The sequence below is a fragment of the Felis catus genome, chromosome F2 (genome assembly GCF_018350175.1).
Source record: "Felis catus isolate Fca126 chromosome F2, F.catus_Fca126_mat1.0, whole genome shotgun sequence".
Lineage (NCBI taxonomy): Eukaryota > Metazoa > Chordata > Mammalia > Carnivora > Felidae > Felis > Felis catus.
Window position 1 is genome coordinate 30,661,193 of NC_058385.1, and position 288,358 is coordinate 30,949,550.

General features: G+C 34.8%; 2 long non-coding RNA genes across 3 annotated transcripts in view; both read left to right on the top strand.

The window, feature by feature from the left end:
- Positions 1 to 756, top strand: part of LOC102901503 — a 327,171-nt gene extending 326,415 nt beyond the window's left edge. For both annotated transcript variants that reach the window (XR_006592518.1, XR_006592521.1), the window contains one exon: positions 1 to 756. This exon is cut by the window's left edge and continues 2,318 nt beyond it. This is a non-coding gene — a long non-coding RNA (uncharacterized LOC102901503).
- A 71,927-nt stretch (positions 757 to 72,683) lies between these two features.
- Positions 72,684 to 76,961, top strand: LOC123383126. Its single transcript, XR_006592525.1, has 3 exons — positions 72,684 to 73,110; positions 73,343 to 73,375; positions 75,930 to 76,961. It is a non-coding gene; the product is annotated as an uncharacterized LOC123383126 (long non-coding RNA).
- The last annotated feature ends 211,397 nt before the right edge of the window (positions 76,962 to 288,358 follow it).

The following is a 288,358-nucleotide window of genomic DNA, read 5'->3' on the forward strand; positions in this document are numbered from 1 at the left end:
ATGTGAAAATTTCTCATCAGAAGAAATCAATATTACTTTGCCAGTAGTGGTCCTGTTTAGATATTTTAAATGTCTTCCCGTACTTCTTATTACATAGAACTATCCCTGTGCAACAGAAAATAATTTAAAAACAATGCATGACCTGTGTCAGATTTAGCTTAGCAAATTCAACCATCAATCTGTATTTCCAAGACCAGTTTTCTTATACTAATTATAGTATCTATACATTCTTTTTTAACAATATCCTTTGTCTCTCAATGAGCTGTAAATGTTCTCTCTGTGTAACAAATTGAATATTCAGTTCAATTTAACAAATATTTTAAATGAATGTTACTGTGTTACATCTTATTTAATGAAGAGATTTATTTAAAAACTCTTTTTTCAAGGACTTTACAGTTGACTGGGTGAGATTGTCCAAAAATAATGAAATTTAACATAAACGAGGGAAGAAAACAAAAAAACAAAACAAAACAAATAAGGGCATCATCATTAAGCTCAGCCTTGAAAAACATGGACAAATGTTTACAGACAAAGAATGAAGGAAGAAAGGAAAGTCCAGTTTGAAAGAACAGGATAAAGTCATACAGATAAAAGAATGAAAATATATTTGAACATTGAAAGATGTTGAGAAATTCAAAGTGGCTGGAAAATAGAGTACATGAAAGCAGTGGCAAGAGATGAGTCTGGAGATATGTAATTGTGAAGAGGCTTAAACACTAGGATAAGGAGTTTAAACTTTACCCTATAAGTAGTAGAGTATGGTAAAATGTTTTGAGGACCAAGATATAATTTGTGCTTTATTTTAATAATGGTTGCTAGGGGCGCCTGGGTGGCGCAGTCGGTTAAGCGTCCGACTTCAGCCAGGTCACGATCTCGCGGTCCATGAGTTTGAGCCCCGCGTCAGGCTCTGGGCTGATGGCTCAGAGCCTGGAGCCTGTTTCCGATTCTGTGTCTCCCTCTCTCTCTGCCCCTCCCCCGTTCATGCTCTGTCTCTCTCTGTCCCAAAAATAAATAAACGTTGAAAAAAAAAATAAAAAAAAATAATGGTTGCTATTGTGGAGTAATTTTGGGAAAAGGTAGAGATTAAAGATTTAAAGCTCTAAGTAGTAAGCTATTACCATAGTTCATTCGATTTGTGAAATGAATCTGAACTAGGCTATTGGAAGAAGAAATGGAAAAGAAGTAGAATTTATTGATTAGATGGGAATGATAGAACTGGACTTCATTATTCAGAATGACTGGTGGGGGTGGTGATGCCATTAATAAAAAAAAAGTGAACATAGTTTAAAAAGGAGTTTCTGGTGTAAAGAAAGCTTTTTGCTTTTAGCTTTGGTTATGTTTAATATGTGTTGTGGGAGGAGTTTAATGTGGAAATGAAAGCTGGCAGCAGTATATTCGAGTTAAGACAAATTTCATATCCAAAATTCTATCTTGTATATACACCTCAATATTTTGAATATTAATAATACTAGCTATACCTTTTATAATGTTATTTATAATTATAACATATTTCATATATTGGTAAGGAATTTAGTATATAAATACTTTAGTATTTATATTTAGTATATAAATACTTTAGTATATAAATACTCATCATTGGTTGGAGTGTGTTTGAGTGTTAAAACTTTGGTAATAGAAAGTGATTTAAGAAAGAGAGAAAAGCTGGGAAGGAGGATAAATAACATTAAATACCAAAGAGAATGTTGGATCACTTTTGCTCCTTTCACTCAAATTCTGAATCAATAGAAACACAAAATTTGAAGGATCGCTAAACATGCCATTAAGGTTATGTTCAATTATGTCATTGTGCTGTGCATAAATAATCGGTGGTCTGTGTTCTCCAAGGGAAGTACCCATAGACTTAAGTTAACCTCTCAAGCAGATTTTAGATTAACGTATTTCAAACTTTTATTTATTCAAATCTAATGCACTTTAATCTTAAAGTATATATTCTCATATCATAGGTCTGGAGTGGGACTCAGTATTCTGCATTTCTAGCAGGTTCCAGGTGATTTTGAAGCTGTTGGTCTATGGAACACACTGAGTTAGCAAGGCTCTAGAGTTCCAATGTGAACTTTGGAAGAGATGAATTTGGTGATTTAAAATTTCCCACTGAATGTTTCAGCAATCCATGGGAAAAAAGAAAGCTGTAGAGCTTTTTGCATTAAATTATTGAATAGTTTTCATACCTCATTTGATTTGATTCAGATTCTGAACAATGGCCATGTTGCTGGAAATGGCTGATCATGTTGCAGAATGTGAAGTCACAGGTCTTTTTCAGTCTCAGTTACCTGAAAATTGAATCTTGACTTGTGACGAATTCTTAATCTTGGCTCAGCACAGGATGGCCTTAGGTGCCACACATCCCTGGAAGCAGTAAGTGCCTCCTGTTCTAATGCTGCTGTGAGATTTTTCAACAGCTCCTTCATTTTTTCCTCTTTGCTTTGAAGTTTCTTTGATCTCTCAGCTACCTGAAGAGAATGGGCAAACTTTCTAGCTTATCAGGAAAATATCTCTCAACCACCCCCACTGCAAATAAAAACAAAAAAATTAAACCTCAAATGCAGAATAATTTTTTTCCCTTCTGGTTTTCTTTGCTGAATATTTGATAATGGGTTCAGTCACAGATATATTTGTGAAGTAGCTGAAGATTAATTTCTATAACATTCCAGCCTTCAAAAATCCCTCCTTTATCTATTCCTAGGAATCCATAATTTTCCCCCCTCTATTTGTTAACAAGCCGTTTATTTGATCTTCTGTTCACATGTGATATAATATGATTAGCAGTTGAAATATTACTTCTCAAGTAATTTACACAGTAGATAATATAAATTAAGTTTTAACTGATAAATTTCAGACATAAAGTCAGGAACACTTAAGAATTAATTTGGAATATTTAAGACCAGCTCTGTGGTCTGAAGACTATTAGCCAAGGCAATGTCCTGAAAGAATTCATACATTTGTATGACTTGATTGAGCATCTAATAATCAGAGGGTGGAGGCTGTTTCTGTTAATGCAGGAAAAGAAAATTTAGAGTCCTCGATACTGCAGTGATATTGCAATTATGGGTTACTGTGAGAAACTCAACAAGAACCAAAAAACTTTTAGGATTTTGAGTATGCATGTACATCAGTTGTGTTGCCTTCGTTCACTAATTGGGTAATTTTTACAGTTGACTTTAAGATCTCTGGAATTTTATTTAGGCAAAATCAAATCATTTGCACTGTAAGAACTGCCATCTAGCCCCTGAATGTCCTCAGTTGGCATTTAGCATCTGCATATCACCATGACATTTCTCTCTTCTATACCCATCCTATACAGAATTCTTAAGAAGTTATGCAGTACTGCATTACTTAGCAATATTTTATTGTGATCTCTGAAATTATTCTTATATATATAGTGACTCCATTGACCTTAGACTGGAAGTGGGCACTTTTTTCATACTTAAGTGTTTCTGTTTTAGTTTCCTATTTTTCTAAATTTATTATGTTTCTGAAAACCAGAATGCTAAATATACTAAAACTACTAAAATTGGTCCAAGAAAATTCATATATGTAGGAAATTCCATATGTACATCTTAGAGAAATAGAACAGGTTTCTGCAAAACATATTTTTCTTACCACAATTTCTTAGTTATTTAAAAGACAATACAATTGTTTAGCGTCTAGTAATTTTGAAGATAGTGGGTATTTTTTTCTTTAACATTTATGCATATTAAAACGTCTTAACATTGTTTTGAATGTTTTATGGTTATTCTCTCTCCTGTCTTTCATATTTAAAATGCATGAGTTATTTGTATTTCAGTGGAATATTTGTGCCTTTTCTCTTTTATTTCTTTGTACTTCAAGGAAACAGTTATCATAACACACAAGTAGAATTTTTTATATTTTTCTAAGTTTTGGTGTAATTTTCTGTATTTTGCAAACCATGAACATTTTGTTCTCTATCACTATATGCTGTTAAGTTTCTGGTAATTATAATATATAGTAAATATATGAAGCAAAGAGAAGCAAATCTCTGCTAGAATTTATTACTCCAAAAAAGGGGTCAAGAATACTAATATTTCTACAATCATTCATGCCATACCTTGTTTCTAAAAGAGATATTTGGAATCTTCTGAAATGGACAGGCCATTTTGATACTAATGTTAAAGTTAGAATATATTTAAAATTACAAGAAGTTACTTTTTAAACAGTTTCTACTTATCCATATCTTGGAGTTGTTTTGATTCCACAAGTGAAGTATGTGGCCTTTTGGTGGTGAAGAAATAGATGAACTCTGGATGGATGTTTCTCATCTTTTCCTACCAATCTCAATTTATAACTTCCTGTTACCTCTCAATGGTTATCATTCCAGGTGAAAATCCTCATCCATTTTATATTTTCTCTGTCTCTTGGTAATTCTAGTTGTCTTTTGTTAAAAAACATTTTTTTTGCTTGAGAAGTAGTGAACATAAATGCACCATTATTTATTGTAATACTTAAGGGAAATTTATTTATTTATTTATTTATTTATTTATTTATTTATTTATTTATTTATTTATTTATTTATTTATTTTTCAAGAGAGAGACAGAGTGTGAGCAGGGGAGGGGCAGAGAGAGAGGGAGACACAGAATCCGAAGCAAGATCTAGACTCTGAGCTGTCAGCACAGAGCCCGACGCAAGGCTTGAACTCTTGAGCTGCGAGATCATGACCTGAGCTGAAGTTGGCTGCTTAACCGACAGAGCCACCCAGGCACCCCAAGCGAAGGGAATTTTAAAAGAGACCATTTAAAGAGACCATAGATAAGGTGATACTGCTGAGCAGCTGATATTTAAGAGGTATTTTCTGAGACCAGGAAAGTAGGTAGTACTTAGCTAGATTGAGAGTGTTGAGGAATAATCAGGTAAAGGAAAAGCATGTGCAAAAACTCTGAGGTCAGAGTATACTTGGTGAATTAAGAGATTAAAAGGGTTCCAGGTTTTCAGAATGTGGTAAGAAAAGAGTGAGAGGGAAATGAGAGGATATTGGAACAGTAGTTCCTGGAGGTTGTAACAAAGATTTGATCCTTTGAGCCTATGAAAATCTTTGGTATAAAAAATGTATTTAAGGGGAGCCTGGGTGGCTTAGTTGGTTAAGCGTCTGACTTGATTTCAGCTCAGGTCATGATCTCACTGTCATGAGTTTGAGCCCTGTGTCAGGCTCTGCACTTACAGTGTGGAGCCTGCTTGAGATTCTCTCTCTCCCTTGTCCTTTGTCCCTGCTTGTGCATGCTCTCTCTCTCTCAAGAGAAAACTGTATTTAATATTTTATTTTGTGTTGAACATTTAGACTGAGGGAGGTAGTTTCCCCTCAGGTTCCCACATGACAATTTTCATCATAATTTTCATAAGTTACATAATAAAATTTTTTAAAGTTCCTTTCTGGAAAGACTATTGAAAATCCCTGTGTTCTATATTACCATATTTATATTTGTTTGTTCTTATCCTATGTATTTTTGAAGAACATATGTGTATTAGTGGAAAATATAACATTTTTGGGAATGTTTTTGGGTTTATAATTTTTATAAGCATTATGCTCTCCAGTGTAAGGGTATCTGGAAAATATTATGACTGATTTTCTATTGAAACCAGAAAGTCATCTTCCATTGACACATTGAGGGTACTGAAAAGCAACTTCATTAGGAGGAAGTGTATCTTCAGTAACATTTATTTTATATTTACTCATGCTCTGGTGGAATGTTTTGTTCTCTTCTTGGACTACTTAGGCATTACATTAATGAGACAATTCACTTCTTAGGGCTTTTAGTTTTAGAAGTATTTTAATTATCCTTGAGTTAAGATGTATTTTGCATCTAAGTTATGTCGTATGCTTCACTATGAATGGAGCTATTATAGATATCATTAAGTTCAAACTTTTATCACAGTTGTTCCAGTTGGAAGCCTTTCCATAGAAAAGGATGCAAAGAAAATACAGACACTGAGATTAAGATTATACCCATAAAATTCTTGTCGCATTGAACATTTATAATTTTAATTGATTTAGGTATTGGACTTGTGCATTTTGCTTGAGAAGATCGTGTGAATCAAAACAATTCCTTATACTACAGATTTTAAAAATATTGACCACATATTTATTCAATTTCAAGTGATCTTCTTAAGCCAATCAGCCAACTATCTTGGAACAAACCCTCTTTTTCCTAACCAAACACATTTCAATATGTAAACATTTCAGGTGCTTTGTTCTTCAAATTGATACCATTTTTAATTAATTGGTATATATTTAGTGTACTTCATTTATTTTTATGTGTTGACTTTTACCAATTTTTCATCTCCAGATTTCTTCTAGTTAATTCATTTCTTTATGATTGCTGAATTAGCTAAATATCTAACCAGAGATTATCAATTAATACAGGAGATATAAAGAATGCAACTTCATATTCTTTTCATAATAACTTTTTCATCTTGATATGTTCAGGACTGATTATTTCTCTTTTTAAATTCATCCTTTTTGTTCCTTTCTGGTCTGCTAATTTATTTCACTTCCTTTGACTCAGAGGTTTATAAATTGTACTTAGTTTTATAAAGACTCAATATTGTAAAGATGTCCACTATTCCCTGGTAGATCTATAAATTCAGTGTAATCTCCATTAGTACCACATCATGCTTTTTTGAGTGTGAAAATTGAAGGCTGAGTTTTAATTTTATGTGGACTAAGAAATTTTGGGCCAGCTGTAGCCAAGAAAATCTTGAAGAATAACAGCAAGATATCCAAATGTTTAGTGAAGCTACATTAAGGAAAACAGTATGGGATTGGTCCAAATACAGACTGATGGAACAAAGTATGGAATCCAGAAGCAGGTTGACAAAGATAATAGCACAGAACATCAGGGGAAAAATTGTGTGTGTGTGTGTGTGTGTGTGTGTGTGTGTGTGTGTGTGTGTCTGTGTGTGTGGCAATAGCCACAAAAACTAGATCTCTAGTCATTTGTACAAACTCCTTCCAGAGACCTGTTGACCTGTTTTTAGAGTTTCAGTGAGCTGGAGGGGGAAGGCAGTGGAAGCACTCACTGACTAGTTAGAAGCTGGACACTCAGGCAGCAGTTTGTGTGTATAGTCAAGTCCCTTTCGGGGAAAGACTGAGGGATGGGTGTTTTTGTATGCTTCCTCTGCACTGAGACTTGGGAGGGATAATCTAATTGAGTGCTTATAAACAAACCTGTGAAACTGCTTATTTGTGTGCTACATTCTTCTATGATTACGAAATGCAAGTCCCATTGGTTTTCAGTGCAGGTAATCCTGGAACCATCCCTTGGGTGGCAGATGCAAAAGCTGCCATCTAAATGGCTAAAATCTAAAAGACTGGTATGCCACACAGCTTTAGCAAGAATGTAAAGCAAGTGGAAGTCTCCTTTACCCCTGGCAGGACTGTAAATTGGTATAACCCCTCTGGAAAACTGTCTGGCAATATTAGCTGAAGTTGAACGTCAACTTTACCTTCTCATCCAACAATTCTGTCATTTGTATCTATTCTAGGTATTTTGCAAAGAGAAATGAATGTACCAAAATGTGTATAAAACAATGTACATTGCAGTTTGTTGTTCATAATGTCTCTCAATTAGAAACTATTCAAATATTTATCGAGTAGATTTTGGCAAATATATATCTGTGAAAAATATTGAACTATTCACAATAACATGAAGGAATACCATTTATTCTTTGAAAATTCATTAACGATCATAGCATATATGATTTTAGCACTTTTTTTTGGATATATAGTATCCTGAGGAAATAATATATTTAAGTACTACACAAATAACTTTCATTTTATGTTTTATTTTTTAATGTTTATTTATTAATTTTGAGAGCACGTGTGTGTGAGCAGGGAAGGGACAGAGGAGACAGAGACAGAGAGAGAGACAGAAACCCAAGTAGGCTCTATGCTTTCAGTGCAGAGCCCGATGCAGGGCTCAATCCCATGAACTGTGAGATCATGACCTGAGCCAAAATCAAGAGTTGGGCACTCAACCAACTGAATCACCCAGGTCCTCCAAATAACATTTATTTTAAAAAGGAAAAAAATATGTTTTAGTGTATAATTAGAGGTAATAAATGATGAAAAGAAAAAAGGAGGAGGGGGAAATAAATTAGGAGTTGCAATATTTCTTTCTAAAGGTACTTTTCAGTTGGATACTATTTTCATTGTAAAGCAATAAGTACTGTGAGAAGTACAAAATAAATTTCATCCCTACCAAAACAAAAATTTAGTTGATAATACCAAACAAAATGTAAATAAAAGTAAATACAGGTTTAAACAAATCTTGATGTATCCAAAGGGGAGGAAGAATCTACGTGTAGCCAAGAATCAAGAATCCTGGAGGAAATAGCATTTGGCATAGCTCTTGAAAGACAGATAATATACTGACACATAGTTTTATATGGGAGGGTCCCTCAGAGAGGCTAATGTATGGAAGAAGGAAAGTGTAAGGCAAATTTGAGAATCAGCAGATCAGGGATTTTGTGATTGCATGTGCTTAGAAGGAAAATGGTAGGAAATGATGGAAAGGTAGGTTGAGTTCAGGTGCTTGATAGTGTTGAATTCTAAGTAATTTGGATCTTTCTCTCGCACCATTGAGTTCCTGTGGAAGGATGTCGGTAGGAAGTTGACATTTGATCCGTTTTGAGAATGCAGTTGGAGGAAATGTGAAGGGAGGATTTAACTGGGGAAAATAATATGACTTAAGGGGAATTTTGAGAATGTCCAGTCCCCTTATTTAATACATGATAAAAGAGGCTCCTATCAGTTGACAGCACAGGAAATTCAGAAACCAGGTCTCTGAATTTTTAACCCAAGGAATCTTTTCTCTAAATCTAGAATAAGAATCGGTAACAATCTATTGAATAGTCTAAGTGAGAAGAGATGATTGCTTGAACTGGGGTAGTGAGAATAAGAATAAACTGACACATGAAAAGGGCATTGAAAGGTGTATACGACAGGATTTGGAAAGTCATTAAAGGTGGGGAATGAAGGAGAACATTTTTGGATTCCTGTTTGAATGACAGGAAGGAAGAGGGTTTTGTTTTTGTTTCTTTTTTTTTTTTTTTTTTGGAGGAGGGAGTTTTTAACTGAGCCAGAGAAGAGGAGAACCAGCAATTTGGGAGGGAAGAGAAAATGTTTAATATATTTATGTATACAAATTACTAGCTTTACTAAGGAGTCAGCAGTAAGTTCAGCAGTTCTATTCAAGACTCCTTTTTCAAGGCTGAGGTGATATCATGTCAAAATGACTCCTTCAGACACTAGAATGATTTATTCAAATCAGTTGCTAAGAATTAGATTGTTTGGGTGGCTAGATTAATATATGCAGTTTTTCATTTTTACTTAGTTGATTTAGCATGTGTAGACAGATCAGGAATTATCCCTCATAAAAGCATATCTGATGTTTGTTTCTTTGAGCTTCATTCACTTTGGCTTCATCTAAGTAAACTGTGGCAGGAGGGAGACAAAGGTATATTGTTCAGCAGCAGCAAATTTTGCCCCCAAAGCAGTTTTGAAATACACTGAGAATTCTCTGTCTATAATGATTCATTTGTTCAAAAGTAGTGATTGAGTTCTTCATCTGATTGGGGCACTATACTGCACCTAGACATAAAAATGCAAGTTAAAAAAGATGCAGAGGCACCTGGGTACCTCAGTTGGTTAAGAATCTGACTCTTGATTTCTGCTCAGGTCATGATTTCATGGTTTGTGAGCTTGAGCCCCATGTCGAGCTCTGTGCTGGCAATGCAGAGCCTGCTTGGGATTCTTTCTCTTTCTCCTTCTCTCTCTGCTCTTCCCCTGCTTGCTCTCCCTCTCTCTCAAAAAATAAAAATAAAAAAGCAGACTTTGCACTTGGGGAACTGACTGATTAGTGTCAGAGCCAATTATCAATTTATCACAAAATATTTTTTAATCACAAATATTGATCAGTGATGTGAAGGAAACTTTCATTGTACTATGTGAGTATAAAGTGGAGAAAGATATTCATCTTTATCTCTAGTCTATAAAAAATTAGCATGTACAGTTCTTGAGAATCTAATTTCACCATTTTTTGAAATAATGTAAGCAGTATTACACTAAGAATTTAAACTAAATGCTGCTCCAGATGAGTGAAGTTTGTGATTAAATCTTGTTCTAATGTAATTCGCCAGAATCTGAATATATGAGTCATAATTTTCCTGATTTTAATTCATTTGGGTTTTCATTTATTTATTTGAATTTTTATGTGTAGTAAAAATCTTGGTCAATGTAATTAATTCTAAATGATATTTGAAAAATACTACTTTCTAAACTTTACTAGAATCATCTGGTCTATTTAATTGCTAATTTGTTTTTGCAGAATTTTATTATCATGTAAATTATCTCTGTTTGGTCTAATAGGGAATTTAAAAAACATCATATGATTTCTCTAACCCTGAAACAAAATATTTTGTATTATATGCAGGATACTTTGGATCCTTGGAAGACACATATCTTGGTCTCTTCTTTCATTTGAGTTGATTCATCTCCTTTGCTGGCTTCTTTTTCTCTAACCACTACTTACATCTGTTGCTTTCCAAGTCTTGACCTCAGCTCTTCATGCAAATGCCTTCTTGTGTAACCTCATTCATTCCTGTAGTGTAATTATCATCAGTAATACAACCCTTATGTCTTCATCTTCAGAACATGATGATTTGGGAATTAGATATCTCTAGCTGATCTCCCCCCAGACATCTCATGATGAAGAGTTTGGTTCTAAAGTTAGATAATTCAGGTTTGAATCCTTTCGTCACAATTTACCAGTTGCGTATTAGTTGAAGATATTATTTAGAATTAATTTCTATGTGTTTTGGTTTCCTTATCTCTAAAATGATAAAATAATGGCATATACATCATAAGGTGGTTTTGAGGCTTAAATAAAGTACTATATAAAAGTGCCTAAGACGAAATAAACAGACAGTTCTCCAAAGAAGACATCCAGATAGTCAACAGATACATAAAAAGATGCTCAGCATCACTCATCACTAGGGAAATACAAGTAAAAGCTACAATGAGATATTGCCTCCTACCTGTCAGAATAGCTAAAATCAAAAACAAAAGAAACAACAAGTGTTGGCAAGGATGTGGAGAAAAAGGAACCTTCTTGCGCTGTTGGTGGGAATGCAAACTGTGCAGCTACTGTGGAAAATTATTTGGAGGTTCCTCAAAAAGTTAAAAGTAGAACTACCCTATGATCAGTAACTACAATACTGGGTATTTACCCCCTCCCCACAAAAACCCCACACTATTTCAAAAAGATACATGCACCCCTGTGTTTATTGCAGTGTTACTTAGGACAGCCAAATTATGGAAGCAGCCCATGTCCATTTGTAGATGCATGGATAAAGAAGATGTAATATTTATGTACAGTGAAATATTACTCAGCCATAAAAATGAAATCTTGCCATTTTCAGTGACATTGGTGGAGCTAGAGAGTATTATGCTAAGTGGAATAAGTCAGACAAGGACAAATACCATGTGATTTCACTTATATGTGGAACTTAAGAAACAAAAGAAATGGGCAAAGGGGAAAAAAGACAGACCAAGGAACAGATTCTTAACTATAAAGAACAAACTAATGAGGGGAGGTGGGTGAAATAGGTGATGGGGATTAAGGAGTGCACTTTTCATGATGAGCACTGGGTGATATATGGAATTGTTGAATCACTATATTGTATACCTTAAACCAATATAATACTATTCCAGTATGTTATTTGTACTGCAATGAAAATGAAGTGTAAAAAAATACACCTTGTATGAAAAAAAGTGCCTGAAACACTAATATAAATGTTCTATGTGTTTATGAAAGGAATTGCCTTTCCAAACTGCAGAGATGGAGAACTAATTATTACATTATTTTATTAATTTTATTAGATTCATATATATTCTTCCTTTCTTTATATAAATAACTTTTTGTCTGATTATAGGTGCTATTAATTGTTGCCCTGAAGGTCAAGGCAGTACTACATTATTTATCATTTAATGTACCCCTCAGATATTTTAAGACAAGATGGTAAATTTAGTACTTAAATTCAAATCTAAGTGCTAATGATAGGTAACAGTGTAAGAACAAATAGAGATACAGCCAGGCTCAAATATGAGGCACATCTCCACAGAGCAGAATGTGAACAGCAATGAGCAGAGCTGATTTTGTGGACCTGCTGGCCTTTGGGTAAATAGAGGAGTGGTGGAAGCCAGAAATTTAGCTGCTATCAGTAAAGAGCCTTAGAAGTGGTTTTCAAATAATGCATTTAATTGTTTGAAAACAGAGATTAAGATGTGGCACCCTATTCACAGAATATGGCTGAAAAAAACTGCCTCCAAGTTCATCTTGGGGTTACGCTGACCTCCCAGAGCCCAAGGTATCTTGATCAGATCTGCCATTTCCCTCAACACACTGGGAGTAAATCCATATTCTTTTTTTTTAATTGTAAGTATAATTAACATACCATATTATATTAGTTTCAGGTGTACAACATAGTGATTCAACAATTCTATACTTTATTTAGCGCCTTCCATGATAAGTGTAGTCACCATCTGACAGGGTCAGCTAAAGCATCATTAAAAGAGCTAGACAAAGGAGGATCACACACAGAAAGAAGAGTGGGGAAGAGTATTAATAACAACATACGCATATTAATAACAACAAATCTTCCATCCAATGTGAGTCTAGAAGCAAATTTTAAGGCACATTTAATACCATGCTAAAGAGGACAAAGCAGTTGGGGTGATTGGCTGGTGCAGGCAGAAGAGCATGCAACTCTTGATCTTAGGACTGTGAGTTCAAGCCCCATGTTGGGTGTAGAGTTTACTAAAACAAATAAATAAAAACTTTAAAAAAAGAAGACAAAACAATTTATTCTGGATGAAAACAATTTTCAACAATAATCTGATAAAGATTTTGAAGTATGTTGTGGCTGTTAAACAAGTGAAATTAATACTTAGCTTCTCCATAAACAGAATAAAGAATTATACTCTTGAAAAGTATATCCTAAATACCTCTAACAGTATATGATACATAGTAAGCACTCAATAAATATTCCATAGGTAAATGAATAAAAAGTATAGAGCAGTGTCACTTATGAATATAAGTTTAGAGATAGGAAAGGAAGTATTAGCAAGTAACAGCAGTTTTATTATATAAAACTATAAAATATTAGCAAACTGAATTTATCAGTGTATATATGTATATAAATATCGCATTATTATCAAATATGGTTTATCCTGATAGTGTAAGGAAGTTGAACACAAAATCTATTACTGCAGTATATATTTAGTTGATACTGTGATGTCCCATTAGATATTACTTCTGGATTTAAAAACTATGGTCCTACTGCCTGGGAATGCGGCTACCTACTGGTCATTTTCAAGGAATGACTGGATAAAGAGAGTCCCCTTGTTTAAGTTCAAGACCCTTTTCCCGGACAGCTTGCATCAAATGACTGGTCCATCCGGAAGTTTAAATACATGACCCCCTCCTGCCAATTTAAGAAAAGTCTGATATACTATCCCATCTTAGCTTTGGAGCTTTTTGTGATGGTGGCTGGTGTTTCCACTGAGATTTCAATACCGCCTAATTAATCCCTCTTTCCAGTCCTGTTTCTTACCCGTTGCTTCCATAGATGGTGATCCCAACACTTGATTCTCAATCAGCTTTCTACTTCACATTCTGCATCCTGGAAAACCTTACTAGTGATGGAATAATATTAATATATTAAAGAAGAATATACAGGGAAAACATTTAAATAATTAAACATTTATTCAAGATATATTTAGGAAATTAGAATTTGAAGAGTATATTCTTGAAGTAATAAAATATATTAAAACTAGAAACAAATCTAAGAAAATCCAAAGAGCATTGGAACTCAAAAGAAAGTGAAGCAAGTTTTCTTATGTAGAACAACAACATGCAAAGGCTCAAAAGCATTCCTATACAATGTTAAAAACTAACGGAGTATAGGGGTGCCTAGGTGGCTCAGTGGGTTGAGCGTCCGACTTGATTTCGGCTCAGGTCATGATCTCACAGATTGTGAGATTGAGCCCTGCATCTGGCCACGTGCTGACAGTGAGGAATGTGCTTGGTATGCTCTCTCTCCCTCTCTCTGTCTCTGTGCTTCCCCTGCTTGTGCGCATGCTCACACACACTCTCTCCCTCTGAAAATAACTAAATATTTAAAAAAACTAACAGAATATACTAAAATATACATTAATAATGGAAGCTAACAGTTTATGAGTATTTATTGTTTGCCCAGTACTGTTTTTTTAGTAAAAACTATATCATATTTTTAAAATTTTTGAGTGTAGCGGACACACAACGATATGTTAGTTTCAGGTGTACAACATAGTGATTCAGCAACTCTATACATTATACTGTGCTCACTACAGTGTAGTTACCATCTGTCCCCATACAACGCTATTACATCATTGACTGTATTCTTTATACTGTGCCTTTTATTTTTATGACTTACTCATTTTATAGCTGGAAGCCTGTCTCTCTCTTCATACATTTTTCCCAAGCCTACTTTCCTCCCTCTGCAACCATCAGGTTTTTTTTTTCTTTGTATTGATAGGTCTGATTCTGCTTGTTTCTTTATTCATTTTTTTTACGTTCCACTTATGAGTGAAATCATAATGGTATTTGTCTTTCTTAGTCTGACTTATTTCACTCGTTTGCCTAGTATTTTGATTAAGGCTTTACATATTCCCAAGGAAGGTATGAAGAAGTGTGCAGAATAAACTTAATAAAAGATGGTAATGTGTATATGGAGAAAATTATAGAACAGTATTTCTTTTCAGTAGAAAAGAATATCTGAAATATGAAGGATATGCTATTTAGAGATTATGAGATTCATGAAATTTTAACAAGCTAATCTTAATATCTACACATAAGATCTAAGGGCCAAGAAGAGCCAAAACATTTTTGAAGTTGTTGGGAGGAACTTTCCATATCATATGTAAGCTTACTATAAATATGTGATAATACAGAGTAGTATTAGGATGGAGATAAATAAAAATAGGTAAAACAAAATAGAGAGCTCCAAAACAGTCATTTAATATATGGACCCCTGATACATGACAAATAGGGCATTCCACAACAGTAGTAAATAGTTCTGGGACAATGACAAACCTTATAGAAAAAAAATAAATTTAGATTTTAACTGCACTGTGCACAAGGTCAATTCTAGCTATGTTAAAAAAAACCTTAATACAAAAAAGCAAACCTTTAAATACTTTCAGAAGAAACTATTGATTATCATATTATGATGTAGTGGTTGACCAGGATAATTTCAAAGAGGAGAAAAAAGCATACTCCATAAAGGAACAAATTGATGCACTGACTTCATTTAAGTCTTCTGCACAGCTAAAGATATTCACATGACTTTATTTTTTATTATTCCTCAACTTGTTTTTAATACTTTATTATATATTTATAGATTTTCCAGTATTGTATATTATTTTGCAGAATTTGAACATTTCATAAATAATATCATCCTAACTTGGTTTTTTTCACTTAATAATGTATTTGTATTTTTTAGGATGGTAGATGTAGTCTTATTAGTTCATTCATTTTTAATTTCCCTAATATATTGAGTTGCAAGGATATTTCTCAACATACGTATTGATATAAATTTATATTGTTTATAATTTTTTCTTCCTTTTATGAAAATTGTAACTATAAATACTGTTGTGATAGGACATTGCATCTGGTTTACTCTAGAGACAAGGTATGTAGGAAGGTAAAGGAGGGAAGCAGAGAAATAGGATGAGGGAAGGACACATGGAGTTTTATAACGAACAGTAGATAAAAATCTGAAACAAATATAGCATAAAGTTAAATTTGCAAAAGTTGGGTGGAGGGCATAAAACTGTTAATTATATTTTACTACATGATTGTTTCATATATAAGGGCTTCTTGTTTTCTTTTCTTTTTCTTTTGTTTTTTTGAGCTTCGTGTTTTCTTAAAGCTCTTTGCCTGGAGTTCATTCTTACATGGTATTGATATGAACTCTTTCTGTTCCTTTCTGATGTACATTGCATAATCTGTTCTTTGTGACATTTCTGAACAGTTTTCTCTTATATGCAGTTTTAAAATACTGCATGGGGTGCCTGAGTGGCTCAGTCAGTTAAAAATCCAGCTCTTGCTTGTAGCTCAGGTCATGATCTCATGATTTGTGAGTTCTAGCCCCACATCAGGCTTTGCATTAACAGCACAGAGCCTGCTTTGGGTTCTGCGTCTCCAGTTCTCTCTGCCCCTCTCTCGCTCTCACTCTGTCTCTCAAAAAGAAAAAAATTAAAAAAGTAAAACAAAATACTACATAAAAATGGATATTGTTGGGGCGCCTGGGTGGCTCAGTCTTAAGGTTAAGTGGCCGACTTCGGCTCAGGTCATGATCTCGCGGTCCGTGAGTTCGAGCCCCGCGTCGGGCTCTGTGCTGACTGCTCAGAGCCTGGAGCCTGTTTCAGATTCTGTGTCTCCCTCTCTCTGACCCTCCCCCATTCATGCTCTGTCTCTCTCAGTCTCAAAAATAAATAAACGTTAAAAAAAATAAAAAAAATGGATATTGTTTCTTGATTCACTCTGGCATCCATTTTTCCTTCCAATAAATAGATGGGTTGATCCTATTTAAATTTTTCCACAGCTTCATTGAAATACAATTTATATATCTTAAATTTCCAATTTAAAATCACTCATTTAATGTATATGATTCAATATTTTTTAGCATTCATTCATAGTATATGCAGCCATCACCAAACAATCTAACATTAAAATATATTTGCCCTTCAAAAAAGAAACTCTGTACCTCTTTACAGTTTTCATTTTTTTCCCACCAGTACCTTCACTGCCAGAAAACATTGCTCTTAATTTCTGTCTCATTAGGGATTGTCAATTCTGGACATTTCATGTAAATGAAATCTTACTGTATCTTGTCTTTTCTGTTTGGGTTCTTTCACTTATCATAATGTTTTTAGGTTCATCCACATTAGTATATACCCTCACTTCATTCCCTTTCATTTCCAGATAATGTTCCATTTTAATGGACATGTTTTAGTTACCCGTTTATAAGTTGCTAGACATTTGGGTTGTTTCCACTTTTTTAAATTGCTCTTTTGAAGTCTCCATAGAATGTTCATGTATAAGTTTTTATATGGATGTATGTTTTCATTTCTTTTGGCTGCATACCTACAGCAATCCTGTATACCTGGAATTGCTGGATCATATGGTAACAATTTGTTAAACATAATTATGTTCAATATTTTGAGGAACTTCCAAACTGCTTTATTTATTTAAAAAAAATTTTTTTAAATGTTTATTTATTTTGAGAGAGTGAGAGCGAGCGAGAAGGGGAGTTGCAGAAAGAGACAGAGATAGAATCCAAAGTAGGCTCCAGGCTCTGAGCTACCAGCACAGAGCCTGACACAGGGCTCAAACTCATGAGTCATGAGATCATGACCTGAGCTGAAGTCAGATGTTTAACTGACTGAGCCTCCCAGGCACTTCTCAAACTGTTTTATAAAGCAGCTATACCAGTTTATATTCCCTCTAGCAATATATCAGAGTTCCTATTTCTCCACATTTTTGTTAATACTTGTCATCTGTCTTTTTAGTTACAGGCATTAAGTGGCCATGGTATTTCATTTGGGTCTTATTTGCATTTTCTAAGTGACTAATGACATTGAGCAACTTCATGTGGTTATTGACCACTGTGTCTCTTCTTTGGAGAAATATTTATTCACATCTCTGCTCATTTTTAAAAAAAATTTTTTTTAATGTTTATTCCTGAGACAGAGAGAGAGAGAGAGAGAGAGAGAGAGCGCGAACATGAGAGCAGGGGCAGAGAGAGAGGGAGACACAGAATCTGAAACAGGCTCCAGGCTCTGAGCTGTCAGCACAGAGTCCAATGTGGGGCTCAAACTCACACACCGTGAGATCATGACCTGAGCTGAAGTCGGTCGCTGAACCAACTGAGCCACCCAGGCGCCCCTCTCTGCCCATTTTTAAATTGAATTTTTTAATTATTGAATTGTAAGAGTTCTTGACATATTATGGATACAGGTTCCTTATCACATATATGATTTGTAAATATTTTATCTCATTCTATGGATTGTCTTTTCATGTCCTTAGTGTTTTTAAAGCACAGAAATTTTTATTTTGATAAAGCCCAGTTTCTATTTTTTTTCTTTTGTAATCTGAGTTTCTAGTGTTATCTGTAAGAAAGCTTTGCCTAATCCAGGATCACAAGGATTTAAGCCTATGTTATTTATAATAATATTCTAATTTTAGTTTTTACATATAGGTCTATGATATATATAGGCCATATATATATGTATATTTATATAAATATATTTAATTTATATTTATATTTATATAAATATATTTACATTCTATATGTATATTTATATGTATATATGTATATTTATATATGTATATAAATATGTATATAAATATGTATATTTATGACTGTATAGATATACCTGAGTTTTTAATTGAAAAAATTGCATTTTCTGCATTGAATTGTCTTGATATCCTTGTTGACCCTAAGTGTACAAATTTATTTCTGGGCTCTTATGTCTATTGTAGTAATATACATGTCTAGCTTTATGACTATATCACACTGTCTTGATTACTGGAGATTTGTAGTAAGCTTTGAAATTGGGAGCTATAAGTCCTTCTGTTTTGTTCTTCCCATTCCTAATGTATCTTACTATATGTAACAAATATACTATATATTATAATGTATTAAACATTATGTAATACATATTCTTGTAACGGTCACTTATTTTGTATGTATTTTTATTTTAAGGATCCTTTCACTGTCTCCTATATTGTCTATTTTTTGTTGTTATTGCTATTATTTTATATATATGTGTGTGTGTGTTTCATTAATCTTTAATCTGTGAAAAAACAATTTTTTGTTATTTTCTAGTTAAATTTATATGCTTGAAATATTTTTTTAAATTGAAATATAATTAACATACAGTGTTAAGTTTCAGATATACAACATACTCATTTGATAGTTCTGTACATTACTCAGTACTCTCCACAGTAAGTGCAGTCACCATCTATCACCATACAATCTTATTATAGTATTATTAACTATATTCCCTGTGCTGTACTTTCCATGTTTATGAATTATTTATTTTATAATTGGAAGTTTATACCTTATCCCTTTATTTCATCCATCCCCCACCCACCATTCCTCTGGCAACCACCAGTGTAAGAGTCCGTTTTGTTTATTCATTTGTTTTATTTTAAAATTTTTAAATGTTTTTATTTTCGAGAGAGAGACAGAGTGAGTAGGGGAGGCAGAGAGAGAGGCAGAGAGAGAGAGGGAGACACAATCTGAAGCAGGCTCCAGGCTCTGAGCTATAAGCACAGAGCCTGATATGGGGCTCGAACCCACAAACTGCGAGATCATGACCTGAGCCGAAGTTGGACACTCAACCAACTGAGCCACCCAGGTACCCCTGATTTGTTTTATTTTAGTTTCCACATATAAGTGAAATCTTATGGTATTTGTCTTTGACTTCTTCTTTTTTAAAAAAAATATTTTACTTTTTTTGTTTCAAGTTTTTATTTAAATTCTAGTTGCATGTAGTATAATATTGGTTTCAGGAGTAGAATTTAGTGATTTATCACTTACATACAACACCCAGTGCTCATCACAAGTGCCCTCCTTAATGCCCATCACCTGTTTAACCCATCCCCCACCCACCTTTCCTCCATCAACCCTCAGTTTGTTCTCTGTAGTTAAGAGTCTCTTATGGTTTATCTCCCACTTCCCTCTGCCCTTCCTCCAGGTTCATCTGTTTTGTTTCTTAAATTTCACATATGAGTAAAATTATATAATATTTGTCTTTTTCTGACTGACTTATTTTGCTTAGCACAATACATTCTAGGTCCATCCATGTCGTTGCAAATGGCAAAATTTCATTCTTTTTGATGGCTGAGTAAATGCGTATGTGTGTGTGTATGTGTGTGTATATATATATATATACACACACATACACACACATACACATATCTATATCTAATCTATAAATATCATCTATCTATCTATCTATCTATCTCACTTCTTTATCCATTCACCAGTCAATGGACATTTGGGCTCTTTCCATAATTTGGCTATTATTGATACTGCTGCTATAAATATTGGGGCACATGTGCCCCTTCAAATCAGTATGTTTGTATCTTTTGGGTAAATACCTAGTAGTGCAATTGCTGGAACCTAGCATAGTTCTATTTTTAACTTTTTGAGTAACCTCTACACTGTTTTCCAGAGTGACTGTACCAGTTAACATTCCCACCAACAGTGTAAGAGGGTTCCCCTTTCTCTGCATCCTCACCAACATCTGTTGTTTCCTGTGTTGTTGATTTTGGCCATTCTGACAGGTGTAAGGTGGTATGTCATCGTAGTTTTGATTTGTATTTCCCTTATGACGAGCGATGTTGAGCATCTTCTCATGTCTATTACTCATCTGGATGTTTTCTTTGGAAAGATGTCTATTCATGTCTTCTGCCCATTTTTTAGCTGGACTGTTTGTTTTTTAGGTGTTGAGTTTTATAAGTTCTTTACAGATTTTGGATATTAACCTCTTATCATTATGTCATTTGCAGATATCTTCTCCTATACCATGAGTTGTGATTTAGTTTTGTTGACTGTTTCACTTTGTATGATACCCTCTAGGTCCTTCCATGTGGTTGCAAGCAGCAAGATTTCATTCTTTTTTATGACTAATATTTTATTGTGTATATATACCACATAGTCTTTACCTATTTATCATTGGACACTTAGAGTGCATCTGTATCTTGCTATTGTAAATAATGCTGCAATAAACTTGGGGTGCATATATCTTTTTGAGTTGGCATTTTCATTTTCTTTGGGTAAATACCCAGTGATGGAATTACTTGATAATGTGGTATTTTCAATTTTTTGGGGAACCTCCATAATGTTTTCCTCAGTGGCTGTACCAATTTACATTTCCATAAACAGTGTATGAGCATTCCTTTTGCTCCATATTCTTGCCTGTTATTTTGTATGTTTTTGATACCAACTATTCTGTCTGGTGTTAGGTGCTATCTTGTTTTGATTTGAATTTCCCTAGTGATGAATGATGTTGGGCATCTTTTTTAATGTGTCTGTTGGCCATCTGAATATCTTCTTTGGAAAAATATCTATTCAGGTCCGCTGACCATTTTTTAATTGGATTGTTTTTTGGTGTTGAGTTGTATAAGTTCTTTGTCTTTTGGATATTATATACTAATTATATATTTAATGAATATTTCATTTACAAATACCTTCTCCAGTTCATTACATTGCCTTTTTGTTTTGCTGATGTTTTGTTTTGCTGTGCATATTTAAAACGATGAAACATTTAAAGTTTGAATTTTTTATAACTGCCAAACAGCATAGAGAATATTGTGTGGCTACCATTCAGAATGAACATTTGTCAATATTTTATCATTTTTAGCTCAAATTTTTCATAAAAGAAATGTAATTTTGTCCCAAAGTTATAGTTCTCTTTGGACCTTTCCCATTAGAAAATAAAAAGGCAAACCGTAGCCTGTGAGAACATTTTTGCTATCTCTGTCTCTCTGTCTCACTTTTTGTCTCCATTTCTTTCCCTTCCTTCTCTGTCTCTGTCTCTCTCCCCTCCTAATCTATCTACTACCTATGTATCTACCTATCTCTCTGATCTTTTCTCAGAAGTAGCTCTTATTATGAATTTGATGTTTCTTTTTCAAGTATACATTTAAAAATATTTTAGTATTTGTCACCTATTTATTCACTCATTAAATATATATTGAATGCCCAACAAACACTAGGCATTATTCTAAATGTTAGATATAAATAGTAAAATATACATATATATATATATATACACACACACACATATATTTATTTTTATTTATTTATTTGTTATTTATTTATATTTCATATAGAGCTTATATTCTAGTAGGAAAGGTGGTAAACACGATTTTAGGAATAATTAGAGGTATGTGAATTAAAGCAAATAAAGGAATAAAAGGTGATGAGTCGGTATATGTGTTTATGAGGGGTACTGTTGTTAAGTTGGTAAGGGAAGGTAGTTATTAGAGATTTGAATGGCATGAGTCTTTGTTGAATATATGAGCAGAGATTTGAATGACATGAATAATAAAAAAAATAAAGATTTAGAAGAGTATCTCAAGCAGATATTTCTTTTGACTTTATCGGATAGCCAACAGTGTTTTGATCTGTTGATTTTGTGCTTATTTCTGCTGAACTGACTTTAGTTAGTAGCTATATGGTAACTGTGGCTTCTCCTCTCTCTTTCATTCTTTAAGTTCTTGCTACTTCCCTTGGTTGCAGGGAGAGTCACAGAAAATTGAAAAAGACTGCATGTGTGAGTTTTATCACCTTTGCTCCACTTTTCCTAAGGACCAGTGGGAATCTTCCCTGATTTTGCCATTTTCCTGTCAATGATGTTTGTACATGGCTTCAATAAAAGGGATATTCTTAGAGTTTTTAAGGATTATGTAAATTATTTTTAGCTGATAATGTTTAAGAATAATGTATCTCGTCAGACATATTGACTAGTATATGTGGTAGTTGGTGTTTTCTGGATTTGGGCTGTACTCCATTCCACTTTGTAGGTAGTCCTATTATTATAATTGCAGATAGAGTCTGTTGCATAATTAAATTAAAGATAAGTTTTTTAAATTTATTTTTTAATTTTATTGATGATTTTTGAGGATGCCAAGAAGGAAATGAGTGAAAAAATTTTTTTTGATTCTTGTTTGACTTCTCCTTTATTATTATTATTTTTAAATTCTGGTATAGTTGATGTACAATGTATATTAGTTTCAGGTATACAATAGAGTGATTCAGCAATTCCATACATTACCTGGTGCTCATCAAAAGCACACTCCTGAATCCTCATCACCAGTCTCGCTTATCCCCTCACTCCGTTCCTCTATGGTAACCATCACTTTGTTCTCTACACTCAAAGAGTCTGGGGCGGGGGAGGAGTTAAGATGGAGGTATAGTAGGAGGACCCTATGCTTGCCTTTTCCCTTGAACACAGATAATATCAACTCATTCTGGACACCCATGAAATCAATCTGAAGACTAAGAGAACAAACTGCACAACTAGAGGAAGAAAAGAGGCCACATTGTGGAAGATAGGAAATGTGGAGAATTTAGGGGAGAAAAGAATAGCTGGTGCTGTGGAGAGAGGGAGTCCTGATCAGGGAGAGAGGAGAGAAGGAAAGACCACAATAAAGCATCATGCAGGGGATTGCATAAGAAAAACACTTCCCAAAATCATTGACAGGGAAAATAAGACAGGCTGATTATTGTAAATTTGCAGAGCTGAAAGACTAAAGTTTTAGAAGTTGTGCCATTGCTAGGTGGAACCTGGCAGGCAAAGAGGTGTTCCTGTGGAGAAGTAGGGCAGAGGAGTGAGAGTGGACAGCGTAGTCTGAGGATCCCTTGGGTTTCACTGGGAAAGACAGTTCCCTTTCTTGAAGTGCATTTGGGAAAGGTGGCACTACCTCTCCAGGGACAAAAGAGCCTGTGGGAGCTGGTTTGCTACCCTGTTCATTAACATAGAAGTAGAGACACCTGCTGAGGGCAGCTAACCAGGATGCTGGCTTTTTGCTGCACTTTACCATAAACTCCAAGCCCCTGTGTGTTTGTGTGACTGCCCTTCTGGGACAAACCAGCACGAGCTACAGTGTGGTGAGACCCTCACCCAGAGGATCATCACAGTTCTTCCCTGGGCCTGGTCTCTAAAATTTGGAATTTGAAGTCAAGCCTGTGCACCTGAGATAGAAAACAGAAGCACTGCACCACGGGGTGAGCAGAAGGATTGGACACAGAGTGCAGCAGGGACTTTAGGGAAGCCTGGAACAGATGAGGGGAGGTTGTCCTCTCCTCTGTGAGAACTTCTTGAATAGTGGTGGGTATGAATTACCTTCTCTAGGAATAAGAGTCCTGGCTGATGCCATTTTTAACCCTGCCCATCAGGATAGCCTGATTTGAATGAGCAGCTCAGTACCCCACAGTGAAAGCTTGAGCCACTTACACCAAGCCCTGCCCACCTGCACTCTGCATGGGCTTCTCAACTAGGGCAAGTATGCTGGAAAGTCACATCATCAGCGGTCCCCTCCTCCAGAAGACCAGTACAAACCCACCCACATACACCAAGTCTGCTGACAATAGAGTGCTGCAAAGCTTCAGCTCTAGGGGAAATAGGATCTATCCTCTTTTAACATGCAGACCAAAACCCACTTAGTTAAAACCCACCACACACTGGACAAGGTCCAAACACCACCCACTGCAAGCAAGGAAAAACTCTGCAGAGGACTGACATGAGGGAAAGAGCAGCCACAACACAACAGCAGAATGCACACAGCATACACCAGAAACACTTCCTGAAACACCAGGCCTCAGACAGTATAGGACTTCTTGACTCAGCCATTACTCTCAGGAGCAGGAAACATAAAGGATTTCCTAACATATAGTAGACAGAAACCTAGATAAAATGTCAAATTGGAGAAATTCACTCCAAAAAAAAGAACAAGAAGAGTTTACAGCCAGGAATCTAATCAAAACACATGTAAGCAATATGCCTGAACCAGAACTTAAAACAATAATCATAAGGATACTAGCCAGGTATGAGAAAAGCATAGAAGACACCAGGGATTCCCTTAGTGCAGAGATAAAAAACCTAAAAGCTAGTCAGGCTGGAATAAGAAATGCTATAGCTGAGATGCAAAACTGACTGGATGTAATGACCACAAGGATAGAAGAAGTAGAGGAATGGATAAGTGAAATAAAAAATAAATTTACAGAAAATGATGAAGCTGAAAGAACAGGGAAAGACAAATATTGGATCATGAATGTAGACTTAGGGAACTCAGTGACTCCATAAAGCATAGTAACATTTGTATCATAAGAGTCCAAGAAGAGAGGGGAAAAGGGTGAAAGGTTTATTTGTGCAAATTATAGCTGAAAACTTCTCTAATCTGGGGATGGAAACAGACATCCAACTCCAGAGCATCAAAATCAATAAAAGCAGGCCAACACCAAGACATATCATAGTAAAGTAATATACAGAGATAAGAAAGGAATCCTGAAAGCAGCAAGGATAAAGAAAACCCTAAACTACAAGAGAAGACAAATAAGTTTCACAACATATCTGTCCACAGAAACTTGGCATGCCAGAATAGAGTGGCATGATATATTCAGTGTGCTGAATGAGAAAATCTGCAGCCAAAAGTACTTTATCCAACAAGGCTGTCATTCAGAATAGAAGGAGAGATAAAGAGTTTCCCAGACAAACATAAATAAAGGAGTTTGTGAATACTAAACTAGCCCTGCAAAAAATATTAAAGGGGACCCTTTGAGAGGGAAAGAAAGACCAGAAGCAACAAAAACTGGAACAGAGAACATCTCCAGAAACATTGATTTTACGGGTAATACAATGGCACTAAATTCATATCTATCAATAATCATTCTGAATGTAAATGGACTAAATGGTCCAATCAAAAGACATAGGGTATCAGAATGGGTTAAAAAACAAACCCATCTATATGCTGCTACAAGAGATCCATTTTAGACCTAAAGACAACCTGCATATTGAAAGTGAGGGTATAGAGAACCATTTATCATGCAAGTGGACATCAAAAGAAAGCAAGAGTAGCAATACTTATATCGGACAAACTGGATTTTAAACCAGACTGTCACAAGAGATAAAGAAGGGCCCAATATCATAATAAATGGGTCTAACTGACAAGGAGATCTAAGAATTGTAAATATTTATGCCCTCATCTTGAAAGAAACCAAATATGTAAATAATAACAAACCTAAAGAAACTCATTGAGAACACACTGTAATAGTAGGGACTTTAACATCCCATTTATAGCAATGGACAGAAAATCATCTAAGCAGAAAATCAATGAGAAAACAATGGCTTTCACTGACACACTGGACCAGAGGGACCTAACAGATGTATTCAGAACATGTCATCTTAAAGCAGCAGATTGCACATTCTTTTCAAGTGCACATGGAGCATTCTCCAGAAAAGGTAAAATATTGGGTCACAAATCAGGCCTTAACAAGCACAAAATGATTGAAATCATACAATACATATTTTCAGACCAAAATACTATGAAACTTGAAGTTAGTAACAAGAAAACTTAGACCACAAATACATGGAGGTTAAAGAACATCCTACTAAAGAATGAATGAGTTCTCCAGGAAATTAAAGAAGAAATAAAAAAAAATATGGAAGCAAATTAAAGTGAAAACACGATAGTTCAAAACCTTGGGATACCGCAAAAGTGGTCTTAAGAGGAAAGTACACGGTAACACAGGTTTACCTCAATAAGAAAGAAAAGTCTCAAATATACAACCTAACCTTATACCTAAAGGAGCTAGAATAAGAATAGCACATCCATCCTAAAACCAGCAGAGAAGGCAAATAATAAAGATTAGAGCAGAAATAAATGATATAGAAACAAAAAAACCCCAGAAAACAGATCAGTGAAACTAGGAGCTGTTTCTTGAAAGAATTAATCAAATTGATAAACCTGTAGCTGGGCTTATCAAAAAGAAAAGAGAAAGGACCCAAATAAAATCATGAGTGAAAGAGGAGAGATCACAACCCGCACCACAGGAATACAAATAATCATAAGAGAATATTATGAAAAAGTATATGCCAACAAACTGAGCAATCTGGAAGAAATGGACACATTCCTGGAAACATACAAACTATGAAAATTGAAATAGGAAGAAATAGGACACTTGAACAGACTGATAACCCGCAAGGAAATTGAATTAGTATTCAAAAATCTCCCAACAAACAAAAGTCCAAGGCCAGATGGCTTCCCAGGGAATCCTACCAGACATTAAAAGAAAAGTGAATATCTGTCCATCTCAAAACTCTTTCAAAAAAATAGAAATGTGAGGAAAACTTCCATACTCCTTCTATGAGGCTAACATTACCTTGATTCCAAAGCCAGACAAAGGCTGCACTAAAAAGAACTACAGGCCAATATCCTTGATGAACATGGATGCAAAAATTCTTAAGTTACTAGCAAGTCGATGCAACAACACATTAAACGAATTATTCACCACGATCAAGTGGGATTTTATTCCTAGGCTGCACAGGTGGTTCCATGTTCACAAATCAATCAATGTGATACACCACATTAATAAAAGAAATAATAAGAATTGTATGATACCTCATTAGATGCAGAAAAACCATTTGACAAAGTACAGCATCCATTTTTGATAAAAATCCTTAACAAAGTAGGGATAGATGGAATGTTCCTCAACATCATAAAGACACATATGAAAGATCCACAGCTAATATAATCCTCAGTAGGGAAAAAACTGAGAGCTTTTCCTCTGCAGCCAGGAACAAGACAAGATGTCCACTTTCACCATTGTTGTTTAATGTAGTACTGGAAGTTTTGGCCTCGGCAATCAGACAATAAAAACAAATAAAAGGTATCCTAATCAGCAAGGAAGAAGTCAAACTTTCACTCATTGTAGATGACATGATATTCTTAAGCAAAAAATCTGAAAGAGTCCACCAAAAATTTGCTAGAACTGATACACAAATTCAGCAACATCACAGGATACAAAATCAGTATACAGAAATCTGTTGTATTTCTGTGTACAAATAATGAAACAGCAGAAGAGAAATCAGGAACTGATACCATTTACAGTTGCACCAAAACCATAAGATATTTAGGAAACACCTAACCAAAGAGGCAAAAGATCTATACCTGGAAAACTATAGAACACTTATGAAATAAATGGAAGAGAACACAAAGAAATGGAAAAGCATTCCATGCTCATGGATTGGAAGAACAAACATTGTTAAAATGTCCATACTACCCAAAGCAGTTCACACATTTAATGCAGTCCCTATCAAAATATCACCATCGTTTTTCACAGAGCTAGAACAAACAAATCTAAAATTTGTATGGAACCACAGAGGACCCCAGATAGCCAAAGCAATCTTGAAAAAGAAAAGCAAAGCTGGAGTGATCACAGTTCTGGACTCCAAGCTATATTACAAAGCTGTGGTCATCAAGATAGTTTGGTACTTGCACAAAAACAGACAGATAAATGGAACAGAATTTAAAATCCAGAAATGGACCCACAACTATATGGTTAACTAATCTTTCAGATGAAACAGAAAGCATATCCAGTGGAAAAAAATAGTGTCTTCAACAAACAATGTTGGAAAAACTGGGCAGGTACCTGGACCACTTCTTACACCATACACAAAAATGAATTTAAAATGTATGAAAGGCCTAAATGTGAGATCAGAAACCATCAAAATGCTAGAGGAGAACACAAGCAACCACCTCTTTGACATTGGTGACATTATTACTAGACACATCTCCAGAGGCTCGGGAAACAAAAGTAAAAATGAACTATTGAGACTTCATGAAGATAAAAAGCTTCTGCACAGTGAAGAAAACAGTCAACACAACTAAAAGGCAACTGACAAAATAGGAGAAGATATTTGCAAATGACCTATCTGATAAAGGGTTAGTATCCAAAATCTATAAATAACATATAAAACTCAACCCCCCCAAAACAAATAGTCCAGTTAAAAAAAGGGCAGAAACATGAATTGACATTTTTCCAAAGAAGACATCCAGATGGTTAACAGACACATGAAAAGATGCTCAACATCACTCATCATCAGGGAAATAACTATGATGAGATATCGCCTCACACTGGTCAGAATGGCTAAAATTAACAACATAGGAAACAACAGATGATGGTGAGGATGTAGAGAAAGGGGAACCCTCTTGTAGTGTTGGTGGGAATGCAAACTGGTGCAGTCACTCTGGAAAGCAGTGTGGAGGTTACTCAAAAAGTTAAAAAAGTTAAAAATAGAATTATGCTAGGACCCAGCAATTGCACTACTAGGTATTTACCCAAAGGATACAAACATACTGATGAAGGGATGCATGTGCCCCAATGTTTATAGAAGCAGTATCAACAATAGCCAGACTATGAAAAACAAAATAGATGAACATAGGGAAGGGGGATGGGAAGAGAGGGAGCAAACCATAAGAGACTCTTAAGTATAGAGAACAAACTGAGGGTTGATGGAAGGGAAGTTTTGTGGAGAATTGACTAAATGGGTGATGGGTATTAAGGAGGATATTTGTGTTGAGCATTGGGTATTGTATGTAAGTGATAAATCACTAAATTCTACTCCTGACGATGTTATACTATATCTTAACTAACTAGAATTTAAATAAAAACTTAAAAAAAGGTGTGTTTCTTTGTCTCCTTTTTTTTCTTTGCTTGTTTTTTATTCTTTAACGCCCACATATGAGTGAAATCATATGGTATTTGTCTTTCTGTGACTGATTTATTTCACTTAGCATTATATTCTCTAGTTCCATCCATGTCATTTCAGGGTGAAAAAGATTTTGACAGCTTTTATAGAAAGGCAGAATATAATCTGTTTAGATTTTCTTATATATAAATTTTACCTCAACACTCATTTATCTTGGCATGGTTAGTGTTAAATATAACTCACACTTTCCAATAATTTAAAAAATTAATGTGGTGAAATCATTTTTACTTTTATGCTTTTATCCACAATATTTGTCTTATGGGTTACTGTTCTGATGGTTTATTTAGATTATTAGCTATGTAGATCAATACCTTTAATCTTTATCTTTAGTATAAATCCATTACCATTGTTATGTTGTATGTGTATTGTTGTACGTTGAAATTTTGCACATCATTAAAATTACTGTTAATAGCTTTTTGTTTTCATTTGGGTTAATTTTTTAAAATGTTTATTTATTTATTTATTTTGGGAGAGAGAGAGATAGAGAGCAAGCAGTGGAGGGGCAGAGAGAGAGACAGAATCCTAAGCAGTTTTGGTACTGTCAGTGCAGAGCCCAACACAGGGCTTGAACTCATGAACCATGAGATCATGACCTGAGCCAAAATCAAGAGTCAGATGCTTAACTGAGCCACCTAGGCACCTCTGGGTTTTATTTTTAAACTAAACCTGTTATTGTTTAAAACCAGCATATATTAATATAGTTATTTTTTTATCATTTGCTCTTTTAACTACTGAGATTTTAATAACATATTTGTGGTAATCAGAATTTTAAAATGGGTCCCATGACTTTCATCTTTTGGTATTATTTCCATGAATATGTTATCACATTATATGGCAAGAGGGAAATATATCTTCTAAAAGCTGAGAGACACTCCTTTTTCTCCTTGATAGCCACCAAGAAATGGGTACTTCTGTCCTACAACCACATGTAACAAGATTTTGCCAACAGTCTGCATGAACCTGGGAGTTGATTTTGTTCAGAATTTCTAGATATGAGCCAGTCAGCTGACATCTTGATTTTGGCCTTTGAGACCCTAAACAGTGAACCCAGTGAAACCCGCTCAAACTTGTGACCTTTACAGCAGCAAAATAAGAAATGGTTTTGTAAGTGCTACATTTGTGGTAATTTGTTATACAGTGATAGAAAACTAGTATGATATTAAACATAAAAATCATAAAAAAATTTTCTTTTTAACTAATGAAAGTGTTCTAAACAATTTAATATCTTTTTAAATATCTATTTTGGTTTTACATAATAGGCAGTAAAAGTAGTTTTTTTTTTTTAAGAGCCTCTGTAAAGGGCCGTGGATATACAAGGAGACATATGAGGCAGTTTCTATAAACTTAAGTTCTTAAACCATATTTCTAGGCTTAGGTCCAATACAAATATATCTGATAATATAGTGAGCCTTGACAAGTAAGTCGCTCTCCTGGAGGAAATAAATTTTTCCCACTGTGAAAAATTAAATCTTGTAGAGCAGCATGAACTATTTAGTACCGTTTCCTCTCCTTTAATACACTTTTAATGTTTTAAAAGAGTTTGACTCATTTCACATGTGGGATTGGTTTACCACTGGCTTAATATCAATCAGAATTGTAAATAACTTCCAATGTTATGCCTATAGAGTTCTGAAATTCTTTACATTTCTCAACTTTCAACTTTATTTTAAAAAGTCTGGGAGCACTTGGGTGGCTCAGCTGGTTGAGCATCTGACTTCGGCCCAGGTCATGAGCTCGTGAGTTTGAGCCCCACGCTGGGCTCTGTGCTGATATCTCAGAGCCTGGAGCCTGCTTTGGATTCTGTGTCTCCCTCTCTCTGCCCCTCCCCCACTCACACACAGTCTCTCTCTCTCTCAAAAATAAATAAAACATCAAAAAAAATTAAAAAGTCTGGAATTAATATTCCAATAAAAATTTATTTACTTAGGTGATATCAAGGGAGATGTTTTTTCCTCATGTTAAATTTAGTCATGTTCATATATTCTGTATATATGTAATCTATATACATAAATGTGTGTAATCTGTTATAGACTTTGAAGTACAGTTGACCCTTGAACAACATGGGGGATGGGGGCACTGATTCTCTACATAGTCAAAATGTGTATATAACCTTTGACTCTCCCCAAACTTAACTATTAATAGCCTGCTGTTGACTGGAAGGTTTACCAATAACATAAACGTGCTTTATGTATACTGTATCTATTATAAACTGTATTTTTACAATAAAGCTAGATAAAAGAAAATGGTATTAAGAAGATAATATAGGGGTGCCTGGGTGGCTCAGTCAGTTAAGCGTCGGACTTCGGTTGAGGTCATGATCTTGCGATTCATGAGTTTGAGCTCTGCATCCAGCTCTGTACTAACAGCTCAGAGCCTGGAGCCTGCTTCAGATTCTGTGTCTCCCTCTCTCTCTTCCCCTCCCCCACTCTCACTGTGTCTCTCTCTCTCAAAAATAAATTTAAAAAATTAAAGAAAATTAAGAAAAAAGATTTTATAGAAAATATACTTACAGTACTGTACTGTAGAAATTCTCATATAAGTGGACTCATACAGTTCAAACCCATGTTTTCTAAGGGTCAACTGTAATCTCAACCTCATGGGCATCTTTGGCCTTGGCTAACACTTATGACATATTAATAAATTATATCATTCATTTATTTTTTCATCTGTTGTCAAGTAAGTGCCATGACCTGTGCTGTGATTTTATGTATATGCTGAATAAGTTATGCTCTGCACCTTTCAGGAGTTACATAGAAACAGATGAGAATCATAAAATGTGATAAATTATATAAGAAATATGGCAGGGTAATAGAGAATTTTGTTTCACTGCATATAGAAATAAATAATAGTAGAGGGGATACTAAAGGGATTTTATTTTTGGTGTATTTTTTTAAATGCCTCAGGCAATACTTTCCTGAATTCCATCTTCATTATAAACAACAAATTTAATTTTTAATGCTCTCCAATAAAAACTGGAGCAAGTATATTACTCTTCTTTCATCTATTTATGTTTTGTGATTTTTGAAAAAGTGAAAAAAACAGCACTTGATTTATAGTATGTAGAAATATTAAGTAATTAATTTTTCCATTATGTCAATTACACCTTTTTATCATGGGCAGAAAGTGTTGAGGATTTTTTTTATATAAATTTTATCTCAGCAGGAGATTGTAACAATAAAAAGAAACGTGATATTTGTTAGTACGATCTTTTAACCTTTGATATGTGATCACATAGCTTTTGCCATAATAAAAAGTTTTATAATCATCACGGGCCATATGAGAAAAATAAATGACGTATGGTGAGAGGTAGATGTACAGAAAAACTTTGATTTTTTCGAAGTATGATTAATTAGAAAAGTTTAGTTTGTCTTAGGATATTATCTGGGAATTAAATAATTTTAGGTAGAGTGAAAGACATGGTTAGAGTCAAAAGATCAAAGTGAATCTTGACTCTGCTATAAACTAACTTTATATTTATTTATGTACTTTTATCTTGCATAAGATATTTGAATTCTTTTGGAATTCACTTGAACTCTCTCTGTTCAGGCAGCAATGATGATCTCTTTCTGTCAGGACTGTTAGGAGATTCAATATTTATGTGTGTGAGACTTCATTTTAACTCTAAGATATACCCAAGTAGCAAGTGTAATCCTATGGTTATTTATAATGATGATACCAAATAAAAATAAGTAATTGTCACTGTTTAACAGCAAAGACTCATGATGTGTCTCATCTCTTAAAGAATTGTCAATAGTCATTCTTCACACATTTACATGGAGGCTGAGGATGATGTGAAGTCAGTGTTATAAAGGACATGTGCATGGCAGAGTTGCAGGTTTGAAGATGCACGGAACAACAAAGTGTGGGATAAAATAAGTGGAGAATAATACGGGCAGATGGCACATAATCAAGAGTCTTATTGATGCAGCATCTTTCTCCGATAAAAGAAGATTCTGTAAGAAAGGATCTTGTTAAACTTTTGTGTTAGACATGTTTTAAGCCTCTTTATACAATAATGTAACAAGAACTTTTTAATATACATTCTTGAGTGGTTGGTTGGTTGAATGATAATGCATTCTTAGACAAAGTAATCAGATTACATTGTTAGCAGTTTTCAAGACAGGGAGGCAGGGTTGAATTTGCAAGGGCTAGCTCTGTGTAAATGGTCAATCTGTTTCCATGGTTACAGGCTGGCTGAGTAAACTATAAATTTGTAGGTGTTGGTTTGTGGCCTCTTAAAGAATCTGAAGAAGATTGTTTCTATAAATATGGTTTCCATCTCTAGGCTAAATATGGATCTGAAGATAAAATTAGGGAAGAGACAGCTTTTAAGCTGTATAAATAGCAGTTCATAAAGATACCATCCCTGCATCTTGTACAGGTTTTCAATATTAAACATGACCCTAATTGTAGTTTCTGCTATTCTAATTGTAAAGAAATAAATTTTATCACATCTTTTCTGAAGGCATCCATTTTTATGATTTTCCTGGCCACAGGTGCTGATGTAGTTCTCAGTAATGCAGAAGGCTGTCTTTTTAAATATAATCTATTACCTTCTTTGCAGGACTATTACAGCAACCAATTTTAGCAGACACAAAGAGGATTTTAAAATATGATACAGAAGAGATATTTTCAAATCCAAAATAAGTTTAGGAACTTCCAAGAAACATAAATGAACATATTTGGGTCTTATTTAAAAGAATGGAGAGTTTTCATTTCTTATACAAGAAATTGCATGGATGTTTTAAATTTTTAAAAATTTATTATTTGTATACTTATTTTTTCCTATAAAATAATATTTACAATTTTATTTCTTTTAATTAAAACCAGCAGCCTTGCCTCATTTATTCTTAATTTTGAAACCATTGAACTGTATTATTTTTTTCTGTTTGCTTTGATTTTATTCAGTGTTACACTGCAATTTTTCTTTCTTCTCTACCTCCCTCAGTCCCCTACTGAGTTGAATTGATTGCAGAGCTCCCATTGATTTCAAAGGGAATTCCATACCCCCCAAAACCTCGCTGGCTGTGTGTACGTGCACACAGGCAAATGATAAAGTGGCTGAGAATTACTTACAGCATGTGCAAGATGAAGATTAGAATAATAATTTCATCATTATCATGATTATTACTATTTAATATTTATAGAGCACCTTACTCTGAGAAGCTCAGGAAACTTTATGAATTTTAAATTATCCAATGAGCTCTAATCTTAACTACACCCCTATGTGCTGGGTAAGGCACAAAATTAATAATGGATTTGAGTGACATATATTGCTAGGGAAATCTATTTCCATTACTCTTTAGGCTTCTTCTGTTATTGGAAAATGGTGTTATATATTTGCCTAGAAAGTTGGATTGCTGTCTCATTATTCTAATACTGGGGGTCCATTTGCTATTTATTTTGGAATAACTTCAAGTGACAGTTTATTAAGAAGTAAAGAAGAAATACACTGACATATAAATGCAAAGACAATTTTAATTTATATTTAACATTAGTCATTAATAACTCAATCTTTGATGAGAAAAGAAAATTTTATTGCTGTTTTGTTGTACAGACTTTGTTAGTTTTACACTCAGTGCTTCAACTTAGATATAGCTGATACATTTTCTGGGTCTTTTAAGGTAAATAAAACTGGATTCGGTATTCTGTCTTTGGACCTATTTTACATATGAAAGTGAATTTCAAATTATTAAAATGATTTATTTCATGCTACTCTCCTAAAATTATAACAGAATGCAAACATCCTACATTTCATGAATCTAATGGAGTCATTAGAAATATTAATTTCTCAATAATCCTTCACTAAAAAGCTTTCCTTAGACTTTTGAGGTATAATTTTAGCTCTACTGGATTTAGATGCAGATTTTAGATATTTTTTTTTTCCTTACATAATATACTGCTGAGTTTTGCTAAGACTCTTATCTTTCTATACCTCTTTTTCTATTAAATGGTAATAATCTAAGAACTTGAAAAAATTTGCTCAGAATTGGCTAAGATATATCTAGGAAGACATTGAAATAATACACATAAATAAATAAATAGTAATAGTATAATTGCAGTATGATCAAGTAAAGAATACAATTTTGCAAGTGATTGGGGAGCAGGAGGAAGTGGCATGGATAGGGATATGTGGAGTGACATTGGTTACCTAATTTAGTAATCATAAAATTCTAAATGTATGCTACTTAACAGTTTTACAAATAAGGAACTTGAAACTGAAGAAGGCTCGGTAAGTTGAACAAGATCGTACAGTGGCAGTGGTTGAAGAAATCTGTCCTCAAATCCTGTGCCTCAAAACCTATGACTTTCCTTGTCAAATAGGCCAGTAATGGAATAGGTTTTGACACAAAGGAACATATCTTGAGGGCTCCTCAGTAACCCCAGCATGTGAACACTAAGACAACATGTAATTTCTTCACAGGACTACTATTTTATGGTTTATAATCACTGCTCTCTTTGGCCTTATCAAATATTTTTCACTTCTATATCCACTCTCACAGTGGGTTTTATTTCCAAACCATTTTACATGTTATATAAACAAATTATGTTTGCAAGGATTTCCAATATGAATAAATATTTACAATTCCAAATATTCTGACTACTACTACAACCTCATTGTGTGGTGATTTTTGGCCATCAGCTTATCACACTTGCCTGTTTGCCATGTGTATTTTTTCAAATCTATGCACAGCAAGCAAAACTGCAAGTAACTACATGTCATAGACATTTAAAACCACTGTAAAATACAAACAGTAAGTCTATTATAGCCAAGCAGCTCCTAGAGCTATCTGTTTATTTACTTATGTTTTTAAGCTTTGCTGTTAACTTAATGCTTTGAGGAATCACCCCACAAGAAATACGACTGTCTCATGAATTTCGCATCACTGGGGAGCCTAGATAGCCATCATGGCGAAATGCCGGAGAAGTCACTTGGTTATTATGTACCAATAGTTCTAACACTTAGTGTTCATTCACAAAAATGAAATACATAGACACACATATTTGATTTACTAATATTTTATTTATAATTGTTGCTTTCATAATCTTTAGTGAAATTGATCTATACTTTTCTTTTCCAAATCTTTTTTAACTATGATAATTTAATCCTCCGAGTATAAAGAATAAGGATCAAAATAGCAGAGGTAAGTGACTATGGGTCTGTCTCTCTGAAGATACTGTTATCTACTTATCATCCTTGTTGGCCGCTAGACCACTGTGGTAGACACGAGACGTACCATTCAGACCTCACTTGAAGGAAGGACATACTGTCCAACTGTTAGGAGTATGGTGAGCCTTCAGTGTTCTCCTTCCTGGTCTTCATCAGGCACAGAGCTGATGAGCATGAGGCACAGAGCTGCCTCAACCAGTTTGTGCTTTTTCTAGAGAAATTCACAGCTGTTAATGAGCAAGTCAGGGGTATGTAAATTCCTGGCCATTTCATCTTGTTGCAGGATATAAAACTTGCTCCCAGACTATCTGCTCGTTAAGTCTAAAGTGTGTTAGGCCTGTATCATATTTTAACTTCTCCTGTCAAAGCCTGCTTTATCCTTCTTCTTAAGTATTGGTCTCTAATAAATGCATTGTACCTGAAACTCTACCTCAGCATCTGCCTCAGAAAAACCCCATCTATGACAACTATCCTGGTATTATTACCTGTTGTATTTGTGTGTTCATGGCTCATAGTATTAGTGCATTGAGCAATGTGCAGTTCGGTGCAATGTGGAGAAGGAAAAGAACATAATTAGAAGTTTTCCTTTTTGAACTCCACTCCAGACTGCCATTTCCCAACAAAGGGACACAAATAACAACTTACTAAAAGTTGACAATTAATTTCTCAGATCCAACATTTTCTTTGTTGATTCTGTCACTTCACTAGGTTAGATTTAGGTGAGAGAGCCAGTAGTCTGCATTAGTTCACCATCTTGCCAAAAAACTATTTGTGGGATATTAAAAAGTGATTGAGTGCTGCATATCTTTCAGTGATTATTAGGTACCAGTATGCCTTCATGTATTTTGTACTTCAATCATAAAAATACTAAGGACTTTTCAGATCATGGTATTGAGATAAATTAAAAAAATTTTTTTAGATTGTAAGATTTGAATTGAATGAAATTTCTACACTGTTTATCCCCACCAGAACAGTAATCTTAATGGTTATTTGTCTAAAGAAGCAGGTTTAGGAGAGAATCTGTTTTCCAGCAGTTAAAATTTATTGTATAATTTGAACTAAACTCATTTGAAGTTGACATTTTATGTTTCCTTATTCTTATCAATGAAATTTTACTGTGATAGCTGACTGTGACATAAATATATAATTATAAGGCTGCAAAATAGGTACTTCATAAAATTGAACGTACTCTCTTTAGGAATATACTTTTTAGTAAACCTCCAAGTGTGTCATTATCCTCAGCCTACCACTCTGGATTTTCAGTGTCAGATGTGCAGTTACTTGATAAAGGTCTGTGAGGAAACTGATAAAACTTTTTTAGCAATCCCTAAGGTGTAGCAGTAAGGAAACAATAAAAACCTTGCCCCATAGACATTTATGTTAGTAAATATCGTAGAGCCAACTCCTGGAAACAGGGCTGAGAGATAACACCAGGTGTTCCATTTAAATGAGATGGGCAAGCCAGTTAACTATTATTAGGACTCATTCAAATGCACTGAACTAAGTCTCTGTCTTGCTGATTATTCCAATTAAGCAGGCATGCCATTTAGTAAGGTAATGAATAAGTGGAACTCTCTTAATTGGGGCACTCAATTTCTTGGTCCATTCTGCTCAGCAAATTGTAGGGTAGGAGTTAATTTTTTTCTTCCCTCACTATACCAGTTTTCCCAGTATGGGTTCTTGGACCTCAGTAATTACTCGTTTGAAAGTTATTTTTTATTCTCATGGTACCAGTTTCAATGTGACCACTGAGAATATGTAGCTGATTGGTTCTAAACAGGGACTGATTCTTAAAGCTCTTCAGTACTTCTTGATAAGCCAATATCTGGGAACTTATTTCACATTTCACATACATTCTTATATAGAAAATGTAAACTATGGTTATGTCTAGATGATAGAATTATAGATCATTTTTATTTTCCTTTTGTGAATTTTTATATTTCAAACAATGAACATTTAGCAATTTTCTAATAAGGAAAAATAATAAATGCTTTTTAAAAAATGGATCTTTTTAATTGCCACATTTAAAGAAAAGCAATGAAAACGAGTGTTTTAGAATCAACAGCTAATAGTATAATCACTTAAAAGAAATAGCACAGAATCAAAAGCAGAATAAGTAGATTTCCTTCTTCTATAAAACATTTAGCTGTCATTAGTACTGACTTTTTGTTTTCTTTCACATTTCCTTCAGCAGAAGTGCCTGTTACCCATCTGTTTCTCTTACAATAAACATAGATAATAGACGCAGAAAATCTTATAGTTAAAAAAACCTTAAATTTCAGCAATTCTCACAGCTTTATTTTACAGATAATGGTACTTGCATTCCAGGAGTTTATGTTGTAGTGAGGGTTGTCTGCTGTTTGTAGACAGGTTCATTTGACTATGGTCCATTTTATTGCTTAATTTTTGGAAATGAGGAACTCTGGAAACAGCAGTACCACTTTTATAATATGACCTTACTGCTTTGACAGTGTTAATGTGACCTCTCAATTCATTTTTTAGCTATGAAACCTTACTTCTGTTATCTCTTCCAGAGGTCACATGCTGACCCAGGTAAAACTCTTCAAAATACTTCTTTAACCAGGGATTAAAATCAGATGACATTTCTCTCTCTCTCTCTCTCTCATACCTATGACAGAGTCTGCCCCCTTTATTTTATCATCTTTAGTGAAATTATCTTTTTTTTCCCCTGGCAGCTCAATAAGAAGAATAATATGACATTGAAGTATGAAATATGAGTCTGAAGATTTAGAAATAATAGAGGAATGAGTGAGAAGAATTGCTTGTCATTTATCCTGGGTTCTGTGCAGCTGCAAAGACCCAGTCCAACAGATGCAGCTGTTTAGGCCTGCTTCGCTTTGTAATTTTTCCAGCAGCATTTCCCTTAAAAAGTGTCATCGACTATTATGATCATCTATCTTATGTAAAAATAGAGTGCTGTTTAATTTGAACAAAGTTACTCTTCATAACTGTCTTACAATAGCAAAATGAAGTAAAGGGAAGTTTTGTGTTCTTGTAACTCTAGTCTTGGCTGCAATTTTCCTGGATGTATTCGGTTTTCTCACTATAGTTTGGTGGCCCCAGGCATTGTAGACAGATTTCAGCAACCTTTATTTGTATTAATCCATTAGAATTCACCTGGTGTGAAAAGGCAGGATAGCTCTATGGGTTTTTTGTTTGTGTTAGCCTATTTGTTTGCTTGTTTGTCAGAAGATAGGTAGGTCCTCAGTTTATCTGTAAGAAAGGAGAAGAGGAAGCAAGTCACTGTTTAACATCTGTAAGCCAGCGGTTTCCTAATTTTCTTTTTTCCCAGGCTCACTGGGCAGCAGTGCAAGGTGATGGCCAGCAGCCTCTTTAATTCCAAGCCTGTACAGATTCAAGACAAAATAGTGCTCAAAAAATTGACTTGTAAATGAGTGTTTCTTTCCAGTGAAATTGATTATGTCAAAATGTTGAGGTCCTTGGGGCCCTTAATATTTTTCTTCTCTATTGAGATCACGAGCCAATTGAGAAATAATATGAAAAGGTTAGTGCATGGAGGTCAGAATATTCACCTTTATTTTTGTGGAAGTTATATATTATGGGCAATACTGAACCTGAGAAGTAGCATAGCTAAACAACAAGGCTGGACCAGAGCAGACCTTTCCCTAGCCACTCAGGGAGGAGTGGCGTGGTGGCATGGAGGGGTGCCTGGGTGGCTCAGTCGGTCAAGCAATTAAGCCTCTGACTCTTGATTTTGGCTCAGGTAATTATCTCACTGTTCATGAGATCAAGCCCTATGTAGGGCTCTGCACTGACGGCTCAGAGCCTGCCTGCTTGGGATTCTCTCTCTCTCTCTCTCTCTCTCTCTCTCTCTCTCTCTCTCTGCCCTTTCCCCTCTGATGCTCTCTCCCTTGTAAAATAAAATAAATAAACTTAAAAAAATTGGTGGCATGGAGAAGCAGATTGGGATATGTGTTTCCTGAAAGCATCTCACTTTGAAGACCAGATGCAAGATTTATTCTCGTGGAGTTCTCCTTTCAAACCCATAATTGGGTGAAATGTCAGAGAGGGAATTGAGCTAGGGCAGGGTTTTTGCAGCTAATGAAGTCTTCCCATGGAGAGAAATATTAGAAATAGGGCACTTCCCACATACCCATGCATGTTGAAATGATCCCCAAATAGGATATTCTATCTTAAATGCAACACTTCATTATTTTAACTAATAATATTTACATCATGCCCTTTAATATGCAAATAATACTTACCCTTCCTTGCTTATTTTATTTTCTAAAATAAAAGCATCATTGAAGACATGTAAGGGGGAAAAAACCCTCTTCTTTCTCTTGACTGACTGCCAAATAGAGCAGTTTGTGCCAGTTGGCAACAGTATCTTATATGCCAGTGTTCCATGCTATAAAGAATTAAGGGACATTCTGATCATATCCGGAGTTGCAGTAGACATCTGAATCTGATTTATTTATCTTCTTGGGAACTGCAGATGGTCAAGACTCCCTTTCGTTACCTTTGGGATCAATCTATTTCCTGAGCTGATAGAACTAACTACCTTGCTCTTCTTGGTACACCTGTCCCATTGGCTGAAAAGACTGCTGATTTTCCATCAACATTTGTTTTAAGGTCTTATGGCAGATGTTTGATTGAACTACCTGTCCAAGGTTAAATTCTTGGGGAAAAAAGATGTGGACAGTAGGTTTGATTATAATGGATATACTCATTTATATGAAAAGGTAAACTTTTCCCATTAACTTTTCTTCCTATAAGCTTTTTTCTTACTGTTGAATCATAATAAACATCAGTTTTTGTAGGTCAGACATAGTCTAGTATTGGCAACTTCATGTGGTTCATCCTACTATTATCTGAATTTACTCAAAATTCTTAATATGCTTTCTACATTCTTTAAAGAACCTTAAATGTTCATGTGTTTATGCACACATGCATATGTATTTGGATATGTATGTGAACATTTCAAGTATATACATTTTGTATGTTACATACATGGGTCTACATGTAGCAGTTAAAGTTTTTAAGAGCATGTATGTTAGCATATCTTGAATAAATAAAACGTGTGTTTTATAACATAAAAAGATGCTTATAAATTGAAGGTTCGTTGCTAAATGGAGTCTGAACTTTAATACTTTGTACAGTCATGGGGAATGAGAGTTTAAAAGACAAAATAATATCTTAATATTGTTATGAAAATATACCTGAATTTCAGTCCCCTTGAGAAAGTCTAATGGTCCCCAAGAAGTTCTTTGATTATATACTTTGAGAACGCTGACTTAATAAAATATGCTAATATAGTAGAGCATTATAAGTGTGTGTGTGTGTGTGTGTGTGTGTGTGTGTGTGTGTGTGTATTCGGGTAGTATTCTATATAAGGTGGTACTTCTCTGAAGAAGTAAACTATGAACTGATGGCTGAGTTCAAAGAGGAGCCAGTCATTTGGCCACCTTGGAGAAGAACCTTGTCTTCAAAAGGAGCACCCAGGTCTGGTCCCCTGAGCAGAGAGGAGATGAGGAGTCTGCATTATCAGCTTATTCAGATAATTAGATAATCTCTTCATAGAAAGATACCTTTGTCAATTTCAGTCACTTGAAATGACTTCAGTTTTTATTTAATTAAAGGTTTGACAGAACAAGGAATATGACTTTACCATATTGCTAGTTTACTAATTGCTATTGTGTTCCTGCCTGTGGAGCCTAGGGGATGTAGATGTTCCCTGTTTCTTTTTCTACTAACATGGAAGATTTAAATTGCAAGGTATATTCATAGCCAGTTTTTCTCAACTCAATAAAAACAAAATAGTTATTGAGGTATATATAGTAATTAACCAATCAGAACGTTATTTTTCACTTGTGAATATGGGAAAGATAATTTGTTAGAATTAGCTATATATGTATTTCTGTCAAATAAGTTTTTTGTACAATTATGAATAGTTATTTCTCTTTAAGAAATTCTCAGGTAGAACCTGCATCTATTATTCAAATAAGTAGCAGGATTTCCAAGTATCTTTTATTCTAGGACATAGCTGAGAAAATGTTTCTGGAAGCATAATTTATTTTGTATTCATGATCTACTTAAATTTACTTGTTCCGTATCTCTAGAATCTTTTTATAAGAACATTTATTATTGATCTCTCTTTGAAAAGTCTACAAAAACCATGTGTATTTAGATATACTCTTGGTATCAGAATTTTTAAAACTGTTTTTCTTTTTAAGTTTTATTTATTTTGAGAGAGAAAGAGTGCAAGCCAGGGAGGGGCAGAGAGAGAGGGAGAGAGAATCCCAGCCAGGCTCCACACTGTCAGGGTAGAGCCTGACGCAGGGCTTGAACTCATGAACCATGAGATCATGACCTGAGCTGAAACCAAGAGTGGGACACTTAACAGACTGAGCCACCCAGGAGTTCCCAGAAGTTACAGAATTTTAATTCAGAATAACAAAGATACTCCTCAGCCTCTCTTTTCACTCTATATCAATATGTGGCAGTCTATCCTATCCTTAGTTTTCATTTACCTTAACATTATCATTCATTGCTACCATCTTATTTAAGTGCAGCTTTCTGTCCTCAGTAGATATGACATAGAGACAGTCTAGACTCCATCTCCCCAAGGAAACTTCTCAGGGACTTATTAGATCTTAGGCTATAAGAATTTGATTAACTACTTTTCCTTTTACCTTCTCTGCCAATCATCTGTGAAAGTTGGAATGTTGTATAGGAGGACTGGGTAGGATGTATGAAACCTATCAAAGTGTAAAATGTTACGTTTTATGGCCTTTTGTTTCTAATATTATCCTTTTGGGGTTTGCTACTTATGATTAATTTCTAAATGTTTTCTGAATCATTTCAAAATCTTGATATGTAAGGTCCAATTCAAATACCACCTCCTTTGGGAAGGTTTCTTGATTCCTCTTCTGTGCCTCTCTAACATTGTTTTTCAATAACCAATTAAAGTTCTAATGAAAGATACTTCTTTCTTTTTTTAAAAATGTTTATTTATTTTTGAGAAAGAGAGAGAGAGAAAGAGACAGTGAGGGGGGGAGGGGCAGAGAGAGAGAGAGAGAGACAGAATCCAAAGCAGTTTCCTGGCTCTGAGTTGTCAGCAAGAGCACGACGCCAGGCCTGAACCCATGAACCAGGAGATCATGACCCGAGCTAAAATCAGACGCTTAACAGCTTAACCAACTGAACCACCCAGGTGCCCCTACAAGATACTTCTTTCCAAGCACCACCACAACACCTTTTATTGTCACGGCAGTTATATTGTGCTTTGTGTTAGAGTTATTTGTGGACTATAAGATGCTGAGCTGTGGTTCTGGGAATGATGGAAAAAGTACATGTCTTGGATTTAGACATTGCTGGGTTCAGATCCATTCTGATGTTAAGAATCTTTTGTAATCTCTTTGACCTTTACTTTCTTCATTTGCAAAATAGAGTAAATATATATTTTTGTAGGTTGTTTGGTAATTACATGAGATTTTGTCTGTAAAGTGTATAGAACATATTGAATGCTTTATAAATGTTTATTCTGCTTACTTTTCCCTTCATGTCTGGAGGTTGGGATTGTTTTATTCATCGTTAATCTCACAAAGTGCCATGCCTAATCTATTATTTTGGGTTTTGAGAAAAAAGAACAGTTGAAATTCTGCTGCCTCTTTTTAAGTATTAGAACCATTATTTCCATTCAGTTGAAAATATCACAGAGTTGAAAAATGAGTAACTTATCTAGGGATAGGAAAGGAGCAGGTAGGTAAGGTCTTGGAGGTTAGTTCTACAGTCCTGAAAGGAAGAAAAATTGTGCCACATCTTAGAGACTTAACCAAGTAGAGTAAGTATGATTATAAAGTAGTTAGAGAAGGAGGAAGTAGTAAAATAGACATAACTTGAGCACAGGTGGCCTTGTAGACATATTAAGGATTTAAGACTTGATCCTCAGAGATATGAGAAGATACTGAAGTATTTTAAACAGTGGAGTACTATAATCAGATTTATATGTTTTAACAATCTTTTTAGTTACATAGTGGAGGAAAGATGAGTTTGTAAGTGTGACAGTAGATCAAATGAGGATACCATGATACTAGTGCAGAAGATATTTTAAGTGTATATATGTAAGTATACATATACAAATACATATGTGTATATAAATATAAACATAAATACATACATCTGTGTACATAAATACAAACAAAGTTCAGTGTCAATTTCTTCTGAGTGGTAGTATAATAAGAGGTTATTTATTTTTGCTTATTTTTATATTCTGGTTTACCATGATAGTTATTATATGTGTGAAAATGAAATATAACTTTATATAACAGATTACTTTGTACAGGCTTCCAGCTATGGAATGAACAAGTCATGGGGCTGAAAGGTATGGACATAGAAAATCTAGTCAGTGGTGTTGTAATAGTGTATGGTGACAAATGCTAGCTACACCCATGGGGAGCATAGCATAGTATAGGGTTGTTGAATCACGGTTTGAAAAAAATATTCCTTTGTACAACTTTATTTTATGTTTTCATTAATGCATATACTAATCTAGTATTGATTTTGACAATTACATAGAATCTTTTTATTTAGTTGTACAATGCTTTATTTAACCATTTCCATGTACTTTTTTTGAGAATTTCTGCTCATTTCAACAATTTCCTCTCATTTTAGTATTTTGAGTGCTCTTTATCCCTTGTTTTCCCATGTTCTTTCTAAAGCTACATTTATTTCTTTTGGTGAAATTTGAATAAAACTACATTGTTTATATTGTGAACTTTTATTTTGGTTTGATTTTTTTTTTGTGATGGATTCTGCTCTGTTTAATGATACAGTAGTTAAATACTATTACATGCACTTTACTACAGTTGAATATCTGTATGCTTTTCCTATCCAATTTTAAGTGTAAATATAGTAAAAAAAAATAACAACAAACACTGGTACAAGTGTTATCTGTTTCACTAAGCCCTGAATAAGCTTCTTGTTTGGAGAATACACGAACAATTCCCAAACAGTACTAGCCACCAGCACCTTGATTTTACTAACATACAGTCCTAGACCCTACCTAGGTGTTTTTAATTTAGTATCTCTGGATGGGACTTGGACATAGGACATAATCTTCACAGCCTTTGCAGATGATACCTGTACGAACCAGTAGATTTATTTACTGTGTACAGGCATTGTCCTATACACTTTAGACACTTTAACTCATTGAATCCTCACAGTCCTACAAATCAACACTGCTGTTACTGCAGTTACTTCCTATTTTACATGGGGGAGAACTGACATACTACTTTTCACACAGTCATAAGTGGTGGAGCTTGGCTCTACATCTTGGCAGGCCAATTCAGGAATGTAGGCTTTTCTTTGTTTGTTTTAATATTTACTCATTTTTGAGGAGGAGGGAGGGAGGGAGGGAGGGAGAGAGGTAGGGAGGGGGAAAGAGAGAGAGACAGAGCAGAGAGAGAAGGAGACACAGAATCTGAAGCAGGCTTCAGGCTCTGAGCTGTCAGCACAGAGCCCGACGTGGGACTCGAACCCACAAACTGTGAGATCATGACCTCAGCCGAAGTCAGATGCTCAACTGACTGAGCCACCCAGGCACCCCTGGAATGTAGGCTTTTAACCTCTGTAAGATCTGTTTCTTAGAATGTACCTGTCAATATGTATTAGGACACTGGAAGGTGTTTTCTAAGATCTCGGCAGGTGTTTTCTGGATTTGATGGTTTTACGTGGAAAATATTGATAGTGAAAATTATTAGGGAGAGAAGAAGGATAGGTTGGCTTTGTGGAGTAAAGGTTAGAGAAATAACATTCTGTCTTAACCACAAAAAGCTTTACAGGGATTTAGAAAGGAGCTGCTCTGTTTTCTTGTATGTACGTACATCTTTGACTTAGGGGCTATGTTGTGAAAAATGTGCAAAACATTTTCCTATCATTTTAAAGCTGTTTCTGTTCTGTTTCACAGTATAAACTTTAGTGCCGTGGATTGAATTGCTCCTTCAGAATTTATATGTTGAAATCCTAACCCGAGTGTGATATGATCGTATCTGGAGGCAGGGCCTTTGGGAGGTGATTAGGTTTAGATGAGATCATAGGATTAGTGGTTTTTTTAGAAGACATACCAGAAAGCTTACTTTCTCTCTCTATTTCAACTGTGTGAGGAAACAGTGGGAAGGTGGTCATTTAAAATATTTTAATGTTTATTGTATTTATTTTTGGGAGAGAGAGAGAGAGCGACCAGGGGAGAGGCAGAGAGAGGGGGACAGAGGATCCAAAGAAGGCTCTGTGCTGACAACAGAGAGCCTGATGCGGGGCTTCAACTGATGAACCATGGGATCATGACCTGAGCCAGTAGGATGCTTAACCAACTGAGCCACCCAGGAACTCCAAAATTTGACTTTTTTTTTTCCATTTTAGGCAACTTAGAGTATTCATATAATGACAGTTTACTTAATCAAATTGTAATATGGACTTGAGATAACTTATTTTTAACTCTGGGGAGTAAGTGGAAGGAACTATATGTCATGTTTGAATTACTTGTGTAACATCTCTAGAAATTAAGGTAATACAATATTTTTAGAAAGATATTAACCAGTGTTTATAGGAAAACATTTTCATTGATAAATTCAGATTATTTTCGGATATTTGGCTGAATACCTTGAATAATTTCAGTAATTAGCTGCTTCATTTTGCTTTTGTAGGTCTAGATTAAAAGATGAGAGACCTGTCATTTCATCTTGGCTGTCTTCCCAAGGCTTTATGGAATTAGAACCATCCACAATCATGTGAAGCCAAAATTTGAAGCCTTGATTTCCATTACTTTCTTGATACATCAGTCTTATATACCTTGGAGATTTGCAGACATACTTTAGATTTTTTAAAAAAAATAGGAGGCTGTGACTTTCCTTATTTAATGTAGTTGAGATAAATAGTAAACATATTCCTTGCTCATGGAGAAAGGCAAAATGGCTAGTTAGAAGATATAAACAGGAAGTCTAAGTTCATAAGTCTAAGAGCGTACGTCTAATTTTTCTGCTTAAAACATGGGGAGATAGTAATCTGACCACTGATGTGTACCCTGGAGACTAATAGTAAAACAGTACCCCCTCTATTTGTAGAAGCACATGCATAAATATTTTATGGGGCATAATCAACTGGTCAGTATTTTCAAGAATGCATATTAGTATAACTTTATCTCTTTTTTTAGATCTCTTTGTGTATATCCACATAATTCTTCATTTTCATGTGTTTTTTTCCTTAAAAATCTGGTGTAATATTCCAGAATTTTCCCGTCATTGTTGATTAAATGTAATGCAATATCATTTTTTATTAATTATGATGCAGGTTAAATTGTTTTTTTACACAAGTGTTTCCCAAATACAGTAAAACCTTGGATTGTGAGCATAATTTGTTCCAGAAACATGCTTATAATTCAAAGCCCTTAGATATCAAAGTGAATTTCAAGAACCATTGGCTCAGGTGTGATTATGTGAGGTTTGGCATCATGTACTACTCAAATTGCAAGACATCACTCATTTATCATGTTAAATTTATTAGAAATGTTTGTTCATCTTGTGAAACACTCACAGAGCAAGTTACAATCCAAGGTTTTACTGTATTACATGGAATGTATTTATAAAAAGTTACTGTTTATCTGAAATCCAAATATAACTGTGCATCCTGTATTTTTATTTGTTCAATATGGCAACTCAAAGGAATTCGTTAAGTATTTCCAAATGTTATAGAATAAAAATGTCAATAATTTTGAGGCAATATGTAAATGAGAAAAATACAACTGAGAAAATGGAACCAATAAAAAGAAAAAAATGAGTCATGGGAAGTGGAACTTTACATATCATTGTAAGTTTATTTTGATATCACACTGATCTATTTTAAGATGTAATATGGAGAAAGCTCTATAACTAAATGGTTAAGAGTTCAGTCTCTATGGTTAGCACAATTGGGTCTATGATTTGCAGGGCCTAGTAAGTGAAAATGCTAGGCTCTTTGTTCAAAAATGCTCAGGAATTTAAAGCCAGAGACAATAGAATGCTTACGCAAGCATGTAGCCCTTATGAGTGTCGGCCTCTGTACATAGGTTGCATGCCTGTGAAGCTGGCACTGGTCATTAATCTGGCATATAGGAGGTAGATATTGCTGCAGATAATATGATTGCCATTCCAAGATGAAAAGTGAGGTTTTAAGAGGTTAAGTAATTAGCCAAATAGAAGTTGATTCAGATTTGAATCTAGGTAATCTGAGACTACAGTGCCTCTAACCATGAACAATACTAAACTCTGCAATATTGAATCCTAGAAAAAATAAAACCAAAGGAGAAAGCAGACCCTAACTTTGGGAGATGAATGTTTACATGGAATTTAAATTGCCTACAAGAATTAAGCAGATCAAATAAATGAATAAAGCAGATTAGGAATCATTATAGCAAGATTGGTGGAAATTATGGCAAACTGTAGCTCATGTACAATGTGCAAATCCATTTAAATCCAAAGTGATAAAGCAAATTTGTGAGCTAAATTGGGCCACAGAGGGGAGGAAGTTTGTGATCCTGTAACCCCTAGTTTAGATATTGTGATAATCATATTCATTATCTTTCTTTGTTTTAATCCCACTTTTTAAAAATAATAGTCTCTGAAGTGAATGTAAGTGGGAGTTAAGGAGCCTTCTGAAATGTAATAGCAGTCATATTTTTTTAAAAAAAATCTTTCCTTTAATTTGATGAAAAGGAATTTATAACATCTGCTCCAATGACAGAGTATAAAGCACCCTGCTTTGTTGTATACCAGTTGTACAAAGAACCTTTGTACTTTTGATGCTTTTGGCTTTTATCAATTGATTGTCATATGGGTTAACTAACTAGGTGCTCAAAATTGCCACATACTTTTCTTGTACTTCAAACATAAAACCTTTCTGGCACCCAGAGCTAGGATCTGAAAATGGTAAGCATTAAGCAAAATGGATTAGTCTTCAGAGGGGAGTTTCAGACTGTCCATGCCAGAGGGGTTAATGGAAAACAGTGTGTCATATTTGCCATTTCCCCTATATTATCTTGCCCAGAACACCTGCTTAATGAACTAGACATGAATTATCATACATAAATTATTATTTAATAAAAAAAACCTTGTGGAAGCATTCCTTCTTGTTGAAATAATAAACTCAGAAACATGATTTTGATGAAGTTTCCTCAAATGCTACATGCAAAAAACTGTAAAAAATCGATTGATGATCATACTGGATTTTTCCATCTTCTGGGAGTAGTAAAAATTGTAAGATGATCTTAAGTGGTTTATTTCAACCAGAATTTGAATTTTGCTTTGTCAGGGTTGTAAATGCTTTTGATTTGGTAAATTTCTAAGCCTGTAAATGATCCTTTAAAGATCTTTCCCCATCCTATTTCTTTCACCTGTAATAATTCCTTAATTCCCCTTAGTTTTCCTCTTTGAGATATAAATTGTATCAAGATGAGGTACATAAGAGGTAAATATTACTGTATATATTATTTATATCTCAAAGGGAGGAGTTATTTAAATATTCAATGTATATAATTTAATGATATTAATATGTCATTAAACACAAGTATTGCTAATTAGGAATATACACAAAAATATTTGTATTAAGTCAACATGTAATGATGACACATGATGCTTGTTTCTTTTAAATGTTTTAATATTCTATTAGAATTTTGGAAATTAGGTAAAGCTAAATGGAAACATCAAACCAAATAGTATTTCTTCTTAAAAATACTGTATATGAAATGTGTATATGAAATGTGTATATGAAAAATGAGTTGAAATCCACTATATAAATTTATAGTTCCCTTCTTCGAATCCAAAACATTTCTTCAAAGCATTGTTTATTTTTATTCCATTCCATTGCTTTACCTCTCTTGATTCCTGCTGCTTCTTATTCCATCCTCTGGGGCTAAGAAAATTCTTCTTGATGCACACTGGATCATAAAGGGGAAGAGATTCCCAACCACGTTATCCAAATATTTTCTTTCACTGAGAATTTGCAACTAATAATCTCCATATGATATATCAAAGAGAGATATCAAAATTATTTTTAAAAGTCCACAAAAAAGTGAATGAAGAGTAATGAAAAGTGTTAGCATTTCTCCCTTTTGTTTTGTATTATGTTGCTTCCAGGAATATCCCTAGATCAGAATAAATTTTATCTTAAGTGTTTAGTGGCCATGGTACCCAGATTCCACAGGCTGGCATTAAAATATAGGATACTTCTTCATTGATGATTTATTATATTATCACCCAATTTACATTTTTAAACAGCTAAAATTATAATTTCAATGAATTAGCAACAATTTTTACTTAGAGAAACTCACTTTGTTACCCTTTAAAATTGAAGTTTATTGGCAGAGGAGATGCTGCTTTATATTTTTAGATTCAGGAAGTAGAGGTTCAAGGAAAATAACAGCTCTGCCAGAAAACCGGCTCTTATTGTTCTCAGAGGCAAAGGGTCTGAGATTACATTATTTTATCAGGGTTATAGAGAGAAGCACTTGTGGGGCTACTCTTCAATAGAGTCTTCAAAGTGTCTAGGAGGGGCTTGGGTTCAGACTGGAGCTATTTTTTGGAACTAACTGGGAAGGGAAAGTACTCTTTAAATTTGATTGCTATTTATTTTTTTGTGATGTAAAGGGGTTTTTGCATATAAATCAGTGTTTTTTGGTAAATAAATTACAGGCTCACTGTGGATTGTTAGGAAGTAATAGACTTGTTATGGGTTAAAAACATTCTTCAACAGGAGCCTATCTTATTACCATTGATAATCCTAGAGCAGAGTTGCATTTTTGAGTCACATCCCTCAAGCCAAGTGGTCTCCTTCTGTATCAGAGCAAGTTAGATTTTGTACCCGAATGTTAAACAAAGCAAAATTACGTCTATACCTTGATTTTGCTTGCACTTAAAAAAATATTTTAAGTGGCATATATACATTGCAATTTTAGTAAATAAGCAAAAGTAAATTCTAGATCACTTTAAAGGTCTATATAAGGTGAGCTCATTATTTGCACAATTTATTAGTTTTGGGGATATAGGCAAGAAGTTACACAGTTTTGTTTGATTGTGGATTCAAAAAGCTTATATTCTGGGTGGCTCAGTGGGTTAAGTGTCTGACTTTTGATTCAGTCTCAGGTCATGATCCCACAGTTGTGAGATGAAGCCCCACATTGGACTCTGTGCTGGGCGTAGAGCCTGCTTGAGATCCTCTCTCTCCCTCCCCCTTTGCCTCTCCCCTGCTTGTGCACACACGTGCTCAGTCTCTCTCTCTCTCTCTCTCTCTCTCTCAAAAAAAAAAAAACTAATATTCTTACAAAGGATGTGAATTGGAGGAAGCATGTGGGAAGAGAATTCTGAACTAAGCAATTCATAAAATGGGTTTTATGTTAGTACATTGAGTTATGGTGAATGATGTTTTGAGAAAATGTTTCAAGAAAAGAATGATTCTCTAGGGGGTTAGATTAAAAAAATATAAAATTTGAAGTATAAATTACTATATTGTAATTTGTGTATGTTAATATGACCCAATAAGAATTTTCAGGGGCTAGATTAAAAATATCTCAGGACTGAATTGTCCAGTGAATATTTAAAATGTAGGGGAAAATATCCTAAACGTTGTACTGAGCAACGTATTATCAAAAATAAGAGAGAAAATTGTCACTCTATTTTGACAGTTTAAAAGACAAACTTCTATTTTTAGTTTGATGTGCTGATCTGTATAAATGCCACCTGTGGCAGAGACCAGAATTTTTCATCAACAAGAGCTTTGCATCCTTCTACCCATAAATACAAAGACTTTGGGAGACCTTCACATTATGGAACGTATTGTAGAAATTATAATTAGAAGTTCCAGCTTACAGATTTGAAAAGATTTTACATTTTTTATATTTTTCTTAGGAATTAGTATATGTGTCAAGAAATGCATCCCACAGTGAGAATTATGATTTATTAATTAATACTTGGCTATGATACTAGCACTTGCCAAAATATCACAGTTGGTGAGAATAAATATAACAAACACAATTGTAACCCTGTCATTTTGTGGATGGAGGGGCTTATATCATGCCATGCATTATAAAATCTAATTAAAAACAAAGATTATTATTTCCATTATGATTCTTTCTCAGTCTGTTTTTCATTATTTTTGAATTATATCTGTTTTAATTTTTATTTCCTTTTAACTTTTATGTGCTAGACACTCTATTTTTAATGAGAGTATTTTATTTATTTATTTATTTTTTTTTTTATTTTATTTTTGGGACAGAGAGAGACAGAGCATGAATGGGGGAGGGGCAGAGAGAGAGGGAGACACAGAATCGGAAGCAGGCTCCAGGCTCCGAGCCCTCAGCCCAGAGCCTGATGCGGGGCTCGAACTCATGGACCGTGAGATCGTGACCTGGCTGAAGTCGGACGCTTAACCGACTGCGCCACCCAGGCGCCCCTAGACACTCTATTTTTAAATTATAAATTTAATTTTGTTAATTTAAGATTAATAAAATTAATTCTTCTGGCCCTTTCTGTACAAGCATTCTGTGGGAAGTTGAACTAAAAAAAATTTTTTTAACATTTATTTATTATTATTGAGAGACAGAGGGAGACACAGAGCATGAGCAGGGGAGGAGTAGAGAGAGGGGGAGAACAGAATCTGAAGTAGGCTCCAGGTTCTGAGCTGTCAGCACAGAACCCGACATGGGGCTTGAACTCACAAACTGTGAGATCATGACCTGAGCCAAAGTCAGTCGCCTAACCAAGTGAGCCACCCAGGCACCCCTGTGGGAAGTTGAATTTTGATGTTAGATCTTACTCCTTAGTAAATTTGAATATCTTTAAACAGCTGACTAACTATGATAAGCAATTTATGTTGTTATTCATCATTTTCTTTGTTTTATTTAACAATGGGGCACTGAGCCTAGGTGGCTCAGACAGTTAAGTGTCCGGCTTGGGCTAAGGTCATGAGATTGAGCCATGCCTTGGGCTCTGTGCTGACAGCTCAGAGACTGGAGACTGCTTCAGTTTCTATGTGTGTCTCTCTCTCTGCCCCTCCCCCCGCTTACACTCTGTCTCTCAAAAATAGATAAACATTAAAAAAAATTTAAAAATCCTCCATTGTTCTTGAAGCACTGTACACACTGGAGAGAATGAGAGGATTCTTTTGTCAAGTCATAAATACACAAAATGAAGATCTTAGGCTATGCTTTATTAATAGTTATTCAATAGCAAAGAGGCACAGGTGAAGCAAGAAGATGTTCAGATCTCCCAGTATGATTCCCAAGCCCTTTGTCCCCTCACTTGAGGGCAATCTGAGTTAGGTTAACAAATGAAGTATATAAATGCCTTACTAAGAAAGGAAGAACATTTTAAGTCAGGAAAGATCTTAATTTTATGATCTGTTATAGACTGAATGTCTTCTTCAAATTCACATGTTGAAGCCAGCCCTCAGTATAGCTATATTTGGAGATGAGTCCTCTGAGGAACCAATTAAGGTTAAATGAAGTCAAAATGGTGGATCTGATTCAGTAGGATTAGTGTCCTTATAAGATGAGTTACCAGAGAACTCTATCTGCATGTACACATTGACGAAAGGTCATGTGAGAACCCAGCAAAGGGAGGCCAACTACAAGTCAGGAAGAGAGCTCTCAGCAAATGCTGTATCTGCTGGCACCAATGGTCATGGACTTCTGGCCTCCAGAGCTGTGAGAAAATAAATATCTGTTGTTTAAGCCACTCAGTCTGTAGTGTTTGTTACAGCAGCTATAGGAGGCTAAGACATGTTTATATAGTTATGCTGCTTTGGGGATGCTTTCTAGGGAGCCACGGCCAATGCATTTCTAGATTATAGGTTTGTTCACCATATCAGTCTTTGAAAACCAGGTATGTTCTGATAAAAGCATACGGAAGAAAATGAATCTACTGCTAGCAGAAAACATTTATCATATTAACAAGCAGATTGTAAGAAGGAACACATGCTTTCTCTCTTTTCTAGGAGTGTTCCCCACCAAAATCCCCCTCCGGGAACAGCATATAAGTGGATTGAAGATCTGTTCCTGTAATTCTTATTTCACTGCTCACACATTTCTTTTATTCTATTTAAGATATATTTGTTAACAGAACCCACAGAAAGAATACTTTTTAAAATGGTTATAGAGTTTGCCTATTATATGAAAACACTCCATTTTATAGAATGTTTTTCTTTGATGGACATCTCAAGTATTTGTTAACAGAAACTGCTGCAGTGTGTTTTATATTTAACTATATTTGATTATTTTATTGTTGAAATATTTACTCTCTTCCTCTTATCTTTATGGGCTCAGCATGTTTCCTTCTCTTTAATTTTGGGTTCAGTCATGTGACTTGCTTTAGTCAGTAGAATGAGTAGAAGTAACTGTTTGCCAATTCCCAGCCCAGGCCCTAAGTAGACCTGCATATTTCTGCTTGCTCTCTGGAGCTTCTGTTTTCAACCTGGAAGGAATATGGCAAGACTAGTACTCTGGGTCCAGGAGGAAAGGATAAGACACGTGGAGCAGAGCCAAACCTCTGTAGCTAATAAATCCAGCCTAGATCAGACAAGGAGACCCTCAGATGCAGGAGTAAACCTTGCCTTCATCAGTAGAGCTGCCCAGATAAACTTAGCCTATACCAGTTAGCAGATGGATGAGAGTAAATTATTATTGTTTTAAGTGACTGAATTTTTGAATGGTTTGTTACAGAGTATTTTGTGGTAGTAGTTACAACATGTATGTCTATATGAGGGATATATTTTTAGAATTAGAAAGGTTGGGACAGTGAACATTTCCCTCATTCAGCACATTATAGATTTAATTCTTTATTGATATTCTTGATATATGTTTCATGATAAAATATAGCCTCAATCAGTGTGTGTCTCTCTTTGTAGTTTCTACATTTGGAAATTTATCCAAGCCTGACACCATCCTGAAAGCATTAATCTTAGTAGTCTGTTCTTACTTCATTTGTTAATTGCATCTATCAATATAAATTATAGATATGGGTATCTTATTTTTTTTACCCATTTTAGAAACACAAAGTTCAAGATTATATAGTCTATTGCCTAGAATACTAAAGTCAAATACATGAGTTCTGTGTCTACTGAACACTTTATAGAAGAGTTCTAGGAAATTTCTGAAAAGAATTTGAGTAAGTTCTGTGTGCCCCTTCATTGGTATATGGAGCTTTAGGACAACCAACAGTACAATACAAAACTTACATTCTAAAAGTATCTAAAATTGTTGGGGCACCTGGGTGGCTCAGTCAGTTGAGCGTCTGACTTCGGCGTGGGTCATGGTCTCATAGTCTGTGAGTTTGAGCCCCGTGTCAGGCTCTGTGCTGACAGCTCAGAGCCTGGAGCCTGCTTCAGATTCTGTGTCTCCCTCTCTCTCTGCCCCTCCCCTGCTCATGCTCTGTCTCTCTCTGTCTCAAAAGTAAATAAAAACATTAAAAAAAAATAAAAAATAAATTAAAAAAATAAAAATATTTAAAATTGTTGATGATTGTTTTGGTCAGTGTCAAAGTAGGAAAAAACATTTCCTGAGGCTACTTTAGGAATAAACTACACTTGTAAACTTTTTTTTTTTAAACACTTGTTATACTCTTCATTTTCCCTAAGAAAATATCTGTCTTTTCAGATTGTTGATGCACATGGCAGTGTACATGATAGGAAATATAATTGTATTTCAGACACTTGCCAGAGAGCAAAATCTGGACCTGAGAGTTGCTCAATAGCTATAAAAATCACATTGAAAACAACTTTATTTGCTTAAGCGTAGCTGTTCTACCTAAGTCTCTAGACATGCTAAGTACCTGTCAAGAGCTTCAGAGAGTTGTATATATGTGGATCACATTGGTTTTCCATCCAACTGCCTATTATTGAAGTGTTTGGTGAGTTGTCATCATTTTATACTAAGAGATATTAGAAGAAACTTCTCTGTAAAGGTCATTGTTGTACTTATTTTGAGTTGTTAATATTATTTAGTATATAGTATAGAGTCTTCTCTTTGAAATTTTTTCAGTCCTACTTGTTCGACCATATTTTTCTTTGCCTCAGATTTTCAGCTAGTTTAAATTCATTTGGGATTGTATGCTACTTATATTTTTGAAAGCCACTCTGAAATTAACAATTATGTAGCAAATCATAAAATGTGGATATAAATAAAAAACTGGTTGAAGTGTGATAAAGTAACACAAACATCAGGATGTCCTGTCTATATGACATTAAAATATGAGACAGAGATGGATTCTTCCACACATACTTCATTCTTCTGCATAGCTATTAATTTAACTGCCTACTTGTTTTGGCATTAGGTTAACAAGAACAAATGTGTAGAACTCTCTCATTCTCTTTTCCTCTTTGGAATATAAAGGAGAAAGTATGGCCTGGTGAACAGTTGCAGAATGATTCATAAAATCTGTCAAGCATCCTCACTGATTCGTGACATATCATGACCCTTAAAACAATAAAAATTATATAATGCGCCCAGATTTTCATTGGGCAGAAAAGAGGAAACATCTTGCATAGAGCCATCACTCCAGCACAGCAATTCAAATGATTTTTTTGTAGACTCAAATTTTCTATGCAGAGGCCCAAGTCAGTATTTCCAGATCATGCAGATATCAGGCACATACACCTAATAAGGATTAAAAAGGCAATGATTAAAAATTTAGAACATAAAAAAGTACATAAATGTTTTCAATTATCTCTGTAAATATGAATTAATTATTTTGGGGTACACTAAAAAATTCCATTATTTTTCTCTGTAAAAAATCTTTCTATGATTTGGATTATATATTTTAAGATTTTGAGGTCATTCTTTGGCTCAATCTAACTTGCCTGAATTAGCTAAGTAGATTTTTTTTAAAGAAACAAACGAAAGATAAATACATTTGTTGAAGAACATTTATTTGTTTTGCAATGCACACACACATATTCCAGTAAGGTTTGTTTTTAAGGCATGCCTAAATACTATTCAAATTCTGTGGTATTTATATTTTTCCTTTTAGATACTGCATGGCATTTGTCTTTGGTCTTGGATTATTACTTCATTTTGCTTATTAAACCCTACATAAGTTATTTTATTCATTAAATATGCACAATGCACCCTTTTTATTATGAAATTATTAAATTAGAATAAATCAGATGAGATTCAGCTTTGAAGAATAGGTCAGAATATCAAATGTTAAGTATGGATGTCATCCCATTGGTCTGAAGAGAAGATGCTGCTGAGTGCAAGTTGATCTCATTGTGTGTGTGTGTGTGTGTGTGTGTGTGTGTGGGTGGGTGTGGGTGTGGGTGGGTGGGTGGCTGAGGGAGAATAATCAGAAAGATTATTGAATATGAAATATGAAGAGCCCAGGACCAATGGTATCATGGAACAGTATTATAATATATCAAAATGTTGACTTTCAAAAAGTGACGGTATGGTCATTGAATTGTCATACTTCCCAGTTTGATACTTCCATTTAACAATGTTGTGATAAGTTATGTATTTCCAGAGTAATAGGTAAGAATTAAAACTTTTTTTTTTCCTACTTAGCCTATAGCTCTGAACAGAAGCCTCACTTCTCCAGAGGAGTCTTCCCTAATAACCTCATTACCCTCCCAGTATAGGTCAGGTTTTATTTATTTTTTATTGTATTTTCAAAGAATCGTGTTTCTTCTCTTTGTTGTAATTAAATGCTCATTTGTATATTTATTTGATAATAAGTCCTTTTCTGTAAAGCCTTTATCACCAGAATCTGTACAGTGTAGGGACTGAATAAATGATGTTTAACTTTATGAATGATTAAACATGGGCTATTGCTCCCAGGGTTGCCTGGGTGACTCAGTCTGTTAAGTGTCTGACTCTTGATTTTGGCTCAGGTTATGATCTCATGGTCATGAGATCGAGCCCCCAGTCTGGCTTGGTGCAGAGTCTGCTTGGGATTCACTCTCTCTCCCTCTCTGCCCCTCCTGGTTTGTGCTTTCTCTTTCTCTCTCAAAATAAATGAATAAAACTTAAAAAAATGATTATTTCTGGATTCAAAGAAGTTGCTCTCTTTTCTGTAAGAACATATATTTTTCCTTCAGAATTCTGGGCTGATGGTGGATACATGAGTGTTTCTTATTTTATTTTGTTTTTAGACACATGTTATTACATACTTTCTTTAGTATATATATAGCATATATTATATTTTACAAAAGATGCTTTCTATTCTCATTAATATGGCTGGCTAGGTATTGGGACTTACTTACCTTCTGTTGTGAGACAATTCTGTTTTATTTGTATATTTCCTGAACCAAGGGTACTGACAGGTTTTGTCAGTTATATCTGAAATGCAGACATCTTTGGAAGCAAGAGCATTTCTTTCTCTAGGTCAGAGGGAAGATTTTATTTTTTCTGACCAGGAATGTAAAGATAATAATTCCCGATAGGAAAAGTTGGGAAGGTTTTAAAATCTTTAAAAGATTAAGTTTTCTTAATTTTGAAGTTCCTTAGCTATGACAAAGACTCTTATGTATGTGGTACTCACCTTGCCCTGCCTCTGCATTATCCCATGGAACATGGGAGAGCAAGAATAACCAGTGTGATGTGAGCTAATATTGCTTGTGATGGCATAAATAATAACTAAGTCCATTTGGACTTGTCTTCTTCCCAAGGTATCTTGCAAAAGCAAATGCCAATGCTCTCTGGAAGAAAGCCCACTAATCCTAGACCTCAAAGAATTTCTACAAGTAACAGCCAACAAAAAAGAATAGCTGACCATATGTAAGAATCAAAAAACAAAATAAAAACACTAAAAAGGGGAAGTGATCTGCAAAAACTTCAACTATTGGAGCTATCAGACATATATAATTGAATTATAATATGTTTGTATATTTAGTATCTTTGAAAGAAGGCAAGCTTGAAAACATTTTCAGAGTACAGGAACTTGATAAAAAAGGACCAACAGATTTAAAAAATAACCAAAAAGAATATCTAAGAAATAAAAGATAGAACAATTCAAAATAAAATTGAATTACTTAATGGATGCATTTAGCAGTTAATTAGATGAGCAGTAAGAAAATTAGTGAACTACAGGATTGAAGAGAAGAAATTATCTAAAATATACAACAGAGATAATAAGGAAACCATAAAAGAAAAACCCATGGAATATTGGTATAAGAAAGGTCAACATATGTCTAATTGGAGTTCTAGAAAGAGAGGAAAGAGAAAAATGGGATGTAAATAGTATTGGAATAAATAATGCTTGGGATATTTTTGGAAATAAAGACGCCAATCTGTAGATTTCAGAAATAACAATTAAACTGACAACTTACTTCTCAGTGTTAACAATAGAAACAGCAGAAGCCAAAGAACACATGATATATTCAATGTGCTAAAAGAAAATAAGTTCCAACCTAGAATTCTATTCTAAGTGAAAGTAAGTTTCTAGAATTTGGGTTTAAAAAAAAAGACATCTTAAAGGCGACAAAATAAAAAATGTTTCCACCAATAAGTAGAGCCTCATTAATGGCTGATGGGTATTAAAGAGGGCACTTGTGGTAAGCACTGGGTATTGTATGTATGTGATGAATCACTAGATTCTATTCCTGAAACCTATACTACATTATATGTTAACTAACTAGAACTTAAATAAAAACTTGATACATAAAAAAGAGAATATCTAAAAGATACATTTGAGGCAGAAGTGATACCAAAGAAGACATTGGAGATTGTGAGAAAGGATGAATAGTAAAAGAAGAGGCAAATATGTAGTAAATCTAAGGGAACGTTAATCGTTTAGAAGCAAAACATATTGTTTTGTGAGTTTTAGGGGCACAAAATAGAACTAAAACAAACAACAATAATATATAAGTGAGGAACAGTAGTAATTGAGGTTCTTATATGATTGAGGAAGAGAATAAATGTACTGATTAATTTTCAGCATCGATCAATTATATGTGTGTGTTGTGATTTCTAGACTAATCTTCATAGTCTAGAATAGGGAATAGAAATAGGGAATAGAAAAAGGAATAGAATAGAGAGCATACAGTCCAATTAGTTACGGAAAAAATAATAGAGTTTGAGAAAATATACCTATTCAAACAAACGACACCCAAGACAATAATGGAGAGAAGAAAGAACGTAGAAGAGAAGAAAAAAAATAGAAGTGAGAAGTTGGTAGATACAGACCCAGTATATCTGTAGTAAATTAAATGTGAATGGAATAAATGCTCCATTTGAAAATATAAAATATAAACAATGCATAAAAATATGAATTCTAGGGGCACCTGGGTGGCTCAGTCAGGTAAACATCTGACTTCGGCTCAGGTCATGATCTCACAGTTCATGGCTTCCAGCCCCACATCAGGCTCCATGCTGACAGCTCAGAGCCTGGAACCTGCTTCAGTTTCTGTGTCTCCCTCTCTCTCTGCCCCTCCCCTGCTCATGCTCTGTCTCTCTCTCAAAAATAATAAAACATTTAAAAAATATATGAATTCTAATTATATACTATTTAAAAGATCATTTCTAAAATATCAGAAATGAGATACTTCAAAGTAAAAAGGTGAAAAATAATACAGTGCTATCTCGGTGAGACTATGTTAATATGATCCAAAATAGATTTAAAGCAAAAATCATTATTAGATATCAAGAAAGTCATGTTATAAGGAGGAAAAAATTCAAATAATTAGAAATATATAAAAAATTTTAATGTATGGATCTTATAACAACCTTGGAAGTTTTGATTGACAGACCAATACCTTGTAAACTGTTTTGAATTGGAGTTGTGGCATATAAATGAAAATGCATTTTTTCCATGTATAATAATTATAATTTGAAACTTCCAGGTTTCTTCAAAGCTTTATGAGATGCATCATTAATCTTATTGCTAGAAAATATGATGAAAATCCCTACTATTTAATTTTTAAATGTAGGGGTGCCTGGGTGGCTCAGTAGGTTAAGTAAGTGTCTGACTCTTGATTTCAGCTCAGGTCATGATCTCAGTTTGTGAGTTCGAGCCCCACGTTGGGCTCTGTACTGACCATGCAGAATCTGCTTTGGATTTTCTGTCTCCTTCTCTCTGCCCCCCACCTGCTCTCTCCCCACAATAAATAAAAATTAAAATGTCTATTATTTATAGATGTCAACCACAAAATTATAAAATGATAAAATTTGATTAAAATGATAACCAAGCTTGTCACACAGTTTTAGTTGTGGTTTCTTTTGCCATTGCTGTAATGACTGGTTGCGTCTTACTCAGCTACTCTGAGGCCGAGCTAATTCTTTTTATACTGAATCCTATGAGTATATGTTTTCCCTTATTCACCATGTGGTCAAATCTTAATTATTGTGTTGCATAGAAAAGCATTTGTAATAATTGGAGTCAGTGGATTAAATATTGTGCTAATAGACTGAAATTTAGATTTGGGATTTTAAAAAAGCACTTTAGTTTTGGCAGTCTTTGTGATTTGGGGTGAGACCTCCCAGGACTATGATAACCTGATCTAATGAAGGGACTAGAAGAAAAGATTGCTTAAATAAAGTTCTGGTTAAATAACCATAGTAATGATGATGCTAATGCTAGCAATAGTTATAACTACTTCTACTCTGACTTCTATGCCTATTCCCAGTACTACTTTATATTATGTTCGTGTGTGTTTTAAAAATTTTGGTTTGTAAACATTTTGAACATCTTCTAGATACTATGTCTTTACTAGTTATATACACTGAAAATATCTGATTCCTTTGGGTAGACCGTCTCTTTATGTGTCATTTGTTAAAAGCAACATAAATTTCAATATAATCAGTTTTATTATCATTTTCTTTTAGAATTGATGCTTTTGTGCCTTGTTAAAAGAAAACTATGTGAACTTTTCTATTTATTTAGTACTTATTTTATGAAATTTCTACTTATTCAATATTTATGTTCTTTAATATAGTTTTATATTTTTCTATAAAATATGCTATATATATTCCAGAATTCTTGTAACTTAAGCTTCTTAAGAAGTAAATGAATCTTTTAAGTTATGTGTTCTTTACTTTGTTCCCCCTAATTTATTGAAACTCCCATTGTTTTAAAATATTGATCTTGTTATCTGGCAATCTTGTTGAATTCTTATATTAATTAAAAGTTATTATTATTATTTATTTTTAAGCACTTAATTTATTTGAGGGAAAGAGAGCAAGTTGGGGGGAGGTAAGAGAGGAGCACAGAGGATCCAAAGCGGATCAAGCAGGGATTGAACTCACTGAACCGCGAAGATCATGACCTGAGCTGGTATCAGACGCTCATCTGACTGAGCTACTTAGGTGCCCTGTTAGTATTATTTAAATGTTTATTTATTTATTTTGAGAGAGAGAGAGAGAGACAGAGAGAGAGAGAGAGTGAGTACACGCAAGCACATGGGAAGGGGGCAGAGAGAAAGGGAGACAGAGAATCCCAAGCAGGCTCTGCTCTCAGCACAGAGCCCAGTGCAGGGCTCAAACTCATGAATGATGAGATCATGGCCTGAGCCAAAATCAAGAGTGGGACACTTAACTGACTGAGCCACTCAGGCACCCCTAATTCCAATTATTGTCTGTGTGTTATCTTATGTTTGTTATATAGATGATAATATCTTCTATACATAATAACATTCTTTACAGTTCTTTCCAAACTTTACACCTCTTATTGCTGTTTAAAATAGTTTTTTAATTTCTGTATTGGATAAAACCTAATTACAGTGCTTAAAAAATGGTCCTAATCAACATCTTTGTTTCCTTTTTTAATAGACATGTTTCTAACAAATCACTGTGAAAGTATGAGGTTTTCTGAGGGTTTTGGTAAGTCTCAGACCTTTCTACCATACGCCTTGAAAGATTATATCTTTACATTTTTTAAAGAAAAGAGAGTTAATCATTTGTGGGATGGAAGTCATGATGGTCTTTGGAAGTATGATGAATTTTGTGGATTTTCTCCACAGGGATAAAATGGACTTTTTGTACATCAGCAAAGGCATTTTGTGTACAATTTTGAGGGCTCATAAGTCTGTTAAATACCCTCAATTGACTCAAAATTAAGATCTTTTGATCTAAAATAGTTTTATTTAAAATTTTTTTTCAACGTTTATTTATTTTTGGGACAGAGAGAGACGGAGCATGAACGGGGGAGGGGCAGAGAGAGAGGGAGACACAGAATCGGAAACAGGCTCCAGGCTCCGAGCCATCAGCCCAGAGCCCGACGCGGGGCTCGAACTGCCGGACCGCGAGATCGTGACCTGGCTGAAGTCGGACGCTTAACCGACTGCGCCACCCAGGCGCCCCTAAAATAGTTTTATCTATTACAACGTTCAACAGTTATTGACTACCCATCATATGGCAGTGACTGAAATATACTGTGTGTATAGAAAAGAGCACACTGAAACCCCTGAACTCTAAGTGCTCATAGTATGAAACATAAGCTAATGCAGTTGTTAAAATATGGTACATGAGACTGTTGAGGAGAATATATGAATTCTTATTCTTTCTTTGAGTGTTTTAGTGAAAGTGCACATATCTAATTTCAAATACCATTTTTTACAATGTAGAAGTTCCTGATATCCTGAATAAACAGTAGGCTGGGCAAATGAGAATGAGTTCATGTAATAATTATTATATTCTGCTTAACCTCTCTACTCCTATTAGTTTTTTCTTTTCTGAATTGCACTGTATTTCATCATATTATACTGGTACATACTTAAAAGGCTTTATTTTTGGTTTAGCCAACATATTAGCACTCAGCTTTTTTATTAGCAGTTTTGCAAAAATGTCTGCAGGTCATTTTACTCAAAAGGAGTAGCAAATCCCTTCGGCTTTTATGGAAGAAGATTTGTCGGCCTTTGCCTTCTAAAATGTTGTTGACAACTTGAAAATAAATAAATGGATAAAATGCTTTGGTTGAACTGATTGTCGTGATGGACAAGGCAGCTTCTCGAGGGAGGTATGGCCGCAGGCCTGCTGCACTGAGGATAGATTTAAAGTCTGGAACTTTATCTTACCTGGAGTGCTTGTTGCCTCTTGGCATGAAGAGCAGGTGATTATTTTCGCTGGACCTCTCAGCTGCTTCTCAGGCCTCCTGCACATTTCACCAGTTTGTATAAACTCAGAGGAGGCAATCTGCCTGTGGCTGGATTAACCTTGCTTTTTCCTGAATCTTTAAAAGGAAGATGTCAAATTGGTCAAAGCTTCCTTGGGTGTATTTCTATTCCATCAATCTTTTGAAATGAAATTGCTTACACTTGTTTCTGGAGAGGTTTCAGGAGGGAGTTTTCATTTCAAATCATTAATACATGCAGTGTCTTCCTCACTAACAATTAAATTCTAAGAATAATACATAGACATATTAAAATAAGTTTGCACAAGTTTGAGGGCAAAGTATAGTAACTAAATTCACATATGGATTTTTGACTATCAGCTCATATTTAATTTTCATATGTGTAAGAAGCTAAAAGATTTGGGTAAAGAACAACTATTACCACAATATAATAAAAATACACAGTACATCTATTAACTACTGAAACTCAGGGCAGCTCATCAATTGACTAACCCTCAGTATGTGATTTTGGATATGATTATGTTAAATGTCAGTCAGTTTCTTACCTAGAATTTGTAAAATTAACTATAAGTTAATTAAGTTAAAATGAAATCCATTCCATGGTGTAGTTCTGAGTTATTCCTTTGCTTAGTGTTTAATATTCATATAAACTATTGGATCATTAGTTCATGCCCCGTCTTGAACTTGATCTAAGAGTTAAAGCCTTGATCTTTTGTTTCATGAATATTTAATTGGACTGAACTCTTTTCCTTTTACAGTGTGAGTGGGAGTGAAACATTCTTTATTGCTGAAGTTATCCGTTGTGCTTGGTGTTTTAATTTACTTTCTTAACTTTTTAACCAAGGACCATTTCAATTCCAGTGAGCATACTTTATCACACTTTTTCAGATGATTATGTTTTCTCTTTGAAGTTTTTTTTTAATTTTTATGAAACTTGAAAATATTTCTCCATCCAGCTCTACCTTACTAAACATGACATTGAGGTCATGCAGAATTCATTCTTCTATGATTTGGGGATTTTGGTTGGTAGGTGACTAACTATAGTTCAAAGAATGTATCATACTTCTAAATATTTAGTAGAAATTATCAAATGTGAGTCATCTTCATTTTTCTAATTGATCAATGGTATATGCGACTTATTTAGAATTAAGTATATTAATATAAATTATTATATCTAGGAGAGTATTTATTACAAATTACCTGCCATAACCACCCTTGCCTTCACCCCCCAAAATGTTGTCTCTCTTCATTAAGTGGTGATGTGAAGTGAGAAGCATCATGTTGGGACTGCTGCTTAAAAAGGAGGGTAGGAAGAGATTAATTTTTGTTGTATACTTCTATATACCCTATGTTTACTGTATGTAAATTGACCTGATTTACAAATTATGATATTGAAGTTACTGATTTCACTTCAACCATATTATTAGTATACTTTAATAATAATGCTATGAATTTTTAAAATATCTTATGATTTCTCAAGCATTTTCTTTTTCTCATTTTATTTTCATCTAGTAGATGATGAGTGAATGATGGTCATATATATTTATTAGGTAATATGATCAGGATGAAAGAACAGTTTTTTCTGAAACCCAATCTGGCCAACTTGCAGTTACATTGCTGTTAATATATTTTAGTGTTTCACTGAAATTAAGTGAAATCATTGCCTGTGTTTGGAACTTTATTTGTTTAAATGAGATATTTCTATACCATCTTTGACATCGACTTTATCCAAATAGTACAGAGGATCCAAAATTGTGGTCAGCAGCTGGATGTAGCCTGGAGATGTCTTTTGTTTGTCTCATGCACTGTTTAATAGTTAAAAATAGGGAATTAGCATAAAAATCTGGATTCCCACCTTCTTTTGAAAAGTGGGAATACTGGGTAACAAAGATTTTATGTCTCTGTGCAAATCATCAAAGACTGCTAAAAGAGTTGCTGTCCCCTTAATATAAGATACTCTGTTTTCAGTAATCCAATCCTTGTGTCTTTCTGACACGGAGGCAGAGTTTCAGCTGAAGAACTAAGAACAAGACATGATGACACTGTATTACCAGAATTGTTACTTAAGTCTCACTCTGCTCCTTTGTGTTACAAGCCTGACGACTATAGGCAATTGACTTGGGACTCCCGATTGCATTACTTACTAATACTTTTGGGTTGTTTATTTATTATTTTTTAAATTTTATTATTATTTTTTTTAATGTTTATTTATTTTGAGGTGGGGGGAGGGACAGAGGGAGAAGGAGAGAGAATTCCAAGCAGGCTCCATGCTGTCAGCACAGAGCCTGATGCAGGGCATGTGAGATCATGATTTGAGTTGAAATCAAGAGTTGGATGCTTAACCAACTGAGCCAGCCAGGCACCTCTTGGGTTGTTTACTTTGAGTTCTTACCTAAACTTCTCATCTACCATACTTCTCTTAACTGATGGTGTTCCTGTCTTGAAAACAAATAGGATTGAATTATGAAAGTCCTCCCCATCCTACAAAATATTTCTAATCTTAACTTTATTAAATTTTTTTTTCAACGTTTTTTATTTATTTTGGGACAGAGAGAGACAGAGCATGAACGGGGGAGGGGTAGAGAGAGAGGGAGACACAGAATCGGAAACAGGCTCCAGGCTCCGAGCCATCAGCCCAGAGCCTGACGCGGGGCTCGAACTCACGGACCGCGAGATCGTGACCTGGCTGAAGTCGGACGCTTAACCGACTGCACCACCCAGGAGCCCCTAATCTTAACTTTATAATGAAAAGTCTTACATTTATATCTTGAGACAGTCTTTCTCTTTATTTTCTTTGGTGTTTAGGCTTCTCTACCTCACTTTCTATTGCACATCTCCATTTTGGCACAGTGCAGATATCTCTTATTAAACTGACTTTTTCATACAGTTACCTAGATATGATCTTCCTTCTATATTTCTCAACTCAGAATATGGTAATATCATACTCTGATTATCCAAAAATAGAAACATTAAAGTTTTCTGTCTCTCATTCTTTTTTTCTCAATTCCTAAGAGCTAAAAAGTAACAAGTGTGTTCATTTGAACCTCCCAAATGGACCATTTTGACTTAAAAAACACTTATCACCTATGTATGTACTGAAGCATACAGTGAATACAATTAAAATAAGAAAGTTATCCTGCTTTCCAAATGTCCCTATTCAGACCTATGAATAGAAAAGTGCAACTTAATGTGATATGAAAAATGGTAGACTTCTTCAGAGGACATCACAGGACTCCACAGAATGCTGTCTAGGTCATACTGAGGGAGACTGCTATGGGAAATGGTAGTGTTGCTTCAACTGAATGATGCTTCAGTAGAATTCAGTAGAATTAGCTGATGATGAATTTAGGCAATGATAATTCCATGTAAAAAGGATAACCTGTAGAGGTAGAAGGGACGGTAGATGTAGGAAAATTTATAAGCAGCCTGATTTGCTTGAGATTAAAGTGTAAGTTTGGATGTGTGGTAGAGAAGTTGGAGAAACAGGTAGGAGTTGCATTATGAAAGGCCTTGAATAACATGTAAAGAGCTTAGACTATCATCTCAGGAAAATATCTGAAAAAAATTGGGCAAAGGTGTAATAAAACCAGAGATAAAGTTTAGTAACATATGGTTGAGTGTTTTTATTTGGTACAAACACTTGAATGGAACGCTTCCAATTAGGGAGATAACATAATAGTTATGAAAACAAATCTGAGTAGTGAAATAAAGTGATTAAAATAGGGCATAGAAGATTTGATCTGATAAATATTTAGAAGTTTAAATATATATATATATATACATATATATATATGTATATATATACATATATATACATTATCCTTCAAGTTATCTTTGGGAAGTTATAAAGTTTATCTATTTTGAGAGAAGAGAGAGAGGGAGAGAGAGAATTCCAAGCAGGCTCTGAGCCCAGTGTGGGTCTCGAACCCATGGAACACTGAGATCATGACCTGAGCCCATACCAAGAGTTGGACCTTTAACTGACTGAGCCACCCAGGCACCCCAATTTTTTTTGTCTCTTGGCATGCAAAAATACTATAGATATTCCCAGTGTATTTTTCCCTTTCTAAATCCATTGTTCTTGTTAATAAAGAAAATTCATAAATATATGCACACATACATATGAGTGAAAGGAAGGCATTTCACCAAGAAGCAGAATCCTGCATCTTAGATTTAAGAAACATACATTTTATTTTATTATTTAGTACATCATAAGGAAGAATCATTTTACTCTCTCAGTTTGCAAATAGCACTTACTTGTAAGAGAGTGATTCATCAGTCAGAAATGTTCCCAGCAATGATTGTTGCAATTCTTCAGCAATCATTAGGCAAGTACATAGATTTGTCAAATGGAATGCTGAAGCATGATTTTAAATTGTGAGGTGGTGTTCTTAGAAAGCCAGTATGGTAAAGTGGCTTTTTTCCATTAGTTTTTAGAAGGTTTAGACCATTTAATTAGTTTAATCCTCCCTCACTAACATATGAGAGAAAGCTCTCTTAGATTTGCTTTTATAACTTATATTTTACGTATCATACAGTAAATCCACATTTATTGCAGAACACTTTTGAAAATATGCATAAGATAATGAAGCAAAGTAAAGTGTTTTATAACTCTACTACCCAAAACCGATTCCTCTTAAAATTAGTAATATACAATCCATTCTTTGTAGATAAATACATATAATGTGTTTAGAGGGAGAGAGAGAGGCAGGCAGAGAAAGAGGCAGACATAGAAAGAGAAAGGAGAGAAGGACACATTTATTATTTACAGTTTTCTTTTTTATAACTGCACTACCTGACTATATTATAGTTGATTTATAAAACCCCACAGTTTTGGTTGAATAGCTGTTTTTAATATTTTACTATTATCTATAGTGTACCAATATATATTCTTATAGCTAATAACGCTTTGGTATATTTGTGATTATTTCCCTGGGTTGATTTCTAGTAATCAGTGTAGTGTAAAGTGTAATCATCAGGCAAAACACCTTTTAACATCTATATATATAGACACATATTGTTAAATATATCAGTTGATACGTATTTCCAAATTACTCTCCTGGAAAACTGCACTGTCACCAGTAGTATAAGAGACTGTTTTTTCCACAGACACTTCCCAAATTTTGATATTAGCATGAGAAATCATTTCAAAAACATTTAATTTAACATTGATTTAAGTAAACAAGAAGTTAAACATTTATTTTCATTTACTCCATATTTAATATTTTCTAATAATATCCTTTATACATCTTTATACATGTTCAACATGTTTTTATATTTTTGTTTTTTAAAGATGTTTTATTTATTTATTTTGAGAGAGAGAGAGAAATTGAGCACGTGCATGTGTGTGCACACATGTGAACATGGAGGAGAAGGGCAGAGAGATTAGGAGACAGAGAATCCCAAGAAGGCTCCTGTGCTTGGGAGCAGAGCCTGCCAAGGTGCTCGATCTCACCAGCTTGAGATCATGACCCGAGCCAAAATCAAGAGTTGGATGCTTAACAGACTGAACTACCCAGGCACCCCTCTTTATACATTTTTACTAGGGTTTGCATCTATTATAGATTTATGTAAAGTCTTTGAAAGATACTGGTCGTTCATCCATTATATTTTATGCAATTTTCTCTAGCCAGTTATTTGCCTTTTATATTATGTCAACTATTTTATAACTTAGGAAAAAGTACATACATATTCACATACAACAATCATTTCTCTCTCACACTTTTTGGTATTTTTTCCCCTTGCTGAAAAGGTTCTCATCTAATTATCCTATTCTTTTTAGATTTTAAAAAATATTTTCAATTTTGCATCAACAATGTTAATTGATCTGCATTTTACTTTTGTGCTAGTATGAGATGAGGATTGACATTTATTTATTTAATAATCCACCCTTTTTGTAATAGCAAAATGGTATATTTGTCAAAATTTCCAGGGTAAATATTCCAAAGTATATTTTTGAATTAAAAATTTTTTTTGATGTTTTTTATTTATTTTTTGAGAAACAGAGCATGAGTGTGGGGGGGAGGCAGAGACAGAGGGAGACACAGAATCTGAAGCAGGCTCAGGCTCTCAGCTGTCCTCACAGAGCCAAACATGGGGCTTGAGCCCATGAACCACAAGATCATGACCTGAGCCAAAGTCAAATACTCAACCAACTGAGCCACCCAGGCACCCCTATTTTTGAATTTTAGAAATTTCGTTTTATAGGTTTATGTATCAGGTTACATATTCCTTTTCATATCCTCTTCTTTGACAGTTTATTTTCTTTTACATTTAAGCACTTACTAAGAGGAAAGATCTTAAAGAGATTATATACACTCCCATGTTTATTGTAGCTTTAATCAGGCCAGCCAAAATACAGATGCACCGTTAATGTTCATTGATGGACATTAATGGATAAAGAAAATGTGATGTCTACATTCAATGGAATGTTACTCAGCCTTAAAAAAAAGAAGGAAATTATGCCATTTGCAGCAACATAGATGAACCTAGAGGACATTCTATTAAGTGAAATAAGCCATTTCAGAAGGATAAATACTGTATGATACCACTTATATGAGGAATCTAAAATAGTTGAACTCAGAACCAGAAAACAGAATGCTAGTTACCAGCAGATAGGGGGAGGAAGATTAATAATTATTATCTGTATTTAATGATACTATATCATATGCTTAAAAATTGCTAAGGGGTTAAGTCTTATATTAAGTATTCTTATCACACAAAAATTAAGTACAGAGGGCAGTAAGAAACTTTTGGAGGTGATAGATACGTTTATGGAATAGATTACAGTGATGGTTTCATAGGTATGTCTTATCTCCAAACTGATCAAGCCATGTACATTAAATATGTACAGCTTTTTGTATGTCAGTCATACTTCAGTAAAGTGGTTGTAAAAGTCTTTTGACCTTATTGGATAAGGGCACAGCTGTGTCAAGTGTTGATCAAACAGGGGTAAAGAAAATTAAATATTCAGATAATTAAGATTAACAGACAATAAGCCAGAAAAATTAGACTCATTGTCCCTGTGTTTCTACTAAGTTTCATATCACAGACAAATTATTTACTTAAAAAAAATTCAGGGGCGCCTGGGTGGCTCAGTTGGTTAAGCGTCTGACTTTGGCTCAGGTCATGATCTCATGGTTTGTGAGTTCGAGCCCTGTGTTGGGCTCTGTGCTGACAGCTCAGAGCCTGGAGCCCGCTTCAAATTCTGTGTCTCCCTCTCTCTTTGCCCCTCCCCCGCTCATGCTCTATCTCTCTCTGTCTCTCTCTCTGTCTCTCAAAAATAAGTAAACATTAAAAAAATTAAAAAAAAATTAAAATCGATTCTGTGATTTCCTCCACTTTGTGTGTCACTTTACCTCTCTCTCTTTCATTGCTCTCACAAGGTTTTCTCATTTGAGGGCCCCATAGATTCCCTCTGATAAGCTATATTGCCTTGGTGTCTTTTCTTGTCACTTTTGACACTGATTGACCCTATCTAGCTCAGGGAAGTGGTAATACACTGCTTTAATCTTACTGTTTTCATTGCTTCTTTTGTGATAAAAGAAAAGATTATGAACCTCTTGATAAAAGTTTGAACTAGTGTCTGTGTGGGCAAAATACAAAAACTAGAGGAAATGTCTTCCCACACATTTTCAAATTTTTCCTCTTTCTAAAGGGTCATGTGAATAAATACATGCATTTTATTCTCTACCACATAGCATCATGGTCATCAGTCTCATTGTGTCCTCATATATGAATTTCCAGGAAATTTCATCTGGCTCATATGAATAAAAGAATCTGATAAAAATGGACTAATTACCTTAGACTATCAGAGGAATTTAAATTACATAGAATAATTCTTATAGGATACCTAATTGCCCTCGTGTATTTTGCAAAAAGTTTAGTTGTTTGATAAGTAATTTTTTTAGTGTTTATTTATTTAGCAGAGAGAAAGAGAGAGAGAGAGCGCGAGCAGGGGTGGGACAGAGAGAGGGAGAGAGAAAGAATCCTAAGCAGGCTCTGCAGTGTCAGCACAGAGCCTGTCACTAGGCTTGACCCCACAAACCATGAGATCACGACCAGAGCTGAAATCAAGAGTCAGACGCTTAACGGACTGAGCCACCTAGGCACTCCTGTTTGATAAGTTTTTGATTCACATGTCTTTAGAATTCTTTTTATTGATCAACTGCCAAAATTAAGAGAGGTATCAAAGTGAAGTAGATTTAAGGAGTCCAAGACAATCAAGCAGAGAGACACCATCAACAACCATTATCCGGGTGGTTTCAGTACTTTTTGGTCTGCCAAAACCTTTCTATTTTTTACAGTTTTTCCTTTTTTCCATCTTTTCTGTGTTAGGCCTCTGCTTTTGCGGGTGACTCAGTTGGCCTCCAAGACTGTAGCTACTTGGTGACAGCCCCCCTGAAATTCAGTTTTTTATTAATGGCCTTCCTGATTCCTGAGCGAGCTGCTTCTGGTAACAACAATGTCATGGTTTCTTGTTGGGCATCCTTTCCCTCATTGACTGAGTTGTTTCACTGTGAATGTGTTCCAGAAATCTCCAGTTTTTCTCTACCTAGCATGCACACACACACACACGTGCTCATGAATACATGCAAAGATTCCTATTTGACTTAGACTCTCATTCTGTAGTTTCTCTTCAGTGATATCTATGAATTTATAATTCTTTATATTTTTTGTTTTAAAAGGATAAAGCCAGACTCTCTTCAGAATTATTCACTGTAAGTAATTTGAATTCTTTTGATATTTTTAAATTAAATTAGTTTGAAGAGTATAAGAAATGGAAGAAATGTTAACTAGTTCCATCTGTGCATAAAGGTGAATGTATTAAATTTCAGGGAAAAAATATCACTATACCTAAGACCTGGGAATAATAATCAAAAGGAGAATTATCTTTAGTTGGTTAGAAAAAAAAAGAGAAAATTTACCACAAACCTAAAGTTATTCTGTCATTTAAATTAAAGACTGTCTGATACATTTTATTTATTTATTTATTTTTAATTTTTTTTTCAACGTTTATTTATTTTTTGGGACAGAGAGAGACAGAGCATGAATGGGGGAGGGGCAGAGAGAGAGGGAGACACAGAATCGGAAACAGGCTCCAGGTTCTGAGCCATCAGCCCAGAGCCCGACGCGGGGCTCGAACTCACGGACCGCGAGATCATGACCTGGCTGAAGTCGGACGCTTAACCGACTGCGCCACCCAGGCGCCCCAACATTTTAAAACCTGAAAATATTAATGCCATTCACTTATCAAAATAAAAACATAGAACAGTTCTTAATTTGACATTTTTCTTCTAGAACTTGGTTCTTCAGTGATTTAGGACCCTGCCTTTTGCATATTGATTTCTTTGTTTCTAAGATGTCTTTGTTTTGTCAAAAAGAGTATATAATTAATTGTATTGACTTAATATCATGTCTTATTACACATTTTGATTTTTCTCTTTTAAATACCATATCATGTGGACTAAATATTCCATCTATTTGGTGTATATAATGCAAAGGCTTTTTACTAATAAAGAATATTGTGGAGTTCTGGTTTATAATAATTTTCTTCATCTAAAATGTGAAGAACTGCTGTGCATTCTTCACCTGGATACATGAGGGCAAGGGTATGGCAGTAGTTGCTCCATTGCCAAAAATGTCCTTGACAAAGATGAATCAATCTCTCTCTCTTTCAAAATATCTCTCCCTCCCTCTCTCAAGATATCTTACCCTGATTTACTTTGTTGTTGTTTTTCATGGTACCTAAAACCTTCTAACATAGTATGTATTTATTTGCATTTATTTTTATTTACTGCTTTTCCTGGTATTATTTTCTGGGAGGCAAGGCAAAATTAAGGAAATTATTTAAATAGTTTGTTACCTTGCATCCCAATTTATATTAATATTTTCATCAATAAAATGATAGAAATAGCAATAATATTATTACATCAGAACAACTAAGAATGAGAGAGCAGTTGGGAGAGAAAACCTTATATAAGTTGCTACAAAAGGCCACTAAAAATCAGCAAAACAAATTAGAGAAATTACTGAATCAAGCTAGAAAAAAATTAATGGAATGCAGAGAAACAGAAATTAGCTTGTCTTATAAAATATGTATTTTAAAAAAAGATTATGTAGCGCTAATGTATTAGGCATATTCAACATGACTGCCCACGATATTTATAATTATACTATATCCAGCATCCTATAAACTAACTTGGTTAAGTAAGAGAGCTCAAAGAAGTTGCTTTTTCAAAAAAGTACTCTATACAATTGCTAACTCTAGAAGGAATGATATGAAGAAAGAAAAATTAAAGTACTTTATTTGTATGGACAGTGATATGTCCAAGAATAATTGCAATAGACAAGTTAAATAGGCAAAGAAGATTCATGGTTATTGCAGTAGGGGAGAGAGATTGAGCTGAATTCTACTGAAAGAAAAAGTGGGAGAGTTTTTAAGCATGCTGAGGTCCACTAGTAGAAAAGTACTAAAGGACGGGGCGCGCCTGGGTGGCTCAGTTGGTTAAGCATCTGACTTTGGCTCAGGTCATGATCTCACAGTTCCTGTGTTCTAGCCCCATATCGGGCCCTGTGCTGACAGCTTGGAGCCTGGAGTCTGCTTCAGATTCTGTGTCTCCCTCTCTCTCTACCCTTCCCCTCTCGAGCTCTGTCTCTTGCTTTCTCTCAAAAAAATAAACATTAAAAAAAATTTACAGAAAAGTACTACAGGGCTTTTGGGAGTAGGTTGACAGTAATTACACCATCTCTGCTCCTTGTTGCCCTTGGGATTTAGGCTCCTACCCTCCAGAGATAGGTTGATAGGGGCTTTATCATTTTGATGTTTACATTTTTAGGGTTTGGCTTCCAGGGCCTTGAGAAAGATATTCTTGAGTTGTAAAAATGGCAAGAGTCCAAGATTTATATCTCAAAGGAGTTTAGGAAGGATTTATAATCTGACTTTATTTATTATTTATTTATTTGTTTTTAATTTAAATTCAAGATAGTTAACATACAGTGTAATATTGGTTTCAGGAGTAGAATTCAGTGATTCATCATTTACATGTAACACCCAGTGCTCATCCCAACAAGTGCCCTCCATTTAATGCCCATCACAAGTTGTCCAAAATAAATGCTCTAAGGAAAGGGAGGTCAGGGGCCTGTAGTCAGAAAGAAACTTGTCTAAAGTTTAGTCATGCTGAGAGGAATGTTTAGACTATTTTGGTCAGATAAAGAAACTGTGCTCAGGCCTCTACAATGATCTCTCTCTGTCTCTCTCTCTTTTTCTTATAGCAACAGATGTTTGCAACTCAGAGGAAACCATTCCTTTGTTTTGGTTCATTATAAAGATGAACAGGTTAAGCGCTTGATTCCAATGTAAGAATTATATTGAAGTTAAGTTTTACTTTCTCCTGGCATTCAGAGTTGCAGCATATAAGCATACTTGGTCTGAATGCTCAGAAATCTTAAAAATCTTGATATAATTCTGTAACACAGCATATTAACAATGTAGAAAACTACATAATACTATTTATGGCAGGATTTTAAAATACTTATATGTACATTATTTGTTAGACATCAACATTATGTTTTCTATCTAAATAATTTGGAAATGTTAAACATAGTCAACACAAGAACAATATCCAATGAACTTATTTACCTTGTGTTCACAGCTAGATATTTGGAATAACTCTAGACATATCTACTTCAAGTGAACAAAAGCAAACAAGTATAAATCTGTAATCTAGAGGTGCATGGGTGACTCAGTCGGTTAAGCATCCAACTCTTGATCTCTGCTCTGGTCATGATCTCAGTTTGTGAGAGTTTTGCTCTCTCCAAATAATTTAGAAATATATTACTATATAATTTAAAAATCAATACAGATATCTGCTGTTGAAATGTGATTATGGTTACTATTTAAATTACTATTAAAATTATGATTTTAATTAAGACTAATTATAGTAGAAACACACAGGTACATATTATATTTCATACTTTTGCTTGTTACTAGGAAGTTCAGAGTTAGACTTAATGTTTAATCATGAGTCTTAGTGATCTATTTGCTTAGTCTGTGCCATTGATTCTAAATAGCCAAGGAAAGACAACCTTCCCCTAGGAAGGTGTGTTAGAGTCTCTGTGTTCATAAATTTTTTCATCATATTATTGCATGGGTTTATAAAAATGTTGAAAAAAAATATGTTTTATTTTATTATCTGCAAATTTAATTTTTTATTAAATTATTATATATAGCTTTTATTAAGTTATCTAAATTCTTTTCAGAAGAACAATTTTTATTATATAGTCTTTATTCCAGTAAGTATACATTTTCCCCCTTAAAAAGTTTGATGTAGTTAAAAAAAAACCTAATTTATTTATTTTATTTATTTTATTTTATTATTATTTAAAAAAATTTTTTTTCAATATATGAAGTTTATTGTCAAATTGGTTTCCATACAACACCCAGTGCTCATCCCAAAAGGTGCCCTCCTCAATACCCATCACCCACCCTCCCACCCCCCATCAACCCTCAGTTTGTTCTCAGTTTTTAAGAGTCTCTTATGCTTTGGCTTTCTCCCACTCTAACCTCTTTTTTTTTTTCCTTCCCCTCCCCCATGGGTTTCTGTTAAGTTCCTCAGGATCCACATGAGAGTGAAAACATATGGTATCTGTCTTTCTCTGTATGGCTTATTTCACTTAGCATCACACTCTCCAGTTCCATCCACGTTGCTACAAAGGGCCATATTTCATTCTTTCTCATTGCCATGTAGTACTCCATTGTGTACATAAACCACAATTTCTTTATCCATTCATCAGTTGATGGACATTTAGGCTTTTTCCACAATTTGGCTATTGTTGAGAGTGCTGCTATAAACATTGGGGTACAAGTGCCCCTATGCATCAGTACTCCTGTATCCCTTGGGTAAATTCCTAGCAGTGCTATTGCTGGGTCATAGGGGAGGTCTATTTTTAATTTTCTGAGGAACCTCCACACTGTTTTCCAGAGTGGCTGCACCAATTTGCATTCCCACCAACAGTGCAAGAGGGTTCCCGTTTCTCCACATACTCGCCAGCATCTATAGTCTCCTGATTTGTTCATTTTCGCCACTCTGACTGGCGTGAGGTGATATCTGAGTGTGGTTTTGATTTGTATTTTCCTGATGAGCGACGTTGAGCATCTTTTCATGTGCCTGTTGGCCATCCGGATGTCTTCTTTAGAGAAGTGTCTATTCATGTTTTCTGCCCATTTCTTCACTGGGTTATTTGTTTTTCGGGTGTGGAGTTTGGTGAGCTCTTTATAGATTTTGGATACTAGCCCTTTGTCCGATATGTCATTTGCAAATATCTTTTCCCATTCCATTGGTTGCCTTTTAGTTTTGTTGGTTGTTTCCTTTGCTGTGCAGAAGCTTTTTATCTTCATAGGGTCCCAGTAATTCATTTTTGCTTTTAATTCCCTTGCCTTTGGGGATGTGTCGAGTAAGAGATTGCTACGGCTGAGGTCAGAGAGGTCTTTTCCTGCTTTCTCCTCTAGGGTTTTGATGGTTTCCTGTCTCACATTCAGGTCCTTTATCCAAAAAATAACCTAATTTAAAAAATAAGACATGGTTATGTTCAGCAAACATATATTGATAACTCTAACATGTAATATGCTATAGATAGAAATATGAATCATTACATTTTTTCCCCTGGTAAAACTTGGCTGGAGATGAATATTTGAAGGGATCATTTGAGCAGAGTGTTGTACATGAGAAATAGTATTTGCAGAGATGTTAAAGCTAATGGACTCTGGAGCCAGACTAATTGAATTTGGATTCTCAGCTTTGCAACTGACTAGCTGTGTGGTCTTTGGCAAGTTAATTAACCTTTCTGTGTTTTTATTTCATTATGCATATAGAAATAATAATACAAACTACTTTATACGGTTATTGTACAGATTACATAATTAATATGTTACATGCTTAGCCTAGAGCTAGAATTATATTGTTAACTAAATATAATTTATCATTGTGACTAGATTGGTTATTGCCTGGATTGGTGAGAAAGGTTAGGGATGATTTCCTGGAAAGGTTTTTTACACAAATAATAGTGGCTCTTGAAGACTAAATAAAACTTCTCTAAATGAAGAAAGGGATTACAGAGAAACCCAGGAATGGAAAGTGATGAGCAGTTGACAAGGATGTAATGTTCTAATCTTGAAATTTTATAGGTTTTATATGATGGAATTGTAAAGTATAAGGTAGGGAATGGATAAGAAACACAAACAGATAAGCAGGAACTTGATCATGAAAAGATTTTTATGTCCCTTGAAGGAGATTTGACTTTACCTTGTAAGTGATATATGTAAATTAAAAGTGGTTTTTGAAAAAGGGGTAAGAGGCAACTACCTGGCTCAGTCGGGAGAGCATGTGGCTCTTGATCTCAGAGTTTAAGCCCCATGTTGGGGCTCAAAAAAAAAACTTTAAAAAATAAAAATTTAAAATTTTTTTTTCAACGTTTATTTATTTTTGGGACAGAGAGAGACAGAGCATGAACGGGGGAGGGGCAGAGAGAGAGGGAGACACAGAATCGGAAACAGGCTCCAGGCTCTGAGCCGTCAGCCCAGAGCCCGACGCGGGGCTCGAACTCACGGACCGCGAGATCGTGACCTGGCTGAAGTCGGACGCTTAACTAACTGCGCCACCCAGACGCCCCTAAAAAATAAAAATTTTAAAAAGGGAGTGAATTGGTTAGATTGGATTTTGCATGTGCTTCTCTTGTTTGATAGTCATAAGTATTAATTTACAAGTATTCTGTGTTTGAAATAATATTACTTATTTTCCTTACTTAGTTTATGTTTTAAAATGTAAATGAAAAGAAAAAATATTAACCACAGGTGAACTAATTCTCATGGGAATAGCATAAATAGGAGAAGAAAGTTGGTGTTGTTACTGATACTATTTCCCAGAAAAAAAGTTGACTACATATTATATAAAGATTACAATGATTTCTGTGTGCTTTTGTAGGAAGTTTGTAAACATCCTGTGTGATAATTATACATCTTGAAGCAAAATTAATAACATCATTTCTTTCTTTTTCTATCTTGTAATAATTGTAGTAGTAACAGTGGTGGCAGTAGTAGTGGTCTTATAACTTATTTGGTAGGGAGTATGGATTATATTTGAATTAAAATAATAAAAAGCATTTAGGTTCATGTCTTTTCATTTGAGTAAGCTCCTGCATCAATAGTTATTTTTTTCTCCTGTTTACATCTTTCTTTGTGTATTGATTAATATAATAATATAACATACTATAATAATATAGTCATTATTTGAATTTTAAAATATAAACACTGTTGTTCAATGGGAAATATTAGTGTTCTTTCTTTCATGTGTAATTTGCGATCCTTAATAAAATCAATACGTGTGTATGCATTAGGGAATCTAGAATGGGATGTGTGAGAGAGGTCCAGGTACTTCTGTAGAGCTAAATTCTCAGTGCTGTGTATACAATGCACACAACTCCCGCTGGGATAGAAAGAGCAGTGTCCTCCTTTTACATTCGAGGAAACTGACTCCAGCCGGTTAGATGACTTGCCCAAGGAGCAGCCCTGAAATTTATATCCAGGCTATTGAACTTTACATCCAATGTTCATTTTCTATTGTAGCGTTGCTCTATGTCTTAAGAACAGTAGAGAAAACATAATTTGAACTGCTACCAGAACCTGAATTTTAACCCTGTTGCTGAGAATAAAATAATATTTTGAGCATTTCAGAATTTACTCAGAGCCAAGGGAGTTGGTGAACATGTGTCCTGAGTCAGAGCAAATCAGGCACAAACATCTGTAAAAAAATTAAAACCCAGGCATGACATATGTGTAATTTATTAGGCACATCATTTAATGTCTCCAATTCTCGCTTCAAACAGTTTATCTAGTGAGTTACAACAGTTATCTCACAAAGAAGTCAAGATGATTAAATCATAAATATGTACAAAAGGCCAAGAATAGTGCTTGGGAATATAAGTTCTCAATACACATTATTGAGAACTTTTCTCTTTATTAGTCAACTTTGTAGATCTTTGATTGAGCTCTTTAAAGAATAGTCCCTTGAGAAATGCTTGGCTTTTGACAAGATTGTTTTTCTATGTAAGGTGTGGCCTAGGGCCAGTAGGGGGCAGCAGAGCACCAATCCCAAATCCAAAATTCTGGTAGCCTTCTCATTTTACTGTGCAGGTGAGACAAAGCCTTGATTTCCTAGGGATCCAGAAAGGACAGAAGAGCTAAATCTGTAGTAAATGTACTTACACAACTACAGTCTAACACTTGGCAAAGCAGACATCCAAACCAAAGACTGGAAAGCCAACTCAAATAAACAGTAGGTCAGCTAAGCCTCATCCAGTTGCACAATAAAGTCATAAAAATAGTTAACAAGAGGTAGGAATGAAATTGAAGTTGATGTGATCAGATTCTCAGTTCTTGGGAAGAAGATTCTTGTAATGGAAGAGCCTATATCTGTTTCTAAAATAGGGCTCCACTTTGCTGTATTGAGGACATGGCTGTTGGATTCTTCAATATGTCAGAGTTCTTCGAGTCAGCCTACCCTGTACAGGTGCTTTAGGTTTGGAATGGTTATTGCACTTACTAAAGGATTATCAGTAAAATTAGGTGATAAGTTGGGACACCCTGAGGAGAATCATAGACTTCTAGGTCATTTTTTTTTTTAGACCTTAAAAGGATCAGATTTAATACAGACTAGATGGTTAACACATACCACTTAGTTTTTCAGAAGTTCTTTAGAAATTCTCAAAATTTTGTTATAAATTTTATTAATATAGCCATTTAAATTATTTACAAACTTTTAAAGAAAACCCAATAGAATGAGTTCCATAGAAGTTGTCACACCTAGAGATGAGCAAAATTTAATTTGTTTCTCTGGGTAAAGCTTCTACTTTGCACATAATTTTTTTCATAATATTTTATTTGTTTTGATAGTTTTTTTATTGACGTAAAATTGGCATATAACATTAAGTTTCAAGTGTACAACATTATAATTCTGTATATGTATACACTGCAGAGTGATCACTACCATAAATCTAGTTACCATCTATCAAAATGTAATTTGTATTGCCCACACCCCAAACTCTTCCCTTCTGGTAGCTATCAACTGTTCTAATTTTTTATTAGTTTTGTTTTGTTTAGATACCGCAAATAAGTTAAATCATATAGTATTTGTCTTTCTCTGTCTGACTCATTTCACTTAATGTAATTCCCTCAAGATCCATCTGTGTTGTCACAAATGGCAAGATTTCCCTCTTTTTTATAGTTGAGTAGTATTCCATTGTGTGCAGGTGTGTGTGTGTGTATTATATATATATATATTATATATATATTATATATATAATATATATATAATATGTATATTCCATTGTGTGCAGGTGTGTGTGTGTGTATTATATATATATATATAACTGTGTGTGTGTATCATATTTTCTTTATCTGTTCATCCATAGATACTTGGTTGTTTCTATGTCTTGGCTATTGTAAATAATGCTGCAGTGCACATAGGGGTGCATATCTTTTCAAATTACTATTTTTGTATTCTTTAGATAAATACCCAGAAGTTGAATAGCTGGATAATATGGTAGTTTTATTTTTAATTGTTTGAGGAACCTCCATACTGTTTTCCATAGTGGTTGTACCAATTTACATTCCTACTAACATTGTAAAAGGGTTCCTTCCCTTTCCTCTGCATCCTCCCTAGCACTTATTGTTTCTTATCTTTTTGACAATAGCCATTCTACCAGATGTGAAGTTATATTTCATTGTGGTTTTGATTTTCATTTCCCTGATGATTAGTGATGTTGGGCATCTTTTCATGTGCCATCTGTATGTTTTCTTTGGAAAAATGTCTTTTCAGATCTATCTTCTGCCCATGTTTTAATTGGGGTGGTTTTATTTTTTTTTTTACTTGTGGGAGTTCTTTATATATTTTAGATAGTAAACCCTTATCCAGATACATGATTTACAAATATTTTCTCCCATTCAATAAATTGTCTTTTATCTACTAACATTTATTTTTGCTTTTGTTTCTCTTGCTTTGGAAGATGGGTTAAAAACAATCAATGAGACTGGTGTCAAGGAGCCTACCATGTTTTCTTTGAGGATTTTTATAGTTTAAGGTTTTAAATTCAAGTCTTTAATCCATTTTGAGTTGATTTTTCTGTATGGTGTAAGGTAGTGGTCTAGTTTTACTTTTTTGCATGTAGCTGTCCATTTGTCCCAACGTAAATAATTGAGGAGGCTGTCCTTTCTCCATTATATATTCTTGCCTCATTTGTTGTAAATTTATTGACTAAATAAGTATGGATTTATTGCTGAGTTCTCTATTCTATTATATTGATGTGTGTCTGCTTTTATGCCAGTACCATACTGTTTTGGTTGCTATAGCTTTGTAGTGCAGTTTGTAATCGGAGAATGTGATACTTCCAGCTTTGTTCTTTCTCAAGACTGTTTTGACTGTGCAGGGTCCTTTGTGGTTCCATAAAAATTTAGAATCATTTGTTCTAGTTCTATGAAAAATGCTTTTGGGATTTAGATAGGGATTTCATTGAATCTGTAGATTGCTTTAGCTAGCATAAACATTTTAACAACACTAATTCTTCCAGTCCATGAGCATTGAACCCTTCCCAATCCATGACACTAGAGATTTTACTGCTGCACAGAAGAGTCTAATGTTGTAACAGTTGTAATTTGCTTTATGGAAAAAGTATTTTGAATTACTGCTACTAGGAATCTTAAATATTCCCTCATGTGTGAGTCAGTGACTTGTTTCTCAATAGCATCTCCAGCACCCCTGAATTAGATTTTTCACCACCAGGAAAGACTTTTAAATCTCAAGTCTCAGGCCATTATACTCCCAGAGTAATGATGACTTGTGACTTATACAGTGTTAGTAGGAAATGTAAATTAGTACAGCCACTATGGAAAACAGTCATAAATAGCACTGAAGTCGTTCTGCTGTTAGACTTGAATTGTGTCCCCCACAAAGTTCTTATGTTGAAGTCCTGACTGTCAGAACCTCAGAATCTGACCTGTTTTGGATAAGGTTGTTGCAGATGTAATTAGTGAAGATGATGTCTTTAGGATGGGCCCTACTCCAATATGACTGGTGTTCTTATGAAAAGGGAAATTTTGGACACAGAGATAGACAAGCAACACAGGGAAAATTCCATTGCAGCTATGCTGCCACAGTCAAGGAGCTACCACAATTTGGGAGAGAGACCTAGAACATCCTTCCTTAGTACTTTCAGAGGGATCATGACCCTGCTGATACCTTGATCTCAGACTTCTTGTCTTCAGAACCACAAGGAAATTTCTGCTCTTTAAGTCCTCAGTTTGTGTTACTTTATTACGACGGCCCTAACAAACTAATATGAGATGGAAGTACACAACTCGGTTGGTATTTAAAGTGTCTTATTTCTCAGGATAACATTCTTGCCATGACTATCTCTTTTAAGAAATTGTTCCTTGTCACTGACATGGCACCAGAAATAAAACTTTCTATTGTCTATAATTTAATTTCCAATTTTTTCTTCTTACCACGGAGACAGTATTCGACTTTATAAAGATTCCTTCCAATAAAAGGTTAAATTCACAAGCTAAATAAATATGCTTTTTTTATGATAATTATGAAAATTGTAAATAAGGAAATATATCCAGTCAAAAGGAATGATACAAAGAATGTATGAAACTTGCCCTCACTCTGATAGATCTAATTGTGGCAAAGTGTTTCAAAAACATCCACAGGTAGCCAACTCTGCTCAACCATTCCAGGAGGTGGGGCCCAATTATAGTATTAAATGTACCACAAACCTTACAATTGTAAAATTGTTTTCTGCACTTCTGTATAGATTCTTTTACAATCTCTCTTCCACCTTTCATTTGCTGACATCAGAGTTGTGTATCACCAAAGTTATGAAGCACATGGAAAATACAATTGAATGTCATTAACATAACCTTAATTGTAAATATGAAAAATGAACATAAGTAAATATGAAAAATGAACTGAGAAATTCAGTAAAGACAGTTATTTGCAATATTAGCAGTATGTAATTATATAGGAAATAAGATATTGGATTATAAAATCTTAACTCATGAAAGTTAACATCCTATCTTAGAGAAAAGTATAGACTTTGACTCCTTAGTTAGGAAAGTGAAGATGAAAAATGGCTCAATGTATCTGTCTTTGATGGAGAAAGTATCACTCTAGATATATGTAGCCCTTCCCTCCCAATATCCTACCATTTAATGACTGATAAGTAACCCCAGATTAGTGTGATAACAAACAACACATCAAAATGTTTCCTTATTGGATAAGTATCTTTTCAGTATGGAATAGTTAGAATTGAAAATAGAAATGAGAAAATAAATCAAACCAAAGGTATTCATACTTTGGTGGTAGGGTTAAGAGTAATATATGTAATTGGCATTTAAATGTTCATAATATTTAAGAGAATTTGACATATTAGAGTAGCTGAGATTTTATTAGATTGAAATTTATAATTTAAAATACACAATTGACTTTAGACTTGTGATTTCAATATAAAAAATGTAAAGGAGTTTGGGCAACACCCTAAACTATATTGAAGTAATCAAAATAATTTGAGTAACTATATAAATTTAATTTACTAGATTCCCCAAAATTATTTTTGAGAACTTGGAAACCTTTTGCTTATTAAGTCATACTTAATATATGAATATAAACATACATGAATATAAACATAAAGTAGGATTTTTAAATTTTAAGTGGACTTAAGGTGAATTATAATTGGGCAGTAATAAAACTACCCTGAGGGTGGTTTAGTTTGTTTATTTTAAAGATGAAGTGAAGATTATTATCTTTTTTATTAGATTAATACATGGAATAACGCTATTTGTGCACTGAAATTATAAACAAAGTATTGTTTCCAAATTTTCTTTAACATCTTGAATATTAATTTTAAACCTAAGAAACAGTAAATAGTACTAAGAATAAAACAATAATGAACATCATGAAATTCATTTTGACACTATGTTATGGCCTAAAATTTTATTATGAAACAAGTATGTGAAACCTGGGTATTCCAGGCTTTGAGTTCTTACCTTCTGAGCAATGTCAGATAGTAAAAGATTCTGACAGATGCTATTGTCAGACTCTGTCAGTTTTTCCTGTGAAAAAGTTTTGAATATCAAAGTACACCCAGTTCTAGCACCTCATTTTTAGCAGCTTTATAGATCTTGTTTTTTTTACTCTAAACATGGGAACAACTGCTGTTTGAAAAGTTATACTTTAGGGCCTTATTGCCCTGTGGCAAGATCTCTATTCTTTATGCTCTCTAAAGTGTAGTTTTGAAGGAATATACAGGTTTCTGAAGTGACATTTTCAGATTCACAAGATTATCTCTTTTTTGTGAGATAAGAAAAGTTATTTTACTTTTTGTATATTGTGTATCAAATAGACATTTGACATTCCTACTAAGGGAACAACAGAAAGTTTATGGCATCAACATAAATTAGAATTTACAGAGCAGTGAGTTCAGCCTCATTTCTGTTATTTGTGATCTTAAGCAGCCAAAGATGCCACTTAAGGAGTTTGGAAAATAATCTGCATTGAAACTCTGTGTTGTATTTCTGCTTCTTGAATTAACTAATTCTGTGACTTATAGTAAAGTAATTTATCCGCAGCTTTTGCTATATCTGTAAAATGTATTAGACTAGTGATCAACTTGGTGTCTAGAGCATAACGCTCTGTAATTCTTGAAACTCAGATTTATATAACTGTTCTGACTTGTTATGGATGTTTTCAAATTTTGGTAAGACATTCATAATTTATATAATGATAGCTTTGTTTTCTGTGTTTTGTTTTATTTGCATTTACTTTTACTATTCCTGCTAACTAATTATGATACCTTCTCTTGGACTGTCTCTCTGGTGAAGAAGGAATCTAAGGTCAAAACCCTCTGGTCAAAGTTTGGACATTTGATTCTGATCATGAGACATGTTTTTAATCAAATTAATTACTTAGCGTGGATTCATTTTGAAAGAAAATGAAAGTTATAATAATCACAGTGCATTTATCCAGGTTGCTGAGGGAAATTTCTTTCCTTCCACTTCGTGTTTGCCCAAGGATTTTATAAATGCTACTTAATCATAGATTAAAGAATTATAGCAATGACGCTTTTACAAAGTCATTACAACACAGTATGCCAAGAAAAGTATTTTTTTGTTTTATTTTTACATTTTTTTTGGTCTGTAAATTGCATGCTTCTTTGTCTTTGTATCCAACCTTCTAGTACAGTGCCTGGTACAAGATAATCTGTAAACACTGGATGAATAAGTGAATGAACCACCATTTTCTGTTTGTTAACTATAAAAAATTGCTCCAAAACTTACTGGCTTATGCCAAAAATAGTGATTTATTATCTTGGACAGTTTCTGTGGGTCATAAATTTGAGAATGGGTTAACTGGGTGATTCTGGCTCAGTCTCTTAGGAGGTTACAATCAAGATTTCTGTATATCTTCTAAGGACTTGTTGTGTGTGCTCCTGTCATAGAAGCTGGCTTCCTATAGAGCAGATTATCCTGAAGAGATCAACACATAAAGTGTAGTATATTTTATCATCTAACCTTGGAAATCACACACCATCATTTCCATAATATCCTGTAAGTTAAATAAGCCAGTCCTATTTAATATGAGAGGACACTACACAGGGACATGAATACCAGGAAACAGGGATTATGGGGCCATTTTGGAGGCTGCATAGTACATATTAAAGACACTTTATATTAGATAAAAGTTTTCACATTTATTAAGTCATTTTCTCATCTAGTTTAGATCTTTCATGTTAGAACGAAGCAACAAGGACGAAGCACAAGGAAAACTAGCCAATTCATTATGGTTCTTAGGGGTCAAGAGGTATATTCTCAACAAGCTCTGGAAATCTGTAGCAAGTTGAAGAATGATGTTAACAAATGTGTGTTTAACTTTTCCTGACTGATTTCCAAAATTCTTGCTGCAAAGTCCTATGCATATCCTGATGCAGTATAGAATGTGAAGCATCCTTATCCATCTGTGATTTGCCTAGTTAAAGCTTGCGCTTTCATGGGAAAGAAAAAATCTGAGTTAACATCAGTAAATCCCTTTAGCTTTAAGTGCAAGAAGTCAATCACAGAAAAATCACAAAGCATAAAGTAACACATAAAATAACACCGCCAGTCTGATCTCTTAGGAAAAACAAGCAGTGAAAGGAAAAGATGCTTTCTGAAAACATGCACAACCTCTCCTGGCAAAACAAAGCCAAAAACAAATTACAGTGTGTGTTTACGCTTGAATGGCTGTTACCTTAAGAAAATTCAAAGCAATTTTCCATAAAAATAAGGTCATCATATCCCAGAGTAAGAACAGTCACTAAATTGAGTCCAACCTTACAGAAAAATATAATGGGGTGAGGTGTGGGAAGACCAAAGTTTGAAAGTTAAGAAAACTACACAATTAGAAATTACATTTTCTGTGATTTTGGTTTTTGTTTCTTTTGGAATTTTTTTTTATTGGATTTTTTTTTTTTACTTTTTAAAATTTTTAATGGGGGTGCATATGTCCCCTTCTGTTCAGGAAGAGTTAGCTAGATGGTCCTAGTGATTCATTCTCAACAATTTATAATAGTAAATTATTCAAAATGGAAAAAGTTATTGTTTTCCCATAAATTACATAGTGTAGCCACTTTAGATTTTTGTTTGAAGAAATCTAGTATCACAGATTAGAAGGGAGAAAAGAGCTCCCAGCTATTTTTTTTTCCTTTTATGTACAGGCACTGTGCAGTTTACTTTGATTACTCCACTTAATCTCTACAACAAACTGATGAAGGATAATCTGAGATGCAAAGAGGATGAGGAAGCTGAAAATTAGATGTTGTATTGCTTGTGGTTAGGAGCTAAGAAGGGGCAGAGTCAGAATTTTGTCTGACTGCCAAGCCCTCTCTACTACTCTGTGCTGTCTCCCAGGGGAAATACAAGGTTCAGGAAATCTTCCATTCTAACATTAACTAAAGGCTAAAGTCAGGCTGTCCGATTATTTTACCAGGAGCCATAGAATTTAGAGAGTTGGAGAACTAGAAGATGGTGACCAAGTCACACCATATTACTTAAAAATGAACAAAAATATCAAAGTTTCTAAATAAGTCTCTGCTTCAAAAAATAATAAAGATTTCTGTTCGATAAATACAATTATATTTTCAATGGCATACAGGTATGATGACAGATCTTAAGTCAACTGAGTGTTTTGCTATTAGCTCTCCTTCTAATCTTGTAACACAATTTAGTGTGACATAAACACTATTTGACCAGAATTCCCTTCTGACATTGCACTAGATTTGTGTTTAATTCTATACCAATTTCTATTGAGCTGATGACCAGGCATAACTCTGTCTCTCATCAGCCATCTCCTTAAATGTAGCCTGAATAGCTTCGAGAGCCCTGTAAGAAATTAACTAATGCCCACCACACTAGTATGTATCAACCATTGAAATGACAGCTGTATTAGTTTCTTGTGCGTAATGTGCCTAATGGGGAAAAAGTATTTAAAGAACATTGTTAAAAAAAAAGTACTGTAGAATTCTCCTAGTCCAGTACTCTACTTACATGAAATAATTGAACATAAACACAAACATCTGTTACATCCAGGCCATGCACTGGGATTTGACAACCTCTTTTAGTTTCTTACTCTAATGTTTGATCATGCTGCCATGAAGTTCTTTATTTAGTGGCTTTAAGTTTCAAGGTACTCAAGCCCTCCTAAGCTCTTTTCAATCTTTTGTTTGCTTTCTAGTGATCAATCCACATGTATTTTATCCTTCAGTCTAAGTGATTCATTGTTCAATTAACATTTCTTGCCTTCTATAAATTATTCCTCAATTAAGTTTAGTGTAGGGTAATTGGTTTAACCTGTGGCAGCTTCCTCCCATCTGCATTACTGCAGAGACATGCTGTCCGAGAAGCTCTGCTGTTTTTGATCCCAAATGTATTTCACGTGTATTTTTCTTCCAATGACATACTACTCAGGTCAGAGGAAAAGTTATGCACTCATTTAAGGGCAGCATAGGGCTATTAGCACAGCATTTTCAGTTCTTCTCAAACTCATTACTATATGAATCTTCATGAATTTATGTGACTCCATGTTATACAGAATACAGACATCTTTATTACCACCACCACCATCATCATCTTCATCATAGATCACTTCTGTATCTATTGCTGATTCTTCTTGTGTTTGATAACTTTTACAGAATTTCAGAATATCAACCTTGTCCTTTTATGAAATGGCCAGTCTAAGATTGAAAAAAGGAGGCACAACTTGGAAGAAGTCTTTTTATGTCTCTGCAATATGTGTATATGTATATACAAACATAACCTACATGAGGGAAAATACAAATAGAATAAGGAAAGTTTATCTTTCTGTTATTACAAGTTCATCCTCTTGCTAGAGTGTGGTATAATGAGGTGGAGGAATCAGACAAAGAGTAAGAACAGGTCTCCTTTTTAGCTCAAACTTGTTACTGCTTATTTTGGTGTTTCTCATTAAAAAATTATTTTAGAGAGAGAGAGTATGTGTGGGGGAGAGAGGGAGAGTGAGAGTGAGAGAGAGAGATAGAGAATGAATCGTGGGGCTCGATCACACAACAGTGGGATCCTGATCTGAGCTAAATTGAATCAGATGCTCAACCAACTGAACCACCCAGGAACCCCATTCAGTGCATTATAAATCATGTGGGGGGTCTTGTAAAACTACACATTCTCTTTCAATAATTCTGGGTAGGGACTAAGATTGAGAATTTCCTACAGGTTATTAGGCAATGTTGATGCTGGTCCACATTTTCTGTAGCAAGAACTTGCTTAACTAACTTTGAAGAAGTTCCTCATTCATTTTGAGTTTTTGTTTTTGTTTTTGTTTTTAATTTACAAAATAAAATGGTTGGACTGACAAGTATGCAAGGGATCTCGTCAATCTTACAATGTTTTGGATTGTAAAAGCCCTCAATACGTCTATTAAAATATATTAAACTCTGTCCTTTGGTGATTTTGTCATAAATTTACTTAAAAGAATTTGTTCCCATACTCCTTTTCATGCCCCAGATGAAGTTTGACTCACAGTTAAGGAAATATTTGAAATTAGTGAAAGATTTCCTCTTTTATAATTAAACTACAAACCATAACTTCCTATTACAGAGACATACTAAGAAAATTATTGAATTTCTGTGCACCAAATGCTTAGTACATACATATCATCTTTATTTTTAAGAATATGGTTCTTATCTGTGTAATATATATATTACACATATAAAAGTAAATAAGTGATGGGGTATGAGTAGGAGAGTAGTGTACGAAATCCTGAACTCATTTCTTTCCATGGATCCACCAAATCACAGCTACATATGAATCCTTTCCCTCTGGAAAAGATCTGAAAAGTAGATGAACTCTTCACAACAAAGAAAGGTTAAAAGACAAAAGAAGTAAAATTAACTAAGACTATGATAAGTAGCTCAGGATATATAAAATAAAAAGATATAAAAGGTGATATCAAAAACATAAAACATGAAGGGGGAGTAAAAATGTAGAGTTTTGGAATGTGTTCAACTTTAAGTTGTTATCAACTTAAAATAGACTATCATTTACACACAGAGTGATATGTGTGAACCTTATGGTAACCACAAAGCAAAAATTTAATGAGAAAAGAATCCAAACATAACACTAAATACAGCCATGAAACTAAAGGGAAGAGAAAGGAAAGAAAGAGAGGAACTACAAAAACAGAAAACAGTTTACCAAAGGTTAGTTAGTACATATCTATCATTACTTACTTTAAATTTAAATGGATTAAATTTATAAAAATATATGCACAACATAAGAGCACCAAAATTTCTGAAGCAAATATTAACAGACCTAAAGGGAAAAATTAACAGAAATAATAATAATCATAGGGGATTTTAACACCCCGCTTACATCAATGAATAGATCATTGAGACAGAACATCAATAAAGAAACAATGGCCTTAAATTACACATTAGATCAGATGGGCTTAGTAGATACATACAGAACATTACATCTAAAATCATCAGAATACATATTCTTCTCAAGGGCACATGGGGCATTCTCCAGGATAGATCACATATTAGGACATACACAAAAAAAATCTCAATAAATTCAAGAAGGTTGAAATCGTATCAAGCATCTCTTCCAACCATAATAGTATGAATCAATTACAAGAAAAAAAAAACTAGAAAAACTACAAAAGACATGATAATTAACATGTTACTGGTCATAGAAGAAATCAAAGGTGAAATTAAAAAATACCTAGAGAAAAATTAAAACAGAGATATGACCAATTTAAATCTGTGGGATATAGCAAAAGTGGTTCTGGGAGGGAAATTATAGCAATACAGGCCTACCTCAAGAAAGAAGAGAAATTTCAAAAAGTTTAACTTTACACCTGAACAATTTAACTTTACACCTAGAAAAAGAAGAACAGGCAAAGCCCAAAGTTTGTAGAAGGAAGGATATAATAAAGATCAGAGCAGAAATAAATGAAATAGACACTAAAAAGACATTACAAAAGATCAGTGAAACTAAGAGCTGGTTCTTTGAACAGATAAAAAAAAATTGACAAACCTTTACTAGACTCACCAAGAAAAAGGAGCATGGGCTCAAAATCAGAAATGAAAGAGAAGTTGCAATTGATATGAAGAAAATGCAAGGCTCATAACAGGCTTCTATGAACAATTGTATGCCAACAAATTGGACAACCTGGAAGAAATAGATAAATTCCTAGAAATTCACAATCTTCCAAGAATGAGTCATGAATAGAAAGCCTGAATAGTTTTATTACTAGAAAGGGGATTGAATCACTAACAAAAACCTCCCAACAAGCAAAGTCCAGGACCAGATGGCTTCATTGGTGAATTATACTAAATTTTCAAAGATTTAATACACTTGTTCTTCTCAAGCTCTTCCAAAGAATTGAACAGAAGGGAAAGATTCCACACTTGTCTTATGAGGCCAGCATTACCCTGAAACCAAAACCAGCCAAAGACACCACAAGAAAAGAAAATTATACGCCAATATCCCTGACAAACATAGACCCAAAATTCCTCAACAAAATATTACCAAACCAAATTCAGCAATACATTAAAAGGATCTTTCACCACAATCTAGTGAGAGTTACTCCAGGGATTCAAGGATGTTTCAACATGAGCAAGTCAATCAGTGTGGTACACCACATTAACAAATGAAAGATAAAAATCATATCAATAGATTCAGAAAAGCATTGACAAAATTCAACATCCATTTATGATGTTGGGTGAGTATAGAGGGAATGTACCTGAACATAATCAAGGTCATATATGACAGACCCACAGCTAATATCATAGTCACTGCTGAAAAGCTAAAATCTTTTCCTCAAAGTTCAGGAACAAGAGAAGAATGCCCACTCTCCCACTTCAACGTAGTATTGGAAGTATGCAATTAAGCAAGAAAAAGAAATAAAAGTCATATAAATTGGAAGGGATCTAAAAGTTTTACTATTTGCAGATGACATGATATTATATATAGAAAACTCTAAAGGCTCCAACCAAAAACTGTTAGAACTAATAAATGAACTCATATAATGGCAGGACATAAAATTACCATATAAAAATCTGTTGTGTTTCTATACACTAATAACAAACTATCAGAGAAAGGAAATCTATAATCGCATAAAAAACAATAAAATACCTAAGAATAAACATAACCAAGGAGATAAAAACCTTGTACACTGAGAACTATAAAATATTGGTAAAAAAAAAAGATTGAAGACCCAAATAAGCAGAAATGTATTCTGCTCATGGATAGGGAGAATTAATATTATTAAAATTCCATATTATCCAAAGCAGTCTACAGATTGAGTGCAATCCTTATCAACATGCCAATGGCATTTTTCACAGAACTAGAACGTATGACTCTAAACTTTGTATGCAACCAACAAAAGACCCTAAGGAGCCAAAAAAGTCTTGAGAAAAGACAAGCTGGAGGTATCATGCTCTCTTATTTAAAACTATAGTGCAAAGCCATAGTAATCAAAACAGTATGGTTTTGGCATTAAAACAGATGCATAGGTGAATGGAACAGAATAGAAATCCCTAAAATAAACCCCATGCATATATTTTAATTTATCTATGATAAAGGGGGCAAGGATTATACACTGGAGAAAGGACTGTCTCTTCAATAAATGATTCTGAGAAAACTAGACAGCCACATGTCAAGAATGAAACTGGACAACTGTGTTACAGCATACACAAAAACCAAGTCAAAATCAGTTTAAGACTTGAATAAGACTTGGAAAATAAGACATGAAACTGTAAACATAGGCAGTAAGCTGGTCTTAGATATTTTTTTTTTTTTTTTACATCTGTCTCCCCTGGCAAGGGAAACAAAAGCAAAAACAAGCAAATGAGACTACATCAAACCAAAAATCTTTGGCATAGTGAAGGAAACCCATCAACTAAAAGAAAAGACAACCTACTGAGTGGGAGAAGCTACTTGCAAATCCTATATCCTTTAATGAGTTTATATCCAAAATATATAAAGAACTCCTACAACTCAATAACAACAACAACAAAAATCTCAGTATTCTCAAAGCATCTGTCAATTGCCTTCATGGGCTTTGAAAATGAGAGAGAGTCTCGATAGACATTTTTTCCTCAAAAAGACATACAGATGGCTAACAGGCACATGAAAAGATACTCAACATCACTAATCATCAAGGAAATAGAAATCAAAGCACAATGAGATATTACCTTGTACTTGTCAGAATGGCTGTTATCAAAAATGTAAGAAATAACAAGTGTTGCTAAGGATGTGGAGAAAAACAAACTGTGCACTGTTGGTGAGAATGTAAATTGGTGCAGCCACTGTGGAAAATAATACGGAAATTTCTCAAAATATTAAAATTTTTTTCTAATGTTTATTTATTTGAGAGAGAGAGAGAGAGAGAGAGAGAGAGAGAGAGAGAGAGAGAGAGCGCATGAGTAGGGGAGGGGCAGAGAGAGAGGGAGACACAGAATTCTAAGCAGGCTCCAGGCTCTGAGCTGTCAGTACAGAGCCCAACGCAGGGCTTGAACCCATGAACCACAAGATCATGACCTGAGCAGAAGTCAGATGCTTACCCGACTGAGCCACCTCGGCACCCCTCAAAAAATTAAAAATAGAGCTATCATATGATCCAGTAATTCCACTACTTGGTATCTATTCAAAGAAAACGAAAACACTAATTTGAAAACAGGTATGCCACCCTTATGTTAATTGCATTATTTACATACAACATATGGAAACAATCTAAATGTTCCTAAGATGAATGGATAAAGAAAATGTGGTATATATATTCAGTGGAATGCTACTCAGCCATGAAAAGAATTAAATCTTGTGACAACATGAATGGACCTTGAGGGTGTTATGTGCAGTGCCATAAGACAGAGAAAGACAGATACAGCATGATTTTACTTACATGCAAATCTAAAAAACAAAACACAAGAAAGCAAAACCAGACCAATAGATACAGAGAACAGATTAGTGTTTTCCAGAGGAAAGAGGTGTTGGTGGGGGTGGGGGTGAAACAGGTGAAGAGAATCAAGATGTACAAACTTCCAGTTATAAAATAAAGAAGTCTGGGGGATGTAATATACACCATGGAGAATATAGTCAGTAGCATTGCATCAACTATTTAAAATAGCAGATGGTAACTGGATATATTGTGGTGACCACTTCACAATGTATACAGAAGTCAAATCACTATGTTGTACACCTGCAATTAATATAATATTGTATGTCAATTCTACCCTAATAAATCTTACAGGTATAAGTAAATACATAAATATACAAACATTTGCTTTTTGTTTGTTATTCTAAACATCTTTTAATGGAAAGCCTCATGAATAAAACAAAATACAAGTGAACTTACTTGTATCAACAACTTTAGAAATATATTTTTGCCAGTTTTCAAAATCTGTACTGTATTCTCCTGCCAACTCATTTTTTAGGGGGATCGTATTATTTTAAAATAAATGCCAAATATAATTTATGATTTTTCTAAATACAACATTACTTTACCACATTTACTACAACATTAAAAATTTCAAAAAGATTGTTGCTCTTATAAGACCACTTTATTTGTGTGTGCGTAACTCTGTAAACAAAATTGGTGTGGTGTGCTGGTAGATGTTTGCCAGCTGGCTCTCTGAAAACCACAAAACAAAAGAAAGCACAAAGAAAGCATTGGTTTGCTGCATTTACAATTTCTCTGGTGTAAATACTTCCACCATGACCAGTTTGAAGCCAGAAATTTGACATTAGTAACAACATGGATTTGAAAAGAGGTGCTTATACATGTCTCTTGAGCCAGAATAAGCTGACTCCAGCACAGTGTATAAATCTGCTTACCTAATTACATGACTTAGGCACATAAATATATATTTCCTCTGTAACTCAAATGTTAAAGTCCAGGGTCCTTTTAAGTGTGGAATGGGTAACTTATTTCTATAAATATTTTTTTTATTTTTTGTTTTTTATTTTTTTAATGTTTTTTATTTATTTTTGAGACAGAGACAGAGCATGAACGGGGGAGGGGCAGAGAGAGAGGGAGACACAGAATCGGAAGCAGGCTCCAGGCTCTGAGACATCAGCCCAGAGCCCAACACAGGGCTTGAACTCATGGACCGCGAGATCGTGACCTGAGCTGAAGTCGGATGCTTAACCGACTGAGCCACCCAGGCGCCCCTATAAATATTTTAATTTATGCCAACAAGTTATCAAAGTATTTCTGTCAATTCCCTGCATGGGAGGTATGGAATATGCAGGAGTAATGATTTCTTTATTTAATTTTTTTTAATGTTTATTTTGTGAGAGAGAGAGAGAGAACGAGCCAGCAGGGGAGGGGCAGAGAGAGAGAGGGGGAGACAGAATTCCAAGCAGGCTCCAGGCTCTGAGCTGTCAGCACAGAGCCTGATGTGGGGCTCGAACTCACGAACTGTGAGATCATGAACTGAGCAGAAGTTGGAAGCTTAACTGACTGAGCCACCCAGGAGCCCCATGATTTCTTTATTTAATTAAACAATATCATACATCAAGGTCATGGGACCTTGTACCAATTGACACTCAAAAATTTGTTCAATGAACAAATGAAATGTTACAATATGTAAATGAAATGATAATTATGAAAAAAAATATGTATTTTCTTCACATATCATTGAGGCCAGAGAATTGCATGTTTTATTTAAAATAATATTCTTAAGCTATATAGGTGATTTATATTCAAAATTTAAAATGCCTGGGGCCATTTTCAGGCATGTGAGTCATCTAAAATCAAGAGATGGAAATCTTTGTGTGTGTGTGTGTGGGGGGGGTGATGTTAAATAATGCATGAGCAATGTAATTTTATTGTGTATCTCATTAGTAAAATGCTGCAGGAGATAGTAATGTTAAAAAAATAAATCTTTCTTTTCTTAGACACCATTTTTCAGCATCATCACATTTAAAGAGTCAATTTTCAGACAACCTGATGGGAAATTGTATGAAGTTATAATTCAGTACAGACCGTTGCTATTCTGTGGATCAAAAGGAAAATCATGAATCTCATTTCTAATTCAAGCTTCAGTCTCTTTTTCTCTCTTTATTTCCCCCACCTTTTTTTTAATCTTCTGCAACAAACAATTTCAAATCTCTTCCACCTAATAAAATGTAAATTACTTTTTGGGTTCAAAGTTATTAGAGCGGTTTTATTAGCTCTTGCACTGTGCAGTATTCTGGTAAGGAACTGGGTTATATAAATAATTATCTTTTTCCTTATCTCCTGGCTTCCATCTATAATTAATGGTTTACATCACCTTATCTTACAGACAACTATTTCTTCATAAACAAATATGGATCTGGTGCAGATGTGGCTGAGTGTCCTAAAAAGCCAATATATCAATTTTGCTGCATTTTAAAACCTACAATTTTATGCCTAACACTTGGCATTATAACCATGGTATCTGCAGTTAGATGTCAGATCCAGAAACATCAAATAGAAAGATTATTTCTTGAGTCTTATAGTCAGAACTGTAAATTGGGCAAATTGTGAGAGCATGTAAGAAGACTACACGTAATAAAGATTTTTTGATATTTTAAAAAATATTCACCTTAGGGAATTTGTTATTTGAAATACTTACCAGGAAAAAATTTACCATCAAGTTAGTCTACTCTACATATGATCCTTAGTTTTTAAAGTTTCTTTTCAAATAAAAATATATTAGCTGGATTTTCCCATGTTTCTTTATTAAGAGGTAGTGTGAGGAATAACTGAGCTGTATCTTTCCAGTGTGTAAATTTTGACACATATACATGTAAACATATAACTCTACATTTTTGAAATCATATTAACTTTTAGATACCAAAGCATTTTTTAGAAATCTCAGTATGTTGAATAGATTCCATAGTGGACATCTGTTTTTAATTTTTCCTGCTCAGCATTTATTTTCCCTTTCTTACAACTTTCCAACCTACTTAGGAATGTTTTCCACTCACTGTGTAGTTTTGGTGGGAAATTAAACAAGGTGCTCTGCCTACAATCAACAAAAACTAGCAGAGTTCTTGTGAACTCCTCCAGCCAAGTATCTCATATTAACTGCCTAACCCTCCCTCCCTACAATTAAACCTGTGGGGTAAGCAGGACTATATTCTAATCTTCAGCAATAAGACTTTCTCAGGAATTATGAATATGACTTTATATAAGAGATTAAAACAGACTGATTTGTTGTTGCTGTTCATTCACTTGTTTTCCTGTTTTTTTTTCCTAGTTGAGGCCTGAGTTTTTATTTTTATTTTGTATTTATCATTTTTTAAATGTTTATTTATTTTGAGAGAGAGAGAGAGAGAGAGAGAACGAGAACGAGCAGGGGAGGGGCAGAGAGAGGGAGGGAGAGAGAGAATCCCAAGCAGGCTCTGCACTAAACTGTTAGTGCAGAGTCCGACACAGGGCTTGAACCCATGGGCCAGGAGATCATGACCTGAGCTGAAACCAAGAGCCTGACACTTAACCACTGAGCCACCCAGGCACCCCATTTGAGTTTTAATTTTTAAAATAACCAAAAGGTCTACCAATGGGTTTAACTAAACCAGATGCAGTTCACTCCAGAGGAGATTTAACTACTTTTTTGTTTATTTTGTTTGCTTGATAGAGAGAGAGCCAGAGGGAGGGGGAGAGAGAGAATCGTAAGCAGGCTGGGTGTGGAGCTGATGTGGGGCTCAATTCTCATTACTGAGAGATCATAACCTAAGCCGAAATCAGGTTAACCATTGAGCTTAACCAACTGAGCCACCCAGGTGCCCTAACTACTTTTTTAGGGAGCAGAGATAGCTGCTTTGTGATTTAACATAACTCCAAATTCTTTTTCTCTCTCCATTTTATATTATGGATGGATATTATAATAGAAAAGATGGTATATTTGTGTTCTGGATCACAGGTCTCTGATAACTGCCATCTGGACAATTATGGAGTCCATTATGAAATAAGACATTCTGGAGCAATCCTAGGATGCTATGGAATTGTGTAGGGTCAGAGGCTGGGGCTGTTTCAGCTGTATTGAACCAGGCTTAATGTCAATAGGTGGTTAGCTGACATACTCAAGGGTCCTGTTCTCTGAAACCCTATATGAACCATATGATTCTGGAAAAGAAGAACACGTATTCTTTAAGAGTAATCGTATTATTCATTGGAAAGAAAAACCTTTTGCTTTTCCTTGGTTTGGTTTTGAAAAAACTTTAATGGCTTAAAGTTTTGCATTCTAAGCTTTTCTTCAGTCAGACCAAGGACAAGGAATATTGTTGTTTCACCTTGGATAAGTCACTTAACTTGGACCTTAATTTCTTTACCTATAATAAAATCCAGGCTTATTACCCATATAACAATGTAGTTACCCCATGAGTTAAAACACTTTGCATTTTCTAGTTAAAGTGAAATATGTAATATAATTAAAAAATAATACAATGATGATTAATCATTTTTCACAATTTAATTATACAATATGTATGATTAATCATTGTAATTTAAAGGTTATAATAAGCAAGCAGAATAATTATGTATAATGGAACATGAGGTATAGGTTAAAAGGTATATATTAAAATTACTCATAAGTATCCTGGAAAAATTATTAAATGATATTACTGAGTATGCCTTTAATGTAATTAGTTTATGGACTTTATATGTAAAAGACAGGCATTTCTTTCCCCTTGCACCAAACAAAGAAACTTTCCCTTGTTTTCTCTATCTTCTTTTTCCAGCTGAGTGTATATTTTTAAGTGCTCTGCAATTTTTATTCAAATCTTCTAAAAAGGGAACAGAAAGAGATCTGAGATTTTTGGAAGGACAAACAGGGTCAGCTCTCCTGGTAGAATCTTTAATGCTAGTCTTCATTTGAATGAACTATTTAAATACAGACAGCTTCCATCATACCAACACCTCATCTTTAATTGCCTGAAGTTTGGGCGAGTTTACCCATGCAATGTCAAGGAAAGGTTAGTTGGTTTTTTTTTCTTTAATTTATTTCAGCAAAGGAAGATGTTCAATAAGAGGAGGTAACCCCAAATTCCATGTGGTTCTTGCTACTTGATTCCAAAAAAGGAATTATTAACCTTTTTGCCCTCTGTAATGGTAATATTGGAGAAAAAATATCTGCTTATTCATTCATGTATTTATTCATTCAGAAAACATACAGGATTGACCATGCTTCATATAAACATCCAGTGGATGTCCACATAGCTATCCAGTGCCTTCCCTAGTAGGGAGAGAAGTTCCTAGAGTCCCAAAGTGAAATTTGTGCTAAAAACAATGGCTACATTTTCAATTGAGTTTGCTGGAAACAAGCAAAAAACCCAAATATTGATAATATGCTGAGCATAAGTCAATGAATTAAGTCTACTTTGAGATTTTTAGCCTATTTCAGGGAATTAACATCTTTAATAACATCTTTCAATGGGAGAAGACATTCCAGGTTCTAGACAAATGACCAAGTTTAATTTTGTAATACAACTTGTAAGTTAGAGCCTAGCTATTCTAAGAGATAGACCACCAAGATCATCATGTTATGGCAGGGATAAAAAAAAAGATGTAAATAGCATTTGTCTGCTTTAATGTCCTAGAATCTATGATACTTAAATTGAGAGAAGTGTTTGATTCAATCACTAAATGAACAAACAAAAAAACATTTTGAAAAGCAAGTGCCATTTGTAATGCCTTTAGGAAATGATTTCTCAGTCCCACCTTTATAAATAACTCTCAGCAACATCAAAAGGAGTTAAGCATGTTTCTGGAGAAGCACATAAACAGTATGAGGTAACAGGAACCTAGTTGGGTCTTGCTATTATGAGTCCTACTAAAGCATAGTGTCAGGCAGTGCAGCAGAGTTAAGAATGTTGGGTAAGAACTGCACATGATGTATCTGTTGAAAGCTATTAGTATGGCTTCTTGGAGAATGGTCATATGTGATGAGTAGAGGAAAGGAAAAGAACTGCAAAAGTAAATGGAAGTAAACCAGCTGCAGCCAAAACTGCACACCAAGAGACAGTTACACTGGACTACAGTGAATATTTTAGTCTCTTCATCTATTTCTGCTTTCTTTGCCATTGAGATAGTCTTTTAATAAAAATAGAGGAGTTCATGAAACTGTTCTCTTTGTTTGGCAGGGACCAGTGTGGTCATAATCATTTTTGACCTATTATGTATCTAGAGAAAACAAAATTGCAGATGGACCCATTATTGTAGTTTAGTTGGAGGAATACAAGGTATGGATGGGAATTGCTAAATTAGTACTGTAAACCTTACCTGCTATGGAAGTACTGAGCAAGTTGTCACTTAAGCAAGCTTCACTGTGCAAGTGGTGCTTAGTTCAACCTTGAAGGAATTCGGTTATTTATATTGCAGGGTAGGAGAGCCTACCAGTGGAGATGTAATACTGAGTAAAGGTCTGAAAGTATAATATGTAGGCAAACTCTTGAAGATAATGAGCTGATCATTTTGGTGTAGCAGAGGAATTCTTCTGGACAAGAAACTGGTATTTCTTGTGTTTGGTTAGAGTTGGTTAGTTTTAGCTTCTCCAAATTCCCTTTTCTTCCTACTCATAATGGTTTACCCTCTGAAATTATAAAGGTAGCAAGTGAATGGTTTTTCATTCACTTATTCATTCAATTTGGATGATATAATGGTATGTTTTATGTGTCAGTCTTGGCTAGACTATAGTCCCCATTTATTCAATCAAACGCTAATCTTGGCGTTGCTATGAAGGCATTTTGTAGATGTGATTAAAGTTTATAATGAGTTAACTGTAAATAAGCAAGACTATCTTAGCTAATCTGGGCAGACCTAATTCAGTTAGGTGAAATGCCTTAATAGCAGAACTATGACTTCCCAGAGGATGAAGAAATTCTGCCCCCAGATAGCAGCTTCAGTTTATGCCTGAGAATTCCAGCCTATCCTTCCTAATGTCCAATTTCAGTTTTCTGACTTACCCAGCCAGCTCTACAATAATGTAACACAAAATCTCTTATTATCTCATACTTATTCTGTTTCTCTTTTTGGGACCCTGACTAACATAAAATGTCACAACAAATAGATTTGAGGGGGGAGGTGTAATGGGAAAATATTTTAATGTTTTAGTAGGAAGATGTTATTGTGAAAAGTGGGGCTTTCATAAACAATGACTAAATCTAATGGTAGTGCACAGGGTAGATTGCAGGGAGAATGTGTGTTAGAGGCAACCTGACTGGAATGTTAAACTAATTCAATGAAAAGTTTGAGACTCAGTTTTATATACTGGACATGGAGTATAAGGATTCCTGCTAAAACAAGGGACCTGAGGAATCAGAGTAACAATTGAAGTTAAAGTCTATTGAAAAAAATCTGAAGATTGGTAAAGCAACTGGAGATACCAAATCCAATTGCACCCAAGATAGGGTTCTTGGTGGTAGATGCTTTGGAGCCAGGTGAAGATACAGTCAAGGCTAGAGCAGATCAGAATTGGAAAGAGCCACGACAATATGATTCCAGGAAGATTTCAGATTGGCTTGAAGAGTTGAGGGCAGGATCAGATTCAAAGTACTAAGACAGCTTAGGATGCCATAGCAATATGTCATAAATGAAATAACATATGACTCAATTAAGGCATTGTTGAGAACAGAAAAGAATGGGGTAGAGGAAGGTGACATTAAAAAAGAAAAAAAATACTCATATTTGCAGGAGAATTACAAGAGTAGAAGGAAAGGGAACCAATGTGCTCCCCAAATCACAAAGTGTTTAACATGTGAGACCAAATGCACACAGTAACAAACCTCCGTATGACTCTTAACAGAGTAGTGATCTGCAGTGACTCACATATTCTAATATCCTTTGCTTAAAAAAAAATTGCAAACATATTAAACTATTGGACAATGAGTTTAAACTGCTGTATTTCAATTTATTTTTTTCTTTATTTTCCTTTTTCTATTTTTTCTTTTGAGTTTTTGGTTTTAATTTCTCCATTTTTTTACCAGTGATCTGTTTCTCAGTTCTACACTAAGACAATAAGTGCTCTAGTGTATGGCCCCAGTTCAAGGGTCTGCTTTTATTGTAAATAAAACTAGACCTGCCAAACATTGAGAGCCAAGCTTTCTTTTTCTCTCAGCTTTTGACAATCCAGAGAGACCAGAACTCTGAAGTAACATCTCCTATATGTGGCCCTAAGGTTTTGTCCCTGAAACTGTTCTGAATTTAATGAGATATCTTGGAAAGTATGGCACCTCTTCTATATTGTTTATTAGTGGCCTGTAAAAGGAAGGGGAATAGTGTTAACCTCAGCACATATTTTTCCAGGGGAATTTAGAGTATTTGTCACTTGAGATAGAGTTACCTACCTCTTAATAGCTACCCATAGACATATGTTTCCTGACAAGCATCTATTTGGTACTCCCTAAAAACAAAATAGGCCTAAAGCTCAACAACAACACTTGATATTAGATATTGTAACAAATATTAAAATTGCAAGGCATTAGTGCTATTGAGAAAGAGACATTTAAGAAATATTACAAAACAGAAAAAAAAATTATTTTTCTGAAATCGTTGAAAGCAAATTAAGCTCAGAGATAGGGTATCTAACTGCCATCTTCCTGAAATGTTTGGTTAAATATTTAAGCAGTATTTGGTATTTAGATTCAGAGGGATTAGCATTTCAAGACTAGGTCCACAACAGGTTAGCAGTGTGACCATGGCAAACCTCTTAAGCCTCCATTACCTCATCTCTAGATGGGCAGGGTGGTGATAACAGTGTCTACCTGTTTGGATTCATGTGATTAATAAATGCAACTAAGATGTTTAGTGCCATGTGAAATGCTGTTGACTCTATTCTTTTGTTATTTTTACTGATTGGCTCAATTATGCTAGTTTGCCAGGCACACTTTATTTAGTAGACATGGAGTTGGGAAGAAAGAATCGTGACTGAGATTTTTAGTTCAGTGTATTAAAATTAGAATATGGTCTTGCTATCACTGGAAAATATGTGTAGCTCTCATTTGAAAGCAGTTCTCACATCTTTTCAAAAAGGTATGTTGGAAGCAGGCACATGTTGTCTAGTGTGGCACACATATAAGAGTGAGTGCTGCTTTATAAATTGAGAATTCTTACAAAATTGCCTTTAACCTTAGTGGTACTAGGAAGCTACCTCCTAAGTGGATTATTGCAAAGTACTTGACCAGTCTATGATTTCCTGAAGCCCTCAAGCTTAGTTTAATGGTAAAAGTTTCAGGCCAGTCCAAGTGAGTAAGAGTTACATTTTAGACCATTGGCAACCTCAGGCAACTTAAGTTACTCAGAAGTAGCTGCATCTAAATGAATGAATTCACTTGCTAGGGTCTCAGAACAGCTGTCACAGAGGCCCTGCATTGAAATGAACAAACTCTGTAGATTTAAAATAAGAATATGATTTACCAGGAAGGACTGCATAAAAGCTGTACCCAGAAAAAAAGGAAGAAGATAACATTTACTGTGGTTTCCATGATGTTATGTTAGTTGCAGCACATATTAAAATGAAAGATTAATATAAACCAAAGAGAGAGAACATCAGTAATAGTCATTATAATGATAAAACAGCATATCTAAACTCCTTTCTCCGAAAATCTCCGTGTCATAATTTGATGAGCAAAAAATACAATCTTATTTGTTATCACCATTAACAAAACATTTGTAATATGCCGAACTGTATAATTATGTTAACTTGTAATAATTAATAGAAAAACATATCGTAAAGAATTACTAATGAATGCCATATGGAAATAATGAAGAAATTGATCTATTTCTTCATTGTGTAACCTAATTAAAATTTATAACTAAAAGTATTATGCTTTGTACTAGGTATTTGGTATATGTTAAGTTTGACATTTTAAATTAATGGCAAGTGTGATTATTTAATAACTGCTTTGGAAAGCTAATTTTCTCAAAAGTAAATTCAATAATTTCCTCATGATATATCAAAAAAAATCTCAAATAAATTATAATTTGTCCTAATGGTGCCACAAAATAGAAAAAAATAATATCTATTTGATATTGGTTGTGGGAAATCCTTCGAAAATATGGATGCATGTAATGTTATAGGTCCTTTTTTTTTTCCTTCTCTGAATTTCATCCTTTTCCATCAAGCATACCGAACAGAAAGCTAGCTCTCTACTTCATTATTTTCATAAGGATTGTGGCACACCAAAACATAGAAATAGACCACATCTATTTTCGGATTGCTTTTTTTCTTTCAAGGCCAAAGTCCAAGTGTAAACATGGACAGTTATTGGAGGAGGAGAAAAGAAAGGTGGAACCATCTTACCTCATTACTTGTTGCCTTAGCTCTTAGCCCAGGCCTATGGCACTCTTCTGGAGAGCTGGCAAAACTCTATGATGGAGTAGAGTTTTCAGGCAGCTTAGGCAATAAACAAAAGTAGATACCACAAAGGAAAAAGAAATGCTGGTTTCCCAGCCCAAATATGGAAAAAGTATTTTTTGAAACTGAATAATAATTTTTCATATTACACACTATATTTTATTTATTCAATCATATACCTTTTTTTGAAAATTTAGTTGATGTCCAATGTGTATTATAATAAACACTACTATAAAGTATGATTTATATATTTATTTTCAAACACAGCCTCAATTGTTTACTTAGAGTAAATTCTTCCATTTGGAAGTCTAGAGTAAAAACATATATATATCTATCTATATATTTATTTTTGATAGAGAGAGTACAAGTGGGGGATGGTCAGAGAGAGAAGGAGACACAGAATCTGAAGCAGGTTCCAGGCTCTGAGCTGTCAACACAGAGCCAGTTGCAGGGCTCAAACTCATCAACTATGAGATCATGACCTGAGCCAAAATTGGATGCTTAACCGACTGAGCCACCTAAGCGCCCCTAAAAAGATATATATTTTTTTAAGCCTCTTAATGCATATGAGGTATCTCTTTCTGGAAAAGTTTTGGTAATTTTGAATCCAACACAGAATGTATGAAGTGGTTATCTCACTGTACTTCTACTACTATTATCTTTTCCGCCTCCCTTTTTTTTTTTTTGCCAATTTAATGGGCAAAAGCTTACACAGTTATTTTAATTTATATTTTTATTACTGAAAAGATGCAACTTTGAAAAAAAGTTTTTTTCAATTTGTAATGATTTTTTTAAAAGAAAATGTCCATTTTTTCTAATGTGTTTTTAATGCTTTGTAAAATCTTTATGTACATTAAAAATATGGCTTGTCCATGAAATTTGTTGCAAAAATGTTCTTCATTTGCCTTCTACTTATTAGTTTTATGTGCAACTTTATAAAGGGATATTTGGTATTAAATGTTAATGTAAACCATTCTATTTTTCATTTCTTTTGTGTTTTTCTTTAATTAGTGATGTGCCTTTTCCATTTTCATTTAGAATTAAGTTGAAAAAGTTGTATATGCTATTTCTTCTGTGTTTCTTGCTTTTATTTTGAACTCTAATCAGTTTGAGACTTATGTTGTCAGGGCACAGTACAAAATAATTTCCTCATTCATTTTTTGGATGTCTTTATGCTGATAGCTATTGTTGGCTAGTCATGTGCTGTGTCTTAGGGATAAAGTGGCATATATAGGACATATTCCATGCCTTTAAACATGTCACCTAGAAGCAAAGAAGAAATTGCAGAAAGTATGAGAAAGAGCACTGACTATTCAGAAGCTGGAAAAACATCAGTGTGGTCTGTGCAAAGAATATGAAGAGAATCACAAGGTAGAGGCCAAAAAAAAAAAAAAAAAAAAAAGCCAGATGACAGCTTCATGAGAGACACTAAGAGATTGGACTAAACTTACTAAGGGCAACAAGGATGAAAGTTGAAGGATGTAGCAGAGATGGACATCATACAATTTTGCATCACTTGTCCCTGTACAAGTATAAAGCTAAAGTCTCACATCCCACTGCAATCAGGAACACCCACATTGGATTGCTCCGTGTTGGAAAATAACACTCATTCTGTTAAACCACTGAAGCCTGGAGGTGGTTATTACAGCAACAGTTTTCTGTCCAGATATAGTGAATATAGAGGGTATCCGTTGTTGAGGTTCATGTCATTCATTTAGCATTCAAAATATAATGGGTGATTTCTAAATAAATATGCATATGTTAGATCCTATGGTGGTTATAATAAGATGGTGTCTGCATTTAAAATATATGAAGAGACTTGGCAGTGGTAGGTAGGGGGAAATATTAAAAAAAGAAAGGAAGTTAAATTGTAATATACTTTAATAAAAAATTGCGAGCTGGGACATCAGCTTTGGAGTTTTCTCTCCTCTTGAATATTATTCTCTGTTGTTCTGTATCCAGTTTCAGTCATGAATAGGATCACTTTAAATTATTAAATAGTGATAGGGCACCTGGGTGGCTCAATCAGTTAAGCAGTCTACTCTTGATTTTGGCTCAGGTCATGATCTCATGGTTGTGAAATGGAGCTCCGTGTTCGACCCCACCCTGAGCATGGAGCCTGCTTAAGATTCTGTTTTCCTCTCCCTCTACCCCACCTCCAAGCATGCACGTACTCGCTCTCTCTCTCTCTCTCTCTCTCAAAAAAATAATTAAAAATAAAAATAAATGATTAAATAGTGAAATGGGGGAAGTGAGCTTTAGAAGTTGCCTTATTAAGTGGCAGTTGCACACACACGCGCGCGCACACACACACAAATTTTCCTGTGAGGTGTGAATGTTCAGTTTTATTGGTTGTACCACCTAATATGCATATAATTACAAAAAGATTTAAATGCTACTAAACTAATCTCTTACCTATTATCACAATGCCTTTAAATACATGCAATAGTAATGTTTTTCTCTCAATAGATTGCTTTGTTTTGGGAAGGTGCTTGTACTACAGATTGAAGTGTTGGTTGAGTATAGAGTTTCTCTTTTTAGTGTCTAATAATAAGCAGTGTAAACAGAGAAGTCAATTGAGGTTGGCAGTTTGGAAGAGTAGGGTTGGAGTTTATGCTATTATCTGCAGAAGCAAATTGTACAGGCAAAAGCAATCAGCATAGATCAATTTAGCCTGTGGAGTTGAGTTTCTGGTAAAATACGGCTCTACATTCCACCTCCATTTATACTTGCCCTACAGGTTATTATTTATTATTGAACATTATTACAAATTCTTAAGAGAAAATAGTGTAATTCATTTGAAGTGATGCTATACTATTGTGCATACAGTACGCTCAAATTTTCGCAATTACTATTCTGACTTATAGGGTAATGAGCTGTTATTCAAGTTACTTCTTGTGGTTACAATGTTAGCAGATTCATTTCTATTTGTTAAAGTATTATGATTATTTGTAGTCATTAGGAAAATAGTTCTTAATTAAGTAAACTCTATGAATCATTTTCTCTGAATACTTGTATGCCCTTTGTAAGATGAACTAAACATAGTGGTTTGCTTGCTATAACATGTAAAAATCTATCAACTATTTTGGGCTATTAAATGTTGAGGGAGCTTTTATCAAAATTACATTTCAGTAGTTGTGACACACTGGGAATCAACATTATATACTTATTTCTAGGTTCTAGGTTGTCTAGTTATTACAAGAGTGATGCCATGATATTTTCTTTGTATTGTAAGATGAATTGTGTGTGTGTGTGTGTGTGTGTATACACACATATGTGTGTGTGTATCTATGTGTGCATTATTACTGTCAGTACCATATCAAGTGTTGCTTATCAAAATTTTTTAAAAAATGAAATAAAGTATGGATTAAATAATAAGTGAGAATTTATTGAATAGTTTACCTGTGGTGCACCTTACATTAAACTAGGGGCTCTATGGTATACAAGTTGGGTGCAATGTGTAGTTGTCATTCTAATCTTATAGTTGAGAAGACAGAAATAATGCATGAAAAGTAACTAGAGAAAGGAGACAATTAAGTTAATAAATCACATAGTAATTCAATATAGAAGTTCAGAAAAAGGTGAGGTGAGTAGAGGCTTTAGCAGAATTTGAAGATCTCTTGTAAACAGTTTAAATATGAATTGAGGTGGCAGCCTGGGTAAAGTTTGGGTAAATAAAGAAATGTCCATTCTGGATTTGTAGAATGTCAAGAGCATGTACATATGAGTTGGATGTGGTTTTTTGTGCTAAAGGAACCAAAGGGTGGAGGAAACATTGATTCTCAGTGAGAAAACAAGTCAACTAAGTGGAATGAGGTGAAGGCTTTGAAAACTACGGAACAGATATCTAAAAATCTCCATTATTTATCTATCCATCCCTCTATCTATCACCTATTTATTTATTCCAATTCAGAAGCTCTTGAATCTTTAGATCAATAATGAAAATGCTTTTGTGAATTGAGCGTGTTTTGGGTAGCAATGACATGATGGTAGGTTTGATTTCAATATATTTTCCCTCCAAGAACATAGCCTCTCCACCTAAAATCTGGTGTTCTTTTTTTATTACTAATTTTAATAATTAGCCACTTAGTGATTTTATTTTATTTTATTTTATTTTTAGAGAGAAGGTGTGCACAGACATGTGTATGTGGGCAGGGAAGGGGCAGAGGAAGAGAGAGAGACAGACTCTTAGGCTCCATACCCAGCATGGTACCTGATGCAGGGCTCAATCTTATGACCTTGAGATAATGACCTGAGCAGAAATCAAGAGTTAGATGCTTAACTGACTGAGCTACCCAGGTGCCCTAAAACCTGGTGTTCTTAACCACTTAAATAATTTATATAAGAACAGACCATTTTTCTTTGGTCTTAAAAATTAACTAGTTGGTTGATGTATGGAAAGCAAGCTATCACTATTACACGTTAGACACATCATGTGTTTTATCATATAATTCTTCACACCAGTGCCTGGATTACGTGTTTTTATCATTGAACATTTGTAATCAGGGACATTAGAAGCATGTTATTAAGCATATTCAGACGTCTTTAATTCCAAACTCTGTGCTTTCTTTTATATTCAAAGTGCCACACCAAACTGTCCTTGGTTAGGTATGTTCAAGGTATTCATCTTTCTTCTACCTCCTTCTAAAATAATATGCACTCTCTGCTCTCCTGTTTCCCATAGCTCAGATGGGCATGTTGATACCAGGTGCCCCTGTATCTTAGCTGACAGTTGATGGAACCAAAGGCAGGTACTTGATCTAGGTTGAGTCAAATAGTTTCTCTCACTATAGGAATTCGAACTAAGATACACAGTGATAAGTTGAGCTGATGTTGGTAATTGGATTTATAAATGATGAGGTAAAGCCAGAATTACTGCTATGAAGTGTCATGGTGTCTTACAAGTGACACTTAATGTGGAAGCAGAAAATAAAAGCCTTAGAGAAGAAGCAAGTCCCTGGGAGGAAAATGAAACAGATGTGGATTGAGAAACAGAAGCGTGGAGGAGTCTGTGTCTTTGTATGACTGAAAAGGTCTTTATCATATCCTTTTGATTGAATAGACATAAGACTCTAGGTTCAAAATCCTATTTCCACTGCAAGTTGTGGATTTTATATTATTTCACAACATCTTGTAAAACAGAAAAGCTGTATTCTAGTTCATTTTTATCTCTTTTAAGCAGTTTAGTTTTTCCTAGTGGAAACTTGTAAGTTTTGTTGTCATTTTTATTTGTTTGTTGCTTTTGTTGTTGAGGACAAATATCTCACTGAGTCACTGTGATTTAGGTATGTGAAAATTACACATTATTCAGTTTTATTTAATAAAACTCTGCTGCAATAATTTTCAATGTGAATAGAAATATAATGAACTTACACAGAAGTAAGAGAAATTGATTCTATCTTTCACAAATAACTTAATCTTTTCTTCTTCATGAAGGAGCACTAATAGAAAAATAATTTAAACCAAAGTTTTTGCTTGCCTTAGATCACTAGGAAGGTGATTATTCTCAATATTCTTTTTTTTTTAATGTTTTTTTCAACGTTTATTTATTTTTGGGACAGAGAGAGACAGAGCATGATCGGGGGAGGGGCAGAGAGAGAGGGAGACACAGAATCGGAAACAGGCTCCAGGCTCTGAGCCATCAGCCCAGAGCCCGATGCGGGGCTCGAACTCACGGACCGCGAGATCGTGACCTGGCTGAAGTCGGACGCTTAACCGACTGCGCCACCCAGGCGCCCCCCAATATTCTTACAGACAACAATCATATGTGAATATTGTAGAAGAATGTCAAGAAAATTCATAACATTTATAAACCGTGAATCTAATGCATTTAAGTAATAATTCTATAGTAATAGTATGAAAGAATTACTAGTTTAGGGGCTCTGCATGTGATTATTTCCTTAGTATTAATATAAAATGTGACAGCAATTTCTGAGGTTGTCTCTATGTAATAAGAGTCTAATTAGAAATAACAAACAGCATATTGGAAGGGGCCAATGGATTTTTCTATTGGAAAATGGATACAATTTGTTTTTCCATTATTTTGTATATATTTCCTTTTAAAGATATTTCATGCCAAGGTAGACTACATATAGAGAAAAAATAATGCTTAGATGATATAGGGATTACTCTATACATGTTTGTGGATGGCTATTGGTCCTATTTGGTTGTACGAAAAGGGGGCATTTTTCTGTTCTCCTTTAAGGAAAGTGGACCTAGACCATATTTCAAATGACGAAAAAACAGGTGATAAGAGGAGGGGTTGGAAAGAACAGTTGCCATGGTTCTTTGAATGATTCTAGGTAACTAAATTTTTTAAATCACTATTTGTTCGTTGAACAAGTATTTATTGGGTATTCCTGTTGTGTTCCAGGTATTCTTCTAGGTGTTCAGAATACATTAGTGAATGAAACAGACAAATATCCCTGCTCTTGTTGAGCTTAAACTTTTTCATAAGTCCATTTTTCTATACTTAATTAAAACGCATCATAAATGCTTGGCAGCTCTTACCAGCAATGTGCAAAATTTGATGTGTATTTATGCCTCTCCTTTGCATCTACTTACTCATTCAATTTGCTTGTTCTCTCAAATATTGAGAGCGGAGTGCTTATAAATCCCTACATTTTTCAGTGCAAGATCACTTACAAAAACCCATGGCAGTGCTGCTCCAGAGAACGTATGAAACTGTCATAAAAGTGCTGATACTTCTAGGGTACCATTTTTTTTTGTTTTTTGTGTTTTTTGTGTGTTTGTTTTTTGCGAGATAAGCTAGTTGTAAAACCAGGTAATTCATAGACATTACTTTACATATCTAGTTTGGGGAACTGTGAGAAAATCATGGATATATTTTGAATTCCATTTGTATATAGTACTTCATCAGGAAGATAGGAAATAGAGAGTTCAGGGGAAGATAAATGTGGGAGTATTGCCAAATCCATGTAAAATCTCAGTCTGGAGATCTCCACGAGATCATTGTTGGCTCTACAATGAAAGACTTGGGAAGACACACACTTAAAGGGATAGGAAATTTCACCATGAGCTAAAAATAGTATCATTGAGCCAAGATTTAAATTTAAACAGGTCAAATAGAAACAGAGAAAGTAAGTAAGAATATATAATTTTGTATCATTATGCAAAAGGTTTCCTGGATATGCTCTTAGGGATTTGAAAGAAATGCATAGAATTAGCACTTGCCAGTAGAAGCAATTGGCTAGAGAGGAAGCAGTGAGTGGTGACACTGGGAAATCAAACCAAGAGAATTAGGTACTGCTTCACATGGCTAGAGACACTAGAGAGAAACAAATCCCTCAAAGTTCTGTTGCTAAGTTCCTGAAAGCCACTGTTAGTACAGAGAGAAGAGCTTCTGGATTCTGCCACCAGATAACTACATAGCCATTTTCAGCAGAATCCATAGCCATCAAGAGTCATTGCTATTAAGGAAAGTTTTATGGAAGTTTTAAATAACATCAGAAAACACTTGCAATATAATATGAAATGAAAATGAAAGTTGCAGAATTTTCTATACAACTACAAGAAATATGTATGTTATATATGTCCATATATAGAAGACAAAGAAAAGGAATACATATTTTCTTCAATGCACATGATTTAAATTTATAATCATGGAAATTTTTTTCTGTAATTCAGTCTAATTACTATCAAATTTCATATAATACTCTATTTTGGACTTAAGTCCATCTTAAAGTCCACTTAAAAGAGTTTTACAGTTTGGAAACATTTTTTTTCTGTGCATCAAAGTAGAGTTACTCAAATATCAATGTAGGAGTGAGTGAAGAGTGAGTGATAATTTCAGAGTTCTGTATTCTTCACTTTTTAACTGATCAAAGGGTACAATGGGTGAGGAGAAGCATAACTACTTCAAGATATTTTAAGAATAGCATAATAAATGTTAGCTATAACCATAAGAGTTATTATGATTTGGGTCCCATTCTCATGGAAGCTGAAAGGAGTTTATGGGGTTCATCACCATGTGTCTCCTTTGGGTGGAGGCTGGTTACAGAGACATGTACTGGGGTTGCTTAGGATTGTGTGAAGTGAGAAAATACCATGAGGGAAATTAGTGATGACTGTACATAAGGGGTGTCAAATTGAATTTTTTTCCAAGAAGGTTTCTATCAGAAAGAGGAAGTAAGGGAAAGCTATGTAGGATCAAAGTCAAGTGAATAAATAGTGGAAGGAGAGTTGCTAGAAACCTTTTCTTAAAGACCATGAATTTGGTTTCTTTTCAGATTAGTGACTCTTTGGTCCTTTGCTTTAACAGTGTTACCATCCAAAATGGTCTATGACTTCCACAGTTGTTGTTGTTGTTGTTGTTGTTGTTGTTGTTGTTGTTGTTGTTGTTGTTTTTCCCTTACAGAACTCACCTACAATTTCTTGATAATTAATACTGTTTGTTGTTTTTAATAAAGGGTTTGCCCCTCACAGTTTATATCCTGGATTGAAGTTGACGTGTGTATGCTGACCACCAGAAGGCTGTGAGAGCAGGAAGGGTAATGTCTAGACAATGTCAAGTATGGTAGCCAGGTAAGAGGGAAGTTGTGTAATCCATCCTTTTAGAAAGCTGAGGAACAGTAGCTGTCCAGAAAAGTCAGGATAACTCTCCACAGGTATGAAACAGTGTATCTTTTCATAGATTGTTAGGACAGATTTGAGCGCTCATAAAAATCTGCATTAGGCAAGTGATCTCTCAGTTGGTCAGTTTTAATCTAATAGTCACCAGTAAGAAATACTAAAAAAGGAGGATGAAAAAAGTCAGCCATCAAAACTAGCTTCCATATTAAAACAACATAGTTCTTAGATTGAAACGTCAACCAACAGCACGTAAGTCATGAAATAAATTGAATTAATTTATGACAATTATTAATCAATGCAAATCATCTAAGATAATATGTTCATTCAAATTAACATGGCGATCAATAAGATAATAGATACTGCAACTCAGCATATACCATATATGTTATACCCAGTAATTTTATATATTCAAAAACATCTGTTGGACTCCTGCATGTTAACTTTTATGCAACCAATTTACTTTTCATTTTGATTTGATGAAACATTCAACATATAATCAAGAGGACTTATTGACCTAAATACTAATCAGCAAGGCTAAGGCATTTTCTTTTTTTTTTTTTTCATTAATTTAAATTTTAGCCAACATACAGTGCAATATTTTTTTTAAAAAGTTTATTCTGTGCATCTACCTGTGAAAAGTCTGTATCCATCATATTTGTGTTTATGATACAGAAACATAAAAATCTGAGTGTTTTCATCAACAAACTGACAAATGCTAGAGAAATGAAAACAGCAACATTGACAGCAACAGGAAGACCTTATTTTCATTATTCAAAGAGTATGCTACTGTCATGATTTGAGAAATAAGAAGGAAGTACAATCACAGTAAAAAGCATTTAGCTGCTCTCATGCTTTGTCTAAGGGAAATGAGATGATTTTGTTTTGAATTTGATTTGATTTATGTTCTCAATTCAAGGTAGAAATATCATTTGCCATCCTGTTAGAATTATACTATTAATTTTAATATTAATTTGACGAGCTGATTTTAACTCTCTATTCTAAGATAAACCCTCTAAATTCTATATCCAAATATTATTTCTGCCATAAGCGTTATAGGCATTGAAAGCTTGATCCAGCTCTCTAATCCTGTCCAGCTCTGATATTATGTTACTAGAGCTCTTAAAGTCTTTGCATTCATGTCATGTCTTTGACATTTATATCAGGTACAATAGATGAGCTTAAAATAAAACAAGTGATACTTACATTCAAGCTACACAACCCCTTTCTGGCAAGGTTCTTATCTTTCCAATAAACCACAGAATTTATTGCCTATGTTTTTTCTTTAGGAGAAAACTTGACCTTGTCTCATACCACATATTGTTGACACTTAAGCTTTTACAAAACAGTTTCTTTTCTTTCTTGTAACTGGTTTCCTTTAAAAAATTAAGAAAGGAAACTTCTCCCTACAGGCATCTAATTCTTATCATTTTATGCTGTTTTTTGTTATTGTCAGAAAATATGTTCTCAAGGCCATCTCAAAAATTATGTTCATGTAGAAGAGTTTTACTTCATATAGCCATGCTACAATTGTATGTGCTCTCCATAAAATTGAAAGGAGAAACAAAATTATAGACTAATGAGGTAAAATAAAATCAAGCTTTATCTCAAGAGTAAAAAATTGACATGTTGAGTTCTTACAATGTACCAAACACTCTTCTAAATACTTTAAATATGTCATTACTTAAGTTGGCACAAGATGAACTGAAGTTCAGAGAAACTAAATGACTACCACAGGTCATCCAGGAATTAGGTGATGGAGTTAGAGGTTGAACATATGTGTTAGTTTATAGACTCTGACATCTTATGACTATGCTATACTATTTTCAAATGTTGCTTTAAATACTGACTTTCCTATCCACAGAAAGCACAAAAACTAGATAAATGGAGTATTTTAAAAACTAGGGATATAATTCACATGAAATTCAGAAGAATTTTAATAGCGTGTAAATAACATTTGTACCATTCTACTTTATGCAACTTTTATCAAAGTTCTGTAAAAGTTTGTTATTATGTGTTGACTTTTTTAAAAGTAAAAACATTTTTTTAATGTTTATTTATTTGAGTGACTAAGAGAGTACAAGCAGGAGAGGGGCAGAGAGAGAGGGAGACACAGAATGTGAAGCAGGCTCCAGGCTCTGAACTGTCAGCACAGAGCCCTACGCGGGACTCAAACCCACGAACTGTGAGACCATGACCTGAGCCGAAGTCAGATTAACTGAATGAGACACCCAGGCGCCCCTTATGCATTGACTTTTTAAAAGTAAATATATGGTCGGTGGTGCCTGGGTTGGTAGTTGGTTAAGCATCCAACTTCAGATCAGGTCATGATCTTGTGGTTCATGAGTTAGAGTCGCACGTCAGGCTCAGTGCTGACAGCTCAGAGCCTGGAGCCTGCTCAGATTCTGTCTGTCTGTCTGTCTGTCTGTCTCTGTCCCTCCCCTACTCATGCTCTATTTCTCTCTCAAAGCTAAATTTAAAAACATTAAAAATAAAAGTAAAAGTAAATATATTGTTCATGACTTTGTAGTTTTCTTGTGGTGAATATGTGCAAAGAAGTTTCCTGGTTATATGAAAAGATTTTTAGTTTGTAAATTTTTCCAAAAATCCCTGAGATAGTAAACCATTTATTTTTCATTATTGATATTATTTACATTTTGAACATTAAGCATTTCCTGGTGTTTGAGAGCACATGCCTAATATTGAAGCATATCTGTAAAAAAAACCCAATTACAAAACAGATAACATGTAAGGAATTCATTACATAACATTCTAAATGAGATGTAAGAGAGGGGTTCTGTAAAGTAAAAGGGTATCAGCAGAACTACATAAATGCTATTTACTATTCTGTCATGTTTTTAAGACAGGAGAAGAGTAATGTGGACATAACCGTCTACTTAAAGATATCCCAGATTTCCAGTTAAGGTCTTGAACCCGTTTATTATGGATTGAATTGTGTCCCTCCAAAATTCATTTTGAAGTTCCAACTCCCAGGACCTCAGAATGTGACCTCATTTAGAGATTGGGTCTTTCTAGAGGTATTCAGTTAGAATGAGGTCATTAGTGTGGGCCTTAATCCAATATGACTAGTGTCTTTATAGAACGGAAAAATTTGGAGACAGACACACATACACAGGGCACACTGTGTGAACATGAAGATGGACATGTACAAGCCAGTGAGAGAGGCCTGATACAAGAATAGTGGTTGACTATATTTTTGTCACAGATTATGACTGGTTCAAAAGAAAATAATTTGTTTGCATATGCATAAATTTGCACAATTTCTTCTTCCACATTTTTGTGTGTTAAAAATAATTCTAATAAAACTTTGTTCATAATATTGCCTAACTGTAAAATATAAATGATTTTTCTTTTAACCAGTAGTAATACTAAAGTCAATATAATGTTGATCTTTGAATGTTCTGTGAAATGAGTTGCTCTTACTTTCTCTTTTAGATCAGCTGAAATAACTGAAATGGGATTAGGCGGATACCAATTCTATTTTAATTGTGTTTTTTTTTCACCTCTTATAATTTAAATATATTAAAATTATTGGAAATAGGAACAGAGTAGCTCATCAGAGGAATGAATTTAAAAGCGGTTCTTACTATCACTTATAACTTCTGAAAATATATATTATAGAGAATTACACTTTACTGCACTTTCAGACTCAAAACTAATTGTAGCCACACAGTCATTGGTGATCGTTTAGAAACAGTCTTTTAAAAAGTACTTTCATAAATATTACAAATAGTAATTTAGAAGCCTTTCTCAAAGCCTAGAGAATGAAGTTGTTAGATATACATTAAAATTTCATTATTATCAAATGCTTCAGAATATATACATCCACTGTTAAATGCTATAAAAATATTTAGAAAATACGAACTTGAAAGTAAAAATATGCTTAAACTACCATCTATTCCCATCCTGGCAAAAGACATTCAGAAAATGGCAAAACGGCATTCAGTTTTTATTCAGTAAAAACTTGCTCTACAGAATTATCTTCTGAATTAATATCTTTTTCCGAATGATAGCTTTCCTTTGTCATCCAAGTACAAAAAGCCTGTGGTAATTGTCATGGTGTCTGATTCATTGTCCATAGTATCTTCATGTATAGTTTTAATTAAATCTGGAAAGGTTCACTTCTACAACTGCCAGTGGCTCAGCGTTTTCACGCTGCAAACTTGGTATCCAGCCTATAATAGTGTCTCTTGCTGTGTTAAACAGCTTTTCAGTATGTATAGTTGTTGGGCCTGACCTTTTCATCTTCTAGTGTTCAGATTAACAGAAGGTAGAGTGGCTGAGAGGCCTCACTGATAAAATCTTTTTGCTTAATTCTTAATTCAGAATATGGTGGTAATAATAGTTCTTAGCTTAAGCACAATCTGTTTTAAAAGTTCTATAATTGCTAAATTATAATAATCATAATCATGTGAGATGACTGGAAGGGAAGAGATCAGAAAATATACTTTTCTGTTTTAAAAGGCTTTTTATTGCATTCAGTTCAAAGCATGCCTGCTTGAAGCAATATACAGCTAGTATTTCAATTACACAATTTTTAAGAGGCTATCACTGCAATCACTTACTTGGAAATAATGAAGAACTTCCCATTCCATCACATCCCGCAGTATGATAGGGTGTGTACCAATCTTTTGAATCTACTGGCAATCAGCAGCAAGATAGTAGCAAATTATTTGAAATTGGTTAGGCATTGGCTTAAAAAAATAGATGGAAAGAAGAGGTATATTTATTTCCATTCATCAAAAATATATATGAATAATTATGTACATTAGTAAACATTATGTTTGATTTGGAGATTATCTCCCCTTGTACGAACATGACATGTTCATGGCTTCATTATATTAAAGAAATTTATTTGTGTTTAAAAAGCTACTAAATGTGGCTTTTAACCCTGGAGCATTTGACCTTCTGTTTTTTTTTTTTTTTTTTTTTTTTTTCCCACTGTAAGAAGAAGTGGAGTCTGAATGTTTCATCATTTTAATCCTTTATATCACTCTGGAAAATATAATCAAAGGTTTGAAATCATATGTTTATGTTAAAAGCTTGGAACGATTTTAAAGGTTAGTCTTTAAAATTTAGTGTTCCATTCAATGCAATCCCAATCAAAATTTCACGAGCATTCTTCTCAAAACTAGAACAAGCAATCCTAAAATTCATATGGAACCACAAAAGGCCCCGAATAGCCAAAGGAATTTTGAAGAAGAAGACCAAAGCAGGAGGCATCACAATCCCAGACTTTAGCCTCTACTACAAAGCTGTCATCATCAAGACAGCATGGTATTGGCACAAAAACAGACACATAGACCAATGGAATAGAATAGAAACCCCAGAACTAGACCCACAAACGTATGGCCAACTCATCTTTGACAAAGCAGGAAAGAACATCCAATGGAAAAAAGACAGTCTCTTTAACAAATGGTGCTGGGAGAACTGGACAGCAACATGCAGAAGATTGAAACTAGACCACTTTCTCACACCATTCACAAAAATAAACTCAAAATGGATAAAGGACCTGAATGTGAGACAGGAAACCATCCAAACCCTAGAGGAGAAAGCAGGAAAAGACCCCTCTGACCTCAGCCGTAGCAATTTCTTACTTGACACATCCCCAAAGGCAAGGGAGTTAAAAGCAAAAATGAACTACTGGGACATTATGAAGATAAAAAGCTTCTGCACGGCAAAGGAAACAACCAACAAAACTAAAAGGCAACCAATGGAATGGGAAAAGATATTTGCAAATGACATATCGGACAAAGGGCTAGTATCCAAAATCTATAAAGAGCTCACCAAACTCCACACCCGAAAAACAAATAACCCAGTGAAGAAATGGACAGAAAACATGAATAGACACTTCTCTAAAGAAGACATCCGGATGGCCAACAGGCACATGAAAAGATGCTCAACGTCGCTCATCAGGGAAATACAAATCAAAACCACACTCAGATATCACCTCGCGCCAGTCAGAGTGGCCAAAATGAATAAATCAGGAAACTATAGATGCTGGTGAGGATGTGGAGAAACGGGAACCCTCTTGCACTGTTGGTGGGAATGCAAACTGGTGCAGCCACTCTGGAAAACAGTGTGGAGGTTCCTCAAAAAATTAAAAATAGACCTACCCTATGACCCAGCAATAGCACTGCTAGGAATTTACCCAAGGGATCCAGGAGTACTGATGCATAGGGGCACTTGTACCCCAATGTTCATAGCAGCACTCTCAACAATAGCCAAATTATGGAAAGAGCCTAAATGTCCATGAACTGATGAATGGATAAAGAAATTGTGGTTTATATACACAATGGAGTACTACGTGGCAATGAGAAAGAATGAAATATGGCCCTTCGTAGCAACATGGATGGAACTGGTGAGTGTGATGCTAAGTGAAATAAACCATACAGAGAAAGACAGATACCATATGGTTTCACTCTTATGTGGATCCTGAGAAACTAACAGAAACCCATGGGGGAGGGGAAGGAAAAAAAAAAAGAGGTTAGAGTGGAAGAGAGCCAAAGCATAAGAGACTCTTAAAAACAGAACAAACTGAGGGTTGATGGGGGTGGGAGGGCGGGGAGAGTGGGTGATAGGTACTGAGGAGGGCACCTTTTGGGATGAGCACTGGGTGTTGTATGGAAACCAATTTGACAATAAACTTCATATACTGAAAAAAAAATAAAATTTAGTGTTCAAGAAATCATTCCTAAGTGGAAAGAACATTTTACAATTTCATATAGCAGCAAACTTAGAGAAGTCAAAGTCTGAGTATCATAATAATGTACTCTGAGGAAGAGTGATGCCAGGTACATTTAGCGAGTTTCCTTAATATTATGAGCGGATTAAGTTAGCATATTTAAATAGTTTAGTAAGTATTGATAAGCAATGAGTATAGTTAAAAAATATAAAGCAAAGATAAACTTCTGCACATGTTACAGTGGGGATACTTGCAACAGGTCTCCCTGGAAAAAATCATAGATTTTTGAAATTTAAATAGACTTTAGAGATTATTTTAATCCCTGCATTTTCTAGATGCTTAAACTGAAGTTCAGAGTTGTTAGAATTGCCAGTGGTCACAAAGCTAGATGGTGACAGAACCAAGAATGTCACCCATTCTTCTGTTCCCCACAGGTTTTTCTGGCCAGAAATATCTACATTAGAATATCACGTCTACCATCCAGTGTTTTAGAGACCATGAGCATTTTACCTAAACCATACAGAACAAAGGTTTCCTCATCCGTGAAGGATGGAAAAAATATGAGAAGGGTTGATAATTTGTTTTTAAATGCATGGTCACATGGTGTATATACTGAATACTGGTAGCTATTATTACTATTAAAGATTATTTATGCATCCTTGGCAGGTTTTCTTATCTACATGTAATTAAAGAAAAAAGAATGAACTAAGGACTCCTTGGGCTTTCTCTGGGTAAAGAGAAGACATTTTTAAATGGGGCTGCTTCTGTCTGTAGAGACTAGGGCTTTAGAGGGCCCTGACTAAGTATTTGATCATTTAAAGGAAAGATGTTAATTTAGCTTTCCTGTAGTCTTTGGTATTAGCCCAATGTAGAAAACCTGCAAAAGGGTTTATGTTATTTAGTAAAGGAGCTTTAATGAATAAGGGGAATGCAGATTTGAGACTAGAATTTAACTTCTGGTAAATTAACTTCTGGTAAGAAAATGGAGAGATAAATAGCTGTCTCAGCAAGAGAGGACAGGATCTGTGGGGCACAGAACATTGTCTCGGGTGAAGTAGAGAGATTCAAAGAGAGGAAATATAACCAATAAGAAACTTCTCATTGGGGAATAGCTCAATAATTTTAAGAACACATCTATCTAATACTAAATTTATTCTACTGAGGGGATATTCAATACTGCCATAAAAAGTATAATTTGAAATCAATTTTATCTTTTAACCACAAATTATTATCAAAACTGTAGCTGCACAGAGTTATGCTAACAAAAAAATAAGGAATGACCCTGTTAATGATATTTTGAGGCAATTTTAATAATCTGGGCAAACTGAAAGAATGATGCCTAGGAATCAGTCATTCCAAAGATTTCAGTTTTCTCCCCCACACCCCCTGCATTTTCTAAAACATAAGTTGGGAAAAGGCAACAGCAGCCAACCAAGGGACTGGAAAAAGGACTATAGAATGCTCTCCATTAATACCATTGCTGCTGTGGTTGAACAGCTTAACTGAGAAAGATGCTGCCCACAAAAGAACACTGTATCCTATGTAGGATGGTCCTGCTCTATTCTGTAAAAGCCTGTCTAATGCAGTCCTAAGTCTGTGAATGGGATAGCTCTACATTTAAAAAGCAGATCACAGCTTGTGGACTCTGACAAAAGAGTGAAACACCTACCAAACAGTAACAGACACTGTTTATGTTGCTTTTGTTCTAATCTATTTTGTTCCATGACATTTGTAAGTGAGCATATTTATGCGTGTGTCTATGCATATGTAATATTTTTGTGTGTAGGTTATATTTATACATGTATGTATATACACATGATCTCTGTGTATTTATATATATGAGTATGAACATAAATATAAATGACCCTTTACTCTAAGATCCAGGCTTGAAGCACAACTCACATGTTGAATCTTCAGAGTTCCCCCTAACATTTCACTGGCCATGTAAGCCACATAGCCAAGCCTGACATCAGTGGGGCAGAAAAATATAATTAGCTCTCAAGCAAGTTGCAGTAAGTACATACAATATATAACACAGTCTATCAAACATTAATTAAAAGTATGTAATTTAGCAATAGGCATACATGTTTTAGGTTAAAAATATTGAATTAAGCATTCTATATCCAGATATCCTCAATGTATAAGTTTATAAATGTGCTTAAATGTGGTTGAAAAACAGAACTAAAAGTATTTTTTGATAAAATTATTTTTCAAAGGAAAAAATATATAATGTAAACAAATTGAAGTTATCATACCAGTTATAAAATCCCAAATTATACCACTAAATTCTAGAAATTGTAGGGAAGTTAGGGCTTCTCTCAAATCCTTACTAATTGAAGAGGTTTCATAAAAGAAACTCCATATACTATTAAACTGAAGAATTATACTAATATCAAATGTAATAAATTAGAAATGCAACAGTTATTTTTATCCAGCTAAGTTCAACTAAGGTAAGAAATAACTGTGACATAATTAGTTTTACTGTATAAAGTAGTGATTACCTGAAGAATGACAGGATATGCTTTTTTTTTTTTTACCATCCCCACCATCTTGTCATAATGGAAGGCTCCCTGCGTGTGTCAATTACATGAGAGATCTGGACAGATAATCTCTCTGAGAAGTGGCAGTAAGCATTTGCCTTTGCCCCTAACCCTCACCTCTCCTTAACCTCCATTTTTTATTTATCAGTACAAAAACCCTGTGTCCTAGAGTATACATGGGTTGGAAGGAAGGAGGGACAGGATTCTGAAAAGGACTGCTTATTCTGAGAAGCTTGTATCCCACAGTAAAGCAATAGATATGTGGATGGCGAGGACAAAACCCTGAAAGTGGGACTATTAAAAGATCAGAAAAATAGCAATATTGGTGAAAATATAGCTATAAATTTGTATGGCATTACCTACAATCAGTGTCACTTGACTTCCCACTTTCTGTGATAAAAACATTACCAACTCTATCCTTTCTTGCACCTATGTTTTGCACCTTCGCATCTCAAATTGGTACTTTTATATTGTACTTTTTTTCTTGTCTTTTATTATTATACTTTTAAAGAACAGGAACATATTTAGATTTTCTTTTCATGAGATAGCTACATTTTTTTGGGTATAGTTGACACACATTGTTACATTAGTGATTTGGCAAGTTTATACATCATGCTGTGTTCAACACAAATATAGCTACCATTTGTCCCATTACAGTGCTGTGACAATATCATTAACTGTATTCCTTATGCTCTGATTTTTATTCTCATGAGTTACTGATTCTATAACTAGAGACCTGTATCTTCCTCTCCCCTTCACCCATTTTCCCCACTCCCCTCCCCTCTTAAACTATCAGTTTGTTCTCTTAGTTATGGTTCTGATTCTGCTTTTTGTTTGTTTATTCCAAATTTGTCTTTCTCAGTCTGACTTATTTCAATTAGAATTATACCTTCTATGTCCATCCATGTTGTTGTAAATGGCACAATCTCAAAATCTCATCCTTTTTTATAGTTGTGTAATATTCATCTGTGTGTGTGTGTGTGTGTGTGTGTGTGTGTGTGTGTGTGTGTGTGCATTTTCCTTATCCATTCATCTACTTATGGACACTTAGGTTGGTCTTGGCTATTGTAAATAATGCTGCAGTAAACATTGGGGTGCATCTATCTTTTCAAGTTAGTGCTTTCCCTTGGTAAATACACAATAGTGGAATTATTGGATCATATGGTATGTCTATTTTTAACTTATTTAGACACCTCCATACTGTTTTGCCCAGTGGCTATACCAGTTTACATTCCTACCAACACTGAACAAGGGTTCATTTTTCTCCACATCCTCCCCAACACTTTTTGCTCCTTGTCTACTTGATTTTAGTCATTTTAACAGGTATGAGGTGATATCTCATTGTAGCATTGGTTTGCATTTCCCTGATGATTAGTGATGTTGAGCATCTTTTCATGTCTCTGTTGGCCATCTGTATGTATTCTTTGGAAAAATGTCTATTCAGGTCCTCTGCCCATTTTTTAATTGGATTTTGTGTGTGTGTGTGTGTGTGTGGAGTTGTGTAAGTTCTTTATATATATATTGGATATTAGCCGCTTATTGTATGTATCATTTGCAATTATCTTCTCCCATTCAGTAGATTGTATTTTTGTTTTGTTGATGGTTTTTTTTGTCATAGATTAATTGACCATGTAATTATGGATTTATTTCTGGGCTTTCTGTTCTATTGATCTATGTGTCTGTTTTTGTTCTGTACCTTACTGTTTTGATGACTATAGTTTTGTAGTATATTTTGAAATATGGAATTGTGATACCTTGAACTTTGTTCTTCTTTCTCAGGATTGATTTGGTTATTTGGGGTATTCTGTGGTTCTATACAAATTTTAGTATTATTTTTTCTAGTTCTATGAAAAATGCTGTTGGTATTTTGATAAAGGTTGTGTTGAATCTGTGGATTGCTTTGGGTAACGTGGAAATTTTGACAGTACTAATTCTTCTAATCCCTAAGCATGGGATATCTTTCCATTTGTTTCCATTTTTTGTGTTTTGTTTTTTTCAATTTCTTTCATTAGTGTTTTATAGTTTATAGAGTACAGGTCTTTCACCTCTTTTGTTAAGTTTATTCCTGGGTGTTTTATTCTTTCTGGTGCAGTTGTAAATGAAATTATTATTATTTTTTATTTCTCTTTCTGCAGCTTCTTTGTTAGTATACAGAAACACTACCAATTTCTGGTTATTAATTTTGTATCCTGCCATTTTACTTATTCTAATAATTTTTTGTGGAGTCTTTAGGATTTTTTATGAATAATATGTGATTTAAAAGTAGTAACAGTTTAACTTCTTCTTTACCAATATGGATGCCTCTTATTTCTGTGGCTAGGACTTCTTAATAAAAGTGGCAAAGTGGACATCCTTGTCTTGTTCCTGACTTGAGGAAAAGGTCTCAGTTTTTCACCACTGAGCAATATGTTAGTTGTGGGTTTTTTTATATTTGGCCTTTATTATGTTGAGGTATGTTCTCTCTAAACCCATTATGTTGAGTGTTTTTATCATGAATGGATGTTGTACTTTGTCAAATGCTTTTTCTGCATATTGAGATGATTATATAATTTTTATCCTTTGTGGTATTGATGTGGTGTATGATATTGATTGATCTGCAAATATTGAACCATCCTTGCATCCTGATCATGGTGAATAATCCTTTATTGTATGCAGTTTGCTAATATTTTGTTGTTGGGGAATTTTGCATCTATGTTCTTCAGGGATATTGTCCTGTAGTATTTTTTTTTAAATGGTATCTTTGTCTGGTTTTGGTATCCAGGTAATGCTGATCTCATAGAATATATTTGGAAGCCTTCCTTCCTCTTCTGTTTTTTGGAATAGTTTGAGGAGAATAGATCTTAACTCTTCTTTAAATGTCTGGTAGGATTTGCTTGTGATTATATTGTACTTCATATTGCACTTTTTTATATTTGAATTTCATCTTTGTACTTGTATGTTATGACATACAAGATGGTGCTTCTTGGGATACTAAATAATGAGCAATTAGAACTCTTTTATTGCTCCCCTGAGTTTGGAATTAAGAGAGAGAGAGAGAGGAATAGTGAAAGGGAGAGACGGAAAGAAGGAGGGGGTGGGGAGCGGAGGAGGAGGAGGAGACTTAAAAGTCTTCTTTGCTTTACTGCTAATAAAAATTGAACTGGAAAGTAGGAGACCAAAGCTAATTAACTCAGAACAGACTGAACAGAACAACTACAGACCTTCCCTGAAGAGACAGAGACTGCATATATAAGCAAACAACATGGGGAGAGAGACAATCAAGATTGGTTATTAATTTTGAAAGGGAGAGGGAGGAGAGTGGTGAAAAAAGAAGAGAATCTTGGAGTGTTTCTCTCTTATTTTTCACATTGAAGAAGTCAAATGAGAATTTCTATTCCTCTACGGCAACATTAGAAATGGGGATATGTCCGGAGCCTGTTTCAGATTCTGTGTCTCCCTCTCTCTCTGCCCCTCCCCCGTTCATGCTCTGTCTCTCTCTGTCCCAAAAATAAATAAACGTTGAAAAAAAAATTAAAAAAAAAAAAGAAATGGGGATATGTCCTTCTAAGCAGTTACAAAGTTAAAAGTTAGTGATGTCTAGACACTATGAGTATGTAAATATTGTTTGATGCAGAATCAAGTAGTATACTATGAATGTGTTCTTTTCTTTATACCTTTTAAAATTTGTGTTTATTTTGTTTTTATTTCTTCTTTTGAATTTTCCTTCATCTCCTCTGGAGTCAGACTGCCTGATTTGAAACCAAACTTAATCACATCCTAGCTATATGAATTTACTTTCGTGGTCTGTAAATAGTGATATTACCACTATATCCTTTGTAGAATTATTGTGATGATTTATGGGTTAATATACATAAAATGCCTAGAACAATGCCTGACACACAGTAAACACTCTAAGAGTATTTGCTATGATTCTGCCTTTATTATGGTATATTCTTTCAGTTTCTCAAATCATATAGTATTTTATAAGTCATATAGATGTAGATAAAAATTTTTTCTAACAATTTCTCCTGGAGTCTTCTGTTCTCTTGCCCAGTATTGAAAAAAATTGTGACATATGCCTGCAGACTAATGGCCATCTGGAACTTTCCTCTTAGATTTTGTATATAAGATCCTCAGTGGTCCTTTTTTTATTGCCCTTCATTTTACTGAAGTACATCTTTAAAACTACAACAAGGTATGTGTATGACGTAAATTCATAGGGCCTTTGTGGTTTGAAAAGTCTTTATTCTCTTCTCACTTTTAATTGCTAATCTGTTAGCTAAAGGTTTTCTTTTATTTTCCCTCTGATTTTTTAAGGCATTTTTTTTCCTTCTAATAGCTGCCTTTGATGATAAGAGGTCTATTTGCAGTCTTAATAAGGTTAATTTGTAGGCTTTTTTTTTCTTTTGAGAATCTTTTAGGAATCTTATTTTTATCATTGGTAATACAGAATTTCAGAGTGTGGGTCACTTATTTTTATTCACCCTGCTTAATAATTTATAGAGTCTTTATTTTGATTATGAATGCCTCCTATCAGCTTTGATAAATTATCTTCTATTATTCTCTCTTATTTTTTTCTTGAACTCCCATTAGCCAGATGATATCTCTCAAGTAAAGGTAATTCACTTGATATATATGTTATACATATATAATATATAACATGATAAATGATATATATGATATGATACATACAATGTGATATATATAATATATATATAATGTAGTAAATGGTATATAGGCTTATATTAAAGAGGTTTTTTTAGATTTATTTTATAATAATTTTGTAATCAGTTTCTTTTTATTTAGGTAATTGCACTTTTTATTTTTCAAGAAATTCTTCTTGGTCTCTAAATGTATTTCTCACAGCATTGAGTTTACTAATTAATTTCCCTCAAATTTTTCTTTTTTTGTTGAAATACGTTCACCTCCCCCAGTCTTTTGTGTGTGTGTGTGTTTTGATCATCTTTTTTCAGAATACAGGCTTTCCTTAAATATCTAGTAATTCTTGCTCATTCATTCATACTTAATATAAGGTGATACAAAGGATGATTATAATTCATGTGTTTGTAGATAGAATTTTCAACAGACTGCCTCACTCTGGAACAAGCAGGCTATTTTAAAAAGGCTATTAAGTGCAAGAATTCAGAATATTTTACACTGGGGTACCAAAACTGCCTTAGCTCTCTCCTTATAGTTAGTACAGTTTGTTTTATTTTCTTGGGTTTCTTTAGAAGATAACCATCAATTGTTTTAGCAGGGATCAAGATGCCTAGTGGATTTCATTTTTCGCCAGGGTCTAGGAGAGTAGTGGGATCATTGCCTCTTTTCTTTTTAAACTTTCAAATAATACCTTTTTTTCATTTCCATTCCTCACTCTTAACTTCTGTTAGACTTTGTCTTTGAATTTGTAGTTTCCTTAGGCATCTACTAGGTGGGCTGATTGCCTCCCAGAATTCTAGGTGATGTCTGTTAACTATGCTTCACTAGAATTAGTTGAAATCTCTCCTCCATTGGTGACTTTCATTCTGTTTTCTTTATTTTAGGATTATTTGCACATTTGTTCTTTGCACACTTATTTATAATAATTTTAATTAGGGAGCGCCTGGGTGGCTCAGTCAGCTAAGTGTACGACTTCAGCTCAGGTCATAATCTCGCAGCTCGTGAGTTCAAGTTCCGTGTCCGGCTCTGTGCTGACAGCTCGGAACCTGGAGCCTGCTTTGGATTCTGTGTCTCTGCCTTGCTTTCTGCCCCTCCTCTGCTTGTGCTCTGTCTCCCTGTCTCTTTCAAAAATAAACATTAAAAAATGTATAATAATTTTAATTAGTGTCTCAGGGGAGTTATAGTATATAGAATATACATATACATATACATATGTCCATCTTGATCTGGACCCAAGTTTAGTTTTAAAACATTATGTGTATGGAATGTGGACTAGAGTAAAGGAAGAATGGAGAGTGAGGGCTAGTCCAGATGAAATGATGGTATGTTAAATTAGACTGGCTTCTGTGGAGATGAAGAAATGTGTACGATTCAACAGGTATTTTGGAAGTGAAGTTTACATTATATTATTTGGTGATTTGGTAAATAAATTCACATTTACATAGTTCAGGGTTTCCTCACAGTTTTAGTTTTTTTGGTAGCTTTTGTTTTACAGAATGAAAAGATGATTCTCATCTTTTAAATATCACTTCATAAAGCAGTAACAATATTTTATTATTTTAGTTAATCATATATTATTATTTTCAAATTCTGTTCTATTTCTTAAGGAATGAAAACCACAAATACACACAGTATTCTATGTGTTGATAGGCATTATTTGAAAATTAGGCCTTGTGAAATTAGTCCTGAAAGGCTTCTCAGGTAAGGGACTCTTCCTGAGTAGGAGGCTTCCACATATCACATTGTTACATGAGATTTACAGTAATAGGGAATCAATAAAAAAAGGTTAATTTTGAAAGGTATAGACAAAAAATAGACCTGATTATTACTAAAGGGACATCTTTTGGGGTACCTTGTTGGCTCAGTTGGTTAAGCTTCTGGCTCTTGATTTTGGCTCAGGTCATGATCTCATGGTTGAAGAGTTTGAGCCCCACATCTGTCTGTCAGTGTAGAGCCTGCTTGGAATTCTCTCTCTCCTTCTTTTTTTTACCCATCCCTTGCTTTCTCTGCCTCTCTCTCAAAAATCAATAAATAAACTTAAAAAAAAATAAAGGCACATCTTTTTTCTTATTACTTTCACTCATTCAATGTCAGTGTATTCATACACTTTTATGAATATGGAGTGAAAAGAGGATTCAAGTTTCCATTATATATAGGTATACTAATAAAATTAATTAGAACCTGTGACAAGAGGAAATTGAAGCAAGAAATACAAGAGAAGTGATTTGTAAACCTAGCTGCTCATCAGACACCATTAGGGATTTTTCAAACTTGGAGGTGGGTTTTGAGGTTGAGATGATTCTTGAAAACTTCCAGGTTGAAAGTCCATAGATGTTTTGAGGAAGGTTAAATTTCAAGTCCATGGTAAAGCACAATTGAGGATGTTTCAGATTATGGGACTGGGATTGCTTTTGCTGATGATCTTTTGTAGGGTATTTGTGTGTGTGTGTGTGTGTGTGTGTGTGTGTGTGTGATGTAATTAACATATAACATGTTAGTTTCAGGTGCATTTACTGAAGAGACTGTCTTTTCCCCATTGTATATTCTTTAATCTTTTGTTATAAATTAATTAATTATATATGTGTTTATTTCTGGAGTCTCTATTTTATTCTCTGTTTTTGTGTCAATGCCATACACTGTTTTGATTACTATAGCTTTATAATATACTTTGAAATCAGGAAATGTGATGCCTCAAGTTTTGTTCTTTTTTCTTAAGATTGCTTTGGCTATTCAGGGTCTTTTGTAGTTCCATACAAATTTTAGGACTGTTCTGATTTTGTGAAAAATGCCATTGGAGTTTTGATAGGGATTACCTTAAATCTGCAGATTGCTTTGGGTAGTATGGACATTTTAATAACTTTGTAGCAAAAACCAAACACAATTAAAAAAATGGGCAGAGGATCTGTGTAGACATTTTTCTAAGGAAGACATACAAAAGGCCAAAGGTACATGGAAAGGTGCTCAGTTTCACTAGTCTACAGGGAAATGCAAATCAAAACCACAATGACATATCACCTCATACTTGTTAGAATGATTGTCATCAGAGAGACAAAAGATAAGTGTTGGAGCGGATGTGGACAGAAAAGAACTCTCTTGCATTGTTTTTGGAAATGTAAATTGGTTCAGCCACTATGGAAAATAGTATGGTGATTCCTCAAAAACTTAAAAATAAAATTACCATGGGATTCAGCAACCCTACTTCTGGGTATTTCCCCAAAAAATGAAAACAGAATTTCAAAGAGATATCTGGACCCCATTCTCATTACAGCATTATTCATAATAGCTAAGATAGAGAAACTACCTAAGTGTCCATCTGTGAATGAATAGATAAAGGAGATGTGGTGTATATATACATGATGAAATATTATCCAGCCATAAAAGAGAACATCTTGCCATTTGTGACAACATGAAGGACTTTAATGGCATTATGCTAAGTGAAATAAGATGGGAAAGACTACTATATGATCTTTTCTGTGGAATCTAAAAAAATTGGAACTCATAGAAACAATGACTCTACTGGTGATTACAGGGTGCAGGGAGGACTGGGGAGAAGGAGAGTTTGTAGCCAAAGAGTAAAAATGTCCAGTTATAAGATAAGTAAGTTCTGGGGATTTAACATATAGCATAATGATAATAGTTCATCATACTGCATTATATACTTGAAAGTTGCTGATCAACAAGAGAGTTGATCTTAAATGTTCTCATCACAAAAGAAAAATGAAAATTATATGATTGATTCAGATGCCAGCTAATAATATGGTGGTAATCATTCTGCAATATATAAGTTTATCAAATCAACACATTGTACACCTTAAATTTACATAAGATTATACGTCAGTGACAGTTGACCCTTGAACACCATGGGTTTGAACTTCACAGAGTCATTTATACACAGATTTTTTTTCAAGAAGTAAAATACAGTAGTATAAGTGTATTTTCTTTTCCTTATGATTTTCTTAATAACATTTTATTTTCTCTAGCTTACTTTATTGTAAGGATACAGTATGTATAATATAACATAAAAATATGTGTTAATTGTTTATGCTTCTGGTCATTAGTAAACTATGAGTAGTTAGGTTTTTGGGGAATCAAATTTACATGTGGATTTTTGATTGCACAGAATTGGGTGTAGGGTGCCCCAACCCCTAAATTATTCAAGCATCAACAGTGTATCAACAAAGTTGGGGAGAAAAGAAAATACATTTAAGTAGAGCTTAAAATAGAGTTGAAATCTCTCTTTTACAGATATAGTTGAACTCTCTAGATTTGGAAGCTCCATTTTTAGATTATACACCTAAATTAGGAAGTGGAGTAGAGGATAAGAGTAAACCAGAAAAGGGGCGCCTGGATGGCTTAGTTGGTTAAGTGTCTGACTTTTGGCTCAGGTTATGATCTCTTGGTTTGTGAGTTCAAGCCCCACACTGGGCTCAGTGCTGTCAGCATGCAGCCTGCTTGGAATTCTCTCTCTCCTCTCTCTGTGTGTCCCCTGTTCATGCACTGTCTCTCAAAATAAATAAATAAACTTAAAGGAAAAAGTAAACCAGAATAAAACCAAGAAAGATATTCAGAAACCAAGAGAGAAATACTTACCTTAATTAATTCTATGAAAAGGTGAAGAAAGAGAGCTTGAGGAAAAGTCATGGCAGAAGTTATTTAAAAGTTAGTTGTGAAAAAAAGGAAGAAGAAACCACTTATCACTAAAGACTTTTCAGAGCAGTTTTTTTTCTTTTTTTACTCCACGTGGCTTTAAAAAAACATAATTGTAACCATATTCAACAAATAATTTTAATATTCTAATTGAAATATTACAATAATACAATTAGTATTGTATGGCATGCATTTATGTAAACAAACATTTGGTAGATATATATAATGGTGGCATAATACTGCATTTAATGGATAAATCATACTTCAAGATCAGCTGAAAATGGACATTTAATTTGTTTCCAATATAGGCTATAATTAATATTTCAAATATTGTTTGGTATATGCTGGGCTTTTTTAACTTATTTCAGGATTATTTTCTGAGTAAATAATTCTGTATTTAAATCTATCATGTAAAAATTTAACTGTTTTAGAGGGTCATGATTTACATCACTAAATTGCTTTGTATTTATGCCTTGAGCAGCATACATTGGGGGATCTTTAGCAATACTTTTACAACTTTGAGGTATCTTTAATATTTTTAAATCTTTTCTGGTTAAGTGAATACCAGTCTTCTATTTCTCCACTCTGCTTTCATTGGGAATAGGGAACAGAGCAGTTGTGCTGCAGACCCTCAGAGAGGCTATTGCAGAATGTTAGGACTTCTTATAGATGTTAGACTCCAGATAAAATGTGGAATATAAAGACTTCATTTTAATATCTCATAAATTATGTCCCTGTCTTTCTTCATTCTGTTTCTTTTGTGTACTTAAATCTGTATTTTATGCAGCAAGTGATTGCTGTAGGAAAATATGTATCTTAGGAAATTTCGTGGATAACAAACTCTGGCAAGTTATGTTCTATGAAATGGAGGCGGGAATCTTAAAGTTAATAATGTTGTTTGGGTCACCAACAGATTGAAATATTAACATATGAGGACAGATTTATAACTTACTATACAATATGGTCACAGAAAAAGGAGTTGAAATATATATGTTAGCTGCTGTTATGCAAACAACAGTGGAATTTACACACAAGATAGAAATAAAGAAAAAAGGAGTTATTGAAGAAGGGAAAGTAATATTTAAAGTGATAGGTGTTAGCAACTCATATGAATTCCTCAGTGCTAATCTGAAATTTATATACTTGTTTCTGGTCCAGACACAAAATAACAGATTAAAATTATTATTGATGCTTTGCTTTTGGGACAGACTATTGAAATGCGATTGCTACTTTGGGAGCAAAACATATCCAATAATCACCTGAAAACAATACTGAGATTGATAAAGTATTGTCCAGCTCTGACTTTTTCCATAAGGTAATGGTTTTTTCCCCATTCAAATTCCTAAAAATATGTGGACTGAAAAAAGCAAATAAATTTATGGATGATTTCTTTCAAACACTTTCTGTAGAATCTGTTAACAAGAAAAATAGTCTAACAAAAAGAAAGAAAGAAAAAGAGAGGGAAAAAGATATTAAGGAAAAGTAATCCTCAGGGTGCCTGGGTGGCTCAGTTGGTTAAGCTTTTGATTTTGGCTTAAGTCATGATCTGCCATTCGTGAGTTTGAGCCCTGCATCAGGCTCTGTGCTGACAGTTCAGAGCCTGGAGCCTGCTTCTGTTTCTGTCTCCCTCTCTCTCTGCCTCTCCGCCCCTCCTCCACCTGTGTTTTCTCTGTCTCTCTTTCTCTCTCTCTCTCTCAAAAATAAGTAAGCATTAAAAAAATAAAAGAAAAAGAAATCCTAGAAAATTAATGAACTGTTGAATCTAGAGGTTTAACTGAACCTTTCAGATTAGACATTCTTTAAGCCCCTGTCAAAAACGACCATAGGTAGCATATTGCTCTGACATCAAGTTGACATAAATTATTTTTCATGTGGTGCCTGTAGTATCAGTTTTTATTAATCATCATTTCACATCTACCATGTTTCCTAGAGTGAAAATATCTTTACAATTCCCCTGTTGAATTTTGCTCTCATTCTTTTTACTTTTCTGTATTCTTTCTTAACATCATGGAGATTATTTGTTCTGTAGTATATCTATATACTACATATATTATATACATACACACACACATATATATACATGTACATAGATATATATATATATATACATGTACATGTATATATATATATATATATATATATATATATATATGTGTGTGTGTGTGTATATACACTTATTTACTTACTATACTTAATTATTTTACCAGCACAATTATGAGACAAAATGAAAAATAAAACACAAAATTTTGCATATGGGGTATTTTTCTATACAGATAATTGGCATTATAAAACATGAATTCTTCATCCTCAGGTACTTAAGTTATTATAGAGAATATTTACTGTAGTAGAATTGCTACATTTACCCCACACTCTTTTATTATTCAGTCTTTTATCCATTTATTTATTACACAAACATATACAGAGAATGTACTATGTGTGAGGAACTGAGCTAGGAAATCAGAGTTAAATAAGATAGTGTCTGTTCTCAAGAAATTTAAGGAATATATTTTTGTCAACATAGTTAAGTTCTCTAAGACCAGTCTGGAGACATATGAGATCCTGTTAAGTAAGGGTGAATCAGTCAAATTGCAATATATACAATTTCTGATCTGTATGTCTATTATTTTACTTTTATAGATTCCCCCTTTCCTCACTCTGTGGCACCTCTTCCTATTTAAATGTTCAGTGTACCTTCCTCAATATATTGTCCTATGAAAAACCTGATTTTTCAGAAGGAGTAGATATCATTCATAAGTTATTTAGAATGACTGATACCAATGCATTCTTTTTCTAAGAATACTACTTTTTAAGCCAAATCTCAAACTGCAGAAATTTAATCGTTAATCACCATTAAAGAAATGTTGATTATCCCAATCAGGTAGGGAAACTTTAGGGCAGGCCTAAAATTTTACTAACTGTAACCTTTGTAAACCAAGCCAGGTAGGAGCAGGCATGTGACTTATTCCCTGCCTTTTAAAACATTCCTTAAACTATTTTCTGTCTTGAGTTCTGGCTTACTCCTGGTTTTCCAACTGGTTTCAGACCTAGTAAAAGTACAAATACACATGCACACACATACTCTGGTTTTAATAAATTGGAGAAATGAGGCCAAGACCCATGGCCTCCATACTTCAGTAATTCAAATTAAGTTCTTAAAAATTATAATGACTGTCTGTAGCCCTTGTTGGATTTCTTCTGAACTTGTAGAGGTAATCTGAGTTCTGTTTGTATGAAATCATCAGACTTTTTATTTCATCCTCCTGTTGATGAGGTTGACTGACTGCATAGTAAATTCAAATGAGAAAAATGCTACTAATTATCAAAATGATCCAAAGACCTAGTTCAAATGAAAAGCTTCCAATGACCAAAGCTGGAACAATTTGAGGAAAAAAGGAAAAGATGATTTTATTTGTTTTCTATTGCTATTGTTAAGAGCTTACCACAAATCTAGCGATTTAGCACAAATTTGTTATCTTAAAATTCTGTAGGTCAGAAGTCTGACTCAGATCTCTGCAGGTTACAGCAAAGTGGTCACATTGCTGCTTGCCTTTCTAATGACTCTAGGGGAGAATCCATTTCTTTGCTCTTTTATTTTGTTAACAGAATTCACTTCCTTGTCATTATAGGGCTGGGGTGCCCATTTTACTGATGATGTTAGAAGGTGATTACAGCTTCTAGAGGCCACTTCATGAGTGCTTGTGGCCTTCTTTTTCATCTTCAAAACCAACAACAATTGGTCAAATCTTTTCTCATGTCACATCCCCCTGACCCATTCTTCTTCCTTTGTTCTCTACTTTTAAGGATTCCTGTGATTAGATTGTACCCACTAGATAAATGAGGATAACCTCCCCATCTCAAGCTCAGTCATTACCTAAATTATGTCTGCACAGTATCTTTTTTCATGCAAGGGAACATGTTCATAAGTTCTAAGGATTCTTTGGGGGCGATTATTTTTTCGATAATGCTATCAAATAAAAGAATTATCCATGAGTCTATGCTTATACACATAAATAATTTAATAAATACATAAGTGGGAAAGAGGGATATGTCTTCATTACAGAAGAATTCCAATTGATAAAGATAGAAGTAATGGGGGAAACAAAAGCACCAGACTAATGATTGTTGCAAGCAAGATCCACTAATGGATGCTAAAATTAGTGAGCCAAAGATAATATTTGCATAGTTTCAAAATAATCTTCAATGTATGTATTAATACAAAGGGAAAATAGTAACTTTACTTTGTAGAAACCTAGCAGACACCACTTTCACCAGTGGATCAAGATTAACTTCCCATTAATAAGATACATAACATCATATACACTGTAATGTGATTCAAGAGAAGGACACAATACTCCTGTTATGTTCCTGTCAAAAATTCATTTCTTCATCCTAATCATGAAAAAATGTCAGACACACCAAAACTGAGGCACTTGGCCAATACTGTTCAGAGTTTAGTTCATTAAAGACAAGGAAAGACTGGGAAACCATCACAGACTCTGAGAGAGTTAGGGAGACATGAAAAGATTTCAGTGTGGGGCTCCTGATCAGAATCTGGAACAAAAAAATGTCATTAGTGGAAAATAAAACTTGCATTTTAGTTAGTAATATTGGGACAAAGTTGATTTTCTGATGTTGATAATTATACTGTGATTATATATGATGTTAATATTAGAGAAAAGTAGTGAGGTTATACGGGAGCTTGTTTGTGCTATTTGTGCTACTTTTAAGTCTAAAGTTTTTTAAAGTTAACAAGAACAACAGAAAACACCGGTATAGGATTATGTATATTTTAAATTTCGTTCCTTTTGTTTATCTGTATTTTTTGTTGGTAATGATTATGTATGTATTATTTTTTTATTTAAATAAAAAGGTTAAATAATAGGGGTGCCTGAGTGGCTCAGTAGGTTCAACAATGGACTCTTGATTTTGACTCAGGTCATGATGTCACAGTTGTCAGATTGAGCCCTTTATTGGGAGCCTACTTGAGATTCTGTCTCTCTCTTCCTCTATCCCTGTGCCCTGCTTGTGTGCGCATGCTCTCCATCTCTCTCTCTCTCAAATAAATAAATAAATAAATAAATAAATAAATAGGTTAAATAATTAAAAAAAGGCCTGGCTCAATCACGGAGGCACAATACTCCTGCTACAAGAACACACATAGAGAACAGCCCTAAAGAATTGGCTCATTAACAAACAATCCCTATGAGGTGTAGGGCTTCAGGAAAGACATTTGTGTCTTTCAGTTTATAGAAGAATATTTATCCATTAAGATATTCAAAGGCTTCTTTCAAAGTAGTTTCATGTATTGGGAATAACATGGGTTTGGAGTCAGAAAAACCAGTTACCTACTTCTTGGTCATTACTAGATCTTGTTCACATCAGTTAACCTCTCAGCCACTGTTTACTCATCAGTTATAAAATTCAACTAATATTGTTTGGTAGTGTTTTTTGAAAGGATCAAATGACACAAATGTGGTAATATGCCTGGTAACCATAAAATGCTCTTCACTTATCCATTACTATTACTGTCTAGTATCTCCCATTGACAAATGAGCCTCTAGCAACCAGAATTCCTTGTGATAACAGATCTGAGAAAGTTAACTGAACTCAGTGCAGAACGCTGTTTTACCCTCACTTAACTGAAGTGTGGCTGCAGGGAAGGCTTTGGTGAAGAGGAAGATGAGTGAGCACTTCTCTCTTTTGAGCCTGCACTTCAGATGAAATATGTATGGAAATTAAGTCATTTTTACTTCATCTTGATTTTTGTTGCTCTCTTCATACCTTTCTGACCTTCCTTTGCCCCTGAGCTTTTTCAGTGCTGAGTGATGATCACGTAGGTAGAAATCATATGGAAAGCATATCATGCGTGCAGTATGCACAGGGATGCAAGAATTTAATTTTCTTTCAGTGTAAAGCAGTCCTGCCTGTTTAAAACTGATTTCCCTTTACAGCAAAATCTACAAAAGTGCATTGGGAGAAAAAGTTTTCCACTTTAAATAAATTCTGCTGCTTGTGCTTTACGTGAGGAGATTTATGAAGTTCATTTAAAAAATTGGCTAAGTAAAGGGAGTTTTCAATCTGAAATGAAGACAAACTAAGGGGAAAAAACATAAAAATATATGGAGATCTGACTCATCCTAGCCCATTAGCTCAGCACTGGTGCACGCATACATAATGTTAATGCAGGAGTATAGTTTTAAAACCTGATTAGAGTGTAGACTGGGAGTTTAAAAAATAATCAAAGGAATCAGCTTTAGAGTACACATCAAAGAATACTCTTTGTGCAGATGGGAATGAAGAGAAACAGAGAAGAATATCTTGTATTTAATCCTTGATTCTCAGGGCAAGTGTTTTAAGAAAACAGATAAAAGATTAAAGCTTGACTCACATACAAAATAAGAGAATGAAATAAATTTATGACCTGAAAAAACCAAAACTCTTCATTCCTAATTATATCTAGCAATAATCTTCTAACACCCTAGTAAAAGCATTAACAATAGAAAGTTAATATACACAGCAGATTCTTATTTATATTCTTGTCATTTGGTTTTGAATTTGTAGTTAGAGAGCTCACATCCAGCCTCCTTCCAGCAAAGTAAAGATAAAATGTTTTTATTAAAAAATTCTTCTTCATTTCTTTCTCTCAGTTGCACAGTAGCAATAAGAAGGCAGATTCCTAATATAGAAAAAAGAATGATGTGCTACGAATGGATGCATCAGCCTAATATGATTAGCATATCTTTGCAGGTAAATTTTTTTCCTTGTGAGGGAAAAACATTCTGTACCCTTGTCACATTCCTCAATTTATATAGAGGAAAATGAGTCATTAGGGATGGGTTATTGTCTGTGGGTGAGACAGTCCACTCATCTTGTAGTTGTATGCATTTTCCGTTTTAGATTCTACACATTGCTCTAAGTTACCGTGCATTGCCCGAAAAATTAAATGTCTTTCTTTGCGTTGAGAAACAAATGCAGAGCAGCTCATTTTCTTTTGCTGAGAGGCAGAGCTAGAGCATAGGTGTGAAAAGAATTATTCTTAATATAGATGAGAAATGTTTCCCCAAAAGTATTGAAAATTCTCTTCTAGTCTAAGCATAGTGCTTCTTAAAAAGTCTTGTACAATCATTAACACCAATTTATGTGGGAGGTAATTTGAAAAGTCTTTTAGAAAGCCTGAGAAGCTAAGACTATAACACATCTGTTCATTAGCTTTCAGTCTAACTACCATGCAGTCATTCACCCTCACCTTCCTGAATCAGTGTTCCTATTAAGTGGAAGATGTCTTTCTCTGAGCTCTAAGGAACTGAGCCTTGCTAAGACTTAGAACATATGTAAGGAGCCTTACTCTTGAGGTCATCTGTCTGATCCATCACCCAAGGGAGCTGTAAGTATGGTCAGTATTAACGATGATAAAGACTGAATCATATAATTAAAATTTTGAATCGGATTTGAGTTGTACATGTCACAAGAACAGAAAATAATCTATTTGTGGTATATCCTATGACTCTCATTTGGCAAAGTCATCAATAAAGTAGGTCAGTGTTTATGGAACTTCTTTCTGGAGACTAAGAGTAACTGAGTACTATAGTTTCTAACCTAGATTTAATTTAGTGAGCCAAGAGACAGAACAAATAGGCCTGGCATTCTGCAAACCCTGTTAAAATAAAATAAATAAAATAAAAGTGTATTCAAGTGTTGTGTGTTCACTAAAGCTGAGTGTTGTTAAACTGTTAAATCCCTTAAAGGCTTAATTCATATTATGCATAAATTCAGGTTCTAAAATACTTGGCAGATAATAGGCTGCTGGTGTGTGTTGGGGACAGGGATGGATGGATATCACACCTTTGCAAGAGGACTCTGGAATTTATTAACTTGAGAGTAAAATTATTTAAATTGATTTTAAATTGACAAGGCATGAGCATGAAGTCAGTTAAGATAAAGGTAAAGCAAAATTTAAAAAGTACCTAGGCTTATCTCAATTTACCTTCAGAACAATCCTATGTGACAATTCTCAATTTAGGAAGCTACTTTTCCCAAATCATACAGCAACTAAGTGATAGAATTAAATTGATGATTATTATAGTCCACATTTTTGGAAGTCACAAGGAGTTTTACTGTGAAGGTAGGTCTTCAAATTGCTGAGGAGTTTAGAGGTACAGCCTTAAGAAGACCAAAGATGTCACTGTAATTCTGGAATCCTTCCCCCCCCCCCACCCCACCCCTCATGGTTTGCATAACAAATATCAATAGATTGTTTTTCATATATAGTAGCTCCATACCAAACAGGAACTCAATAATTCTAGTTTGAATTATTTTGAATGTGACATAAAAATATATCAAAGAAAAAGGAAATTAGACAAAGAAATTAAAGCAATTTGGACCTTGAATGTCAATTCAGTGAAGTTTTGTGGAAGAATAATTGTTTTTGTGTGTTTTTATGTGAATACTTGAATTCATTGTTTATAATTTGAGATGGAGAAAAAGCAAAACCACCCACCTCTAGATTGTATTCATTTTTCTGTCAAAAAGGAAAATGTTTGTGATTTGTGGCATGACAGATAAGGAAGATTATCAGATCTCTATACACCACATATACCTGCCACTCTTCTTATAAGGCATTCAGCTAAATAGATAGATGAGATCCATGTCAGGTATAAAAAATATGGGATACCCTCACGTGCAGTGAGATATCCTGGATTACTTAGAAAGATTCTTTTGATTAAACTAGATGCAAGAAGACTAACATGGGGTCCTTTATACCAGTGCTGGTTTATTAATATTTATTGTAATGAGTTGGCTTATGTGATTGTGGGAGTTAGCTAGACAACTCTGAAATCTGCTGGGTAAATTGTAGCCCACAGGTGGAATTTCATTTTCTTCAAGGAAACCTCAGTTCTGCTCTTAAAGCCTTTCAACGGATTGGATCAGACCCACCCTAATTATCCAGGCGAATCTCTTTTTTTTTGTTTTTAATTTTTTTTAATGTTTGTTCATTATTGAGAGACAGAGAGACACAGAGCATGAGCAGGGGAGGGCTAGAGACAGGGGGAGACACAGAATCTGAAGTAGGCTCCAGGCTCTGAGCTGTCAGCACAGAGCCAGCATGGGGCTTGAACTCACAAACTGCGAGATCATGACCTGAGCCAAAGTTGGTTGCCCAACGAACTGAGCCACCCAGGTGCCCCTGGGCTAATCTCCTTTACTTACAGTCAACTGATTAATGATGCTAATCACATTTACAAAATAACTTCCACAGCAACGCCTACATTAGTGTTCTATTGATGAATTGAGGACTGTAGCTTAGCCAAGTTGACAGATAGAACTGACCATCACATCATATTGATTGAATTGAGGACAAAAGTTGCATGATTTTTTCAGTAGATGCATACATATACACACATACACTCATACAGTAAAGTTGAACTTGAAGTCTTGTTCTGATAAGATGTATCTACAAAAATAAAAACAATACTCAGAGATAATGGTAAAAGACTGAAAGCTTTCCCAATAAGATCAAGAGTAAAGAAAAGGATGTCCATTATCATCACTTCTATTCAGTATTGTATGGAAGTCCTACCCATGTTAATTAGACAGGACAAAGAAAAAGAATCCATACTGGAAGGGAAGAAGTAAAAATAATCTCTGTTCTTAGATAAAATTGTATGTGGAAAATGTCACAGAAACCATACACACACAAACAAAAAATGTTCTGTCTAATAAATGAGTTCAGCAAGGGTGCAGGATATACGTTCAATACATTCAAATCAATTGTATATATGTAAACTAACAATGAACAGTCTGAAGATGAAATATGAAAACAATTCCATTTATAATAGCCTCATAAGGAATAAAGTACTTTGGAATAAATTTAACAAAGAAGTGCAGTAATTCTTTACTGCAAACTACAAAATGTCATTGAAAGAAATTAAAGAAGACCTAAATGAATGGAAAACACATCCTGTGTTCATGAGTTGAAAAACTTAATATTGTTAAGATGGCAAGACACCAAAATTAATCTATGAATGCAATACAATCTCTATCAAAATTCTAGCTCTCTATTGGCAGAAATTAATAAACTGGCCATAATAATTTGTTTGGTAATTCAATAAGAGCTAAAATGATCATGAAGAATTTGTTCAAATTTGTTCATTGTGGAGGAGTCACACTGCCTTATTTCAAAACTTCCTACCAAGCTAGTAGTCACACAGTATAGTACTGGCAATAAAGAAAGATGTATATAGATCAGTGAAATATAATTGAGAGTCAAAAAATATGCACATAAATTTATGGTTAATTAATTTTGAACAGGGGTGTTAAGGCAATCCAATGGGTAATGAATAGTCTATTTAACAAATGGCTCTGGGATAACTAGATATACACATGCCAAAGAATAAAGTTGAACATTGTCTTCACACCGTACACAAAAATGAACTCAAAATAGATCTTTAACCTAAATGGAAGAGCTAAAACTATAAAACTCTCAGAAGAAAGCATAAGCATAAATATTCACCTTTGTGACCTTGAGTTAGGCATTGTATCATCAGATATGAAACCAAAGCACAGGTACCAACCATAGGAATTTTTCAGTTCATCAAAACTGAATACATTTGTGCTGTAAGTATTATTATGAAGAAAGTGAAAAGACCCACGGACTGGGTAGAATTGTATTTGCAAATTACATATTTGATGAGGCACTTATATCCAGAATATATAATGAATTATAACAATTTAATAACAGACAAATTATCTGATTAAAATGGGCAGAATTTCTGAATACAGATATCTCTTCAAAGATGATACCCAAATACAGGAAAAGATACTCAACGTTACCTTACCAGTTACTAGAAAAATGCACAACAAAAAACAAGACACCAAAATTATATATCACTTCACATCCACCAGGATGGCTAATAACAAAAAAGACAATAACAAGTCTGATAAGACTGTGGAGAAATTGGAAACCTCATATATTATTGACAGGAATGTGAAATGGTGGAGACATTTTCTTTTTTTTTCTTTTTAAATTTTTATTTAAATTTTAGTTAATATACAGTATAATAGTGGTTTCAGGAGTAGAATTCAGTGATTCATCACTTACAACACCCAGTGCTCGTCATAACAAGTGCCCTCCTTAATATCCATCACTCATCAAGCCCATCTCCCACCCATCTCCCTCCATCAACCCTCAGTTTGTTCTTTATCATTAAGAGTCTCTTATGGTTTGTTTCCCTCTCTTTTTTCCCCCTTCCCTTATGTTCTTCTGTTTTGTTTCTTAAATTCCACATATGAGTAAAATCATATGGTATTTGTCTTTCTCTCACTGACTTATTTCGCTTAGCATAATATTCTATAGCTCCATCCATGTTATTGCAAATGGCAAGATTTCATTCTTTTTTATGACTAATATTCTAATACATATATATACATACATATATATATATATATATATATATATATATATATAATATTTCTCCCACATCTTTTTTATCCATTCATCACTTGATGGACAGGGGCTCTTTTCCATAGTTTGGCTGTTGTTGATAAAGCATCAACAATAAACATCCAAGTGCATGTGCCCCTTCAAAGCTGTATTTTGGTATCCTTTGGGTAAATACCTAGCAATGCAATTGCCGAGTCATAGGGCAGTTATATTTTTCACTTTTTGAAGAACCTCCATACTGTTTTCCAGAGTGGCTACACCAGTTTGCATTCCCACCAACTAGAGAATAGTTTGGTATTTCCTTAAAGTATGAAACATAGAGTTACCAAATGATACAGCACCTCCTCCTAGAGAAATACTCCAGCAAAATCAAAATACACACCAACACACAGGCTTGTGAATATTTATAGCAACATTATTCACATAGCAAAAATCAGAAAACAACCAAAATGTCCATCATTTGGTATATCTCACTAGACCTATTAAAAATTATGAAGACATTGGTAACATGGTGACAAAATAGAAAGGCATGATGCTTCCAGGAGGGGAGAATATAATGTATTATATATATATATATATATATATATATATATATATATATATATATATGGATTTTTAAATTTTATTTTGGACAATAAGTTGTTAAGTGGACAAGTAAAATTAGTATATTTGCACAAGTAAAATTAGTATATTCACAGAATGGTATATTATTCAGCCATTAAAAAAAAGTGAAATACTGATGTACTCTACAACATGGATGAACCTCGAAAACATTATGCTAAATGAAAGAAGCCAGTCAAAAAAGACTGTATGGATTGTATACATATTATACAACTTATTTGGACAATAAGTTTGAATTTAAGAAGATACAATTTAATAATGTCAAAGGTAAACCCAGTATTAAATATAAAATACCAACTATATTACATAGTACATGTGAAACAGGTTAGAGGAATTAATCTAAGTTCAATAAATGGTATTATATGTTTTTCAAAACAGAAGAAAGGCATATAATTGGGTATGTTAATAAGAGCATGTGTCTAGAACAAGGTAATGCCTTCTATTCTATGACAGGTCAAATCAGTTCTCAGTCCAAAAATTTAAGAGAGCCTTTGAAAAATGCATTGTGCCTAGTGAAGAACACCTGTGCTATTTTGAATGAACAAATCATGCAATATAAAAATCATTTTTAGAACTAATGTGTTTAACCTGAAAAAGAGAGGTCGGCATAGGTAATTTTCTTTACATATTTAATGTAAATTACTTTACTGTAATATAAAGTATTACCTTTTGATCCAGAAAACAGAATTAAAAATAATGTCAAAAGTTAAAAGTAAGAAGATATTGATTTTAGCAATAGAAAACTTCTTTTAATACAGTGAAATGAATTGGCTTAGTAGGAGGCAAGTTTTCCATCGGTAATGGTGTTCAAATAGATGTAGCATAATTAATTGGGGATTTTATTCTTAGAAATTACAAGATCTAATGGGTTTAGAAGTTTCTGACTTTCAAATTAACAAAATAGTGGAAAGAATGTAGATTTTGGAGTCTGAAAGATTTGGTTTTAATTAAAAAGATTTTTTTTTCTTGAGAGAGAAACAGAATGCAAGCAATGGAGAGGCAGAGAGAGAGGGAGACACAGAATTCGAAGCAGGCTCAGGCAGTGAGCTGTCAGCACAGAGCCTGACATGGGCTTGAACTTGTGAACCATGAGATCATGGCCTGAGCCAAAGTCCAACGCTTAACCAACTGAGCTACTGAGGCACACCTGAAAGATTTGATTTTAAATTCTATCTCTGCTAACTCTTAGCAGTATGGCTTGGAGAAGTTGCTAAATTTCCAAGTTCAATCTTTTCATATGTATGATAAGATTTGATAGATCTTTCTTCATTAGATCTTTATCAAATTCTGAAATTTTTTTTTTTAATGGAATGAAAGTCATTAAAATCATTTAAAAGGATTGTGTAAGTTTTGTTTCTGGTTTGGCTTTTAAGAAGCTTGGAAGTCACTACTTGGTTCTATAAGAAATGAAAAGTTAAACTGAAAGATCAACAACGCTTCTTAGGTTTGAGCCCTGTCCCCCAAATCAGAGACTGATAGAAAAATAGAGAGAATCCTAAGTGGAACTTAAAACCTTCAAGGGAACTTGTACCCAGAGGATAGAGAAACTGAACAGTAATTGAAGAATTACTGGAAGCTTAGAGTGGACAACTCAGACTCAAAAACTCCAGGAGAACCAGTGAGTGGAGGTTGGAGAAGGCCACACTTTTAGGACTTTCACTTCCTGGGGTTCTACCAGGTTCTAACTGTAATTGGAGAAAAATCCCCTGATGCATCTGCAGGAGGTAAGAGGAAAGGAACCATTTTGAAATATGCCAGAGCATATTTTTTCATCTAATGACATCTGCCCCCAGGAGAAACTAGTTAACCAGAGGCTAACCTGCTGGGGTTTTATCAGAACCTAACTGACTAGGAGAAGGGAAATACCCAACCCCAACCTAATCTAGCCATCTTGTCCCATTGAAGAGGCAGGGTGGAAAACTGAGAAGCATGTGTAATGTTCACAGTGTGGAGGTACAGGGTCACTAAAAGTCTGAGACCTAATAATAGGACTATTATTCTCCTTTTATATATCACCACCACATTAATAAAGGCCTATTTATAGCAGTTCATTTTACCCAGTACATCATGCCCAGCTATCCAGGAAAAATTATAAGGCATATTAAAAGGCAAAAAACATAGTTGTAGGAGACAGGGGAAGCATCAGAACCAGACATGGCAAAGATGTTAGAATTATCAGACTAGAGGTTTAAAACAACTATGATTAATGCGCCGAATGCTCTGATGGGTAAAGTAGCATGTAAGAATTAATTGGCAATGAAAGTAGAGAGATGGAAATCCTAAGAAAGAACCAAAACAAAATGCTAGATATCACAAATGCTGTAACAAAAATGAAGAATGTCTTCAGTGGATTTATTAGTAGACTGGACACAGCTGAGAAAAAACTCTGAGCTTGAAGATATCTTAATAGAAGCTCCCATACTGAAAAGCAGACTGAAAAAAGTCAAAGTAGGACATTCAGGAACTGTGGGACAATACAAAAGGTGTTAGAACATCTGCACACTTGAAATACCAGAAGGTGAAGGCAGAGAGAAGGGGACAAAAGAAGTATTTGAAACAATAATGACTGAACATTTCTGCAAATTAATGTCAGGCACCAAACCAAAGATTGAGAAAACTCAGAGAACACTAAGGAGGATAAATGCTAAAAATATCTATCCATTAATATATGTATCTATATCTGTGTATATGTCTAGACATATCATTTTCAAACTACAGATAACCAAAGATAAAAAACATTGAAAGAAGCTAGAAGGGGGGAGGAAACCTTACCTATATTAGAGGAAAAATAAGAATTATATTTGTCTTCTTAGAAACCATGCAAGCAAGAAGAGAGAGGGGTGAAATACTTAAAGTATTGATAGAAAAACCCATAGGTCTAGTACTCTGTGAAATTATCCTTAAAAAGTGAAAGAGAAATAAAGACTTTTTCAAACATAAATTGGGATTTGTTGTCAGTAGACCTATGCTACAAGAAAAAAGTATTATAGAGAGAAGGAAAATGATATAGATCAAATATTTGGATCTTTGTAAAGAAATGAAAAGTATCAGAGAAGGAATAAATGAAAGTAGACAAAAATCCTTTATTCTTGTTATTCTTATTGGTTGAATGGATAACAGTTTGTTCCAAATAATAGCAATAAGTTACCTAATTATGTATGCTTTTGTATGCAACTGTGCTTATGTATGCTTTATGTGAATAAAATGAGTGGCAGCAATGATACAGGGAGGGGAGATGGGATTTGGGATTATTTTGTTATTATAAAGATTGTGTATGAAGAAGCTTGGATAGTTCTATTTTTAATTTTCTGAGGAACCTCTATGCTATTGATCCAGCAATTCCACTTCTGTGTGTATATCCAGAGGAAATGAAAACAGGATATCAAAGAGACATCTATACTCTCATGTTTACTTCAGTACTATTCAAAATAGACAAGATACGGAAACAACCTGAGTGTCTGTCAACAGATGAATGGATAAAGATGTGGCACCTGTATGCAATGTAATATTATTTGGTCATGAAAAAGAAGGAGCATTCTGCTTTTTGCAACTACACCGATGAACCTTGAGGACATTATGCTAAGTGAAATAAGTCAGAGAAATGTAGATACTGTATGGTCTTAATTATAGGTGGGATCTAAAAAAAAACCCCAAACTTGTAGAAAAAGAAAGTTAGAAAGATGATTACCAGTGGCTGTGGCAGGGACGGAATGTGGAGATATTGGTTAAAGGGCACAAACTTCCAGTTAGAAGATAAATTCTGGGGATGTAATGCACAGCACTGTGATTATAGTTAACAGCGATGTACTATATACTTGAAAGTTCTTAAGAGAATAATCTTAAATGATCTCACCACAAAAAAGCAATGGTAATTATGTGACATGATGAAGGTATTAACCCTATGGAGCTTAGAATTGAGTCTATTCTGCTTTGTTTTTGATAGTGATACTTACATTGATAAACGTTATTGTACATGGCAATATATCAGCTCTATAGCCAAAATATGGAGACTATTATTATTTTAATCTAAAATGTCTTTCCATTATTAAATCAGTCAAACATAATGATCCAAAAATAAAGGTCACATTATAAGTAAGCTAGGTTACATTTCTTAATTTTTTCTAAAAAGATTTCCATTTCAAAATGACCAATATAAATTATATTGCCACAGAGAGGGAGACAAGCCATAAGGGACTCTAAAACACAGATAATAAACTGAGGGTTGCTGGAAGGGTGTTGAGTGGGGAGATGGGTTAAATGGGTGATGGGCATTAAAGAAGGCACTTGCTGGGATGAGCACTAGGTGTTATGTGTTGAATCACTAAAACCTATTCCTGAAATCATTGTTACACTATATGTTAACTAACTTGGATTTAAATTTTAAAAATAATAAAAGAAAAAACTATATTTCCTTTGCTATAGATAAATAAGTAAATTAATAAAATGATATATATTTCATTTGTCTTTTTATGTTACTAAAGGAGGGTTATTTTTCTATTTTATCTTGAAACATTGTACACCTTCATTCTCTAGTCCCTTTTTATGTTTTATTTATTTTATTTATTTTTTAAAATGTTTATTTTATTTTTGAGAGAAAGCAAGGGAGAGAGAGGAAGGAGAAGAGAGAGAGAGAGAGAGAGAGAGAGAGAGAGAGAGAGAGAGAGAGGAGACAGAGAATCCCAAGCAGGCTCCACTCTATCAGCACAGAGCCCAACATGGGGCTCAAACTCACCTAGGCGCCCCTCTCTAGTCCCTTTTTAGAGTTTAGTATCCAAAATGTTGTGTTAACAGCAGAGAGATGTCTGTCAGCTTTCTCTTAATCACTGAATACTGTTTTTTCAATGACGGCAATATTGAAAGCCTAACTTGCCTCAAAATGATATAGTTGCTGTGGATATTTAGAAATGGGAGTGGAAATTTCCAAATTGATAAGAGAGCAGGTTTTAGGCTTATACTTGGCTGTTCCAAGAGAAATTAGATGTTTTTGATCATCGCTTTTTAATCAAATTTATTATTCACTTTCAGGTAGACTTGCTCTCTCTCCAACTTTGATGTTTCTAAAACTATAAAAATTGCTATCAGAAATAATCTCTTAGAGATAGGTAATTTCATTGAAAATAGATTGTATTTAAAAGAAGTCCAGAGATACTTTGATAGTCCAGTTGGTCCTACTTTTGTGGTTTGTCTTTGGTTATTAAGAATTCATTTGCAAGTGTTTCATATAAAAGATGTAATTTCTCTGATGAATGATTGAATAAGAGAAGCAAAGATCTTCCACAATGATTCTGAGTTCAAAACAGTTCATCATTTAAAATCTTTCTGTTTTTCTCTTTTGAATATTTCACTTGGTCACATTCCCTGATAGTAGATTTTGTGGAAGTAATTACATTCTTTCTTAACTCAGCTTTGAAACATTTAAAATTAGATAATAAATCATTTAAGAAATGAGTATAAGTACACTTTATATTCTAATCAAGATGTACAATAAGCTGTACTTAGTAGTTTTTAAACAAAGGTTGACATTATGACTTGAGTGACAGATTGATATTCTGACCTGGGTGATGAAGTAGATTTGTTATTTGAAAGAACAAATTTGAATTGGCCTTAATACTCCACCTACTGTGTTCAATCACTGCTTACCATATGAATAGGAATCTACATCAACATGGCACACTGAGTTACAGTTTTTGGAGGCACATTTTAGGAAGCGTGTTAAGATGTGTTTAAAAGTATTTCTGTAAACTGATGTAATCAGTAAACCATGTGTTTCCATTCTTAAAGTCTATTATATAATAATAGAGAATGTTCATTAGGTATTTACAGTGTATTAGGCACTATTCTTTGTTCCTTCAATGTATTAACTCATTTAATTCTCATGGTAACTCTGTGAGATGGAGCCTGTCATTAACCTTATTTTATAGATGAAGAAACAGACCCAGAATAGTTAAGTAATTGTCAAAGTCACACATCTACTTAAATAGAGAAATGGTGGTTCAACCACAGGCAGTTTTGTTTCAGCTTGGCAAAACATGAAAACATAATATTCCTTTAAATATTTACAGATCTTATCTACCAATAGTAGCATTAGACCTTTACGAAAAGTTCATGTAGAAACATTCAGGAAAACATACCCAAAGAAGCCAGACTGGGTCAGACACTGACATTATTTACAACTTTCTAAGAGTGCGTTTTTAGTTAACAGACAGAAGTCATAATCTAATAATGCAGTCACTCAGTTAAATCCAATGTTTTATTTTGTTTTTGTTTCTTTGTTTTTTAAGTAGATTTCATGCCCACTGCAGCACAGAGCCCAACACGGGACTTGAACACAGGGCCCTGAGATCAAGACCTGAGCTGAGATCAAGAGTAGGACACTTAACTGAATGATCACCCAGTGGCCCCAATCCAATGTTTGTTTAAAATGATTACATCATTATCATTTCATTCAAGCTTCACTGTCTGTATTCAGGTGTCAGTATGCTTGGGAATTGGAGTCAATTTCTGAGTTTAAACTTTTGAAACCATTTACAGCAAGTGAGTTTTATGAGAATATCTGATAAATTAGGGCCCCTTGGAGGCTCAGTTGGTTAAGTGTTTGACTTTACATTTCAGCTCAGGGCATGATCTCACGGTTCATGGGTTCCAGCTTTTCATCAGGCTCTGGCAGTGTGGAGCCTGCTTGAGATGCTCAAGGGAAAGGGAGGTTTATATATTAAATGTGCGTGTCTCCATTACTGTGTAATTTTCCTTGTTTCCCTCTTTCTTATTTTTTTATCAATGTAAAATTAAAATATAGTGAAATGTGACAAAATTGAGTGTATGACTTGACAAAATTTTAAATCTTTATAACCAGCTGCAGTATCCCAAAACTCTATCAGTGTACAGATCACACCCATTAACACAGAAAATATCCTTGTATAACATTTCAATTAATACCCACTCACCCTTAATGCATGAAACTCTATTAATTTCTATTTATATACCTCAGTTTGGTAGTGGCAGAAGTTCATGAAAATGAAATAAATCACAAGTACACTTTGTGATGTCTGTCTGTTCTGCTCAAAGTAATGTTTTTGAGATCCACACATTTTTTTTTTCAATATATGAAGTTTATTGTCAAATTGGTTTCCATACAACACCCAGTGCTCATCTCAAAAGGTGCCCTCCTCAATACCTATCACCCACCCTCCCCTCCCTCCCACCCCCCATCAACCCTCAGTTTGTTCTCAGTTTTTAAGAGTCTCTTATGCTTTGGCTCTCTCCCACTCTAACCTCTTTTTTTTTTTTCCTTCCCCTCCCCCATGGGTTTCTGTTAAGTTTCTCAGGATCCATATAAGAGTGAAACCATATGGTATCCTTCTTTCTCTGTATGGCTTATTTCACTTAGCATCACACTCTCCAGTTCCATCCATGTTGCTACGAAGGGCCATATTTCATTCTTTCTCATTGCCACGTAGTACTCCATTGTGTATATAAACCACAATTTCTTTATCCATTCATCAGTTGATGGACATTTAGGCTCTTTCCATAATTTGGCTATTGTTGAGAGTGCTGCTATAAACATTGGGGTACAAGTGCCCCTATGCATCAGTACTCCTGGATCCCTTGGGTCAATTCCTAGCAGTGCTATTGCTGGGTCATAGGGTAGGTCTATTTTTAATTTTTTGAGGAACCTCCACACTGTTTTCCAGAGTGGCTGCACTAATTTGCATTCCCACCAACAGTGCAAGAGGGTTCCCGTTTCTCCACATCCTCGCCAGCATCTATAGTCTCCTGATTTGTTCATTTTGGCCACTCTGACTGGCGTGAGGTGATATCTGAGGAGATCCACACATTTTTATTTGAAAAGCAGTTCATTTACTCTTTTTTAGTTTTAATTTTTTAATTTAATTCCAGTTAGCTAACATACAGTGTAATATTAGTTTTAGGTGTAGAATTTAGTGACTTGATACTTACATACAACACCTGGTATTCATCATGACATGTGTACTCCTTAATTCCCATCACCTATTTAACCCATCCTCCCCACCGCCCCAGTAACCATCAGTTTGTTCTCTGTAGTTAAGAGTCTGTTTCTTGGTTTGCCTCTCTTTTTTTCCCCCTATGTTCATTGGTTTTATTTCTTAAATTCCACATATGAGTGAAATTATATGGTATTTGTCTTTCTCTGACTGACATATTTTACTTAGCATAATACTGTCTAGCTCCATCCATGTCATTGCAAGTGATAAGACTTCATTCTTTTTTATGGCCAAGTCGTATTCCATTGTATAACATTTTTTTTCAGCTAAATTGAGTCATTTCTGTGAGAAAACACATCATCACCATTGTTAATAATAGCAGTTGAAATAGTCTTTATGCAAAGATTTATAGTGGAAAATAAGTATTATTATGATTCTAAAAAGAATTCAGAGACCTGCTATGTCCCAGGCATTTTTTTTTTCCATGATGGAAAAACAATAGTAAACAAAAGAGAAAAAATATCCTGCCCTTGATTTTACTATCAATTGTTTATAAACTTAAGGAGATTTCTACAAGAAGGAACAAAAATGTAAATATTTAGAGTGGCTTAGCAGGTAACATAAATAGGTTAATAAGACAGGGTTAATATATCAAGAAATAATGGGGCCTATAATGACCTGGACTGTTCATACCCAGTCCGGAGGTTTTTGGGTTAGATTTCTTTAAGTCATTTTATCAGCCAACAAAATGCTTCTGTTTTTTAGAACAAGGGAGATTTCACCTTTGTTTAACAATCTCAAGGATTCGGGGATAGAGTTAAGATGGCAGGGTAGTAAGAGGACCTTAGACTTGCATATTCCCTTGAACATAGCTAGATAAATATAAAATCAATCTTAAAAACCAAGAAATCAATCTAAGGACTGACAGAACAAACTGCACAACTAGAAGGGGAGCAGAGGACACATCATGGAAGGTAGGAGGGGTATAGATATGGTTTGCGGTAGAAATGAATTGTGACTGCTATAGAGAGGAAGAAGCCCAGATCATAGAGAGAGGTGTATGTGAGAAAGGAGCATGCAGATCCCACAAGGAAAACACTTCCCCAAAGCCATTGACTGGGAAAACAAGAGGGGCTGATTTTTGTGTTTTTTGAACCAGCAAGACTCAAAGACTAGTGTTTTAGGGGTTCATGGCATGACTGATATAGAGCCCTGAAGACACTGCCATGCCCCTGTAGAGAAGGCAGGCAGGTAACCTGGCAACAGATGGCAGGATCTGAGGATCTCCTGAGATGCAGTGGTTGAGACAACTCCCCCTTCTTGGAACACATCTGAGAGAGGTATCATTGACTCACAAGGGACAAAATAGCCAGCGGATGACATTTCCCTCTCTCACCCCTCAGCATCAGTGCAGGGACACCTGATGAGGGCAGCTAACCTGGACACTGACCTCTTAGTGTGCTTTGCTCCATATCTATGCTCCTGAGCCCTGTGTGACTGCCCTTCTGGGTCAAACCTGTATCAGTCACAGCACAGCATGACCCTCTCCCAGAAGACAAGTGCAGGTCCCTGCCACACCAGGTTCACAAAGCTTGGAATTTTAAAATTCAGCCGTTCTGACTGGGATAGAGCCCAAAGTGCATTGTGTGTCTCCAGGCAGGCAAGCATCCTGAACACCATGTGAGTTATACAAAACCTCAGCTCTAGTGGAGATGCCATCAGGTCTCCTTTAACAAGCAGACCAGAACATGCGTAGTTAAAATTCACCACTCTCTGGCCAAGGTCCAAATACTCCCCATTGCAGGTAAGGAGAAATTCTGCAAAGGAATGACCTGAGAGATAGATCAGAGAAAACATAGCAGCAGAATGCATGCAGCATACACCAGAGACAATTCCTGAAGTGCCAGGCCTTGGACATTACATGACGTCTTCTTCATAAAGCCATTACTCTCAGGAGCAAGAAACATAACAGGCTTTCCTAACATAGAGAAGAAGATGGAGACCTAGGCAAAATGCAAAGATGGAGGAATTCATCCCAAAAGAAAGTACAAGAAAAACTCATGGCCAGAGATCTAATTGAAACAGATATAATATGCTTGATCCAGAATCTAAAGCAACAATTATAAGGATACTAGCTGGACTTGAAAAAAAGCATAGAAGACACCAGGGAGTCCCTTACTGCAGAGATTAAAGAATTTATAACCAATCAGGCCCAAATGAAAAATATAATAACCAAGAATCGAAACTGACTGATTGTAATGACCACAAGGACAGAACAAGCAGAGGAATGAATAAGTAATATGGAAGACAGAATTATGGATAATAATGAAGCTGCACAAAAGAGGGAAAGAAAAATCTTGCATTTTGAAAGTAGTCTTATGGAACTCAGTAACTCCATGAAACATAATAACATTTATATCATAGGAGTCTCAGAAGAAGGAGGGAAAGAGAAAGGAGCACAAGGTTGACTTGAGGAAATTATGGCTTTGATAACTTCCCTAATTTGGGGAATAAAACAGACTTCCAAATGCAGGAGGCATGGAGAACTCCCATCAGAATCAATAAAGCAGGCCATTTCATTTTGCTACTCTGAGTGGGTGAGTTCCACAGCCTTGTCTTTGAATTCACTGGTATTTTCTTCTGATACATCTAGTCTGCTGTTGAATCCCTTTTGTGTATTTTTCAGTTCAGTTATTGTATTCCTCAGTTCTGTGATTTCTATTTGGTACATCCTTATATTTTCTATCTTTTTGTTGAAATTCTCACTTCGTTCTCTCAAGTTTGATCATGAGCATCTTTATGATTATTACGTTGAACTTTTTATCAGGAAAATCACTTATCTTATCTGTTTCATTTAGGTTTTTTTTTTTTTCCTGAAGTTGTATCTTGTTCTTTCATTTGGAACACTTTCCTCTGTTTCTTCATTTGCTTGACTCTCTGTTTTGGTTTCTTTAAGGGGTGGTCATGTGTAGGAGATGAACCTTGTTCAACCTTTCCCTACCTCTTGGTTGTCTCTTAAACCTAGTGCTTGTCCCAGAGTCCTATTGTTTTTTTTTTAAATATCTCCCAGTAGTTGAAGAGATACTAAGACCTGCCAGTTTCTCAAAGGGGTGCATCTCAGTGAAAACCTAAATTCAGGTTGATTGGAAGCCAAGACCTCAGGCATTAGTTATTAAATAATGCAAATGTATGTAGTCCTATGGGACTGCAAGTGTAAGTTCCACTGGCCACTATGGCCAAGTGATCTGAGTGGCAGTTAAAAAAAATCAGGGTTCCAGATGAGTGTATAAACTCTTTTCTGGGAGATACTGGTGAGGTGTAGTGAAGCAGAAGAAGAACAGTAGGATGGCATTACCAGCCTATGTTCCCAAGAGTGATTCCTTAAGGCCCCTAGATATGCACCAAACTTGAAGTGTGTCCCTCAGGCTGAAGCTCCAGGACAAGCAAATAGGCCTCTTTCATAAATAGAATAGAATGGTGTTTCACTGCTGTCTATGTAGTGCCCTGGGGGTAGTAGCCTGTCAAGAATGGTCTCTGTAATTATTACAGTATCAGGGGACCAAGCCCCCTTGGTCACAAAAACTAGGTAACCCAGGGGCATCCACCCAGGTGGCAGGCACAAAAACTGAGGCACAAGATGCACTTAAGAGCTCCAAGTTTGGGAGATACTGGCACTCTGGAGTGCAGCAATGGGAAAGCCAAAGATAATGGGCACCCTCTGAAGTCTCTGGAAAGGATTACAGTCAACCCTTAGTTGTGTGTTTAATTAGAATCCTGCCCTTCAGGCTGCAACTGTGATTAATAGGCTTTTTTTGCAGAAAGGCTGAGTTCTTGGGTGTGTTGCCTCTTGCTGTGCCCTGGAGGTGGTAACTGTTTAAGAACTCTTTCTTTGTGTACAATCTTGTGGGACCTGTGAGTGTAAGCCCAGCTGGCAACCAAAACCAGGCCATGTAAAGATGTCCCCTGGTGGCAGACACACAAATCAGGTGCCAGACAAGGGTATATAAGCTAATTTCTGGGAGATACTGGTGAGCTATAGTGAGGCAGAGAGAGCACGAAGATGGGATCTACCAGCCTATGGTCCCAGACAGCACTTTCATAGCCCACTACATATGTATCAAATCAGAAGACTGACCCTCTGGCCAAAGCTCCTGGACAAGCAGATATGCCTCTTACATAGAAAGACAGGTGGTGTGTTTTAGTTTGCTATCTGTGCAGTGCCCTGGGGTGGTAGCCTGCGAAGAACTGTCTCTGATTGTTATACCCCCATGGGACCCAATAACATAAACTCCCTTGGTCTTCAGAGTCAAGTGATCAAGGGATGTCCTCTACTGCATCCACAAAAATCAGGGCATCAGATGCATGTAAAAGCTCCCTTTCAGGAGACAATGGTGCTTTCAAGCATGACAGAGGGAAAGCATGAAGATTGCACCAGCTGGTTATAGCAAGACAGAGGGGGAGTATAAAGACGGTACTCTATGGAAAAAGGAGAAAGAAAAAGAAAATTAGAAAATGAAAAAAGAAAAATAAAAAGAGAAATGATGCCCATTGGCTATAATAAGGCAGAGGGAGAATGTGAAGATGACCCCTGCCAGTCTTCATCCTGGAGTATTCCAGCAGGCTTCTATACATGTGTCTTAAATTAGATGCCTGCCCCTCAGCCCTGCACTTTAATTTAAGCAAATGAGCCTCTTGAAAGAGGCTTAAAGTCTAGGTGCAGTCAGATGCCTGTGAGCTGGGCCCTGGGGCAGGTGAGTCCAAGCTCACGAGCTCTTCAGGAGCCGTTTCTCAGATGGCTAATTTTGTGGGTCTTGTGGATGTGAACCCCATTGTTTTTCAAAGCTAGATATTGGCAGGGGCCTTATCTCTCAGGTACAGTTATTAAAAGTTGGAGTGCTTGATATAGGGTACAAACCCTTCCCTCCAGAGGGAAGCTCCAGGTTTTGAGTTTTCTTCTGATTGTGAGACACTCCATCAAGGATTGTTTTTATGGTGAAATTGTGTCTTGGCCTCTCCTACCTGTTTCAATGTGGTTTTTTCTCATTTTTCCCAGTGTGTAGTTGTTGCTCAGACAGACTTTAGGTTTTTTTCAGAGGAAATTGTTCCATATGTAGCTGCAGACTCAGTGTGTCCATGGAAGGGGTAAATTCAGGATGATCTTGAACAAGATCTAAGTGAAGGATGTTTTGTTAATGTCACCATCAGAATTCTTAAATTGTGTGTATACATTGCTTAAAGGGAATTAATTTATACTACTTAGATATTAATTTCAAATATATTAAATTTTCAAAAAGAGAATTTGTATATATTTTCTATAAATTAATAAGTTCCCAATAGCAATGATAATAAACCAGCATTTTATATAGTAATGTTATAGCAGAAAAAATCACTATTTTAATACCATTTATAGCATTTAATTAGTACCAAAATATAGGCAATCTTTTGTATTCAGGACATAAATAATTTTGAGTTCCCCATTGCATAGCAGATAGAAATTATCACAGAAATATGAAAAACTGACTATTACTGGATCAAATGTCCCTTAGAAAAAGTACTTCTCAGGGATGCCTGGGTGGCTCATTCAATTAAGCCTTCAGCTTCAGCTCAGGTCATGATCTTGCAGTTTGTGAGTTCAAGCCCTGCATCGGGCTCTGTGCTGACAGCTCAGAGCCTGGAGCCTGCTTTCGATTCTGTGTCTTCCTCTCTCTCTGCCCCTCCCCTGTTCACGTTCTATCTCTCAATAATAAATAAACGTTTAAAAATTTTTAAAGAAAGTACTTCTCAGATATGCAGAATGATTCAAACTATATTTCTTATAATTGACTGAGTTTCCTCATAACTGTTCATCTCAAAGACCACCAGGGATGGAGAACAAAATTGGTATTTGTTTTCTAAAACTTTTCTTATTGAAATGACTTGTTTTCTATTTATAGTTTTCCAGTCTTTTTTTTATCCCTCTTTCTTCCCCATTAGCTTCTCCATGCATGAGGAGCTATGGAGTTCTTGCAGCACAGTAAGAGGGGTCTCAGGTCTGATTGGATATTATTGGGAAATTTTCTGGGTCTTCTGTCTATGACTTTTAATGTACCAGTATTATGTGTCAGCCTGGCCTTATCCTACAAACTGAAGAAAGTCTGCAAACTGTCTCCTTGTTTCTCCTTTTCTCTACCTAGTCAGGACCTAGTAGTTCTCTCCACTGACTCAGCTCCGCAACTCTCTTTCCCTGGTGCTTCATATTACTAAAACCTGGTTTTCATTAACCTCTAGCCTTGGTGGTCTACTTTAAGCCTTTGCCTCTGTGTGTTTGTGTCTCTGGTATGGCAACTTTGGACAATTGCCAACATATAATTACCTCTTTCAGATTCTTAAGAAATGGACCCTTTGCAAAACACTCTCTTCTCTGGGTCTCAAATGGGAAGTGTAGCCAAAGTCCCTTTGCTTTTATTTCTTCCTTCAAGCTATCTCACAAATCTCTTCCAGTGGGAATCTTGGTCTGGCCAGGGAGGTCAAAGCATACTTCTTTCTTTACCTTCTTCTCACTATCAGTTTATCAAGGCCAGGTTTCCCTCATCTTCCCCTGCCTGGTTTTTCTTACTTCTCTTTCCCAAAGTGGCATTTTACATGCCATCTTCTTAAGATATATATGGAACAGAGGGAGAGAAACTGAGACTGAAGGAATAAAGTGTTACAAAGCATAGTATGCCTTTTATATCAACCTGTCATAATATGAATTCTTAAAATAAGGCAAGAAACAAGCCTTGCCAAACTCCCAAACATTTGCAGATGTATCACAATTTCAATAAATTTTCATCTCTTTTGTTTTCTGTAACAAAGCTTTTATTTAGCTGTATAAGTGGATTACAAATTTGGAGTCTGCATTATGAATCCTTGAGCTTGTCTTATTTGTTTATACCTTCTTATAGTATGCCTCTGGGTATAAAATACATATTCTCAAGAACAGAGATTTACAATAAACCTAAGACCCCCAGCTCCTAAAACAGGGTTCAGGGACTATAAATACTCAATTGTTTATGGAACAAATGCATAAGCTAAGAATATGGTGGGAATTCTCCAACACATAACAACCACTTTTCCCACCAAGATTTCTACAGTGAGAAAGAAAAAAAATGATTAATCTGGTGTAGCTTTCGTTCTCTTTAAGAATATTCTGAATTTATCTGTCCTAAAGAACTGAACGCATCCTGCTAGCATTTAGAAGTAGCTTCTTCTTAGCGTTCATAACCTGAATAGGTTTAACATAGTAATTCTAGAACACATTAACATCAAGCCATCCCTTGTAAAGTAGGAATTGCTTTGAGCCCCTTTCTTCATTTGCAAAATTTATTTATTTAGGTACTAGTCCTCAGCAAAGTGTTTTAATGTTTTAGGTAAAGTCCCATCTTGCTTGGCATAGAAATAAAGGCTCAAAAGAAAATTAGCTTTTATTATTACAAATGGAGAGATTGATCTAAGTGTTTATTTATATTCTATCCTAACATGGTGGCATATTGTGGTCCTTAATAACTGTAGAATATGTAATTTAGAGTTTACATAGCATTTTTACACTATTTCACTCATTACTCACTATAGTTCACATATTATTCACCATTTTTTTTTCAACATTTATTTATTTTTGGGACAGAGAGAGACAGAGCATGAACCAGGGAGGGGCAGAGAGAGAGGGAGACACAGAATCGGAAACAGGCTCCAGGCTCTGAGCCATCAGCCCAGAGCCTGACGCGGGGCTCGAACTGCCAGATCACGAGATCGTGACCTGGCTGAAGTCGGACGCTTAACCCACTGCGCCACCCAGGCGCCCCATTATTCACCATTTTTGATATTGAAACAAACTAATAGTAACTTTGCTACCACAGAATTACTTTGGTTATTTATAAAACATGGCACAGACATTTTCATAAGAAAAATTAAAATGGGGAAGGGAGGAAAGTATGGCCATACATATGAAAGAAAAGCTGTGGAGGTGGAAAATGAAGGTTGTTAAAAAAAGTCCTTGCCTTTTAATTCACTTCAAAATGGAGCAGTTTAGAAAACAGTGATTCTTAACTTTGTAGGTAACATGTATAGGAACCAAACTCAAAATTTACTGTGATCAGGAGATAACAATTATGAAATAATGATAAGTAAATATCAAATGTAAAATGAAACCCAAAAAAAACCCAGACCAGACTGTTAGTAAAGCCTGGTGATTGATTGTTCATAACTGGTGAACCATATATTTACCCCTGACTAATAAATACCATCAGCAGTTCAATGTCAACTAAGAAGGCAATGTATTTTCACTTGTTGACACTGTTTCAGAAATTGCAAGCATTAAAAAATCATTATCTTTTATAATGCATTAAAAAACAATTATTACCTTATGGTTTTGACACCAATGTACAAAGATATTTTGTGACGTCAATAATCGAAAGGAGTTGGAACAGTTTTAAATGATCAGAATCATGTATGTTAAGATGTAAAAGCTGGTAAAAAAGTTAAGCTGATAAAATTAAAATTAGAGTCTTATAACTTTAGAATATTAAATGTAATCCCCATGGTAACCAAAAAGAGAATAGTTCTAGAATATACACACAAAAAATTTGCAAATGAAGAAATGAGAAAGGAATTACAGTGTTTCACTGTAAAAAATCAACCACACAAAAGAGATAGTAATGCAGGAAATGAGGAGCACAAAGCTATAAGACCTATAGAAAACAAAAAGCAAATGACAGAAGCAAATGCCTCTATATCAGTAATTACTTTAGATGTAAATAAATTAAACAGAGACAGGTGTTGGTTAGAAGGATAAGAAAAATGACAGACCTATATGTTACCTACGAGAGGCTCCCTTTAGATGAAAGAAAGAAATAGGTTGAAAGTAAAAGGATGGAAAAAAAAATATTCCATGAAAAGAGTAACCAAAAGAGAGCAGAGGTAGCTATATTAAGCTATATTAAGCAAAATATACTTTAAATAAGAAAAGTTCAAATAAGGACATTATATATTAATGAAAGATTCAATACAGCAAGAAGATACAATTATAACCATTTATACACATAATGGACTATTAAAATATATAAAGCAAAAATTGAAGGATTGGAGGAAGAGATAGACATTTCTATAATAATAGAAAAGTCAGTATCCCACTTTCAATAATAGATAGAACAACCAGACCTATAAATAAGGAAATAGAGGACTTGAACAACACAATAAACCAGCTACACCTGACAGACCTATATAGAACAACCACTCTACCCAACAACCATAGTATATAATCCTTCTTAGGTACACATGGGACATTCTCCAGGATAGACAATCTGTTAGGTCACAAATTAAGTCTTAAAATGTGTAAAAGGATAGATACCATACAAAATATCTTCTCTGACCACAGAGAAGGAAAATTGTAAAATTAGCAAATTTGTGGAGATTAAAGAACACATTCTTAAGCAATCAATGAATCAAAGAAGAAATAACAAGAGAAAATAGAAAATACTGTACTTAGAGATGAATGAAAATGAAAGCATAACATATCAAAATGTATGGGATGCAAAGAAGGCAGTGCTAAAATGGAAATTTATACAGCAGCTTCTTACTCAACATGTCTCTGAGGCAAGGGAAACAAAAGCAATAATGAACTATTGGGACCTCATCAAGATAAAAAGCTTCTAAACAGTGAAGGAAACAATCAGCAAAACTAAACAACAACCAACAGAATGGAGAAGATATTTGCAAATGACATATCAGATAAAGGGTTAGTCCAAAATCTATAAAGAACTTCTCAAACTCATCACCCAAAAAACAATCCAGTGAAGAAGTGGGCAAAAGACCTGAATAGACACTTTTCCAAAGAATTCATCCAGATGGCTGAGACACATGAAAAAATTCTCACCATCACTGAAATACAAATTAAAACTACAATAAGATATCACCTCACACCAGTCAGAATGGCTAAAATTAACAACTCAGGCAACAACAGATGTTGGCAAGGATGTGGAGAAAAAGCATCTCTTTTGCACTACTGGTGGGAATGCAAACTGGTGCAGCCACTCTGGAAAACAATATGGAGGTTCCTCAAAAAGTTAAAAATAGAACTACCCTATGACCCAGCAATTGCACTACTAGGTGTTTATCCAAGGGATACAGGTATGCTGTTTCGAAGGGGCACATGCATCCCAATGTTTATAGCAGCACTATCAACAATAGCCAAAGTATGGAAAGAGACCAAATGTCTATCAACAGATGAATGGATAAAGAAGATGTGATATGCATATAAAATGGAGTATTACTCGGCAATCAAAAAAAAAGAAATCTTACCATTTGCAACTACGTGGATGTAACTAGAGGGTATTATGCTAAGTGAAACTAGTTAAAGAAAGAAAAATATGACTCCACTTATGTGGAATTTAATATGCAAAGCAGATGAACATAAGGGAGGGGAAGCAAAAATAATGTAAAAACAAGGAGGGGACAAAACATAACAGACTCTTAAATACAGGAACAAATTGAGGGTTTCTGGAGGAGTTGTGGGTGGGGAGATGGGCTAAATGGGTAAGGGGCATGAAGGAAGACACTTGTTGGGATGAGCACTGGGTGTTATACATAGGGGATGAATCACTGGAATCTACTTCTGAAATCATTATTGCACTATATGCTAACAAACTTGGAGTAAATAAAGTAAAATAAAATAGAAATTTATAAATGCTTACATCAAAAAACAATGTAAGATCTCAAATCAAGGGCATATCTTTGTAACTTAACAAACTACAAAAATAATAAAATAAACCTAAAGCCAGCAGAATGAAAGAAATAATAAAGATTAAAGTAGAAAATGATATAGAGAATGGAAAAATAGCGAAAATCAACAAAACCAAAAGTTGCTTCTTTGAAAATATCAACAAAGTGAGAAAAACATTTAGCAAAATTGTCTAAGAAAAAAGGGAGAGAAGACTCAAATTACTAAATCTGAAATAAAAGTGGGACATTAATACCAATTCTACAGAAGTAAAAAGAATTATAAGAGAGTATTGTTAACAGTTGTATCCCAACAAATCAGATTAACATGTGTAAAAGGGATAAATCTGATAAACACAAATGGCCATTCCTCACATTCCTAATAAATAATAACACATTTCTAACATAAAGGTGGGATTGTACATTAGTACATTCATTATGGAAAACCGTTTGGTGGCTCCTTAAAAAATTAAAAATATAAATACTATTTGATCAAGTATTTCCACTTCTGGGTGTTTATTATCAAGTTCATTATTTATTTGGATGTTTTGTAGTCCTTCTATGAAAAATGAATCTTTAGATTTGCTATATGCTATGTGTAGTGCATGAACTTTCCATTCTGTTTTTCATTAGTTTGATGGAAATATAGCCTTTGTTTCTTTCATGTAAATTCCCAATTAGTGCCCATTCTTTGTGAGGAAGTGCTTCCTACCCTCAAATACGTGCTGTGGAAAACTAGGGAATAGTAAGAATGGTGTGGAAAGATAAAGGTGCAGAAGTGCTTTTCAATTCTACTATGAAATCATTGACTAGCAGTGGGCTTCTTCCCTCATAGATTGTAACATGCTCTGTCAGCTAAAGACTGATTTGTTGTTCAGTCAGAAATGCATGAACGAATAAGGTATGAATATAAAGATAGAACATTTTATTATGCGAGTGTAAGTGGAAACCTCTGACTGCCAGTGTCGTGTTATTCTCTGAGGCCCAATAAATGTAGAGAGGTGGAAAAAGGAAAAGGACCAGGGGGAATGATTTATGATAAAATATTAGTAAAATTATATATGGATGCTTTGGCCAAACTTGAAGTAGTGTGGGAAGTGAATAGAAATGGATCATATATTTTATTCCACTCAGTGCCAACTCAAATGTTCACAGTGAAATTGCTTGGGGAAATGAAAAATTATGTGCTCCAAAGCTGCAATAAGGGTGATCACAGTACTGCCATATTTGAAAATGTGGTGAGAAGTGACAGTCTACCACTGATTTTACATGTGCTTTGTCTCCTTGTCTAGATTGTAAACTGTGAAACAAGTATGCGTTTTCTCTTACACATATATCCTTTAAAGAAGGTTTAAACTTCCTTTGATTTGATACCTACTTTCCCTTTGCCAATCTACATTATTTACCAGTAAATTCTTTTCTACCTATTTCACAAATCCTCAAATTCTCTTTTTAATTTCAGCTGTTATTCTCACCTTGCAGAGATTATCATGGAAAGTTCTTTTTCTAATTATCTGATTATGATTAGGGTGAAAGCTTTAAAAAAAAGTGCTAGTTGATGTGTTGAGAATTTTCTTCTAAAGAATAATGATTTTGTGGCCCCATTTAAAAAATAGGAACACATTGCATATTAATTTTTTGATAGCATGGCTACTTCTTTTGTTCTAAATATTTCATAGATCAGATATATTTTACGTTGGCCTGCACAGTTTGGCCAGATAAAAGGTTTGACACAGTTATGCACTTAAGCAATGAAACTCTAGGATCAGAGTGCTGGGGTCTCACATCCCAGCCACACCATTTCCTAGCTGTATGATTTGAGGCAAATTAATTAACTTATAACAACCTCCCTTTACTCTTGTGTAATATAGAGATAATTCTACCTATTAAATAGTACTTATGTAATATAAGAATATCTGGCATTGGGAAATAATAAATGATTAGCTATTATTAACTACATTTCTGAAAATTAAATAAAGAATTTGAAATAATGGTAATAGGACCTCAGTTTTTAAATTTATCTTAGGAAGAAATAAGTCAATGAGAAATCATTCCATTCTAAATAGATAGAGACTAGAGGTGGGGCACAGGCTTGATTAAAGAAGATTGAATCTCATCTGAGACTTGGGACTGCTGCAGTGTTTATTGGGTTTATTCAAATGGTAATCTGAATACAAACTTGACACTTCTAACTTTTCTCTTATAAGCATAAGCTAAGCAGTTGAATATGGGGTCACTGCAGAGGCTAAGTTCTGGCCCAGGTAGAATTATTAACATCATCTTTATTACCAGTTACATTTATATGGAGAAAGAAAATCTACAGGTTAAAAAATCTCCTCCTGAGGTAGAGGTCTAGGGGCAGATGTTGTTGGCACCATTACTCTGTTTTATTTCATTTATGTTATTTTTAATATTATTATTGATGATGTAAATAAATATGCTATTTTTTTCTCTTTTTGATACTTTTAATTGAGCATCATGTATGCTTTTATTTTTATGCATGAGTGAGATAGGTGGGATTGAAATAAGCCTTCTAAAAATTCCCTAGCATAGTCCATAAACCATTTTTAAGCATGCTTCATGCCTGGTTTATTACAACATCGTCATAATTGATGCCCTACATTTTCTCAGTTTTCCCACATGACTCTGGCTTCGTTCTGACCCAGACATTAATCTCAAGGCCAGACATTACAACCAGGCTATCATCCTATCATCTTCAGCTTTACTTTGATAAATGTTCCTATATTCTCATAATACTTTGTCATCTCTTCTTCATCCTCACTATTGCAACAGACAACTAATGGTTTTGCTATTGGCAATTTTGCACTTTCATTCTGTTCACTAAACTCTTGTCATAGTGGTTTTGCAAATGCCTTCCTGATCGAGTTACTCTCCTGTAAATATTTTTAAAAATATTTCATAGTTCAAAAATTATATGATAAGGTAAAAACACCTTAGTATATAAAACTAAATGACTATTGATTAGTTTCCACTTATTAGTCTTATTCCCAAGTGTGTTTTCCTTCTTTGGGAATTACATTTAGTTTCCCGAATAGGATCTATGTGTTCTAATGACTCTGAGATTTTGGTCATTCTTCTCCCTGTGCTTGGAATGCTGACAGGAATGAAACTGGTTGGGTGTCTGAGTTGTGATTAATGAGTGTGTGCACAGTAGAGAAGTATGGTATAGGGATGTTGTGGTGCTAAGTTGTGAGCCAGGCCTGAAGTATTGTCTGGACTGGTTTATAGGCTAATCTGAGGACTGAATAATTACCTTTTGAGACTTCACTTACACCGCTGCTTTTTGGTATTTTTTTCTCTCTAGCATGGTGTACCCATCCATAGGCTTGGCCACTAAAACCTCTGAGCTTCAGCCATATTTTATACAAATGGTTCACAAAGCACTTTCTTCTGCCTTTTGTTTTTCCCTTTTGATTTCTGTTGTTAATTTTATGTGTCAACTTGTATGGGACATGATATCCAGATATTTGGTCAAATGTTATTCTAGTGGTTTGTGTGAAAGTATTTTTTAGAAAAGATTAATATTAAATCAGTAGACTGAGTAAAGTAGATTACCCTGCATAATGTGGATGGGTGGGCCTCATCCAATTAGTTGAAGGCCTTAGTAGAAAAAGACTGATCTCCCTAGAAGAAGAGGGAATTTTTCTAGCAGTCCATTTTTGGACTCACACTACAACACTCCCATGGGTCTCCATCCTGTTGGCCCATGCTTCAGAGTTTGGCTTTGTCAAACCTCCACAATCATATGAACCAATTAAAAAAATGTATCTGTCATCTATCTGTCTAATCTCTATCTATCTATCTATCTATCTATCTATCTATCTATCTATCTATCATCTATCATCTATCTTCTTGCCCTCTTTCTCTGTAAACCTAATACATTCCCTAAATGCAGCTTGAGGACAGGACTATGTCCTTTTGTATTTCTATCGTCTAGCATTTTGTCTGGTTTCAAATTGATAACTAATACAACTATTCAGCTAACAAACTATAATTCCTGTTAAGGCCGTATTAGTATCCTTAACCTGCCTCTTCCATCACATATCTTCAGTTTTCAATTATCTGCTCAAATAACTGCCAACATATCTCCGTGGTATCCTGTTACCTCAGCATTAGATGACAAGTCTTCTCTCTTATATTTTATGCTTTTTAAATGAACATCTGAAACTACTATACAGTAGTCCCCCAGTTATCCACAAAGGAATATGTCCCAGGACTCCTGGTGGTTGCCTGAAAACATGGATACTACCAAACCCTAGATATACTGTTTTTCCCTATACGTACATGCCTATGATAAAGTTTAACTTATAAATCAGCCATAGTAAGAGAGATATTAACAACAATAACTAATGATAGAACAAGTATAGTAATAAACTATAATAATAGCTATGTGCATGTAGTATCTCTCTCTCCCTCTCAAAATACCTTGTACTGTACTCACCCTTTTTCTTCTTGTGAGATGATGTGAGATGATAAAATGCCTATTTGATTAGATGAAGTAAAGAATGATATAGGCATTGTGAAGTAACATTAGGCTATTATTGACCTTCTGATGATATGTCAGAAGGAGGATCATCTGTTTCCAGACCACAGTTGACAATGGGTACCTGAAACCTTGGAAAACAGAACCATGAATAATGGGCACACTATTATAGGTAGCACCTTCTTCCCATTACATAAACACTGCTCTGAGCAGATGCTTTGTTCCTTGTATCATAGCACACTTTGTACATTCTTCTTCTCTGCCTTTGCTCAGCTGTCATCCTTGTGGGGATATCCTTCATAACATCTATCTAGAGAATCTTGCCTCCATGTAACCCCACCTTCTCTGAGATGTCTCGTTGAATTAGTTCTAAAGATCTATCTTGTTATAAAAGCCTTCTTCCAAAGTCATAAATTTAACATATCACAGAGTGTCTTGTATTGCTGGTTATTCATTTTTCTCTCTCTGTGTTCCTTATATTAGTGTTAATATGTCCATGTAGGGGAAAATATAGAAAGTTAAAAAAGCATACATCTGAAACAAGATGAACAAAAGAACATCTTTTCAGAGAATCTGGAGAAATTGAAATGGAGTATCATGTCAGATTGTATTTTGATTTTATTATCAATATAAGCTTAAAAGACATTTCTAATAGATGCTTGTAAGAGGCTTGAATTATTATAATTTTTTTCAAATCTTCACTAGAGTGTTATTGAAATTTGCTCATGAAGTTTCTTCATTTTCCTGATCATTACCTAAGGCTTAAGGAGCTAAATTATTTTGTCTTTTAAAATAATAGTCTTATTTTAAGGAAAAAATGCTTAGCTTAGAAGAAAGGCAGGAGACCTATTCATTTCTTTACCTATCTATCAAAACAAATAGTAGAATTTGGCTTTGTGTGTGTGTGTGTGTGTGTGTGTGTGTGTGTGTGTTTATGGCTTAAAAATTGTTTTGTTTTTTTGCTCAGTATATTCCAAATTTAATCCTTCAAAATATTATAAAGGTCAAAATCAAAAGTAGGGTAACAAAATAATCATTTAAATATAGCCACAAAACACTATTGTAAATGTCATATTTAAGATAGAAGAATAAAAATAAAAAAGGGACACTGATTTTTAAGACTATTTTTTCTAATGGCAGTTTTTTGGTTCATAGTAAAAATTGAGAAGAAAATGCAGGGATTTACCATATACCCCTTGCTTCCACATATGTATAGCCTACCTTATTATCAACATCCCATACCAGAATTGTATATTTGTTACAGTGATGAACCTACATTGACACATCATAATTACCCAAAATTTATAGTTTATGTTACATTTCATTCTTGGTATTATGGGTTCTGTGAGTTTGGACAAACTCATATGTATCGTATGTATCGACCATTATAGTATCATACAAAGTATTTTTACTGCCCTAATAACCTTTGTGTTCCTACTATTCATTTCTCCTTCCACACACAAAATCCCTGACAATCACTAATATTTTCACTGCCTCTTATAGTTTTGTCTTTTCTAGAAGTCAAATAGTTAGATTTGGATAATATGCAGTCTTTTCAGATTTGCTTCTTTTACTACGTAATATTCATTTAAGTTTCTTCCATGTCTTTTCATGGTTTGATAGCCTTGTTACTTATTAGCACTGAATAATATTCCATTGTCTGGATGTACACAGCTTATCCATTCACCTACTGAAGGACATCTTGGTTGCTTCCAAATTTTGGCAGTTGTCAATAAAGCTGCTTTTATGAACATCTGTGTGAAGATTTATGTGTGGACATAAGTTTTCAACTCCTTTTGGTAAATACCAAGAAGCATGATTGCTGGATTGCATGGGAAGTATTATGTTTATTTTTGTAAGAAGTCACCATATTGTCTCCCAAAGTGGCTGTTCCCCATTGCTGTCAGCAGTGACTGAGAGCTTCATCGCTCCACATCCTTGCCAGCATGTGGTGTTGTCAGTGTTCTGGATTTTGGCCATTTTAATAAATATGTAATAATATCTAATTTTTGTTTTAATTTGCATTTCCCTGGTGATAAAATATGTAGAACATCTTTCCAAATGATTATTAGCCATATGTATATCTTCTTTTGGCAAGGTGCCTGTTAAGATCTTTTTGACCCATTCTTTGATCAGGTTGCTTGTTTTCTCATTGTTGCATTTTAAGAATTCTGTGTATATCTTGGGTTACAGTCTTTTATCAGATGTGTCTTTTTGCTCTTTTTGTTGATATTTTCTCCCAGTCAGTGGCTTGTCTTCTCATTCTCTTGACATTGCATTTCACAGAGCAAAAGTTTATAATTTTAATGAAGTCTAGCTTATCAGTTAGTTCTTTGGTGGTTTGTGATGGTGTATCTGAAAAGTCATTGCCATAGCCAAGGTTATCCAGGCTGTCCAGTTGTTTCAGCAACACTTGTTTAAAAGATTTTTTTTGTTCCATTATATTGCCCTTAATCCTCTGTCTAAGATCAGTTGACTGTATCTGCTTGAACCTATTTCTAGGGCTATCTATTCTATTTGATCCTGTTTATCTGTTTGTCCATTCTTTCATCAGCAACACACAGTGTTGATTACCTTAGCCTTATAGTAAGTATTGAAGTAGGGTGGTTTCAGTCCTCCAACTTTGTTCTTTTCCTTCAAAATTGTATCAGATACTTTGGATCTTTAGCATCTCCATACAAACTTTAGAATCGGTTTATCAATATCCACAAACTAACTTGTTGAGATTTTGATTGGGATTCTATTGAAACTATTAATAAAGTGGAGAAGAAATAACATGTTGAAATATTGACACTTCTATCCATAAGCATTTATTTAGTTCTACATTTATTTAATGATTTTAATTCACTCATCAGAGTTTTATAATTTTCCTCATGTAGATCTTGTACATATTTTGCTAGATTTATACCTAAGTATTTCATGTTTGAAAGTGCTAATGCAACTGATGTGTGCTTTTTATTCTAAGTTCCACTTATGCATTGCTAGTACATAGGAAAGTGATTGTTTTTGTGTATTAACTTTATATCCTGCCATGTTACTATAATTACTTATTAACTCTAGAAGGTTCTTTTGTTGATTCATTTGGATTTTCTACATAGACAATCATGGCATCTACAAAGATGGTTTTATTCCCTTCTTATAAATCTGTGGATATTTTATTTTTTGTTACATTGCATTAGCTGAGATTTCTAGTATGATATTGAAATATAGTGGTGGGAGGAACATCCTTGCCTTGTTCCTGATCATAATGGAGAACGTTCAAATTTTTCATACTCAGATGCTTAGATGTTACCTGTAGATTTTTTTCCTAGATATTCTTGATCAAGTTGAAGAAGTTCCCTTCTATTCTTAATTTATTCAGAATTTTTATAATGAATCATTGGATTTTGTCAAATGCTTTTTCTGCATCTATGGATATGATCATGTGATTTTTCTTTTTCAATCTGTTGATTTTATGGGTTGCATTAATTGATTTTTAAATGTTGAACTGGCTTTGCATACCTGTGATAAGTTTCAGTTGGCTGTGATGTCTAATTGTTATATATTTTTAAAATCACACTTTTTTTAAAGTTTATTTATTTTGAGAGAGAAAGAGGGCCCAACTTGGGGGTGGCCGAGAGAGAGGGGGAGAGAGAGAATTATAAGTGGGCTCCACGCTGTCAGTGCTGAGCTTGATGTGGGGCTTAAACTCATAAACCATGAGATTATGACCCTGAGCTGAAGTCAGACACTTAACCAACTGAACCACCCAAGCTCCCCATAGACTCACATTTACTTTTAAATAAAGGAGAAATGTCAGCGTCCCACTCTTGATTTTGGCTCAGGTCATGATCTCACAGTCTGTGAGTTCAAGCCCCACGTCGGGCTCTGTGCTGACAAGTCAGAGCCTGGGGCCTGCTTCAGATTCTGTGTTTCCCTCTCTCTCTGCCCCTCCCCAGCTCACACTCACTCTCTCTCTCTCAAAAATAAAATAAACACTAAAAATAATAAAAAATAAAAATAATAATAAAGGAAAAATCTCAATAGTATAGAGCAAAGTGTTTAGATTTACAACTTTGAAATATGAATCTGAGAGACTTCTCCCATTATGTCATTCTGATATTAGGAACCATATGATATGAACAATATTTAGTATTTAATAACTGAATAACTGAATGATTGCATAAAGATTAGATAGAGTAATACATTTTATGTTCATTGTGGGTGATTGGAATAGACTTTTTTTTTTCCTGTTAAATTTGAGATATTAGAAGGAAAACTCAGGGGAGAATAAAAAAAGATACAATAATGGATCTCAATCCTGGCTGCCCACTAGAATTACCTAGAGAAGGTTTATATAGACTAGTACTTGGGATTCACCCTTGAGGAAATAAAAGCATGATCTCTAGGGGTGGTGCCCCAAGTATAATATTGTTAATGTTGATAATATTGTTATCACTCCTTGGGTGATTTTAATATTCTGGCATTGTTAAGAACTGCTGTTTCAGAAAAATAAAGCATATGAGTATGATAATAAGTTAAATATTTTGGGAAAAAATTACTCAGCACTATCTATTTTTTAAAGACATATGTTTTTCAATAAGGATGGGTGTTCTAAATGAAGCACTGACTCATAGTTATAGATGCTATCACTGCTCTCACATAGCAGTAGCTGAGAAGATGAAAATATTGCTTTCTTGTCACAACTCATATATAAAAAAATAGTTTTAGACAATTGTATGTTCCAAAAGACAATGTTCTAATGTCCTAAGTCATTGTGAGAACATTTTCCCCTGTGGTTCCTTACTGCAGTAACATTCTTTTCTTTGCCTTACATTAATTCACTTTCCCAATAGGTTTCAAAAGTTTTCTAAAAATTTCTTTTCACTTAAGGTATATATTATAAACTTATTTGCTCTCCATTTCAGTTAGGAAATATGTAATCTGACTCTAACTTACTAGGGAATGTTATTTCTGGGAATCATGCCATAGAAAATAATATAGTATCATTTAGTCTTGCCTGTCTGTTTGGTTAAAAACTTTTGTCTTTGGGGCGCCTGGGTGGCTCAGTCAGTTAAGCATCTGACTTTGGCTCAGGTCATGATCTCATGATTCACCAGTTTGAGCCCTATGTTGGGCTCTGTGCTGACAGCTCAGAGCCTGGAGCCTGCTTCGATTCTGTGTCTACCTCTCTCTGCCTCTCCCCCACTCGTACTCTGTCTCTCTCTCTCTCAAACATAAATAAATCATTAAAAAATTTTTTAAAAATGTCTTTAAATTTATCTTTTTAAAAATAGTGAAGTGCAACAAGATTTTGAGAGCTGGCGGTTGAGGAGGCTTCTTGCTTGTACACCTTTTACTTTGATAATTGAGGGAAGAGAACACAGAAAACACAATTTTGTATTTTAAATCCTCACCTACTGTTGAATCATTTCTGTATTAACATTGTAATAATAAATAACATTATTTTAGCTTCTTAGTTATATATTATAGTATTTGAGGAACTTGTTTTTTAACTCTAATATATTCAGAAAGCTATTCATTTTAAAAGGAATGGAAAGTCTGGTGGGGTGATTCTAAGTACCTAGATAATTAATTACATTTTAGTTTTCCAAAATAAAGAGATTGGTTAGATTGTTTTAAATCCTGGGAGTACTTTAACCTTAATGTTAATGTTAACTAAGGCCAATTATTCTGTGTCCATCATAGAAAAAACAAGTTCCTAGAGAGTTGATTTAATTACATGTTCGAAGTATGAAAGTCTTCACTTTCTCTTCCTTCTATTGCCCTACCTCCACCTCTTCCTCTTCTTCTTCCTCCTAATCAACCTCATTCTTATTTTTTTCCCTAGAGCCACTATGCTTTTAATGTTTATTTTTGAGAGAGAGAAACAGACAGACAGAAAACAAACTGGGGAGGAGCAGAGAGAGAGGGGCACACATAATCTGAAGTAGGCTTTAGGCTCTGAGCAGTCTGCACAGAGCCCAATGCAGGGCTTGAACTCATGAACCCTGACCTGAGACCATGACCTGAGTCGAAGTCAGACGCTTAAATGACTGAGCCACCCAGGCACCCCAAAAAGTCACTAAGATTTACAAGGAACTTTATGGGCATGGAATATTTTGTTCAACCTAATATTTTAGAAGATAACTACTCTGAAGGGTGAAATAAGGAAACACTGAACAAAATCTTTACAACTGTGTGGTAGTTAAAGATTTCTTAGGCAGGGTAGTAAAAAGCACCAAACAAAAATTACAAGTTGGGCTTCATAAGATGAAAAATATTTCTTTTTCAACAGATATTAAGAAAGTAGAAAACTAAGTCTCAGATGTAGAGAAAATATTTTCAGTGCCCATATATGACAAAAATCTTCAGTCCATACTGTATGAGCACTTCAGGAGACAAAATAGATTTTAAGTAAAAAATGGTTGTAAGAGACAAAGAAGTATATTATATATTAATAAAAGTTTCAATACAACAGAAAGATATAACTATTATAAACATTTAAATATTTGGGTTTGTATGATGTAGCATCTAATGACAGACCATCAAAATAATGTGAGCCAAAAACTGACAGGATTGAAAGAAAAAAAGATGGTTCTACAATAGTAGTTGGAAACTTCAATACCCCAGTCTCAATAATGGATAGAACAGCTGCACAGAAGATAAATACTTATACTATTTATAGTAACCTCTGTGATTTATTTATTTTTTGTTGTTGTTAAATTTTTTTTTCAACGTTTATTTATTTTTGGGACAGAGAGAGACAGAGCATGAACGGGGGAGGGGCAGAGAGAGAGGGAGACACAGAATCGGAAACAGGCTCCAGGCTCTGAGCCATCAGCCCAGAGCCTGACGTGGGGCTCGAACTCACGGACCGCGAGATCGTGACCTGGCTGAAGTCAGACGCTTAACCGACTGCGCCACCCAGGCGCCCCACCTCTGTGATTTAAAGAGGGTCTGAAATTCTCAAAATTTTGAAAATATTTGCTTTGTAAAGTTCTTAAACCTAAAACAAGAGATGAATTGGGATATTATAACATAAATTTTGAGTCTTTTAATCATTATCATTATCACTAGTATTCTTAAAAATATTAAGTATAACCAATCTTTAACAGTGCCCTTCCCTCATGAAAGGAAGCTTCCACATTCTAAGGACAGTATACGTCAGTATTAAATAGATTTAAATTTATCTAAATCCATAAATGTTTGGGGGAATTTTATTTCTCTCTGACATTCTATCATGGATCCTCAAAATAGAGATTTTTTTTTTCATTTGAGTCAAGATATTATGTTCCCAAGAGTCCTTATATCAATAGTTAGTCGTCCTTGGACGACAGTATTTAAATACGTTTGTCCTCCTTAAAGGTTCCACTGTGGCCCAACATACATGGGCAGGAGTTCTTTGCGGAAGGTGTGAACAGAGCTTGGAAGCATACAGTAGTCTGCACAAATGCTCATAGGATCCTTCATGGGATGGAGTGGATCTATAGTGAGAAGAGGATGGAGGTAGTGCCTTTACCATCAGACATGGGATTTGACCCTTGAGGTCAATTTGAAGTTATTTTAACAATATAGGAATAAAGAACATATTCTACTTAACAGTTTGATAGCTTTGATTTATAACTTCAGTATTTAGATATATGGTGCATGGGCTTTTTAAAAATCTTTTATCCTGCTTCTCAGAATGTCAGAGGCAGACTGATGAGGGATTATTAAAGATACACATTTTTTACTTTATAGTTGTTCATATGTACTTTCATTGTAATCACCTCCAAGCCAGAGGGTAAGAGTAGGTTAATAAAATTAGGACAAACTTCTGGAATCAGAAAACTGGTATGGGAGGAGGCCTTAAGAGTCTTTGCCCTTAATATTAAGCATGAAGCAACTTAGATTATGAATTTTGTGGAGGAGGCGCGGTCTGAGGTTTCTGCGATTTTCCCGGAAAAGGGGTCATGTCGGGGACATAGTCACTCAAGGTGGAGAACACAGAACAAGATGGAGTCAGCCGACGTAGGCCCGCCCTTTCATTCCCCCCTTGTCATGTAGCTTACGGACCCAATCATGGGACCGGCTGCATTTATGGTGACAAGGGGAACAGAGTTTGTAGGTTTACACAAAGTTCTGGGAAGCAAGTGTCCCTGGGGTGGCTCTGGGAGGTCTGATTAAGTATTGTCCCCGAGCTGGTGTCTATGATCTGCCAGGTGATGTTTGGGGGGGCATGGGGACTCCTGGCAGAATGAGCAATGACAAGCAGAGTTAACAGAGTTACCAATATTAGGTGGGTCGAATGCTCTGTAGCTTGAGCTTGAGCGGGTTGTGTTGGTCCCGACTGATGGCCCATCGCGTGACGAAGTCCTTCCGGATCGAGGAGGGGTCCGCTGGCCGAACGTGGGTGTGATGGACCCAGGTCGCGATGCCGTCTACTTTGAGAGCGGTGGGGGTTGTCAACACCATGATGTAGGGTCCCTTCCAGCGCGGCTCTAGTGTCTCTTGGTGGTGCCTCTTGACGTAGACCCAGTCTCCCGGCCTGTACTGATGAGGTGTCGGGGTCGGGCCAGCCTCATAGATGGCACGGAGGCGCGGCCAAATGTCCTCGTGCGCCCTCTGGAGCCCTCTCAAGGAAAGAAAAAGTTCTTGATCTTTAAACTCAGCAATAAGTTCAGCTCGAAGGCTGGGAATAACAGGGGGTGGCCTGCCAAACATGATCTCGTAGGGAGTAAAACCCAGAGTGTAAGGAGTGTTTCTAACCTGGTAAAGGGCGTACGGTAGGAGAGTCACCCAGTCCCTGCCAGTCTCCATGGTTAATTTGGTAAGGGTCTCTTTTAGGGTTCTATTCATTCTTTCTACCTGTCCTGAGCTCTGGGGCCTATAAGCACAATGTAATTTCCAGTTTGCCCCCACCGCCTTGGCTACTGCCTGTGTTACCTGCGAGATAAAAGCTGGTCCATTGTCTGATCCTACCATGGCAGGAAAACCATACCTGGGTAAGATGTCTTCTAGCAGCTTCTTAGCCACCGTCTGAGCCATTTCATGCTTGGTTGGGTATGCCTCCACCCAGCCAGAGAAGGTGTCTGTAAATACTAAAAGATATTTATAACCATACTTTCCTGGTTTGACTTCAGTGAAGTCGACTTCCCATTGGGCTCCCGGTCTGATGCCTCTGAGCCTGGTTCCTTTTTTATTTGATGTGGCTCTCGTGTTGGTGAGTTGGCAGGTCTTGCAGATACAACTTGCTCTATTTTGGTGTCCTGTTGGTGAATCTTGATTCCGGCATGTCGGATTAAGTCTTTTAATTTTCAGGCCCCCATGTGAGTAGACCGATGCATGTGCTCTAATATTGAGACTCCGAGCTGATCTGGCAGCACAAGCTCCTTGTTAGGTGTATACCACCATCCCTTTATCTCCTGGGCCATGGGGAGTTTCTTGATCCACTGTAACTCCTCCTGGGAGTATTTGGGCTGGTCTGGTAAAACTGGGTCTCCTGGGTCCGGTAGTTATATGGTCATGGTGGGGACTGGAATAAGGGCTACTGCCTTGGCTGCCTGGTCAGCCTTTCGATTACCTCTAGCTACTGGGTTATCAGCTTTTTGGTGCCCTTGGCAGTGGATAATGGCTAGCTTGGCAGGAAGCCATAAGGCCGTAAGCAGGTTAAGTATCTCCTGCTTATTTTTTATAGTCCGTCCTTCTGCCATCAGTAACCCCCTCTCCTGATAAATTGCCCCATGAATATGAGCTGTGGCAAATGCATAATGGCATTTGTGTAGATGTTAAGCCGTTTTCCAGCTCCCAGCATCAGCGCCTTGGTGAGGGCTATGAGCTCTGCTCGCTGGGCTGACGTTCCAGAGGGTAGAGCCTCCGCCCATACGGTGTCGGTTTCGGTGACCACCGCTGCACCCGCATACCTGTGTCCGTCTCACACAAAGCTGCTGCCATCAGTGAACCAAGTAGCCTCAGCATCGGGGAGGGGCCAGTCGGTCAGGTCCATCCGGAATCCATGTACTTGTTCCAGGATTCCTGCACAGTCATGTAGTGGAGCGCGTAGGTCAGGGTCGGGCAGCAGGGTTGCAGGATTGAGGGCTGCACTGGAATGGAACCGCACTCGTGGAGGGTTGAGTAGGAGGCTCTGGTAATGAGTCATATGTGTATTGCTCATCCATCTATCCGGAGGCTGTTTCAGGACCCCTTCAATGGCGTGTGGGGTCGTGATCCAGATCTCCTGTCCTAGGGTCAGTTTTTCTGCATCCTTGACTAGGAGTGCTGTCGCTGCAATAATTCTTAGGCATGGCGGCCAGCCGGCAGCCACTGGGTCTAGTTTCTTAGACAGGTAAGCCACTGGGCAGTTCCAGGGGCCTAAGGCTTGAGTTAGAACCCCTTTTGCTACTCCCTTATGTTCATCTACAAAGAGGTGGAAGGGTTTCGTAATGTCTGGTAGTCCCAGGGCTGGGGCACTTAGGAGGGCCTTTTTTAACTGATTAAAGGCAATCTCTTCTTTTTCAGTCCATTTAAATGTTTTCCCCTCTTTAGTAGCTTCATATAGGGGCCTGGCAATCTCAGCAAAACCTGGACCCAGAGGCGGCAGTAGCCAGCTGATCCTAGGAATTCCCTCAGTTCTCTTCGGGAGGTGGGAGTAGGGATCTTTAGGACAGTTTCTTTTCTGGCATCTGATAACCGCTGCTGTCCACCCTCCAGGATATATCCCAGGTAACTTACCCTCTCCCTGCATATCTGAGCCTTCTTCATGGATGCCCGGTACCCTAAGGCCTCCAGGGTAGCTAGCAGGTCCTGGGTCCCTCGCTCACAGTCTTTGGCCGTGTCGGCAGCAATCAGGATGTCATCTACGTACTGTAGAAGGGTGAGGCCAGGGTGCTCCCTTCTGTACTCACCCAGGTCCTCGTGTAGTGCCTCGTCGAAGATGGTGGGTGAATTTTTGAATCCCTGAGGTAGCCGTGTCCAGGTGAGTTGCCCACTGTAGCCCTCCTCCGGATCATGCCACTCAAAGGCGAAAAGGGGTTGGCTCTGGGGTGCCAGTGGCAGACTGAAGAAGGCATCCTTTAAATCTAGTACAGTATACCAGACCCTGGAGGGCACCAAGGAGCTCAAGAGAGTATATGGGTTGGGAGTAGTTGGGTGTATGTCCGCGACCCTCTTATTTACTTCCCGGAGGTCTTGTACCGGTCGGTAGTCATTTGTGTGAGGCTTTTTGACTGGCAGTAAGGGGGTGTTCCAGGCAGACTGGCAAGGAACTAGTACCCCTAGGCTTCGTAGTCTCTGGATGTGTGGCTGGACCCCCTTCCGGGCCTCCTGAGACATGGGGTATTGTTTGATCCTTACCAGACTCTCCCCTGGCTTGAGCTCTACCAGGACTGGGGCTCTATGAGCAGCTAGTCCCATCCCCCCCGTCTCTGCCCAAACCAAGGGGAATTCTTATAGCCATCTGTCTATATTATCCTCTCTCGGAAGCGCCTCCTGGTGGAGGAGGTATTCATCCTCCAGTTTCATGGTCAGGACCTGGATGGGGTGGCCCTTGCCATCGGTGACCTGATGAAAGTTATCTGAGCTCCAATCTTGGTCAGTAAGTCCCGTCCTTACAGCGGGTAGGGGCATTCTGGTATTACCATAAAGGAGTGGGATACCCGGCCCGTTCCCAAATCTACTGTTCTTCGGGTAGTCCATGAATACTGGCTCATACCAGTTGCCCCTTGTACCCAGGACTTCTTGCTGGCTAGTTTTCCTTGTGGGGTGTGGAGGACTGAATGGTGTACTCCGGTGTTGACAAGGAAGTCAACAGGGGTCCCCTCCACTTTAAGAGTTACCCTGGGTTCTGGGAGAGGGCCCGAACCCCGACTCCCCTAATCACTTAGTTCATCTAGCTCTAGGACTTTTACTCGATCAGTCTTGCTTCCCTTCCCGCCGGCCCTTTTTGGACAATCTCGGGCCCAATGCCCTATCTCCTTGCAGTATGTGCACAGATCCTTCTGCAGCCTCTGCTTCCCCCCCTTGGTGGTTCCTTTACCTTTTCTTGCATCGTCTGCCAGCTGCCGGAGACGGCGGTCTCGTTCCTTGGGGAAGTCAGCAGTGGTAGCTAGTAGTATTCTGGCCAGGTCTTGAGTCTGCTTACTGCTGGCAGCCACCATGGCGCGAGCCTGCTTGTCCTCAGCAGGCTCCTGGTTATTATATACCTTTTCGGCTACCACCAGTAAGTCCTGCAGACTTTTTTCTCCTAATCTATCTATTTTCTGTAATTTTCTCCTAATGTCTATGGCCGATTGGTTTACAAAGGCCATGATAACAGCTGCCTTGCTTTCCGGAGCCTCTGGATCCATGGGGGTATAGGTACGGAATGCCTCCATGATCCGTTCTAAAAAGGCAGCCGGAGATTCATCTTCTCCCTGTTGTACATTTCCTACCTTGGCCAAATTGGTTGGCTTTCTAGCAACCATTCGGAGACCCCCCATTAGAGTCTGGCGGTAGACCCGGAGCCTCTCCTTACCTTCTGCCATGTTGAAATCCCACTGGGGCCGAGTTAAGGGGAAGGAGGCATCTATCTGAGCTTGGTTGGTGGTGGGATTCCCGTCTATGCCCGGAACTAGTTTTCAGGCCCCATTGAGGATTCTTTCTCTTTCTTCAGTCATGAACAGGACCTGCAAAAGCTGCTGGCAATCGTCCCACGTGGGCTGATGGGTAAAAAGAACAGAGTCTAATAAATCAAGAAGCCCTGCCGGTTTCTCAGAAAACTTAGGATTCTGAGCTTTCCAATTGTAGAGGTCACTAGTGGCAAAAGGCCAATAGTGATGGGGCTGATTCCCCTCCGCGTCTGGGTGTCCGGTGGCTCGCCGGGGCAGAATAGTGGAGTCAGCGGCAGAGGCGGATTGCTCCCTCTGAGCCCTTTGTCCAGTAAAGGGCGGGCTTCCCACTGGAGCATTTCCACCTCCCGCTCTCAGAACAGCGTCTGCCTCCCCCGGAGGGGGAGGATGGTGTTCTTCCGGCATCCTAGAGGGGTTATACGGGGGAGGAAAAATTAATTCTTCTTCAGTACCCCCCTGTAGGACAGGGTAGAGGGGTGCTGAAAGCTGGATAAGACTTTTCTTCTTCTTTGTCCCCTGCAAAGCAAGAATGGGTTTTGGCTCCAGAGGGAGCGGGGCTAGGAAGGGCTTAAGCCAAGAGGGTGGGTAGAGGGGTAGTCTGAGTCTGTCCCATAATGTCCATCCAGTGAGTCCACAGAACAAAACAGAGAAACACAAAAACAGACAAACAGAGGGCCCCTAGAAAGTCTTGCAACTCCATGGAAGCAAAACTGGAAGCTAGCTTAGACATTTGAGGGGATTCCACGTCCCTCCAAAACCAATGAGGGGATTCCACGTCCCTCTAAAACCGATGAGGGGATTCCACGTCCCTCCAAAGATGATGGCCTCACGCCGACCAGCAGGAGCAACCCGCCTCATCTCAGACCTTTGAGGGGATTCCACATCCCTCCAGAAGGGAGGATCGGAACGTCTTCTGAAACTCACGGCCCGTGGTCCTCCAGTGCGTCCATTTAGACCGCGTCGGGCACTACCAGAATTCCAGAAATGAGCTCACACAGAAAAGACAGAACAAACAGACAGACACTAACCATGGCCAGTCAGGCTCTCCGGGTCGGGGGTCCCTCGGGGGTCTTGGGGATCCTGGGCCGAGCCCCCAAATGTTATGCCCAGAATTCGTGATCCCCAAAGACCACTAGGGAGCCAAGTCCGATGCAAAAGCAAAAGAGCCTTTATTCGAGCTAGCTCGAGCTCAATTCCCTACCTGCACCGACGCAGCAGTGAGATACCAGGGAGAGAGAGCGAGTTTCAAAAGGACAGAGGTTTTATTGGGGCGTAGGGGCAGTTGGTGAGGTAATGGCTATGGCCTCAGCCGATTGGTTGGGGTAGGGTCTGAGTCCTGTTAGGCAGGTGGGGGGGGTACTCAAGGGGAGGAGGCACGGTATGAGGTTTCTGCGATTTTCCCGGAAAAGGGGTCATGTCGGGGACATAGTCACTCAAGGTGGAGAACACAGAATAAGATGGAGTCGGCCGGCGTAGGCCTGCCCTTTCATTGGTACATAGACAGCTTTATAATTGTCTTTGCCTTTTATCTTTTATTAATTAATCTATTTATTTTATATTTCTCTTAGTAGACTGCTTAGTGCAAATAACTTTTTAGGTCTTATCAAAAGTTCAAAAAATTAAAATCATGTCAGTACATGTTGTAAAGTCAAGGCTCAGTGACTTATGGAAGTTGCATTTTTAATTTTGTAAACAATGTCATTTCTACTGGATCAAAACTGACATTTTTTAAGGACTTTAAATGGTATTAGCCAGTTGTTCCATTAATATTTATAGAAACTATCTTATAAAATTGAAATTATGATTTCTTCATTTACATGTTTACATAAATATTGGAAATTCTAAGAACATGCAAATGTAAACAACTAAATTTATGTTTTATCTGGTGATTAATACACATTTTACAAACATTAGAAGAGCTAATATAAATCAATAAAGAAAATTTATTAAATTAATTAAACCTGTGCTAATGTACTATACTGGTTTGAAAATTGATTAAGTAATGACACTGCTCCAAAATGAATAGTCTTCAGGAAACATAACTTGCAATTCTAAAATCCAGATGAAATTATTACTGTGACTGTCTTAACATGATGTAATTCTGCTTTGGATACCATATCACATATATTTGAAATTAAGGACTAAAAATTATTGCCCAACTTATAGCTTATATTCCATGCAACTATCATCAGTTATTTAGCCATATCTGATTGCCCAATCCAATTAATTTAAATTTAATGCCCACTTACATTCGTCATTTATCAGACACTCGTTTGAATTGCAGGAATAAGGGAGCATTGGCATTCATTCTAGAAAATACATCTGTTTAATGAAGGGCAAGAGGTCACGTCTATAGAAAAGGTGCTTAAAAATGCATCATCATAAAAATGAGGAAGAAACTATTTTCAGAAATTTTTACTCACATTAAAGTATTACAGTATAATATAAAACTTTACTATATATGGATGACACCACCTATTTTCTTTCAGTACGCATTATTCAAATGTTACAAAGGTGATCAACCTTTAACCTTTATATCTTTTTATATGTGATCTTTAATTTTTTGAGGAAGGCAAAAAAGCAAGAAAAGAAAAATAAAAGAAAAAATGGCAAAACAAGTATTCTTAGATTCAGGGAGTTAAATATGCTATTAACAGAATGAGAATCTATTTATATATATTTATTCTTCTATTGAGTTCATTTATTTTCAGTTAATTGCCACAGATCATCAACATAACTAAAAACAGATTTAATTCAATTTATTTTAAATAATAAAAGCTAATATCTTCCCAGTAATATTGGTATGTTACGTACTTGTTTTTATTGAAGTGAAGAAGCAACAGTTGAGCAAAATCTTGGAAAATTTGGGCAAAGTTTTGACAAGATTTTTGAGACCATACATTGAACAAATGACTCATGGTCATGTAAATATTGGTAGTAGAGATAAAAGCCAATCAATCACTACTAACTCCAATTGGCAGTAACTTGATAAGGCCTACAGATCAAATCAATCTTTGAACTATTGGTTTATGAGCTAAGTAGGTGAATACAAAGATTCAAGTAACAGTAGAGTGACATCAAGACCCAGGTTTATCTGATCACGCATGGAGCCTGGCTGATTCCATTGATTAGGCAGTAGAGATTGTGATCCTCTTTCCTGCTGTGCTCAAAAGTAAGAGGACAAAGGCAGAGAATCACCCTGCCATTGAACACATCAACAGTGGCTTTCAAGAAACATGACAGAGCAATTGTTCATTGAATTTGCTTCTAGGTAAAGAATTTTCTAAAGGTTAAGGTAAAACTTTATCACATAGGGTGCCCCTCAAAAGTGACCCTATGGCCATAGAGTCTATCAAGAACCATTCTTGTGGCTCAGTTATGCTTAAATGCACAGCCCAAAACAAATAGAAACTTGCAGGAAGTGTCATTCTGCAGTGTAAAATGTGGGGATATCATCAGACTACTAAACATAGCCAAAAGCTATTTGACATTTCTCCTATCCAGAGGTGGATTCTTTTTTTTTTTTTTCCTCCTTGAATGTGGGTGTTCATATGACTGCATTGACCAATGCAGTATGGTGAATGTGTAGCTATGATACGTCCAGGCCTTGCTTTTAAGAAGACTGGAGTCTCCCTTGGCCTTTTGGAATCCTAGACTATCATGTAAGAAGTCAGTCTTTCCTGTGGAGTAAACAAATGGAGAAGCTCCAAGTTTTGATGGGAAGAGGGCTCTAGCCAAATCCAGGCTTCTAGCAATCTGTGCCAAGACACCAAGGATATGAATGAAGCTATCATGAACAATCAAGACAAGTGGAGCTTCTAGTTGAATATCACTGAGTGGTCAGAGTCAATAATACATGGAACAGAAGAATCATCCCTGCTTAAATTCTTGGCCCCCCAAATTGTGAGATATTAAAATTGTTGATTTTCATCACTAAAATTTGGAGCAATTTGTCACACAATAGATAACTAGAAGAAATGCTCATTTTGAATTTGATTTTTTAATGTAATGAGCTACATTTATTGGAAAGAATATATGTGCATATCCTAAAAATAAAGACTAAGAAATCTCTTTTTTTTGGGGGGGGGGCAGGGGGACAAGAATAACTAGGCAGCTAGGCAGACTAAGGGTAGGAACCAATAGAACAAACATTTAAATGTGAAATTAGGAAAAGACCTCAATATTAACAACAAGAAAAATCTTATTGATAGATGTATTGATTACAATTGACTGGCTAAAGAACACTCTCTCTGTGATGTAACAACGTTGTGTTTCTTCCTAATGACATATTACCTTTAATTATAGGATAATTATAATTCATAATGGCATTCACTTTGTCCAACTGCTTGCCTTAAATACTGACCATGTAAGACCGTCTGAAGGTCTGTCTCAGTTTGAATACTTTAAGGAAATAAAGCATAAAACACAAAGAACTAGTGTTATATTTAACCCTAATCTCGTACTAATTAATGAAATTAATGATTTTCCTTAGGTCCCATGATAGAAGACACTAAAATTTTACCAAGGGAAGAAAATGATCAAAAAAGTCTTCATTTTCCACCAAAACACCAACCTACAGTCAAGAGAGTGCTTACAGCTAGGTGTGGCATGTAATTTTTAAAGTTTAGAAATTAAAAAAATTAGATAACTTTCTCAGAAAATATGAAGATATTAAATCTCCATTCAGAAATTGATAAATACCAAAATACTGAATAGGTAGTGAAAGTGTTTATGTACCATCAAAGATTTTAATTGACTGAATCTTCATATAAGATATTCATTAGGTGACTATTTTTTATCACTTCAAATGGACACAGTTACAATTAAACTGAGGTAACCTTTCCATTTTGGGATGGCTTGTTCAGACTATTTGCAATTATGAGTGAAAGGGTCACCTTTATCCATGCACTAAATGAAAGATAATCATGTTTTGTCCCTGACACTATTTCATGGTTTTACCTTGGAAATTAATCCTATCAGATTGACTCCTAAAGGCACACACCAATTGCAGTAGGAAAGTTTAATATCTCATGATATTGATAGTTAGGAGAAAACACAGACATCAATTGTACTTGAAGATTTCTTATGCTAAATTCATTTAGAATCTTTACTCATCAAAACCCAAGAGTTTTGGTCAAAAGGTGTGTCAAGTAATGGGGATGGAAATATGCTCCAGAAAGAGCAAGAAGACCTGATGCTGTGGCAGTGCTAGCCAAGAATGATCAGCCTGGGGAACTACTTACAGTTACACAAACTGTGCTCTGCATACTGCTGATCCAGGAGTTGAAGGTGAGCATGAAAACCTGTGTGTGCTCTGTTTGTCAGTCTGCATACACAGGCACAGGTATCCTCAGCCCAGAAAAGAAATCCTTTTTACCTTATAGGAGTTTTTCACAGTAATTGCCTTTTTTCTAACTCTTAAAAAGATGACATTTTATTGGCAATGGCCCTGAGTCTATCTTTCCCAATCATTGTGTCCAAACAGACATCTGCATTTTTTAGTCTGATCTAGACTGAAGCAGGGATGAGCAGTTTATAAGGCAGAGATACTTGAAGTCAGGTGGATTTAGAATTGTTTGCTTGAAGGTCTATGTAGGTTAAGAAAGTTATTCTAGTCAGCAGCTGGGTATTCTTGGGTAAGGAAAAGATCTAGTTCTTAGTAGAAAGTGATAAGCAGGAGCTACTTTGAGGCTTGGCAACCAAAATTGGTAAGAGGGTTAGGGCAGGATAGGGCACCATTCCCAGCAGGAATGTTGGCAGAGGCAGTAGTCTGATGCTAATATGTCATTGTTTGGTTCTTGGTTCCTCAGAGATTGGGTGAGACTTGTGTGGGCAATTTGGTTGTCTTAAAAGAGATATTAAAAAGTGAATAAATATTAAAGCTAGAACAAGAATTTTTGTACCATCTTTCTTTAATTTATGTTCTGACATGTCTTGAAGATATGAATTTACTCTCCTCAAATATTAGTACTACTCATAACTGATTATTAAAATATTAAAAATATTAGCCAATATTAACTTGTAATACTCTTGATTTTCTAAGTACTATGTTAAGTGCTTTATATTTTTTATCTCATTTAATCCTTATAATATCTCTGTGAGGTGAATGAAATTTTCTTATTTTTGGAATTTAGGAACCTGGATGAGGTTTAAAGAGGTTAAGTCACTGTAGATAGACATACACAGGCGTGGCAAAGACATTTCAATCCTCCCTTCTTTTAGCATATGATTCCTGTGAGTAGGCCATTTTCCCCTTCATTCTTTGATGGCAAATGAGATTTAAAAAATCTTTACATTAGGTCAAAACAATTGAAGAGATATTTTCACCTAATACTTAAAATCTTACATTTACTTATATCTAATCAGTATCCTAGAGCAGTATATTCTTTCTTTTAACTGATTATCACAATCAAAATAGGGAGCTTTGTTGTTTATCTTTATAGTGGTTTATAATTTCTATTTTTAAGTCCTTTTTTTAAATTTTATTTTCATGTTCATTAATTATAGGGGGGAAATATACTACAAAATTGTAAGAGAGACGATAACACCAACAATACATAACAATTAATTTACCTAGATATATCTAGCAGTATGGTTTGGAAATGTATAAAATAAAACTTGTGGAGTTATAAACCAAAAAGGACAAATCCACAACCATGTGTAAGGTAAGAACTTAAAGAATTACAAGCAAAAAATTTATACACATCTATCAGAAGCAGATGAATCAAGCTGTGTTTACTTGTTTTATTTTGTTAAAAGAACCTCTTTTACTTGAGTATGTAATACACAATGTTCCAATAGTTTTCTATTTATCTGGTTTTAATTGTTATTCCATTGCCAGAGATTTGTATGAAATAGATTTAAGGTGGGATTTAATATCTGTAATTTTCAAAAAAATCCTTTTAGTATACGTGTCCATCCTGGTTTTGGAGTCACTGTTCTGTAATTAATCCTTAAAAACCCATATGTTTAACTCTATTTATGATCTGACCAAGGAATCTCTAGAAATCTCTGTTACCTGATCACTGAAAATAATGCTGAGATATTGAGAAGGTGTGTAAAGTTCTATTTATTGGCTTAAGTTTAAAATGTAGACATGTAACCATAAAATGAGAATGTTTAATTTAGACACTCTGAAAGATTGCTTGAAAATTTGACATTATACCAGTTCAAGAGTTGAGTATTTTGTTGTTGTTTATCTTTGAATGCTGATTGTATTGAGCAATAAAGAGGAATGTACAAAGTGACAACTTCGAGTTCTTTCTAGATTGCTGGAATCAACACACCAGGGCCTACTGCCTGGCATGACACTTTGCACTACTTTAAAAACTTTCCTTTTGTAAAAATGGAAACTAACGTCACTTATTTGCAGGATTTGAGGGAGAATGTGTGCAAATCACTGGCTCAGACTAGACAATTAAAAATGTTATTTTTCCTGCAGAAATATATAATCTAATTAGGAAGCCAAAGCAGGGAAAAACAAAATAGTTAATTCTAATGCAATGTGGTCAAGGTCAGTGAAGGATTTCTCAGTGTGGGTTCAGCCAGCTTCTCTCCTTCCTACACCTCAGGTTTTCTCATCTACCTAGGGGAGATCATCAAAAGAGGTTGAGTTCAACAATAGGTTTTTCTGCTGTTTCCATGGCAACCAAATGAAAATAATCACCAGACTTCACTTCAATCCTTAATGCAATTTAGTCAGCAACATTTGCTGAGCACCCACTGTGTGCAGAGAAATGTACCGGAAGGTTATGGCAACAAGAAATTTTATTGTCATAAGTGGAAACTGCTAGGAGAAAATAACTTTCTCTAAAAATATATCTTCTGAAGAAAATTTCTAAAAATCTGCCTCATTATTTGCACATTAGGGTTTCTAGGTTTACATTGGGCACTAAGTGTTTCTTTGCAAACTTCTACAGAAATAGTTACCAAGGTAAGAGTGGAATTTGTCCTCTACTCTGAAAATGAATTGAGTCTGTTGAGATAATAGTTAAACACTGTTTTACCAAAAGTTGTGGATTTCTCTCTAGAATTTTCTCCTGGGAATATAGAGACACCTAAATACAAATATGGTATTTCCCCAAAGTTTGCCTTTTTTTTTTTTTTTTGGAAGATCCTGGGACAGTAAGGTTAAGCAGGAAGAATGTCATTAAATAATAGTGAGTAGTAAAACAGTTATGGTGACCTTTCTCATAAAAGCCAGCTTGTAATGACTAGCTGCAGACTGTCAGATAAAGAATCCAAATATCTTTCATCTACCTCCTCACAGCCATGTGTGGCTAGTCCATACTAGGCAAGAACAAATACCAGGTGTCTCCCACGGACATTCTTATCTCTTCAAAATTTTTAGTAATGTGTTTCCTTAACACCCATCTCTAATCTGCAATTTTCCAGAGCTACTTTCCACTGAGATTTATTTCACTCAGGTTGGTTTTATGTATGATACTATGTATGCTCTTTTATGTTTTTGCATATTTCTCCAACTAACCTAAACAAGAAGAATTAGTGAAATATGATGACGCGGCATACCGACATGCTTATTTAAACAGTGTGCATTTATTCAATTTTAAAGACCATTGTTTCTTACTACACAGTAAGCAGAAGTTCCTTATATTAAGAAATAGAAAATATTAAGAACAAGATAGGAATATTAAAGTGATCCATAATTCAATACTCTTGGACTCTATTAACATTGAAGTGTGTCTTTTGCTTTTATTGTTAAAAAATGAGCTTGTTCTTTTTACATAATTTATAACCTCCCTTTATATTTACTGATATATCATTGATCATATTTGCATATTGTTATGGACCGAATTGTGCCCTTCCCCCCATTCATGTTGAAGTCCCAACCCCTAATGTTACTATATTTGGAAATAGGGTCTCTAGAGAAGGTACTAAAGTTAAAAGAAGTCATAAGGGTGTGACTCCAATCTGATAGGCTTAGTTTCCTCCTTAGAAGAGGAAGAGGTGGGGCGCCTGGGTGGCGCAGTCGGTTAAGGGTCCGACTTCAGCCAGGTCACGATCTCTGGTCCGTGAGTTCGAGCCCCGCGTCGGGCTCTGGGCTGATGGCTCGGAGCCTGGAGCCTGTTTCGGATTCTGTGTCTCCCTCTCTCTCTGCCCCTCCCCCGTTCATGCTCTGTCTCTCTCTGTCCCAAAAATAAATTAAAAAAAACGTTGAAAAAAACAAAAAAGAAGAGGAAGAGGCAACAGTGATCTCCATCTGAGCACACAGAACAGTTTGTGTGAGACATATGAGAAGGTACCCTCTGCAAGCTTAGGAAACAGTTCTCACTGGAAAGCAACCCTTCTGGCTCCTTGATCTTGGACTTCCAGCCTCCAGAACTATGAGAAAATAAATTTCTTTTGTTTAAGTCACTTAGACTGTGGTGTTTTGTTAAGGCAACCTGAGCAGACTATACATAAAATGTGTTTCTATAACCACATTTTAATCATGACATCGTATCTTCTGTATGTCATAATTTATTTTTACTTCCTTATTTTTAGATATTTCAATTTCCTAAATATATTTCAATCTTAATATTTATTTATTTTCATAGGAAAAGTTTTCAGAAATATTTCTGAATATAAAACAAAGCACATCTTAAAATATTTTTGATCCATATTGGTAACTGTTAAGCCAATCTGTACCTCTGTGAGCTATGTGAGAGTATGACCATTTCACAGTATCTCCATATGTAAAGAAATTACCATTTTTCAAAAATCTCTGTAAATCTGGTAGTCAAAAATTATGTTTTATTTTTTTTACTCCATTTGAATTTTTAAATGTGATTTATAGGGAATTGCTTATATTTGTGATATTTTATAGTGATTTGATAACTAATTTTTATTAGCCTTTCTGTGTCTCAACTTAGTGACTTGCATCTGCATATCCTTGTAGGTATTTACTCTTTAAACTATAGGAAAATATGCTTATAATTACCTATTGTTGTATTGTAAGTAAATTATGTACAGAGCCAAGAGATTGTTATAAATGATATTTATTTCATTGACACAAGAAACACATTTATCCATGATGAGTTGGCATTGAGTGGCAGTTGAGCATAAAGAGCATGGGGAATATTTGATTTCCAAATCACCATTTCCTTATGTTTTTGATTCTAGCTACTGCTCATAAAATTTTTACTTCTACTCTCAATACTTTATGTGATATTTCCCAGGTTAAACTCCTCATTTTACACCTTCTAGATAGTTAGCCAATGTCCTATATACTTTTGCTAATATTTTAAGTCTGTAACTTTTTATGTTCATCTGAACCCAATTTGACTCTTCTATTTTCTCTCAAAGAATTATCTCACCATCCACTCAGGTTCTTATAGCAACAACATGGGTGCCATGTTTGACTTACTTATTTTCTTAAATTTACATCTAATGAGCCAATACTTTGATAACTTCAACAAACATTTATTGATATGCTGCTCTATATCAGATAATGTTCTAGCCTTTTGGCATACAGCAGGAAACAAAGCAAAGTCCTTGTTTTTGCAGAGCTTATATGAATGTGTGTATGTATTAGGGTGCAGTCAGAACACAGAAATGAACATAGAACTTTTAATTTAAAGAATTATTGACTAGTTATAAGCAACTAACTATTAAGGGATAAAGAGAACCCTATAGAATGCAAGAATAGTAGATACACAGACCAGCTACTACTAGGGCTGAGAGCACAACCAAAGGAAGAAACAAAGTTAGAAAAGACTTCCCACTCCAAAGACTGAGACTCAGATCTTACTGGAAAGAATCTGCTTGTAGTCCCATTGGAAAGAATCTGCTTGTAGTCCCATTGGATAGTAGAGGATTTGCCTGAGGAGTTACTGGGAAGGGCTGGCAAACAGGAAACTGCCTGCTGGGGAATGATGTGCTTAGAAGCCCCCCATTGGGGCACCAGCAAAACATCCTGGGATGCTTCCTGCTGGAATGCCACCAAGACTTGCTGGGAAACTTTTCACTGGGTGTCTGGTAAATCTTTCTGGCAAGCCACCTGCTGGAGTGCTTTGAAATTCCCTAGGAGTCCCTCCACCTTGCCTAGTCTACCTATGAAACTCACTGGAGAGTAAATGCCACTGGATGTCCTGCATACCACTGCTGGTTATGCACTGGAACAGGAGCAAAAGCACACCAGGGCTAGAACCATTCCTCTTGCAGTGTTCTTGTGCTCTTTTACTTACAAAGTTTAACATTGTGCCAACTGGCAAAGTAGAAATGTTTATAAGATTCAGATTCAGTATCAGAAACAAGACAGAGAAGGAAGAATTTGTAGCTGAGAGGCAAATGGTTGTTAAGTAGCACAGTCTACTTCTTTGGTTGTAATAACAAAACAACTCTATGTTTCCATTTAACCAGATAGAGATACAATTATTTTAAGTAAAGTTGTCAACTATTCTTTGAAATGTGAAGAAACTGATTCCCAAGAGTCGTTTTATCCATTGCTAGCTATACTAAATTATTCCTCAAATTCTGTCACAGTCTTATTGAATATTATGTTACCTAAAAAAACAAATTTAAGGTTAACCTGTAACAACTTGTATATAAAGTATTGTAAGGTTAACCTATGACAATTTGTATATAAATTAATAATGAATACAGGGATGTAGAAGAAAATAACTAGCATATAAAAACACATATAGACAAGCAAAGAGAAAACAAAACTACTATATATCTTGATTCCATAACTGGTCACAAGTCTGTAATTGGTCTATAATTGGCATATGACTACCTTTTCTACTACCATTCTATATTACCTTGCTCGCAACAGGAACCTCATTTGGTTAGGGTTTTTACCTGTTGAAGTTACTCAAACACTCATTCCCAAAGGATCTGATTGTTCAACAGCCCTTTATTGTCTTGCTTTAGTTTTTATAATTAAATTTTTTTTAACATTTATTTATTTTTGAGACAGAGAGAGACAGAGCATGAACGGGGGAGGGGCAGAGAGAGAGGGAGACACAGAATCGGAAACAGGCTCCAGGCTCTGAGCCATCAGCCCAGAGCCTGACACAGGGCTCGAACTCACGGACTGCGAGATCGTGACCTGAGCTGAAGTCGGACGCTCAACTGACTGAGCCACCCAGGTGCCCCTTGTTTTAGTTTTTAAAATTTTCTTTTAAGTACTAAAATTCATCTCAGAGAAGTTTCTGGGTTTTAGACATAGTGTTCTTTTCCCTCAGTTGTGTAGCATTTACTCAGTTTTTCCTTGGTAATTGGGATCAATACTCCAGAAGATAACTCCTTTTATCTGCCTGTTGATTCAGAAGCATCAAGAGCCCCTGATGATCATGAGGCAGACCCACATTACAATTTAATGGAACCATTGTTGTGTTTCATGGTGAAAGCATTCTTCCGTTGGTGACTAAACCTCTAAACCAGCAGAGCTCAAAGTTTTCAGGAGAGACCACAGAAGTTATGGAAGTGCCTTATCAAGTTGAAGAGTGAGAGGAGCAAGTTCAGTGATTACCCTTTCTTTGATACTAGGACTCATGGATTCTGGATCTAGTGCAGACAGCACTATAATATGATCTCCAGTTCAAAGATATTTACCATCCTCTAAGACAATTCAGTTGCTCCCCAACTGGCACTAAATCTGGGGTTTTACTAAGTCATTACACCTTCCAATTAGACCACTTGCCTCTAGGTGATGGAGTATATGGTAAGATCAATTATTTCCATAGCCTTGAAATTTTGCTGTATGACATTTGCCTTGAAATGAGTTCCTTTACCAAAAATAAATGCTGTGAAGAATGCCATGATGATGGATAAGAAATTCATCTAGGAGTTTGTGGATATTTGTGCTGGGAGATGAATTGCTGGCATGGCAAGCAATTCCATATTCAGAGTATGTGTCTATTCCAAGTGAGATGGGCTTTTGACCCTTTTATTATGAATTAGATTCAGTATAATCAATCTGTCAGGTGGCTGGCTAGTGCCCTGGGAATTGATGCCATATCAGCAGTTTAGTGTTGATCTCTGCTTTTTGTAGATTAGGCACTTAGTAGGAACAATTGCCAGGTTAGAGTTGCTAAGGGCATGTATGTCCGTGATGTTGAGCCCATCTGCAGTCTCCATTTATGCTCTTATGGACACTTCACTTTGGGGCTTGCTCAGAAAGTACTGGGGTTTCTGGGAAAGAAGTTGATCAACATCTACAGAGCACATTATATTTTCTGCCTGATTATCATGAGCCCCTTCAGTGTTGACTGCACTTTGTATCTATTTTGTTCTGATCACTGGTATATCATTACTGTCCTTGATGGATGATGTGTTCATCTTGTCTTTGATGGCTAAATGTTGCCACTTGGCCTATATTATATGGAGTGCATAACATCCATTGAAATTAGAAAGATTATCTCAATGATGGTATTTTAATACCTACATAAGCCTTATAAAAGAGAATATCTACCAGAAATAGAAATGCTTGGAGTGCCTGTGTGGCTCAGTTGGTTGATCATCTGACTCTTGATTTTGGCTCAGGTCATGATCCCAGGGTCATGAGATCCCAGGGTCATGAGATCCCAGGTCAGGCTCTAAGCTGAGTGTGGAGCCTGCTTAAGATTCTCTCTCTCTCTCTCTCTCTCTCTCTCTCTCTCTCTCTCTCTCTCTCTCTTCCCACCCCCCTCTGTCTCTCTCTCTCTCGAAAAAAAGTAGAAATACTCAATTCACTTATGTATTTCTTCATGCCTTAGTGAAAGGAGTATCTCATGTGCTTCTTTTGAGGGTGTATTTGGTATGAGTTTGCAGGTCATGTGTGATAAATCCATGCCAACGTTCCTATATCCTTAAGACTTTAATTATTATAAAATTTAATCCCTATATCCTTAAGACTTTTTAATTCCCTCATCACATCATTACTGAGAGTTTAGGAATATGCATCTCACCTACCGTAGGCCACAAATGAATTCAAGTTTCAATCTGTCAACTAAATAATCTGGTAGTACCACCTTCACCTCCATGAAGTGACAGCTTTAATCTGGAATCTCTAAGTGCACCAATATCAATGATATATTAATATGATACCCATCTGAGAAATCAGTGAGATACCAGTAAGATTTCTGAGAATCAGTAAATAGAAGACCCAGCTCTCCAGTTTTCAGACTGTGGTTTTAGCTGAGAACTGAAGGACATAAGCTTGGCATTTTCTTTCAGTAAATGCTCCAGTGAAGATACTATATAGATTTGTAGTCACTACCACTGCCATCACAATTGAGTGCAGCAAACATTTGAGTCCAAAGGTGCTTGTTTTTGTTGGCACATTATCACGATCAGTGACAGGGGGCAGTTTCATTCATTTTTATCCCACTGTATGCTGTGGATTATATCAATCCTATTTACTCTTGGAAAGGATCTAGGACTTGAGCTCAAAACCAAAACTACAATCAAACCAGTACTAAAATCCCATCTTTGAAGGTCTATCTCCTGAAAATATTCTCAGTACCACTTCTGTCCAGTCAAGAAACAGAAATTGCACTACTAATTTGAATAGGAAAAAATTAATGTAAAGGATATAAAGAATTTAATTTAATAAAAGACCTATTAACTCTAAAAGGGGAATTACAACTAAGCAGTAAATTGTATTGAGTTTTTTGTTATTGCTATAACAAATTACCACCAAGTTAGTGACTTAAAACAATACAAATTTATAATGTTATAGTTCTGTTTGTCTAAAGTCTGACCTGTATTTTATTGATCTAAAACTAAAATGTCAGAAGGGCTGTGTTCCCTAGTGGAGAATCCATTTCCTTGCTTTCTCCAGTTTCTAAAGACCACCTGCAATCTGCTTCATGACCCCTTTCCTTCATCTTCAAAGCCAGCTGTGGTTTAATCCTTTTTATGTTGCATTTTTCTGGTCCTTCTTCCATCATCATATCTCCCTTTGACTACAGCTGAGAAAGCTTCTTCATTTTTAAGGACTCATGTAATTACTTTGGACATACCCAGATAATACAGGATAATCTCCCCACCTCAAAATTGAGAACCTTAAATCACAATTATAAGTTTCCCTGTTCCATGTAAAGTGGCATATCTCTGGTTCCAGGGATTAGGTATAGACATCTTTAAAGGGATATATTTTTGGCTGCCACAAGATCTCTAAAGAATCTAAGAATAGCATATTAGAGGGGGCAGCTGCTACCTCTGTGGTTAAAGCAGAGTACTCAAGGAAGGAACAGACTTGGAAAAGAGCATCCTCCAAGGTTGAGATTTAGGCCTCATTAGCAAAGGTAAAATGTGTATATGGAAATGGATGGAAACAGTTCCAAACTTTGGTATTCTCTCTGTTTGGTGGGCAAGATGAAAAATGAACACAAATGAATAAATTAAATAGTGTCGTATGTGCCAAAGAAAATATAAAAGTATGATATGTTAAAATGTTATTGGGAGAAGTTACTCATTTAGATTTGTTGGTCAAGAAGAAATCTTTTTGGAAAGTCACATTAGCAGATACTTCATTGGTATTAAGCTAGCCTTGCAAATCTGTGTAGACTGAGAAATGTCTCCCCTTGCTCTGAAGTAGGAACAAATATAACAACTTTGTGGACTATTAAGAAGGGCTGTAGGTCTGGATCTTGGTAATGAGGGGAAGAGTGAAGGATATGTTTAAGAGGTAAGGAGTCGGGTACCACAGGGCTCTCTGTAAGCCAGGAGATGATGATTAAATTTTCAAGTTTTCATCAGAGTAGGATGAATAGCAGTTAACAAGTTTGACAAATAGTAACATGAACTGATTTATATGTTTTGTTTGTTTGTTTGTTTGTTTGTTTGTTTTTAATTGCTCCTGGGGCACCTGGGTGGCTCAGTCAGTTAAGTGTCCTACTTTGGCTCAAGTCATGATCTCACAGTTCATGGGTTCAAGCCCCACATCAGGCTCTCTGCCATCAGCACAGAGCCCACTTTAGATACTTTGTCTCCCTTTCTCTGCCTATCTCCCGCTTATGCTGTCTCTCTCTCTCTCAAAAATAAATAAACATTAAAAAATTATAAATTACTCTTGTTACTGTATGGACAGTAAATTGTGTCTTATTGATTCTTCTCTCTGCTCTTTGAAATGTGAGTCATTTGTGGGCAGGGACTGTGCCATTATTGCTGTCTTCTTTAGAATCTGGCATATTACTTGAAACTTGGTAGAAGCTTTGGAAGATCTTTTGAATGAATGAATGAATGAATGAATGAATAAAATATATAAATGAAACAAAACTGTTTCTCAACAGGGAATTGTCAAGAGTGAGAAGGGAGTGCCAAGTGATAGCAAAAATGGATAGAACATTCTTCTGAGCAAGAACAATCTTCCATGGTGATGATAGGGACAGGGAGATTAATCCAGTTGGCACATTGCCTATACTTCAATTGCCTGTGATACTAAAGGAGTGTCTATTCGCTTTTTCCTAATTTTGAGTTTCCTTTTGAGCATCAATGCTGATAGAGGCTAGTTAAAATGGTTATATCATACACTGGCTCTATGCAAAAATAATCCCATAAGCAATTAGATAGCAGCACTAGGATATTCTTTTAGAGAACAGGTTGAAGTTAGCTCATTTATACATAAATCATATTCATACCCTTCATGAATCACATTTATTTTCTGCAGCATAACTTCTTCCCAAAATAATTTCTAAACTTCCTCCCAAACTTTCTACCCAGACTATTTAAAACACATACAACTCTGCACCTAATTGTACCTAATACTTTTTACTGAACTAATACTTTATTAAAGCTTCAGCATGGATCATACAGGAGTGATAGCCAGAAGTGGAATATGAGCAGACCACCTTTGATATAGATTCAAATATTGATCTTGGCTTTTTTCATGCTGAGGTTGAGAAAATAAGGTTCTGTCTATTTTCTCTGCTTGTTTCCTTTGCTTATGTCTTCTTTCTCTCTCCTCATTTCTTCTATCCATTATATCCTGGCTTATCTATTCTGTTATTCCTGGATTTACTAAGTCAATTCTTAGTTCTACTATTCAACCTTTAGATTTGCCTCCTCCCATAAGACTGATGCTCTCTGTCATCAAGATTGTCTTTTGACAAAACCAACTTTACATCTTTTTCTAACATTCTTATGTAATCTAGAATAGAAATGGAGAGAATGGAGAGAATGGAGCAAACTGGGAAGTATTAAAATGATAGAAAGGTAAGTGGTTTTATGTACTAAATGTATGTTGCTAAAATGCCAGATGAATATCCAGACTGGTTAGAAGAACTATGAGTGTAGCAAGGAGAGAAATGGATATATAAATAAGAAAGAATGTTGGCTGTGAAGGTAGATTTTACAGAATGCTGAACCAAAAGAGGGGAGACAAAGAATAGTCAGAGAGAAGAATATTGAATTTTAGTCTTGATATGGAGATTCAGGATGATGATGACCTTTAAAGTGTGACTATACTATTTAGCAAATGATACATAGTAGAAATGAGGATATGGAACAGTGTTATGTAGATAATTAAGGGTGTGTGAGATCAGATATCTATTACTTTATTTTGAAATTCTTTACTGGACTTTTGGAATACCTGAGGCATAGAGTAGTCATATGTCATTTGTATTGCCTACACAAATTATTGATTTTAATAATCTCTAACAGAATCTATTATAGGAATTTTTTTCATTTCAAATTTTTATTTAAATTTAGTTAACACGCAGTGCAATATTGGTTTCAGGAGCATAATGCAATGATTCATCACTTACATACAACACCCAGTGCCACCATAACAAGTGCCCTCTCTCTAGCCCATATCCCCACCTACCTCCCTCTAAACCCTCAGTTTGTTGTCTGTTTTTAAGAGTCTCTTATGGTTTGTTTCCCTCTCTCTTTTTCCTCCCCCTGCCATATGTTCATCTGTTTTGTTTCTTAAATTTCATATATGAGTGAAATCATATGATATTTGTCTTTCTCTGACTTATTTTGCTTAGAATAATACACTGTAGCTCCATCCATGTCATTGCAAATGGCAAGATTTCATTCTTTTTTAATGGCTGAGTAATATTCCATTGTATATATATGCCACCTCTTCTTTATCCATTCCTTAGTTGATGGACATTTGGGCTCTTTCCATAGTTTGACTATTGTTGATAAACCTGCTGTAAACATCGGGGTGCATGTAAACATCTGAATCAGTATTTTTGTATCTTTTGGGTAAATACCTGGTAGCACAATTGTTGGATCACAGGGTAGTTCTATTTTAAACTTCTTGAAGAATTTCCATACTGTTTTCCAGAGTGGCTGCACCAGCGGTGCAAGAGGGTTCCCTTCCTCTACATCCTTGCCAACATCCGTTGTTTCTTACGTTGTTAATTTTCACCATTCTGACCAGTGTGAGGCAGTATCTCAGAATGATTTTGATTTGCATTTCCCTGATGGTGAGTGATGTTGAGGATCTTTTCATGTGTCTGTTAGCCATCTGGATGTCTTCTCTGGAAAAATGTCTATTCATGTCTTCTGCCTATTTCTTAACTGAGTTACTTGTTTATTGGGTATTGAGTTTTAGAAGTTCTTGATAGATTTTGAATACTAACCCTTTATCTGATAGGTCATTTGCAGATATCTTCTACCATTCCATAGGCTGCTTTTAGTTTTGTTGATTGTTTCCTTTGCTGTATGGGATCTTTTTATCCTGATGAAGTCCCAATAGTTCTTTTTTGCCTTTGTTTCCCTTGCCTCTGGCAATGTGTCTAGTAAGAAGTTGCTCTGGCTGAGGTCAAAGAGTCTGTTGCCTGTGTTCTTTTCTAGGATTTTAGGATGGATTCCTGTCTTACATTTTGTCCACTTTGAATTTATTTTTGTGTATGGTGTAAGAAAGTGGTCCAGTTTCATTCTTTTGCATGTTGCTGTCCAGTTTTTCCAATACCATTTGTTGAAGAGACTGTCTTCTTTCTGTTGGATATTTTTTCCTGCTTTCTTGAAGATTAGCTAAGCATATAGTTGTGGGTAGCATAAGAAATTTAAAACAGTCTTTAAGCACTCAAAAATTATATTCCTTCCTCTCCTTGCTTTCCTTTAACTATAACATGAAAATTTTGTTTACTGATAGAGAGATTTCAGGTTATAGTATTCCATTCTAAATCATGAAATACCAATGAATTTGTTCACATTCTTTTGTTATGTTTTTTTTTATTAAAGCTGAAGACTTGTGTATTCTTGGTTAAACTAATTCCTGGGTTTTCAAATAGATTTTGTGGCTATTATTATCATATCTTTTTGTTATTTTAATATTATATACTATATTTTTGTACTGCTTAATGCTGATGTAGATAAATCTTACTGTTTTATGAAGGTCGGTTTTTCCATATTTCTTAAATCTATTGTTAGTTAATGGGCATTGAGAAAAAGAGAGACATCAGGTTTAGTCACATTACTTTGTATTTCTATGACTCAGTTTCCATGTCTATACACCAGGAGTATTAATAGCACCTACTCCATAGGGTAACATTGATGTATTATTCCAAGTGTGAACTTAATCTAGAAATATGATTCTCAATTCTGTATTCATTTTTGTGATCATTCTGAATTGTGGAAGTCAAGAAAGTTAAAATTCTTCTCATCAGAAAGAAATGGTTAAAATGGATTGAGATCCTCCTATTATTGGTAAAATCAGTGGCTTATAAGCTAGATACCTTTACTTTGTTTTGCAAAGATTCACCATAAACTTAATTTTCACCTCCCTCCATTCTAACTCTCTGCAAACCTAACATGTCATTACTTTACTTATTTTGAAGTCACATTAATGATTTCTAAATAAAATTAAGCCAGTAATACTACTTATTATTTACAAGAAAGATTTTTCTCCTTCAGAATCAAAATCCTTTTACAATAGCTTCCAATATTAGGCATCAACTTGGTAATATATAACATTCTAAAATGCCTATTGAAAAATATATTCAGCTGTGAAGATTTCTAGAAACAACTTCACACATTTTTTTTTCTTAATTTCATGTCAGTGACCAGCACTCAAAACCAAGGGCAAATTAGGTATGGTACTAAAGAGTGTGAAACAGTTGGTAGCCAAAGACTCAATTACTTATATTTAAAGAAACTGCCTTGATCTCTAAGAATATGAGAAATGAACAGAAGTAGAGGATTCTGGTAGTATTTTTGAACCTGAAATATAGCATAGGACCACTATTAAAAACTTATAATAAAACATTCACACCAGCGTGATCATGATCATTTTGCACTCTTCTGAATCTCTGTAATCCTCAAGACCTGTTCAGGAGTGCTGAGAATTAAAGCTAAAAAGGTGGACAGATGTGTAGGCAGTATTCATAATAAGAGTTTTTGTGTATTTGCATTTACAACATAACAATCATCCATCTTCAAACTCTCAGAACTCTAGTATTTGACATGATACTTAAAAATATTCAAATAAAACCCATACTGAAAAATTATAATGAATATGAAGGAATCATACTGATCAAGAACATACTCTAAACTAGGGAAATGATGAGTTTTCTAAGTGATTTAATAATAGAGTATGACCCCCATTTTAAGGTAAATACTGTAAATATAGCATGGCTAACAAATATCAATGTTTATTCAGTTTATATACATCAAGATTGATCTATGGTGTGAATACTTCCCATTCCAGTATTAAACTTTAGAACAAATACACTGTGTCCTCTGACAGTATTTTCCTTTTAGTTGATAAGTGTATGCCTGGTCTTTATCTAAAGCTTACTATATTTTTCAAAGTTATTTATTTGAGAGAGAGAGAGGGAGAGAGAGAGGAGAGAGAGAGAGAATGAGTAGGGGAGGGGCAGAGAGAGAGAAAGAGAGAATCCCAAGCAGGCTCCAGGCTGCCAACATGAGCCCAATACTGGGCTTGATCTCACAAACCTTGAGATCATGACCTGAGCTGAAATCAAGAGCCAGGCTTTTAACAAACTGAGCCACCCAGACACCCCCAAAGCTTAATATATTTAAAAACTCAATTATACAACCTATCTATTACAGAGCCATGTATCAGACAGAACCTAAACATATTTTCCTTAATTTGAATTGATTTGCATTTAATAAGTACATTTGCAAGAATGTAGTTTTCCTATGATGACAATAATAAGCAAAGGAAAATACAAGTGCATAAGTATGCTAAGATAATCTACCCTCAAATTCAATTCAAATAGCTATATATTTTTTACTTGAAAATACAGCCAGCCATATATTTTCCAAGTGCTCTAAGAAACTACAGGCTATCCACAACAGGGCTTTTTTAAAGTTCTTTACTAAAATAGATATTAATGGAATACAATAGTTGCTAATGGGCTATTGAACAACAGGATAGAAAGGAAGCTAGACTGGGGTGATGTATACCAATTAGCAAGTTCTTAGAGTAGCCGCAGGGTGAAGCACTGGTTGTTCCAGACATCAATCTAAGCAAGCCTCAAAAGAGGATTCAACTCTGAAATAGGCCACACCTGAATTTCTGCCTAGTTGGAGATTTCATGTTGCTTGATCAACTTATAATTAGCATGATATATGGCAGGAAACTTTTTCATTTAAAAAAAATTAAGAGATTGTGAACATAATTGTCTTACTAGAATTTGACTAGAATAACCAAACATATTTCCCTAGTGAAGAATTAAACACGACCCTTCAGGAGGGTGAAAGGAGTTTCTGAGCATCTGAAACTTTACATTTTATGAAGCAATAAAAAATTCTCAAAGAGCCAGCTAACTTCATATTTGCATATGAACTATGACCAATGATTCACTCTGAAAACAATGTGAGGGTAAATTTACAATTTAGCTCGGAGTCTGCATAGCATGGTGTAAATGAATCAAACAATATACAATAAATTTCATGGACAGTTAAGTTTTAGTTCTGGTGGTGTAAATCACAGGTGGGCTCCCATTACAAATAGATATATTGTTGGGATGATAAAAACAGTGAAGTTAAAAAAAATGTCTTATCCTGCTTTAAGTATCTGAGCTTCAGAAGAAAGAGAAACTCAGTGGGGGAGATAACCAGTGGTGATAGGAACAGAAAAGAACTAATCCCAGTGCCAAAAATAAAAGGAAGAATCAAAGCTAAGCCACCTGTGTGACCTATCTGAACAATCCTAGGGTGAAATGAATCAATCCAACTTCCAATTTGTGGCTGAGCTATAGAAATGGACCTAGAAAAATCAAAGAGGATTGGTTGGGGGAGGGGAAAGGGGAGCCTGCTGGGTAGTTGTTTGATCAAGCTGAGCTTTGCTCCATCAGATGAGAAAATCAAACAGTTTTACTGTGTGTTGGTGGAACATTTATGGATTTTAATTCTGCCGGAATGTACATGTTCATTTTGGCTAGGAATGAAGTCAGACAGACCAAGTCACCTAACACATTTAATCTCTATTTATCAAACATTCAACTCCATTTCTTCCATTGATCTGAAAAGCTAGAAATTCAGAATTCATAAATAAAATTTAGCAAGAAAAATCAAACAGTTGGAATCACAGATGTACTTGGTAGGTTTGAAGATTTAGATGCATTTTCAAAGCTTAAATAAGCCTGCATTAAACTATTTAATACAAAAATAGATTAGATGCATTTTCAAAGCCTAAATAAGCCTGCATTAAACCATTTAATACAAAAACAGAATAAAAGTCTATTAATATTAAGTTTTATTACAATTTATAATCGTCTTGTTCTCCTCTCTCCTCAGGGAAAAATAATATTTCAGTACTAAATTTGCATGTCTATAAATCTTCTGAAACTATTAAAAATTACCTTTTAGTAAATTTGCAAGTAAAAACAATAAAACACATTTCCAAAGCTGATAAGAGATAAATAGGTCAGGACAATTACATGCATCATTCTCTATGTTATTAAAAAAATATAACGAGGTATTATTAAGGAATTTATTTTCATTATTTTCAGTAAGATTTTTATCCAAAAATGCACAGTCATGGAAAAGAAATTCCCTTTCAGATTTTCCTCAAGACCTATGGAGTGCTAAATGTATAGAGTACATATAAATTGGATGGCCAGAACAGTTTTTTATATTGGGTTTTATGGTCATTTAAAGTAGAAAGGTAAAAGGAAAAAAGATGGGGGGAAGGGATAGGAGTTATTTTTGAACAAAGGTATTCTTCCTCATCTTGTGTCTGTAGGAGAGACTGAGGATTCAGGCTCTATGCAGAACAACCACTGAGCTTTAACAGGGAGTCTCTTCATATACGCTAAATGAATGTGGAAATAGCTTATCTTTCTTCAGTTACATTAACCATTCAAGAGGTGATCACAATCAGGAAAAGTATTAACACTGTGAAAAAGTTGTACATACGTGTATTATAATAGTTGCATTTTATTATTCAGTTAATTTGGTGGAAAAATAGTACTAATAGTGGTGGTATTGCTACTAGACAGTGGTAACTGTGAATGAATATACGGGATGAATGGATCTGCAATCAGATTCCAGCTCTGCCACTTTCTTGTTGCATAAGGTTGATGAAGTTACTACATTAGGTGAGCCTCAGTTACTTCATCTACAATATGAAGATGTAAAATTTAAATGTAAAACAAAACATGACTGCTTAGGCATATTAAACACACGTTAATATTTAATTCTTATCAATAACATTATTTTTATGCAATCACAATAATTGATTAATAGCAGTGTGCTTATACATATTAATTATAGTATAATGCATGTTATAGAGCAGGCACACATCAACTATTGTAGGATAAGTGATAATAACGAATACTGGAGAGGCAAAAAAAAATATTTTATTTACTTGGACTTAAATTTACAAAATTTTGTGGCTAGGTAAGGCATTCAGAGTTCATGTCAATCTATAGAAAGTGGTGGAGTTTTTTTTTAATTGATGAATGCCTTACTAATTTGAAGTGCTTCATTAGAAGAACTTTTGTAAATGGTTTGCAGGAACAGCAGGACTGCTCATGCATAAACTTAATGAACTAACCAATAAATAAATTGGTAAGATTATTAATGAGATGCCTGCTTATTCAAGAATTCTTTAGAGGCTTGTCTATAGGATCTTTAGAAGACTTTATGAGTTTTCTCAGATTCTTGATCATTTTTACTTGTCAGGAGTGGCACATGCAGGATGTGAAGAAAATTTGATTAGCATGGGTAATTTTTATATGAGTTCACACTGAAACTAAAATATTAACAAAGGATGATAGAAACCAATACTAGTTAGGGAGACTATTTCTATACTCATGCTAGAATTATGTCAACCATGTTTAACTTGGTTTAACTAATGTGATTTTTTAAAAAATTATCAGCATATAATTTCAAAAAACACATAGAACTTGGTAAAGAATTTTCCAAGGTAAATGCCATGATATTAAAATTTTATTCAAGACTGTATGCTAAACTTGGACGTTTCCAAGACATTGCAACATCACAATGAGTAAGACACATTCTCTTCTTCCCTGTCAAGGAGAAAAGCAGACAGTGAATCCAAAATTACAGTACAGGCCCTTCTAACATCCTATATGGCCATCAAAAGTAAGTTTCCTGTAGAGAATTAAGAAAAAAGAACTAGTTAAAATATGACATATTATTTACCACAGACACACTGATTCTCAAATGTCCTTTGCCACTGCAAATACTAAGTACTCTGGACATTCTTGTTTAAGTCTAGATTTCATCCTTATAGTTTTTGTGAATATATCAGTGAAGGTGTCAAAACCAATTCATTGGAATTTACATGACACATGAAATGGTTTTGCTATTCTGGGTTGAGTTTCCATTAATAGGATAAACTTGGATGATATAGTTCATCTGTGTTTAACTTTTAAAAATAAACTTAATTTGAACTGTAACATACTTACAGGAGAGTACATGGGTCATAAGTGTTTAGCTCAGTGTATCACTACAAAATGAACATCCATTTAGCCATCTCCCTGGCCAAGAGATTGAATAGTGTCAAGTCAGAAGCCCCTATCAGGCCCATATCCAGTTACTACTTCCACCCATCTTCTTAGAGGCAACGGTGTTCTTTTGAAGCCAACTGCTGTGTTTAATGTTACATTTGTGAGATTTATCATTAGTGCTGTGTATAACAGTAAATTGTTCATTCCACTCCTATGGAATAATCCATTGTATTACCAGATCTCAATGTATTTATTCATTCTATTCTTGTTTGATATTTGATGTATTATTATAAATAAATATTTGATGTATTATTATTATTGCTCCTCTGAATATTATTGTATATGACTTTCAAAGGACACATGTATGCTTTTTCTTGGATGTACATTCAAAACTGGAGTCGCTCTTTTATAGGATTTATGCAGGTCAAGTGTATGTAATAAAAATATCTTCTTAGCTGGTTTTCCACTGTTTAAATGTTGTCTGACTTTTTAAATTAAACTTTTTGTTGGAGCACATGGGTGTCTCAGTCAGTTAAGCATCTGACTCTTGATTTCATCTCAGGTCATGATCTCACAGTTCGTGGGATTGAGCCCCACATCCAGCTCTGGGCTGATAGCATAGAGTTGGCCTGAGATTCTCTTTCCCTCTCTCTCTGTCTCTCTCTCACTTGCCCCTCTACTGCTCACATTCTCTCTTTTTCTCTCAAAATACATAAACTTTAATAAAGTCTTAAAAAACTTTGTTAAATTAATAGACTCTTTTTTAAAGGTCATCTATTTCTGAATTCTAGTTTCTTTCATTTAACAGTACGTCAACCCTTGTGCCATTGCAACACTGTCTTAATTACTGTGTATTTTTGTAAGTCTTGATGTAGCAGCCAGTCACACACAGAGAGTTGGGACATCAAAGATTTTCTTTGCAGGAAGCAGCTTTATTCGTGACAGCATGGGCTCAGTGGGCTAAGACCCCAAAACACTGAGCCCTGAGCACAGTGTGTGTGTGTGTGTGTGTGTGTGTGTGTGTGTGTGTGTGGCGGAGGAGGTGGGTGGGTTGCCTTTTGTACAATTTTTGTTCCTTTGTCTCCCATATATGGTAACATACAGTCAGAATAGGCGGCTTATGTTACAGTTGTGAAGAATGTTGCACACATGCACATAGCCAGGTTGCCTTCCCTTGTCTTGAGGTTTTCACCACATTCCTTAGGGAGTGGTTCTACCATATTGATATACAATTGTTTATATATTTCAATTTTATTATCATTTTATCTAGATTTTTTTCTTGATTCTTAAGAACTTCCTACCTTGTTGTATTCCCAGTGCCTTTCAAGACTTTTTGTCTTGCTTTTCTAGTTAACTCTTCATCGTCTTCAGCTTATCTGTCATTGGAAACAATGGCAGTATTTTCCAAATAATAACACGATAATGTATATCCCACTTGCTTTCCCTTGCTCTATTATGAACTTTATAAAAACAAAGAAACATAAACAACTTGGTGCATTGAGCATAATGACATGCATGTATACCATTATCTTCCTTCCATTGCTGTTTCCCCTATTGAATTATCCAAATGTATTTTCTTATTTACTCTCCCTCATTTATTAAATACTTTGTCCTTGTTTATGGACTTCCTCTGTACTATAGTCTCTGCCATGATCATTATAGAAAATCATCTATGTTATAGATTGAACTGTGTGTTACCAAAATTTATATGTTGAAGTCTGAACCTCAAGTACCTCAGAATGTGTTCTTATATGGAAATAGTGCCATTGCAAGTGTAATCAGTTAAGATGAGGTCTTCTTACTGGAGAAGAGTTGGCCTCTAATCAAATATGAATGGTATCCTTATAAAAAGAGAAATTTTAGACACAGACATGCACATGAGGAAACACATGTGAACATGAAAGCAGAAATCGAGGTGATGACTCTGCAAGCCAACCACTTCCAAAATTGCTACCAAATTATTGGAACCTCGGAGATAGGCATGGAGTAGGAATTTCCCTCACAGCCTCAGACTGCTGACACTTTGTCTCAGACTTCTAGCTTCTAGAACTGTGAGAAAATATATTTGTGTTGTTTAAAGTACCCAGTCTCTGGTACTTTATTGTGGTAGCCCTAAGAAGTTTAAATTCTCTACAAGGCTTATGTGTTCAAAATAATGGACTCTCAGTTCATCAGTTTCCTTACTAAGAATTACTTCTTCGGTTTTAATCACACATTCATGTTGTTACCAATGAGAACATTTCATCATCTTATTTTACCTCCAAAATGACTAATCCAAACATGTCACTTTTGGCAAAATTCCCTTTTGTGATAAGCATGTTCTTCCAAACTAGGTCATAGATGCTTATCCATTAACCTCATTCTTTCTCTTTGCTCATTCTTTCATTTCATCCCTTAGAAGCATATATACTATGATTCATCATTCCAATAAAAATACTATAAAATAAAGGATGGAAAAGCAAATATCAGGCCAATAATAAATAAAACCAAGTGAATGAATATTAATATGAACTAAAATTAACAGAGATGTTTGAGGGACCAAGATGGTGACATAGGAGACTCCTGAACTTCCCTCTTCCCATGGACACACCAAATATATGGCTACACACAGGGCAGTTTCCTCTAAGAGAAATCTAGGAGCTGAGTAACTACTATGCATAGGGAAAATGAGAAAATACCCACGCTGAACATGTAGGAAAGGCTGAGAGGCATTCCCACCATAAATCTCATTCCCCTTATTGCTTTATACACTCAGGAGGAACACCTAACTGCCAGTTTCCCCCTGAGGAGCAAAACACCTAGTTCTGAAAGCCTGTGAGATTTGTGTGCAAGGGTCCTATAGCACTACAGCAAACAAAGAAGTAATTCTCAAGTGGTGTGGGAGCACTCCCTGTGGCTATAACCCTGGGTTCAGTGATGAGGGGGTAGGCAAAAACACTCACCTCTCAGTCTTTCCCTGGAAGAAACTAACTGCATGCTCTACAAGGTGCTGCCTAAAGGTCCCTCTTCTAATTAGCATGTATCTAGGGACTAGCTGTAATGCTCCCCAGAGCCTAGGGGAGCTCCTGGGCATTTCTTGCCTTCTCCCTCCAGTTCACTCCAACAATAAAATGAAGTCACCAGCATCTCTTTGGAAGTAACTTGTTAAAATCAGAGTATTCTAATATTATAATGGTGGTGGATAAATCACTTATAACTAATATAAAGGTTAAAAGACACTAGTGATAAGAATGTAACTCTAATGGATATTAATTATATCCAATACTGTTAATGGATAAATGGTATAAAAAGACGTAAATTGTGCCATCAAAACATAAAATTTGGAGTGAGGTGTAAAAATGTAGAGCTTTTGGTGTATCTAAAGCAAGTTGTTATTAGCTTAAAATAGACTTATAAGATGTTTTATGTAAGCCTTATGATAACCATAAAGCAAAATCCTATAGTAGATACACAAAAGGTAAAGAGAAAGGAATCAAAGTGTACCACTATAGAAAATCATCAAATCACAAAGGAAGAGAGTAAGAGAGGGAAAAAAGCAAAAAAGAATTACAAAACATCCAGAAAACAATTAAGAAAATGGCAATTGTAAGTCCATGCCCATCAATAATTATTTTAAGTGAAAATATCAAAGGCCCTACTACATTGTTCAATTAAAAGACGTTGAGGGGTTGAATAGATAGAAAGACAAGACTGAATGGTATATTACCTAAAAAGACTCACTTCAGCCTTAAGAAGAAACAGAGACTGAGGGTGCTTGGTGGCCCAGTCAGTTAAAAGTCTGATTCTTGATTTCAGCTCAGGTCATGGTCACACGGTTCGTGAGTTTGAGTCCTGAGTCGGGCTCTGCACTCACAGCATGAAACCCACTTGGGATTTTCTCTCTCCCTCTCTCTGCCCCTCCTTGCTCATGCTCTCTTTCTATCAAGATAAATAATAAACTTAAAAATAAAAGAAGAAAGACTGAAAATGAGGATATGGAAAAAGATATTCCATACAAATAGAAATCCAAAGAAAGAAGGGGTAGTTATACATAGACAAAATAGACTTTAAGCCAAAAACTGTAAAAAAAAGACACGGTCAATATATAATGATAAAGAGGTCAATTCATGAAGAGAATATAATCATTGTAAATATTTTTGCAGTCAACGTCAGAGTTCTTAAATATGTACAGCAAACATAACAGATCTGAAGGGAGAAATAGCATACAAGAGTAAAACACTTCAGTACCCCACTTGGGAACAACAGTATGAAGGTTCCTCAGGAAATTAAAAATAAAGCTATCATGTGATTCAGCAGTTCCACTTCTGGGTATATATCCTTAGAAAAGAAATCACTATCTCAAAGAGATATCTGTACTCTTGTGTTCCTTGCAGTATTATCCATAATAGCCAGTAGTTGTATGGAAACATTCAAAGTGTGTGTTGGCAGATGAATGGGTAAAGAAAATGGTGGGGGCACCTGGGTTGGTTAAGTGTCTAACTTCTGCGGGTCATGATCTCATGGTTTGTTAGTTTGAGCCCCTCATCAGGCTCTGCGGATGCAGAGCCTGCTTAGGATTTCTATGTCTCCCTCTCTCTCTGGCCCTCCCCAACTTTCTCTGTCTCTGTCTCTGTCTCTGTCTCTGTCTCTCAAAATAAATAAGTAAACTTTAAAGAAAAGAAAATACACACTGTACACACACAGTAGAATGTTACTTGGCCTTAAAAAAAAGGACATTCTGCTATTTTTGACAACATGGATGAAACTTGAGAGCATTTTGTAAAGGGAAATAATTCAGAGAAAAACACACTGCATGATATCACTTGTGGAACTAAAAAAGAATATGAACTGATATGTATATATATAGTAGTATGGAGATTGCCAGGGACTCAAGGATGAGAGAAATAGGGATAGGTTGGTGAAAGGGTACACATTTTTAGTTATAAGATGAATAAGATCTGAGGATCTCATGTATAACATGGTGGTTATAATTGATAATACTGTTTTGTGTAATTGAAATTTGATATTAGAATAGAATCTAATTCTTCTCATCAAAAAGAGGAAAAAGGTAAATATATGAGGTGATGAATGTGTTGATTAATTCAATGGTAGGAATCCTTTCACAATGTAGAAGTATATTAGATCATCATGTAGTATATGTTAAATATGTTAAAATTTTATGTATTATATTTCAGCAAAGCTGAAAAATTAATAGAGAATAAGTGTTAAATAATGAAAAAAGAAATAATTTATCAAAAATATAAAAAATCAGGAACTTACTTTCATGTATGCATACAAAATACATATCATATACACATACATATTTATGTGCATAATATGTATAATAACACAATATAGGTTAAGCTTGAATACAGCACCTATTGTATTCCAGGCAGTATTTAATCCCATTACATTTGTGTAATCCACTTAACAAACTTTAGATATTCTTTTTAAACTCCTTTTTTGCATGAGAAAATTGAGGGATAGAGAGTTTAAGTAACCTGCTGAAGATCACACAACTAGAGAGCAGTGGTTATGCTCTGAACCCATGCAGTTTAATTCCAGGCTCCTTAAGTAATATATTATTCTAAGTTAACTTGACATGTAGCACATAATATCAACCTGTATAAAAGCAAGTAAATGGAATAATCACATAAAGAAATTTACTGGGGTATTTTGAAAAAAAAAAAGAAAAGAAAAATTTGTGATGAAAGCTCAAACAGGCCAGAATAGTAGACAAAATTTAGTAACAACACACTTCATAAGACTGCTTACAGGATTATGCACAAACAGGAACGCTATCAAGTAAAGAGCTATACTTTTAAAGCATTTTTAGAATATTGCAAAAATTCATTATTCCACAGAAAGAGAATCATGCAAATCCCATTGTGTGAATATGATACAAAAATTAGAAATAAAAGAATAAATGTAGTCCAGATATTTCATAAATTTATAGATAAAATCACAGTTTAAATTACTAAATTTTTAAAATCAATAAAATTATGAAACTATAATTAAATTTTAAAATATTATAGCATGTGAGATGGAGCTAGACTGGCAATTAGATGAATGTTTATATCATAATTACATTTATTGAAATGTAAAGAAAGTTTAAAAATAGGTTAGAAAATCATTTAGCCCAAGAATTTTGGAAACAAGCAAGAGAAAAATGCCCATAGAATGTAGACGTTTGGAAATTGAATTAAGCCAGGATTTGGTTGAAAATCCAGTCCAAAACACATATACAAATGGTAGAGATTAAATTTTAAAAATACCTCTGGGAATACTACCAAACAGAAAGTTTAAATCTCAATGGTCAAGATGAGAAATGAGGAGTGCAAACAGTATTAGAAATAATTTTAAAGATTTATCTGTAGATGAAGAAGGAGTTTAAAATATCATAAAATTGGGGCGCCTGGGTGGTGCAGTCGGTTAAGCGTCCGACTTCAGCTCAGGTCACGATCGCGGTCCGTGAGTTCGAGCCCCGCGTGGGGCTCTGGGCTGATGGCTCAGAGCCTGGAGACTGTTTCCAATTCTGTGTCTCCCTCTCTCTCTGCCCCTCCCCCGTTCATGCTCTGTCTCTCTCTGTCCCAAAAATAAATAAATGTTGAAAAAAAAAATTTTTTTTTAAATATCATAAAATCTTTTGAACAATGTTTTGAATAATTAATGATAATACATTTGAAAACTTCAGTGTAATAAGTAATATTCTAGAAAATTATTATTTAAAATTATTTAAACATAACTAGAACTCTGAATTTATCAGTAGCCACAAAAATTACTGGTAAAAAATCAATACACATATTAATAAATTAAACAATTTAAAAAGAGAAAAAATATCCACTTTCTAAAGCTTTTCCTCAAAATGGAGAAAAAGAAGTGTATGATCATTTTTGAAGCATTGTACAACATAAGCATGCAGAGGAAAAGGGGAAGGGGCAGGGAAACCTGTGTGCCAGTCTTCTCTATGAATCTAGGTGCAAAACTTCAAGTAAATTATCATGAAATTAAATCCATCAATGCATTAAAAACTCAGTCTTGACAAAGTTGGTTTCATTCAGTAATTACAAGGATGGTTCAATATTTGAAAATCTAATAGTGAAAAAGTCAGAAAATGCCAACATCGTGACTTAACTTAGGTTGCTGGTTTCTTCCACCAAAATCAGTCCTGAAAAAGAGAAAAGTATGGATTTAGAACTGTCATAACCAATATTAGAAACCCTTAGAGGAACTAAGGCTTTTTGAACTGATATGGGTGGATAGAGTCTTAGTGGGAAAATAGTTTGGGGAAAAACTTTCAGTTTTGCTTTTGACACTTCTCTCTCATTTTCTTGTGTTGAGCAGGTTCATTTTGTTACCTAGTTGCAACAGCACAGTTAGATATAATTGAGATGTATTTAATTTTAAATGGTGAAAACTAAAATTATTCTTTTTCAATTGCCTATAGACAAATATTAAAATTATTCTACATTATATACAAAGGACCCTTATATATTTGTCATAGAAATAATATACACCTTAAACTGCTGAATACAGTGAAATAATACAGTAAATAAGAAATTAATAATAAATATAGAAAACAACTACTCCAATCCAAATGAAAAATATAAAGTCTTAGGTAAAAAATATAAACACATACTTTCAGAATATTTAAAGTATCATAAAAATGCAAAAGTAAGTAGTCATAATGGATGAGCTGTGACCACAGCAGTACTCTGATAATATAGCTGTAATCAGTTATATTTCAAAACTAGCAAAAAGCAAAAATAAACAACTTATGCTTTCAGCTCAGTAAATGTCATTAAATATATACGTCATATATATATAATTACTGAATGTAAAAATGTTGCATGTGAATGCTAATCAACAAAAGTACTTAAGAGATTATCTCTGTGTAGAAATAAAGGGGGATACAGTAGGTGATAGCCATAACACATCTTTGGCTCTATTGATAATGTTTTACATCTTAAACTAGATGGTACCTACACAGGTGATTTTTAAAAGTTATTCTTTATATATTTTTAATATCCTAAATATTTACTAATAATTTAAGGTCATTAGAATATATGTGTCATAACAACACATTAAATTTTGAATTAATATAGTTCATTTTCTGCATTCACATTTTAGGGTCTGAGATTCAAAACACATCTGGTTAATCGATCTTTTCAGTAGCTAAGCAGATTTTATTATGCCCCAAAACTGGAAGAAAGAAGGGTCCCGTTTGATGAATTTGGGACCACTTACTCTATCTATTTGGTTTAGTTTATATGGTACATCATTCATTATCACATAAACTACATACTGACAATTGTGAGCCTTTCAATTCAGGACAGATGGCTTCAAGGTCAGTAAATTTAACAGGAATAGTCTATGTAACACTTTTGCTCAGCAGTTCTTAATGTGCTTTCATACACACTGTGGAACAACGGATGAGAGTCTCAGGCCTTCCTTGCTCATAAGGATACAGGATAAAATGTGCATCCAAGAATATATGATTATGTTTTCTTGAAGAGTTATTTGTAAGCATTAATGTCCCTATTAAATTGAATTTCATATATTTCACATTTTAATATGGAAGAAAATAAGAAAATAAATGTCACTCAATAACAATGTATAACATTTTATTTTACTATTATAAACATCTGTATTTTCATAGGGAATCAGAATAAGTGCTTTTATGGGTTATCCACTTCATCTTTTTAGCAGTACTGTGAAATAGATGTTCTTGTTTACTTTTTAAAGATGAAGCAACCGATTTTCAATGAACACTTTAATAAATTGCCTGAGTTCTCTTAGATAGTAAATGCACAGGTATTAATGGGGCTATTTATATTCTGTTTTATTCAGGTACAACATACAGAGCCATGCAGAAACCCAGAAACCAGTAGTGTCGATTTCAGTAAATTTTCACAAATTTAACTGAACCTCTACAGCTGCCATCTGTTTAAAGATTTGCCAAAAATTATAAATTCCTTTTATGATCCCTCAAAGTTATCACTGCCTCAGAGTTATTATTGCTAAAGGTCCACCCTTGTGATTTCTATTATTGGGGATTAAATTTTTTTCTATTATATAACATACATAAACATATATATATATATATATATATATATACACATAATTTTTCTATTTACATAAGTGGAATCGTGCAATCTACAGTACTTTGTATCAGCTTTGTTTCATTCAAAAAATGTCTGTGAGATTCATCATGTTGGTGTATGCATTAGTAGCCTCATAATTTTCAGTGCTGTGTTTTACTTTATGGATAATATAAAAATATTCATCACTTGTTGATAGACATTTCTATTATGTACATATTAGACTTTTTATGCGAAACATTGTTAAAACATTTTATGTATGTCTAGGAAGAGGAATCTCTGTGTCATGGAGTATACGTGATCAGTTTACAAAACTAATGAAAAGCAGTTTTCCAAAACACTTATTTATTATCCCACCAACCATTATAAAAGTTGCTCCAGATCCTTATCAAAACAGTATTGACTAATTTTTATTTTTTTGGTTTTAGTCTTTCTGTTGATATTTTTTGTGCTTTTAATTTTTGCTGCATGGGGCGCCTGGGTGGCGCAGTCGGTTAAGCGTCCGACTTCAGCCAGGTCACGATCTCGCGCTCCGTGAGTTCGAGCCCCGCATCGGGCTCTGGGCTGATGGCTCAGAGCCTGGAGCCTGTTTCCGATTCTGTGTCTCCCTCTCTCTCTGCCCCTCCCCCGTTCATGCTCTGTCTCTCTCTGTCCCAAAAATAAATAAACGTTGAAAAAAAATTAAAAAAAAATTTTTTTTGCTGCATTTTATTGATAACTGAAGAAATTGAAATACCTTCTCCCAGGCAAATACCTTCTCCCAGGCTGTGGCTTGCTTTTTCCCTACCTTAATAGTGTTCTGTGATGAACAAAAGTTTTAAATTCTAATACTGTCCAATTTATTAGTTACTTCTTTCATGATTAGCATAAATTATAACCTGTTCAAACATTCTTTTCTTATCCTGTTTATGAAAATGTTTTTCTGCATTTTTTTTCTAAAAATTTGAGTGTTTTCTTTTTGTATGTTGTGTATTAGATCATTTAAAGTCTGCCAGAGTGTTGAATTTAGGGCTGGATGGCTAAGATATTCTCAGCCAGGATAGCTTGGCTTTGCTAGGGAGAATACCTTCCTTCAGAAGTCTAGCTCCTTCCAGTAGGTTTTCTGACTATATGCTCACAACAAGCATAGAAAACCAAGTGAAAACATTTGGGAAAGACTACAGAATTAGAGGACAAAGGACAAGGATGTGGGGAGATAGCAACTGGGGCCATTAATGCCACTCAATGTACCGTAGTCAGTTCTTTGACGTTAATTATTCGTCTCCCAAATGTAATATGAAAGAAATTTAAAAATTTATTATCTTTTAAGGTACTCAGATGAATCATCCAATCATGGTATCAGGCTCAAAGACTTGACTATCATATCAGGTCCAAATGGGTCTCCTTGGAAGTTACTCTTACTTATCAGGGGACCTATAAAATTAAAAGATAAGTTTTCTGCTTTCCACACAAATAATGGACAGTAGTTTTATGATTTAGCTCTTAGACACACTGCCATCCACAGGGGAGAGAGTTGGAAATATATAGCACTAGTCTGTAGTAGTTATGAAATCCACCTGCATTAAGGCTGCCAGGTTCTACTACTCTTAGGCTGGGGAATGTTTCTTGATTTAAGCTCCAATTTTTCTCCAAGGAGTGACTCTACAGTCCATTGTTCTCCATGGTTCTTGGATCAGCCGTCTGAGAGTCATTCCTGTTCTATCACAATGAGATGATTGTTCCAGGATTGTGTCCATACATTGAAGCTTATCAAATTATATAGTTTAAATATGTCCAGTGTAATGTATGTCCATTTTATGTCAAAAAAGAAAGTCTTTAAGTGTACGTGAAAAAATAAGTAAACATATAATAATGTTACTGTCTACCCCACTATACAGTAACATATATGAATCATGAAAAAATAATGGAGCTTGTAAAGACGTAAGTCCCAAAACACTGCATACTGCATACACAATTATTATGAAGCTTGAAAACAAGCAAAGCTAAGAAGCATATTGTATTTGATAATATTTTGTTTTTGTATTAAGTGATGTGTTCACAAGTGTTCGTTTTTTTTACTTTAACAATTAATTACTTGTGTGTTGTGTATACTTTTGCATATATCAATTATTCAAAGGATAATAAAAAGAATAAAATATGTAAGTATATCAGTAATATAGAGCAGATTGTGATACTTACTATTTAGCAATGAGTTGCTTTTGGACTTTAGAAAGTAAGATGTGTGCCTCAAAGCATTAATGGTGATGGTGACAGTGATATACCATCATTATAAACCAAATTCCTAGGAGGTGTTGTATACTTTGAAAATCATATTTGAACATATCATACTAATGCCATTTAATTGATTTGTCTATAATAGGATATATAGATCTTAAATATATGACATTGTAAACTCAAAAAGTTATTTTTGATTAGAAGCCATTGAACTTGCTTTCAGACAAATCTATAATCTACATATTTTTATTCTCAGGGCTCTTCGTGTTATCTCATCGAAGCACCTTAAATTTAAGATATATTAAAGATATAATAAAAATAGAATTAAGTAAGAATTAACTGATAATAGTCTTTTCAAAACTTAATGGTGTAAAACAGTGAATTGATCTGTTCATATTAATTCAAAATGCTACCGTTATGGCAGGATTTTTTTTATTTTTAATGTAAAGATGAAATCACCCTATTAAATTATTTAAGTTTAATTCCATTTAAGGTATTTCAATAAAGAACGTCATTTGTATGGTGTACAGCAGGATAGAAACATCTGGTGTTTATGCATTGTCTGCTAAATCACAGATGACTAATTATTTTCCATGTGTCCAGAAAAAAATTGATTAATCACCCATCCTTGTTAGCCTAATGTTCTGCAACTAAGATCTGTTCTTTTAAGTCTTCAACCTCCTTTGTACATTTTATGGCCTTCTTAACTGCAGAGATATTTATTTCCATATTTTTCAAAAATGTCTTCAAATATGTTTGCTTTAGATACTTCTAGAATTTTTGTTTCAAGATGAATTTTAAAAAACGTCATTGAGGGGCGCCTGGGTGGCGCAGTCGGTTAAGCGCCCGACTTCAGCCAGGTCACGATCTCGCGCTCCGTGAGTTCGAGCCCCGCGTCAGGCTCTGGGCTGATGGCTCAGAGCCTGGAGCCTGTTTCCGATTCTGTGTCTCCCTCTCTCTCTGCCCCTCCCCCGTTCATGCTCTGTCTCTCTCTGTCCCAAAAATAAATAAACGTTAAAAAACGTCATTGAACCAGCCCATAGAAATTCTTTTATGATTTTGATTGAACATGGTTTAATTTGGAGAAATTTGATATCTCCATTGCTTCATTGCTATTTCTGCTTCCTAAAAATATCTGCCAACTAATTTACGGCTTTGTATGTGTTTCAGTTAGGTTTTAAAATTTTCATTGTATGTTTTTTTTATATATTTTTGCTATTTTTATAGGAATTTTATGCAATTTTTTCTAAATTGAGCTTTCTAATATAGAGAGAAACTATTGATCATTGTATAATCTCTAAATGGGGTTGATAATGCCTGATTTGGGGCAGGAGAAAGCTTAAAATTGAAATACAGAAACAAATTTGGGTAACTTCTCTAAAGGGAACTAACTTAAAGCAATTTTAATTCTACTTTGTTTTATAGTGCTTTCCAAAGAATTTTGAAAAACCAGTGTTTCCCTAATGACCTTTTTTTCTCTTTCTCATTCAGAATAACTTAATTATTTAATGCATTTTACATTTCAATGGTACTATTATTATGTAGATGTTTTTTCCAAACTGTTTTATAAAATTAAAGTTCTGAGAGCAAAGGCAAATGGTTTGGAAAACAATGGGCAAAGACATTCCTTGCAAAGAGCAGAACAAGATTGTGGCAGATGTGTTCACTAAGGAAACCTAACCACTGTCAAAGCAGGCAGTTTTCACAGTAACTGCTTGGCGAGATTTTGTAACTGTTTGAGACCATTCACTGTTGTGTATTATTCATTCTGTATAATAATCATTGGCATTAATTATTGTGTTTATCATTTTTTGTTTGCTTGTTTTTAGGTAATCAGACCACAAGAAACCACATCCAGACTGATCAGAAGGTCCAGAAATCTTGGACTCTGACCTGGACACCATTATTTGGTAGGACTTTGGATGGACTCCCTAGGGAAAATATGTGTATGGGTATAAGGGTGGTTGGTGGAGACTATGGCAGAGGTACTTTATCTCTTTACAGTAATTTCACTTTCTTTCACTATTAAAAGGATTTACACATTTCAGTGGGCATGTCTCCTCTCAGCTAAAGGTACATTTTCTTTTTTTATTGTACGTATTTAAAGTATACACGTTAATGATTTGATATACATATACATTCTGAAATAATCCCCACAATCAAGGTAGTTAGCAAATCTGTTATCTCGCATAGTTACTGTGTGTGTGTGTGTGTGTGTGTGTGTGTGTGTGTGTGTGTGTGTGTCTTGTATGTGAGTGTGGCGAGAATACATAGGATATACTTTCAGCAAATTTCAAGTATAGGATACAGTATTATTATCTAAAGTCACTATACTATGTGCAATAGATTTGCAGAACTTACTCATTTTACAGAACTGATATTTTTATTCTTTGACCATCTCTCCATTTCTCCCACTCCCCAAACCCTGATAATTACCATTCTACTCTTTGCTTCTATGACTATAACTATTTTAGATTCCACAGATAAGTGAGATCATACAGCATTTGCCTTTTTTTGCATAGGTTATTACAGTTAGAATGATGTCCTCCAGGACCATCCATGTCACAAATGGTAGGATTTCCTTCATTTTTTAAGGGTGGGTAATATTCCATCGTATGTGTATATATACTGTATATGTCTTGCCTATTGTGAATAATGCTGTAATAAACATAGGAGAGCAGGTATCTCTTCAAGATCTTGACTTTAATTCCTTTGAATAAACATCTGGAGGTAGGATTGCTGGATCATATGGTAATTCTATTTTTAATTTTTTGAAAAATCTCCCTAATGTTTTCCATAATGGTGGTACCAGTTTATATTCGCACTAATGCATACATTCCCACTAACATGTAAGGTTGGTTCTGTTTTCTCCACATCCTCACCAATGCTTAGTATCTTTTGGTTTTTCAATAATAGCGATTCTAACAGTATGAGGGGATATCTCATTGTAGTTTTGATTTACATTTCCCTGAGTACCTTTGCATATATGTGTTGGCTATTTATATGCTTTTTTCAGAAAAATGTTTCAGATACTTTGTGAATTTTTTATTTGGGTTATTTTTTTGTTATTGAGTTACATGAGTTTTTAATATATCTTGAATTTAACCCTTTATATGAAGCATTATTTGCAAATATTTTCTTTCATTCTGTAGGTTGTCTTTAATTTTGTTGATTATTTTCTTTGCTGTGCTTTTTAATTTTAATATTGAACATAGCTAAAACACAATATTACATTAGCTGCAGGTGTACAATGTTGTGATTCAGTTTCTATATATGTTATGCTATGCTTCCTACAAGTGTAGCTATCATCTGTTACCAAAAAGTTCTTACAATATCATTGACTATATTCCTTATGTTATGCCTTTTATTCCTGTGACTTATTCATTCCATAACTGGAAGCTTGTATCTCCTATTCCCCTTCATCCATTTTGCCCACCCACCCATCTCCTGGCAATTATCAGTCTGTTCTCTGTATTTGTAATTCTGATTTTGCCTTTTGCTTGTTTGTTTGTTTATTTATTTATTCTGGGTTTTTTAGGTTCCACATATGAATGAAATCATATGGTATTTATCTTTTTGGGTCTGATTTATATTACTTAGCATAACACCCTCTAGATCCATCCATGTTGTCACAAATGGCAAGATCGCATCCTTTTTTATAGCTGTGTAATATTCCCGTGTGTGTGTGTGTGTGTGTGTGTGTGTGTGTGTGTGTGTGTGTGTATAGCAAGTTTTCATTATCCATTTATTTATCAATGGACACTTAGACTGCTTCTATATCTTGGATGTAGTATAATGCTGCAATAGACATAGAGGTGCATATATCTTTTCAAAATAGTGTTTTTGTTTTCTTTACATAAATACCCAGTATTAGAATTATTGGACTATATGGTATTTCTATTCCAAGTTTTTGAGGAAACTTCATACTGTTTTCCACAATGGCTGTACCAGTTTACATTTCCACCAGTAGTTGTGCAGAAGCTTTTTAATCTGATGTAGTCCTACTTACTTACTTTGGTTGCCTCTACTTATGGTATCATATTCTAAAAACTGTGCCAAGACCAGTATCAAAGAGCTTTCTCTGTATGTTTTCTTGTAGGAGTTTTACAGCTCGAATCTTACATTTAAATCTCTAATCCATTTTGAGTTGATTTTTGTGTATGGTGTAAGATAAGGGTCCAATTTCTTTCCCTTCCTTCTCTCTCTCCCTCCTTCCCTCCCTTCCTTCCTTGCTTTGTTTCTCATGTGGAGATAACCAGTTTTTCCAATAACATTTATTGAATAGACTATCTTTTCCCCATTGTGTATTCTTGGTGCCCTTTCAGAGATAAGTTGACAGTATATGCATTGGAAGACTGTATTTTCAAATTTGTCTTGGAGATAAGTAAAGCATTATGACTAAGTGCCGGTTATGGGATATGAGAGAAAGGTATGTATGTAACGTCTCATTTATGTTTATGAGAATAGTTGTGTTAATTCTTTCCCACTCATTTCCTTTCCATTAGCTGAAATGTACAAGTGATATCATAAGCTATAATATACACACTAGGACATGATGTATTGAAACTAAACCTTGAGGATGAGAGAAACTTGGGTGAGAGAACAGAAAGAGATTGGATTCTCAATAACACATAATATTTATGTATATTTTATACTTTTCACTGAAAGTAGTAGTACATATTATATAATCTATAAATAAGTTACTGATGTATTTAAAAAAATAACTTACTGGTTGGGTGCATTTTTCAGCCCATGCCAAAACCTGGGTGCTAATACTTCAGTAGGGAGCACAATACCAGGGAAGTAGGAGAGAAGATACCTTTAGGGTGAAGCAGAAAAGAAAAATAGCAGCTATTTAAGGGAGTGCATTATTCAGCTGGTCACAGTTTTAGAACAGGTTAACTGGTGATTGATCTCATAAGAAGTCTTGATAGAGGCAAAGGAAATTTCTTCATTTTATAAATAGTTGGACAAAGGAGAGAAAAGACTATCATTTGTATATCTTCTTTATTTTTATTTTTATTTTTTAACATGAAATTTATTGTCAAATTGTTTCCATACAACACCCAATGCTCATCCCAACAGATGCCCTCCTCAATGCCCATCCCCCACTTTCCCCTCCCTCCCACCCCCCCATCAACCATCAGTTTATTCTCAGTTTTTAAGAGTCTCTTATGGTTTGGCTCCCTCCCTCTCTAACTTTTTTTTCCCTTCCCCTCCACATGGTCTTCTGTTAAGTTTCTCAGGATCCACATAAGTGTGAAAACATATGGTATCTTTCTCTATATGACTTATTTCACTTAGTATAACACTCTCCAGTTCCATCCACATTGCTACAAAAGGCCATATTTCATTCTTTCTCATTGGCACGTAGTATTCCGTTGTGTATATAAACCACAATTTCTTTGTCCATTCATCAGTTGATGGACATTTAGGCTCTTTCCATAATTTGGCTATTGTTGAAAGTGCTGCTGTACACATTGGGGTACAAGTGCCCCTATGCATCAGCACTCCTGGATCCCTTGGGTAAATTCCTAGCAGTGCTGTTGCTGGGTCATAGGGTAGATCTATTTGCTCATGGATTGGAAGAATAAATATTGTTAAAATGTCAATACTACCCAAAGCAACCTACACATTCAATGCAATCCCAATCAAAATTGCACCAGCATTCTTCTAAAAGCTAGAACAAGCAATCCTAAAATTTGTTTGGAACCACAAAAGACCCCAAATAGCCAAAGTAATATTGAAGATGAAGACCAAAGTGGGAGGCATCACAATCCCAGACTTTAGCCTCTACTACAAAGCTGTAATAACCAAATCAACATGGTATTGGCATAAAAACAGACACATAAACCAATGAAATAAAATAGAGACTCCAGAATTGTACCACAAAAGTATGACCAACTAATCTTTGACAAAGCAGGAAAGAATATTCAATGGAAAAAAGACAGTCTCTTTAACAAATGGTGCTGGGAGAACTGGACAGCAACATGCAGAAGAATGAAACTAGACCACTTTCTTACACCATTCACAAAAATAAACTCAAAATGGATAAAGGACCTGAATGTGAGACAGGAAACCATCAAAACCCTAGAAGATAAAGCAGGAAAAAACCTCTCTGACCTCAGCTGCAGCAATTTCTTACTGGACACATCTCCAAATGCAAGGGAATTAAAAGCAAAAATGAACTATTAGGACTACATCAAGATAAAAAGCTTCTGCACTGCAAAGGAAACAATCAACAAAACTAAAAGGCAACCGACGGAATGGGAAAAGTTATTTGCAAATGACATATCAGACAAAGGGCTAGTATCCAAAATCTATAAAGAGCTCACCAAATTCCACACCCAAAAAACAATCCAGTGAAGAAATGGACAAAAGACATGAATAGACACTTCTCTAAAGAAGACATCCAGATGTATATCTTCTTTTCACAAAGTTATTCTTGAGGCATGAGCTGTATTTTCCTCCATATGGTTACTTGGCTCCTTCAAAGGAGGCTGGTTCCTAGAGCAAGGCATAACACACAGGGAGAGGGAAGGAGCTAGGTGTCTGGTATGTGTGTGATCATGAGCATTACCTGCTGAAGCTTGCACCTCAGCAACAGCAGAGAAGCCATGGGCCAGAGTGAGAAGAGTTGAAACGTGGGTAACTTGCTGTTTCTTAGTGTCTGTGAATGACCTGAGGAATTTGTTCAACAGATTTGACAGTCCAGATGATTTACTCTCTGTGAAGTTGCCAACAAAGCTCTTTGGAGCCTTTTTCCAAAGAAAAAGCATTTAGTGCTTATGGTTTGCAAGAAAGCATTAAGTGCCCAGTAGTGTTCTTGGAGTGTCCACAGTAACATTAAGCAGAATGTATTGGAAGAGGTAAAGTACAGGATTGAAGGACAGTCTGAGGGGTGTCTGAGTGGCTCAGTCGGTTAAACATCAGACTTCGGCTCAGGCCATGATCTCGCAGTCCACCCCATGGGTTCGAGCCCCACGTCAGGCTCTGTGCTGACAGTTCAGAGCCTGGAGCTTGCTTCAAATTCTTTCTCCCAATCTCTCTGTCTGTCCCCTATTCTTGGTCTGTCTCTCTCTCTCAAAAATAAATAAACATTAAAAATAATTTATTTAAAAAAGATAGTCTGAGACAAGTTCTGTAGATATGGACATTAGAAGAGGTAAGGCTCTATAAAAGACAAATACTAGTAGCTTCTCTTGAAGTGCTAGATTTTTGTAAGTAATCAGTGAGGAAGTTTAAGTTTAAGGGCATTTTTAAGCTGATATATTTGAAAAGAATCTGCTTCCACTAGAGAAGTCTATGGGGTTTGATTTAGTGAGTGAAAGAGGCCAGGAAGCTTTGAGTGTCCAGGGAAGTCCTCTTCTGGCTGTGGAATGTGAGAGGCCCTGTTGATACTTATGAAAAAAACATGCACTTATGAGACTCATTTAGATACATAGTAAACTTAAGTAGAAGGCATCTCAAAGTGTTGAATATCTTTATTTGTGCTCTGCTGTAAGTTCAGAATTCCCCCAAACCCCTATTAAACCCATAACAGGAAGGAGTCTCCTACATCTTAATGAATTTACATGCATTTACTTTTTTTTCATGAAAAATCTATAAATAATAGGTAAATAATTTTATAATTTTGAATTTTATGGATATTTGTCCAGTTCAACTAAAGGTACACATCATTTTAGAAAAAGAAAATCATGCAGTTCAGTGGTTTAACTAAATTAAATTCACAACTTCCACACATTGGAGAGAATTAAGTCTGAACCTTTTGGTATTCAAGTGAGTTTCAGGCTCTTTTAATTGTTGGGCTATTTTAAGCATAATACTTTTAAAAAATTGAAGATGCCTTCCAAACAACTACTTGATAACATCCCTGAGGAATTAATGTAAATGATGATATGTATTAGCAGTGAAGGGAAAATATCCAATATCTACTTAATGAATTTGCACTTTTATAGAATACAGAACAGTGATTAAACAATATTACATGATCTGTTCATTTTTTTCCATATTTATAAGAAATATGACACTGTAAATTAGCCATGACTCTATTTTAGATACCTAAGAATAAAGCATCATCTCAGTAGTTCTTCATAGATATTGTATAACTATATTATCTGTTGAATCACTCTATGAATACAGAATAATGGTCTTTGATGTTTAATACTTTTGGTTAGAATCCCATTTTTATAGTTCAAGAAATGTGTTTTGACCCATGCACTCTATGTTCTGATTTATCTACTTCACATTTAGTGAACCAAAAATAGTTTTGAAAGAGTTCTGAAGATGCCAGTGAACATTTGAAAGTATTTTATGATACCTATATTAAAAAAAAAAAAAAGAATTCCCATTATAGGGGAGTTTAAATTGTCCAAACCATAAAAAGATTATTTTTCTAACAAGTGAACTAGTGTTCTGTTCCTTGTGTCTTTCCTGTATTCTGTAGACTCTTTGGAGTAATCCAGGATCAATTCTGACAGTGCCCAGGCAATTAACTCTTTGGCTGCAGTTCACCTGCTAGCTTGATATCCCATCCTCTTATTAGACACTGGCACTTGAATTCCACCCAGCCTTGATAGTTCTTTGAACTCAGTGCGATATTGTTATATGGACTAGATTTTATCTCATTTAAAATTGCTCACTGATGCACACAAATGGAGAAAGTCAAGGGGCTCTTCAGCAGGAAGTCCAGTGTTCACTGTAGAAGTAAAGGATCACTTTTTGAAGCCATTCTTTGTTTTCCACAAAAATGATTTATGATACTTAATCAAAGAAGTTTTTCCTCCAAAATGTGCTGTGGTTCTTATTAAAATATTGCTATAGACTGAATGTTTGTGTTCCCTCCAAATTACTCTGTCAAATCATAACTCCCAATGTGATGGTATCGGAACCTTTGGGATGTGATTAGTTCATTAGGATGGACCCTTCATGAATGAGATTAGTGCCCTTAAAAAAGAAACTTCAGAGAGCTCCCTTGCCTCTTGCACCATGTGAAGGTACAGAGAGAAGACAACTGCCTATGAACCAGGAAGTAGGCTCTCACCAGGCACCAAATCTGCCAATGCCTTGATCTTGGACTTCCCAGCCTCCAGAACTGTGAGAAATTAACTTACGTTATTTATAAAGCTACCCAATCTATGGCATTTTGTTATAGCAGCCCAAAGAGCCTAAGACAAATGTATTATTAGCAGGCTTAAAAATTTAAATATTAGTTTTCTTCAAGAATGTTGAGGAAGTAATTTTATAGCTTTCCACAATATTTTGAGATCCCTCTTTTTCTAATATAATGGAAACAGATATGAAGAGGGTAAGAACAGTGTTTATTAACTGTCTCACCAAACATAGAGTACACCTACCTGGTAAACTAAAGATAAAAAGTGACTCTTGACCACCCCCACCCCCCAAATTCATTCTGTTGTTATTTTACTCAGAGATGATAAGTCTCTTCAGACAGAGAAAACCTAAGTTCTTGTGGTAAGAACAATTAGAGTTCCAGTTGATGATCTTAGACTATAAAGTGTGAGTTATAGTCATGATTCCTGTCTGTTCTAGAAGGCAAACACTAAAAGAAGAATGCATAATAGATAATATATAGAATATGTAATAATTGTTTGTCTTGTTTTAATTTGGGATATTACCAAGTGGCTAGTGAAAGCAATGTATATTTGTATTTGAAGTGGTGGCGAATAAGGTGAACTAGATTTTAAATATACAGTTTTTTAGGGTTTTTTAAAAAAACTTGATTTTTAATGTTCATGTTGAACACACAGTCTTTGTGAAGAAACCAGTTTTTTTAATGTATGCATAAGTTATCTAGGTAAAGGCACTATACTTGATATCAGGAATCAGTATTGGAAGTACTTCTAGATCATCTATTGAAAATGAATTATGTTAAAACAGATTATATTAAACAAGTTAAAACAATTCATTTTTAATTTTATATATATATATATATATATATATATATATATATATCCAATCTTTAAATACACATATCCTTTCATGCAATGTAATCAGATTTATGTTTTATTATTTTTTTATCAGGATTTTAACTTTAGCAACAAGTCAACAATATCATGTAATATATGCTAAACATGCAAATATATAGTTCATAAAATTACCACAAACCTGTAAAATATGACTTCAAATGCATATATTAGAATTAAAATGTTATGAATTGATTTGCATTCATTAAAATATATTATCTTAATACTATCAAGCAAACATTTTACAAATATTCAGTCCCAGTCTAATTCTGGATTCCTTAATTTTGTAAGTAAAGAAACGTCATCTCAGCAAATCAAATATTGTGGTTTATCTACATTTTTTAAAATTATATAGTAGTTGAGGAAGGATTACCATCTATCATTGTATTTTAAACCCACTATTCTCTCTCATCTACTAGTAGATCAGTTTTATTTCTGGCAAGTGACGGGAATATTAAATGAAAGGGGAAATATTCCAAAAATAATAGATTTGATATCTTTATTTTATGATGATTTTCACTCTTTTAGCAACATGATGTTTCAATTTTACAATTTCTTGACTGCTTTCTCTGTACAAACCATGTGTTGAGTACTGGGACCAAGCAAAGATAATTGAGTTAGGTGCTTCCCATAAGGAACCTTCCACCTTAGAATAGAGTTACACATGCTTTTCAATAGCTATACTTGCAGGTCTACCATAGACGCTGCCAGAATGGAAGTGGGAATCCATGGTGAAGCATGCCAGAAAAAAATAATTAATGATAAGTGAGAATGTGAGTTGAAACTTTAATATCTTGGTACTTTTCAAACAGTACCTATTTTTTTTTTTTGCCTGTAAAATTTAAGCATATGTTGCCCAGTCCCGAAATTTATAATTGGTGAAATAAAATACAAGAAATGCCCAAGAAAATTTAGAGTACACAAAGTGGTGATCAGTTTTCTGAACTCCACTGGGCATGTATCCTTCTCAAGTTTTATACTAGCTAATTCTTGTATATGATTAACAGTCTTAATAATTATCATTATTCTTACAGTTTATTTTCAGACATTGTTTAAGCCGACAGTGTAATTTTTGATTCCCTACCTGTCTCTGTTACTTTAATTTGTCCTTAGAACTCAGTCAGCTTATCCTTAGTTATTTTATTTATTTATTTACTTATTTACTTAAAGTTCATTTTATTTTGAGAGAGCATGCATGAGTGAGCAGGGGAGGGACAGATAGGGGGCGTGGGTGGTGGGTAGAGAAAATCCCAAGCAGGTTCTGCATTGTCACTCCAAGTCCAACCTGGGGCTCGACTCAGGAACCATGAGATCATGACCTGAGCTGAAATCAAGACTCACTTGCTTAACCAACTGAGCCACCCAGATGCCCCTATCCTTAGTTTTTATTTTATTTTATTTGAAGTTTATTTATTTTGAGAGAAAGCACAAACAGGGTAGGGGCAGAGAGAGGAGAGAGGAGAAAGGAGAGAGAGGAGAGAGAGAATCCCAAGCAGGTTCCAAGCTGTCAACACAGAGCCTGACACAGGGCTTGAACTCATGGGCTGCAAGATCATGACCTGAGCTGAAGGAAGGCGCTTAACTGACTGAGCCATCCAGGCACCCCATATCCTTAGTTATTTTAAGTAAAATAGCATCACTTTTACAGTTGTCAGTAACTTAATCTTGTATCTTATTTTACACACTTTTAAGATGATTATCTCAAAATATTTCTCAAATGTTCATTTTATCGTTTCTCCAAATATGATTTTAAACCTGCCAAATATACCCTGAAATTGGATCTCAAATTCTAATTAAACTGAGATAAACTTATGTGACCTTAAAAACCCCAGTGTAGAATGAAGTTATGTTTCTTTCTTTTTATTTTAATTTAGAAGTAATATTCCACATGCCTGAATCTGTATTTGTTTAATAGATTTTTATTATTGCTCAAAGTATAATATCACTTACAGAAAATATATTTTACAGGTATTTCTATATACTATTCAACTAGAAAAATACAATTATTTTATTAATTTGAAACTGTTTTTAATATGCTGGCGGGGTATAGTATATCTTGTTAAATCAGCAAATACAGTTATGGGTAATATAATTACAGTGTAGCTATAAATATAAATGTTTAATTAGACACATTTGCATTTAGGGAGATAGAGAATGTATAGTCTTGATGAGGTTTAGAATGTGTTTTATAATTTTGTTACTAAACAACTTTATAAGGCTCTCCTAAAAGGAATGCTGGGTATTTATCTTTTTGATGTTTTTATTCCTGGAGCTATCTTTATGGATAATTAAAATATTAAGTTTCAAAGACTTGTACTTAGTATGTTTATCAGTCATGGTCTCAGCTGGAAACAGACAGCAAGTTAAAATTAAGATAATTGAAGGAGAGTTTAATAAAGGGACTAAATATAAAATAGGGAAGATACAAGAAAACTACATGAGAAAGCAGGACTCCCAAGCTAATAAGAGTGGTTTTTATCTCTCCTAGCCGTTTTTGATGAGCTTGAAGAGAGGACGTTTCTGGAACCTCAAAAGGAAATAGAGAGGGCTAACTTGGAAAGTAAAGTTTCGTTTGGTTGAAGGTCATAGGCAGACTTAAAGTAAGGAAGCAAGGAAATAAATGTTCTAGTATCTGTTCCCATGGGTCTTTGGAAAGGATTTCCCTATTTTCAGGAACCTGAGCTCATGGGTGTCCTGTGATGTGACTTATAAAAGTTATGCTTCAGAGACATAAGTGCAGGGTGAATCTGAGAGGCAAACAGAATATATCAGGCACAGTACATGTCAAGAAACAGTGAAATTATTGTGTTAAATAATTTACAAGTAGTCTTTAGCCCATCAACATAATCAAAATAAAGTGTGTATCACTAGGACATAATTTACACGAGGCTAATCTTCTCAGAGTAATGGACAAACAGAACACAAAAGTAGCATTAATTTACTCTCCCCTAAAATAAAATATACCCATAATTTGGTCTTAAAGACACCTTTGAGCAAGTCAGTTGTGCTAATTGTCACGGTGCCTTCTGACTGGACTGCCTTCTGATAGTATACTCTCCCATGTTTTTTTCCTGTTTAGCTTTTCTTCCTAAAATAAAGTATTATGCCAGCAAAATGAAGGAGTAGGCAGCTCTAAGCTCTCTTCCTCCTCAGAGAAACATTGAAAGGTAAGCAAAAACTGTTTGGGCCACCTTTGTCAGAACTTGGGAAAACCGTCAAAGATGTAGAGCAACCAAACGAATGATGGACCAAGGAAAAAGCAACTTGCAATCTCGTAGGAAAACTTTGTGGTGTTTTAACTTGACTTTGCCCTACCCCCTCCAGTCTTGAAGAGAGAAGCCTGCTTTCCCAGTGCAGGAGTGTCTTCCTTGGTTCCAGAAGAAGCAGACCACACCCTGTTCACAAATTATTGCCTGTGTATTTTCTAACCCATCTAAAAGACTAACACAAGGCATTTGTGTCTGTTTCATCCAACTCAGACCTCAGGCCAGAAAAGTGGTGAGAATCACTTGGAAACATTGCAAATGAAATGACAGTTCACAGATGCCTGGGACAAAAGGTTGTAGTATGTTTTAATTGCCTAAGTAAGGCCCGGAAGCAAAACCTGGGAAGAATTTCTTTGGGGAATTAGAACATTCAAAGTACTATTCTATGTGGTGGAGTTTGGAAGTTCATGCACTTACAGCAGGAAGCATTCTCAAAAAGGACGTGAGAAGACTGATTTTTCCACCTCTACCTGATTCCTAAGCTCAGTATAAGCCTGGCTAAGTGTTGAAAGAGTGCCTGGGCACTGAGCCAATCTGTAAAAGCTTGGGGAGGTGTTATTTGTTTAGTTATTATTAGTTACTTGTGTTCAAGAAAATCTCTAGCAATGTACTAGCTGAACAAAAACTTAGAAGATGAGGCTTCAGTGTCCATACATGGTAAGGAATACAGTCTTTGCAAAAAATAATACTGAAAATCCTGAACGAAATGGACACTATAAGCCTTCAATCATTAAAGCAAGGGAGAAGTGACTCATCATGTATAAGGATCCTCAAAAAGATTAGCAGCTGATTTCTGATCAGACTATGGAAACCAGAAGATAGTGCATGACATATTGAAAGTGCTGAGAGGAAACAACAGAAAACATGTTAACCAACAATTCTTTCACTTATAACCATCCTTCAAATGTGAGGGAGAGATTAAGACTTTTTGAGATAAATAATAGCTGCAGGAATTAATTGTCACTAGATCTGCCCTATATGAAATGCTATACAGAATCCTTTGGTTGAAATCATAAGAAACTAGACACTAGTTAGTAACCCAGGGATCTCTGTTAAAAGATAAATACATCAGGCAAATATAAACACCAGTATTATTGTATTTGTGGTTTATAACTCCACTTTTTATTTAATACAAGATTGAAAAGACAAAGGAATAAAAATAATTACAAATCTTTACTATTGGCCACAAAATGTATATAGAAGTGTTTGTACAACAAAGCATAAAGTGGGGTGAGGTGGAGCTGTATAAAAGCCGCATTTTTCGTATGCTTTTCAAGCTAAATTGGTATCAAGTTAAACTGGAATTTTATAAATTTCAGATGTTAAATACGATAAAAACCACAAAAATAATATATGTATTTCTACATAATGAGACGTGAATTAAAATTCACTACAAAAAAGACACAAATAGCTTGAAACTGAAAGGATGGAAAAAGATATTCCATGCAAATAGTAGTAACAAAAGGAGAGTTGGGGTGGCTGCAGTGTTACAAAAGACAAAGGATATTATATATTGATGACAGGGTCAATTTATCATATACCATAATAATTATAAACATGCATGCCAAGACAACAGAATCCAAAAATATATGAACTAAACATTGACAGAAGTAAAGGGAGAAATAGTTCTACAATAAGAGTTGAGACTCTAATACATCACTTTCAATAACAGATACAACATCTAGACAGAGGATCAATAGAAAATAGAGGACTTGAATAGCACCAGAAAGTAACTACACCTAATGGACATATATAGAATCCTCTATCTAATGGCAGCTGAATGCACATTCTTCTCAAGTGTACCTGGAACATTCTCCAGAATAGATCGTATGTTACACGGAACAAGTCTCAAAGATAAACATCATTCAAAATATCTTCTCTGAGCACAACAGACGAAGTTAGAAATGAGTAACAGAAGGAAAATTGGAAAATTCTCAAATATGTGGAAGGTAAACAGTGTATTCTTAGACACTCAGTGGGTCAATGAAGAGATCACAAGTGAAAATGGAAAATATTTAGAAATGAAAGCAGATGAATACATAACATACCAATACTTATGGCATGCAGCAAAGACATGCTCAGAGAAATTTGTAGCTGTCTGTGCCTGTATTAAAAAAGATCTCAAATCAATAACCTAGCTGCTCCTCAAGGAACCAGAAAAAGAAAAGCAAACTAAACCCAAAGCTGGTAGAAGAAAATAAATATGAAGATTAGACAAGAATAGAAAATAAATAACACAAAGTAGAGAATAGAACAGATATAGAGATAACCAATGAAATGAAAAGTTGGTGCTATAAAACTCTTTCATATTTTATTGCATATTTTCTAAGTCACCATTCTTTAAGTTTTGCTTATTAATAAAGTATATGCTTCTCTTTCTCAAAGGGGAAATAATAGGAACACTAAGCATGTGGCATAGTAAAATTCCTGGTAATTGATACCAGATTAATCTTTTAGGTAATCACAATAGAATGCATATTGATAAATATATCAATTTATCTTAAATAGGATACTTCATCTACACAGTGCTGAATTCCAAATTGCAGACAGGTCTGCTGCTCAAATAGTCTATATCATAATGAAAAGAAATACATTCTTGTTAAATTTGGTGTCTGATGTAAAATACCACCTACTGATAAAGAGTGAGCCTTTAATGGTATAGCATAAATTCAACTTTGGATTCATCCCTACTTTTGTTTTAGACTCTATCAGAAATTACACAGAGAGTATACTGGTTTGATAGGTGAAAATGCATCGTTCTTGCATGTGTACCTGTTTGGACAGAATCCTATTTTCAGTCCTAGAATTGAATGCCTACTCTGCATCATTCATTACTTTATTCATTCAAATGCTGACTAGAAATGTGGAGCTAAATGATACAGCTTCTTGGCTCCAGTACATAAAAAACTAAATCTAATTACAAATTTAAAAGTTCGTATGAAGAAAACTATCAGAAAACCAAGAAAGAAAATTATTGGGGTAGGGAGCAGAGACAGATTATTCTCCATACTTAACACCTTATGTGCTCTATATTAAATTAATATTAATTAGGTATTATTATTATTCCCAATAGAATGAAAGTACCAGGTAATTTTTTTTCTTTCCGGTATCCCAGAATTCTAGAGCAGTGCCTGGCATCTGATAACTACTCAGATGTTTATAAATGAGGGAAAGAATGAATAAAAAATGAAAGAGTAACTTGAAGGAGAAATGAGGTAACTGCAGCTCAGAGAGGTAAATTGATTTGTCTGAGGTAATCACATGAGTTTATTCTAAATTTATGTCCTATAATGAGAAAATATGTTTTGAAAAATTTATTTGAAATTGGATATAACATCAATATTTCTTTGTGAACAATTAAATTAACCTAAATATTGTGTTATGATCTAACATTTTCCCCTTTGGACAATAATCTTTTTTTATCAGATTTTTTAAAATTGAAATTCAAGTTGGTTATACAGTGTAGACATGGCTTCAGGAGTAGAACCCAGTGATTGATCTATTACATATGACACCCAGTGCTCATCTCAAAAAACTTAAGTGCTCAACACATATTTAACCCATCCTGCCACCCATCTCCCCTCAACTAACCCTCAGTTTGTTTTCTGTATTTATGAGTCTCTTGTGATTCACCTCCCTCTGTGTTATTATCTTATTTTTCCTTCCCTTCACCTTTTTGTTTATCTGTTTCTCAAATGTCACATATGAGTGAAATCATATGATATCTGTCTTACTCTGACTTATTTCGCTTAGCATAATATCCTCTAGTTCCATCCGTGGTGTTGCAAATGGAAAGATTACATTCTTTTTGATCACCGAATAGTATTCCATTGTGTATATATACCACATCTTCTTTATCCTTCATCGGTCAATGGAAATTGGGCTCTTTCAAGAAATAGGACATAAAATAAATGTACAGAACCAGATGTATTTCTATACACCAATAATGAAGCAGCAGAAAGAGATATAGAGGAATCATTCCCCTTTCCAATTGCACCCAAAACCGTAAGATACCTAGGAATAAACCTAAACAAAGAGATAAAATATCTGTATGCTGAAAACTATAGAAAGCTTATCAAAGAATTTTAAGAAGACACAAAGAAATCAGAAAATATTCCATGCTGATGGATTGGAAAAACAAATATTGTTAAAATGTCAATACTACCCAAAGCAATATACACATTCAATGTACGTATACACATATGGCCAACTGATCTTCAACAAAGCAAGAAAGAGTTATTTAATGGAAAAAAGATAGTCTCTTCAGCAAATGGTGCTGGGAAAACTGGACAGCAACATGCAGAAGAATGAAACTGGACCACTTTCTTACACCGTACACAAAAATAAATTCAAAATGGATGAAATCCCTAAATGTGAGACATGAAACCATCAAATTCCTACAGAAGAAAACAGGCAGCAACTTCTTCGACCTCAGCCACAGCAACGTCTTACTTGACATGTCTCCAGAAGCTAGGGAAATAAAAGCAAAAATGAACTATTGGGACCTCATAAAGATACAAAGCTTCTGCACAGCAAAGAAAACAATCAACAAAACTAAAAAGCAACCAACAGAATAGAAGATATTTGCAAATGGCATATTGGGTAAAGGGTTAGTATCCAAAATCTGTAAAGAACTTAGCAAACTCAGCACCCCCCACAAAAAACAAACAAACAAATAATCCAGTGAAGAAATGGGCAGAAGATATGAATAGACACCAAAGAAGACATCCACATGACTAACAGACACATGAAAAGTTGTTCAACATCACTCATCATCAGGGAAATACAGATCAAAACCACATTGAGATACCACCTCACACCTATTAGAATAGCTAAAATTAACAACTCAGGAAACAATAGATGTGGCAAGGATGTGGAGAAAGGGGAACCCTTTTTGCACTGTTGGAAGGAATGCAAACTGGAGCTCTCGGGAAAACAGTATGTAGGTTCGTCAAAATTTTTAAAGTAGAACTACCCCATGACCCAGGAATTGCACTTCTAAGTATTTATCCAAAGGATACAAAAATGCTGATTTGAAGGAGCATATGCATGCCAATGTTTATAGCAACATTATCAACAATAGCCAAATTATGGACAATGATCTTGAATTTAATAAAAAGGACTAAGGAAATCAGTCATTTCAAGGGCAGGGCCCCTTTTTAAACTATACCCTTGAATTCTAGCAGCATTTAGTACCATCACATACTCTCAGTGATCCTTCAATATAATGATGATAAATAGCATAATTTTCTAAACAAGGCAAATTTCAAAGAACTGTAGGTCTTTGCTAAATAGTAGGATGATAAACTTCATCTAAATTAAGTCTGCATCAAAGTTTGTGTGAATCATACCACTTTAACAGAATGCTTCATGAACATAAGAAACCTTTTATAAGCTGATTTCAAACCATATCCAAACATTGTATAATAATGTTTAGTAAAATGTCCATGTTTCTTTTACTTTATTCCATTTAATTGAAGACATTTCAACCTAGTATTACACAAAATTTGAAATAATTCCAACTTAAGTGTAAACAAATGTTTTTTATCAGGATCTGAATATAAAGACTACTAAATCAGATGTTTAGGGTTTTTTTTCTTTTATTAAATTAAGTGAATACTTTTTATATCTGTATATATTTTTTCCTTGTATATACATATTAATCCTTGGTTAATGGTCATTTAAAATGTTATAAGGATGTTTTATTGACTAAAATATTTAGAGCACACATTAATAATTACAGTAAATAACTGTCATAAATAAATCTGTATGGTCTTACTAGTTTTGAATTTACATTAGAAGGACCCAGATTAGGTAAAATGCTATTGCTTTAATAAAGGGTCATGGATGCTCCATATATTCTACATATGTCTTAAATGACTAGCCAAATTTACCAAAGCTAACAATGTGTGTAATACTTTAAGTGCTGATCATGGTCTTAAGCAGTTTCTTTGTTGTTTCATTTAATCCTAAAAACAATCCTATAATGTACAGATAGTTATTACCTCCAGTTTACAAATAAGAAAACAGAACATTAATTTCAAGAGTTTATAGAGGTGATAAGCAACAGCTGTAGGACTCAAATCCATATAGTCTGGCCGAATATACAACCCATACTCTGTAGCAATACCTACAGATCAATTCATTTTATACCACTGTGTCTTAAATTAAATTAGGTAGTTTGTCATTGAGCTCTTAATTTACTATGGGATGTGATGGTAAGTGATTTATGGTATATTCTTTGCTTAAGTATTTTCTTTATGAAACTATTTGATACAGGTGACTGCTCCCTTTTGTTAACACATCTTGAAAGTTGACTCACTTGCATTTTCTAATATTTAATCTTTTCATCTTTATTTTTTAACATAAGAAAAAAAATCATTGTGCTTTTAGGTGAGATAGATTTTGAAGTCACAATATCCTCTGTTGCAGTTGAAGCTCCATGTAGTACAACCTTAGGAAAGTCAGTCAATCTTTCTGACTTTTAATTTCCTTATTTGTAAACATGGAGATAATACCTACTACATATTTTGGCTAAAAAAAATAAGGAAATATAGAATACAACACATTTATCAAATAGTTGGGACAGAGAAGATACTTGTAAAGGAAAGATAACCTTATCAATAAGTGTCTATTAAATTATTTCTATTAGATTAGATTAATAATGACCATCAAATGCCTATACCAGGTTAGAAAATCAGATTACTATATTAAAAAGATTCTGAATAGAGATGGTGAAACCTTGCTGTTACTGATTCATGTTCCACATTTTCCCTTGGAAATTCTCATGAAAATATTTCAAGTAAAGTAAATGTAGTATAATATAAGAAAACAGTGTTATTGATGAACAACCTGCCAGAAATCACAAAGAATAAAAACAAAAGGATCCCCATCAATCAAAGCACAGAGGCAGAATGTCAGTCCACCTGGTGTGAAAAGGCTAATTCTACCCACCTCCCTGATTCAGGAGTTACAGTTGAAGGAATCTGGTCCTGTTTCAATCCTGCCCACCTCTCTCCTATCCCCACACATTATCTTTCAATATTTTCAGTTTCTCTAAGACTTATTCCTTGGAATAAGCACTTCTTGGAAAGAGTAAGATGAATGGCTGGAAAAATAAAAAGAGTCCTGTGAACAAGGTTACACAATTCTGTGTGCAGCCCCAAAATACCTTAACTAAAACTTTGGAGGGTGAGATGAGTTAGTTCGAATTAGGGTATTTTCTTTGATTTTTTGAAAGAGAATGCAGTTTTTATACTATATATGAGACAGTTCCCTACACCTGTGTATGAGTATCCACACTAAATGTGAGACAAAGAAATGCCTCACCTCGGTCAAGGCAAGAACTTATTACCAAGTCAGTTATCGCAAAGCAGTTTTGATTTCATTTCTGGATTTTGGAATTGCAGTCAAGGAAATGTAGACTTAACATTATTTCCCTACCCTTTGAAAGCCAAAATACAAGTTTGAATATCAAGTCTCTTCAACATTCTTGCAGTAGAGAAAAGTCCTTAATCTGATTTGGTATTCTGTTGCATAACATTGACTATCCCTTTACTTATTCCATTAAGTATTGACCATGTACTAGGTTTCATGGTGGCAAAAGAGATTCAAGAATGCACAAGACAGGTGATGTTCCTGCCCTCATACTGACAACCTAAAAGAAACAAAAATCACGAAAAGATATTGCATGAATGATTAGGCAATCCCAGTTGAGATGAGAGAGAAAGTCTTAAGAGTGTTCTGAGAGAGTTTAGTGAAGTACCTGCCCAGAGAGAAATAAAGCCTTCTTTGAGAAAGTGGCATTTAAGTTGGGAGCTTAAGTAAGGAAGTTGGAAGAAAAGCATGTCTGAGGGGAAGGGAGCAAGGTGGTAGACCAGAGAGTAAAGAAAAGATTTCTATGAGAAGCTGGAGCATTATACAGGGGAACAGATTGAGTCAGAATTTGTGAACAATTGTGAATTTGGGTCTTCATCATAATAACAATGGAAAACCATTGAGGGATTTTAAAATGGATCATCATGCTCAGACTTGCATTAAAATATTACTATGTTTTCAGCAGGGGAAATGAGTTAATGGGCTATTTTGAGAAATACTGCATTACCAGCAACTCTTTTGGGAAACTGATTCTGGGACAGTAATTCACAGCAAGGCAGCACAATTACTGGTCTCTAACACTGGGCATTAACATTGGAAATGGATGAATTTTGTGTCTAGCAAAAGATATAAAGATGGGGCATGTTACAAATGGTGATGGAAATAGTCATAAGGCAAGAGGCAAAGGACTGATATTGTAATATATGAGGAACCTTACATATTGGTAAGAAAAGGACAATAACCCATTAAATAAATGGGCAATGTATATTATATACATTCAGAATGTATATATTAGATGGTGCTCCAATTCAGCAGCAGTCAATAAAATGCAAATTCTTGAAACTCATATAGGTTGCTAAAGTCTTAAGTTCTTACATATTTTATATATATTATGTATTTTTATATATGTGTGTATTACATATATATGTGTACCTATATATTTAAATTAGATACTAATAATCAACTCTTACTTTCCAGTGGAAATTAAATTAGTGAGAGCATTTATAATCATGATTGCTGGTATCTTAGATTTGCATTACTAAAATATTGCAGACCTGAAGTTGAAGAGAAAAGGTTGGAATTTATTGACCCTATTCTCTGGGACAAGCCTGAGAGAGACAGAGTAATGGTGAATTTGAGAAAAAAAAAGAAAAAGAAAAATACTTTTTAAAATAAGCATTCTGGAAAAGTTCTGAATATTTAATATGAGAGCTTCACCAGCAAGCATATACCCTTGCTAGAAACTAGGATGTTAAACTATTAATGTGTAATTTTGATTATCAAACCAGTCATTCAGGGACTTACTAATGGCAGTTGATAGAGTAACATTAACACCTATGTCGTTGAGGATCTCTGTAATCCCTCCATTTTAGTGAATCACAGTGCAGAGAAGCAGGACCACAGATTAAACCCAATATAACAGAATATAAGTGTTCTGAGACTACATGATAAATTCAGTATTAATATCAGCATTTTTTATGAATTACGTAAAAAGTAAAAGTTAAAGGGTTTTGTGTGCTTTTTTGTTTGTTTTGTATTTTATTTTAAGAGCAGCAAAGTTTGATTTTATTCCTTAGTTCAGAAACCTCAATATGAACAGCACATTAATCTGAACCTTCAGAAGCCAGATCAAGAAATATATATAAAATCTGATGAATTTTGTTTACCTGTCATATAGGTATATCTGTACAAGTTCCTTGATAGTATTTCATGTCAAGGACTTTATAGTATTATGCAGCCTTGGACTGATAAATGACTGAAAAAGTGTACTTACACTACACTTGCCATTATTTCAATCTAAAAAATTGTGGGATTGAATGCTCTGTAAGTACCCAGTACTCATAGAAAATAGTAGTATTATTTATACCTTTGTTTAAGCCCTTTAAAATATGAAATATATAAGTAATTGTGTACTAAGAAAGCCTGAAACCAAAGCCATTGTTAACTGATTCCTTTTCATTTCATGTAACGTACAAATTAATAATTTTCCTCCTTATTCATAGCTACTGAATAAACTAAACAATAGTTTCCATGACTAATGATACTGACTTCAATTACTGCTTCATTGTAATGTTAAAATGGTAACTTGGACATATTTTTCGTGAAAAAAAATTAAACTATGATCAAAGTTTTGTGTCTATATAATCCTTCCTTTATATCTGTATTCGCAAACAGTGAAAAATTTACCCATAATACATCAAAATAAAGGGTTTTTTTATTTAGCTTCATTTTATTTTTTCATGATCATTTGAGGAGATAAAAAATTACCAAAAATAATTATACCAGAAAATTATGGATCAATAATCAAAATTACAAGGTGTCAAGAGTTAAATGGACTGAAACAAAACAAAACTAAACAAAATGGAAGTCAATGAGGTTTATATTAATTCCAATCCTGATTTGTACTCTGAGAAGAACGCATCATTTAGAATCCCTTCGACTGGATTATTCTTACCGTAAAGGAAATGTCATTATCATACCCATCATCTTCCACGCAAGGATAATATAATGTTTAATGAGACTACTTGTAAAGTATCTTGAGTGCTTAAAGGGAAGATATTTCATTAATCTGAGAACTCTTCCTTCAGGTTTGAACATGCAAGTCATGATGTGAAAATAATCAGTTTTGTTTTCAGATTTATTACATCTATTTTAAAGGGCTATATTCTTAAACACAAGAACAAAAGGTAGTTTATTTTAAGAGGTATAAATATCAACACTTTTTATATTTTCAGGATAGAAATTCTTTTAGCATAATATTTATGATTAATAACACATTACATTTCCAAAGTAAGCAAAGAAAACAAGATTATAATAAATGTCAGTATTAAGTAAATTATTTGTTAACAGCATAATTAATGCTATACATCAATGGCTTTGTTTTAATTTCAGTTAGTTCATTGAATGTAATATTTCTTTTAGACTTGAAGATCTATAGTCAGGTGCTGATTAGTGAATGATTATGTATATGGGCTGTCTCAGAATCAAGATAAAAGAATATGAATGTGTGCAGAATTATGTCTCTTTTATTTTTCACTTTTACATCTAATTCACATAAAATTGCAAGAAAATGTAGACCTCTGAAGTTTATCTTCTATAGGTGATATTGTTCCTGATAATACCCCATATCTTTTTTTTTACTTACTAAATTAGGATTAATACTGCACCTATATTTAACAGTATATGGACTTTTCTAAAGGTCAGTAAACAAATTGACTAGAAAGGGTAATTTTAGCTTTTTGATATAAAAGTCAATGTTTTAGATTATTTTAATTTTAATAAAGACCTCAAGGGATGACTTGTTTCAGTGACATAACTAAGTCAAGAGTATGTTTTTTTAAATACATTGAATTTGTTTAAAAAGTGCTCCAAATGTGGCAATGACATAAACGATGGTTGAATATATATAATTTTTATGTAACTTTCACCTTCACTCACATGAGGCTTTTATTTATTCCCTTGATCTCTTACATAAATATTCTTCCTGAATACTTCAAAATAGCACTTTACCACTGTTCTGAGATACTCATGCTCAATTATTTTAGATCTATATTTTTTACATAAACATAAATTTTTATCCTTTTCTGGATTAATTTTATTTTATTCATGCCAAAACTCATGTGGTAAAAGAAGATGCATTCATGACAAACCAGTGTTGAATAACAGATACTGGGGAAAAAATCTAATACAGTTTTTCATTTTGTAAGATTCAGGGCTATTTTCTAAAGAAAATACAATTTTTTATGTATTTTAAATATGCTTACCAAGTAACTACACCCAAGTCTTTATTTTTACATTGTGGACTACTTGAAGCATTTCAATTTAGCTGCCATTCAAATTTAAAAATTATTTGGGCATATGGGACATTCTCCAGAATAGATTACACAGTAGGTGACAAATTAGGCCTCAACAAGTACAAAAAGATTGAGAACATACCATGCATTTTTCTGACCACAATGCTGTGAAAATTAAGTCAACCATATGAAAAAAATTCGAAAAACCACAAATACATGGAAGTTAAAGAACATCCTACTATAGATTGAATGGGTCAAACAGGATATTAAAGAAAAAATTTAAAAAATACATTGAAACAAATAAAATGAAAACATGACGGTCCAACCTTTGGGATACAGCAAAAATAGTCATAAGAGAGAAGTGTATAGCAATACAGGCTTACCTCAAAAAGCAAGAAAAAACTCAAATAAAAAACCTAAACTTATACTTGCAGGAGCTAGAAAAAGAACAACAAATGAAGCCTAAAGCCAGAAGAAGATTAATAAATACTAATAAAGATTAAAGCAGAAATAAATGATATAGAGGGAAACCTGGGTGGCTCAGTTGGTTAAGCATCCGACTCTTGATTTCAGCTCAGGTCAAGATCTCATAGTTTGTGATCGAGCCCAGCATCAGGCTCTGCACTGAGAGTGTGGAGCCTGCTTGACTCCCTCTCTCTCCGTTCCTCCGTCACACACACACTCTCTTTCTCTCTAAAAATAAGTAAATAAACTTTTTTTTTAAAAAAGAAATAAATGAAATAGAAACAAACAAATAAACCCTGAGAAGAACATATCAATGAAAACAGGCACTGGTTCTTTGAAAAGATTAGTAAAATTGATAAAACCCTAGCCAGATTAATCAAAAAGAAAATAGAAAGGACCCAAATAAGTGAAATCACAAATGAGAGAAGAGAAATAACAGCCAACACCACAGAAATACAAACAATTCTAAGAGAATATTATAAAAATTATATTGTAACAAATTGGGCAATATGGAAGAAATGGATAAATTTCTAGAAACATATAACTACCAAAACTGAAATGAGAAGAAATAGAAAACTTAAACAGACTGATAACCAGCAGCGAAAGTGAATGAGTATTCAAAAATCTCCCAACAAATGAATGTGTATGGCCAAATGGTTTCCCAGGGGAATTCTGCCTAACATTTAAAGAATAATAAGATGAATATTTATTCTCTCAAACAATTTCAAAAATTAGAAATGGAAGGAAAACTTCCAAACTCATTCTATGAGGCCAGCATTTCCCTAATTCCAAAACAAGACAAACTCCACTAGAAAACAAACCTACAGGCCAGTATCTCCGATGAACATAGATCTAAATGTTTTCAACAAAATATTAGCAAATCAAATCCAACAGTACATTAAAGAGTTATTCACCATGGTCCAGTGAAATTTATTCCTAGATGGCAAGTGTGGTTCAATGTAAGGAAAATAATCAACTTTATACACTATATTAATAAAAGAAAGGATGAAAACCATATGATCATCTCAATAGATCCAGAAAAAGCATTAAAGTACAACATCTATTCATGATAAACACCCTCAACAAAGTAGAGTTGTAGGGACCATACCTCAGCATAATAAAGATCATATATGAAAAACCCACAGCTAATATCACCCTCAGTGGAGGAAAACAGAGGGTTTTTCCTCCATGGTCAGGAACAAGACAGGGATGTCCACTCTCACCACTGTTATTTAACATAGTACTGGAAGTCCTAGCCTCATTAATCAGACAAAAGAAGAAATAAAAGGCATCCAAGTCATCAAAGAAGAAGTCAAACTTCCATTATTTGAAGACAACATGATACTCTACACAGAAAACCAAAAAGACTCACTAAAATATTGCTAGAACTGATGCACAAATTCAGTGAAGACTCAAGATACAAAATCAATGTGTAGAAATCTGTTGCATTTCTATACACCAATAATGAAGCAGAAGACAGAGCAATCAAGGAAGTGATCCCATTTGCAATTGCACACACACAAAAAAACCATGATACATAGGAATAAAGCTAACTAAAGAGGTCAAAGACCTGTACTCTGAAAACTATAAAATACTGACAAATGAAATTGAAGATGACACAAAGAAAATGCAAAACATTCCAGGCTCATGGATTGGAAAAACAAATATTGTTAAAATGGCTATACTACCCAAAGCAATGTACACATTTAATGCAGTCCCTATCAAAGTACCAGCAGCATTTTTCACAGAGCTAGAACAAACAATCATAAAATTTTTATGGAATCACAAAGACCCTGAATAATCAAAGCAACCTTGAAAAAGAAAAGCAAAGCTGGAGGCATCGCAATTCTGGACTTCCATCTTACATTAGAAAGCTATAGTGATCAAAACAGTATGGTACTGGCACAAAAACAGACATAGATCAATGGAACAGACTAGAAAACCCAGAAATGGACCCACAACTATCTAATCAACTAATCTTTGACAAAGCAGGAAAGAATACCCAATGGGAAAAAGACAGTGTCTTCAACAAATAGCGCTGGAAAAACTGGACAGCAACATGCAAAAGAATGAAACTAGACCACTTTCTTACACTATACACAAAAATAAATTCAAAACAGGTGAAAGACTGAAATGTGAGAGAAGAAGCCATCAAAATATTACAGGAGAACACAGGAATAACCTCTTTAACATCAGCCATAGCAACCGCTCTCTAGATACGTCTCCTGAGTTAAGGGAAACAAAAACAAAAATAAACTTGGGACTTCATCAAGATAGAAAACTTCTGTATAGTGAAGGAAACAACAAAACTAAAAGGCAATCTTTAGAATGGAAGAAGATATTTGCAAATGACATATCAGATAAAGGGTTCATATCCAAAATATATAAAGAATTTATAAAAAACACACCAAAAAAAAAAAGATCATAAAAAATGGCAGAAGACATGAATAGACATTTTTCCAAAGAAGATATACAGATAGCTAACAGACATATGAAAAGATGCTCAACATCACTCATCATCAGGGAAATACAAATCAAAACTACAATGAAGTATCTCCTCACACTTGTCAGAATAGCTAAAATCAACAATACAAGAAACAACAGATGTGGACGATGTTGTGGTGAAAGGAGAATCCTCTTGCACTGCTGGTGGGAATGCAAACTGGTGCAGCCATTCTGAAATAAAGTGTGGAGATTTATCAAAAAGTTAAAAGTAAAACTACCCTATGATCCAGAATTGCAGTATTAGGTGTTTACCCAAAGGATACAAAAATACTGATTCATGAATGGATATGCTTATAGCAGCTTATAGCAGCACTATCAACAATAGCCAAATTATGGAAATAGTCCAAATGTCCATTGACTGATGAATGGATAAAGAGTTGATATGTGTATTTGTATATGTGTGTGTGTGTGTGTGTATGTATATATATGAATGTTATATATATGTAATGGAATATTACTCAGCCTTTAAAAAGAATGTAATCTTGCCATTTGCAACAACATGGATGGAGTTAGGGTGTATTATGCTAAGTGAAATAAGTCAGAGAAAAATAGATACCATATGATTTCACTCATATGTGGAATTTAAAAACAAATCAGATGAACATAGGGGGATAATAAGAAACAGAGAGGCAAACCAGAGAACAGACTCTTAACTATAGAGAACAAAATGAGGGTTGTTGGAGGGGAGGTGGGTGAGGGAGATGATTTAAATGAGTGATGGCTATTAAGGAGAGCACTTATGGAGATGAGCACTGAGTGTTATATGTAAGTGATGAATCACTAAGTTCTCTACCTGAAACTAATATTAGAAACTAATATTGATATTGAACATACACCCTGAAGGATCAAACACATGCCTGAGTATAGACTGTCACAAATAGAAGTGGCTGCCAAATGGCTGTGTGCTGCATTAAACAGCATTCAGGGTGCCAACAAGTTGATAGTGTGTTCTTCCTTCCCTTTCATTACTGAGGCCTAAAAGTACTTGCTAACTTCATACTGTTGAAAGGAATGAAGGAGAATGATTCACTGTTTTTCAGTAATTTACAACTGGTACCAATCAGTGAGGACACTGCTGTTTATTTGAGTCTGTTACACCTGTTTCATGATTACAGTTTTTAATGGCCTTTTGAAGTAAGCTTTCTGTTTAATACTTACTATATCTCACTGCAAAGTTACTCTTTGTCTGAATGAAACCAATAAAAGTATCACATCACTCATTTTAAAATAGGTATTGTCAAATTTAAAGTGTGACTGAAGAAAATGTAGCAAACTGTAAATATCAGTCAGCTCTAAATTTATAAACAAAACAACAAAATAAAAACACCTTTTTATTATGATGTATGTAGACATGTCATGTATGCAGAAAACTTTTTTAAGAATAAAAATATTTGCCTTATGGTGGGGATTAAGGAGTGCATTCATTGTGATGAGCACTGGGTGTTATATGGAAGTACTGAATCACTGTATTGTACACCTGAAATTAATATTGCATTGTATGTTAATTAACTGGTATTTAATTAAAAACTTAAAAAAAGAAAAAAAATTAAAAAGACTTTGGAAATTAAATGAAGATATTGGAATACATGCATCCATTTCAAAATCTCATTTTTCATAGCAAAATTTTCCATTTGTACATCTTTTTAAGAAATCATACTTCTATGAATTTTAATGTGTATGACAAATTTTGTCATGGATATATTAATCTATCATTAAGAAAATTTATGTTTACGTATATAATTGGAATAAAATATGCATCTTATCTGCATATAGTGAATATTATTTTTCATTCTCATATGTCATGAATTAAACTATGTAATTATGTGTTAGGAGTGTTACTTGATGGAAATATGGTTTAAGACATTGTCATAGTATCATAGTGTATATTTGGTTAAGTACAATACACATTCGATTGAGGTAGTTTACAATATTTTTAACCTTTTTTTCTAATATTTAAAATGTCTAACTGCTGGACTAGAATCCATCACATAAAAATGAATATAGGATTAAGAATCAGACTGTTTGGGGTGCCTGGGTAGCTCAGTTAGTTGAGTATCTGACTCTTGATTTCGACTCAGGTCATGATTCCAGGGACGTGGGATTGAGTCCCATATAGGCCTCCATACTGAGCGTGGAGCCTGCATAAGATTCTTTCTCTTCTTCTGCCCCTCTCTCCTGATTTCTCTCCCTCTAAAAATAAAAATAAAAATAAAAAATAAAAGAATCAGGGGCGCCTGGGTGGCACAGTGGGTTAAGCGTCCGACTTCAGCCAGGTCACGATCTCGCGGTCTGTGAGTTCGAGCCCCGCGTCGGGCTCTGGGCTGATGGTTCGGAGCCTGGAGCCTGTTTCCGATTCTGTGTCTCCCTCTCTCTCTGCCCCTCCCCCGTTCATGCTCTGTCTCTCTCTGTCCCAAAAATAAATAAACGTTGAAAAAAAATAAATAAAAGAATCAGACTAACATTCAAATCAAGGTAACAATTTATTGACTTGGTGAATGGTAATACCTTTGGCGCAGAGTTGCGGTAAAGATCAATTGAGATACCATTTATGTAATTTTCTAGGACACTATTGGATATGAATATGCAGTTTATGCTGGATATTTTTTAAATGTTAGTTTCTTTTTTTTTCTACACTTCCTAATGGCTCATAATAATTAGTTCTTTGATGTGATAGGAATTATAAATTACCTTCTAATAGTCATTTCCCTTTCTTAATCAGCAATGGCATCCCTGAAATTTAGCTGACCCAAAAAACATCTAGAGTAATTACTAAATTGCCAGCCTTCTTTTAGTAAGGTGTGGCCATGTGAAGACATGTGGTCAGTGAGATGTAAAGGTGGTGTGTGCAATTTCTGGCAGTGCATGTTAGTGAGAGGAGTGTCTTTCTCCTCAATTCCTTCTTATGCCAGCTTGGATTGCAGATGTAATGACTGGAATGGCTGTAATCAAGTTGGAACATAATGTTCAAACTATATTTTAATGAAGACAAAGCAACAAAGCAAGCTTTTTCTGAAAAGGAGTATTTAAAAAATGTATCCAGGGAAACTAGGGCCAGCTAAGCTAGTGTTGATACCATCAAGTTAAGTCTTTCTCTGCTTCTAATGTCAGTTTGGGTACTCCATGCATAAATAGCAGCCATATTGCCACCAATCATGCTAAGGTAAAATGTACCTGTCAGTGAATTTTCTTGTATCTATATAGCAACTAGGTAGATTTTTTCTTTCATTCTCAAGTGTTAGCGGTGTCTTAGTCAATTTGGGCTGCTATAACAGAATACCATAGACTGGGTGGCTTAAACAACAAACATTCGTATCTCACAGTTCTGGAGGTTGAGAAGTCCAACAGCACGGTGCTGGTAGATTCAGTGTCTAGTGACAACACACTTCTTCATTTGCAGATCTTTGTCTTCTGGTTGTATCCTCACATGGCATGTAGCAGAAAGATCAGACTTTGGTATTTCTTCTTACAAAGGCACTAATCCCTTTAATGAGGGCCCTACCCCCATGACCTAATTACCTTCCAAAGAACCCACTTTCTAATACCATCATGTTGGGGGTTAGGATTTCAATATATGAGTTTGGGGGGGATGGGACACAAACATTCAGTCTATAGCACATGAGAACTGAAGAATACAAAATTCTAAGGAAAACTGAATGCATAAGTTTAAAAACAAATAAAACAAAAGAGAACATCTACTTCTGAAGGAAACAAGTCTATATAATGGAGCAAAACATAAGCCTAAAAGACTGATTAATATCCTGAGTGAGATTAGAAAAGATATCTATAAAGAAGTGTCATAAAAAGTAATAGGCAGAATGTTTTAAATTTATTATTGAAGTATCATTGACATGCAATGTTATACATAGTGATTCCACAATTCTGTGGTGTACAACATAGTGTACAACATAGTGATTCCACAATTCTGTACATTGCTCAGTGCTCACCACAATTAAGTGTAGTCACCATTGTTAACAATATTATTGACCGTATTTCCTATGCTGTACTTTTCATCTCTGTGACTTATTTTATAACTGGAAGTTTGCATATCTGAATCCCCTTTACCTATTTTGCCACTCCCCCCACACACCTTCCTCCTGACAACCACCACTTCATTCTCTGTATTTAAGAGTCTGTTTGTTTATTTGTTCATTTGTTCTTTTTTTTTAAAATTCCACATATAAGTGAAATAATATGGTCTGACTTAGTTAATATAAGTGAAATCTCTGTCTTAATTAATTTAGCATAATACCCTCTATGTGTATCCATGTTGTTACAAATGGTAAGATCTCATTCCTTTTTTTAGGGCTGACTAATATTTCATTGTGTATATACATACCACATCTTCTTTATTCATTCATGTATGGATGGAAAGTTGGGTTTCTTCCATATCTTGGCTATTATAAATAATATTGCAGTAAACATAAGAGTGCATGTATCTTTTGGAATTAGTGTTTTAGTTTTCTTTGGGCAAATACTCAGTAGTGGAATTACTGGATCACATGGTAATTCTATTTTTAATTTTTTGAGGAACCTCCATACTCTTCTCTTCATACTCATCAACTTACATTCCTACCAACAGTGCACAAGGATTCCCTTTTCTCTACATTCTCAGTAACACTTGTTATTTCTTGTCTTTGATACTAGCCATTCTGAGTGGTATGAGGTTCTATTTCACTGTGTTTATGATTTGCATTTCTCATGATTAGTGATGTTGAACATATTTTTATGTATCTATTGGCCATATGTATGTCTTCTTTGGAAAAAATGTTTATTCAGGTCTTCTGTCCATTTTTTAACTCTATTATTTTGGATATTGAGTTTGATAAGTTCTATATATATTTTGGATACTAACCCCTTATCAAACATATCATTTGAAGACATATCTTCTCCTTTTCAGTAGGTTAAACAGGCAGAAAATTTTAAAAAGTTCTTTAGAACCTAAAAAGAGTTAGAAAAAGTGTTGAGTAAATCTTACAGAACAAAAACCAACAGTCATGGAAAATAGGGAAGGAAAGATAAAATACTTAAATGTTTAATTCAAGGATCAAACAGCTAAATAATAAAAATTCCAAAAAGAAGTAATAGAGTAAAAAAAAAAAAAGGAAAATAATGATTAAATAAATTCATAAAAGAAGAAAACATCCTAAATACAGGAGCTTTTAATTGAAGGAGCCTATCAAATGGCAAGGAAGAATGAATAGAGACATACCTGACAAGTCATAGGAAGAATTTAGGATACCGAGAAAGGAGAGAGAATTCTAAGTGACTTCAAGGCACCATACACAGGGAAACCACAATGACAAAATGATTCACACTATTATTTTCACCACTAAGAATGTTTATTAGGGGCACCTGGGTGGCTCAGTCAGTTGCGGGTCCAACTTCGGCTCAGGTCATGGTCATGGTTTGTGAGTTTGAGCCCCAAATTGGGCTCACTGCTGTCAGTGTAGAGCCTGCTTTGGATCCTCTATCCTCTTCTCTCTCTGTGCCTCCCTGCTCTCTCTCTCTCTCTCTCTCTCTCTCTCTCTCTCTCTCTCTCTCTCTCAAAAATAAGTATTCTCTCTCTCTCTCTCTCTCTCTCTCTCAAAAATAAGTATAAACATTAAAAAAGCAGTGTTTATTAAAAAGTAATTGCATAAGCTCTTGAACATTCTGAGGTTAAAATGATTTTAAACAAAGAACTCTATCCCCACCAAAATTATTACAGTCATGAAATCAAAGATATTTTAAAGCAAGTCAAGTATCAGAAACTTTATTTCCCTAGAATATTTATGAAAACATAGCTTAAAGATAGACTTAAGCAAAATTAGCTTGAAAATAAAGAATAACATAGACATTGAGCAATTTCTCAGTTAAAACTTACATGTTGTCTGAAATTCACTTTTCTATATGAGCTTTCTGTTAATTATTTGTGCTTTTTTTAAGAAACAGTATTTTTCATAAATTTCCTTTAAGTGAAGTAGTAGGCATTTTTCAATTGGCTATGATTGTATTAGTACAAAACTAGCATATTTCAGTATTAGAAAAGTATATTTGGTTATTAGAATTTGTGCTTTGCAACATATGGGTTTGAGTGGGGAAGTAGAACCACCATGAATGATATGAAATATGGAATTTATTAGTGAGTGTAGAATTTTAATGTTGATTAAAAAACACTATGGAAAATTTTGCTTTTGTATCTGGTGGTGGACCTGAAGTTGCTTTAGAACAGCAATGAAGAAGAAAAGCTCCAGGGTGCCTGGGTAGCTCGGTCGGTTAAGCATCTAACTTTGGCCCAGGTCATGATCTCATGGTTCATGAATTTGAGTACTACATAGGGTGAACTCGAGCTCCATTTCAGGTGAACACAAGTCCTGCTTCAGGTGAACCCCACTTCTCTCTCTCTCTCTCTCTCTCTCTCTCTCTGTCTCTCTACTTCTGCCCCACATGGGATTCTGTCTGTCTCTCTCTCACACTTGTGCCCCACCCCCCGTCTCTCTGAAGAAGAAGAAGAAGAAGAAGAAGAAGAGGAGGAGGAAGAAGAAGAAGAAGAAGAAGAAGAAGAAGAAGAAGAAGAAGAAGAAGAAGAAGAAGATCAATGAATCAAAGGAGAGTGAGGATAAAATGGGACCAGTGAAGATAAAATAGGAGCTGTGTCTTTTACACTGTCAGTCTTTTAAAAGAAAAATTTAAGTGATTAGCCAGCAAAATCAAGTTTATTCAGGAATCACACAGGAAATGCAATTTGGGACAAGCAAGCTATAGAAAAACATAGGGAAGTGCAGAGAACAAAGGAGTAGAAGCATATTTTTATAAAAGAAAGGAGGAATTTGGCAGGGGTTATTTTGAATAAAAGTTCATTGGAAGAAAATGAGAGTTCGAAGTAGTGGTAGCTTGTCCATGGCTGCAGGCATGGACAACTTTCTGTTGCCAGGGGAGAGGAAATCTTCCTTTCTCCTGCTGGACTATGCAAGCTTCCAAGTGTGAGACGTATCTGAGAGTCCTTCCCTCATGGCTTCCCAACTCCAATTTTGACTCCTTTCCTTAACACATTTTCACAACTTCAATGATGAAGGTGGCCTGCAGAAGGAGCAGGCACCCTTTGCCTCAGTGCTGCATGCCAACCTGTCCTGGAACATTATTAAAGGAGGCAATCCAGTGGGATCTGGAAGAATTCTACCTGACTGCTTCCCAGTGCCCCAAGGCAAGAAGGCAGATCAGGGCCAAAAGCATGAATTTCAAGAGCCCCTGTTGCCTTTAGAGCAAAATGGTACTCTCTCACTCTTCCAACCCTACCCAACCTGGGACCATAACAGGAAGATTTGGAGAAAGATAGTTTAACTTAGCTAGGTTGAATCAATACACTAAACAAAGGATTTAGACTTTTAAAAGATGTGGCACTAGGCTTAATACACTTAGCCTATAGAGGAAATAAGGCATTGGGTTTCAAAATTAAAATATAAAATAGATTGTAATATGCCACATGCTGTTAGAATCTTATATCACAGTGTCATATGCCATTAAAAATTATGTTTCTTTCTGAATTCTGGAGAAAGATTTTTTATAGATTGAATTTATTTATATCCCATCTTTTTCAGTGTTAACTTATGGTCTTTTCATCAGCAAGCCCCTTTGTGTGTGTATATGTGTGTGTGAAGAGCAACAGCTAAAACTAGAAAAGGATAGGTTAAACTCTCTGAAATCTGACTTGCACAACGTTTATGAGAAAATTGCTTTAATATATATTCATAACTCTCTGATCTCTGGAAGTCACTGCAAACTCATCCATAAAGGACAAGGCCAAGGACATAGACTTCACAGTAAGCCGTTCATGGTAAAGTCCTGCTGACTAAAAGGAATAAGAAGGTTTTCTTTTCTCCTAAGTTATTGCCAGTCAAGGCAACAGTGGCTCAGCCTTGAAATCAAGAAGCTTGGGAATCAAATTCCTTAGTGCCAATAATCGGGATGCTTTCAGAAATTTGGAATGTGAATTACCTGAGCTGAACTGTTCTTAATAGCATTTAAGAGGTGTTTTTAACTCCCTTGATACCACTACAAAATTGCTTATCTAAAACTATAATTTAAAAATCATTCCTTTCCTAGGCAGATTCCATATAAAACTTGATAACAGGTTTATTGAACATTTTGAACTCAGTAGGGCACAAACACGAAAATCAATTAGTGAATTCTAAGTGACTATAATGTGCTAAACTCCATAGGAGGCAGCTCAGGTTATATGAAAATGAGTTAGGCATGACCCAGGGACTTTGGCTTAGTAGAGAAAATAAGGCATGAGTTGCAACAATTGTAATATAAAGCAGGCTGTAATATGTTGCAAGACTTAAAATCTTACATCCATCTTATCATATGACTTTAAACATCATTAACTTCTTTCTGAGTTCTGAAGAGAAGAGTTGTTAGAGGTTGAATTTGTTAAACTCTTTCAAATGTCAATTTGTGGTCATTTTTATTAATAAAAAGAAAGCACAGAGATTTACTAAAACAGGCTACTTCTGAATAGCAGGGTTAAACACTGGCATCTTGAAGGGTGTGATTTGTAGTGCAGGCAAATATTAATTTTGTAGCTAAGTAAATTTAACAGTTCATTTGCTGAAAATTTTTGGCTAAATAACCTGGATACGTTGTATTTTATTTGTTGGCCATCAAAGGAATTCAAGCCTTACAGTGGAATATCCAATTATAATCAACATCTCTAATGTGGTGGCTGTCATTAATATTTTAATATAATTTTTTATTTTATAAAATTCAATATATTTAGACTACTTAAATGAGGATTGTTGACATAATTCTGTATATTTCATGTATTACATGTCCCTGAAGTCTTTGTTTTTCCTCTAAATTGCATATTTTCTGAATGACTTTGTTTTGAATTATTGATATTATTTTGTGATTACCTATGTACTTCAAGGGACATGAGCAGATAAATCTCTCATCTTTGGAGAATATAGGTGTTACTCTTTTAGCAATTAAATTATGCAAATCTGTGATCAAATTATAGCTTTATTGTTTTGATTTTTCACTGTATTTCAGTTTATCTGTCTAAAATAAAAAGAATTATGTAGTATCATTTTTATAAGATGAACAGAAAAAAAGTTATCACAAAGAATGAAGGGGCAAACTGTAATTTTGGAAATAGAGGTATCTCTTTGGAAGATTCTCAGGAGATTTAGAATAAATTGTCACTTTAACAAGAAAAAAGCAATAAAAACAATAGCAACAAACAAAACAATCTGGATCAAGTTTTAAAAACCAAATTTTACCAAAAAATATCAAAACATAATTCAATATGTTAAACTTTTTCAAGAGATTTGATAAAAACACAAATGAATATTGAGTTTTAATAAATATTATGTGACAATAAAATTAAAAATATCACATGTAAAAATATTTTGAGAAGATTTTAAATTCCTTATAATTTTTATATCATTTTCTTTTGTCAATTAATATATACAGGCATCGTTTCAACTATTTTCTGCATAGAAACAACATCCTATATTATCTCCTGCTTTTTGTTTGATTTTAATTATGATAATTTTTAAACACAAAATAAGTTATTTATTCAAAATATTTTAAAATGCAATTTATTGGGGCGCCTGGGTGGTTCAGTCGGTTAAGCGTCCGACTTCAGCCAGGTCACGATCTCGCGGTCCGGGAGTTCGAGCCCCGCGTCGGGCTCTGGGCTGATGGCTCAGAGCCTGGAGCCTGTTTCCGATTCTGTGTCTCCCTCTCTCTCTGCCCCTCCCCCATTCATGCTCTGTCTCTCTCTGTCTCAAAAATAAATAAATGTTAAAAAAAAAATTTAAAAAAAAAGCAATTTATTTCTAGAAGCCTTACCTTCCATATATATATATATATATATATATATATATATATATATATATATATATTTTTTTTTAAGTAATCTCTAAAAAAGAGCAAGTGCTGGAACATGACCCCAAGATCAAGAGTCACATGCTCTACTAACTGAGCCGGCCAGGTTCCCCTCTACAAGTCTTAAAGTGTTTTGTATATATACATATATTTGTTTGTAATATATAATATGTCAATTGAATGTCAGTGTTTATTAGTATACTATGATTACCATCAATATCATTACATTACTTTGTTCTAAATACAGGGAGATGCATTATTTGGAGGCTTGGAGTCCAAAGGCTGACTTCTCTAGAGAAAGATGGGTTCTGAATATTACCACAGCTCTATTTGTATTCATTTTCTTTAGGTCTCTAAATGTTTCTAGTGGGTAACAATAAAAGGGAAGTGTTTAATATTGCTTAGTTTTTGCATTATTCCTAGGAAGACTTGAGTTGGAATTCTGAATCTGCTACCTCTTAATTGTGCAAGCTTAGGAAGATTTTATAAACTAGAGTTACTAATCTGTATGTTAGTAATATTCACACTGAACTGGAAGAATTTTTGTAAGACTTATAAAGATAATTAATTCATCTGACACACAGAAATGTTTAGAAAACAGAACTTATTTATTTTTAATTTCTGTATTTTTAAGTTTTAATTTAAATTCCACTTAGTTACCATAAAGTGTAATAATACTTTTAGTTGTAAAATACAATGGTTCAAAACTTCCATACAATACCCTGTGCTCGTCACAGCAAGCACATGCCTTAATCCCCATCACCTATTTAACCCAAATCCCTGCCCACCTCCCCTCTCGTAACCATCAGTTTGTTCTCTATAGTTATGAGTCTGTTTCTTGGTTTGCCTCCTCTCTTTTTCCCCTTTCTTTGTTTTGTTTTTAAATCCTACATATGAGTGAAATATGTTATTTGTCTTTCTCTGACTGACTTATTTTTCTTAGCATGGTAGTCTCTAGTTCCATCCATGTCATTGCAAATGGTAAGATTTCAACCTTTTTTATGGCTAGTTTTCCATTTCCACCTCTATCCATTCATCAGCTGATGGTCACAAGCTATTTCTGTAATTTGGCTATTGTAGATAATGCTGATATAAACATCAGGGTACAAGTATCCCTTTAATTAGTGTTTTGTATTCTTTGGGTAAATACCTAGTAGTGAAATTACTGGATCATAGGGTAGTTTTATTTTTAACTTTTTGAGAAATCTCCGTACTGTTTTCCAGAATGGCTGCACCAGTTTGCAGCCAGTTTGTTGGTGGGAATCAACAGTGTAAGAGGGTTCCCTTTCTCCACATCCTCGCCAACTGTTTTTGTTTCTTGTGTTGTTGATTTTAGCCATACTGACAGGTGTGAGGTGGTATCTCATTGTAGTTTTGATTTGTATTTGCCTGGTGATGAGTCATGTTGAGCATCTTTTCATGTGTTTGTTAGCCATCTGAATGTCTTTGGAGAAATGCCTGTTCATATCTTCTGCCCATTTTTTTAATTGGAATCTTCATTTTTGGGTTGTTGAATTTTATAAGTTTTTTATATATTTTGTATATTAACCCTTTCTTAGGTATGTCATTTGCAAATATCTTCTCCCAACTGGCCACTGATAAAAATGACCCCCATTTGTGTGACTTCATTGAAACTCATTACCTGAATGAGCAGATGAAATACATCAAAGAATTGGGTGACCATGTAACCAACCTGTGCAAGAGGAGGACTTCTGAATCTGGCATGACAGAGTACCTATTTGACAAGCACACCTTGGGAAACAGTGATAATGGGAGCTAAGCTTTATATTGTCGTGCAGTTGCCACAAGGGTGACTTCCCTGGTCACCAAGACAGTGCATGAATGCTGGAGTAACCGTTCCCTTTTCTGTAAGTTGTACCAAACATCTACTTAACTTCTTTCATTTGTACCATTCCTTCAAATAAACTAATTTAGTACCAAAAAAAGGACTTTGGATGGATTTTAGTTTTTTATTTTATTTTATTTTAGAGAGGGAGCAGAAAACTGGGAGAGAGACAGTGGGGGAGAGAGAATCTTAAGGGCTCCACACTCAGTGACAATGCAGGGCTCAATCCCATGACTCTGGAATCATGACCTGAGCTGAAATCAAGAGTCAGATGCTCAATTACTGAGCCAGCCAGGTGCCCTGCCTTTTAGTTTTGTTGATTGTTTCCTTCATAGTGCAGTGGTCCAGTTTCATTTTTTTGCATGTTTCTGTCCAGTTTTCCCAGCACTATTTGTTGAAGAGATTGTCTTTTTCCCATTAGATATTCTTTCCTGCTTTGTCAAATATTAGTTGGTTAGATGGTTGTGGGTCCATTTCTGGGTTTTCTGTTATGTTCCATTGATCTATGTGTCTGTTTTTGTGCCAGTACCATACTGTTTTGGTCACTACAGCTGTGTAATGTAAGTTTAAGTCTAGAATTGTGATGCCTCCAGCTTTGCATTTCATTTTCAAGGCTGCTTTGGCTATTCAGGGTCTTTTGTGGTTCCATACACATTTTAGGAATGTTTGTCCTAGCTCTGTGAAAAATGCTGCTGTTATTATTGCATTAAATGTGTACATTGCTTTGGGTAGTATAGACGTGTTAACAATATTGTTCTTCCAATCCATGAGCCTGTAATATTTTACCATTTCTTTGTATCATATTCAATTTTTTAAAATGTTTATTTATTTATTTTGAGAGAAAGAGAAAACGAGTGGGGGAGGAGGACAGAGAGAGTGAGAGAGAGAGAGACAGAGAGAGAGAAAGAGAGAGAGAGAGAGAGAGAGAGAGAGAGAGAGAGAGAGAGAGAGAATCCCAAGCAGACTCTGTGCCATCAGCACAGAGCCTGATGTGGGCTCAATCACACAAACTGTGAGATCACCACCTGAGTCAGAATCAAAAGTCACTTGCTTAATTGACTGAGCCACCCAGGTGTCCCTCAACTTCTCTTATCAGTGTTTTAAAGTTTTTAGAGTATATGTCTTTCACCACTTTGGTTAGGTTTATTCCTAGATATCTTCTGGTAATTGATGCAATTATAAATGAGACTGAGTCTTTGATTTCTCTTTTTGCTGCTTCATTATTGGTGTATAGAAATGCAACAGATTTCTGGACATTGATATTGTATCCTGTAATTTTACTGAATTCAAGTAACAGTTCTAGCAAGTTTTTGGTGGAGTCTTTGGATTTTCTATACAGAGTATCATATTATATGCAAATCTTCCTTGCCAATTTCAGTGCCTTTTATTTCTTTTTGTTATCTGATTGCTGAGGTTAGGACTTCCAGTACTATGTTAAATATCAGTGGTGAGAGTGGACATCCCTGTCTTGTTCCTGACCATAGAGGAAAAGCTTTGTGTTTTTCCCCATTGAGAATGAAATTAGTTGTGGGATTTCCATATATTGACTTTATTATCTTAAGTATGTTCCCTCTATCCCTACTTTATTGAGGTTTTTATCATAAATGGATGTTGTACTTTGTGAAATACTCTCTCTCCATCTTTTCAAATGATCCTGTGGCTCTTTTATTAATGTGGTGTTATCACATTGATTGATTTCTGAATATTGAACCACGCTTTCATCCCATAAATAAATCCCACTTGATTGTGGTGAATGATTCTTTTAATGTACTATTAGATTTTATTTGCTAGTATTTTATTGAGAATATTTAGATCTATGTTCATCAGGGATACTAGCCTGTAGTTCTATTTTCTAGTAGAGTCTTTGTCTTGTTTTGGAATTAGGGTAATAATGCTGGCCACGTAGAATAAATTTGGAACTTTTCTTTCCTTTTCTATTTTTTGGAATAGCTTGAGAAGAATAGTACTAACTTTTCTTTAAATGTTTGGTAGAATTTCCCTGTGAAACCATCTGGCCCTGGACTTTTGTTTATTGGGTGATTTTTGATTACTGATTCAATTTCTTTGCTTGCTACTGGTCTGTTCAAGTTTTCTATTTCTTCCTTGTTGTTTATTACCAAGTTTTGGTAGTTTATTTGTTTCTAGAAATTTATCCATTTCTTCCAGGTTGTCCAATTTGTTGGCATATAATTTTTCACAATAATAATTAGTAGCAAGTTGTTTAACCTCTGTGTATTTGTGGTCTTTCCAAATTTTCCCTTGGGTTGACTTCTAGTCATAGCATTGTGGTCTGAAAAGATGCATGGTATGACTTCAATCTTTTTGTATTTGTTGAGGCCATTTTGTGACTTCAATATGTGATCTACTCTGGAGGATATTCTATGTGTACTTGAAAAAAATGTGTATTCTGCTGTTTTAGGATAGAATGTTCTAATGTATCTATTAAGTCCATCTGGTCCAGTGTGTCATTCAAAGCAATTGTTTCCTTGTTTATTTTGTATTTAGTCAATATAAGTGGGGTCTTGAAGTGCCCTACTATTTTTGTATTATTATCAATTAGTTTTCTTAAGTTTGTTATGAGCTGCTTATGTATTTGGGTGCTTTATGTTGGGTGCATAAATATTTACAATTGTTATATCTTCTTGTTGGATTGTCCCCTCTATGAATATATAATGCCCTTCTTTATCTCTTTTTAAACTCTTTGTTTTAATGTCTAATTGGCCTCATATAAGTATTGTTACTTTGGCTTTTTTTGGCATCCATCTGTGTGTTAAATGTTTCTCTACCCCCTCACTTTCATGGGGGGGATGGGTTAAAGGTCATGGGGATTAAGGAAGGCACTTGTTTTGAGCACCAAATTTTGTTTGTAAATGTTGAATCACTAAATTCTATACCCCAAAGTAATATTACACTGTAATATACACAGTATATATATATTATATATATATAATACACAGTAATATACCTGGAATTTAAGTAAAAACTGGAGAAACTAAAAGCAAAAGTTTCTCCTTTCCCTCACTTTATATCTGAAGGCATCTTTAGGTCTAAAATGCATCACTTGACTTGAAAGCAACATATAGATGAGTCTTGACTTTTATCCATTCGGGCACCACATGTCTTTTAATTGGAGCATTTAGTCCATTTACATTCAAAGTAATTATTGATAGATCTGTATTTATTAACATTCTATTACTTGTTTTGTTGTTGTTTTTGGATATTTTCTCTGATCCTTTCTGTCTTTGTCATTTTTGGCATTTCCTTTGCACTCAGAGTCATCTTTAATATTTTTGCAGGATTGGTTTAGTGATCACTAACTCCTTTAGTTTTTATTTGTCTGGAAACATCTTTATCTCTCCTTCTATTCTGAATAATAGTCCTGTTGGATACAGCATTCTTGGGAGCAGATTTTTCCCATGCAGCACATTGAATATATCATGCCACACCCTTCTGGCTTGCCAGTTTTCCCTTGAGAAATCCCTAGCTAGCCATATGAGTTTTCCCTTGTAAGTTAAGGACTGCTTTTGTCTTGCTGCTTTTAAGATATTTTTTTATCACTGTATTTTGCAAATTTAATTACAATATGTGTTGGTGTTCGCCTGCTTTTTGTTCATTTTGATGGGATTTTTGTGTGCCTGCTGAATCTGAATATCTGTTTCCTTCCCCCAGAATAGGGATATTTTGAGCTATTTTTTAAAAAAAAATTAATGTTTAATCATTTTTGAGAGACAGAGCATGAGTAGGGGAAGCGTAGAAAAAGAGATTGAGAGAGAGAGGGAGACACAGAATCTGAAGCAGGCTCCAGGCTCTAAGCTGCCAGCACAGAGCCCGACGTGGGGCTCGAACTCACGGACTGTGAGATCACGACCTGAGCCGAAGTCAGACATTTAACCAACTGAGTCACCCAGGCACCCCAAGCTATTTTTTTAAATAAATTTTTTTGCCTGCTTTGCTCTCTCTTCTTCTTCTGGGACTCCTACACAAGTTTTATTATGTTTCATAGAGTTGTTGACTTCCCTCAGAACTATTTTAATACTGTGTGCCATGAAAGTAGTGATATGATCATCATTTTTAATTTACTTTTTCAATCTAATAAAGGAATAAATAACACCATTTTATGGAAAGAATAAGACCATGCTTGAGAAACTTGATTGATGTATTTTTACCAATAGAGAACTCAGGTGCACTGGGTATCTACAAATGATTCTTATTGATTAATGAGGATACACAGTTTTTAAAGCTGAAAAGAAATTAAATTTTAATGAAATTATCATTTGTGTAAATTTATGTGGTATAATAAAGAGTTAAATTCAGGGATTCTAACACCCATGTTGACACCATTTTCATTAAATCATTTTCAAAATAATATAATTATACAATTTCATTTACATAAATATGCAAAAAAGGTAAACCCATAGGCACAGAAAGCAGATTGATGCTCCTAGAGTCTGGAGGATAAGGGGGAAATGAATAGTGACTGTTTAATGAATACAGAGAGTTTTTTGAGTTATGATAAAGATGTTTTGTCTGGATTGTGGTGTTGGCTGGATATTGAATTTACTAAATGGCACTGAGTTGCTCACATTAAGATGGTTAAGTGTATGTTATATGAGCTTGCCTCATTTCAAGAAATTCTAGAAAATGACAAAACAATTTCTGACATAACATGAGAATGTAAGTTGGTGTAATCACTATGGAAAAACAGTATGGTCGTTTTTTTTTTTTTTTAAACTAAAAATTGAACTACTATATAGTCAGCAATCCTACTTCGGGGTATATATCCAAAGGAAACAAAATACCTTGAAGAGATATCTGTACTCCCATGTTCATTGCATCATTATTCACAATAGCCAATATATGCAAACTACCAAATTGTCCACTGGCAGATGAATGGACAGAGAAAATGTGCCATATATACACAATGTACTGTACTGTATCACTTACATGAAGAACCTTAAAAAACAAACAAAATGAACAAACAAAAACAAAACAAAAAACAGCTGATTTCATAGAAAAACAAAATATAATCATGGTTACCATGGCAGGGGATAAGGGGGGATAGGGTGATGTACAAATTTTCAGTTATGTGAAGAGTAAGGTCTGAGTATTTAATGTACAGTATGGTGACTATAGTTAATAATATAGTATTACATACTTGAAAGTTGCTGAGAGTTGGTCTTAGGAATTCTCATCACACACACACACACAATAATTAACTATGTAAGATGATGGATTAGTTAATTATCTGCATCTTGGAAATCATTCCATAATGTGTATATATATCAAATCATTATGTTGTGCATTTTAAATATATACCATACACCTGTTAGTTATTTTTCAATAAAGTTTTAAAAATCCTACAAGAAAAGAGAATATATGTTCAGAGTTTGTGGATGCATTTTAATATGTATTTTAGTCCTATAATCTCAGAGGCAGATTCTGGACTTTCAAAAGCTGGTATGTATCATTCTTTGAAAGATAGCAAAGTCAATACTATCCAAAATAAGCTGTAAATTTTGACAAAAGAATTCCAACATTTGTGCCAGAAGAGCTGAGTGGAAGACTTCCGGTTTAATGATGGTGTTAACTTGGTATGTCTGCTTTTAGAGGAAATTATTTATAAAGAAAAGAAAAAAGAAACAAAATGTAATTTAGAAGACACCTAACATGTTAAAGCATAAATTAGGGATATTTGGCAAAAGAACATTCACTTCGAGTTTCCTATAGGTAGAAACCAAAAGAAATTTCTGGTCCTTCTCATATTAGAATATGCCTACTGATGCATATTTCTCACAGGTGAAAGACTTACCATGAAAAGCAAGTTGTAAACCATGTGTTTATAACAAAGAGAATATAGTCTGCTGATTGATGGTAGGAGCTTACTTGAAGCAGGTTTATTAGCTATGATGACCAGTATGGGGGTGCAAACCAAGGAATCGTATGAATGTGTCCCTTTGGCATTGGAAAGAAGACAGATTTTTATTGTGAACAATGATAATCTGCCTATCTCCATTATCTAGGGAGACTAAAAACTAATAGCTTACAGGCAAAAAAGTCTTTGGTCATGAAGGGAATCCTTCTTAGCTTAGAACACTGTTTTGCACATGAACCCCTAAATCACTGGTTCTTCACCTATGAGTAATCCCAAAGAAATCAATACAACATCTGCATAATGTTACAAAAAAAGGAGAAAGTAAAAGATAAATGGATGGCAGATGAAGAATAGCAAATAAAAGAAGGAAAAGATAAAAATTAGGTACAATTGTTTTGGGGTTTGTTTTTAATTAATTAGTCAAAGTATGTTTGACATATAATGTTACATTAGTTTCAGATATACAGCATGGTGATTTGGCAACTCTATATGTTACACTGTGCTCACCACAAGTGTAGCTACCATCTGTCATCATACAATGCTATTACAGTACCATTGACTATATTCCCTACATTTTATCTTTCATCCTTGTGATTTACTTATTCCATAACTGGAAGTCTATATCTTTTACTCCTTTCCCCCATTTTGTCCATCCCCCACCTCCTTCCCCTCTGAAATTGTTTTTGGAAAATTGTTTAAACACATTTAATGAAGGTTTTGAAGCAAGATCCCACAAACAACTGGTGAATGGATAAAACAGATACACACACACACACACACACACACACACACACACACACACAATGGAATATTAGCCATAAAAAGAAATCTTGCCATTTGCAATGATGTGGGTGGAGCTAGAGTGTCTTATGCTAAGTAAAATAAGTCAGTCAGAGAAAGGCAAATGCCATATGATTTCATTCATATGTGGACCTTAAGAAACAAAACAGATAAACATGGAGGGGGAAAAGTGAAGAAAACCATAAAACATTCTTTTGTAAAATTTTTTTTAATATTTATTCATTTTTGAGAGGCAGAGAGAGAGGGAGACACAGAATCCGAAGCAGGCTCCAGGCTCTGAGCTTTCAGCACAGAGCCTAATGCAGGCTGAAACTCATGGACCATGAGATCATGACCTGAGCTGAAGTCGGATGCATAACCAACTGAGCCTTCTAGGCTCATAAAACATTCTTAACTGTAGAGAACAAACTGAGGGTTGGGGAGGGGATATGGGCAGGGGGATGGACTAAATGGCTGATGGGTATTAAGGATGGCACTTGTTGTGATGAGTACTGTTACATGTAAGTGATGAATCACTAAATTCTACTCCTGAAACTAATATTATACTGTACATTAACTAACTTGAACTTAAATCATTAAGCATGAAAAAAAAACCATAACCCAAAGCAGAATTATAAAAACTCAAGGGAGAGGTCAAAAGATATGAGAAGGAGAATAAAGGTGAGCCAGAAGAGCTCAAGCAATAAATCTAAGCCAGTACATCACCACTCTTCCTATTCATCAGTCTTGAGTTGGGCCATTCCTGTAAATGATTTGGGATGTTGATATTTGGCGGATGCCATGTGTGGAGAAGAGGATGATTATAAACTCTGACTTTCCACGGCTTTCCTAAGGTGTTCCATGAAGTGGGAGGGCATTGCTAGGTCTAGAAATTATTCAACACATTCATATTTTGGCCTTATTTAAAGCCTTTTAGTGACTTCATCTTTATTTTAGGCATGCATTAGGCATGATGAGGACTTTAATCTCTTTGACAAGTCATCACACAGAGAAGGATATAAATATATCACTGAAATTCACACAATTGTAGAGGCATAATGGAGAGAAAAGTATAATTTGTTGCCTGGCTTTTTGAAAAGGTTCAACTAAAATGTTTGTCTTTTAGAAGCAATCATGTGGGCACAAGCCTTTTGGAATGAGGTTCTGAGAGCATTTTCAATCTGTCTATAGGGTACATAATTGGAGGACACAGAATACTTTATGTACTGGGTATTTGAAATGTGGATGCTTGTTGTGTTTTCTATTTATCCAAATCTATGCAACAAAGAATTGTTCCCAAGATGTTGTGAACATAGCAGCATTTACATGAACATTCCAGATGCATGAAAAGCATTCTTGGGAAACTAGGCCACATTTATAAATTGGTTTTATAACAATGAGTATATTCAAGGATAAGATATTCCAACAAAGGTTAATGTTTCTCTGTCTCAACATATTTTTAATATTTAAGAGTAAGAGAAAATATCTTTAACACTTATTACATTAATTTAAGGGAAAGAAAAAAATCTTATCAAACATAAATAATTTGAGAAAGAAAGGAACTAAGAATATAATAGCATTAATCAACAGAAATAAAGCATTAGAAATATACTATTGTTCTCCTTTATTAGAAAAATAAAAGAATTAAAAAGGCATGTAGGCTACTAAAGTCTAATCTCTCTCTCACACACACACTTGCTATGTTTTTCCCTGTGGAAAGTCTGAAAAATATTATAAAAGAGCAATTTGCTACATTGAAAGAATTAAATTGATAGGTTCTCAGAACTTAAGAGACAAATCAATGCAGTGCATCATTTCAAATCCGTTGACTGATTTGTTTTGAATTCAACTCTTCTTTGTTCCTCACCACAGTTTTCTCAGCATTTTCCACTGGGAGAATGCTATTTTATTAATAAAATTTAACTTGCATATAAACACAGAGAATGAACATAAATTCAATAATACTTCTCTACAAAACAGTAGTTGAAGACTCTTCTGGGATAGCAACATCCTAATCAGATAGAACAAACATACTTTCCAGCTCTGGAGTCTGCCACTGACATGTATTAACTATTCACACAACTATGAACATATTTTTCCTCAGTGGGTTGGTTCATTCATTCATTTATTCACTGAATAACAAAGAAGCAAAAAGAGATTCAGATGAAGGGAAAAATTCCTGAGAGTTTATAGGACAGTGGTAAAATTGTTAACTAAATCATAACATATGATATGTTTGACTAGAATAAAGGTTAGTAAACTATGGGCCATGAATCAAATCCATCCCACTGCATGTTTCTATACAACCCAAAAGATTAAAATAACTTTTACATTTTTAAGTAGTTGAAAATGTTGAAGAAGAAAACTAGTATACATGACACATGGAAAGTACATGAAATTCAAATTTCATTCTTAATGCATTTTTCTTTATTGAACATACCGACACTTATTTCTTACTGTACTGCTTATGACTGTTTTTGCGCTATGAGAGGTCGAGTTGAATGGTTGCAACGGAGACCATAGGACATGCAAAATCTAAAATATTTACTATGTGGCCCTTTACAGAAAAAAGTTTGCTGACCCCTGGACTAGAAGAACATAAAAGAGCATGGAGTTAATTTAGAGCAATCTGCTAGAGTGGTCAGATGAGCAGAGTGCACAAGGAACCCTCACACAAATAATCATTCATATGTTCTGTCAAGGGAAAACAGAAACATTGTGCTAGGCATTCTCTATTCTGAACATGTCCTGTAAGAATGTCAGATGGCTCTGCATTGATAAGGAGAGCTTGCAGTTTTATTACATTACAGCCAGCCCTGAACTCCTTAGAAACTGGTGTTTCTGCCCCTAATTTAGAAACAAAAGTATACACTGGCAAGTGGGATTGTAAAATGGAAAATTTCTGACTTTTCCAACAAAGGACATATAATTTTGGTAGATCAAAGTGTCCTTGCAAAATCAGTACTTATAATCCTTTGCCCAGGATTCTCTTCTGTATTTCTTAAGGAAACCTCCCTGTGCATCAGAGATAAGTAATACAACAGGAATGTGATAAACAGACCTTCAATTAATGGTTCTTTTATGCAAAGCAAAATTAAAACAAAAACAAAAAACTCAAACCATTGCCTTTACCATCATTTTCCCTTTCTCCATCTCATATTGTTTCATTATAGAATCATACCAATAAAATAAAGTAATATTGTAAAAAAGATTTCAGTTACAAGTATTAATTAAAAATACCTCCATATGAACATAACACTATATTCATTATTTTACGGATTACACAAGGCGTGCTCTTTTTTTAAGTAAAAGGTTATCTTTTCATTCAGTCACCGTCTCTAACCTCTTCCTTCTCTTCTCATTTTTGGAGTCTAATTACCATTCTCTAAATAGAGAATTTACATTCTATGTATACGAGAGAGTATATTCTTCTAGAATGTAAGATTCCAAATACAATTATTTTACAAGTTAAAAAAAATTACCTCCCTTTGTTTACTCTCCTATGATCTATGTAAACATGGCAGCATCAATTCAGGAAAGAGTTCTCCAATACTGGAAGAGATAAAGTTGACTCCATGTGTCTAAAACGTGAACTGAGTTCAATTAGTTTGATCATTTCAGCAAACAAAATAGCAAGTACAGTGCAATGTAGAGGATACCATCTGGCCAAGCTAACACACTGATGTCAGTTAAAGGAATAAATAATCTAGTGGGAGGAGAGATAAACAAAAACAAATGCAGAAGGTTTCTGGAAACAAATATTTCCCACATTTCTTGTGTTAGTTTTCCACTTGAGAAGATGAAAACACTACCAGAGGTTATATAAAATAGATTAATATTGTCTGACCAATGGTCACTATTGTAGCATAACCTGATACTAACAGTCAAAAATTATGGAACATAAAAAATATGGGGCGCCTGGGTGGCTCAGTCGGTTAAGCGGCCGACTTCGGCTCAGGTCATGATCTCACGTTCCATGAGTTCGAGCCCCGTGTCGGGCTCTGTGCTGACAGCTCAGAGCCTGGAGCCTGTTTCAGATTCTGTATCTGCCTCTCTCTGACCCTCCTCTGTTCATGCTCTGTCTCTCCCTGTCTCAAAAATAAATAAAATGTTAAAAAATTTTTTAAATATAAAGGAAAATTAAAAAATCAAATGCTTTTGATACAGTGGCTGCGTATCTCATCTTGACAATTAGCACAATTTGCCTCTGAGTTAAGAGCATAGACATCATAGATAGCATCTCTTTCACTTTTAAAGTATGTCTTAATTTATATATTTAGATACTAACCTTTTTAAAAAGTTTTTATTTAAATTCCAGTTAGTTAACATACAGTGTAATATTACTTTTAGGTGTACAACATAGTTATTCAACTGTTTCGTACAGTCCTTTACTGGATATGTCACTTGCAAATATCTTCTCCCATTCCATAGGTTGCCTTTTAGTTTTGTTGATGGTTTCCTTCACTGTGCAGAAGCTTTTTAGTTTGAAGAAGTCCCAATAGTTCATTTGTGCTTTTGTTTCCCTTGCCTCAGGAGACATATCTAGAAAGAGGATGCTACAGTCAATGTCAGAGAGGTTGCTGCCTGTGTTGTCCTCTAGAATTGTGATGGTTTCCTGTCTCAAATTTAGGTTGTTCATCCATTTTGAATTTATTTTTGTGTGTGGGTAAAAAAGTGGTTCAGTTTTATTCTTTTGCATATTGCTGTCCAGTTTTCTCAATACCATTTGTTCAAGGGGCTTTTTCCCATTGGATATTCTTTCCTGCGTTGTCAAAGATTAGTTGACCATATAGTTGTGGGTCCATTTTTGGCTTTTCTCTTCTGTTCCATTGATCTATGTGTCTGTTTTTGTACCAGTACCATACTGTATTGATCACTACAGCTTTTTCAATATAACTTAAAAGTCTGGAATGGTAAAACTCAGCAACATCCCCAAAAATGAATAATCCAACTAAAAATATGTAGAAGACATGAATAGACATTTTTCCAAAGAAGACATACATATGGCCAACAAACACATGAAAAGATGCTCAACATCACTCATCACCAGGGAAATACAAATCAAAACTACAAGGAGATACTGCCTCACACCTGTCAGAATGGCCAAAATCAGCTACACAAGATACAACAGGTGTTGGCAAGGATGTGGAGAAAGGGGAAATCTTATGTACTGTTGATGGGAATGCCAACTTCCAGCAGCCACTCAAAAACAGTATGGAGATTCCTCTTAAAAAGTTAAAAATAGGGGCGCCTGGGTGGCGCAATCGGTTAAGTGTCTGACTTCAGCCAGGTCACGATCTCGCGGTCCGTGAGTTCGAGCCCTGCGTGGGGCTCTGGGCAAATGGCTCAGAGCCTGGAGCCTGTTTCCGAATCTGTGTCTCCCTCTCTCTCTGCCCCTCGCCCATTCATGCTCTGTCTCTCTCTGTCCCAAAAATAAATAAACTTTGAAAAAAAAAAGTTAAAAATAGAACTACCCTACAATACAGCAATTGCACTACTAAGTATTTACCCAAAAAATACAAAAAATACTAATTCATACATATGTATGTGTGTGTATATATACATATACATATACATATGTATACATATACATACATATATATATATGTGTATACGTGTGTGTGTGTGTGTATATATATATATATATATATATATATATATATATATATATATATGTTACTCAGCCAGAAAAAAGAATGAAATAAATGATGCTGTTTGCAATAACATGGATGGAGCTAGGGAGTATTATACTAGGTGAAATAAGTCAGTCAGAGAAACACAAATATATGATTTCAGTCATAAATGGAATTTAAGAAACACACAAAGGGTTAAAAAAAAGACAGAGGAGGCAAACCAAGACTTTAGGAAACAGACTTTAAACTATACAATTATAGTTTAAACTATAATTATATACAACTTTACTATACAAACTATATACAACTTTAAACTATACAAAACAATCTGATGGTTACCACAGGGGAAGTTGGGGTGGGTGGGTAAAGTAGATGATGGGTATTAAGTAGTGTACTGGTTGTGATGAGCCAGGTATTTTACAGAAGTGTTGAATCAGGTGTATATTGTACACCTGAAACTAATATTACATTGTACATTAACTAACTGGAATTTAAATAAACATTAAAAAAATTTTTTTTAATGTTTATTTATTTTTGAGACAGAGAGAGACAGAGCGCGAGTGGGGGAGAGGTAGAGAGAGAGGGAGACACAAAATCTGAAACAGGCTCCAGGCTCTGAGCTGTTGGCACAGAGCCCGATGCGGGGCTCAAACCCAGGAACCGTGAGATCATGACCTGAACTGAAGTCGGACGCTTAACCGACTGAGCCATCCAGGCTCCCCCAAAATGTTTAATAATAAGTAAAGAAATAAGAGACTAGAATTAACAAAGATGAAAGAAGTAAATACTGATTTTTTTAAAAACTGTGTAAAGCAATAGAATTGATAAATGATCCCCATAGATAATTTGTTATAGATCAAACCAATAATAGATGAAACTATGAGTACAATAAAATGTATACATACACAAAATTAGAAATAAAAATGGAGATATAATTGGGTTTTGGAGCATTTTTTTAAGTATAACAAATACATAGCACAATATGTAAAATACATAAATACAGAAAAATTAGTTTTCGATACTACTTTTAATTGCCATTTGAAAAGCATAAGGGTAAAATCAGGCAATCTAGTGATACAAACTGGGCTAGTACTCATCCAACAGAGAGTTAATGCCTGGAAGGGCACCTGGGAGAGATATCTGGGGTAACAATAATGTTCTCTATCCTTATCTGAATGGATATTACATGAGTATGTTTATTTTGTAGAGATTCATTGAGCCATACATTTATTATTTTTCACATTTTTCTACATATGTTAGACTTCAATAAAAATACTTAAATATTTTATTTTTTTTACTTTCTTTAAAACAATTTTATTTATCTTTTTTGTAATCTCTACATGCAGCATAGGGTTTGGACTCATGACCCCCAAATGAAGAGTTGCATGCTGTTTGGACTAAGGCAGCCAGGCACCCCAAAAATATATTTTTTAAGTATTTCTTAATTTAAAGATTCATCTCTCTGCCTTTGAGAAACTGGAATTGTAAGATACATACTTAGGCAGCAAGTGATTTAAAAGAAGGTTACTCCCTTTTGTATAAGTGAGACAGATTCTTGAAGAGTTCCTCTGGAACTGTGTTTCTCCTCATTGCCTGGCATAATGTCTGACACCTACCAGAAATTCTAATATTTGAACAAGAGATAAATTAAAACATACTAAACACCACAGGAATATGCATATATCACAGCTATCCCATAAGTAATGGAGGCACACAACTACAAGTGAATAAATGATAATTTAGGAAGATTTTGACTAAAAAAGGTAACTTTAAAATTTTATAACACCTTAGTTCATTAAAGCTATTTGATTGCTTTTTGATTTTGCTTTTTGCTAATTGCTTTTTCTTGACTTTTGATTGCTATGGGATGCTACAAGGAAAAAAAGGATCTTGGGGGAATGTCATGAATTCTCAGAGCCCCAGTGAATCCTTAACAATCATTATTACACCCTATGCCAATAAATGATCATGAAAACTTCAATTTTATCACTATATAAATTCTATCAAATGAGATGAACAAAACATAGGCACAATGAATATGCCATTTAATGCTTTAAATTATTTTAAAACTAATCTTTAAAGAAAAACTCTAAAGGTACAAAAATATGATTTCCAGAGGAAAACATTTTTTTTATTTTTAAAATCATATATAAAGGTTCACCAACTGTAACAAATGCACAACTTGAGTACAAAATAGGAACTCTTTATACTTTATGCTCAATTTTGTTGTGGACTTAAAACTGCTCTGAAAAATAAAGTCTATTTAAAAAAATGGAAACAAACCCACATATACGTAGAGCAGTGGTTCTCTATTTTTACTATGCATCACAATCCCTGGAGGGCTTGTTAAAACACAATCTGTGGCTCACCCCTACCTACATTGTCTCATTTAGTAGGTTTGAATGAGGCATAATAATTTGCCTTTCTAATAAGTTCACAGGTGATGCTAATGCTTCTGGTCCTTGGACCACACTCTTAGAACCGGTGACAAGGAGGAACCAATAACAGTGTGGTCTTACAGTTGACTACTTTTTGGACATGTTTCTTCTTAACTAGAAAAAGTATTGAGTTAAAAAGGCATTCCTACGTTAGTAACTGGTTAGCAAATCTTTTTTTTTTTTAAGTCAATTCATAGTTTAATGAAAACTGCTATGTGAGCCAGCTCAAGCTTCAGTAAATTAGTGTGCTATACCCCTCACTTGAATAATTCAAATCCATGATTCAGATACCTGAAAATGTCATTTGAGTTACAATGTTGGTTCTGAGATCACTTCTCTTCACCTTTCTCTGGATTCCAAGGACCCAGCACAAGTCCCATGTCCTCTGTAAGCTTTCTTTTACCTTCCTCTCACCAGCCCACAGACTTGCTTTCCTTCTTGGCTCCCCCCTCTTTTATAGCACTTAGTATTCTAGTCACTGATCAGGCCTTGGGTAGAGATGGTTGCAAGATAGTCTTCACTCCATGGAGTAAATTTGCAGGTAGATTATTAAACTTTGAAGGCAAGGTGACGATCTGTGTCTCTTTTTGTTTCTCATGGGCCTTTGTTTTGGACCCTTTCACGCTGTGTTTGTCATATGGATATTCTGTTGATTTGTAGACCCAATTCCAGTGGCTTTTTCTCTAGGTTTTTTTTTGATTGAAGTGTAGTTGACACACAATGTTATATTAGTTTCAGGTGTGCAATATAATGATTCGCCAACTCTATATGTTATGCTATGCTGGTTAGCTTACTCTTGAAAGAGATTATACGATAGCAATGAGATAAGAATCTTCCCAGGTTTTCTATTTAAAATTATTTTTTTTAATTTATTATTATTTTGTTTTTTATTTTAGAGAGAGAAAGAGTGCGAACAGGGGAGGGGAAGAGGGAGAGAGAGAGATAACCTTAACCAGGCTCCATGCCCAGCGTGGAGCCAGATGAAGGGCTCCATCCCATGACCGTGGAATCATGACCTGAGTCAAAATAAAAAGTTGGCTGCTCAACCGACTGAGCCACCCAGGTGCCCCTAAAGTTATTTTCTAAATGATGATGGCTTTATTATTTTTAGTGAAATGAATGGCTCTTTCTGGGATTATACCTGTGAATATTTCCAGAAACCTAATACAATTGTTAGAGAAAATTTTAAAGCTGTTTTTACATAAAATATGTAATACAAGTCAGTAACAACATAACATAATAAATGATTTGGTAGTTTTTCTCAGTAACAATTTACTATCCTGCTTAAACAATGATCGTAGTTTTAGTAAAATGGTATGGAATTCACAGCTTTTATCTTTGATAAATTACGGTTGAGGAAATATATGTTTCAGGGTAATAGAATATGATTAAGTATTCTATCAACATCATTGAATTAAAAGGAAAAAGAATTCCTTTTACTGACATTTGAAAAGGCTAACAGTAGCAATTTTAGATATATTGTGTTACAACAGTTATAGGATTATTAAATAATTTTACCATGTTAATGCCACTTGGGCTTGTCTTGAAAGTCCTGAGACTATAATGAGAATTTAACATGACAGAAATATTCACTATTAGCATTATTATTATTGTTAACTTCATTTCTCCCCCATGCATTAATCATTAGTTCTAGATAAAGCATGAACCCAAGACATTCTACAACTTATTAGGAAGACTACTTTACAATATTTTAGGTTTCCTGTCTTACCTGTTGATTCAAACTCATATAATTATTTAAATACTCAGTGTTGTATTTTATTATAGTTTTGAAAGCACTTAATGACATTTTTCAGAGTAACTGTTATACATTATTTACTGTGTGGGTTTTTCTTTTGTGCCCAGAGATACCTTAGGCACTGAAATCCAGGCCTGTGGTTCACTTTGCAGAGTTATGGTATCCTTAAAACATGGACTTACAGAAGAATTAGGAATGGTCTAAGAATTTTAGCTCACCAATGGGCAAAGGCTCCAAGAGGTTCTGTGGTTTTTCTAAAAGCATTACACAGTCAGTGGAAGAACCAATAGTAGAACTTAGACCTGAGTACTCTGCTCAGTGCTGTTGCCTCAGTACCTCTCTGCCTGTCTGCTTAGCAACCTGAGGAAGCAAATGGAAAGAATAGCTACCTTCTCTTTGTTACAAAGTGCAAAAACATACATGTATCATAGCAGACACTGGAAAGCAAACTAATGAGAACCGGCTTGTGAATGCTTCTCTACCTGAAATTTCCCTCAGGCAGCTAAGGTTAACAAAGTAGTTTCTGCTGAGAGTAAGAGGATGGAGAATTGTTCTCTAGGCCCAGGGCAAGGTGTTTCAGGGGAAGGCCATCGATCTGAATTTCCCACTCATTTATGAACTGATGGAGCATGATTTCATCAGTCTTCAGGATGCTGTCAAAGGCATTTAACTGACTTTTGTATAATTTTAGACTTGCTGTCTATTCACAGTGTTTCAGAATTTTCATTCTCAGTTGTATATCTGCTATATTTAATGATGCTTTGGATTTTATAAGATGAAAATCCAAGTAGAAAAAAAACTTTAAACATTTAAGTAATACTAAATATTTGGGAAACTATATTTTAAAATGTGGTTATTTTATATGTTAGAAAGATATTTGTTGTGTTCTTTATGGGAGTTAGACCCCTGTGAGTAGGTGATCAATACTTGTTGAGTGAGAAATTTCATTTTTATGACCATAAAAATAATCTGCTCAACTCCATGGGTACCACAAAGAACTAAACATTGGGAAATAGAACACAGAATAAGAAAGAACATGATTCAAATTCTAGACTTTATATTTAATGAAACTGGGCAGCAGCATAAAGCAAGGCCGGGGTTCCCCAACAGACAAGGTGTGTGGTATTTTGGCCATGATGTTTCACCTTTCTGAGTCTGAAGTTTGTCTTCTGTGAATCGTGAACAAGAATTCATGGCTCGTGGAGTTATTGAAAATATTCAGCAAGATAATGTATGGGAAAATAGCACAGAGACTGACACATGGGGCTGTAATATTTTAGTGAATGCAGTTATTTATTAAATTATTAATTTTCCACTCTTTCTTTCATTTTCCTTCTTCATTTTTAAATTATGTAAAACAAACATTTTTGTGTTGCCTAAAGAATGTTGAATATGAATAATATAAAGGAATAAGTTAAGCTGTCTTAAGATACAAGAGAACATATGAGATTAAGTAGAAGAAAATAAGGATTAAAGAAAACTGAATTAAAGAAGGATTTAAAGGGGCATCTGAGTGGCTCAGTCAGTTAAGTGTCCGACTTCAGCTCAGCTCCTGATCTCGTGGTGGGTGAGTTTGAGACCTGTGTCGGGCTCTGTGCTGACAGAGCCTGGTCCCTGCTTGAGATTCTGTGTGTGTGTGTGTGTGTGTGTGTGTGTGTGTGTGTGTGTGTGTGTGTCTGTGCCCATCCCCCACTTACCCTCTGTGTCTCTATCTCTCTCTCAAAAATAAACAAACATTTAAAAATATTTTTAAAAGAAGGATTTAAAGACAAACGTGAAAAAGTTGGTATAATTTAGAATCTTCTTGTTATTAATCCAATATAATTAAAATCGTCTGCTTTTAAAATGGATGTACTTATTTATGCTAAATATTTAGAACAATATTAGTGGCACGTAGTTTAATTGTGTAACAATATGCCAAGTGCAGCATAAGGAGAGATTTGGGAGGGTTAGAAGAGGTTGTGTTGCTTTTTAATAACTGCTTTACTTTTATGATCACATTTTAAAATCATGAACAGAAGAGGGCTACCTGGGTGGTTCAGTCAGCTGAGCATCAGACTCTTGATTCTGACTCAGAGTTGTGGGTTCCAGCCCCACATCAGGCTCCGCATGGCCTCTGGGGCTTGCATGAGATTCTCACTCCCTCTGCCCTTCTTCCCACTTTGCACTCTCTCTCTCAAAATAAACTAAATAAATAAATAAAATAAAGTCACGAACAGAAGAAACATCAGGGAAATAATAATATTTGTCAGTTTTTAAAGGTGTCATTTGAATGTGCCACTTGCGTAGCTTTTTCTCTCACAAAAATGGCTGTGCAAAAAAATCTAGAGGGGAAGAGTGAAAATGAACTAGTGTAAATCTGTGGACAACATGAGATAAGGATTTTTTTTTCAAAATAAAAATTCTAAAAGTCTATTCAAGGTGCAAAAGTGGTTAGGTAATATTTTCATGGAAAAATCTATATAAGCATGTCAGTATAGCACTATCCACAATTAAATATAAAAAAACCCTGAGAATAATATGTAAAATATTTCAGGTGCCTTAATATTTGTAATTGCTTCATAGATAAAGAAATTAGGCCAGAGAATATTAAATAATTCTTATTGTGAAGAAGTGACAAAAACATAACCTCACTAACAACAAAAAAATGAATGAATATTATTGCAAATCTCCAGTCTATAAAACTCACATGTGGATCATTCTTTTTCTCTGAATTTACTCTAGAAATATTAATGAAGACAATAAGCTAACAAGCATAATGGAGAGAGGTACTCCTATTTCCTAAGCTAGATGAAATTTGGCAGAATATTGATCTAGCCTAGAAAACAAAAGTAAACCAAGCTAAGCACTCAAACTCGAAAGCTAAATGTCTGAATTTTAGTCCTGATTTATCACTGTTTAACTCTGTGACCTTGAAAAAGTAACATATCCTGCTGGTACCAGGTTTCACCATATGTTAAATGAGAAGACTCAATAAAGTAAGTTCCCTAGAGGCGTTTACCAGTTTTCTGCTATCAGAAATCTGCTAGCTGATATTCTGTAATAAATTCCCAATATGTAAGAGACTAATCATCAGGGAGATGCCTCATCATGCATTACTGCTTTATATATCTTCTGGCTCTAAAACTATGAAAGCATGTGAGCAAAATGGAATTACAGAATTATAAAATAACAGGGTTGAACCCTTGTTGAGGTAATATAGAATTCAGAGGTAAAAAGCAAAGAATATTGCACATAGCCCAATTCAATGCCAGTTCTTTGAAAATGAGTATGCACTCTCCCCAGACAATGTAAATCACCTCTCCCTCTGAAATCTCCTGACACTTAGTATGTTGTACTTTATTCAGTCACATACAAGAAAGTTTCCTTCATCAGACTGTGTACTCTTCTGAATAAGGAACCATTAGTCTATTTTGTCAGCATCTAGCAAAATGACTAATACATTGTAAGCTGGCAGTAATGTTTTTGAATGCTACTGAAAGCTTAAATTTCAATGAACCTTATGGCACAGTGGCAGAATCCTTCACACACATACTCTGGCAAACACACAGGAAAAACTAAAGAAAGTGTAACACTCAAAAATTGTATAATTAATGGGCCACTTGTTGAAATTTAGTGAATATTTTATACAGTTATGGTCGCTTTGGATATAAACACACATTTATCCACACACGCATGAAGTTCATTTTGGTTAATTGTGTTTAAAATTTTCCAAAACCCATATAAATCTAGAAAAACATATAGTCTTTTAAAATATTGGGGTAAATTATATTTTATGCTATAGCACTCTAATTTGTTGAAATTACAACCCTGTAATTCCTCTAATAACCATCTGATTTCATTTACTTTAGAATTTTTTTTAGTTCAGTCCATACTGTATAACAAAAAAAGGGCTCATTTCTTGAAAACATGAATTTATAGAATTTCTGTTTTCATTGAAGATTGTACTGATACAAAGTGAAATAGATAATTAAGTCACTTTTAGGATAACTCTATAAAGCTTGAAAAACAACTTTAAAAATTTAAATTTACATACCCAAATTTAACATTAAATAAAAGGCTTTATCTGTGTTAAATGTAAAATAAAAGAATTTGTACTGCTAAGGTACTCTATATATCCTTTTATATCGATATTTCCTACTGTACAATTATAAAAATGATAGTAACTTAGCTGTAATTTTATTGGAACAGCAACAATTCAATGATTGTCAGAAATATTGTCATTCTTTGTACAATGAATATATATAACATATAAATATATACATTTATACACATAAATATACACATATATAATGTGACCTTTAAAAAGAAAGCATTACAAAGGCCATGAGGATTTTTGTGGTTGATTTTTTTTTCTTTTTCTTTTTATAGACCAGTAGCCTTCTCACTCTGATGGTCTTAAGTATGAAATTCCAGATATAAAGTTGACTCTAAAAATTCTATTCTACATTTCATGGTTTGTATTTCTCATTTGGTAATTTTCTTCACTTATAATACATATGTGAAAGAAGTATATCCATTATGTTTTGTAATCCTTCTCTAAGTACTGCTTTGCTTGATTAAATTTAGGTAAAAGTTAGAATTTTGAAAGCTTTATTAAAAACATATTACTCCATGGGAAAATATTAAAACATCAAATGATATCTACACAGGTCATTACCTGAGAAATAGGAAAGTCCACATTTGTAAGGATTTTAAAAAAGTAATTATGTAACTGATATATTACTTCTAATATTATGTGGGAGCAAGCTCTAAAGCCTTGATCCAAAACAGACAAGGCCTTAATACCAAGGCATCTTCCTTTGAAAAGGGTCACCCTGAAGCCCTGACTCAATGATCTCAGAAGATGAGAGAGAATGACAAAACCAAGAAGTAAGATAGATAAGTGAGGCAAGACCAAAAAGTCATTTAAAGGTCAAAAGAAGATGATGAATTCAGTTACATTATCCTGTGAAAAGTGGCTTCTGCTCATGCATAAATGCCAACATTTGAAAATCATTATTAGAAACATTGAAGGAGAAAAGGCCCTTCTTTGGTCCTTTCCAAGTACTGAACAAGAAGTTTCTTTGATATAGAATGAATTCAAATGTTGAAAACTGGAGAGCATGCAACCTGGGAAGTCTTATGTTCTAATGTTGTTCCTAGGTAACACTTGATAAATTATCATATTTGTGACAGATATATACATTCATTACTGCTAGTCACAAACATATTTACTTTGGCTTTGGATGGAAAATAATACCATAAAAATCTCCTTGCATCTATGAGCCATTTAGTCAGATACTATAGAACCAGTATCAATTAGGTGCTGACCCTAACCCCGTGTTCTGCCTCTTTAGGGTCTTCTAGACCAGAGGTGAGAGTGTGGTTGCAAGAGGGAGCTGAACAAGCCTTTTTCATGGTCCCACAGAAGTAGCTCTAGCTTAAAACTAGACAGTGGTAACCCAGTGTCCTTAACCCAGTCCATGTCCAACAATGAGTAGGAATCACCCCAAATCAGGGTGTCAACAATCGTTTTGGTATTCTTACAATCTGAGTGAATTCATGAAGGAAATACTGCCAGCCATTGGTGGTTTTGGTAGTACCGAAAGGAAGCAGTACTGGAACTGGGAGCAACTCTGGAAAGTTGAAGAGTATAGTAAAGAAGAGAAACAGGGACCAGCTCCATACAGGCTCCTGTCCAGATTTGGGGTGCCTTGCTTAGGTAGTCACTGCTGACCCTGGCTTTTGAAAAATTAATAAACATGGATTTATCTGTAGTTAATTTAAATAGGATATTGGATTTTGTTCCTAATCTCAAATTTGGCAGACTCCCTAAACTAACATTTACTTGATTGTCTAATTAGCAAAGTGTCTTTTTAACTCTTAGATTAAATTTAAGAATGGAATATATTCATTGTATTTTCCCCTTTGTTATGGAAATGATACCTTGCTCAGATCACTCATTTTCTCTTCATTCTTAAAGAGCTTTTTACCAAACTCGTGTTAATTTTTTCTATGAATTTTTTTCAATTTAAATTTTCTAATTTTAGACTTACAAAGATTATTCACTTCAAAATTGTGTCAAAATTAGGAAATTAACATTGATGTATTACTATTAACTAAACTACAGACTTACCCACATTTCACCAACTTTTTCTCTTGCGAGATACTGTCAGTCATCACATATTGCATTATGTCTTCAAGTTGTCCTTAGTCTCCTTGTACCGGTAACAGGTGTTCAAGCCTTGCTTTGTTTTTCATGACTCTGGCACTTTTAACACACTTTGGTTGAAGCGTAGTGATCAGTTATGTGGTAATGTCCTTCAACTTGAGTTTATATGATGTTGTCTCATAACTGGTATAAAATTATGCCTTATTTTGTAAAAATAGCACAGAAATAATATTATATCTTCAGTGAATCATGTCAAACACTAGAGAGTTTTACCTTGATCTCTTAATTAAGGTGAGGTCTGCCGGGTTTCCCCAATGTAAAATTATTATCTTGGCCTTTGTAATTAGTAACTATATATTAGGAGAGAAATTTTGAAGATATGCAAATCCTGATTCTCCCCAAATTTTCATCATTAATTTTAGAATTTATTCTTTGGAACTAGGTTGATATTCTTTGCATTCTCTCTCCGTCTCTCTCTGTCTCTCATCTCTCTCTTTTTAAACTCTTTTTAGTATTTAAGAAAGTGTATGTTTTTGCTCTAGTGATATCTTTGGATTTATATATTCATTGATGCCTTTAGTGCTGTATTTTCTAATTTGACTCTTTAATATCTTTTAAACTACTTCTTGTCTTTATACAATAACCTTTCTTCCTATTTTCTCCTTTCTTCTCGTTTGTTAGTTTAGCTGAACTATTTCTCCTTAGTTAGATAATGTAACATTAATTATCCACCTTCATCCTTGTCATTTTTAAATTGTATTATGTACATTCATACATTATTAAATGCTCATTATCAGTCTTTTGCAAAAGTTTTCCGTTCTTATTTGGATGACATCAACCTCCATAAGATTATGTAAGAAAGACTATTAGGTGCAAAATTCTCTAAACTCTTGTTGTAAAAACTCTGTTTTTAATATATTTGATTTTGAAGAACATCTTGTCTAGACATAAACTCTTGGGTTCAAACTTTCTTTTACTGAGTTTTAGAAAAAAAAAACACTACTCCATTGGTATCTTGATTTGTATATTGATTTTGCAAAGACTGATGCTTGTCTAGTTTTTTGCCCTTGTGAAATATTTGATCTTTTTGTCTGGGAACCTTGAATATTTTTACTTTATCTTTGAAATGTAATAGTCCTACTGGAAAAATCTTTAGACATTGATTATTTTGGATTAATTTTTCTCAAGTGTTTGGTAAGCCTTTTCAATGTGTAGATTAACATTTTTTCTATCTTTGAAACTGTTCTTGTTTTATAGTTTTAAATATATTTAATTATTTTTTTTCTTTTTCAGGGACTTCAATTATGTGAATATTATTCTTTTTTTGTCTCTCTTCCAATTCCACTACTGCCTAATATTTCGCTTCATTATGCTATTTTCATTATGTGGGTTATTCTCCTATATTAATTTATTGTATTTTTATTGAATTTTAATTTGAGTCTATTTTCTCTAAGGCACCTTGAAAATTATAGATTTGTTTGTTTTTGAGATACCTTAATCACACTTTGCAAGTTTTTTTCTGACTTAAATCAACTTTTTCAGTTTTTAAAATTTCTTTACTAAATTCTTACATTTTTATTCAAGGTGGTTTTTCATATCGTCAAATGCTTATCTGAGTATATTTAATTCTCTGTACGGTGGAGACTCATAATTTTTTCATGCTTTTTTGTTTTCAGGATAGGTTTACTCAGTTGATATGCATGAAATTTTTTCCTCGTTTAAAAAATATTTTCTCTTAACATCACACGGCTTTTGTTCATTTAAGGGGGAATATTACTAGATCTTCATTTGAATGGTATCATTTTCTACAAGACTAGGAAAAGTTTGGGCACATTAGAAGAATTAATTGTCTCTTTTATTTTGCTTTGGTGGGCTGGGTAGGTTGTAAGTCTTTCAATTTTGAGTGTGTGAGGTTTCTTGTTGACTTTGGCATTGCAAGATTTTAATCTCTCCATTTTTCTTCTTTCTCCCTCCACCACCTCAATGCTAAAAGACACTTTTCCTTCATATTTGCCTTTTTAGTTTCATACAAGTTATGCATTTGGGGTCCTATGTTTTTATACCTTATCCATCCCTTTAAGCTAAACCTGTCCCTTTAAATTGTATGCCTCGTCCTTGCTATGACATCTAATTTTTAAAAAAAAAAATTTAAATTTTTTTTTTGAGACAGAGAGAGACAGAGCATGAGCAAGGAAAGGGCAGAGAGAGACAGAGACACAGAATTTGAAGCAGTCTCCAGGCACCTGATGCAGGGCTCAAACTCATGAGCCGTGAGATCATGACCTGAACTGAAGTTAAGTATCTGACTGAGCCACTCAGGCGCCCATGACATCTGGTATTTTTAAATAACACATACTTTGAAATCCCTTCTCTATATCTGTGCTCTGACTCTTCCTGGTTACTCTTTTAGTATTTTAAACTTTAGGGTAGTTTTAATGTTTTTGGTGCTTGCTTCAGTTCTCCCATAGGACCATTTACTAGCATCCCTTCTTTGTCTTCCTTGTGTTTTTTTCCTCTGTCAGCTTTTGTTTACCTCAAGGCCTTACAGAGAGCAGAGTGGGAGCTGGCACTTGTTGGACCAAAATGCTAGGGGTTTTGAATTTTCTTTTCACTAACAGTTGATTTGAAGTTTTGGCATTCATTGTCCTCAAATAATGATGAGGGTGTGATTTTGTATAGAATTTTCATAGTTGTGAATTATTTCATATTATTTGGGAAGGGCATTTTGCGAGGTTCATGATTACTACACGTGCATCGTTGTCTTTAGCAATCCTTAAATTCCTCTTCATCAAGGGTTTAATATTCCTTTTATACTTATCCTTACATGCTAAGGTCAGACTTTGCTGCTAGGAATGATCTAAGATTTCATCTGGCCCCAGTAACATGCTTTATATGTATGATACCTAAAGCTATACTGCTAGAAATGTTAACTCAGATAATACTAGGTTTTATCCTCCTTGGAAGATGCTCTTCCCACTTTACCATATTATCTCACTATACATGTACTAAGCCTTAAGAAACTTACAAGCAGGGGTGCCTGGGTGGCTCAGTCGGTTAAGCATCTGACTTCAGCTCAGGTCATGATCCCACAATTTGTGAGTTCAAGCCCCGTGGTGAGCTCTGTGCTGGCAGCTCAGAGCCTGGAACCTGCTTCAGATTCTGTGTTTCCCTCTCTCTCTTCCCCTCCCCTGCTCATTCTCTGTCTCTCTCAAAAATAAACATTAATTAAAAAAAAAAGAAACTTAAGAGCAGTAATATAGTATATATTTAAGTTTTGTTCCCTTATATGATATAGTACAATACTTTCAGTAAAGAAGATAGAAATTAGGATCGACTTACCTACATGGACAAGGAAGCAGAAGAGTGCTTCACTTTCATCACACTACAGTAAGGTAACAGGGATATGAGTATAAGATAAATGAAATATGAGCTCATGACAAATATACTTTGTGCGGATACTCAAAAGTAAGATTTTACAAATAGCTGACCCTAGATATAAGGCAGACCACTTCAGTGTCTATTGTATTGTTTAATTGTATTTTACACACACACACACACACACACACACACACACACACAGATATATCTATGTCTGTAAAGTTATGTCTACATGTTATACACAAACACATTTACACACATGATATATACATGTTTAAGTCTATTTTATAGTGTCAATTTTCTCTTGTATTTATGACAGTTTGCCTTGTTACTTTGCAATAGGGATGAGTTTTCCAAACATGGAACTGTACAGAACTGGGGAAATAGGCATTTTTTACAATAATTATACAAACTAGAGATTACAGAGCATTTTTTATATTAATACAGATACAACCGAAATTGTCTATCCTAAAAGTAAAATGCCTGTCCTAGTTAATTTTCAGTATCATAGTCTTTGGTAAAAATAATGTCATAAGACAGTAGTTTATGAGATTAATTCCAATGAAAGCATATTTTTTCTTAAGTTTCTTTTTTCATTTGGTATTTTTTACTTTTAAATTAAAACAATGTGAATATATATGTTCTTTTACATTTGAAAAAAATTCGTCAAAATTCACATATAAATTCATGGCTCTATGCTTTGGATCAGTGTTTGCCACTTGGATCAGGGTATCAAATCTCATGTTCTACTAAATGTTCCTTGGAAACTAGAGCCAATATATTCATAGGTTAAAGTTTTTTGGAGAGTTATGCTACACATAAGTCAGTTATAGCTTCTATAATAATATATATTCAATTTGTATGAAATGTCATAATCTTTAAAAGGATAATTCCATATTTCAACATATAAATTGTGAGTAGCATATCAATACATTTAAAATTATTTACTAAAATTACTCACAATGTATCTCATAAAGAATTGGTCTCAAATTTGACAAACATAAAAGACCTAAATTGCCTGAAAGTGAGAAAATTAATTTTTGTCATTATATGACATGAAAAATGGATAGATACACTCTTTACATATCTCAGGTACTGAAATTGAGTATGGAAATTTTTATTCCACAGCTACTTCTTGTGAAAAGTAATCATTTGTTTAGTAAAAGTTTATGGAAAAGGAAGACACACATATATATCTAGGGAGAAGTCCCCTTTTAAAGATATATTTTGCTTATATAAGATATGGAAAATGAAAACAATGGTATTATGGAACAGTCAGGACAATGGCTAAATAATGTGAACTTGTAAGAACCTTGCTATGAGACCATGACCAAGATTATAAACGATGTATATTATTGGATTCATTATCACAGGCAGTGTATGCTTCTTTTTTTGGTTTTCATGGACAAATCTTCCATTGATAACAAGGAAAACTAGAAAAACATATATCTAGTTGACATATGAAGGAAAAGTTCCAGAAATTTACATAGGTGTTTTTAGTATGAATGAACCATGAATTTAAGAACAATGTACTGAAGGAGAAAGATATACAGATAATAGGATAACAAATTTATTTTAACAATTCTCACTTAAGTGATAAATATTTCTAAGAAAAAGTATCAGTAGACGTTTGGAAATATCAAGACTGTCAATGTGGACAAAAAGCACTTACACTTAGGTGATAAAAGAAAATCTGTGAAAAAGAAAAGCCCAAAAATAAACTGAGTAGTAAAAGAAAGAAATGAACTGTGTAACCCAGAATATATAAAGGAAAAAATCCACAGAGGGGGATTGATAAATATCAGTCAGATAGATAGGGGGATTGGTAGATATATGTGTACAATAGTAAATTCAAGAACAGAGAGATTCAGCAAAGAGAAGAGCAGTAACATCAAATGCTTGGAAGTAAAAAATATGAGGACAACACAATATGATGTATTTAATGAATGAAACTAAAATACATTGATGAGGAGGCACAGAAATTTTAGCAGCAATATATTGGCAGATTTAATCCAGAATGCAAATTTTTAAGAAGCGAAAGAAGGTGAGCTAGTGTTTAGAACTTCTTTCCTTTAACAAAATTGCAGCAGAAGAGATAATGGAGCAAGGCCTTGAAAGCTTTTCGAAGTTTGATTTTGGGAGAGGTATTGGTTTCCTTCTATGTTTGCCTATGTTTTAACCATCAGAGAAACTTGAAAATATTTAGGCCAAGGAAGACAAATTCTTGGAGGAAAAAGTTTATGCCACTCTCCTTGAAAAAATATAAACATACAAAAAGAAAAAAAAATAAGTCAAATACAAAACACAGGAAATGACAAAGACAAATGTCAAAGTGAAGGAGGGTATCCTCTTAGAAAAATTAAGAGGAAAGAAGTAAAACATGAGGGAATTTATTAAGAATTTAAAGAGAAGGACATCAGTTGGCCTCAATTCATTAACGTTGAAATGTTGCAATGTTTAGAGTTCCTCAGTAACATTGAGGGCATGAGAATAGAAGATTGTGATATTCCTATTAGGGGAAGTTGTCACTATTTCTCCATAGATGTTATATATTCTTTTAAATAATTCACTAATAAATGTAAAGAAATTTTTACATTTTGGGAGATAATTCATTAGAGTAGAGTGCTAAGAAATCAAATTATCTAAAAAGAAATTATAACCTCTGCCCTGTTATTTTCCTAAAGTCACTTCAGTTTCTTTCATCATTTAAATGTAACAAAAAACTAAAATCCCTTAAAATATAAAAGTCTAAGATATAACAATCTATAGATTTGTTAACTAGATGTTCCCAGATCCTCTACGACCTTGCAAAATCCTCTTGTATTTAATTTTATCAGGACACCTTACCCCAATTTCTGACGTTTCTTAGGGGACTTACCTGCACATGGTCATAACTCACACAAAATTTCTTGTTAAGTTTTCATTACTTCGCTCATCATCTCACCAAATACAAGAGGGAATTAGCTCTTTTATAATATAGGTCAAAGAATGACTGGAAAATGGCTGCTGGGTATCCTGTTCTTATGTTCTCTGGCCATTACTCTTATCAGTGACAGTTCACCCTTTCTCCAGAGCCCTGTCCAAGATAGCCACACAGTTCAGCAGACTGTGCCCTGCACAGAGATGCTGAGTTGAAGGGGTGACTGAAGTCTAAAATTCAGCCCAGAGCTGTGGCCCAGTGTTATTCTCATCTGATGGAAAGGCATCTTTCCTAGTTCTACAAAAACAAAAAACAAGCAGAAAATATGGAGTAGCATCAGCCATGGCCTCTTCTGGCTGCCATGGCCTTTTAAACTCCTCATTCAGTAAAGATCTTTCTTCCTCAACTCTTTATACCTTCCTAAATCTAAACTTTCTCAACTCCTGCTGATGGGGTTTGGGGGTGATGGTAGGGGTTCAGAGCCGATAGCCAAGAAAGAATTCTTGAAGGCATCTTTGGTGCAAAAAAGGTGATTGTATGAAAGCACAGGGACAGGAACCACTGGCAGAAAGGGCTGCACTGAGGTTATGAAGATTATATACCCTCAGGTTGGGAGGGCGTTAGAGACGGCATAAGTCTCCAAGGAATTTTGGAAGCAAGGTTTCCAGGACCTTGAGGGGCTAGCTGTTGTTAAGAAAACATCATTTATTACTGTTTAGTAAAACCTCAGTCATGAGACCCTTCAGATGTCTATCAGGGGCCATATGCTTGGAGTGTAATTGCCAACATATACTTGAGAGTTAAAGATAAAGGAAGTTTGCAAAGGAATTTTTAGGTGTTTAAGGAGACTCACAGGATCCTGGGAAGGTTAGGATAATATTAAGCCAAGATTCCTTTTTGCCCCTAGTGTCATCATTGAGGCAGCTGAGCTTCTAGAGGAAGATTACTCTGCCTGTTTCAAGGCCTTGTCAATGGGCTGTAGGGAATTTAATTTTTCATTTGCCTTTGTTTCCCACATTACCATGACAAGCACTTAAACCCCTTTACATCTTGATGAGGGTGATATTAGTGCTCCAGGAAACAGAGTCTACAGGTTTCTAGAGATAAGGCTATGGATAAGATTGCCTTTCTCTTGCAGTTTACTAAGTTATCTGTAAACTCCTGTCCTGCATGACTGTAATCTCTAGCAATCAATCATTTGCTTTCTTTCCTTTCCCCTGTTCTTGAGCAGTCAGGAGTGTCCACGGACCATCACATGTATCTCACCTGGGAAGGGGAGTGCTGTTAGCCTGTACTTTGCCCTCAGCTTGCTCAACTCGGCTCCCTCATCACTGCTGCCCCATTGCATTGGATCTGAATTACAAATTCTATTGCCCTATTTATTTTGTTTAGACACCTATCTAAGCTATATCCAGTGGCTTCAACTGTTTATGTAAGCTCACAGTGGGGTGATTTTCTAAGACAAGAGTTCTTTACCCAATATGATTACTGCTTTCCTGCAGTTTTTAAAAAACATTTTTTTCGGCCTTTAACTGTCTATTGTTTTCTGTCCTTTTGAATAGAGAACAATATTAATATTCATACCTCAATTTAAAGGACCCCTTTAGAACCATGTAGAAGGAGTTGAGCTTTCTTAGCTATAGGGGTCAGTGCTATACAACCCTTCTTCAGACTGCTTGTTGACACAGTCATTAACTGTTTTTGAAATAAGGAATAGACTTAAATAGTACCAGAAAATTAGCAAGGGGCAATTAATTCAAAGAAAAGAAAGAGTGAGGATAGTACAAAACAATATATTTTATTTCCCTGAGTAACATAGAGCATTTTGCTCATGAAAGAACATAAGGTCTCTTTGAAGGTGACAACTAGAAAGGAACAGACTGATTCAGAGCAGCTTTGGGAAGGAGTGTGAAGATCAATTCTGTCTATCATTGGCTCAATGGAAATTTTTCTAACATATGTCAAAGCAGTCCTAAGCAAGATAGCTAATTTTTTTAGAGTTGGTTAGTGTCATCAGGAGTGCAATAATATGATAAACAAAATTATCCACCAGTAACTTAATGAAACACCATCAGGGAATTGGCTGAATATTTTTGCTTTGCTTTTCCCTGTGGTAAATAGTCATAAAATCTATCTTCCAATCAAGGTAAATACATTGGGCTCTAACACCAGGTTGCATTATAATTTATTTTGGAAGTATCCTGTAATTGAGGATTGCTAGATGCTCTTCTTTTCCCTTGGGAAAGTACTAAAACACATTTCTGTGCCTAAACAGTAACTTTTGCTTCAGGAACTGCATTTGCTTCAGGAACTGATCCCATATATACTTCATTAACAAGCATCACCAAAATAAAAAGATACAGTGGATTTGTTATATTAATCATTTCTATGTGGGTGGTTTTCTCCAAAATAGTACAGTAGCTTTGTATGTGAGGGCATATTTAAATCCTGTTAAATTCTTCTGTAGATGTAACTAAAGTAAGGCAACAAGTCAAATTTGTCTTTCAGTTATTATCAAACTGCATAGATAATTATGCTGTTTAGTAGTTAGATGCTATTTTGGATGGCTGTGTGCCTTTTAAATAGAAATAGCATCAAGTGTTTATGTTATATAAGAAAATAGATGTCTTTATATCAAATAAAGATAAATGGGAACTTTAATAAAATGATTATCGTAACCTGGCAGGATTCAACAAGTTGCACAGTAGTCCTCCTACTGTTTAGAATATTTGAGAATATTATTCTGGAAAATGCCCCAGCCTAAGTACTCAATTTGTTCTGTTTCTCACTAGGCACATGTCTGGGCGAAATCCTTAAATGCTTCTGGTTGTCTCATTTTTCTTTTATACTCACAGGTTGAATAAATGATTGAAATCTAATTGAAAATCAAATCCCAACATCCCGAACTTGTTTCACCTGTGCCCGTAAGTTAATAATTAGAAATGGTGGAAACTTGAACCCCAGAGACTCTTCTAATACACAAATTTGCATTCCTTTCAACATCAGAAATAATACTCATACTGAAAGGCTATTCATGTTTTCCATGGAGCCTTTATACAACACATAAACAGAGTCCCATAACAAAAGGAAAACCAAAGAAACCTTATTATTGTAAGACAGAGTGCGTCAATGAATAGATGTGAAAAATTAAAACTGCAGAATGTATCTATTTTCTGTTTGCACAGGGTACATAGAGATATATCTTTTATATCCCAATAGAGGAAAATTTAAATATTAAGATAGTCATTTATATCACACAAGGGTGCAACTAAATATGCCTTAAATTTTAAGCTTCCCACAGTGCCCTGATAGATATCCACAGCTGCTGAGGCAATAATCTATAACAATTGGCTGACCGACTGATCTTATAATGGTAAGCTATCAGAATTCAATTTGGCCATTGTAAAGCCCGTAATTTAAACAGAACACTGCTGGGATT